The sequence below is a fragment of the Zootoca vivipara genome, chromosome 4, assembly GCF_963506605.1.
Source record: "Zootoca vivipara chromosome 4, rZooViv1.1, whole genome shotgun sequence".
NCBI classification, from domain to species: Eukaryota; Metazoa; Chordata; class Lepidosauria; order Squamata; family Lacertidae; genus Zootoca; species Zootoca vivipara.
Window position 1 is genome coordinate 37,710,835 of NC_083279.1, and position 288,358 is coordinate 37,999,192.

At 42.3% G+C, this 288,358-nt stretch overlaps 5 protein-coding genes and 2 long non-coding RNA genes across 13 annotated transcripts in view; 6 read left to right on the forward strand and 1 right to left on the reverse strand.

Annotated features, from left to right (window-relative positions):
- Positions 1 to 36,011: 36,011 nt before the first annotated feature.
- CTPS2 (CTP synthase 2) lies at positions 36,012 to 113,066 on the reverse strand. 2 transcript variants are annotated; one of them, XM_035116088.2, is made up of 19 exons: positions 112,946 to 113,066; positions 96,700 to 96,905; positions 94,275 to 94,445; positions 93,255 to 93,355; positions 92,410 to 92,526; positions 92,136 to 92,219; positions 90,951 to 91,031; positions 89,121 to 89,272; positions 88,467 to 88,599; positions 86,469 to 86,557; positions 84,463 to 84,557; positions 81,568 to 81,630; positions 81,102 to 81,145; positions 55,801 to 55,897; positions 53,373 to 53,428; positions 51,560 to 51,656; positions 48,234 to 48,378; positions 45,123 to 45,228; positions 36,012 to 44,848 (listed from the first exon to the last, which is right to left on the reverse strand). In XM_035116088.2, exons 1-18 carry the CDS (start codon positions 113,011 to 113,013, stop codon positions 45,159 to 45,161), a joined length of 1,869 nt encoding a protein of 622 aa, XP_034971979.2. In that variant the 5' UTR covers positions 113,014 to 113,066; the 3' UTR covers positions 36,012 to 44,848; positions 45,123 to 45,158. The 2 variants fall into 2 exon arrangements, with proteins under 2 accessions (XP_034971979.2, XP_034971980.1); XM_035116089.2 differs by lacking the exon at positions 112,946 to 113,066 and adding an exon at positions 98,732 to 99,132.
- On the forward strand, positions 74,876 to 79,932 carry LOC118085443 (uncharacterized). Of its 2 annotated transcripts, none has more exons than XR_004692635.2 (4): positions 74,876 to 74,890; positions 75,407 to 75,535; positions 75,925 to 76,072; positions 79,615 to 79,932. It is a non-coding gene; the product is annotated as an uncharacterized LOC118085443 (long non-coding RNA). The 2 variants fall into 2 exon arrangements; XR_004692636.2 differs by having other exon boundaries at positions 75,429 to 75,535.
- SYAP1 (synapse associated protein 1) lies at positions 100,685 to 111,950 on the forward strand. Of its 2 annotated transcripts, none has more exons than XM_035116096.2 (9): positions 100,685 to 101,030; positions 102,983 to 103,101; positions 105,282 to 105,348; positions 105,863 to 105,936; positions 106,241 to 106,380; positions 107,068 to 107,210; positions 108,289 to 108,347; positions 109,531 to 109,675; positions 110,545 to 111,950. In XM_035116096.2, the coding sequence occupies exons 1-9, from the start codon at positions 100,829 to 100,831 to the stop codon at positions 110,667 to 110,669; spliced, it is 1,074 nt and encodes a 357-aa protein (XP_034971987.2). In that variant the 5' UTR covers positions 100,685 to 100,828; the 3' UTR covers positions 110,670 to 111,950. The 2 variants fall into 2 exon arrangements, with proteins under 2 accessions (XP_034971987.2, XP_034971986.2); XM_035116095.2 differs by having other exon boundaries at positions 100,688 to 101,030; positions 110,542 to 111,950.
- Positions 113,067 to 113,220: 154 nt separating the features above from the next.
- TXLNG (taxilin gamma) lies at positions 113,221 to 129,709 on the forward strand. 4 transcript variants are annotated; one of them, XM_035116091.2, is made up of 10 exons: positions 113,221 to 113,445; positions 117,057 to 117,345; positions 118,513 to 118,604; positions 120,278 to 120,448; positions 121,600 to 121,794; positions 122,539 to 122,658; positions 125,452 to 125,526; positions 127,214 to 127,306; positions 128,330 to 128,425; positions 129,194 to 129,709. In XM_035116091.2, exons 1-10 carry the CDS (start codon positions 113,311 to 113,313, stop codon positions 129,518 to 129,520), a joined length of 1,593 nt encoding a protein of 530 aa, XP_034971982.2. In that variant the 5' UTR covers positions 113,221 to 113,310; the 3' UTR covers positions 129,521 to 129,709. The 4 variants fall into 4 exon arrangements, with proteins under 4 accessions (XP_034971982.2, XP_034971981.2, XP_034971985.2 ...); XM_035116090.2 differs by having other exon boundaries at positions 113,226 to 113,445; positions 117,057 to 117,372; XM_035116094.2 differs by having other exon boundaries at positions 113,226 to 113,445; positions 117,057 to 117,201.
- A 9,247-nt stretch (positions 129,710 to 138,956) lies between these two features.
- REPS2 (RALBP1 associated Eps domain containing 2) lies at positions 138,957 to 232,290 on the forward strand. Its single transcript, XM_035115083.2, has 20 exons — positions 138,957 to 139,629; positions 172,147 to 172,270; positions 173,028 to 173,176; positions 174,352 to 174,478; positions 177,660 to 177,757; positions 179,001 to 179,139; positions 180,522 to 180,585; positions 181,367 to 181,509; positions 189,312 to 189,403; positions 190,250 to 190,321; positions 191,309 to 191,378; positions 192,483 to 192,557; positions 194,155 to 194,197; positions 196,255 to 196,391; positions 206,516 to 206,577; positions 206,998 to 207,075; positions 217,540 to 217,623; positions 221,667 to 221,812; positions 225,038 to 225,143; positions 226,277 to 232,290. The coding sequence occupies exons 1-20, from the start codon at positions 139,369 to 139,371 to the stop codon at positions 226,343 to 226,345; spliced, it is 2,139 nt and encodes a 712-aa protein (XP_034970974.1). The 5' UTR covers positions 138,957 to 139,368; the 3' UTR covers positions 226,346 to 232,290.
- Positions 232,291 to 262,120: 29,830 nt separating this feature from the next.
- Positions 262,121 to 286,774, forward strand: LOC118084637 (uncharacterized). The gene is made up of 3 exons (XR_004692533.2): positions 262,121 to 262,422; positions 284,172 to 284,231; positions 286,243 to 286,774. It is a non-coding gene; the product is annotated as an uncharacterized LOC118084637 (long non-coding RNA).
- A 485-nt stretch (positions 286,775 to 287,259) lies between these two features.
- The window catches only part of NHS (NHS actin remodeling regulator), a 234,797-nt gene continuing 233,698 nt past the window's right edge, over positions 287,260 to 288,358 (forward strand). Inside the window, exon 1 of the mRNA XM_035114638.2 lies at positions 287,260 to 288,225. Coding sequence (XP_034970529.1) covers positions 287,763 to 288,225 — 463 coding nt within the window. The 5' untranslated portion in view covers positions 287,260 to 287,762. The remainder of the gene's footprint in view (positions 288,226 to 288,358) is intronic.

Genomic DNA, 288,358 nt, shown 5'->3' on the forward strand with positions numbered 1-288,358 from the left:
CTTTGCAACAGTTCTTTAGATTGCTTTGTCAAGTGTGAGTGCAGCTACGCCTTATTCAACAGTGATTGGCACTAAGTTTCACTATTTGTGGGTAGGGTCATGGACTGGCGGAAGAAGAGGCTCAGATTGTAAGCAAACTGCCAGAGACATCTCCTCTTCCCCCTTCCTTTCTGAAAATTATCTTTGAATTCAGTTTAATCTCCATTTGCTTTCAATGGGACATGTAGACCCACATATAACTATGTTAAACACAACCCTTCTAGAACCTTGAGGCAGATAACTTCTTGTTGTCACAGTGGTGCCTCGACTTATGAATTTAATCCGGTCCGAAGGCACCTTTGTAAGTCGAAAAAATTTGTAAGTTGAAAAACGCCATTGGAAATGCGATTTCCCATAGGAATGCATTGAAAACGGAAAAATTAGTAAGTTGAAGCAACCCTATCTAAAAATTCGTAAGTCGAAAAATCCCTATCTAAAACCACCGCGTTTTTTTTCCAGATGTCGAGACATTCGTAAGCGTGCGGCCATTACCCCCATTCGTAAGTCGAAAAATTCGGTTGTCGAGTCGTTCGTAAGTCGGGGTACCACTGTATTTACTGATCTGTGGATTGCCTTGCAAGCCACTTTACAGACATAAAAATAGCTAAAATTATTTTAAAAACCAGACAAGAACAACCAAGTATAGGTTTTTAAAAACCCTAAAATGAATACCTAATGCCTAGATTTTCATCTAGCTGGAAAAGTTTGTTGAAACACACACAAAAACCCACGTTTTTAATTATTTCCTAAAACTACAGATACTGGGCACCTGTTGTATCCCAACAGGGATACTGTTCCACAGAGTGTATGTGTAAAAATTATATATGCTTGTTAGACAGATGGCTTGTCATATGAGTAGCACACCTTATCACTTACGGTAAGAACAGCATCTCCCTGGAAATATATTTCAGAGTGAGAAGGAATGTGCTGTACTGTGATTGAAATCAAGGAGCTGTAACCAGTGTTAGTCATAGAGCAGATCCATATGAAATTAATGGAGATGAATACTTTAGGTCCATTAAAAACTAAACAATGAATCTACGAAAGTTTTACTGGGTCTGCTCTAACTAGAACTTGGTTGAGTATTACCCAAAGGCAGCATGTAATACATCCTCAGTAAAATGCAATGTGATTGTGGGGCCAATACAATAAAACTCATCTGGAAGTGTAATCTCTGGCTATGCAAGAGAACTCTTGGAATATCTGGATCCATTCATCACACTGGCCGTATGAAACAACCTTATACCAAGTCACACCACTTATCCAACACCATTCAATAAGACTGGCAGCAGTCTTCTAAAGCCTTAGGCAGAGGTCCCTAGGCCTGAAACACACTGAATGCGAATCATATGCTCTGCTGCTGAGTTTGGCACCTTCCTAAATTGCTTCGGATAATTTAGCACTCCCTCAGCATTGTTGTCCAGGCTTTCCTGTTGAAATCTGGGAGAGTGATCACACTTTTATTGCATTTTCTGCTAAGAACAGCATCGCTCTGGTGATGTTTTCCAGAGGCTGAGGTGGGAAAGGAATGTGCTGTACTTTCGCTGACCATCAAATGTACACGTTACTTATATTACCCAATGATGCTGAAAGTTGCCAAGACAGATGGCCTCTCTAAAACTAAGGTGCTGTGGAGGCCTATTTATCTTGTGAGCTTTGTTGAGTTGGCAGACTGACACTACTTAGTATCACAATGTAAATGAAAAGTGGTAGAATTCTGAAACAATTAGGCACAAGTTTAAGCCATGCTGAAAGGATGTACCGTGTTTCTCATAAAATAAGACACCGTCTTATATTTCTTTTACTCAAGAAAATAAGCCTATGGCTGATTTTCGGGGGTGTCTTATTTTATGAGAAACACGGTAGTTATGTTGATCAGATATCTACATACAGTGCTGTTTTTCTAGAAAAAGAGGTGCCGGAACCTGTCTGCAAAGCAATATATTATCTAGAAATTACTATATCTCTATATATTATCTAGAAATTTGTAAAGCTATAAACAAATGATACTTCATTTGGGGAAGGGCCATAGTTCTATAAATGCAGAATGCTTTAAATGTATGGTGCGGGTGGGACTAGTGATAGAAGATGGCGGTTCTGGCCCCACCCACCACCTGCTGCAGCATCCAGCCCACTGTTTGGCATTCAGCACCTGACAGACTTCCTCCTCTGAGAATACGGCGCTTGGAGAGGAGGATAGTCCCCCACCACTGTGCAAAGCAGTGGGCAGTTTTACTAGATGTAAAGCTTTGCTAAAATGTAGACTGCTCTATACTTTCCTAATTCCATTTTCAAATGAGACTTCATTAGATTTCCACTTGGATACTGTAAGGGGGAGAGAGTACAGAGTACCTCCCCCTATCATCAAGAGCAGCCCCTCCCCGAGCAGCGAAGGAAGCACAGGCTCGGGGGAGGCTAGTCAGGACACGGACAGAGAGTGCCAGGGCTCAGGCAGGAGGAAAGCACCCAGACTCCACAGGCGGGAGGAGAGAGAAGGGGAAAAGGGGGAGAGGGAAAACATGGAACGCAGACCCTTTCCTCCGGTTCCGGAATTATGAAAGAGAAGAAAGGGGAGGAGATTCAGTGTCCCACGACTTTTATGTTGGGAGCGTTCGCGCCGGGGGGGGGCACTTCCGGATTCTGCATCGGAGTAAGAAGACATGTTTCTACACCTAGCTCACTGTAAATAGAGGCACCAATAAACACGTTGTGGAAAAGTGACATGAGGAGCGTCGTTACTCGAGAGTAGTCGCAAGAATCCCCTGACAGATACTAATTCAGTTACAGTGGCAAAAAGCTAATTAACAGCTAGCTTTCAAGCCTGTTTGTTGACCACATCCCCTGCATCTCATAAGTACAATCGGATGCCGCTATTTGCTCTATTGAAAGCTAGTCGCAAGAATCCCCTGACAGATACTAATTCAGTTACAGTGGCAAAAAGCTAATTAACAGCTAGCTTTCAAGCCTGTTTGTTGACCACATCCCCTGCATCTCAGAAGTACAATCGGATGCCGCTATTTGCTCTATTGAAAGCTTGACATCAGCTGTGATCCTTCTCTCTTCATGGTTTCTCATATTCCATCTATCACTGTCATGTTGCTTCTCAGTGCAATAGTTCAATCATCTGTCTTTTCCCCTGTCTCTACAGCTAAAGCTGTCATTCCTGTTTTTCCCCTTCCCCTTCCACAAAGGCAAGCGCTTCTTTCCAGCCTTCCCTCTGCCTTCTCTTTTTTTTTTAAACATAATTTTTATTAATTTTACAAATTACAAAAAACGGTACATACATAAACACCTTTTCCACCTCCTTCCCACCCCCCTCCATGGGTCCTCCCCTGCCACAGAAGTATCCCATGTAAGTGAACAGTCAGAGATGGTCCATTTTATGCTTGGATTTCTGTCCTCCTCCCCCTCCCCTGTCCCCAAAGCCCCCCCCCTGCCACCAGGGAGCTCCAGTAAACCAGGGCAGTACGCAGGAGGTCATCCATCCAACCATCTATTATCATACCAAAAAAAAGAGTAAAAATAGAAAAAAGAGAAAAAAGAGAAGAAAAAAATATCAAAAAAGAGAGAAAGACAATACAAAACAGAAGAAATCTTTCTTTCATTCATAATTATTAAACCATATTTTGTGGGCTTCCCCACCCTCCCCCCTTCCCCGGTTTTCATCCCTTTTTTATCATCTTCAACAGTTTCTTATTTTATAAAAATACACCTTTATACCTTATACTACTTATAAATTGATTATTATCATTTTCACCTAATGTCCAAATCACTGAAAAATCAAACTCCCATTTTATCTTCCCGTGCCTAATTTTTACCCCCTCTATAAGCCTCCATATTTTCACATTTTTCCAAAATCAATTCACTTTTAAAACTATAACTATTCCCAATTTAACCTTACATCCCCGATTACCGGCTCCACCCCCCCAATCCAGCAAATTCCATAATCAGCAGACCAGTTATAATCCTGTTAATCCATCCTTATAATCACAACTTCACTTTCCCTTCACCCCACCCCCTGTTTACAACCTTTTGCCATCCAGGCCTCCATACAAGACCCCTGAGTTTCTTCTCTTCTCTGCATATTTTTTCCCTCTTCCCTGTGGGCATTCTGAAATTCCAGTAATACCAATCGTGCCCCCCTCAAAGGAAAGGCACTCCATCCAACTTTTTGTAGAGTAAAGTCATCATTTTTTTCGTGGTGGGCTTCATTTTGTGTTAAATCATCACAGTCCTCATCTTCATCTTTTCCTTCCAAATCACAGTCACCATCATTGTCATTCTCACATTCGTCTTCTTCAGTTTCAAAAGCTTCATCTTCTAAGAAATCATATTCTGCCATCACCATCTGGAATTGTTGCTGTAACTCTTGCCGTTGTGTCTCCTCTTGACATAGCTCTATTCTTGCTTCCCACATTAAGGTCAAAACAGACCGCTGGAACTCAGGCGAATACCTTTTTGTTGACATAGTTCAATCCTGCCAAGGTCAAAACTTGTCACATGGGGTGGAATATGATCTCAGTTTATTTTCTCGACTCCATTTTAACAAGCTGGCTGCATTCTTCAAGTCTTATTAAAAATAAAGTTCGAACTCACATTTCACAAGCATTTAAACCAAAAAAGAATTTCCACAAAGTCCAGAAATAAAAATTGAAATAAAAATTTGACTTATAAATCCTGATCAACTCACTGGGTTGTCTGGGCTGCCGGCTCCCGAGGAAAAGAAAGGTTTTTCTTAGTCTTTACCTCTTACTGCAGGGCACTCACAACCACAGTCTCTCTCCCCTTTTACCCTGCATTTAGGGGAGATTCTCTTTGATGCCTTTGAGGGATCCTTTTAAATTGAAATCTTCTATTTACGGCTTCGGGTTTCTATTTACTGTCTCTTTTGTTGCCGTGGGGGGGGGTGGCTTCCTCTTTTCTCCCCTCTCTCCCAGATCCAAATTGTTTTATAATCCAAATCGTGAGATTACTTACAGTCTTATTTCCAATCGTTTTATTTTCAGAAGAATCCAGCGCTCTCCGCCTTCGGCTTGAAGCTTCTCCCCGCTAGGATAACGTTGCCGCTCAAAATGGCCCCCGCGACTTCTACCCTCCTCGCTCCGGAGCTCTTATTAGAGCTAACCGGAGAGTTGGGGAGTCCGGATTGGGGCTCTGCCGAGCAAAATTTGCCCCCGGGACGCCCTTCCCGGGGTTCTAAGGGGCGCAGCGTCGCTCTCGCTGCCCTCCCCACTCCTAGCAGGGACGGGCCGTCTCGGAGACGAGACGAGACCCCGCCGATCGGCGATGGCGCTGAACCGGAAGCCCTTCCCTCTGCCTTCTCACCACACAAGTCCATGGCAAAAAAAGGAGATAGCGCACAACCACTTTCCTATTCTGACGAGGCAAATAGGCAAACACTACAAGCAGGAAAGAAAATGAGAGAGGAAAAAATGAATTCTGTTTTCCCCATGGAAGATACCAGACAGATCAATATCCATGATGCCTGTGCCACTTCTTCTGGAAGGGCATCTGAATAAGGTCAAATAGAGGAGACACAATTAAAGTCTAGGGGAAACGGACAAAATAATGAAAAAGGCACTGTGTCTGGATAGAATTCACTATCCAGAGGAAATGGCCGGTCTTTTGACAAAATATGCAACTTTTCTTGACCAATGCACTGGAAGAGAGCCAGCATGCTGTTGTGGAGGGTGGGGTGATTGAAAAAAATACATCCTCCAGTCGGACTGGGAATATCCCCTCAGTCACCCAAGTTGAGGATTTTCCACCATTCTTCAGCAGAATTTCTTTCCTTTCAGCAAAGTAAGCGACTCATGTATATGTCAAACAAAGCTTCAATAATAAAGAAAATTGTAAACTGAAGAAACGAAAACAACATCATGCGGCGAGAATGACAGTTGGTCTCTCTAACTGAACCTAACTGAACACACAAAGGGAGGGGCCGATTCTGGAGCACAACACAAAAGCCCCACCCAACCAGATGCCAGGCATCCTACTACTCAAATTTGGCCCCAGTGTTTTTCTAACACATACCACCATTTTTTTTAAAGGGAGGATTTGCCATTTTGTTGCCTATTCACTTGGCTTGAGGAGAGGCTTTTTGCAGCCCAACATCTTGAATGTTTGGGTGACATCTGTAGACTTGGCCAATAATCTGCTCACCCTGTGACCCCTGAATGCTGCAGAATTCTCTGCTTCTGTACTTTGTTTATTGTTCTTCAGCTAATTACTGATCAGTCAGATGGCCTGTCTTATGCCATGACAAGAGTGTTCAACAGTTTTTGGTGCATGTCCTTGTCAAAAGCTTTTCGGAAATGTAAATATACAATGTGTTCTGGACCCAGGGGGCAGGAGTAAACAGACAGCACTTGTAATGTAGGGAAGTAAGCAGTGGGATTCCCCATGGATCTGGTTTAAATGCTAAACTCTGTGCTATTGTTAACAAATGAGTTTACATAATGTTTATTTATTTTAAAAAAACTTACATACTGCTTCATTGTGAGAAAATTTCATAAGCAATTGATCAGGATGTTCACTGTTTATTGAGCCTCCTGATTGGTTTGAGCAGAAGTTGTACAATTTCCAACAGTCGGTATCCTACACTTCCTTGTTCCTGCAAAAAAAATTGTGTGTTTCTTTGAAATAGGTTTGTTGTGCAAAAGCTTCAGGGGTTTTTAATCTACTCTAATTGTGCAAAGGCAGAGGTGTATGCTTGAATTCCTCCTGCAAAGCAATGACAGTCTGGAAGCTACAAAGAAGTGAAATATCACTTTATACACGCATCATGGTACATGGAGGGAGTGGGAAAGAGTTGATGGTGCATAAGGCAATAATATTAGGGTAGCAATGTCAGTGCAAGAAATAAATCCCAGTTTCTGTAATAGCAAGGTGCCAAATAAAATTGGGGGGGATCTAGGAGAAAAAGAAAGCAGGAAGCCTGGCTGATTTCTTAACTACGGAGCAGCATTTTAAAACAACAGAGGCAAGGAAAACTAAGGATGATGGCATAGATGTGCAGGAGGCCTGGAAATGGGAGCCACACCAACATTTAATACAAACAGAATAGAGATAGGTACATTACAGAAAACATGAAAGTGTCTTCAATGACAGCAATTACCTCCCTATCTCAGTGTTGTTATTTGATCAGGATCTGGCTGCCAGCTATGTTGCAGTTAGAATTTTTAATTCAGCTGATACAAGCACAAATGCAAGTCTGCAAACAGGTTTATTAGCTAATAAATTCATTACCGTATGTATTGTTCATGTCTTAATGCAACTGTTTATGTCACAAGTTCCAAGGCACTGCTGGGCTCAGGGGTGGAGGAGCAGGCTGAGGTGGACGAGGAGGCGGAACAGGAGGATGACATGGGTGGGGCTGAGATTGGGGGGCAGAGGCTGGGGGACACAGGCACACCCTCCTTCCAGTTGCCTTGGCTGTGGAAGCAGGGATCCCCTCTCAAGGAACAGAGTTCAGCTGTGGAATTGGAGGTGGGAGGGATTGGTCAAGCACTAGGGGTGCAGAAATCAGCGTCAGAAAGGTTTCCTTTTTGTTTATCACCCCCCAACAGGTTGATAGGTATCTTATTGCAGGCACTGTTGCCTTACTCACAACAGGAGGAAGGCAGCTGGGCTTCACCACATTTGCATGTACTGCAAACCCTCCAAGTGTCTCTGTTTTCCTGGGACAGCCCCGAATTTACAGAAGCCATCCCTGTTTTGATTTGATCCCAGAATATTCTGGAATATCCTTAGGATATCCTTATTTTCGTCAGAGAAATATTGGAGGTGATTGGAGGAGGTTCCTTCATTCATTGGATAAATTCTGGAGTTAATGGAGTTATGCAACCCCCAAGCCAAGGATATAGGTTACTATGCAACCTTTAGAAGACATCTGAAGGCAGGCCTATACAGGAAAGTTTGAAATTTTGTTATGTTTTTATATATGTTGGAAGCTGCCCAGAGTGCCTGGGGCAACCCAGTCAGACGGGCAGGGTAATAATAATAATAATAATAATAATAATAATAATAATAATAATAATAATATAGGATAGGGAGTCCCTGTTTTCATCAGAGAAATGTTGGAGGGTATGGTACTGTGCATTTGGGTTTCTTTCCATGCTTAGGAAACATGCCCAGAATCAGGTTTTCACCAACACAAGCAAAAGCCATTGCTACTTGTTGGCTCACAGTCTCCTAAAGCCTATAGTTTTGGCTGTTCTTTGCTGGAAATGATCCTTTCAGCAGAGACTTTGAACTATTTAACTAGCTAATTAAATAACACTAGAAGAAAGGAAAGCTTGTGGCCCCGAGGAGTGTTCTGTGAGATCCGCCAAGGAGGCCACGGCTTTGATTTCCCATTGCTTTAACTTTGTTTTCCGTGAATCTCTGTACTTTAGCTATGAAGGCAGCAGGCAGAGAACAGTGTGCTACTTTAATAAATTTAATACAAATATAAATCTGGCAGGATAGCCATAAAGGTATGAGTTACAGCAGGGGCTGTGTGGGCTGCCGTGTGGCTGCCTGTCCAATTTCTGTCGTGAATGGGTAAGATTTCCATCATTATGACATTTGAAGAGGCAAGAGACAGGGGTCCCAAACATAGGAAGGACCCAATCAATGCCTCTTTCTGGATCCCTTCAGCAATGGCTGAATCACTCAGTATCAGGGATGGACAAAAGAATGGGGATGCCAAGTTAAGCACTTTTCCCATAGGAGTGAATGACAGCCTTGCACATGGAAGAGAAGGCTTGCTTTCAGAGTCACAGTTAAGGAGAGGGGTTAACTTGTCTCCTTGTCATGGTGAGATCTTGCCCTTTCATCCTTTGGTGTTGGGGTTGCTATTGGACTGGATGGCCCTTGTGGTCTCTTCCAACTCTGATTCCATGATCTCTTTTTTGTTCACTGCTGACTTTTACTTACTTACCGTACTTACTTATTTTATTTTGTAAAATTTATATACCACTTGATTGCAGAGAAAACCTCAAAGCAGTTTCAGTTGTTCTTCAAATTTCTTTCTAACTGTTTTTATTGAGCAATTATTTTTTTATGAACCGTTTATAGAGGTTTTGTTGCAACCAAGCAGTATTTGATTTTTGATAAATCATTAGTAAAACATCTGCCATCTATTTTTTTAAAATCCAGTGCCCTCCATTTTAAGATGAGACAGTCAAAAGGCAGGGTAGAAATATTTGAAATAAACGTCTCGCTGTGATGACAATATAATAATTAAGATGGCCAATGCTAGATTTCAATAAATGTGAGCAACTCACCTAACATTTAGATTGGTGCCTGAAGTTTCAATGGTGTGTCTTGACATATCTTTACAGGGCTGCCTCAGGACATTTTGCTGCCTGAGGTGGTAAGGTACCAGGGCTGGCTAGTCCAATGATTTTGGCACCTGATGCAGAAAACACTCTTCCAGGTATTTTTAAAAAATGCAATAAGAATATCTAACTAACTATTTGCTGCCCTTTCATGACCTTCAAAATAAGCCACTCTATCAAAGGTAGGGCTGGCCCTATATGAAATGAGAGAGACCAGAAGGGGCAAGGTACTGTTATATCTCCCTCTGCCACCAATCCTGGAAATGGGGGGGGGGCATGTGGGGCTCCCCATTGACAAGACAGGCAGCTGTTCGCAACAGAAAGGCTTGCTGGATTTTACCCCCATTTTGCTGCTCTCAGTTTCTTACTTGGATCCAATGCAGTCATCAGGCTGGCCCTTCTAACTGACGTTCTCTGCGTTCCAGCAGAGAAATTAAATTGCAATAAGATTTAACGGGATAATCAATAATCCCAAAGCACAGAAGACTCAGGCAAAACCTTCTGCATAAATGCATGAAGAAGGTAAGGAACAGGCTGACTCCAGGGCAGAATACAGCCCATAAGAGAAAGAAAATCACCATCCCTTGACACATTTCCCTTTTTGAAACAGAATCAGATATATGAAAATTGCTTTTTAAAAATTTGTTTCTGTCTTCTCAGCAGTGTCTCAGTGATGTTTCCCGGGCTTTGCATGGAAAGGAGGAGAAAAAAATTAATCCCTGAAGGCAATGCTAAAACAGAAAAATTCAAGTTCACTCTGTTTTTTTTCCAACTTAAACAAGAGAAGGAGAGATTTCTTTTTCTATTTCATCAAATCTGCAATAGTTTGGCTTGCTTGCAACAGAAAGTTAGCTTTCATTTGTATATAAACTATGAAATTGTATAATTCCATGTTTCAACGTTTTAAGAATAAATTTAGGCATTTATTTATTCATTCATTCTTCTATATTAAAGTGTTTTTATACCCTCCAATAATTCTCCGATGAAAATAGGGAAGTCCTATTCCATAATAATAATAGAAATAATAGTAATAATAATGGTATTATTTATACTACGCTCATCTGACTGGGTTGCCCTAGCCACTCTGGGCAGCTTCCAACATATATAAAACCATAATAAAACATTAAACTTTTTTTAAAAAAAAAAACCTATACTGCACAGGACTGCCTTCAGATGTCTTCTAAAGGTTGTATAGTTACTTACCTCCTTGGCTCATGGTTGCAGAACTTCAGACCCTCCAACATTTCTCTGATGAAAATGGGGACGTCCTAAGGGAACACGGGAGATTCTGGGATCAAATCAGAAACCAGTACAGCTTCTGTAAATCTGGGGCTGTCCCTGGAAAATAGGGACACTTGGAGGGTCTGCTCTTACAAAACATCAGGGTGATTTACAACAACTTAAAACACTTTAAAAAGCAATGCAGAGCAATCATTAAAATGACTGCCTACTTAAGTGTCATTTTACACAACTGCATAGGCCTAGGCCTATCCACATAAAGAAAAGTGTGTGTGGAGACCCTCTATCCCAGGCCTAGAAATAAATTCAGACATAAAGGCCACAACTTTATAGATTAAAAATCAAGTGAGTGGTTGCATAGGCTCTGCTTCCCAAAGCTACCCAGGGTAGCACTGACTCAGAGCATAGCATGGTTAGCAGCCAGGTACACACCTGGGACGGGGTTACCCAACTGGCACTTGCCAGCCAGGCCCCGATTCCCCCACATGTGCCCAGAACACTGGATTAGGGCAACCCCGCTTGGGGGAATACCAACCATCGGTCCAATGGATTCCTTTAAGAGGAATACCTGAATATAGGGTGGTAAGGGATCATTCCACCCTATCAGCATGAACCAGAGCCTATCCGCCAACTTACAAGTTGTGACGAATTGCTAAGCGGCAGGCGAAACCCAAGTGGCAACAGCCAATCAGCCAAGTGGGGAAAATTCCTGCCGTGCCCCTGCAACAACGGCAAACGACACACGACGGCATAGCAAGCTCAATCGAAAGCCCTAAATTCAGGCCCGTCTTAACTACTGTATAAGATGATGTCTTATTTTCGGAGAAACACAGTAGGTGAAAACAATTTAAAACAACATGCACATAAAATCAATTCCTATCCAATACAGACACCAACTGGGATCAAAGTCTCCACTTAAAAGATTTGTTGAAAGAGGGAAGATTTCAAGAGGCACCAAAAAGATGAAGGAGGCAATGCTTGTCTTGAACTCCCTCCCACTGCATAGCAGTACAGCCACATTTAAGGCCTGATGCTGACACTGTGCAGAATGGGCCTCCAGATAGGCTGGTACCTGCAGGATGATGCCCTCTCATACGGAGTGCAGTGATCGGTTGAATATAGAACGGATGGGACATTTAGGTATCTTGGTCCCAAGTTACACAGGACTTTGCAGCCCATTAGCTAATAGGCACTAGGAGAAGGGGACGACAGAGGACGAGATGGTTGGACAGTGTTCTCGAAGCTACAAACATGAGTCTGACCAAACTGCGGGAGGCAGTGCAAGACAGGAGTGCCTGCCGTGCTATGGTCCATGGGGTCACGAAGAGTCGGACACGACTAAACGACTAAACAACAACAACAACAGCTAACGGGTAGCCAATGCAGCACTGTAAATGCAATACGATGCTGATATTTTACCTCAGTGAACAGTCAAGCTGCCACATTTTGCAGTAGCTGCTGTTTTCGTAAAACATTTGAGAAAGTCAGTGCCATTAATCATGTTGAGAAGATAGATCGTTTTGAGGGTTTCCTTTAGCTAATTACTGAAGCTTAATGTAAAGAGGCAGACAATGTTACAAGTTAATCAAGCCTTAATGGACATATTGACCAGCTAAAAAAGATTACAGTGTCTTGTTACATATTGTAACCCAACAAAGTCATTATTATTCTTTAATTGTTACCTAAACCTTTTTTAATTTTAACTAAGAATATTGGGTTTTTTTTGCTATTCTTGTAAACTCTGGGATAAGCTTGAGCAATGCAATAATTAACAGTAAACAATAAACTCTAGAATACCTTGATATGAATTCATCATTAAAGGTCTTCTTTTACTTCTGGTAAAAAAAACACAGTTATGCCGGGGTGAGGTAATGAAAGCATCCATTCCCAACTTTTACCCTTTTCTACACAACATAGGGGCCATTTCCATTTTGCCTCATAACCAAGTGTCTTTTCCCATTCTGCCATAACCATGTTTAGCCTGTGGACCTCACATTCTCATTAGATGACATCATGCCTGAATCCAGTTCCTTGGGGATCCTGCCATCTTCCATTGCGTGGACATGACCAAGCTAGTGTAGACATCATTGAGACAGGAGTGTGTACATGATTGGAATGTTCGGGAGAACACACCTTTGCTTGAGAGTGTCCTGCCATGCGGTGCCCAAAATCTTCCTGATGCAGCACATGTGGATGGCATTGAGCCATTGCTCCTGGTGGCTGTAAATTGCCCACCACAGCTCACTTCCATAAAGCAGCGTGCTCAACATGACCCTCATCTTGGTATTGGACGTTAGCATCACATTTTTCCATACCCTTTTGGAGAGGCCAGCTCAGCATCGATTGAGGCAGACAAAATTATCAACCGCCTCAAGTGTGTGGTCACCAGTGCTGATGCACAGAGTGCTGGCAACATCCTGACCCAGGATGTTGGCGTTTGCCCTTACCATCAGATCCTTGGTAATTTTTCAAAATTGAAAGCAAGGCCTCTTCTTATTTCATACTTTCTTTCTAGACTGCATACTCAATCCCTGTTCTTTAGGTTCAGGGAGGAAAGGAAGTTGAGTTTGGCCCAGATGTTGTAGAACTCCTAACTTCCATCAGCCCCAGCAAATGTGACCAATGGCAGGGATGATTTATTTCTGGCACAGGCAGAAGAGCAGAGGGGCAGTTCATCAAGTACCTGTTTTCAGCACAGACAGCAAATATCTTGGGACATGTGTGAACGCAATGTACAAGCCAGTCCTATAATGAGCTGAAATGCAGTCAGGATATCGACAGCACAGACATCTAGGCTCTAGATTCTAGAGGGACTGAGATCCCATCAAGAGAAAATTAAATTGTAAGCTTAACTTAATGAAGTTGTTTCCTCGAGACTTAAGAGATGCAGCACAGCAAACCGAAAGATTATGTGGGTCACGTCCATCCAATCCATTTAAAGCCCTCTTATACCACTTCAGCAGGCATGGCTCCCTCCCCCCAGAATCATGAGAACTGTAGTTTACTAAGGGTGCTGGGAATTGTAGCTCTGCAAGGGAATACTGGGATTTGGGAGAGGCTATAATTGGGGATGGGGGAGAAATTCGTTGAATTTGCACATTCTGAAACAATATGTGAAGTGAAACATTGACATTTACACTTGTGCAAATTCTGCTATGCAGTTTGCCAACCAGTGAAAAGCCCACTGAGCTCAGAAGATGCACTGACCCAACATGCTTAGGACCTGGAAGAGGAACAGCTCTCATTTTGGTTCACTCTCCTGAGGCTGAACTCCCGAGGCCTGCACTCCCTCCAAGTTTCACTTTAATGGCTGCACAGGCTTTCCCTCCAGGGCAGGCCCTACTTTAAGGCAGAATGAGGCAGCTGCCTCAGGCGACAAATGCTGAGGTGCATGCAGTGGCCAGAGCTGTGTAGCCCTACCCTGTACGTCCAACTAACTTGCTGCCCTCAAGCACTGTCCTTTCACCAGTATTGGAGTAAGATTCAACTAGCACTCCAGTTGGCTTCTGTATGTGCCTTGGGGAAGGGTGCCATTTTGACCTTTGCCTCAGGCAACAAAATGTCTTGAGCCAGCCCTGTTTCCCTCTCAGTTTGCAGCAAACTGTGCTCCGCTGTTCACTACGCAGCTTGCATACAATTCCCATAAATGTTAGAAGGTTTTGTTTCTGACAAAGCAGGTTAAATACATTTCCTATTAGAAGAAAAACAAGCAACGCGTGGGGGCACAAATAAATAGCATGCTGTTGACTGGTGTTTTAAAGTAAAGTTCAGACCCTTTCACGCCCATTCAGAAAAGCTGAGGTGAATAACTGGCATATGTCATTCTCAACATTTGACCCTAAATATTGACATCTGGAAGGGTAGCTGCTACTCAGACAAGTGACATTTGGCACAGCTTTATTAAATTCCAAATCAGGTTTGTTCAGTTTGCTATTCATTTGCTTATTTTTTTTCTAAATGCCAACCTGATTTTTCTCTATATTAAATTGAAATCCAAGACCTAAGGGGCTTTCATTCCTGCATTGTTTATTTTTTTTATTTTTTTTATTTAAAACAAAACAAAAACAAAAAAGGAGTAAAGCTTTTTAAAAACTCCGTTGCTGTGTTAATTGGAGCTATCTTTTAAATTAGTAATAGTGTTTATTGACCCCAATGCTGAACAGTTGCAGCTCTGATAAATAAAGTTTAACTTTATACATAAAGTTCTCTCTCCAACCTGCATACTCTCTCTCTCTCTCCAACCTGCATACTCCCTGTTTTCTCTGTACTTTGAGTGGGGCTCAGAAAGTAGCACTGAAAATGAAGGATGTACCTCAACCCAGTGGCATACATAGCATGCCTGGGCAGTTGCCCAAGGCACAAAATTGAGGCAGGGTTGCAAAATTTCAACACTCGGTGCTGCCTCAGTATAGCTGCACACTTCCACTGTTGGGCTCCAATGAAAGCAGCTTCTCTATACGAACCAGGAAGTGACTTCTCCAGACAAGGCCAGGGAACAATTCTACTTTTCTCATCTTTGTGGCTACAATCTCCTGGGTGATGTGGATGCCGTTAGGCAGTTGAATACACATGTGCACTCTGTCCATTTCCTTCCCTGCCAGCCACTCAGCCTCTTTGCGTGGCCACGGGTTCTAGCAACCCACGCTACGCCATTGCCTCAACCTAGTACCTCCAAATGTTGCTGGACCCCCAGCTTCCACCATCCCTGATCCTTGGCCTTGCTGGCTATGGCTGAATGGAAATTGTTGTCCAAAAGACCTCTAGAGCAGCTAGTTGGGGGAAGGCTGGAGAAAGCATAAACTGAGAAGAAGAAAAAAGTGGCAGTATAAGTGTGGGTTTTTCAATTGCGCCCCCCCCCAATACAACTGCTCCAATGGAGCCAGTTCCTAGGTGGGATTCAGGAATCAGATGATAATTAAATCCATTCCTGATGCCAGTTCTGCTGATTCATAAGTTGAGTGAACCATTGCCAAAAAGCATCACAATCCAGCTGTCAGGAGTATGGGCAGGAGTCAGGCTATGGGGCCTGACTCAGCTTGTGCTGGAGAAGCAAGGAGTGGCCACTCAGGTGAGGCCTCAGCTTGTGCTGGAGAGGCAAGGAGTGGCCACTCAGGTGAGGCCACTTGATACCTCACTGCACCTGGTGGCAGGAGCTGGGAAGGATAAAAGCCCAGCATTTCCCTTCAGCTCTTTGCCACAGCAATGCTATCCCTGCCTGGTTGCATCTGGCGCCTTGTTCCTCGACCCTTGGACCCTCGCCTTGCCGACGCCTTGCTCCTTGACTCCCAGGCCTTCGCCTTGCTCCTTGACCTCTGTGACTGCCTGCTGCTGGACCCTCAGCCCTGCACCTGCTCCTGCTTCTACACCACCATCTTGCCTCTGGTCCTGACGTCCTCAGCCAGGGCTTCAACCGCCCGCTGACCGTGACACCAGCTGACGTATTCCATAATGCATGAAATGCGGAAAAGATATGTGCAAGAATTTCTGGTGAAGCAGGGCCACCCTAAATGTGTCTATATCCGCTTAACCATGTTTCTAGATGCCAATTTAGACTGTGCACCAAATTGCTGTTTCTTTTAATCAACGTTTAGCAAGCAGGCAATAAGGGGATTCCTTTCTCCTGATTGAATTAACAAAAAAGCTTCCATGTCAACATGCATTCTGGCACCTTGTTCCTAAACATATTAAATGGAGAAGTAAAATACAATTGATATGAGTATGGGTGGGGTGGGGAACTAAAATTGCTCAGGATTACAGCAATAACCCACAATGCAGGTGGCGCTGTGGGTTAAACCACAGAGCCTAGGGCTTGCTGATCAGAAGGTCGGTGGTTCGAATCCCTGCGACGGGGTGAGCTCCCGTTGCTTGGTCCCAGCTCCTGCCAACCTAGCAGTTCAAAAGCACGTCAAAGTGCAAGTAGATAAATACAGCGGGAAGGTAAATGGCGTTTCCGTGTGCTGCTCTGGTTCGCCAGAAGCGGCTTTGACATGCTGGCCACATGACCTGGAAGCTGTACGCCGGCTGCCTCGGCCAATAATGTGAGATGAGCACGCAACCCCAGAGTCGGTCACGACTGGACCTAATGGTCAGGGGTCCCTTTACCTTTACTTACAGCAATGAAAGCTATATTTTCCCTTTATTTCACCCACATCTGAATAGGGAAATGTAACATGTGCAGTTGCATCAGTAAAGATTTTAGAACCACATACAAGGTTTGGTACTAGAATAAACTTCACCCTATTGGGTTTTCACTACCCCTACTTTTAAAAAAACTCTTAAGAGGTTTGAATGGGCAAGACTTGAATTCTGAAGTTTACTCCGCTAAAGACGTATAGGAATTCAAGTTTGCTAAGGATACACTAAGCATACCCTTATAAGAGGCTTAGCCTATTTCCTTTCTTCACCCAGATCATTTGCAATGAGTTAAGCGCCATTTATCAAGGGATCTAGCCACTATGGCATCGTTATGACAACCAGTTTACAGCTGAAGTACATCTTTCCTTTTACAAACATCAAGTTCAAGAAGGGAAAATTCTAGCAGTAAATAACCATTATGTTCACATGGGCAAAAAGTAGGAATTATCCAAATATCAAACCTGTTTTTTCTGGCTCAATCTTCCTGCTTATTCTGGGTTGCAATATGACATCACACTTTTGTCAAGACAAATTAACTCACACACATTTGATCTGCTAAAATTGGGAGAACACAATTGAACGGGGGAAGGGGTAAGTTTATACAATTAAGGAGTCACATAGGTTTGCTATTCTTATCTATATTTGTATTTTGAACCAGTCCTCAAAAGACCTGGATTGGAATCTCTTTAGCACATTGCAGGTTAGGGATGAGGAGATAATGCCAGTTTAGGTTCTCATTTATCCATTGCGTGGCAAGGTCCCAAACCCTCCCGTGAAGTGGAATAAAGACAGGTTAGTGGGCGAAAAAGGCCACAACTTTACTGGTTACAGAATGTGAGTGGTATTGGTTTAGGCATTGGAAACCACATGACTATATCTGACTCCTGTCCGTCCGCAGGAAATCTTGGAAGTGTTAACCACCAGTAAGGGGAGCCCTGCTAATGCACATCAACTAGGAACTCCCCCAGGGTCACTGCTAGGAGTCATGCCATGGCCCTAGCCCCCCGCCTGGGGCTTCGGACAGAGACCACGCCCCTCGGATACCTTTAATGGGATTCCCTTGAATTAGGAGGGGCAGGTGATAGCTAATAATAATAATAATAATAATAATAATAATAATAATATATTTATACCCCGCCCATCTTCAAACTAATACTCCAATGCCTAACTGCTTAACCTTACAAAGTTGTGACTATTTGCTACGAGGTAGGCGAAAAAACCAAATGGCCGGTGCCATTGTGCCAAGTGGGGAAAAAATTCCTACCAGGCCCCTTGGACAACCAAGGCGACCAACCGAGGTCCATAGCAAGGTCAAGAAATAAAGCGCCTAACCTAAGGGAGGGAGGGCAGGAGAACTGACCAAGCAGGGAGAAAGCAGAGGTGAGTCTTAATAGTTTAAATAGCCCGCACCACACCCCTGGACCGTCTGGACAGCCTAAGGATGACGTGGCTGAGGACCATCCAATGGTGCAGAGGCTATCCCCCCATGCGCGAGGGGAGGGCTTGCTCCCAACCTGTGTGCCTGATCCCTTTGCTGTATAGGTGGTATCTGTTTTGGGGCGGCTCCAAGGACTCAGCTCTTCTTCATTATCGTTCTTTATCTTTAAACTGGTCTTGGCCCAGATAGCCCTTCAAATAAAGCACTGTCTTTTGACAACCTTTCAGACAGAGGACTGCTATCTGTAGACACATGGCAACCCTGTTGGATCGGGAGGAGCAGTTTTGGCTTGGATGAATTTGCTGACCCTTAATTGGGGAATAAACAAGAAACAGACAATTTCTTCTCCATTCCTAACCCTTTGCAATCTGACTGGAAGTTCTGCCTTTTTTAAAAAAAAGTCTTTTATTTTCAAAACATAGCTGCCAAGTCTCCCGTTTTTCGCGGGAAACCCCCGTATTTTGTTACCGTTTCCCGCTGTTATCCCGAATTGATTATATCCCGTAAATATCCCGTAAAGCTACTACCGGCGGCCATGTCCCTGCTCCTGGCTGTCTGCGCATGTCTGGACATGCACAGAAGCGATTTCTGGTGCCCAGACAGGCAGACACGGGCAGCCCGGCACCAGAAGCCGCTTCTACGCATGTCTGGACATGCGTAGAAGCAACTTCCGGTGCTGCTCTGCCCATGTCTGGGCACCGGAAATTGGGCAGGCACCGGAAGTCACTTCTACGCATGACCGGACATGTCTGGACATGCGTAGAAGCAACTTTCGGTGCTGCTCTTCCCATGTCTGGGCACTGGAAATCAGGTGGGGGCGGCACCGGAAGTCGCTTCTACGCATGTCCAGACATGCGTAGAAGCAACGTCCAGTGCTGTGCCGCCGCATAGAAGCAACTCCCGGTGCCGCGCCGCCGCTGATCCTGGATTTTTCAATCCGGGAGTTGGAGGGTATGTTTCAAAACTTAGTTAATCACTGCAGCTGATAAGCTAATAAATGGATACCAATAGTTAACTTCTTGCATGTTTAATGCAATGTTTAGCTTCACAGTGGACCAGATAGGATTCTGTGTGCAGAAGCTGCAAGTCAAACCTGCTCAGCAGTATATTCATTAATCTGGACAAGTCGCTGTGGGAGAGGAAGAAGGAAGCTTTTAAAAAGTAATGCCCCAAATCTCTCAAGACTGCACAGCAGAGACAGAGACAGTGAGTCATTAGTCTCTTGGGGCAGACCCTGGAAAACAGAGGTAGTTGGCACATAAAAGAACTTGATTTATTTAATTATTCCCGTCACACTTTTGCAATCAAATGCTTCTCTGCTCTGCCGTCTATTCACAGTTGGGCTTTGGCCAATTCACCATTTTTTAAATCACCACATATGAAATCGGAACTGTAATTAAAGGCGGTGGAGAGATACAGTGGTACCTCTGGTTATAAACTTAATTCGTTCCGGAGGGCCGTTCTTAACCTGAGGTACCACTTTAGCTGATGGGGCCTCCCGCTGCTGCCACACAGTTTCTGTTCTCATCCTGAGGTAAAGTTCTCAACCCGAGGTACTACTTCCAGGTTAGCGGAGCCTGTAACCTGAAGCGTCTGTAACCCGAGGTACCACTGTAGTCCACACCTCACGTGGGGCTTATTTTGCAGATCACATAGGGGACAACAGTTGCTTCCCTCAGTTTTCAGAGGTCAGAATGGAGAACTGGAGAAGGGAAGAAGAGCAAGACAGACGGAAGGCGACAGATGGGTGACCTCCATCGCAGTTTCATGTCTTCATGTGTAAACAAAGAAATAATACTATCACCCATGTGATTTGTGCAGCTAACAATATTAGGCTATGAATTTGCACTTTGGCCCTGCGCAAATTGCTTCCCTTTTGTAACAGACGACGTCTGATTTGCAGGCATGCTGTGCAGAAGGGGGCAGTTGGAGGGTAAGACAAATGGATCACAATCTCTCTGATTCAATTTTTGTTAAAAATCATATCATGTATTGTGGCTTTCTAAGAGTGCAAAGGCAGATGGGTTTCTTTGTGAAGTACCAGTTGGGAGTGTAATGGGTTTTTATTTTATTTTATTATTTGTTTATTATGACATTTTCATCTTGCCTTTCTTCTGCAGACAAATAGCAGCATTCATCAATGAAAAAATAATCTATATATGGTGTTTTTTTATATAAAAAAGACAAAGCAATAAAACAACAATGAAAGCAACAAAACAGCAATATCAATAAATCAATACACCAGATGAAGCAGGGTAGGGCACTGGCTGCCAGCTTCCTTTTTCTTAGCCTCAGTGTCACCATTGCACCACTGAGCAAGGAGAAGGGTGGGGACAAACTAGAATTGGTTGGCTCTGCCTACACAAACTGTCGGTCTCCCTGCCTTCTGCCCTGACAGTCCCAATGGGCTGCAGCCACCGCAGGTGGTCAGAATGGAAGCACATGGCAGGGGAAGAACGTCAACAGCTGAATAAGCCCAAAAGTTTGGCTCCGGTGGTTAGAATGAATTTGCATTCAGTGTTTGGAAGAAACATGGCAAGGAACATCTCCTGCTACAGTCATACCTCTGTTTAAGTACGCCTCGGTTTGAGTATTTTCAGTTTAAGTACTCGTCTGGAACGGATTAATCCACTTTCCATTACTTTCAATGCGAAAGTTCGCTTCAGGTTAAGTACGGACTTCCAGAACCAATTAAACTCATACCTCGGGTTAAGTACGCTTCAGGTTGAGTACTCCGCGGACCCATCTGGAACAGATTAACCCACTTTCCATTACTTTCAATGGGAAAGTTCGCTTCAGGTTAAGTACGCTTCAGTTTAAGTACTCCATGGACCGTCTGGAACGGATTAATCCACTTTCCATTATTTTCAATGGGAAAGTTCGCTTCAGGTTAAGTATGCTTCAGGTTAAGTACAGACTTCTGGAACCAATTGTATTTGTAAACCGAGGTATCACTGTATTCCACTAATCGGAAGGAATCAATGCATGGCTTCTTGAAGTTGACTTTAATTCAAAATTCAGCTTTCACTATAACGACTGGCATGTAGTTTCTTTTCACCAGTCTAGACAGGCATTGGCCCCTGGAAAACATTTTCCCACAGAGACATTATTTGCTGGTACAGCAAGCAACTATTTACTGGTACAGCAAGCACCCTCTGCGTACCTTGAGAAGATTGTGTTTAATATTGCCCATTTCTTTTCAATGTGAGAGTCGTTATCTTTTCTAACTGCAGGCAACTCATCAATGCTGCTTTCTGCCTTCATTCTGCTCCAGTGAATTATTGTTACAGATTCCTCTTCAAATGCTTTGGCCATTATAGTCAGTTCTGCAGTTCATCCTGACAGTTGTGTTGGTGTTTGACTCCATGGCAAACACAGATCACAGTCATTGCTGGAATATTTTGGGTTTCTAGTGTGTGATGCAGTGTTCAAATAACAAACTGCTCTGTTACACAGTAGTGAAAGGAGAAGTCCTTGGTTTGTGTGTTATAAATAGACCTGTGTAAAAAGAGTTGAACTGTCTGCACCTTTATTCATGCATGTACATAACATTCGCCTAAATTGCATCCCTCCCACAACTTGAAAACTATAAGGCATAGGAAATATTTATTCACACCAGTGACTTTGACATGTGAGATCATTTTAATCAAAATCTGAGATGTAGTAGTTTTAAAAAATGTGGGGATCTATCATGGAACAACCCCACTGAAGAAAAGAACAGTGATTACCCAGACCTTGTTGCTGGTTGTGAAGGGAGGCCCCATAACAGTTCAAACTTGTAGGTTTGCCACTGTGTTAAAATGCTCAAGGTTGCTGAAAGTTTGCCTTGTGTGTTATAGGCCAGGGACAAAGGGCTAGTATACTACTTAATGCATCCGCCAGTTGCTGTTTTAAGACTAATCACAATACTCAGCATCTACCTGCTACCTAGACACAAATGGGAAATGGAATGAATTTGCCTGATACAAAGGACTCAGCTACATCTTACATTTACCACATGATTACTTGCCATGTGATTCTTTGTTTATGGCTGATAAATGTGGATGAATACTAGGTGGTAGCTGGCATGCAAAAAGCAGACTGGTATATTCACCCCACTTATCTGAACACCCAGAATTCCTGGGGATGCAGCATTTGATCCAGGTTTCATTTCCACCTGAAGGAGGTCACTATAGACATATGGGTGTTTGGTTACATGTTCATGGGTTTGTTTGTTTGTTTACAAATGTACAGATTGAGTGGAGATGCAGCTTAAACTATCTGAAAGATAGCCAGTGACTACTGACTGCTTCCACATCAAATCTCCAGGAGAGCAGCCTGTGATGCTTACAGAGCCCAAAGTCAGCTCTACGTTTCTTCCACTTTTTCACTCAGCTTGCAGTCTCTCTTCACACATCAGCATCGAGAGGTAGGAAAGATGAGGGGCAACCATCAGTGAGAGGCACTCCTGTTAATTCTGCGTCTGTGACACATGCAAGGCAACTTTGCCAACTTCATCATCACTTTGCCAACTTAAAGTTAGAAGGCATGGCTTCGAGAAAAAACTGAACTCCAGGAGCACCTCTCCTCTTAGAAATGCACTGCGAATGAATAAATAAAATTCATAGCTGATGGTGGGCAGGATATGCAGTGCGGTTTCAAATTCAGTACATGACAGAAACAGCTCCATGTTCTTTAGTCCATGGATATAAGGAACCACTGTGAGTTTAAGGCATGTTGTCAATTTACTGTTTCCCTAATACTTGCAGTGTACCATGCAAGGTAGCTTCTATAAATTATGAAGTGTCTTTCAACAAACAGAACACTTCTAGAAAAAGCGTTTCTTTGTGTACCTCCTCTGCAAGAGGACCAGAGGATGGCAACCTGAGAATGGCCTCTGTTTGGGCGGCTTTCCATTTGTGGAATGCTCTCCCCAGAGAGGCTTGCCTGGCTCATTTGTTACTTTTGCCTGTAAGTACCAAGCTTTTGGCTAATTAAACAATCTATGGCCTTTTAAACTGGGGGAGGGGTTGTTGTTTTTGTTAGTTATTATGGTATGAATATATATATATATTGTAAACCACCCTGTAAGCTTCAGCTGAAGAGTGGTATAGAAATTTAATAAATAAAAATAAAAAATTGACCACAATATCTTCAATGAAAGTATTACCTGCTTCTTACAGCCACAAACTAGAGGCCCCTCCAGACTGGTGGATTTATTCTGCTTTGTAGATTGCTCTGTGATGCTTCCCCAATGCTACCACATTTTGGCTAGGGGAGGTGCACAGCACAACAAAAGTGGGACGAAACAACCCTAGAAGATTAGTGGATGAAAAATTAGGGAATTTCAGCAGGAAGTTATAGGGTATGCACCGATAGGACATGAAGCAGCAGGACTTACCAGGTGCAAACTGTACGGTATTAAAGGTGGGGTGACATAAGACCACCCCAACTGCATCATGGGCACAAATCGGAATCAACATGCAATAAAAAGGATGCCTAGAGGGACCCTAGTGCTCGGTACCTCCCCTCAGCCACGTCTGCTTCAACCACAGGAGCCTACCTGTACCTTGCACTCATGATAAGAGGTCCTCTGTCAGACAGGTGGGCAAAGGCTTCAGAAGGGGGTCTTCTTATTTGTCGCACCTTGTGCTTAAATGCTTTCACAAAAGAAACAAACTCCTGGCACCAATACTGATGACATTTCCATGCTAGGTGAAGCTGATGACGACTGCTGTTAATTGTTGTTGTTGTTTATCCAGGCATTTTGGTATATCAGAAGCTGGTTTTAGTGTGTTACACTTTCTTTGGGTTTTATGATCTGCCTCTGGTTTGCTGCCTTTTTAGTTCGTATTTTTGTTTCATCTATTTGTACTGTTTTCAAGTGCACATCTGGGAGCCTTTTGCTGAAAGGCAGCATATAAATCCATCCAAATAAATAAATAAATAAATCTACTGCCTGACTAGAAACATTTGAAAGCCTCCATGGCATTCTCCGGGAAAATACTACCCCCCCCCCCAAAAAATGACCTTCCAAGGGTGATTTCACACCAACTCAAACCTCAAGCGTTGCGGGAAGGGGCTCTTGTGTAAAGGTAACAAAATTGCCCAGACCTATCACATACTTTTCATTTGATTAGCTCAGAAACAGAGCACCAAAGCCTGGATTTCACCAGCAGTATCTGTGGCGAGAAATACTTATCAGTATGCAGAAACTGTTGTGAGTAAAAATTATGACTTCGGTTGATCACTTCAAATACTTTGCTGAGAAATTACATACAATATGTAATATCGTTAGCGGTCTTGCTTGTAAGTAATTGCTAATGCACAATAACCCCTGGCAAGCTACTGAAATTAATAATTAAGCTACCTTTGTTGCGAAGATATTTCATGTATAAATGACTGTCCTAACAATTAGCTAAAAGGGAAACCACGTAGGGATCCAGTTCTCCACACTCCAGGTTCTCATGTCTTATAGCAAAGGTCACCAGTAATGAACCACCACTATGCCTTAAGCTGGCAGCAAAAGCTGTATAGAATATAGGGCTTTGCTGAATCTTTCTTGGCAAGGAGTTCCAGAGTGGAAACAACACAGAACTATCCCCCCCCCCTCAAAAAAAATCTAGCTACGGTAAAGGAAGGTATGAAGATTCTATCTGCAGATCTCAAAATATGGGGTTATACACAGTGCTTTTAACTACACTGGAACCTCGGTTTATGAACACCTCGGTTTATGAATTTTCGGTTTACGAACGCCGCGGACCCTTCTGGAACGGATTAATTCACTTTCCATTACTTTCAATGGGAAAGTTCGCTTCAGTTTATGAACACTTCAGATTATGAACAGACTTCCAGAACCAATTGTGTTCATAAACTAAGGTACCACTGTAGTCCTTTTTTTGTAGAAAATAAAGGTGCCGGTACTGAGTACACTTGTGTACCCCCCGGGGGGGAGCACTGGTTATACGGATTATATGCACTTATTAGTTTGTTTATGCTCACAATAGGTCACTGTTATCCTCATTTTACAAATGAGAAACTGAGGCTGAAAGCAAACTGTCCGTGAGTCCATTGCAAATATGTTTCTTAGGCCCATTTGGTCCAGCTTCCTGTTCTCACAGTGGCCAACCAGATGCCTATGGAAAGCCTGCAAGCAGCACAGGAGCAACATCCGCAGCACTCTCCACATCTGTGGTTTCCAGCAATGGTATTCAGAAGCATGGCTGCCTCTGACTGTGGAGGAAGAACATATCCATGAGGGCTGGCAGCCATGGATAGCCTCATCTGCCGTGAATTTATCTAACCCTTCTTTAAAGCCATTGAAGCTGGTGGCCATCACTGCCTCTCGTGGGAGAGAATTCCACTTTTCAGCCCTTTCTGGAAATGCCAAAAATTTGGCTCACCATGGCAGATCTCCATGCTGTGACCTACACAGAAGTAATGTGTGCAAAGCAAATTGGGTGTTTGTTTTAAAGGGGCTGCAAACAGAGCTAAAATGAATGCATTCATGTCAGTATTTTTATTCTGCCCATCTATACCATGAAGAAGGACACAAACGTAATACTAAACATAGTAATACCAACCACCTTTTTTTTAGGGGGGGGGATAGTCCCAAACAATAAACTTGATAAATCTACATTATTAGTGCTAAATTAGGTGGGAATGAGGGGAGGGGAAAATAATATAACCATTTACTGTGATAATTAAAAAAAACACCCTTAAATTAGGTGTCCAACTAATGAACAAATTATGGGAAGTGGTCATTAAAAACTTTATCCTTTGTGACACAACAATTTCAAGTTCCCATGTTAGGCACTGCATACAGGAACTGTGCAATTTTATAGGCATTTATTACTGTATTTAAATGCCCATAAAGGGAAGCTGCAGACTAGCATATCCAGTACAGCTTTGATTTTTTTCACCACCTTGAATAGTAATTTCTCCATCCTTGCAGGGCACAAATTGTATTCAGGAATAACCCAGAAAGCTTTCACATACTGTGTCAAACCATAGGTCTATCTAGCTCAGTAGGGATGTGAGCGTCCCTGTGGTCTAAACCACTGAGCCTCTTGGGCTTGCTGATCGGGAGGTCGGCGGTTCGAATCCCCACGACAGGGTGAGCTCCCGTTGCTCTGTCTCAGCTCCTACCAACCTAGCAGTCTGAAAGCATACCAGTGCAAGTAGATAAATAGGTACTGCTGTGGCAGGAAGGTAAATGGTGATTCCGTGGGCTCTGGCACCCGTCATGGTCCTCCATGTGCCAGTAGTGGTTTAGTCATGCTGGCCACATGACCCGGAAAGCTGTCTGTGGACAAATGCCGGCTCCATCAGCCTGAAAATCAAGATGAGTTCTGCACCCCAGAGTTGCCTTTGACTGGACTTAACTGTCCAGGCGTCCTTTACCTTTAGCTTACCTAGCTCAGTATTGTCTACACTGACTGGCAGAGACTCTCCAGAGTTTCAGGAAAGGATCATTCCCAAACATATCTGGAGATGCTGGGAATTGAACATGGGACCTTCTGGGTACAAGGCAGATCATCTATCACTATGCTTTAGCCCTTCCGTGTACCTCTGTTTCTTCTTCTGCAATTCTGCGAGCAGTTAGGCTGCTCACATCCCACTGGCTTTCAATGGGATTTAAGTAGCCAAACTGTGTATAGAATTGTAATCTAAGCTACTCTTTAGCCTGTGTAATAAAAATGCGTGCAAAGATGACCTAACTTCCATATGTGACAGCTAATGGGCAGAAATAATCATAAAAAAACCCCACAGGGACACTTTCCTAGTTGAAGTGATTCATAAATCCGATCAATCCTATGGTTCCAGATCCTATGGACTTTGAATGTGATTGCACAGGCTACGTTGGAATATCGCTGGCCTAAGTTTTGTAGCGAAGGGAGCCAAACATCACCTGCCCTCAAAAGTGCCATGTTTTTGTTCTAGAGGTGTCCTCTTTGGTTCTCAGTCAGGCGACAAAGCTGTGCCAGGTCTGGCCCATTTCAGGTTGTAGATAGACACTCATAGAGCTGTGAGCCTCTATGTACACACAACATATCTTCTATATGGAAAACTGTAACATGTTTCTGAGCCTTCTACCCCCTGAGGTCTCAAGCTTCCCCTCTTTACCTCATTTTAGGCCCCAGGCTAAGAGAGGAACACAGCAGGCCTCTCTTCAGCCTGTCCACCTCTCACCCTGGCCAGCTGTCATGCTGCTCTCTGCTGCCAGGACCCCCTGGCAACATAAGTCCACCAGGGATGCACACATGTCAACCTTTTCTTGTGGAACTGGAGTTAAGTAGGTAGGTCCTTCTGAACCCCAACATTTTCCTAAAATGTTAGCCTCTACTCCTTGCCTGTTTCCTCATTTAGGTCCGACAGCTGTTTATATTTCGAGAAATAAAACTACACCCACCCCTTTTTTCTCACCACAACATGACATTCCAGAGAGTTATCATGCAAATACTGCATTTTACAGCACTATTGAATATAAATTGGAGTTGGTGGTTTATCGTTTGGAATATAAACCAGTAGAACTTATTTTGACTTGGCAGCATTGGAGATATTGGAAGCCAAAATCATCTGTCCCCATATTTTCCCTGAACGGCCAAAGAAACGTGCTTGGAATACATCTCTGTTTTAATCCACACACACACACACCCTTGTACATTTTTATTTTCATCTGGAGCCCTTTGAGTATTTCCATTTCTGTTTTCATCCAGTACAAACGAACCATTAAAAGCCAAAAGGGTGCTCAGTCACAATAAGTGCTTCCAGCGACAAAATGTGGAGTTTATTTTATTTTGTTAAGTGATTGAAAAGGAGCATTAAAAGGTAGCAACTTATTTTGAGAGTTGCACTAGAGTGCCTCAGCTAAACAGTAAAAGAATAATTACCAACAGTGCTCATATGGAAAGTGATCGTGTCCTAGTAGGTGACTGATGCTTGTGCCCTTCATCTCAAAGACCCTGTCCAGCACTCTAAATGCCTGAGGTCTACTTGTGCTTACTTAGTAGTAAAAGAACCCTCTCCACCCAGTCTGTGACAAAGCCTTTATGCTGACAGAGTATCCTTTGTCTTAGCCCTAGCGAGTCTCCACCCATATTACGTCTTTCTGAGACTTAGGGAAGGCTGCAGTATCAACCTGTACATTAGTACACTCACAGACCATTACTGCTCGCCATCTTCCAGCTTCACCCCTATTCCATAAGCATTTGCTTGAGCCAGTGAGCTGTTATAATAGCACAAACGTTAAGGTGATTATCGAGCAATAACTGCTAACATCTCACAAATATTGTGAAGGGTGAACCTCATCCCAAGCAGGTGGTTGTGCAACCAATACTCTGGACAAAGTAGACACAGTCAGAAGGCCCCTCTTACTTGCCTGAAGCCTCTGCGTATTTGACAGTGATCTAATGAACTATGTACAATTTGTAATGTCTGCTGTAGGAACGCCATTACAGGTCCAGGTGGGGTGGGAGCAAGGTTAGGGCTCAAAGGTCTTGGATAGAGTCAATACTGAATTGTTAGAAGGCAGTGGATTTTAAGAGTATTTGTTGTGGTTACATTGATGAACATAGATATAGTAATCATGTGTGGTCTAATCTATAAGGAAGGGGGAGCTATTTCCACCTCCCTTCCCCAGGCTTTTAGAAGTGGTGCTTCTGGTCCATTTACTTGCCTTCTGTTCCGAGAAAGATGCACTATGTAAGATAATAAAAAACCACTTAGGGTTGATGTGTCTACACTCTGAAACGTAGGTCATTTAAAGTCAATACTCCCAGTGAACAATGTTATACTTGGAATCCCAGTGCTGCCCAATTGGCATATAAGGATGTTCCCTGTGCAGCTGAATCCATCCATTCAACTGTGCACAAGAAATGCCACTACTGAAATGAAATTCAAGGAGCTCTTCCTTTCACAAAATGTTATATCTGGATCCAGTGCCGTGAGTTCCCATGTGTACACATCTCAGTGATGGGCCTTGTATGAATCAGCCCAAACATGAGCAGTCTGATTCCCCAGAATTAACAGCTTGAAAACTTGTGACATAATGATTATTTCCCAACTTTGCAGGTTGTACACTAATTTTTTAGAGAGCTTTGAAGGCAAAACATTATACTTGTAAACTTCAGGCTAATTGACTGCTAATTGATTGCCCTGAAACATTTAGCATTCTTAGGCAAGATGTGCCACTAAGGTGTGACACTTCACTTCTCACAGCTGGAGTTATCAAAAGCAAAAGGCTGCTATTAACTGAGCTAAGAAAGGGGGAGGAATCATTATTAAGGGCACAATCCTTGCAAAGCTATTGATTCTGGATATCTCATTAAATATATTAAGCCTCATTTTGTCATTACATGGCACAGCAGGTACTTTGAGGAGAAAAGCATTTCCAAGTCCCTTTGAACAAGGTTGGTTTATTATTATTATTATTTCTTAGGTCCCACACATCTATCCTTAACAAGTGCTACCCCAGCAGCAGAGTGCTCTCTTAGTTATTTTGCATATACTTGCTCCTACACAACAAGCCCTTGGCCACTACATTGCAAAATTCCAACAAATTAACTTGCACAAATACAATTATATTTGTGTTCTGCAACACTGTTAAATGATCAGTGGTTTCATTCCTAAGTTGTATATTCCAACAGTAGAAATCCAGTCCAAACCAATTTTGAAGTGCTGCTCAAAATACTGTAAATAAAAACATGTCTGAATCATAGGAGAGAACACAACACAACAAAGACTGCTTTTTCTGTAAACATACTTCACTTGAGTTCAGTCCAACAGCTATTGTGTGGAAAAGAATGCATGCCCAAGTGTTCTATTATATTCAATCAAACATCTTGAACCAAGGACCTTTTCTGTTTTCTAAACAGTCATTTGTCCCCACCAATTAATTACCGTGGCAGATTGAAGGCACTGGCTGAAGACCTCTGCCTCTGGCATCAGATCTTCACTCAGCATTGCTCTCTACAGCAGGATTGCTTCACAACTCTTTTTGTGTTTATACACTTCCAGGACAACCCCACTCTCTAGCCAGCACAAGAGGTTATCCCACCAGGTCCATAAACTTTGCAATGTTTAGTTACCTTCCTTCCAGATTCTGTCTTCTGTCTTCATTTGCCCTCCTGCCCAGAGTAACTTATGGAGAGTGACTGGCTCTCTTACCTTGCCCTCTGCAGAAGAGAATTAAAGCCATCTGATGAAGGCTTGCAACACATATTGCTGTAGCATCTGGTAAAAGTTTGGGTCTCTAACCAGCTTGGGCAACAACCCAGTAGAAGACAGGAGGGCCAGTGGTCTCTCGCTTTGACACCACGGTTATCCCTGCAATGTGTATCATTACTTCTTCTCAGTGCCGTGAGCTATGTAACAGTGCCTGAAGATGTTGGCCTCAGCACTAGGACCTCATTCTACTGGCAATTGGATAATACTTCAGCCCTGGAGAGGAGACCTCATCCTCCACCACTTCTGAGGGCAGTTGGCTAGCTTAGCAGGTGCCAGGTAGGCAATGTGTCACACACAGCTCTGTCTTCCAACATCTCACTGCCATTCCCTAACATCCGGTGACTGCCTAGTTTTAGTGCCGACCCTGTCAGCACATTTGCGACAAGGCTAGTGAGCTTTGCCTTTAACAAAACTTAAATCCATGGGGTTTGTTAGATCCAGGTTTAGTTGTGTTTATGATAAACCCACTAAAATCAATAGCAGTTTTGTTGACTACAGTGGGCATGACACAGAAAGCAATCCCAGCCAGGGAGGTACAGATTTTCTTCTTCACCTGCAGCCCTGCCAACTCCTGCCAACAGAAAATGGGAGAGGGAGCTTGCTTACTGCACCAATTTCAGGATGACACAGGGAACAATATTGGGTCTCCTGTCCAGGAAATGGGCCAGCTTTAGATCTTGCAGACCCATCGCCAGCTCTGTTCCTACCATACCCCTATAATGTAATGACCCATTTCAGGGTCTTCTGATAATTGATGCCTGAAGGCACACTTACAACAGTTGTGTATGCCCAACCGTGCTTTCAGTGGGTACAGCAGGGTCCTCTGTGGCAATGGAGTCCCCCATCCCCTGTGCTGATAGAGACTGATGGAGCCTATGTCCTAACCCCCTAGTCCTAACCCCCTCCAACAGTGCAGATTGGGTGTTAGGATTGCTCTGTAAGCCTAAATCCAACCATTTGCTCAAAATATTATTTTTGGTTGTTAAAAGTTCCAGGTCTTTTAAAATCCATTATAGCTATGTCCTAAATGTGTCTTGAAAGGAAACATTTGTACAAAAAGAAATATGAAGCAAAAATTCTAATTTTAATAAGAGCACGCACACGCACACACACACACACAGTCTTTGTTTTTTTCCTGCAGTGGAGTTATTGTGGTTTGCTTTGTGTTGCCATAGAAATGGCTGAAATATCAGGTTCTGTGCTATGATAGTCCCAAAGTAGCCAATATTATTTGCACAATGTCATTGGTCTTCCTTATTTGTATTGATGCTTCTGTCAACTTAAATAATATTCCGCCCCTGAAGACTTAGTAATTCATTGGAAGAATTATGGTGTATCGCAGAGATGTGAAAGAATGCATTTTACACAGTAGAGGTAGAGGCACAAATATTACCATATTTGTGCCTCTACTTCTACTGTGTAAAGGCTCATTTCCAATAGTCCACCTTGTTAAAATCTAACTGTACACTAGGTTTGGGAGAATCAAGAATAGATTCCATTATCCGAAGGTCCACAGAGGTCTTTGTAAATAAGCATTACGAGAAGGATGCTGACGGAGTGGGACATAAAAATTGCACAACAGAGAAAAAATAAAAGTAGAAATAAAACAAGACAGACAACAAGGTGTACAAGGTTTTAGAAATCACACTTTTAAAATACATTTTATGCAAAAAAAAAACCCAAACCCTTTCACTCATACCTGGCTAAAAGGATGAGCCATTGTTACTACCAGTATTTAAGAATTCATGTGTTTCTGTATCTTTTTAAAAATAATGAATCCAAAGATCTTTCATCCAAGGATCACAGGGCAATTTATAATATAAAAACACAAAAGTACATAACATAGTAACAAAACAACAGCCCCCCCCCCCGTGTTTAAAAGGCCATAGATTGTTTAATTAGTCAAAGGCTTGGCAGAAGAGGAATGTTTTTGCCTGGCGCCTAAAGCTATGTAATGAAGGTGTCAGGTGAGCCTCCCTGGGGAGAGCATTCCACAAACAAGGAGCCACTACAGAAAAGGTTCTGCTGTTCCCGTCTTCCAAACCTCTCACAGAGGAGGCACATGAGAAAGGGCCTCAGATGATAATTGCTGGGTCTGGGTCAGTTCATATGGGGGGAAGTGGTCCTTGAAGTATGGTGGTCCTAAACCATTTAAGGCTTTATAGGTCAAAACCAGCACTTTGATTTGGGCTGAGAAACTAATTGACAACCACTGCAGTTGGGACAGGATTGCTCAACCTGTCTTGCCCCAGTGAGCAACTTGGCTACAAAATTCTGCACCAGCTGAAGTTTCCAAAGTATCTTCAGAAGCAAGCCCATGTATAACGTGTTGCAGTAATGTAACCTAGAGATTACCAGAGCATAGGCAACAGAAGTTAGGCTATCCCTGTGTACTAAAATGAAGGCTAAAAATAAGAAGGATCCGGCTGTTGAGTGCTGCAACATTGCAAGACTACTAGGAAAAGGGGGGTGGGAATCAGTGTACCCAAATTCCCAGCAATATTGGGAAGAGTATTGGCAACTCACAATAACCTTTCTAAGACGAATGACAGCTTGAATTTGGATATGGCTTTTCGGAGCACTTTTGTCCAGGGAGGCACGTGATTTCAATTTGAAATTGGCATTGTGCCATACCATTTTTTAAAAGGCTATTATGGTTTTTGGCAATGAAGCAAGTATTTTATAGCAGTACCATTTAATGGTCTTATTCAGCATGAAAACAATCTGATTGATGGCTATATAGTTGATACGTTTAGGCTTGGACTGCTTGCGCAGGTTGGGGGGGGAAACAGTGCAAACCATGGGAAATCCTGAAAAGATATTCTAAAGGAAATCCTCCTCCAGCTGCGCATTTTGGGCATATCATAACATACTTTCAGCTTTGATTTTACACCTCCTCTTGAACAATGACACTTAAAGGATCGTCCGTTTGTGGTAATCTCTCTCCAGACTTTGATTATGTTGTGTGTCAGAGCCCAAACTGTTTACTTGGGGGAAATCACAGAGATTCCGCAGGGCTTGTAAGTACCAGTAACACTCTGAGAAAAGAAACTGTGTGAGTAGGCGCTATCTAGTGGCAGAAGCCCTGTACTGCATACAACCTAGCATTAGGAGGGCTCCGTTCGCATACGGAGGAAATACAAAATGTATCAGCATAAAAAGAGACTGCTAGAGCAGGCCAATTGGCTCATCCAGTCCAGCATCCAGTTCTCACAGTGGCCACCAGGATGCCTCTGAGAAACTGGAAAGCAGGTCTTGAGCACAAGAGCATCTTCCCCTCCAGCGGTTTCCAGCAAATTGAATTCAGAAGCACCTCCGCCTCTGACAGTGGGTGGAGGCAGAGCTTAACCATTGTGGCTAGTAACCATTGGTAGGCTTGTGTGGCATTCTCCAACTGAACCACAGGAGTTGGGTTAGGGAGCAGTAAACTGCCCATTCAGAAAGTTGGTATCTGGGATGCTTAGAGTGTGGCTTCGTTTCTTAGAGAGGGATCTGCCCAAGGAAGGACTAAGCAACGTCCTCTTAACTAAACCAGCCCTGGCCAACAGAAGGGAGCATTGTTGGAAGTTTATGGGTGGGCCTGAAGGCTTCTTTCTGGTTGCTGGCAGGAAAAACACAATGTGTCTGACAGAAGAAGGCTGGAAGAATTACTAGGCTTAAAAGTAGGTCAATTTTCAAGGAAGATTCGGAGAGCAGATGTAGCGAGAGCCAACAACAGAAGCTGGACGCACTATCTGCATACAGGAGACAAGAGGCTAACTCCAGTGGAACTGTCAGTTTGCTAAACTACGGAACAGCAAACATGAATTCTGACCCATTTTAAAGCTCTAGATTGCAATCCCAGGCTGTGCCTTTTGAATGACTTCTTCCAGCCTGTCTCTGACCATATCTGGCTATTTTGATCATTGTCTAAATAATCTGGTACCCTCCACGACTATGACTGCATCATGCACACCTTAAAGCATATTCAAATCACATGCTTCTTTTAAAGAATCCTGGGAATTGTAGTTTACCTCTAACAGAAGTACAATTGCTAGCACCCTTAGCAAACTACAGTTCCCAGGATCGGGGAGGTGGAAAAGCCATGTATGTTAAATGTGTGGTGTGTATGCAGCCAACATCTCTGGCTTTTGGGAGCCACATATACCTACATCCAAACTGGAACTCAGCTGAAAACTGTCTCAGCACTAGGCCAAGCTCTGAAAAGGATATGCCTTTTACATAGCTGCCAAGTCTCCCATTTTTCGCGGGAAACCTGCGGATTTTAATCTGTTTCCCGCTGTTATCCCGAATAGAAAAAAATCCCGTAATTCCCCCGATTTCCTACCTGCCAGGGAGGCTCCTTCTGCGCATGTCTGGACATGCACAGAACCGATTTCGGGTGCTGCTCTGCCCATGTCTGGGCACCGGAAATCGACCAGCACCGGCACCGGAAGTTGCTTCTAAGCATGTCCAGACATGCGTAGAAGCGACTTCCGGTGCCGCGCTGCTGCTGATCCCAGATTTTTCAATGGGAGACTTGGCAGCTATGGTTTTAACCAGAAAAATAATAACTCGTTGATGGCTTTGGCCTTTCCCTGTATTTCATTCACTTCAGAAATAAATGAATTCCATACTACTGTTCATTAAACATGATTTCAGGGCAGTGTAGAACAATGTTAGTGTTAAAGTATAGGACTAGGACAAGGGAAACCAGGGGTCAAACCCTCACTTTCCAACATGAAGTCCGCTGGGTGGCCTTGGGTCAGTCACTATCTCTCAACTGGGTCTACCTCACATGGTTGTTGTGAGGAAAGGATTGGGGGGGAGAGAAGCAGGTGTCCTTGGGGAAAAGACAGGATATGAATGTCAGAATAAATAAATATTGCCATATAATATACACAAACCATTGCTAACAACCATTATCAACACCAGTGGAGCAAAATTAAAAAGGAAGACAGGAGGATTATAGAAATTAAAATGCCTGGGTAAATAAAAAGCCTGGCACCACAAATATTGTAACGAAGGTGCCAAGTGTACATCCCAAAGCCATGGCACCATGACTGAAAAATCCAAAACCAGCTAGCGATGGGATAGTTTCAATGATGGCGAAGATGAAGCCCAAATCCCACCTTTCCCCAAGTATTATTGGGATAGTTATCCGAACACTGCAAGATTTACAGACAGGGGCAGGAATACAAAAACCCAAATTGAGCAAGCATTTATAAACTTTGCATTCCCCCTCCCCTTTAGAACCAGCACTAGAATAGTTTAGAACATACTGTTCATATTACTGAACAAGAAATGTCCATTTATCTAACAAGAGACTGTTTTATGGATTGCCTTTGGGTGTTTTTAATGAACATACTGAACACAACAACAAAATTGGAAGAGTTAAACTCATGCTGTGAGAGTTTGGATTTAATACTGTACATCAATATACTAATGGAGTACATAATTAGGGCTCTGGATGAAATAGTAAAATGTGTATTATCCTCTTCAGTTTAATTCTTTCATGGAGGAGGCTGAATGTAGGGATGTGATTTGGACCGAGAGTACTGTACTAATGTATTTATTAATCATGACAAAGAAATGCAAATTCAGGATGCATTTTTAAAAAAATAGTTTTTATTGTTTAAAATAAAGAACACACATATTTACAACAAACCTTACACAAACATACATACATTACACAAATAAACAGCTTTAAACAAAATCTCCATACATAATACATCCATTTCTCTTTTATAAACAATAAACTTCCAATTATTCTCACTGTAATTTATATTTTACTAACTCTTTATCGCACAGTTATGTATTTCTATTTATCCCTTGATTTCTTATATTCTTTATACTCTTAATCATAATTACATTTCAACCAGGTCAGTATTTTTCTGCCATTAGGATTTCATTTATACCAGTATTCATCAAATATTCTTTAAACATCCTCCACTCCTTTTGTATTGATTGTTTTGTTTGTCCTCTTATTCTTCCAGTTGTTTTAGCTAGTTGTAGTTATTCTAACATTAAAGTTTGCCAATCGGTTATATTAGGTAGATTTTTACTTTTCCAATTTCTGGTGACCAGTACCCTTGCTGCTGTTACACCATACATTAGTAATACTCTTTTTGGTTTCTGTATTTCCTCCGGTAGAATGCTTAATAAAAATATCTCTGGTTTCTTCTTAAATGTGCATTTAAGCAAGTTTTTAAGTTTTTCGTATATGTTATTCCAATATATCTCTATTTCAGAACATTTCCACCACATATGACTGTTTGATCCGCTTTCTCTCTCTCACCTCCAACACTTGGGTGACCTGTTTTTGTACATTTTGGCTAACTTCTCTGGGGTCTGGTGCCACCTATACATCGTCTTTAATACATTTTCCTTTAAAATGTAACATGCAGTAAATTTAATGTCTACCTCCCACAGTGTTCGCCACTGTTCCATTAGGACATTGTGGCCTAGATCTTGGGCCCATCTTACCATCACTGATTTTACTTGTTCTTCTTTGAGTTCCCATTCCAGCAGTAGATCATAAATCCTTGAGATGTACTTTCCTTTATTCTGGAGCAATTCCTTCTCAAATTTTGACTTTTCTTTTGCTAGACCCCCTTTTTATCTATGCTAAACCCCTGATAAATTTGAAAATATTGCAGCCAAACAAATTCAGGATGCATTTTAGCATAGTGTCATGCCAGTATTTAGGTGAAATGTTAATGACATTTTCTTCTACCCTATACTGTACTTCCATATTTATTTAAAAAAATTTGTTCCATCAGCATATACTTTTCTGATGCAGTTCAGTTTGTTTCAGGTCACTTATGAAAACTCAGCTGTAAGGCTATTAAGTATTTAATACTGCTAACATAAAATTTCATTATCTTTCTTGGCTTTATTCAAATGGATTTTGCCCATGAGGAAAATTTGAACCTTAAATTGGTGTTAAGATGTGTGAATTTTATTAATTGATGGTGTCGCAATCAAAATAGCTCATAAACTCTAAAAAGAAAAATGTTATCCGAACAGAAGGAACACAAATTATTTTTAAATAACACGGCTGTGTTTAAAAGGTGATAACTATATTGGGGATTTTTTAAAAAAAGTAAACTGGAACCATTCACAAGACCTTCTAAAAGATTTAAAAGTAGTGCCGGAGATAGGATCAGAGATTCTGTGGTCCAGAGGATGTAGAGTTGGACCTTCATCTGAAAGTAACCTTGCACTCCTGTTCAACCTCTGCCATAATAAGCCTTGGACAAATCACACTCTTCCACTACCACCGCTGTTCTTAACAGTAAAATAGTACTAATAGAGATGGTCCTTGTAAAAACATGCGTACAAATAACAGCGGAAGTCTTTCAGGCAGGTGCAAGGACAATATGAGAACTGTGCTCTCCAAAGAGGTATGAACTTCAGTTCATTTTCTAACCGTTGGTACCATCAGGGCAGAACTTGAGGGGCAGAAGTCCTCGCAGAAAGGGCAGGAAAGTTCCCAAACACAGCAGGGTTGGCTTACACTATTTTGAACTAAGTGAAGTGCAGGCAATGACCAATTGATGCGCAACCATGCATGCCAACCAATGGACGCTCTTGCACTGACCATTGAGGCCTGTAGTTTGAGCAAGAGAGCTGGAGTTTGAGCAAGGATGTTTGGAGGGAGCAATTGTGGTGGAGTTTGGCATTTGGTAAGAGCTGCTGGGTTTTTCGAGGATTTCCAGAGGTTTGGAAAGTGTTTGCTTTTCCATTGGTGTTTCAAGTATACGCGATTTCACGTAAACATGTGGTACCTCAGAATGTAACCCCCATGTAAATTGGGAGATGTATTTAATGCACACTGCTCCTGTATTATGTTGTACTGAAGAAACCACTGGAGGGCCAGAGGTGCCCCACTCCTGCTATATGGTGACCACTTAGAATGGGATTGCAAGGAAACGGCAGCCCAGGGAGGAGGGGACATCTTCTTCAAACACTTACACCACTGAACTTTTGTCAGCACAAGCCATCCAACACACAGTTTGATGGGGAATCTGGGCACAGAAGCACAATAAAAATTACTCTTCATCAACCCACAAATGATTTCTTACATTGGCAACTTGAATAGATGGCCTAAATAATGCTAATCTATTCAAATATCTCACAGATATCCATTTTCATCTCATTCTGTACGAACGCTCGTAAACAATTCCATAAAGCAGCTTTATTAGAAAGCAAAACCAGACAACATAAACCTGCAACAGCACCAAGGAAACTGTAATTGGAAATATAGTAAGCGGTGGCTCCACTAATTGAGCGCTACGAAGTTATCCAAACAAACAAATGAGCCCAATACATTTTCCTAACAAGGGCTGCCAGCGGATTTATGGCATAGAAAATATAAGCAGACATAAACTACAGAAAGGTTTTAAGGGAAAGGTATGAGACAGAGGCTTGGCATATATCTCAGCTATTTTGGCTGCTACTAGGAAATCTAAGGTCATTCTATGCTGAGCGAATATTCCCTCTGCCAACACCAGATTTTTCAGCAATTCTAAGGAGGATGGGAGTGAATCAAACTGGTCTGCAAAGAAGCGCAGAACTTTGTAAAAATAATAATGGGGGGGGGTAATTGCGCTTGCCATATTATATGTGGTCGAGTGGAACTCCCCCCCCCCCCTTCAAAGTTAAAAAGCAACACAAAACTCTATGCAGCACAGGGCTCTTCTCGCAAAGGCTTCCATTTGGGCAGTGCTTCTTAAGAGGACCATGTGGCTAAGCTTCAAAAGAAACATGAAACGGAGACATCTATTTCACTTCATACATTTAATAAGGTACACGTACCTCCCAGAAAACATCTTTGAAGTTCTTTCACTCTTTGGGAAAGAAGCAGGAATAAACAAGTACCTCTTTTACAGAAAGCGAAGACTTTCATTAAAGTTTTTTTGGGGGGGGCGCGCTTCACGCAGCAACTAATCTTAGGTTGAAAATGCACCAGGTGTATATCTTAAACGTGTCTCTGTGTGTAACAGTGATGCAATTATACTGAGTCAAACCATTGGTCCCTATAGTTCAGTACTGTCCACACTGCCCAGCAGTAGCCGTTTTGGGTTAATGATAGGGGTCTCTCCAAGTCTCACCTGGAGATGCCAGCGAATGCCCCTGGAACCTATCATATGCAAAGCAGCGTGGAGCCTGCGGTGGCACAGTGGTTAGTGATGGACTAGGACCTGGGAGACCAGGGTTTGATTCCCCACTCGGCCGTGAAAATCACAGGGTGGCCTTGGGCTTGTCACTGCCTCTCAGCCTAACCTACCTCATAGGGTTGTTGTGGGGGGTTAAAGGGGGTTATTTATCCACCTTCAGCTCCGTGGATAAATAAAAAATAAAACACCGCTATGGCTCTTCCCAAAAATCACCTTACTGGTTTCACAGGGCCTTGAAACCAGTATTTTCTGCATGCAACGTGGACATAACTTCTACACTATGGAATTCAAGTGCATGCTTAAAATGCATTTGTATGTGGGTTTTGGTTTCTCGTGGATTTTTCTGGCTGCAAATGCCAGCTCTCATTATGTTTCTATACTGTCTTGTCTATTCATTTTAGTATTTTTAAAAAACGTTTTATACTATGATATTATTGTACACTGTCTTGAGATACCCACATAACAGGTGGTATATATTTTAATAAAACAATTAAGCAAATGGTGGTGCAAAACGGCTCCACAGTTGCACTGATCATTTCAAAAAGGCAAAGAGATCCCAGAAAGGAAAGCAACCCAGGAATGTCAATCCGCCTTTTGTTTCCTGCTTAACTGTTCAACTTGCTCATCGTATGCAAAATAAATTGATGCTTTGGATTTGCTTTCAAGCAAGTAACTGAACTACAACTATGAGTAAGCTTTCCAAACCTCCACTGCAAATATTTTTATTGATCTAATAATTTATAGTTGCATCTTCTCCACATGTTCTCTGGAGCACTGGGGAATCATCAAATTTGTCCCAGCTCCACTGTAATAACAGTGGGAAACAACTAAGTACACAGATGAATAAAGTATCCCTCATGAAGTTCAGATTTTATGGGATATGTTTTGATGGCCTGTTTTACTGCCCTTCCATATAAATTATATGAACAGAGTATTCCGCCATAATAATGCACGGCTTGCTTTAACTCTTTGTGTAGTATTCATTGAATCACAGAATGGTAGAGTTGGAAGGGACCCCAAGGGTCATCTACTCCAACCCCCTGCAATGCAAGAATCAAGCTGATTCAACCAAGTCTTAGACCCACTGTAATTAATGAATATGATGAAGCTAGGTACGTTCATTTCAGAGAGTTTATTATTATCGTAATTTATTACCAGCCCTTCATGCTAAAGTCCCAGGGCAGGTTACCAACAATTAAAACACAATATTAAGAACAGTTTACAGCTACTTACCATCACGGTAAGGAAATAAGCTGGATCGTAAAAATATACCCCAAGCAAAACTTATTTAAATACCGCCCTGAGAGATCAACAACAATTTCTAAAAGGAAACAATCCCAAGGGATGAATATAAAAGAGCTGTTGAGATTTTTGTCATTTATTTCGTGGAAAGTTAAGGACAGCGCTCAGAGGCATCTGAAAAAAACCTGTAGGTGCAACTAGAAAACCCGTTTGCCTGCTTTCTATAGCCAGTGTTTAGGAGTCAAATATTTACTGCATGGAAAGATTAGCCAAAATCCTCAACAACTTCCACAAGATTTATTAGTTTATTTAGCTGCACTCCTTCTGGCCACAACAGAATAGTAAGCCGCACAATCAGGGCAGCTTCTCTATTGCTCCACTGTGCTTTAATGGCAGCAAGACTCATTCTGTCACTGTCCCTCTGAAACCCTGGGCAGCCACTGCCAGTCAGCGCATACTGAGCTAAATAGACCAACGGCCTGACTCAGTATAAGGCAGTTTCCTAAAATTGGTGCCCAAAATGCTCCTAAAATTGGTGACATACCAAGGAACTGAGGATTATACCCTGAGCAACCTTGAACAACCACAATAACTGACATTTGTAATGTACCACAATGGTTGTGTGAACTAAACCGAAGTCTCTGCTGAAATCAGGCAAGAAGTTCAGCTGCTGTCATCCATAGAGCTGATACAAATTGGCCAAATATTTTTGTCACCGCCCACTGATCTTCTTAGAAACTCATTAGATCCAACATCTAAGGCCTCATCAATAGTTTACTAAATAATGGTTTTGCATTTGTCTTTATTACTTTTTAACCTAGGTGAAAGGTAAAGGTAAAGGTAAAGGACCCCTGGGTGGTTAGGTTCAGTCGAATTTAACTAGGGGGTGCAGAGCTCATCTCTGCTTTCAGGCTGAGGGAGCCGGCGTTTGTCTGTAGACACCTTTTCTGGGTCATGTAGTGAGCATGACTAACTTAGAAGACCTTATCAACACTTTTTTGCAGCACATTTTTCTCATAATACATTATTTTTACAAGTACAGATAAAAAAGTTAATATCTGGTTTATTCAAATTATGTGATCTTAATTAGCTGCCCCCATTTCGAAAAACTCCTAGTCCTATTCAAAATCTATATGCTTCATTGTACATATTCTCATTAGTACAGAAGTGAAGTAAATATCAGCATGAACATGATCGTACCTGTCCTTGGAGACTGGTTATGGTAGGTCCAAAAATATTTATTTTTATTTAATGTATTTATTATGTTTTTGTACATCCAAGCAAATTCTTTGGGTACTTTACATAGTAGACATTAAAAGAAAAATACAACTTACAATTAAAAACCCTAATAATGATGATGGTGATGCAAAAACCCAATTAAAATTGGCATAAAGCATCCCACCTAAAACAGGTGAGTTTCTGGGAACAGAGGTGCCACCACCGAAAAGGTCGTCTCCTTAGTAGCCACCCACCATACTTCATTAGGTGGTGGTGGTGGAGACCTGAAGAAGAGCCTCCAAGGAAGATCTCAGGGTTTGGGTCATTATATATGAGAAAAGCAATCCTTCAGGTAACCTGGCCCCATGCTGTTTAGGTCTTCAAAAGGTCAAAACCAACATATTGAACTGGGCCCAGAAATGGACAGGAAACTAATGCAGATTATGAGCCGCTGTTGTAATGTGATGGTTATTTACCCGTCTTCACCCTGTTTGGGATCAACTGTTTTCAAGGCAGGCCTACATCTAAAACATTGTAGTAATCCAACTGGGAGATTAACAGAGTACAGGTAACTGCCACGAGACTATCTGTCCAGGTAGGGTCATGGTTGATAGAACAGGTGAAGCTGATAAAAGGCACTCCTTGCTACTGCCACTACCTGAGCCTCAAGTGACAGTGCTGGGTCTAAAAGTACAGTACCTGCAAATAACAAGCCTTCCCTTTAGGGGGAGTACAACTCTATCCAATGCAGACTAAACAAAACCCCAAGTGGACAGAAGCACCATCCAACGACACCAACTTTGTTTTGCCTGGAATGGGTCTGTTTAATCGCTTCAATAATCTCCTTAGCAAACCCAAGCACTGGTTTAGAATGCCCACTGCCTCATCTGGGTTAGATGAAAACAAAAAATAAACCTGGATGCCATCTGTATGCTTAGGCCCCTACATTTTGTCAGTTTTTACTCCTCATGTATGAAGTGTGAATTATAAAAACATAACAAGAGTGTGCACCCTAACGCTGCTTATTTTGTAGCAGAAAATGAATTTTGAATCGTCAGAAAATGCTATTTGCCATAATCTAGCCAGCAGAAGGAAAGAGGACATGAGCAAAAATGTGAGTTTTACTTTCTTTTTAAAATCCAATCAAATTTCCTAGGCCAACAGAATAACAGAATTGTAGAGTTGGAAGGGACAGTGAGGGTAAACTAGCCCAAGCCCTGCCAAGAAGGACTGGGGCTCGAACCCACAACCCTGAGATTAAGAGTTCCATGCTCTATTGACTGAATGCAATATAAAATAACACACATATCTTCATTTAACATTTTAATACATTTCAAAATTCAATTTAAACTTACAGAAAATCTTTAAGAAAATCTAGCATGCTTTAGATGGCAACGATCAATGTATGATAACTGAGACTCAGTCATTTAGCAGCATCAACTCTCGTAAAATTTTCCAAAGCATTTATATATGCATTAAAAAAATACAGGAACAAAGTTACTTTCCCCAGTTTTCTCTTCACATGTTACACTGGCCTGAACATTAGGAAACTAACAGTTTTCTAATGCAGTTGGTAAAATATCATCATAAGTATAGAATTTTATTTGGAGGGGAAATCGCTTTAAAAACATACAGCACTTGAATAACAGGGCACTGTCCCGTAATTACATAGGATATTAAAACACACAGCTTCTTATTCCCTTTCTTCCTCTAAGAATAATAATAATAGGCATACCATCAAGTTAGCTGGTGTCTGGACATATCTCCACTCACCTCAAAAGGGCTCTCAAAACAAACAGTGCAAAAAGCAATCCTTTGCTGCTGCAATAGTGACACAGCTACTCTATTGCAGCAGACATGCTGAAAAAGGTTCTACCTAAAATAAAGGTACTGTATCTGGAAGTTACCAGAGTCTCCAAACCTCTCTGGGGCCCAAAGAGAAACACATCTCTGTCCCTATGTCCCTAGTAGCTGTTTGAATTTTCCATGAATTAGAGCATCCCCAAACAGATGAGATCACATGGCACAAACTAGTTTCTGCTGGGAGACCAAAAGAAGGAATTAGGATTTAATCCATGTTCACAACCAACTCCCTAACAAGCTTATGCCACAGATATAGAAACTAAGATATGGGCTTGTGTCTAACTATTACTCCCTACTCTGTTATGTTAAATATATGATGAACCCAATTATTTTTCATTAATGTAGTCAGATTTTATGTATCTATAGCATCACAAGCTTCTGCTCTATTATTTATTAGATTGGTACTGTGCAGCAATACTTTCTACATTACTTCTGTCCAAGGACAATCATCGTGTACAATGGTGGAGACCAAGATTTTATTTTTATACAGAAATAAATCAACATCACTTAAGGTATTAGACAGGGTTATAATGCATCAGAGGCGTCTGTCAATCAAATAACAATATGAAGGAAACAGACCTAAAACAAATCTGTACTGATAATATTTAAGTATATTGGACAGTTTCATTTTTTAATTTGATAAGCAACGCTCTTAAGGGATTCTGAAATTTCAAATGATTTATAAATGTATTCAAAATATTCCCATACCTTCCAGTCATCAAAAATTAGCACAAAGCCAACAGTCACCTGAAAACATGAGACAGGATGAGACAGTCCTTTATGCAATTTTAAAAGAGCTATAATGCTTAAATGGAATTGATTTTTTTCCTCTGGGTCAGCAGAAGCATTGTTTGGAACGCAGGGAGATCTTCACAAGATCTATGGAAAGCAGCTGTGTGATGTTAGTCTTCTCTGGTGGTTTTAAAATGTAATAAGGTTTCCCCCTGCTTGGAATGACCTTTTCAATTATGCCTTTTCTTCCACTTCGTTTTTTATATTGGAAAGAAAGAAAGAAAGAAAGAAAGAAAGAAAGATAGAAAGAAAGAAAGAAAGAAAGAAAGAAAGAAAGATGAAAAAGAATTACTACTATGCAACCACCTTTTCTACATCTGCAATTAATATCTCTATATAAGCAAGCCCATAAATAAGCAACTGAACCATTTGACCTTGAAGCAAATGGGAAGAAAATGTTGTCACCTCTAAAGCTAGTATTTGGTTCGGGGGGGGGGGGAATCTCCAACTATGGATCTAGTTTACCTGTTTCTTCCATGCTCTTCCTCTTCGTAATAATGTTCAGCCTCTTTCTGATTCGGGATATTCTTTTTCTGTAAAACTGTCATCACTAAAGTCGCCATAGCTGTCACTGAACAGAAATGGATGAATGAATCATAGAATCATAGTATTGTAATTAGGAAGGGACCCCCGAGGGTCATCTAGTCCAACCCCCTGCAATGCGGGAATCCTGCCCGTAGCTGTCCTGAGAATGAATAAGAATCGTATTTCTTCCCCTTCAACACTCAATCTCTGTTAGTGCAATACCAATCAATATAAAGCATTTTCAAATCCCATTAGTTTTGGTGGAAGAATTAAACACACATTAAATGCTCTTCCTTACGGAAATCAGTAAACCTTAAATAACTTCAGCTGCTCATTCCCTCAGAATGATTAACAAAGTAGTACTGTAATCGCAACATATGAGAGCTTTCTTAGCTGTGCTAAGCAGATGAGAAATATATTTTGTGATGAGTCACCAGGTGATAAATACTTGAAATGCTTCAGCAATTGTATATCAGTCACAATGAACATGCAACACCCATAAACAGTGTAGTCATCTGAATCCACCCTTTTTTTAGCCAAGAGTTCCAAATTAGTAAAATGATTGCAAATTTACTGTAATATTTTCTGAAGTGGTAGGTTAAAGTCTCTTTCAGGTTCCATTTGCTATGTAGTTTGTAAAACGCCCTTGAATGTCACTAGATGCAAACATTTGTTTAACGAAAACCTGTTATTATTGAAGCCATATTTTTAACTTTCAAAACTGAGTCAATCTTCTTACATCAGTAGAGTAAAATATTATGGTCCCTCTGATAAACTACTGTATTTCATGGGTGCTACTTGCAACCTTTGTTTGGTTTAAGCAGCTGTTCTGGTAACAGCCTTAACAGCCTACGTACAGCATTCGGTATTGATTTCCATCTGATGGCAGAGTTGTAATTGCTCATGATTGCTGATGATGCTTTGAGGGTGCATTCAGAAACTGTCTTCTGGTTGAGTACCAGTGACTGGATGAATCCATTGACTCTCTATTTCTGAACAAGAACTTCTATTGCTTTGGTAAATAGGGATCACCAATATTTCTGTAACTGTGAGGAAGTGGATTGTTCAACAAGCTCTTATTAGGGCTGGGTTCTCCAGCCCTGTGTCGTTGGTTATCCCATGGTTATCAGCTCCCCTTCACACCTGATTACAAAACAACAACAAACCTTCGCTGTGCTCTGACTGAGTGAAGAAAAGTGATTGAGGAGACTGGGGGGGGGGGGACGGACACTCCTATCATTCCACCCAGTCTCAGTAACATCTCTATCATTCCAACCCATCCTCAGCAATGTCAAGGATAGGAGAGGGTTTAAGGCTCAGCTGAAAGGTATCCTTGAAAGCAGCACTTTGTTTTTTTTGCTATTCAAGACAAGAATAGCAGCCATGCAGTTCTTTGGGGAGGTTGGGGAACACAGCACTGTTCTCAGGGATTCAGCTTCCCCCTGACCCTGGGAAGCAAAGTGCCTGCTGATGGGGACTCCATAGAGAGGAGGGACTGGTACTAGCTTCTGTTGTAATGAGGGGTGTTTTGCTAGTCACCGATTTTAAAAACACTAGTAACAACATACTCAGAGAAACAGATCTTGTACTTACTGCTGCTGTACTTACTTTCTTCTGAATGTACCCAAGGAAGCATGGAATAGAACATGGTATTATGAAACAGTTTGGCATATTTCAGGAAAAATTAAAAAGATATTAAAATATGATGACCTGGTTCACACATCATACCATTAAACTATGGTTGCACACCCTTTCCAAAACTGGGAGAAAACAAACCATGAGAAGAACAAAGTATTTTGGTCTTGGCTTCTTCTTGCAGTGTGCCCAGAGAGAAACAAGCCACAAGAACTGTTCTGTACATAACACTGTGCCAATACTTTGGTTTGTCTCTTCCTGCTTTGGAAAGGGAGGAGCGGGGTGTGTGTGTGTAATTTTAGCATGTGAAAAAGCATGTCGAGCTATATTAGGCTGCTATCCTAAACACACTTACTTAGAAGTTAATAGCGCGGTTAATATGTAATTTCAAGAATTAATTCAAGAACAGATGTTTTATCTCTTATTATACAAAAGCCATTTCTCTTCTTTTATATCTCAGTACAGATATAACATTATCAGCTGAAAGCAACCAATTTCTGTATGAAAATAAAAAGCACAGCATTTTGGAAGTCTGCTACAATTTACAATCGCTGTTACAAATTAATAATACAAAACACAGTACTGTTTAGAGATGGCTCTAGACTGAACATGATTATAAGTTGTTACAAACTGTTATTATTTTAGCTAAGGGTGTAAATTATAAACAATCCTAATAATCTAAGGATCTTGTATGAAAAAGAAGATACATGCTCTCATATGGGGTGGGAGGTGTTGCCAATCTTCTCCTCCCACTGTCACTCCAGGGCAGAGCTTTCCAAACTGTGTGTCGTGACACATTAGTGTGTCAGCTGCAGTCTATAGGTGTGTCGCGTGAACACGCATTGCGCTCCTCCCGGGGCTGGAAAAGGGTTAGTTTAACCTCTGGTCTGCTAGTAAAACTGAATTACTGAGTTGCAAAATGATGCATGTCTAAAAAGCGTGTGACCAACAGAAAAGTTTGGAAAGGTTTGCTCTAGAGGGTCCCTCTTCCTCTGTATTTGGTCAGTGACACCCCCTCCCCCAATCTCCAGGTAAGTACATTTTACTCATTCAGTGAGATCTTTGAATCCAAGTAATTGTTTCCTGTTAAACTTCCACAAATAAAAAAGTTAAGTTAGAAATCCTGAAATCTTTTATGATAATCATCTTTTATTCCCTGCAGACAATCATGACTTAATTAATTGCCTGGGATTAAGGGATGGGTTTCTCAACCTCTACATTTATTTGGCTCTCATAGAAAACGCAATATATCAACTTATCAAATGACCTTTTAAAACTAAACATTATTCAGAACTTTTCTAGTACACATAATAACTAATAATAAACACTTCAAAAGTAACATTGCTTTTTATCACCCCCATCCTTTATCATCCTGGATGGAAGCATCCATCACACAAAACAAAAAAACAAAGTTACCTAGGAGACAATTTACATCCACGTTGCAAGTAAGCACTGAGAGACCCTGTTGCAGCAAGCAAAAGGCCAAGGTAGGCAGGTGATGGCTTCATAGGCCTCGAGGAAAACTCTGGATGGAACTGGACACCAATGAAATATGGGTGATCTACAGATAAATCCCAGAGAAAAGTAAAAAAAAAAGTTAAAAGGCAAACATATAACACTAATAATATACAAACTATTTAAATTACAATGACTTTAATCCTGATTTCAGGCATGAAAATACATATTAGTTAGCATTTAAAATATAAATGCTAATGTCTGTAAATTTTAGATAGCTTTATAGTTCAAAGAACATCATAGAAATTATCTTGTTATAAATCTTATTGCAACATAGGTTAGTATGAGTGGGAACTGCAATAAAATGTTGCAGTGTGGTCTATGTTTCTGTTCAGCCAGCCACACCCTCCCACCACCACATTCCATTTTATTCTTCCTTTCACCCGATTATCTTCCTCCCTTGAAATGCTTTCCACTTAGCTTATCAATGCTGTGAGGCTGGTGGAAGTGAACCTTCAGCCCCTTCCTTGCAATTAGCTACCATATATTCCGGCGTATAAGACGACCCCCAACTTTTCCAGTTAAAATATAGAGTTTGGGATATACTCGCCATCTAAGACTACCCCTCTTCCAATGCACACCAAATAAAAATTTAAAAAATATCAGATTTGATTTCAATATGGTAATCCCTGGAGCTCTGCTGCCAGTCAGTGCAGACAGCACTAAGTGAGATGGGCCAATGGCCTTGCTTGGTCTATAAGGCAACTCCCTATGCTCCTGTGGGGTGAACTGGGTTTCAATGAAACTCGATGGCCTTTTCTCCACATCCTTTCCTGGGAGAGCTGCCCTTTCGCCATGGCTTCTCGCCCCCCCCCCATTCACTAGGGAAAGTCTAAAATGCAATGAATATAAAACCATTAAAAAAAAAACGGGCAGAAGGGGTTCAGATCTGAAGCTACAGTGGGAGAAAAAGCCTAATTCATGGAGTTGTGTATTGGGGATTGAAGATTAAAAACAACTCAACCCAGAGTAGTCTCTTCTACTCCAGTTCCTTCCACACTTTTGGTCAGTTTATATGCCATAGAATTAAATGGCAAAGCTTGTCTTGGACTGTATTACATGTTTGAATACCACCTCATATTTTTTAAAAAACAAACCTCTCATCATACAAAGCGAGTGCATCAAGGAAAACAGCTCAGCCCAGTCTTCCTCCTCAATGAAAGAGAGAGACACGGAGAAATAAAGCAGGGAGAGTCAGCGGAGGAAGCAGCAACATGGGGGGAGAGAGAGAGGGAGAGACACGGAGAGATAAAGCAGGGAGAGTCAGCGGAGGAAGCAGCAACGTGGGGAGAGAGAGAGAGACACGGAGAGATAAAGCAGGGAGCGTCAGCGGAGGAAGCAGCAACGCAGGGGGAGAGAGAGAGAGAGAGAGAGAGAGACGGAGAAATAAGGCAGGGAGAGTCAGCGATCGAAGCAGCAATGCAGGGAAAGAGAGAGAGAGATCAAGGCAGGCATAGGCAGCGAGAGGGAAAAGGAGCCAGAGAGGAGGAGAGTGGGGACGGCAGTGAAGAGGCTCCCCTCATTCCCTGGGCGTTCATACGGCCGTCGCATACAGCGGGGATGCAGCCGTGGCCGTTTCTGAGCTCCCCCCACCAGATGCGGCGACTGCAGATTCTCCAGTCCCGGCGTATACCCGGCGTATAAGACGGCCCCCGACTTTTGAGACGATTTTCTGGGGTTAAAAAGTCGTCTTATACGCCATAATATACGGTACTTCCTGCTTTCAAAACAGGCCTCTCAGTTGAAAAACACTTGCCATAGGGGGAAGATGCTTCAATCGGTAGAATAAACACTCCACCCCGCCCCACAAGCATATCTCAACTTGCATGCTTTGCCTACTACGTAGTAGCAAGGCAGCTCTATTTCTGTGCTTAGCTGATTTGTTTTCTGCTACGAATGAAAAGTCTTGCCTTGCCACCCAAAACAGATTCTGGAAAACTATTAAAGATTGCATTGCATTGCTTGCTTTAAGGAAAATTTGATGATGATGATGATGTATTGATGGTATTTGACACCGACTAAACTTGCTAAAATATATAGAATTCAAGATAAGGCATGTTGTAAATGCAAGAAGGAAGGGAATTTCTTCCATATGTGGTGGATGTGTAGTAAAGTTAAAGCCTACTGAGATATGATATACAATGAATTGAAAAAGATCTTTAAATATACTTTTATTTTAAAAAAAATCTGGAGGCTTTTATATTGGGTATTATGGGAGAAGAAATTCCAAAAGTAGACTTAAATATGTTTATGTATGCTACCACGGCGGCAAGGACACTTTTAGTCCAGAAATGGAAATAGCAGGAACTTCCAACTTTGGAAGAATGGCAGATAAAAATTATTGAACATGCAGAACTGGCAAAACTGACAGCGAAAATCCGAAACCAGTGTGACGAACTGTTTAAAAAGGACTGGAGTAAATTTATATAATATATGAAAGAACACAGTAAACATTTGAAAATGTTTGCGGTTTGATTTAAAATATTTTGCAATGATAATTTTTGAAACTGATTTACAAATACTAAAGTAATTTTCTTAAAGTATAGTAAGAAGGTAAATAGGGTGATATAGAAATGCTAAGAGGATTGTGATTGCTTAAGAAAGCCAGGGAGTGGGAGGGTGGTAAATTGATGCTTGGTATGAGCAAAGTTGTATGTGATTATATGATTTGATAGGAATGTGACAAAGGAAAAATATGAAAACTATTGCATTGCTTATGTTATTTCTTTCATAGCAGCAGTGTTTAACAACACTCTCAGTTTTTATCAAGATCTGTGTAGAACTATTTTCAGTATGTATATCAGAAGCAATATACCAGAAATAAAACAAATGCACTTAGACAGTTCTTTCTTATAGGTTTTGAAATATCTCCAAAAGGACAACCTACGTTTTGTTCCATATCAGCATGAGACTATAGAAAGAATTCTTTCTGTCACCTCCTGGAGTCAAATTTAATCACTATAGGTTTCAGGCTTTCATAGTCAGGTAAGTTTACATTTTTGTTTTTACAGACAGCTAGTATCTCTGCAATAATTCAGTTTTTAATATCAGTATCATACATTTGTGACAAAGGATATGTACATTCCTAAATGTGAAGTACTGACAAATGTCAGTGCCTGGAATTCAAGACTTTTACACTGTCTGCTATCTGTCAGGTGTGGTTCTGTACAGTGAAGCCTCCATTTCCTATATAGGAGAATGCTGCAGCTAAAAACCAAAGCCCTTACCATTCAGCTCAATGACCTCCATCCTTTTCCCTTCAGTATCATGGCCAACAAATCTCAAACCTTTATCTTCAAAGAAGTGAGTCAACTCAGGGTTCACCTTTGAAATAGCAAAGCAAAAGAGGAGAAGATAAACATACTTTTAAGGTGAATATTGCAATACTGGTGGAGATGTGCATCCACATGTGAATCAGTATTGGCAATGCATATAGATGGCTATTGTGCTACAATAATCTCTTGCTGAAACATACCTTTTTAGATGGCTCTAACGAAAGAAAGCGTCCAGGACTAACAATAACATGTTTCAGACATAATGTCCAAACCATGGTTTGGTATTTGTGAATGTCACACACACTTGCACCCCCCCCTCTTTCCCCCTTGTGTATAGATACCGGTACCCCTTTGCTCAAACATGGTTTGGCCTGACTTCCACATCAGGAAAACTATGGCTAAAAGCTGTCTCCAAACCACCATTTGAAACCAGGTTTGAAATGGTGAAACAGGGTTTCCTGAATAGCATTTGCTCAGTTTGGATATCCCAATGAACAGGAATGGAAGGGATCCTGAAAGGCACTAATGATTACCAACTCCCGGTTCAATCAAAGCACCAATAACTGAGACAATGGATTTCAAAACAGCAATCAGCAGATGTTGCAACTTGCAGATACAGTGGTACCTCGGTTTATGAACACCTCGGGTTACGAACTTTCGGTTTACGAACCATCGAAACCCGGAAGTAAGTAACCCGAGGTTTCCGAGGCCTATGGAGGCCTCCATGGAGGCATCGGAGCGTCCGCGACTGGGACGCAACCACAGAAGCGCTCCGATGCCTTCACAGAGGCAAACTGTGTGGAAAGGAGCCCTTCCCCAACGCAAGTGCCCTGCGCTGCTGCCGCGTCTCATTCAAAGCGGCTTAAAACAGCGCGGGTGGGGGGTCCCTTTGGAAGCGCTTACCTCGCGCATAGAAAACAGCGGTGAGAGGCTTGGTGAGTCGTTTCGCTGCGCCGCGGCGGCGCTCGGCTCGCAGCTCTCCTTCCCTCTCTCTACGTGGTGCCGGCCGGGCGACCTTCCTCCTCCTCAGAGCAGCCGCCACCACCACCAGGCGAAAGGACTGGCTGGGGTGGCTCGCGGTGCGCCCGGCTCTGGTTGGAGCGGCGGCGGCTTCTCTCAACCCCAAGCCTCTCCACTCTTCAGGGGCGCAACGGTGAAGGCCCGGCCTCGCTTCTCTTGACCCCTCCGCGAAGCCGGGCCTTCACTGTCGCGCTCCTGCGACGTCTCTCCACCTTCGCCGTAGCGCTCCTGTGGAGAGGCGTCGCAGGAGTGCAAAGATCCGCTTCTCTTGAGCCCTCCGCGAGGCCGGCTCAAGAGAAGCGGGCCGTCGCTGTCACGTTCCTGCAACGCCTCTCCACAGGAGGTGGAGAGACGTCGCAGGAGCGCGAAGGTCCACTTCTCTTAAGCCCTCCGTGAGGCTGGCTCAAGAGAAGCGGGCCTTCACTGTCACGTTCCTGCGACGCCTCTCCACTGAGTTTATTTGCAGTAAGGTTTGGGACTTTCCTTGTTGAATGGGTATGTGGGGCCACATACCCATTATGCAGATTCTATCAAGACTTTCCATTCCAGAGAAGGGAAATGCTGAAAAAATGCACTTCTGCCACACCCCTTTAAAGCCTACATTTGTCTGTAGTTTTATACAGGCTTATGTAATAGTTCTCATGGCCTTACTGTGAAAACCTGATGGAATGAACAGGTGGTTTTGCCTTGACTCCAAATTGAGCATGGCTGATAGACAGCAAAAATCATGTTAGCAGTTACTTGCCTCATAGCGATGCCTGTGTCGTTCTTCCACAAAAACTTCATCACCATAAAGTTTCCCTACAAATACATTTAAAGGGTAACTTCTGCAGTACTGTTACAAGTAAAAATAACATTTTTGTGTATAACCTAGTATTTTGCCAATCAGTTATATATAATATAATAATAATAATAATAATAATAATAATAATAATAATAATAATAATAAATTTTTATTTATACCCTGCCCTCCCCAGTCGAAACCGGGCTCAGGTAAAAGAACACAGATATTCAAATAGATGCAGTCTAGCCATGTAATGTAGCAGGACAACGTTGAACATATCTAAAACATATATAAAAGCAAGGAAGATCATTAGAATTTTAAAACAAATTTTAGGGCTACCTATCTCCCTGGACTACATGAGGACCTTGCCAGAGGCAACTAGACACTTCCTGCATCTTATAACATACACAACAAACAAGGACAAAAAGCTGATCTAGGGGATATGTAGAGTTTAAGAAATTGGGGAAGAAGGGCTGGTATAAAAGAGAAATACTTCAAAAACACATATTTTTGAAGATAGTGAAGCATGTATCTAAAAGACATGTCAGATGGGGAGTAGAAGTGCAACTTCAAGAGACCTCATGTCAAATTTTATGTCATGTCCTGCAGCTCATAATATTTTCTGTACTTCCCTTTTTGTAGCAAAGCATAAACTGGAATATAGTTTCTTTTCAGCTTTCTTGGATGCTTGTGAAATTCAGCAGACAGAATGGCCAGGAACATAGGAAGCTGCCTTATACAGAGTCAGACCATTGGTCCATCTAGCTCAGTGCCGTCAACAGTGACTAGCAGTGGCTCCCCAGAACCTGGGACCTCCAGCGAATAAGGCAGATGCTCTGACACTAAGCTTGCCCATCCATCTTAAAGTATTACACACTACAACTACTACTATTTTAACAAGTGAAATGGCCTGAGAGTTCAGGGGTCAACCTCACTTTCCAGAAGTTCACAGATCCGGGGTCCCTGACAGAGGGAGATAGGATGACATGAGGGGAAGTCACAAACCCACCCATGGAGATGGCCAGCCAGTCTCGGAGAAAGTGAATGAGGTACTCTTACTGCAGTGACCCAAAACTACCGGCATTCCTTTGCCTTGAAGCAAAGCTTCCTAACAATAATAAGATCAACAACAACAACAACAACTGCAAGTTCTTAGCATTCATTTTAAATGATTTGTATGCAATTTTACACACATTAAACTTACCTAAACATATAAATGCAACCCAAATACTCTCTAAATGCCTAAGTCATGTTACAACTTTTTAGCACCCCTCATTTTCTGGAATTTGAATGTTGAAAAATGCAACACAGTCTATGTTTGATATTTATTGAAAGCACAATTCTGAAGGAATTTTTTAAAGCCAGTTTTCATGTGAATGTACTCTTTTTCAACCTGGGATGGAGAGGTTAGAACAAATATGCAACAATAATAAAGGATAGATTGTAGTCAGGCTGTGCTTGGCTAGTGCACAACTTAGAAGTACAGGTTTCCAGCCATGCCCACAATTCAATGGCGGTTGTTCTCCGTAGCCCTTCCAGGGGCTTCAAAGAAGTTCAGGCAGTGGAAAGGGAGGGCATGAGGCATAAATCCTCCTGGTGCTTTCCAGTGGGGTCTGGGAAGTTCAGTGCATCACACAGTATCACGCAATCCCATGTCTGCCAATTTGGAAGACAGAACGGGAGCGATCTGGGAGTGTGCCCCCATCATGGACGAGCCTCTATTACTAGCATGATTTGCGGAAGGTTCCTCCTTAAACTAGATAATTGGCAGTAATCAAGAGGCAGTCTCGAAGCACCATATGCAAATGGGCTGCATTCAATCAACTACCGAAAGAACCAGGACTGGTTTTCTGAAGATATTCAAATGGTTTTCTGAAATTTGAGGATCCCTACTACCGGTACAGCCATGAAAGGAAAGGGGGAAGACGATGTGCTTTGTGCCTTCTTATGGTTTTCTAATAGCCTTTTTTCGCCTGCCCTCCTCTACATAATGAAAAGACATGTGTAGCTACTACTTGGTTTGATACTTTGAAAAAGAAGGGGGCTTTTAATTTATGCTTTACAAGGGAAGCACACTTTTTGGAAATCTGAACAGGTCAACAAATTTTAGTTGGTCTTATTAAACCATAAATACTGTACTGTATGTTAAAAAGCAGGACTTCTGAAGAAAAGGGAATATGGCTACTTGCCTTTTTTTAATGATATATATTAGGCCCCTTATTTTTCCATGATCATAACTAAATATTAAGAAAAGGTACTGAATCAAACCATTATTACACTTAAGGCCCGCAAACATTATATGAATATGTATTTTTATATACAGATATGCTTTTTTAAAATAAAAAAAATCACAGAAGCAAATACATCTGCCAAAGAACTTAAGACTTACTTAAGATAGAGTCCTTTGTATTAAAGATAGTTTTCCTTTCCCCTAGTCTCATTGTTCCTCCCATGTCTCCAGGATTATGTTCAGGCATGTCAATGACCTTAACGAAGAAAAACATTTACTTTGGTTTACATTATTTCTATGCCATACAAAGCAAGACACTTGGATCACCATCTTGCATGCCCATAAATCTTCCCATGTTTCTAGTACAGCAACATTGTATACAATAAAAATAGGTTCAGCCCACAGATGATGCTACCACTGAAACTGAGATGTTGAGGGTCAAGGAAGAGTTTCAACATTAGCTCTGTTCTTTATATTACAGCTTCTGGCAGCATACTGGGTGTACTTTGCTCTACTGAAGGTGTAGCGCCCAGTGTATTTACTATGTGGATCTTTTGCGTTTTAGCAATCCTTTCCCAGAAAAAAAAAGGTCCTGACCCAGTTAAACTTAAGCAGTTTAGAGTTCCACTGATTTCAATGGGGGAATCAAACTTACAAAAAGAAAAACAAAGACCGCAACACTGTCTAAAGTGAGTTGACCAGGTGATTTCTAATAATATTTACATTGATTTAATTTAAATTAACATATTAAGCATTTTGCTAAGACTGAAGCTTAGAATGCAAGAGGCTAAAATATTTTTGCTCAATTGAGATTTTAGTTTATCATCATATGGCGATTTTACTCTTGCACTTCCTATGTGTACACACAAAGGGTATATATGAACTAATGAAATTTCTGTCAAATCTGGTTGAGGATCAATGCTACACAAAGAACACACCATTCACTCTTATGAAAACAATATAGAAGTTTCAGAACAGCAAGCAGCTGATACAACACTGAGAACATAATCTGCTGATAAAAAGAAAAATCTACTTTTTTATTAGCTTGGAAGCTCAAAGCATCTGTAGCAAATATCTCCCCCCCCCAAAAAAAATATTCCTGTCCTTCAGTGGCCCATCAGCATTACAAGGATAGCTTAAAAACTGTAAAAAAATATAGACAACTCTAAAACAATGCTAGAAGAAGATAAAACACACATGAATAAAAACAACAGCTTAAAAGAGTGAAAAGCTAGCCTAATGGGGGGGAAATACCTGGGAAAACAGCAAGGTCTTTGCTTAGCACCAAAATGGTAACAAACCCTTCACTAATGCTAACCTATACAGAAATGATTTGACCATGATATTCTACATGGGGCTGCCCTGGAAGATGACCCAGAAACTTCAATTTGCCAGATTACTTGCTGAGATGCCTATCACCTTTTTTAAAAGACTTGCACTGGATCCCAGTGTGTTCCCAGGCCCAATTCACTGTGCTCACACTAGTGTTTAAACCCCTAAACAAATCGAGTCACAAATATCTGAAATATCTACAGGTGTACAGAGGGACTCTCTTGCTAGGTCCACTGTCCTCAGACGTTTGGGAGGTGGCAGTATGGGAAAGAGCATTTTCTGTGTCAAGTTCCAGGGGCCATCCTGTTAGGCTGCAGTAGATTGCAATGGATTGCTCTGAAGTTACATTAGCACCAGATTTTTTTGGGGGGGGATCACCCCCAGCCGCCCTCCCCTCCCTGTCCTGTATTTTGCCAGAACAAAGGTGGCAACCCTAGTCAAAGGGAGTTCTTTCTTGCAGAAATATAATTAGGAATTTTGAAACAAAGACATGGGAAAGAAGTACAAACAAACTTAAACCATTAATTATTATTGTTAATAGCAACGAACAACACAAACATTTCACAATCAGGTTGACACTCCTGCCTCAAATGACTATAAGAATGCCAGTCTCAAACTGCATCTTTTAAAGCTGCCTTGACAATTTCAGGGGGTCTTAGGTTTGCAGAGTAAGGTAAGTAAGATCTGAACTTCATGTGATAATCTATGCTTGTTTGTTTTATTGTTTTAAATAATTGCCCTGGAAACTGTAGTTTACTCAGTCTTGGGCTATTACCCTGCATGACATTGAGTTGTAACTTCTTATCCATTTTAAAACTCATCTGGTCAGTCTGAAAAACAAGCCCCATTTTCAGCCTGCAGCACATATTAATTTAGAACTGGCACTTGAAACTAGTTCCGAAATCATTTGATATCCATATTTAAATTGCTTTACCCTGTTGGTACTATTGGCAGTATTGTATCACTTATTATTTAGAGATGTCATTGCTAACAAAACAGCAAGTGTTGTCATGCTATTCTACTATATAATATTGCATTGTGGGAAATGCCATATGAAAAGTTGTGTAATTTTTTTCAACCTGTAGCAACCCCCCTATCAAGGCATGGTGTGTATGTGTGTGTGTGTGTGTGTGCGCCCACGCACGCACAATATTCACACACACCCCAGGCCCCTTCTGAGGGGCATGAATTGAAAAACCACGAAGTATGCCCAGGCACTAATCCTCCATACAGTTCAGTTGCTTAAATGCAATGGCTCAAATCCTATTATAATCAAGCTACAAAAATGTTATTGTTAGAATTCACAATGCGAGACAGTGGCTATGGAAGCGCTTTTCTTAAACTGTTCAACAGAATTAGGATTGCACATCCCCACCAACAATGAATACTCCATCTGTAGCTGATCATTACAATTCCCTTGCTGGGTCAGGGAACTGAACTTTGGATGAAGTCCAAGTTAGTATTCCTAAAACACACTTAATTGGAAGTAATTTGAAATGGGCAGGGTGTGTTTCCAAGGAAATGAACCTAGAAATTGTGGAGTGACTGGGTATCACCAGTTGTTGTTTTTTACCTCCACAAAGTGGCAGACAGAAAGCCGGGATATCAGGCAATTCAGTTTTTTCAACTTTTATTTCTTCATGACATATACCATTTTTATTTGCTGCTCGCCTGTTTTCTGTGTTGATCACCTGCTTCCCAATCTTGCTAATACTGTTCCAGATAAAAACTCTGTTCAAAATGCTGTTTGTCCTTGCATACATCCTGAGTATGTAAGATGTAAATTCAAATATATTACTCTATTGCTTTTGCTTCATACTGGTGCAGTTGTAGGTAGTCTTCGTCATCATCATTGCAGAGGTGTCTGTGGACGGGATATATTGATTGAAAATGTCTAGTAAACCAGTGTGAGGGACAAGGGATACAGGGAAGTCCCTCCCATCTTAAGTTCCAGCCCATCCCCAAGCGCTGGAGAGAGTAAGGAGAGCTCTGCCTCCAGCGGAGAGTCAGGAAGTGGTGTCCGAGGCTCAGGCAAGGTTGTGGAGCCCAGGCAGCAGGTGGGACAGGAAGTTGGACGCACGGGGGGGAGGCCAATCCCCCCAACTCCCGAATTGCGACGCAAACGTAGGGGGAAGAGGTTGGGTCTGCCAAAGCTGTGGTGCTGGAAGAAAACGCGCCAATCGCCATTCGGGAGTTCTGACACCTCACCTTAAGGATGCATTTTTACTGCTCTGAACACTGTAAATAATCAGCACTTAATAAAAGCCTTAAAAGACCATGCTGGAGTCGTTACTCTAGAGTAGCCATACCAGGCCCTCTGACAGCAACTCCCGAATCTTTTTTTGGCTACTTTGGAGTGCAGCGATGAGCTCTCAAGAGGCTGAGCATTGGAGGCTGGAGGCCGAAGCAGCGAAGCAGGAGCTGCAGAACCTCACAGCGCACGCACAGCAGCAATTGCATGCCGCTCAGGAGGAAGCGCGAGGGGCGCAGGAGGAGCTGAACAAGCTGGTGGACCAGGTGAGGACAAAAGAGGAGACTGAGAAACAGCTAAGGGTGATGGTATTGGACCTGCAGAAAAAGTTGGAAGAGGAGAAAGCCGCTAGAGGTGGGGGGGCGCCCCAGCCGCAGCTAGTCCAAGTGAGAAGGGGACAGAGCCTAGTCACCAAGTTCAGCGGCGACCCTAGGGAGTACCTAGGATTCGAGACAGAAATAAATTATGCGCTGGAATTGCATGCAGCAGAATTCCCAGATGACGCGCACAGAGTCTCCTTTATCATAGAGCATTTGACGGGGGCCGCCCGGGAATGGGTAAGACCGCTCATCGCGCAAAAAAATCCTTGCATGAAGAACGCAAAATTATTTCTAGAAGCCTTAAAAATAATGTACGCTAGCGACAGTGAAATGGAAGCCACTAAACAGGAGCTTCATAACTTAACACAAGGAAAATCGACAGTTAGGGACTACTGGGCGAGATTCACCATGCTGGTGCACAAACTGGGGTGGGATCTGCAAAGTGAGCCAGTGAAATCAGCCTTCTACCTGGGTTTGCACGCAGACGTTAAGGATGAGCTGGCAAGAGGTCCTAGACCGCAGACTATGGACCAGTTAAGCAAAGCGGCTCTAGCGGTGGGGGTGAGACAGGAATCCAGATGGTATGACAAACAAGCGACGCGCGCAGCAAAACCTTGGTTCCCACGCTCCCAGGACAGACCACATCACCAAACCCCACCCCAGGGACCGCCCCCAGACCCGCCCAGACCAAGCCCAGAGCCGGAACCGATGGAGATCGGGGGAGCGCGCGCGCGGGCTTTTCAAACCCCGGCGGCGCCAAGACGCAAGGAGGGAAGAGGCGGGAATTGCTTTCTCTGCAACTCCCCCCGGCATCGCGTCAGAGACTGCCCTCATCGCAGAGAGTGGCAAGGAAAGGCGGGAACGGTTGTACCTTCCCCCGCTGACGCAGCACCACAACAGGGAAACGAGACAGCCTGGCTGCAGGAGACAAGGGGCAGCAGCCAGGCACAGTCAGCAGACAACAGCCCCAGCCCGCCCACCCGCACAGAGAGGAGCAGAGCCAGCCCACCCCTCCCAGAGCAGGAGTGGTTCTGGAAGTGACGCTCACGCTCCCAAATGGCTATCCCCTGACGGTCCTCGCCCTAATTGACAGTGGGGCGTCAGCGAACTTCTTCTCGAGAAACTTTGCAGAAGAGCACCAGATCCAGCTTCTGCAGCTGGATTTTCCTCTGCATGTGGCAACCATTGACGGCAGAGAGCTGCTGGGAGGGGCCATCACTCATCAAACCCCCCCCCATGAGAATGACGGTGGGAAGGCACTCAGAGACACTGGCATTCAACGTCACCACCATCTCAGACCCCCCCATCGTCTTGGGCATGAGCTGGCTGGCGCGCCACGACCCCTCCATCAGTTGGCACCAGAGATGCATCACGTTTGGATCGGACTTTTGCCTGGAACATTGCATGCAGCACCAACCAGGGGAGGGGCCTCCGATAGCCACGGTGGCCACCATGCACGTCAAAGGGGGTGAGGCGATACCCAAGCCGTACTGGGACCTGCAGGAGGTCTTCAGCGAAGCGGAGTCCGACCACCTACCCCCACACAGGCCTTTTGACTGCCAGATCAACCTGGTGCCAGGGGCAACTATACCCCCAGCCAAGCTGTACGCCATGTCAGATCAGGAACTGGAGGATCTGCGCGCTTTCATCGACAAGAACCTCAAGCGGGGGTTCATCAGAGAAAGCAAGGCAGCAGGGGGCAGCCCGGTCTTCTGGGTGGACAAGAAAGACACGCAACAGCGCCGCCTTGTGGTGGATTTTAGACGACTGAATTCAGTGACAGAGCCAGTGGCTTTCCCCATGCCCAGAGTGGATGATCTCCTGACAGCGGCACGCAGGGGCAAGATTTTCACCAAGCTAGACCTAAGAGGGGCGTACAACTTGATCAGGATCCGGGAGGGCGATGAATGGAAAACCACGATGTTCACGCCTCTGGGCTCTTTTGAATATCTGGTGATGCCCTTCGGGTTGCAAGGGGGCTCAGCATGCTTCCAGGCCTTCATGCACCACGTCCTGGGGTCCCTCCTCTTCAAGAACTGCTTGGTCTTCCTAGATGACATCCTTATCTATTCCAATGACCCAGTGCAGCATGTGAAGGATGTCAGGGAGGTGTTGCAGCGCCTGAAGGACAACCACCTGTATGTGAAGCTGGAGAAGTGCAAGTTTCACACCAAAGAGGTGGACTTCCTGGGCTACAAGCTGTCAGACAAGGGGCTGGCGATGGACAAGGACAAGGTACAGGCCATCCTGGACTGGCACAGCCCCAGGACGCGCAAAGATGCCCAACGCCTACTAGGCTTCGCTAACTTCTACAGGAAGTTCATCAAGAACTTCTCTCGTGTCACGGCTCCTATCACCGACTGCCTGAGAGGCAAGCAGAAGTTCCGGTGGACACCAGAGGCGCAAGCAGCGTTCGAAAGCCTCAAGAGGGTATTCGCTTCAGACCAGCACCTGTTCCACGTGGTGCAGGATGCGCCCCTACGCCTGGAGACAGATGCTTCGGACAAGGCTCTGGGAGCGATTCTGTTGCAACTGGACGCCAACAGAGAGTGGAGACCCTGTGCCTTCTTCTCCAGGAAGCTGACCCAGCCAGAACGCAACTACACAGTGTTTGATAGAGAACTTCTCGCGATCCACGCTGCGTTCCAGCACTGGCGACACTTCCTGGTGGGCGCCAAGCACCCCATCCAGGTGTGCACAGACCACAAGAACCTGGAGTTCTGGAGAACTGCCAGGGTGCTCAACCAGCGGCAAATACGGTGGGCAGAGTTCTTCTCGAACTTCAACTTCTCAATCCACTACATCCCGGGGGAGCAGAATGTCAGGGCAGATGCCCTCTCCCGCAAGCCAGAGTACATGGAGGAGGAGTTGCCACCAGCGCCCAGGCACATTTTCCCCCCATCAGCATGGTCATGCGGAGCAGCAGTGGTGAGCGAGGCGGAACTCACAGCACTGACGGCAGCAGATGAGTTCGCCACCCGCATCTTCAGAGAACTGAGAGGGGGGAGGGAGCAGGCCAAAGACTTTGAGGAAAGGAGGGGTTTGCTTTTTTACAGGGGAGCCCTGTACCTGCCAACCAAACAGCTGAGAGGTAAGGCCCTCAAGCAGATGCACGACAACCCAACGGCGGGTCATTTCGGAAGGGACAAAACCACTCACCTTGTCATGAGACACTTCTGGTGGCCAGGGGTGCGGGAGGATGTTCGGGATTATGTAAGGGGATGTGACACCTGCCAGCGAGCAAAGGTGGTCAGAGCGCCACCAGCAGGTTTGCTGGAGCCATTAGCCACACCGCACAGGCCGTGGGAAGTAGTGTCCATGGACTTCATCACAGACCTGCCGTCGTCCAGGGGCAAGACCGCAGTGTTGGTGGTGGTGGACCTCATGTCCAAAATGTGCCACTTTATACCGTGTGCCAGGGCGGTCTCGGCAGAAGAGACGGCCAAACTGTTTGTTGACCACGTATTCAGACTGCATGGATTGCCTTTAAGAGTTATTTCGGATCGTGGCCGCCAATTTGTTTCCAGGTTCTGGCGGCGGCTAATGAACCTCCTGCAGGTGGAGGTCAGTTTGTCTACGGCTCGGCACCCGCAGACCAATGGACAGGCGGAGCGGGTCAACGCCATTCTGCAGCAGTACCTGAGATGTTACGTCAGCCAGAGGCAAACGGACTGGGTGGATCGCCTGCCACTGGCAGAATTTGCCTACAACAATGCGGTGCACGTCTCCACAGGGGTGTCGCCCTTTAAGGCCAACTACGGGCGCGACCTCAGATCTTTCCCAGAGAGGGAGGGGAGGAGGAGGAGGAGGGCCCACAGGCAGAGGATTGGGCAGAGGACCTGGAGATGGTGCACCAGCAGCTCAGAGAACACTTGGAGAGGGCCAAGGAAGCGTACAAGAAGGGGGCAGATCGCCACAGGCGACCGGGAGAGGTCATCAGGGTGGGGGACAAGGTTTGGTTATCCTCGGAAGGTCTTCCCACCAGGGGGCGATGCAAAAAGTTAGCACCCAGGAGGCTGGGCCCCTTCACGGTCACGCAACAGGTCAACCCGGTAGCCTTCAGGCTAGCACTGCCGGAGGACATGAGAGTGCACCCAGTGTTTCATAGATCACTGCTGTCGCCGTACAGGGAAAGTACCAGGTTCAGGGACAGCGATCAGCCTCCAGAGGGAGGGGGGGAGACGGGAGACGCCCGACAGCTCAATGAGGCAACTGAGATTTTAGACTCAAGGAGAGGGGTGAGAGGGCTGGAGTACCTGATAGCATGGGAGGACACTCCGCCGTCCCACAATGAGTGGATACCGGCCACGGAAGTACCTGAGGAATTTTTAGTGGAAGAGTTCCACGCCCTGTTCCCCCACAGGCCCAAGCCCTGGCACATGGAAAGGGAGGGAGAGGGGGAGGGGCAGGAGGAAGGGATAGCAGGCAGCAGCTCTCCATGGAGATGGGAAGCGGAATTCGAGGACACGGAAGAAGAGGTGTGGGTTTCACCGAGGTCGACGACGTCAGAGGCAGGAGAGGACTGGCAGAACATTTTTACTCCCACCAGCTCTGACGCCACTGACTTCTTGGGATTCCCGTCTTCTCAGGGGGAAGGAGAAAGATCGCAGGATTGGGGGGAAATTTTTACACCCACAGGCTCGGATGCCACAGACTTCTTAGGGTTTCACTCGTCCCCAGCAAGCAGAGAGCCACTAGGGAGGGGGGGAGAGGAGCCTGGGAGGGGGGTGGATGTGAGGGACAAGGGATACAGGGAAGTCCCTCCCATCTTAAGTTCCAGCCCATCCCCAAGCGCTGGAGAGAGTAAGGAGAGCTCTGCCTCCAGCGGAGAGTCAGGAAGTGGTGTCCGAGGCTCAGGCAAGGTTGTGGAGCCCAGGCAGCAGGTGGGACAGGAAGTTGGACGCACGGGGGGGAGGCCAATCCCCCCAACTCCCGAATTGCAACGCAAACGTAGGGGGAAGAGGTTGGGTCTGCCAAAGCTGTGGTGCTGGAAGAAAACGCGCCAATCGCCATTCGGGAGTTCTGACACCTCACCTTAAGGATGCATTTTTACTGCTCTGAACACTGTAAATAATCAGCACTTAATAAAAGCCTTAAAAGACCATGCTGGAGTCGTTACTCTAGAGTAGCCATACCAGGCCCTCTGACAACCAGATTGGTAGCTGGGTTCCTACTGAGAGTATTTTTTGAGCCAACATGACAGAGATGTGGGACTGAAGACTGGAGTAATCATTCTGTGATATTATGACAGTGGACAAAGCTGTATTGTAACTTTTGAATAAATGTGTAAAAAAACCCATATATTTTCTGCTGCAATAAATCTGTTCAGGCAGTCAATAGGCTGCATAAAAACAGGAATGTGTGGGGCCGTCATTGGACATGCAATTTGATCAGGATAAGGTAAAGGGATTAAATATATGAATTTGCCCTGTAGCTGCAATTGTGGAAGACTGAAAAACAGAAGCTGCAACGTGTACAGAAAACTGTTCCAGATAACAGTTTTAAACAAAGTTATTTACACGGCTTTTTCAAAAATCCTGATCGACTGTTATGACTGCTTTTGTTATCTTTTTATTTGTGAGTCATGTTGTTTAGTTTTTCATAGAACAGTGAAATATAAATAATAATCAAGTGACTTGCATATTTCTATCCTCTTTTGTGGTGATTTTTTGTTAGCTTATTCCAGTTTTGTGTTTTTTCTTTATTTCTAAGTTGAGCACATTGGAACATTACCTTTTCAGGAGTTCTATAAAATGGCCAAGACATCTACTGAAGAACTGAGAAAGGTTTTCAGCAAGTATGCTTCAAAAGGGGGTGATCCTAATCAACTATCCCAATGTGAACTGAAAGAATTAATTGAGAAGGAATTTCCAAATGTACCAAAGGCAAGTCCATAATCGTTTCATTGAGACAGCATATGAAAGTGTGTGGAAATGTCCAAGTGCAATTACAGAAGTAATATCTGCCAAATATTTAACTGGGGGTGAAGAGAGCAAGACTGCAGAAAGCACAGAATTTAAAAGAATGAAGCCCCAAGCATTTCCATATAGCACTAGTGCTTTAATTTTCAGTTTTAATATCTTATTTATAGTAAAATCTTTAACGACTGGCATTCAAGTCCTTAAAGCACTGACTTAGGTCTTACATTGGAAATTATAGGCTGAATCTTAAAAGTTATAAAGTGGTACCTCGGGTTAAGAACTTAATTTGTTCTAGAGGTCCATTCTTAACCTGAAACGGTTCTTAACCTGAGATACCACTTTAGTTAATAGGGCCTCCCGCTGCTGCTGCACGATTTCTGTTCTCATCCTGAAGCAAAGTTCTTAACGGTTAACCCGAGGTACTATTTCTGGGTTAGCGGAGCCTGTAACCTGAAGCGTCTGTAACCCTGGACCACTGTATTCAGAATAGGCCCACTAGGTTGCTAACTTATGTCCATCGATTTTAGCAGATCTACTCTGAGTATGACTTAGTCTAAGTGAGGATGTAGGATTACAATCTATATGGAGCCTCATTGTTAAACAATTGGGGAAGCCAAATATCAAAAAGTAAGCTAAGAAACTTTAAAAATGAACCACACAGTGACTTGAGTAAGTATAAGCCAGGGACTGCTTAACAGAGACAGCAAATCTCAAAGTAGAGAGAAAATAGCAAAAATTATTGTCACTAAGGTAAGTCACCATCCATTGAATTGATCTTCTTGTTTTGTATTAAAATCACAGGCTTCTACTACTGGTGCCATATTCAAAGAGATGGACAAAAATAATGATGGAGAAGTCAGTTTTGAAGAATTTGAGGCTGTGATGGCCAAACTAATGGGGTGGAGCCAATAGTACGCCCTACAAGAATATGAAAGAGCACTGCAATTTCGAGAAAGAAAGCAAAACAAAATCATAAAGGAAGAAACCCTAAAGTAACAGACTGGTTTCTTTCTGAGGCATGAGAACAAGGTTATGACAATAAAAAACCTCTCAATAAATGTGAACTGCTTTATTCTCTAAGCTATCATTACATTATGTGTACGGTCGACACAGGATATTTCTTTCAGTAAGGCTGTTAAACTGAATGGTAGCTGTGCAAGAGTACAACAACTTGAGCTAAAAAGAACAATTTGCTCCACAGGGTGTGGTGGGGGTGATGACAGGAGGAGAAGTGATACAAAAGCCGACACCTCACACATCTCACTTGGGTTTAATATAATCGCTTCCTCCACTGTAGTATAGTGTAATGTGAGAGTAAGCTACACATAAAGTTGAGTTAAAGAGAAGTCTTGTAAAAAGTGCATTCCTATTATCTTAGGAAAAGGAAAAGAATTAAGTGAAAGACGAGTGTTTGAAGTTTCTGAAACCTGACACATTCCATCCATATTTAACATATGCCCATTTATTAGAATCAATGAAATGTTTGGTTCATTGGATAAGGACTGCATTAGTTTGCTTGGATTCTATCTCATGCTGCTTTATAACACGCCACTTATATCTATTTGTCATGAAAAATTCCCTATCAATCTATTCTCTATTCTCCAGCCAGAGGTAACTGTGCCTGGAGCAACTCCAACCCACTTTTCTGTTTCAACAATCCCAATTAGGACGTGAGCCGTACTTTGTGATACCCTAAATCTTGGCTCTTTCCAGGCTTACTACGAACAATGCACACACACGTAATCTGATGTTTTCCACTTCAACACTCTCTGGTGACCTACATTTTCTGTTTATGAAACACTAGTTACATGGGGAAAGGTAAAGGTAAAGGACCCCTGACATTAAGTCCAGTCGCGAAGGACTCTGGGGTTGCGGCACTCATCTCGCTTTACTGGCTGAGGGAGCCGACATTTGTCTGCAGACAGTTTTTCTGGGTCATGTGGCCAGCATGACTAAGCCGCTTCTGGCAAACCAGAGCAGTGCACGGAAACGCCGTTTACCTTCCCGCCACAGCGGTACCTATTTATCTACTTGCACTTTGACGTGCTTTCAAACTTCTAGATTGGCAGGAGCAGGGACTGAGCAATGGGAGCTCACCTCAGTTACATGTAACACTAGTTAATTAATAGTAAGATGCAGCCAGCCACTTCAACGGTACTTGAATGAGCATCCTTATGCACTTCCTCACTAGCAATATTTTTAATATGCTCTTTAGCCAAAAAAGACTATGAGAACAGCTTATATAAGATCAATAAACACAGGTACTCTCTTCCCCTCGTCTTATATTCTAAAAGGCAAAACTCAAAAGGAAAAAGGCATGAGGTGGAAGCAAACTTCAGATATCTCCCTCTGCTGGAGCCTGACAGAAAATCTGCTTTTACAAATGGATCCAAATTAAAGTGACGGCCATTATTGTTACCTATATACTATCACAAAGTTATCTTCAGGGGAGATAACTTTCTACAAGCATTATATTCAAAACTGTTTATGCATTTTCCTATTATTCCTGATGTGTTTATGCACTACGTTTTTGCATCATTACCCCAGGGTTTATATAATGCACTTTACCTCAGAGCAATATCTACAGGATCTCACATTATGCTTGAGATAGTCTTTAGGTACGATCAACTGGGTATTTGCATATCTGTAACTGAATTATTTTAATGATTGTGTAGATGCAGCTGCAAAACCTCTTAGCATAGCAAAACGATAAAACGTCATGCATGTGCCAGCCCAAAGATTCATACTGAACTCAAAACCATGTACACTATTTTAAATATATATCTTCTTAAGAGTTATCTGCAGCACACACCCTTTTTGCCCCTAAGGGTTATTTGGAACTTTTCCTTTCTTGGGAGTTAAAGGATGGCAACTTTATCCATCCTTATCAGACTTCAGAGAGCAAGCTTTTGGAAACTACACCCTAAGATGTACTTAATTTTAGGGTGTATTCAACAGACTTCTTTCTTGCCACAAAAACATTTTTTAAACTTTCCTTCCAGTTGCTTGTGGATATGACACATGAACGGTGTAAAGAAATCCCCCCTTTTCTAGCCCATTTGAAAGTGGCTTTTATTCAGACTTCACTGGATACAGTTTTCAGTGAGGAAAAAATTCAATTGAACGGTGCTTCATGCCGTCTGTGAGCGTCTGACACAAGATGGTGTGAATGTCACCATGACTCTGCAGAAATCAGCTGAGTGGGTGTGTGGCGAACAAGCATGTGCACCTTTTTATATTGGAAATATGCCTAAAGGCCCAATTGGCCAAGTAAAATCCACCCTTCTGTATCTAGGTATTTTAGCATAAAAACGGTCTCTGACTTTGGTCTGATGGCCCCCAAGTGGATGAGGATCGTTGATTCAGCACCTACCGTATGTATGTCTGGATGCAGCTTGCTGGTTCAGTGGCAGTGACTCTAATGGCTGGCATTAAGGTGAAGCAAGTTATTTTGTAATTCAATTACCAAATGTTAATTACCAATTGTTAGCCTCTTCCTTAATTCTCTTTTTCACTGATAATGTGTTATTATGCTTAAGTTTATAACCTCCTTAACAAAACAATGAGATCGTTTTATAGTGAATATGCTATTTTAAATGCTTGGGCCCCAAGCCATTTAGGGCTTTGTATGCTACCGGTAGTACTAACACCTTGCATCAGGCCCAGTAGCTCATTGACAGCCAAAGCAGCACTTTTAGGATTGGTGACACACATTCACATTGTGTTGTCCAACTTAAGAACATAGTAACCTCATTCCCACATAGAGCACATTATAGTATTTCAGGGAGAAGATCACCTGAGTATGGACAACAGAGACCAGGCTATACCCAGTGTTTGAAACTCCCATTGTTCTAGGTGCATTTTGCAACAGGGAATTTCATTAGCATGAGCAGTTTCTGAGCTCTGAGGCGCAGTACTGTGCCAAAGATTTCAGATTAAAATTGCAGAGTGGAAGGAAGGGAGGGCCTTTTTCTGCCTCCCCACTTCCAGCTACTATCTGAAGACTGGAGAAGAGACCCTCTTACCGTAAGAATATTAGGGGGTGGGCAGGGAGATGACTAAGACCATGTGAAAAATGAACATAATATCTTAGCTGCTGTTCATTCACTTTCAGCTTTGTATTCTTGTTATTAAAAAGCGCACCTAGACATTCTGTTGTTGCGCCTATAACCTAAGATTAAGGTTCCATTTAGCTCCTAGATTTCACGTCTCAGTTTCTAACGTTGGCTATCCCAGTCCACAAATGACAAGCCAGCCTAAGATGGACATAAGCACAAAGTCAAAGAAGCTACTTGGGACTCCAGTGACAAGCTGGAATCCAGGAGTACTCCCAGACTATGCCCTGGCACAGTATCGCCATCATATCAAGATTCAGCTTCAATTGATTATCAATCTTCCAGCCCATCATGGTTTCCAACACCTTCATAGCTTCTCCTAATTCAGATAGAATGAAGAGATAAGAGCTGTGCACTGTGCTCGAAATTCTCAGATGACAACTCACAGTGTTTTTCTATAGATGTTGAGCAGCATAGAAGACAGAATGGAACCTTACAGTAACCTACAGCTCAAAAGCCACAGAGCTGAGCAACAGTCTCCTAGTACAAATAGCACTTTAGAAATGCTGCAGGTAGTAGCAGAACTGCCACAGTACAGTGCCTCCGAGTACCATCTTCCAGAGTGATTCCAGAAGGACTTCATGGTCAACCGTGTCAAAAACCATTGAGAGGTCAAGGAAAAGCTACAGGGAACCAACTCCCACTCCATCTGTCTTCCAATAAAACCCATCAACCAGGGAGACCAAGGCTGCTTTAGTGCTAAATTTGGACCTGAAACCATATTGAGCCAGGTCTAGATAAACTGCCTCCTCAAGGCATATCTGTATCACTAGAACATCTTGCCCAAGAAGAAAATATCAGAGACTAGGTGGTAGTTTTCAAGCAGGACCTTTTCAAGCAGGACTGCACCACTGCCTCTTTCAATGACTCCCTTTCACAATGAGACATTAACCCTTCCCTGCACCCATCAGGTCAGTCACTTAGTTCTATCTAGACTTTATCAGCCATGATGAGCAAGGATTGAGAGGGCATGTAGCTCATCTCACTGCTACAAGTCTCCTGTCCACATCTTCAGTCTGCAACAACTGATGTTGAAACCACAAGCTGCAATTTAACAATTTTATCTTCAAAGCATTTAGTAAATCTCTTGCAGCAGGCTATTGAGTAGCCTTTTATTAATGATACAACACTGATCTGTTTTATTAATGATACAACACTGATCAGTTTACCACTCACTCTGCAAGGCATAAAGCACACATTGGTTCTAGCAGCAACTGCTCCATCACACAACAATGAAGAAAATAAAAAAGAAAGCAGACCTTTTTTAAAAAAAGGCCTGTCACACACAGATCCCTTTTTAGAGACTGAAGAGAACAGTGTGGAGCAGACTTTCCAAAAAGTTCCCACCCCATAAACTAGCATCACCAGTAATGTCAGCTGATGCTTAGTGGGGCATGATTTGGAGAAAATGGCCTTGTGGGCCAAACTGGACCTTCTTGTAGGCCCAGATTAGGACCTTCTTGTGAGCCCACAGGCCAGAAGTTTCCCATCCCATGTTGTATAAAGAATGGATGTGGAACCCCCTACCCCGGATTTCCCTCGCTGGGATATTCATTTAAAGATTCCCTCACTCCCAGCAAAGGGTCCCACAACCCACTAGAGCCCTCCCTGGGGTCCTTGTCACCCTGACTTGGCCAGCCCATTACATTCTTGTCCTTTGACCTGCTAGAAGTTTATTCAATTGCATATTCCAAAGGATATATGAATTACCCTATGTTTAAAATAAATTGCTACAGACCACAAATTAAGTGTGAATATTCCAGCCAACAGATAATTAGTGTGTGGCGTTGATTAACCACAAAGAATTAAGGAAGGGATAGGTGGTTTCATTCTAAGATCCTAACATCTGCTGACTCACAGGACACATGTGACAATTACAACACAATCCCAAGTATGTCTAGTCAAAAGCACACCCCAAAAAATTCCCTGGGGGTTACTCCAGTTTAGGATTGCCGCCATAGATTAATTGTTCCAGGCTTAAAAGAGTACCAATAGAAGCTGCAATATGTTAGTCACTGTTGTCTGGAGCCTTGTTGAATGCAAGGATGCTGTGCACCTCAAAATTTTAACTTTGCTAATTGTTTCCTAATAGGCCATCTGAATCTAGAGATGCAGGCACACCTTCATTGTACATCATGACACATACATGGAATGGAAAGTGTTGGGAGTGGTGCTTATGAACAGAAACACATGGGCAGGACATGAAGTTATGTTCTACTATATCTGCCAGTGCTCTGGGTATTATCTAAACCAGGTATCTCCTGTCATGAGTACAAATCCGATTGTCTTAGACTGTTTACTGTGGGCGATATCCAGCATAGTTATATTCAGAATAAATGACTGAAATCAATAACCTAAGTACAGATTTCCAGGGGTCTACTCTTAGTGAGACTTAGTAGTATACATCTAATATTACTGTGTGCCATATTTAATCTTAAATATTCTATTCTATCCAGAAACCATAGTGTCGTGGTAACCAACTACAGAACTTGTGATCATTACAAGATATGGTATCAATCACATCCACCATTTTCATGCACATTTATAGAATTCCTATAAGAAATGTTCACTGAAAGCATAGAACTGTAGGGCTCTAAGGTCCGACATTTCATGAAAGCTTCTGTGTTATATTCAGACACTGGCCCAATTAAACTCTGTCCTATAGAATAAACCAGTAAATTTTATTCTGTTTTTCATTAAAAACAAAACAAAAACTAGAACTAAATATTGCCTTTATTCACTGCCATTCCCAATTGCCTGAACAAAACAAAACCAGACTTTACAAGGTGAAATGCCACAACCCACTCAGATATGTTGTATAATAATGGTGTATTGGAGACTGTTAATTGCTGAACCCTATTTTAAAGATATGTTCCTCTTTCGAATGGGATACTTACTTCATGGGGTATTTATCACCAAGCAATTTAGTCCTAAAGTGCTGCCATAATAAGTCAGGATAGGCAAGCATGCAGTTGACCACACTTTTCCAAAAATTCTGTCCACATCCTCAACTTGCACAAACCAAAAAGTATCCACCAAATGTGGAAAAGAAAGAGCTGTAGCTACATCTGAGGCTGGATCTCCAAACTGGATCCCTAAAACAATCCACAGCATCCCTTCCATACATTATTGAATCACCTTATGGATTAGGAAGCTGACAACATTATGGATTATGTACATGTGATTCCACCCCCCCCCCCAAGATACATAACCTGCCAAAATTGCAGAATAAATTTCTGTTTTTCCCAGTTTAATGTATACTTTAGGTAGATTTTATAGTTGGTAACAGGAAGAAATGACATTTTGTAGTGAAACATTATGAGTGTTTGACCTGTTTGAGTTTGACAGAGCGGGATGGAACTCAGGAACTAACTTTTATATGGTGATTGCTTCTCTTGGCATGCCTTCATCCAAACATACAATACTTCTGCCTGTTTGAGTTAGAAACCCCACTTCCAGAGTCTCCTGCTGCTGTTGCCTTTCCTTTCACCCTGTCAAACAACATCATGCCTCTCCCCATCATGCTACCTTTGGAGCAGGCTTTGAGAATAAGCAAATAAATTCGCAAAGATTTGTTCTGTTGTAAATACATATATCAACACAACAGATGGGGGTACAGGAATGCACAAGATGAATAACAGGTTATAAGTGAGAACTAATAAGATTTCTTAGATCTTATTATCAGCAGATATCAGAAATGAAAAGGAATGATGAAAAAGACCATATTCCTTCTAGGCCAGCGATAACTTCAGAATGAAATATCCTAGCGCCCTAGGCCAGTCATTAAGCTGCCTAGATTCAATGTACACACCCAGTTTATAGAGCATACGCCCTATGAGAAATGTGGGGGTGTTTAGATGTAAAGGAGATAAGCAGGGAGAAAATGGCAGCAGGCACCATCATGTTAACAAATCAGTGCTATGCAGCCCACAATACAACAGTAGTAGTGTTCTTCATTGTCACAACAAACAGAGGTGTCGTTCTGAAGATTTAAAACATCATCACTAACAAGGTGCAGTTAATGCAGTAACCTGAAGCAGACCAGGAGTAGCACCCACCCCACTCCCTCACAAATACTTACTCGACTCTCTTAACACATCTGTGTGACTGTTCCTTCCCTCATTCCCACATCTGATCTCCTATTTCAGACATCGTAATATATCAGAATATTGCGATGTTTAGCTGCTGATATATCACAATGTTGAAAACCAGATATCGCTCAGCCCTAGTCTGTTTTTTAGTATACCTAAAATCCTTTGGTGATTAGGGAACTAACCCATATTTTGTTCAAAAAATTGCTTTGCAGAGATAACTACCATGGAGCTATAAAAAAAATTCAAAAGTAGGGGGTCTGTGGCTTGGCCTTTGAAAAATAGGGGGTCCTCAGTAAATAGCTAAATGGGAACCAGTGATATAGAGCAGGCATCCCCCAACTTTGGCCCCCCAGATGTTTTGGACTACAGTTCCCATCTCCCCCAAGCACTGGTCCTGTTAGCTAGGGATCATGGGAGTTGTAGGCCAAAACATCTGGAGGGCCGCAGTTTGGGGATGCCTGATATAGAGAATTCATTAAAAGTATCAGCTTTAGTTTGTCCTGAATTCAGATTTGAAATTTGATATACTACTACTGGTCAATGAAGTCAGTATACTTTGCTTAAAATATTATTTTACAACCTACAGGTAGGCCATCTACCTGTATTATCTATCCCTTCTGAAAACCATTATTTGTCAAATATCTTATTAGTTTCTAACATCCTGCTAAAATGCCAAAACTACATGGAATTGTGGTAAAATCAGGATGACTTATAGTCATTTTATAACTCATTCTCTCTCTCTACTTGACACTCTTGTTCCCTTATTAGTTTCGATAAATCTGTTTGAAAACTAAACACAGGCAGAGCAGTGGAAGAAAAAACCCCTAGGTTACTTAATTCCTTTGAAAGGATAGATGTTTTCAAGGGTTACAGGTGTGCCATCTGGTATGAAGCTATGCTAAGTGCATTGCTTTGTCAGGGACTGGCGGGGCTCTGAAGAATGTGTGGCGGAGGCAGGGGACCAGTGACTTAAGGGGTTTGACGCCACCCGCAAGCAGGACCCAGGGCCCGGGGAGGAGGGAGGAGGAAGAGTTGGAGGGGAAGGAAGGTGTGCAGGATGTGGCAGAAGAAGAGGCTGTTCAAGCGACAGATGGGTCAGGAGACTCCCCACCTTCCTCTGCTGCACTGTCCCCAAGAACCAGGAGGGGCTTGAAGCAAGAAGAGCAGCAACGAGTTCCAGGCAGAAGTCTCAGGTTGTCAGTGTACAACCCACCAGGTGAGGGAATATACCGTAAGCCAGCAGAGGGGCAGGGTCTCACTGTTGCTGCAACTGCGCTGCAGGGAGCATATCTGTGGGGGGGGGGGACAGTTGCTTGGTGGCTAGAGGCATGTTTTTGCATATGCACCGCGGGAGTTGCTGTAAGTGCTTCTTTTATTGATGAAGACTTAACTATTAGACGTGTGTCTTCTGGAGCTGGCATGGGCCAGGCATGCGGTGGCATGGTACTTACACCACAGATGTATTACAAGTATGAATGAGGGGAAACAGGAAAAACTTGTAATATTGCAATGTGCCTGGATACAAAGATTCTATATAGCTACCGAAGAAGGTGTGGGCTGCTGTTAAAAATATAACAAAGTTCTAGTAATATCCAGCTATTTCCGTATCCCAAAAACACCTCTGAAAAGGGGGGGAAAACAAAGCTTCAGGGTGAATCCAATTACCATATTTTGTTCTTTAAAAAAATAAACTTGAATGTTAAAAGTATGTAACACATCCAACATCTGTCAGCAAAGACAAATTTCATAATCAGGGCGGAGTGAAAGGCATGACAGGGTGGAGCAGGAGAGACATAAAAGGATGCCTCAGTCTTGAGCTTCTCACATTGCATTTGCAGAGCCTCTGCTTTTGGAGTATTAGGTAAATATGATTTATGTATTCTATGTCTTTTTGGATGTCTTCTACGAATGTCCTCAATTCTACTACTTTCAGAATGCATTGAACCACAGTGTATAAAGAAAAATGTGTTGTCTTTTTCCCAAGAAAAATATATTTCAGGAAAACATGATAAAGTTTTTCCACAGGAGAAAATACCACAGCTTCTTATATGTCAGAAGTTTCACATATGATATAAGCTAGCTTGCAATTAATGTTGTATGAGCAGAATTAGCAACTTAAGAGAAAATGATTTCATTGTAATTGCTATATAAAACTACATTTTCCACATACCTATGTAGCTGTTGTATTAAATCAATGTATTTCCCCCCTACAAACTTCAAAATATGTTAACTTTGTTTGCTCTTTTACAGCTTTTGAATATACAAAAATATGGCAGAATTTAATAGTGATCAACTCTTAAGTCTCTTCACTCAGTATGCTATAAAAGAAGGTAGCAAGCATCTGCTTTCCATGGATGGACTTAAAAGTTTGATTCAGAGCCACTTCTCAAATGTTTTGGTAAGTCTTTCCAAATTGCACTGCCAATTCACTAGATAACATTAATATTTCCCTAAGCCTGCATCTAATTTGTGGTATTTTCCAACCAAATCCAATTCACTAAAGTACAAACAAGGGACATAGTCCAACAAAGCTCTGAAGAGTTTAAAACATGACTGGGCAGCAAGGGAGGGATGGGGAGGAACAGCAATGTGGGAATAATTCAGTAAGATAGACAATAGCTTCCATTCATTGTAATAATTTATGTAGTTTCATATCCAGTTCTGAATGAAATTAATACAGACTTTACTTTGGTGAACTGCTTCTATAATGATTATTTGTAGCTGTTGGGCAACCTGAGAAAAGTAGGACAATCTGATCCTAAGAAAAGCATGTTTTACAAAAGGTGACAAAGCAAAAAGAAATCTAGTACACTGATGCTTGACTGAAAATATTGTTCAGAAAACATTTACAATATTTAGATTGCTTTTATTGATCGTACTTGAAAAGTTTTAATTTAGATGAAATCACATTTTCAAACATTGAAATCTCTCCATCAAAATGTTTTTCAAACATTTTAATTAACATTTTAAGGGTTTCTTCAGGCATATATATGGGTTTGATTATACAAAACACTGGGCATTCTATGAATGTGTTATGGTAAAATTTTAGTTATTGCTAGAATCTTAAGTAGCTGGAGACAAGGAAGTTGATTATAATATCAAATTATGAAAACAAAATTATTATTTTAGCTAAAGTTAGTGGTTGGTTTTTAAGGCGAGAGTCCTCTCTAAGTTACTTAAATAAAGAGCGTCAGTGGATTACAGAATAGGTGGGGAAATTATAAATTGAGAACTGAAAACCACAATGGAAAGATGTCAAAGTCAGAAGGACTTAAAACAACAGAAGGGTGCTCTAAGAATTACCTAGTGAACTTGCTGAATATTCCAACAATATAAAGCCCTCAAAAATTTCTTTCTCTTTTAATATGGTAGCATCCAGCATTTTTTTAAAAAAAAAAAACAGTCCCCAAGGTGTTCAATGGATATAAACAAGACTATGTCAGAACAGGCCAAACAAGAATGGGTTAATACGTGTGTGTAGAGTAAATGTTAGCAAATTTGCTTAAGTTCTGTTTAAGATCATAATAAGCATTCCAGTGTCTTCTGAAACAAAGAGTCTAGTCCAGGCTTCCTCAAGCTCGGCCCTCCAGATGTTTTTGGCCTACAAGTCCCATGATCCCTAGCTAGCAGCACCAGTGGTCAGGGATGGTGGGAATTGCAGTCTCAAAACATCTGGAGGGCCGAGTTTGAGGAAGCCTGGTCTAGTCTATCCATTTATGTACAAAATGAAATCTAGAGAAAACTATGCACAATTAATAGGTACTTTAAAATACATATGCTCCTTGCTAAGATGTAAGTGTTTCATTTATGAATTTAGTGAAAGCTAATATTTGAGATAAATTGTACATAAAAGTAATTTTTATAATAGTTTTGGAACAAAATTATTGTTTCGTGGTCATAAGTGAGATGAGTTCAGCAAGGACAGTGGGAATATACATTAAGGGAAAATCGCAGCTGAAAAAATGTAACTCACCAGAGCTATTAGGACCAGTACAATCTAGTGGCTAGACTGCTTGTTTTGAATAAGGAAGAAATACAGGTTCAGATACCCACTTAGGTGGGCAATCACCATCTTTCAGCTTAATGTGAGTCATAGAAGTATTAAAAGAAATAATAATACCCAGTAGATAAGAATGTCACAAACACTTTGGTTTCAAAATGTGCATCACAGGTCACATTCACAAACAGCATTTGCTAGCACAAAAGCTGAAATACAAAGAGATAAACGTACACTCTCAAACAACCAGATAGCGTGCTAATAAAACAAGGTATGAGAAAAAGGGTGCAGCTGCACTTTTTAAAAAGCAGTGCGAAAGTAAACGCTTAAAATGCTAATATGCTCTGCAAAAGTAGACTGAACTATCTGCAAATGTATCTGATTTCTGTTAGCGTGCCTGGTACAGCTACTGATAGTAGTGCAATCTTTGTGCCCCATGTAGAGTGGTGAGCAGAAGTCCTAACCCACTCTCACAGGGCGCACAGCATCATGGTCATGTAATACACTTCAATGCAAAGTTCCTTCGCACCTCTCAGCAACAGCCAAGAGATGGTTCTTCATCCACCGATCTACTCTTGCTTTTCCCATAAGCAGCCTATGTGGCAGGAGCCTGGGAATGAAAATAGTTGCTGAATGTTCTAGGGAAGCACTGTTCAGTGAATGGCAGTGCTGTGATCCTGGTTGTGGCCTGGAACAAAAGCAGCTTGGCACAGAGACACCATGTCTGGTTTCTATAACAATAACAAAATCCCAGCCACAGGCTAATGGAGGCTTACTTATATGGGTCTCATGTCAATCTTATGTCATAAGCTTTTAACATTTGCCCTGCCATTTCCCTAAATTAAAGGCACGTTTGGGCAGAACCAAAGCATACTTGGGCTGTGATATTAAAGGTGCAGCGAGTTAGGTTAGCCTTCTTGTCCTATTATACCTTTTGGTAGACTGTTCAGTACAGGAGGACTGCTAGAGGGGGAGAATGCAATGGCCAGAGGCAGAGCCACTAAGTATCGAGAGCAGTGCAGATTTTGCACCATAACAAAAGTTCAATGGTTTAGCTTTCTAGCTTAACCGCTCCAAGTACAGTGCTTTGTCTTTTTTCCGCAGATGTGGATGGTACTCAGTAAATTCACTGAGAGCCCTTGTGAACTAAGCCAGGTCCTATCTGCCCCACTTCTTAACGTCCCTTTACTCAAGCTACATATCTTGGTGTGATACTAGAGTCAATTATTATTGTTTTCGTTGGTATTTTAAGTTGTTACCCACCCTTTAACGCTAAGGTCACACGGCGAGTTACAACTATTTGAAAAACAACTTTGAAAACAGCTTAAAAACTTACAAATACAATTAATGGCATTTGCATATATTGGTTAGCAGAGTATTTCAATGTTTGTTTTATAAACTTCTCCTTCTGTTTCAGTATTTAAGTTATGATCTAGGTATCTGTTTTGATATGTTTTAATTTTATATTTCTATATTTGGAAAAATATTATATTATATTTGGGAAAATATTTATATTTTTATATTTCTAAATATGAATATAAAAATATAAAAAATTATATTTATCAAAGTAAGGGACAGGGCAGGTCTGCTTTTTTACACCTGGTCCCACATCCTGTTTTCCCAAATCAAGTGTAGCCTCTAACTCCTGAGAGAAAGGCAAGGAATATTGACTCCTTTTCTAACTTGGAAGAGGTACATAGAATGGGGCTGATGAAAAAAAACAGTGCTCCACAATTGTTCACATATGATACCCAACATACACCCTGATAGAATTGTACACTGTCTATAAAAGGCTTGCTCAAAATGATTGTGTATAGATAACCATGTTTCAAGGAAACAATTTAGCTTAAGTATGTTCTGTAACACTGTTCTTAAATTTACCGTATATAAAACTATTTTGCTTTGTTTCCCACTCCTTACCACCACCCAAATAAAACTTACAGGGTTCAATGTCTCTCAACGATATATCCAAATATGCGGACTTGGATAAAGACGGAAAAATCAACTTTAATGATTTCAAGGTACTGATGAGCAAGTTAGGCAGTTTGGCAGGATTGTCTAATTTGGCTGGAATAACCGGTTTGCTCTCCTAAGGCATCCAATGAAGAGACAACAGACAGAAAGTACTTCCAAGATCCCCAAACCAACCTATTATGGACATTTACAATTACATTTGTACAAAGAATCTCTCTAAAACTAAATTTAATCATTGTGGAACGATGGACGTCACTGAATAAAAATCTACTTTATTTGCTTTCAAACCATGCACCATCTTGTCCAGTGGATTTAGAAGGTTTACACAAAGCATATGCAACTGGATGAAGTCTATGGTTAATACTTCTTTTTACATCTATCTAGACCCTTTCCTATAAACTTTCCCCTTTTCACTGTTGCAGTACACTGAGTTGACATTTTATATGAGCTTTCTCTGCTATGGCTCTAAGGAGCACTGCACCACCAACTCAGTCTGCCCTCAGCCACCCATCTGTCATGTTGCTTACAATCAGTCTTGGACCGGGTCTGTCGGTCGCTGGTTCTGGCTCCACCAGCTGTTGGTCCCTCTGCCTTCCATCCTATGGAATGCACCGATGGGCACCAACCACCACCAAATAATCCTAATCTTACTAGCCATATGTTTACATCTCTCCCCTGTAAAATTCTCTGTTATTCATAACTTCTGGTTCTTTGTTTTGTAGCTGGCTTTTGAACCCTAAAAACAAGAGTAGATCTCCATAATGCAAAGCTTTTTAGAGTCTGGGAGCTTGGCAAAAGCTATTTGAAAAGTCCAACCAGTGACATATTCTTTAATTTGGGTTCTATTATCCTATACAAAACCCTAGTCAGCTCTTGATCAATGCATGATAATGGTTAGGGTGTTTTTGTCATTAAAGTAATTCCGGAATTATTCTGACCACGTGCAGCTGCTAAAATTAGTACTTATTATTTCTTCATTTACTAATCCTCAAGATAATTATCTTTTTAAACAGATTTATCCAAAACCAATCAGCCATTTGCAAATGATTCACTTATTTGCTCTATGACCTCTGTTATGCAACCGCTTTACAGTATGATCAATTGCAATGGTGATATCCCATTAAATTCGTCTAATGGAAAGTCTCATTAACTGAGACCAGAGATCATCAGGGCAAAGTGCCAAAAATGTTTTCTTTGTTGGAGCTGAGCACCATAACATACAAAATGGAATATTAACAAATGTGCAATTATTTCTTTGGATATGAAAAAGGTGTGGGGAACATGTGACCCGCTGGACTGAAACTTCTAAAATCTTTCAACATTTGGGCAGATTGGTGCTGCCCTGCTATAAAGGAACTAACTCTCAGCCTCTCTTAATGCCACTATGACTGACACAATTGTTAAGAAGCCAGCACAAAAGATCTATCAAAAACATACAGGCAAATTCAATACTTACAACAGGATTCTTTGTGTTTGGGTTAAATTCTGTAGAATTTGCATCTGCAGAAAAAGAGCAACTACATTTTAAAATGTTAAAGATGGTTAAACTAAATATAGCACCTTTGTCATTTTGAAGGAGAGGTTTTTGGCACATATATCAGCAAAACGTCATTTTGAAGGAGAGGTTTTTGGCAAATATATCAGCAAAACGTTTGGGCGGATCATATGAATTTTAACATCCACAGAGAGACATATGTTGAAAATTACAGCACTTCACAGTCTTGTCCTTGTTTCAGGAAATAAAGATAAGCTAAAGGCCAATATAAGGAGTACATCCACAGCAGAAGAATGAAGATGAGGGTCAGGAAATGACAATTCTTTGTCCACCTGTCAAATTGGCATGGCAGGGAGATCTACCCATTGGCTAGCAAATGTCACCCATCCCTGCTTTAAATGAACAATTTTCATAGAAGGTAACACACCTTGCCAGTTTAGACAGTTTCTTGCAAACTCCACTACTGCCAGCTGCATCCCCAAGCAAACTCCTAGAAGAAACAGGAAAGAAGAATGAACGAGCACAAAAATTCTCACTTTTTATATTCTAGGCCATGACCCAGTTCACATTGATCGGCTTCTGAGAACTCAATTATGGGAAAGTGGGATTTAATATAAAAATGAAATCAAATGTGTTTGCCAAAAGATTTTCCATTAACTGCTGCAACATATCACTTCTCGATAACCACTATTAAAATTCAGAGTAGTTTGGGATGGGGGTGGGGGAGGGACACTTCTTCCTTAGAACAAGGCAAAGGGTAGGCAATGCCAGAACCCTGTAAGTTTGATTTTCTAGTACAGTCTTGACAGCTCACCCTCAACTTGCCAGCACAAAACAGTCACAGGATTTGCAAAATAGGCAAATGCAGTCTACCCAGATTAATCAATGAAAACCTTACCAGAAGTGCCTGCTATAGGTAAGTACCTATATATTCATTAGTGGAGCAAAGACTGCCTCAAGCTACAACAGCAGACTGTAACATAAGATTCCGTTTTCTTCTCCTATCACTCGGACCATATTCTCATTTTCCCTTTGGCTCCTGCTTGATCCAGAACCATCAACATCCTATACCTCTTTCCCCTTCTCCCTACTTCTTCTCCTATTTAGTATTATACTGCACACTTCATTCTTCTCTTCCCTCGCTTCCTCATATATTATGATAATGCTCTCTGCCTTTCCCTCATATGCCCCATTTGCTTCTAACACTTCACCCATTATTCCATCTCCTTTCAGGGACAAACCAGATGTGATATTAATAATGTGACTGGCCATTGCATGCTTGCTTTTTCTTAGCTAAATGACAGCTATGGGGCATCCAGATTGGGACCATGGCCTGGAGGAAATGACTGTTAACACTCTGTACCCCCCCTCCCCTCCCATAGTCCCAATCTGGATCCCCTCACTTCACTACTGCTATTTGGGAAAACAACAACAACAACAACAACAACAACAACAAGCATGCACAGAGCAATCACTGATGTTCCATACATTTTCTCCCTCTATTTACTTGGTCTGCTGACATCTAAATTCCTTTCTTCACTTCCCCTATACCTTGCTGATTATTTGTCTCTAGTCGCTGCCTAGAGCTCATATACAGGAATATTAAAATCCAGGGTTGATATTTGACCAACTGCTTTGGATATTCAGAAAATGCAACTTCCACGTGCGCAGTTTCTACAATATATGTATTTGTACATCATTTAAATCAAACCTTAATAGAAACTCTCAGGTACTGATTCCATAGAAATTCTTAGATGTTATAAAACAGCAACAAATTGTTTCCAAACACAATCCAAACCAATTTCTTTCCCACTCACTCAACATTGTAGCAACATATCATAATAAAAACAACCCTTGGTTTCAAATGTGAAAACTGAAATTCTTTCCAGTATGCAAAACTAATGATGCATTTTTTTCACAAGAGACCAATTACATTTTATATTCCTGAAATGTTTAGCCCAATTTACAGACTTCCTAAACTGTGTGAGCATTTTTTCTGGCACTAATGACCACAGTGGACATTTTTGCCCTCATAAAAATTCAGAATTATCTTTGCAACTATTGGGGGTAAGCATTTGATTTGGATTTAATTTGAAAGGTTAGGTTCTTCACTGTTTAATACAATCTCAACAGGATTCATTATGCCTGCTAGATCAAAACTGAGCAGTCCTAATTTACTCCTGCTAAAGTGATTTAAATGGGACCAAACCTATAACTGTATACACCAACGAAATGGATATATGGACCTATCTACCTAAGAACCAGAAAGCTTTTTTAGTTTCTCTTTTTTGCTTTTTCCAGCAAAGTTTGGTTTTACTTTACAAACACTGGGGGCAAAATTAGAACAGACAATAGGTCATACACAATCACATAGCCACAATGATATAAAAAGTTGGATAAATGAAACCATGACAGACTTGGATTGGGGCCATGAAAATGGAAAGGGAAATTTAACCCTCCTCCCATGCACTGTTTGTTTTCCTGGTCTAAATCATCCTCCAGTATGGTTTCATCTTGTCTAGTTTAACCTTATAGCTAGAACTCTTATGAGGGTGTAAGTCTTCTTGAACTCAGTACAATATACTTCTGAGTAAACATGCTGCATGTCAAAAACATTCAGTAAGAAATGGAGTTGTACTGCAGGAATAGTCAGAAGCAGTGTTAGAAACTGAGATATGAAAGCTAGGAGCTAAATGGCACCTTAGTCCTAGGTTATGGGAGCAACAACGGAATGTCTAGACACACTTTTTTCTAACAAGAATACAAAGCTGAAAATGAATGAATTGCAGTTAAGATATTATGTTCATTTTTCACATGGTCTAGTCTTTTCCCCGCCCATCCCCCTAATATTCTTAAGAGGGTCTCTTCTCCAGTCTTCAAAGAGTAGCTGAAAGTGGGGAGGCAGAAAAAGGCCCTCCTTTCCTTCCACTCTGCAGTTTTAATCTAAAATCTTAGGCACAGTACTGCGCCCAGAGCTCAGAAACTGCTGACACTAATGAAATTCCCTGTTACAAAATATGCCTAGAATAATGGGAGTTTCGAACACTGGGCACAAGGTAGGGTGAGCTGATTTCCAGTAGATCCCTAGTGCTGCTGTGATTTTTGCAAAAAATTAAAATGCTGAACTAGGTGAGCCTTGATCTCAATTAGTAGGAAGTGCATATTCAGGCCAACTGATCACAGATTAGTCATGCCTTAATTAATAGTCTCCGAGTGCACACTTATGTTTTGTAAATCAAAAACAAATCAATTAAGCAGATGGATTCTAGTTTATAAATATGAGACTGTGCAAGTTGGCCCACTCCTGATGTTGAAGTCTTACCAAGAAAAGGTTTTTTCTTTTTTCTTGCCCATGAAATGGCTTGAAGTTTTCCCTCTGTTCCCCTATGTCCAAAACCTCCAGGAACTAATATACAACTGGAATAAAATATAAAATGAAAACACAGCAGCAGATGAGAAGATAGAATGGCGAGTTAGTTTAACATGTTACTTTGGGGGGGGGTGACATGTATGTGCAGGAACAGCAGCAAGACCTCACTGTGCACAAAAGCTTTCAGCTTGTTCAGATTTCTGAGCCAAGAGTAATACGGCTATGATACAACTAAAATTCACACCATGAAAATTGGACAGTACAAATATATCACAATCGCCATACAGCAAATCACTTCTGCTTCAAATACTGTAAAGTTATTTTTTATTTTATGTTTTATTGTGGGTGCAGAATGCCGCGGCGAGGCTCCTTACAGGGTCCCGGCCGTGGGATCACATTCATCCAGTGCTTTACCAGCTGCACTGGCTCCCGGTGGAGTACAGGATCAGGTTTAAGGTGCTGGTTTTGACCTTTAAAGCCCTATGTGACTTGGGACCCTCGTACCTACGGGACCGCCTCTCCTGGTATGCCCCGCGGAGGACCTTAAGGTCCACAAACAATAATATTCTGGAGATCCCGAGTCATAAGATGGCTAGATTGGCCTCTACTAGAGCCAGGGCCTTTTCAGTACTGGCCCCAACCTGGTGGAACGCTCTTTCCCAGGAGACCAGGGCCCTGCGGGATTTGTCATCTTTCCGCAGGGCCTGCAAGACAGAGCTGTTCCGCCTGGCCTTTGGGTTAGACTCAGCCTGACCCCTGTGTTTTTCTCCCTCATGGCTTGGATTTATGGCCTACTTGAAATGAGGCTGCACTTTAAATTTTAATACTGTATTTTAATCTGTATTTTAACTAATTGTTTTTATGTTTTATTGTGGTTCTGTTGGTGTCAGCCACTTATGGCCTACTTGAAATGAGGCTGCACTTTAAATTTTAATACTGTATTTTAATCTGTATTTTAATTAATTGTTTTTATGTTTTATTGTGGTTCTGTTGGTGTCAGCCGCCCTGAGCCCGGTTTTTGACTGGGGAGGGCGGGGTATAAATAAAAAAATTATTATTATTATTATTATTATTATAAATTTCTATAAACATTCACCAAATTGTTCAAGTTACTCCAGAGTTTCAAGTCACAAATTACAGTCCAAAATGCCTAAGTGTACATTGTACACACATTATGAATCCTAGCAGGTGCTTTGAATTGTAAACTTGAAATAGTGGAAGCATTCAGAAAGGCTTCCACTATACTTTAATGAAAATACACACTTTAAAATATATTTGTTTTCTTTTAATTATGACATTTGACAAATTTGTGCAAAACAAACTAGACTAGGCATATTTTAAAACACAAGGCATTTGCAATATGTTTAAGCCATCTTTATTGTTTTCACTTAACAACTCATAAACATTACATTTGTCAAGTTTTCAGTTTTAAAATTCCATGTCTACATGGCATTTTATGTGCCTATTCAGAGTCTCAGAACAAATTGTAAGTTTTGCAGAAAGCTTTGTTTTAAATTAACATGTTCAAAATCATAATATCAGTTCAGCATGGATAAGCTCTAAATACAGGAATCCCAATGCTTAAGGCAGAGCTTTCCAAACTGTTTGTCGTAGCATGCTAGTGTGTCAGCGGCAGTGTATAGGTATGTCGCGTGAACGCTCCCCGTGCTCCTCCCGGGGCTGGAAAGAGGTTAGTTTAATCTTCAGTTTGCTGATAAAACTGAATTACTATGTTGCGAAAGGATGTGTGTCTAAACATTATGTCACCAACATGAAAAGTTAGGAAAGCCCTGGCTTAAGGTCTAATGTGAGTTTTTAACAAATCAAAGTGTCTTTGTACAATATATTTGCAAAGGAATAAACTAACAAAAACAAGCACTTGAAATTATAAGGCAACAAGGTATTGAAACTGGAAACTTTTAAAATTATTCGAGCTTAAGAACTAGACCATCACTTACTCTGCTTTGCATAGTTTTTGCCAGGCTTGGTGGAATTTCACTGGATTCTCAACCTCTGTATTATTTTCAAGGTCTGTTGAATCTATATACTAATTAAGAAAACACATACACACTCACATTCATGTGTAAGACAATATAATTATTTTCATATAATATAACAGGCACCCCCAAACTTTGGCCCTCCAGATGTTTTGGACTACAATTCCCATCATCCCTGACTACTGGTCCTGTTAGCTAGGGATCATGGGAGTTGTAGGCCAAAACATCTGGAGGGCCGCAGTTTGGGGATGCCTGCTCTATAACTAATGAAAAAAACTATAAAAATTTCCAATTGGGAAAAAACTGAATACATGAAAAATACCATCGCCTCAGAATGGTACATACTTTTTTCCATAGATGACTAGGATTGCCAAGTTCTTTGGCTGTAATTTAAACAACATGAATCTTTGCTATGCTACGAAACTATCTTGTATCACTATATCCCCTTTTAACTTTCTGATAGAAAACAGCTTAAGCAGTTATTTTACATTTTTTGTTTTTCCAAATGGTGGAAAGGCAGGTGTGGAGGAACTTTCAGCCTGGAGGACATTAGGGGGTCCAGTTTGGCCTGCGAAGCCATTCCCCCCCCCAAAAAAACCATGCCCATCTGTCAATCAGCTGATATCCCCCATGACATCAGCTGGGGGAGGGAGGGCAGGGTTCAATTTTGCACTGGCTGCAGGTGCCTGTTCCCAATAGCAATTAGCTGATGAGTGGGGGTGAGATCCTGCTTAGGTTATGTGCCAGGCACATGCAGCCAAAGAAAGCCTGTAAAATGCAGAAGCTTGCTGCTATCAATACTTCACATAAATGCTCCAAGGCTGGCATAGTTTGATCTCCTTGTTTGGGGCTATGGTGGGGAATTGAGATGTCGCTGGATCTTTTGGATCCAAATCTTCCTCTGGTCCTTGCATGGCACACATCCTACTGACACTACTGACACTGCAGCTACAGGCCACGGACGTTTCTATGGGGAGGAGCAATCCAATACTGAATATTCCCCTCTTCCCTCTGAACTCTCTTTCCTGCTTCGGAAAGTGAGATCTGATGTTTCCTATGAATACTGAAATACTCTCCTGGGGAACACAGGAGTGCAGAGTTAAAACCACAGTCCACAGAACACTTACACCTAAAGTAGATTAGCCAGTTGAAAAATTGTAAGTGTAAATGGATATTCCTAGTCATATGTTAAATCAATGCCTTAGTACATAATACTGCAAATAGGATTAATGAAGTCAACAAATGTCCACGTTAAGTATTTGTTAAATGTATGCAATTCCCTTCATAATGCACAAATCCAGTTAAGGGAATTACTTTATCGTTTTTCAAAATAAACATGTTCAAGTCACTCCATAGTTCTATGCCCATTAAGTTATAATCAACTAATCCTTTATTTCTAAGCAATATTCATGAAGTGAAAGCCTAGCTATTAAGGAAGGAAGGAGACAGCAAAAAACAGAAGCAAGGTACCATATTTTTCCGTGTATAAGACGATGTTTTTTGATAAATTATGTTATATTGTCTTATACATGGAAAAATACAGTCTCTCTCTTTGAGCAACACAGCAACCAAGATTTCCTTGATCTTCCCAGCTGCAGTGAAAGCTTCCGCCACCAAAGACATGTTTCCACATGGGAGGCAGGCACAGCTCCCCGCAAGTGTCGCCTCCTCCTCCTCCTCCTCCTTTCCCCCTCCCCAGATGCATGTGCTGCTCTCTCTCACGCACACATGGGTGCCAGGTAGTGCAATGCCACAAACTGTGCAAGGTTAAGGGCAGCAACAGGAGCACTGCAAGGAAAGTGCATCTGGGGCCTGCTCTACCCATTTGCTTGGCAGGCAGCATTGGAGAAACATAGCAAGTGAGCACAGCTGCCTAGGGAGACTTAAGGCATCTTAAGTCTTGAGTTTAAAAAAAGTGGGGGGTCGTCATATACATGGAAAAATACGGTAAGTCCTCACCATTAAATTGAGTCTGTGGTTAATTGCTAGGGCTGAATGTTCTAGGGCCTTGAAAACAGAGGTATAGCAATCACTCAGCTTTGTATACTTGCCAACCAGAGCTACAGAACATGTCTTCAACATCCTTTCATACCTGATAATATAAAAGATCAATCAATGTGCAAATTTCCACAAGGAAGAAGGAGAGAACTTTTTTCTTATACTCAGTTAGTCACTAAATCAATGATAAACTTGAATCACCTTTTAAAGTGATGGAGATGCAATGTTGGGCAAGGAAATCAGAGGGGACAAGTTGGATACAATTTATCTTGCTAAGTCATATAAAACCTTTGTTTCAGTGTTCATTGTCCAAAATGACACATTTCAGGTTTAAGAAATCATATTAACCTATGAACATGTCTTACTAAGCCATTTCCCAGGATTATATATTAGCCCTGGGAGCACACTATAACTACTGACTTGCTACAGTCATCACAAAACAAACAGACCCTAAAAATTATGCTTGCATGTTGAGTTACTCTCTACATTGCAGCAAATAGACTTGCAAGTGCAAAGGAGGAAGAAGAAGAAGAAGAAGAAGAAGAAGAAGAAGAAGAAGAAGAAGAAGAAGAAGAAGAAGAAAAAGAATACCAACAACAAGAACTACAACAATACCTATCTGCCATTTTCTTCCATTTGAAAAGAAGATCACTTGGCTGGTCATCTATTGGTAAATTCAGCCTCTCTTTAAAATATTTAATTATCCCTTGCTCTTCCAGCAGAAGAGGCACTCGGTAAGTGGAAGAAACATCATGGATGAATATTACCTATGAAACATAAAATTTAAATTACTGATATGTGAAACTTAAAATTGAAAGATACATCCATACATATCATATACAAGTTATAGCTATTTTAAAAAATTTGCTTAAAAGGAAGAAAATACTTTAAAGCTCGCTGGTAATCAGTTTAATTAATTAATCAGTTCAATTAATTCATTAAAAAGTGCCCCAAATGAATCTGATACACAGTTCTTCTGCTATGGTGCCTACCGCAACATACACACAGATAATCTAAACACAAAGGCCTGATTCACACATCACACCAAGCAAAGCCAATGCGAGGAGATGAGCTCACAGGTGCTTCATGTAGCATTGAACTAATGCAAGCTGGAACTAATATTTGTTCTTTGTTAAAGCTTGTGCTTGTTCTGGACCCCAGGTTTCTGACTACTCATGTATAACATTGCACCACAAATAAGCTTGTAATATACTGGCAGTCCAATATGTATTATTATTTTCAATGCTAAAAAATTGCACTTCCTGCAAACCCAATTTTTTGGGGGGGGGAATCTGATGGGTCCAGTATTTTAACTTGTATTGAGAAGGCATAATTTTCTATCAAACATATAAAGAGCCTGCTGGATCAGGCTAATGGCCTGTCTAGTCCAGCATCCTATTTTCAAAGTGGCCAACCAGATGCCTGTGGGAAACCAGCAAGAAGAGCATGGGCACAAGTGCACTCTCCCCTCCTGCAATTTCCAGCAAGTGGTACTGAGACACATTGCTGCCTCCATCTGAGGAGGTAGAGCATGGTCACGGTGCCTAGTAGCCATTGATAACCCTCCACTCTATGGATTTGTCTAACCCTGTTTTAAAGCCATCTTTCCCTCTTAGGAGAGTGAGTGCTAGTGTTAAAAGAGAGGGAGAAAAAACTTTTCTCTTTCCACTTTCTCCGTGCTATGCATAATTTTATGGACTTCTATTAGAGTATGTCACCTCTTCCTTTGATTTATCAGCCTCAGTCTAAACAAACAATTGCACTTGGGGGGGGGGGGGAGCTCATGAATCGGTTTCATTTCATGGTTAGACAACTTTGAATAGTACATTTTTAATCTGCAAGCTTGTCTAAGAATGCAACACTGACCTCTGCTGGGATGTACAGTAATGGGAGTCTGATTTCTGAATAAGCTAATTGTACTAGTGATGAACAGCACAATCACCTGATTAAGTTTATGTAAATCACACTGAATTCAATGATGCTTACTCCCAGACAAATAGAGTAAGGTTTTTAGCCTATATTACTGTATGTAGCATAATGCATAAACTATTATAAATTACAGATAAAGAAAACCTGAAAACAACTACAGTATTTGCTTTTTTCTTTTAAATCATTTTTATTGATTCTCCAATAAAAACAGCCAATTAACATATCCATCAAATCATAATCATAATCCAATTAAAAACAATAAAATTAAATTAAAAAACAACCAAATTACAATCCAAATTATTAATTATTAATTTTTCCGGGCTTCCCATAGTCTGGACCTCTGAAGTATATCTGAAGTATAACTATTTGCTTTTTGATTATCTCAATGAGCTGCTGTTTGTCCCCTGCAACCCGCCTCCAATGTCCCACATACTCAGTCACATGAACTAAAAATAAAACACTTAGAAAATGATTACAGACATTAGAACAACTGTGACCGTAAAAGACCTCACCAACCTGTTCAGGTTCCACATGGCAAAACATGGAAATCTTTTCTTTCACAGCCATTTCTATAGGTTTAGTACTTCTGCAGACTATCTGTCAAAAATACAAATCTACAGATAAGCAGCACAAATTGTGAAAAGACCAACATTTTCCTCCTTTTTATTTATTTAAATAATTAACACAATATTTAAATGTCCTGTTTTCTATGGAAGAAAAAACACACTCCCATTGAACAACTTACAGTGAAACAACAGCATATTATCATCTAAACGATTATAAGTTTCTTTTTCTGCCCTACAATGAGCTGCTCTGCATGAGCAGGGGATACACCAACTGCCTCCATGTTAAGAGCTTTTCTGACAGAAATAAATGGACACATTAAGTGTCTATATGCTGGGGCCTCACTTGCATGTCTTGTACTTTTGCCAGAGAACATTCAATAATATGTGTTCCTTTTTTGGAGGGGAAGGGGTTCACTAACTAATAAATAAGCATAACAGATTGGATCCAGAATTTGCCTTCCACGTGTGGAAAAGCTCCTTCTATCCGATGGAAGTATTTTGTGGATGGAGACGTGCTGTGAGGTGTTGCTGGGGCTGCAGAGCGATGAATAAATCAGCAAATGTTGCCTCCTCACACCTCTCCATTCCAGGACAAGAATCCCCCCCAGTGGAACTCTGCTCACAAAACACTGAGGGAGTGAAGTCCAGAGCCGAACCAGTATGCACAGCCCAAGAATGAAGGCAAGTCCTTCAAGCAGAAAACTTATATGCATGTCTTCCCCAGAAGTATAATAGGTGGAAAACCAAACAGGCACAGAAAGAAACATAAAGTTGTGTGATCAACCAGACCCCCTAGCTCAACATTCCATTAGCATATTACGTTCCATCCAAGAATACATTGCTGTATTTAACAAAGTATTTCGATTCTGAATACGTTTTCATGATTTTATTGAACACATTCCTACTCAAACCTGACAGGGGCAGCTGGTGGATTGGATCCACCACTGTGCCAACTTCCCTGCCATCTCACACACACCCTCTTGATAAGTGCAATGATGATGTTGAAGAGATACTACCAGTAGGTATGTTGCAATGCCCCCCCACCCCCCGGGCACTCCTGCTGCCTGAGTTATAATGCTACCTTTATACTGGCTTTCCTTTCTAACATGATATTGTATAATTTTATCAAACTCACCAAGTCAGGAGAAAGGCCAAGCCCTCTTAAAGCCCGAACACTATTCTGAGTAGGCTTTGTTTTCTGCTCTCCGGTAGCATTAGGCTGAAAAATAAATGTTTCAAATAAATGTTTTGTGACATTGACTGCCATTGCAAAATTAATATCTGATAGGCAACTATATTAATATGCACAGAAGCCACTAAAGTAGCTATTTCTCTGCTTTAATGACTTGTTCTATGGTTGCCTGAGCACAAACATCCACAGTGCACAATAGAGTATGAAAATGACTTACTTGTGGTACAAGGCTGACATGGATATTGCAGAAGTTCTCTCTTTTGGCCTTAAATTGAAATTGTCGGAAAGCTTCTACAAAAGGCATTCCTTCAATATCTCCAATAGTTCCACCCAGCTGAAAAGGAACATCTATAGTCAACCAGTTTGAGCAACATGAAAGGAAATTGACTTATATCACCTCTAAATGCTTCAATTTTAGTTTAGTGTTGCTTTTTTTTAAAAAAAAAGGAAAGCAAAGAACTATCATCCTATGCAGAATGCCAAAAATAACGTAGGTCAATGAATGGTGGCTATTGACTGCTTTGACAACTGCTTCTGTAATGCAACGCACATACAGGTGAAACTCGGAAAATTAGAATATCGTGGAAAAGTGCATTTATTTCTGTAATGCAACTTAAAAGGTGAAACCAATATATGAGATAGATGCATGACATGCAAAGCAAGACGTGTCAAGCCTTTATTTATTGTAATTGTAATTATTTGTCGTTAGGCAGGTCAATTATAAATGGAATGTAATTAATGAAATGTAATAGCGATGTTTATTTTTATATTATTGTAACTATTTGTTTTACTGTGGAATTTCAAAAAGAAAGCATTTGTAAAAATTAAAATTAAAATAAAAAATAATAAGCTGCATTACTGAAATGAATGCACTTTTCGATGATATTCTAATTTCCCGAGTTTCACCTGTATGTAATAGCATTAAATATTGATTGTTTAATAATTATTTCCCTGCAGTTATTCAAAGTAGCTTTAGAATGACAAAATAAAACCAATGAGGAAAAATACTTTGCATTCACATTATAAAACAAACCCTGCCTTTATCCACAATTTCTTACTTACCTCAATTACACATATCTGTGGTTCTTTCTTATCAGCATCCACAGGAACCTTTGCCTGATTCATTACCCATTCTTGAACAGCATCTGTAATATGTGGGACAACTGCAAGGCAAACCAAATTGTAATGCTAGAAAAGGTGAAAAATGCATGACAAGATACAACTCCGTTCAAAGTAATAAATCAGAGGTAATCCAATTAAATTTGAATAAAAAGATAGCAGCATTTAAAGCTGTAGCAAATTCCTTTCATATATGAATCTGAAAAGGTCCCTCAAAGACTCAAAAATAAAGTACAAATGCAACGGATGATATCTAGGAGTAGCATCCCACTTGTGCAACAGAGTACTTCTTGCACAAGCTTTAGGAGAGTGGAAACAATATGCTTAGGAGGGTTGGGGGACTGTCTGACGCAGCCTGGGGGAAAGGTAAGAGGGTGATTCAGGGGGGAGAAAAGGAATGAGAAGTCCAACAGTTGGGCGGGTTCTAAACTATTGGAAATACTGGTACTGGTAAAGTGGGTTTGAACACTTCTGCATAAGATTTTTAAAACATGCTTCTGTAAATACAGTACATACGTCGTCATTATTTACTTTCAACATTTTGAACAGTTTTATTGCTACTTGGCATCCAGGACATGTTATGCATTTAAATAAGAAAACAGTATTGCAGAGACAAATATGGCAACAGTGGGATGCCAGCCCTGCAAATATTATTTAATCAGTCAAATACATTAGGTGTGTGTTTTGAACTCTAAGCTAATAAATAAAGAATGCTTTTTAAAACTTTTGGCAATTATACCACACTTTGGCTATGAGACACTAAACTAATCATATGAAGATGACTGAAGACTTTGGATTTGGAGGTCCTATATCAAACTTCTGCTCAAAGATCACTGGGTGGCTTTGGCCAAATCACAACCTCTCAGTCTAATCTAACACCCAGGGGTTGTTGTCAACAAGATAAATTGGGATGATGACGACAGAGGGAGGAAGGGCGGGCAGGATATAAATATGATAAAGCACCTTGAACTGTTTTTCCCATGTAATCTCCATGCCTTTCTTTATTGATGACATGCTGATAAATCTTTCCAGTGGTGATGTTGTTATCCTTGTAAAGGTTAATATCCAAGAATCGTTCATAGTTTCCCAAGTCGAGGTCAACTTCTCCACCATCGTTTAGCACAAAAACTTCACCTAAAGGAACAAATCATGCTTTTACATATTTTAGTGAAACATACATATCTATTCTTCAATCTCACAGTTATGCACAGACATATATTTCAAGTACATCTGTTCTATATGTCCAAATTAAAGAATGTGCCTTTTATATTTGACTATGAACCAGGAGCTTTTACTAGTTTCAGTATGCAGAGAAGTAAAGGTCTGCTCCAAATATGTTAAAATGGTTTTTTAAAAAAATCAAAGTCAATACAAAAGTAAGAAGAAGCACAAAAACATAAAATAAGACAGGCCAAGTTACTTTTGCTAGACACAGTGCATATTTCAAAAGTCTTGATGTTGAACAGAGGTAATTTCTTAGTAGCAGAAAGGCAATGTATAATGGTTAAAAGTAAACTAAAAATAAAACTAATTTCCACTAGCAGATGCATTGCAAACAACTTGGAGAAATCTTAACACCATTTTAGGGGTGGGAGACTCCACCTATTTTGGTAAAATCATGAAAAAAATTCATTTGGTAAAAATATCCAAATCTGTATAATTCATGAAATGACATGCCCATTATATATTGGAATGAGGCTGAAAAGGGATTTCCATTTTCCCACACTGTTTTTCTGTTCTGGGCCTATCATATATCCTTAATGCCCTGAGACATTTTCTTCTTTTATGCTTGGGTCAAGGAGAAATTAACTAACACAAAAAGAATGATTAGCTCAACAGAAAGGCCACCTTGCATCATGTCTTACAAAACAATAATAATTAGTTAAGTCGTAAAATATATTCCATGATCTGCATTACCATGGTCAGCTACCTCTACCAGAAATCATATGTCACAGATGTCAGTGCCGAAGGCTACCATTAAAAATTCACCTACTACATTAGGTCTAATATAAAATGCATCACATTTTACAGCCAGTTCTTTTGAGTGATTCTATGCTGTTGAGATTCTTAACAATAAATCTCAAATTAATTACCCTGTAATGTATGAGAATAAAAATCCTACAAATTAGTCACTCTGTCTTAGTAGCTACCGGTATGTCCTTGTAACCTCTGTCTGCAAATGTGATTTTCTTTTCTTATAACTGCAAGATTGCATTGGTTCACAAGTGCCAATTATTCTAAAAACTTGGTTAGAACCACATAGAAAACAGAGGCCCAAATTAGACATGATTGTGATAGCTCTGTCTTCAAATATGGGCTGGCCTCAATAGTGGAAAACACTTGATTTATAATGCAAAAGGGACACATGGCTGGGAGATATTGAACTTTCCCCATCAGCTACTCCCAAAGTTCATCAAACCCTGGGAGACCAAGGGTTCAGAATCACCCACCCGAACACCATTCTGGTGCTTTAAATCTCTAACTCCTCAGTTTATATTGTTACATAGGTGGCACACCAACCCCTAAACTCTGCTGAGATTACAGGGGGTTCCAGGCGCTCACCACGGGATTGTGTTTCTGTTGAGAATCAAGATGTGGCAGAGGTTGTTGTATCTTTGAAAAATATGACTTATTCACATATTTACACCTAAAATTTGGATGGAGGGAGTTCAGATCTTACAGCATGGTCATCTCAAGAGGGGTTTGTTCCCCACAGCACTGCAAGACTGGACTCCAAGGCATCTCTCCCAGCCTGCCTTCAGCCAGTCTACCAACATAGATCTGGCTTTGCTCTCCTTCTTCCCAGCACACCTCTTACCCAAATACCCGTAATTCCTCCTCATCCACCTGCTATTCCAAACCTAGTTTTTAAGAGGATCATTTTTCCTGTGAGCACAACCTGCCCCCTCCCTGTCATCTTAGCAACTCCTGTCTGCCCAAGCCCAGGGATTCCTCTTGAATGTGGATCATCAACACCTTTTGTCATAAAATAAAAAAATTCCTTCAGTAGCACCTTAAAGACCAACTAAGTTTTTATTTTGGTATGAGCTTTCGTGTGCATGCACACTTCTTCATGACCTTTTGTCATGTTAACCTCTCGAGCCCAGGGGAGGCCCTTGCTTGGAAAGGAAGCTTAGCCTGTATTTTTCCACTAGCCTGGAATCTTCCCTTCAGCAGCACAAATATTAACTAGATTCTGACATTCATTAATTTCCTGGGTTTAGGGGAGGTCTCTCCTCTCCCTCCAAATTTATGACAATATATAACTGGTTTGCATCAACAGCAAAAGTCATGTAGGCTTAGGTTGGATCAGAGGTTACTAGTGATAATCAATGCAGAAAGGAATGCAACCAAATTTGTAGGGAAAAGAAGTTTGTGTCACTCGTACCATGTTCATACGGCGAGAAGGTTCCAGCATCTATGTTAATGTAAGGATCTATTTTGATTGCAGTAACTCGTAGACCACATGATTTCAAGATGGTGCCTATGCTGCTTGCAATAATTCCTTTACCAATGCCTGAGATGACACCACCAGTTACCAGGATGTACTTCATGGGATAATTTTGGATGCACTGTGGTACTTGAGCTTGAAATCTAAAAATGAAGAGTTAAAAGTGAACTTATGAAATACTACGAATTTCCCTGTAAAAAGAAGAAAAGCAGGAGCTATTTTTAATATGGAAAAGTTAAGTATTTTTCACGCTTTTCATGGAACTCCCTGTGAAATTCATGGTGTTCTAAAATTCTTCATTGACACCAGAAGACAGCAACATAAATAAGTTCAAGAAAGGACAGAGAAATTCCTAAAGACAGGACCTTCAACATCACCAGCAACAAGACAGAGTACCCAAGAAGGCACTGTGATGTTCAGAGTATTCCTAATGACAAGAATCATATCGACCATCAACAAATTTAGGTGCCATGGGCGTACCCAGGATCAAAACTAGGGGGGGGGCAAGGGGAGGGGCCAAGGCACGGAAGGGGAGGGGCCACAAAGTGGGCGGGAATGGCGAACTCGCGCTCCGCCGGGCTGTGCCCCTCCCTAGAAGCAGGGCTGGTGGGCGGAGGCGGAGCCCAGCCCAGCGGAGCGCGAGTTCGGCGTTCCCGCCCACCGCGCCGTGCTCCCTGGTTCCCCGCCGTGCTTGGCCTTGCCAGAGGGCGCGCCGGGGAGCTGGAGGGAGGGTACGGCGCGGCGGGGCGGGAATGGCGAACTCGCGCTCCGCCGGGCTGTGCTCCGCCTCTGCCCACCAGCCCTGCTTCTAGAGTAGGGCAGCTGCCCTAACTTGCCCCGTGGTGGGTACGCCCTTGTTAGGTGCTAAGTTAATGACAGCTATGTAGCCAAAACTGGGTTAAGGAGAAACAAGAGGAGGGTGCCTCAAAGCTTACAATAGTGGGGGGAAAATCTTTATAACAATAAATGTTAAAGTGATGGGGGGAAACATAACAGTTCAATGAGGACTGGGTATGGTGAGGGGCCACAGATTGCTAAACTTGATTGGGAGCAACAGAATGGAGAATTCTGAAAGAAGGTATGGCTGGCTCCCTAAAACCCTGAACAAGTGAACTCCAAAGGGTCCACTCACAGTACTCTTGTTCTTGTACGTGATGCATTGCGGAAGGCAAAATACTGAGCTAAATGGACAGTGGTATGCTTTGCTTGCAGAAGGTCTCAGGTCTAATCCCTGGCATTTCTGGGAAAAACACTTATTTGGCATCCTAGGAATCAGCTGCCAATGCCAAGGATAAGGCCCTCCAGAATGGGTCCTTCCAGTTTTAATTATCCACCCTTGCAACGAATTATTTATTAACAAATAAATACTTGTTTTGTGGCACAGCACTGCACTTATTTTTTTTAAGCGGCAAAGCTAAACAACGGCAAAGCTCAATACATTTTGGCACATGAGGCGAATAATAGTGCAACGATTGTACTGTTGGGACGGCAACGGCTGGGCCAGTCACAATCTCCCCGGTCGATCTACCTCACAGGGTTGTTTGGAGGGCGAACTGCGGAACAATCAATAAATAATCATGCTCTGGAAGGGACTCTAAAGTGTGGCGTATTAAAAGATCCCCCTTCCCAGCAACTTGAGTGCGGGCGGTAGGGAGCTGAGGAACGGAAACCCCCCCATCCTGCACCTGTTATCGCAGGTTGCGGAGAGGAGGGATCTAAGCAAGGAGGAGGCCTGAAGCTTTGCTTTGCTTTGCCTGCTGTAGGAACCAATTCCCAAAGAGTCAGCCTTCATGCCGCCGCCATGGCCGCGGGACGGAGCGCCCACTGCTCCGCGGAGCCCCAGGGGGCGGGAGAGGGACTTGGCCGCCGCCGCCGCCACGGGGCCCCTCAGGTGACGCGGGGGCCTCTCGTGGTCGCTCAGGAGAGCCAGCGCACTCGCCCTGACGGGGAGGCCCGAGAGGCCGCTTACCTGCGCCCGGAGCGGTCCGAGAAGCGGCGTCGCCACCGCAGCCAAGTTCCCCGGCCGCCGCCGCCCCCTCACCGCCGGCCCGTTGCAAGGAGACGACCTCTTTCGCAGGAGCCGTATCCCAAGCAGCCGCTAGAGGGGGGCTCAAAACTCTCCGGCCGAGCCGCTGTTTTTTTTCCCTTCAGAAAAGCAAAACAGGTCCCTGAGGCGCAGAAGTCCTGCCTTCTTAACCCCAGAAGGAATGAGGCGGAATGCGCTTTGCACGCGCACAGAGGTAGCGCCGTTTGTCTCCTATGTCTCCCTTGTTAATAAAGACAAATGCTTTCTATCATGCATGCGAGCCGTCAGATTGGCCCACAGGGTAGATTTGTGAACCATCCCTTCTGCCTGTGGGTGACTGAGGAGATAGGCAGGAAGCAAGGAAGGAGGAGCGCTGGCTTCGTGCCATAACCAGGTCCCCAAGACCTTCTTCAGCTGCTCCTGCCACTTACGGAGTACCAGTGCCACAGGCTGTCTGCCAGCTGTGTCGGAGTTTTTTGGCCCACAAAATACCTACGGTTAGCTCAATACATTTTGGCACATGAGGCGAATAATGGTGCCCCTTCCTCGCTAGGGAAGAAGCAGGAGTGGAATAGAAGTGTATTAAGGCCCATTTTTACAAAAGAGGCTGAATGATTTGCACAGGAGTCCATAGCAGATGTCTGCTTTATAATATTGTCCCTTGTCCTACACTAAAGGCAAATAATGATTTTTTAAAAATATTCAGCCACTCAGTTATTATCTTGAGACAGATGTGGGAACCTGTGGCCATTTAGATACTGTTGGACTCCCATCAGCACCAGTCAACATTGGGGAATGGGAAATATGGGAGTTGGAGTCCAGCAACAGGGGGACAGCTAAAGTTCCCTTCAGCCACCCATCCAATAGCCCTGGGAGCACTGTTAATATGCTTACCTTAGTAAGCTATAGGGTCGCAACACAATCCTGCATGCTTTATATGGCCAAGAACAAGTTTTACTAGAGCTACGCTCTAGAATATGCACATAGATATTGCAGCTTTACTAGCATGCATTTTATTCTCCTTTTAAATCTACGGGACTGAAGAGATGGCTGTATCATGTGCTAGTTTATCCTGAGATCTCTTTGGACAAGCTCTGGGACCTAAGTATTCCTTTCTGCTTTTCATTATTTGCTCTATTATAATTACTCTTTTTTTCTTTTTGGCACAAAACTCTGGTGTGACAGCCTTGACTAGTCCCTTTAGCATTAGTGCTCCTTAACAGTGTTCAGGATGGGAAATGAAGTTCAATTAGCTGTATTTATTAAACCATGATTAATGTAGGATTACTAGTAATCACTGCAGAAAACCTTCAGAAGGGAATCTGCTACAGTAAAGAAAGCAAAAGAGAGTTAATAGCTGAAAGTAATAAGATGGCACTGGCAGACCAATGTACACCTGTGAACTCAGTGGGGCATCCTGAGCAGACAAGCATACGGTAGCATTGCACCATTACGTATTTATGATGCACACACTTTTGTGGGCTACAGTTCCCTTCATGAAAGCTTATGCCATCATATATTACAGCGCAATCCTCTGCATGTTTGTTTGAAAGTAAATTCCCCTGTGCTGTGCCCACGTTAAGCGCGGGCTAGCCTCATTCTTTCAGGTGCTGCAGCCTGGTTCTTTGTAGGTTAGCCCGAAATATTGCATTTAAAAATATCACGCTACAGTACGCGACTACGCGTCTCAAAAAATTATTTTTCAGGAAACAATATTAACGTTGCCGAAGAAATGAGCTCTTTCGAACAAACGCGCACGGGCGGGAGCGACAAAATAACTAGTATACTCAGCCAAAGCCACTTGGAGGAGTGGAGAGAAGGCCTAGAGCGTCGGTGCCCGCGGTGACGCGTCGGGGTGACGTACCTCGGAAGTAGCCGAGCACCCCTTTCCGGAAACAAACAACGTTGCCTTCCTCTCAGGAAGGGGCGCCGTTCCCGTGAAGTCGTTGGAAACGGTTGAAGGGGTGGGGGGTGCGGGGCTTTGGCGCTGCATTAGTAGGCGACCTGCTCGAAGGGTCGGCGTTTTGCCACTTAGTTAGGATGCTGCGCGGCCTGAGCGGCTGGTTCGGCATGAGCAGGGAAGGCGAGGAAGAGAAGCCGCCTCTCCTCGAAGGGGAAGCCGGAGTTGCTGCCGAGGAGGGAGAAGAGGGGACTGGAGGGGACGCGGCAGTGCGGAGCCAGGAGCAGGTGGAGCTGCAGAGGGACTCGGACCCGTTTCTGAACCAGGCGAAAGGGCTGGGCAGTGAGTGTCTCCCTTGTTCCCCTTTAACGCCCTTTCCTCAAAGCCCTTCCTCTCCTCCAGACTCCCAAAGCATCCCTTCAAGCCAGCCCAGCTCATGTAAATAACCCTCACAGCCGCCCTTTTAATATAGCAAACCACCTGCTCAGGTACCCTCTTAGCAGTTGCTTGGAGTTAAGCCCCCCCCCCCCCCGACGTGCATTTGCGCAGCGTGGAGCATCGCAGGAGTGTGCTCACTAGGGATTACTGCTAACCTAAGTGCGGCTTTCAAAGCAGCAGCCTGTAGCCTGTTTTACTCCGTGAAAGTTGCCTCGGCTTTCGTTAGTATGGATTGTGGGTTGCAGCTAAGTAGCCCTATGTGCAAGTACTCGGGGAGTAAGCTTCGCCCACTTCTGCGGGCCTTATTTCTGAGCAAACCTCCTTTTGAAATTATTGCTTCTCCTTCAGTGAGCACCCCCTCTCTTAAAGAGTTGCATCTTTTAAGCAGGAGGAAAACGCAAATCGCTCACCTCTTTCAGGGACAGTAGAAAAGGTTCAAGAAATGCCATGCCATGGATATTTCTTTAAAACAGATATGTTCTGTTACAGTTCCATACATCTTAAAACATAAATGATATTAACAAAAACAGTGGGATGTCAGCTTTGTGCCTAGTGTTTTCTTTGTTTTTGTGAAGTATGACTCTTTAAAATAGGAACACTTCAAAATTATGGTCTCTGGATGCGTTATTAATTGGGAAATAATGGTACTGTATCTTTATGCAAGCCCTGTTCTTTTCCAATTTGCAATAATGATACCGCTTGAGTTATTAAAAGTAGTATGTGACTTCTCTGAACATAATTAGATTTCTCTATCAACATTTTGTACTTTACTGAATTGTCATTATTTGCTTTGAATTTAATAGAAACTACCCCAATTGACTTTAAATTACAACTGAGGAATGGATAGTAAGCAATAAAGCACTAATTCCATAGTAGTTAGGTTTTTTCCCTAATGTAACGGCAAATACAGCTAAAATAAGGCATTAGTTATCAGTGATACAGATAAATGTTAGCTTTTTATATCTGCAAAACAGATTGTCTTCATATTAAATTCCATTTCTGTTGCTGTGTACTTTAGTACAGCTTCAAATGCGGCATCTTGAAAAAGGTACTGTTACCTTAAATTTTTACATGATACACATTGCTCTTTCCCACTGTGCAAGATGCACAGTCCAGAATTCTTCACATCTGCCACACACACACACACACACACACACACACACACACACACACACACACACAGGTAGAGGGAAATTAATGTGGCCTGTGCATCAATATGTGATTTTCTAGGACCGGGTGGCTTAACTTTTCATATAAAGTGGGCCACAAGAGTACTTCGGCATGGAACCCACAGGCCGCAAATTGCCTTATCACGTGGGGGGAGAAGCAAAAAATTGACACACCCCAAGCCCTCGTGCTGCATTCCCAAAGCTGGGTGAGGCCAGAGGTGGATTTAGGGTAGCATGGCCTGTTCAGTTGCAGTTGGCACTGAGCCTAGGGGGCACTGCAGAGTATTGCAACTATGAGGTAGTGAACTGAGCAAAATTAAAATCAAGAAGACTGGGGGCGCCAGATTTTGGCCTCGCATAGGACACTGCTGAAATTTGAAAGACCAAAGTCCACCCCTGGCAAGGTACCAGGCTTTGGGAAGGAGGAGGGAGGGCTCTAGGACCCTGCCAGAACCACCTGGCTTTGGTGAGGCAGCACAAGGCAAGGTGGGTATGGGTGTGTGTGAGTGTGAATTATTGCTGAGGGCTGCCAAAAATGCCTCAAGGCCTGCACATTAGACCACACTGTTCTAGGAATTGTAAGAACTGAATGACTGACACTGTAAGGCCCTAGTAGGTTATCATGCAGCATATCTTAAAGACTTTGTAATAAAGAAAAATGTAATGTAATTGTCTTATTTCCAAAAGGTTATCTCTTCAGTTTTGCCACTACTGCCACAAAAAAGATATCTGAGTCAGTTGCTGAAACGGCACAAACTATAAAGAAGTCTGTAGAAGAAGGAAAAATAGAAAATATAATTGACAAGGTAACTTTTCTGCTGTAAATAGTTTCTTAATAAATTTAATATCTGTTTTTGCATGTTCTACTTATATTTAATGAAAAGGTAAACCAAATCTACTTGATTATTGGACTTTATATTGGACTTTTAAGACTTCGAGCATGAGATTTTGTATACATTTTTGAATCTCCTTGTATATGTGAAGGTTGTTTATACATTTAATATTTGCACCTCATGGTGGTTTACCTTTTCATTGTTTCACCAACATCACCATGTTGTCTGTTTGTTGCTGCTACTTATATTTAAGGCTACTGACATTATGGGTTTAGTGCCAATAAAGTGTTTTGATCAAGCACTGTATTCAAGGAATAAAAATGGAAATGTAAGCCAGATCAGCAGCTAATAAAAACTTGATTGAGCTAATTTAGAAATATTTTACACACATGAATTAATCAGTACCACTCGTTTAAATTTTTATTCTTAATAATGCAGTAATATAATTCAGGCAAACCAAGCACACATAGAAAATATCCTGGAACAATTGTAAGCAGTTTACAAGAAATATATCAATTTGTGTTGCAAAAAAATATTATTTGTGAGGCCAATATTTGATATTTTATGCTGCCTTTTCACAGTTGTGTTTATCAAAGGTAGTATCCTAGAATGAAAGCAATTAGAAACTTGTTGACACTATAATGTACAGTCTGGAGGCACCAAAGTTTGAAACACCAGTCTAGAATGAGAGCCTTTGGTGTGTTGTGGTTTTAAAACTACACACAGCGGTAGCAGTTAAGGTTCTCCATGATGTGTTATTAGAAATAAGTGTAGTCATGCTTTTTCCAGCGAATATGACATGACAGTCCCAGATCTGACTATCATTGACTTGTTAAACCAAAAAGTCAATGAACCTTTTCCCAATGACACAGCTCCTTTTTAGCACAAACAATCAAACCAGAAGGCCTCTAATTAACCATAGCTTCTCGTTTCATCCAAACTAGGAAGCTTTGGTTACCAGATTCCAAGAAACACAGGATATTAAACTATGTTTAAAATTAAACATATTAAGCTATGTTTTAATATCCTGGCCTATTCAAAATGCGGCAGCCATTGCTTTCTGCTGTGGATGAAATGGGAAACTGGTAGGTTTCCTCACACCAGGAAGGAACTGTGTAGATGAGCAAAAGGTGTCCCAGCTTATTAAACAGAGATATATGGCTTGAGTATTATATTTGAAAACTACAGTTGACATTATGCAAATTTCTTTGTGTAAACAGTTTTAAGAGATGCAAAGAATAACAAAAGAGATCTGATAATGTTTCTCTTCTATTCAGTCAGTTAAACCTGCCCTCGAGCTATTATTTGTTTCTGAAACCTGTTACACATGAGCCTGCTATAGGTGTCCCTATGCTAGCTCAGAAGATTGGAAGAAGAACTGCATTGGTCTTCTAGCAGTTTCTGTCGGATACAATAGAAAATTCCCAGTTGGTTCAATCACAGCTTGCAAACACACTCTGCACACTTTTTAAATGGTTTAAAAAAATGTTTATGGGATACTATTGACTATTCGTCTCCTCTCATACCTATATCTTAACAAATAATTATGCTGCTGGAAGAAAGGGGGCAGAGTCTGACAGGTTAAGAGAGGAAGGCATGTGGAGGTATCCCAGTACTCAGTTTGAAGTACTTTAGGTTGGCTCCAGACCCACCTTTCATGAATGGAAGAACTCCTTTCATGAAAGCAAGAGATCAAGATCCAGTGGAGGTTCTTGTTGAAGAAAGGTGGGTAGAGACTCTTTTGCCAATTCCCCCTACAGCCCTCTGTGCCATCTCCCATGCTGTACCAGGACATACGGTACTACAGCCCTTTGGAAGAGATTTTCAGGTGGCAGCAAGGCAGATATATGAAAATAGCCTCCCCAGCCTTCCTCCAGAAGAGGGCTGCATGGATGGAGTTGTATCTGTGCATAGTCTGGATCCAAACCTTTGTATTGAGGGCAGTTGCATTCAAGTCACTATACAATGTGCAAGTATTTGGGTGTACTATTGGAATCTGATATATACATGTTACAGATTTGAATTTGGTTGACTTTGGGCAATACAAATAAGATTCCAGTTTTGCATGTAAATAAGTTGTTGCTAACAGTGAGAACCCAAGTAGTCTAGCAAATTTGTTGCTGTTCTATATATAACTTTGTTTTTTCTTATAGACAATTATAGGAGATTTTCAGAAGGAGCAGAAAAAATTTGTTCAACAGCAGCAAACAAAGAAATCAGGTAATGCATAACAGCGTAATCTTAACCAGGGCTGGGAAGACACAGGGCAATGGAATCCCTGCTGCATCTGCAGCCCTGCCAGTCAGGGTGTAAAGGTTTTGGGGTTTTGTTGCAGGCCGGCACAGCACAGGTGTTTAGATTGGGTCCCTCTTTTGGAGCTGAGCCAGCTTTGGATCTAGTGGGTCCATCACAGGTCCTGTCCCACCACTGCAGCGTCCTATTTTGAAGCTTAACGGTGATTTCTTTCTGCCAGTGGGAACACTGGCAGTAGTAGCATGCATTCCCCTCTGCTTTCAGATAGCACAGTAGAGATCTCTGTGGCAGCAGACACATGCACACACACTGCCAAAGGGACACCTGGAGCATCCTAATTCCCTCAGCTAAAAATGAAATTTAGTTGGGAAAACTTTTCACACAGATCTTGGCAAGAGGCCTTTTTCAATCAAAAATGCCTTTAGTTCACATGTCTTCTACTACTGAATGTAATATACATATGCTCCCCTTTTCCTTCCAGAAGCAGCTATGCCTCCTTGGGCATACAGCAATGAAGAAGAAACAATTCAGCAACAAATACTGGCATTATCAGCAGTAAGTAGTGTTGTGTTGTTTCTGTTTAAGGTTCTTCTTCCTTCTCCTTTTTGCCTACCTAAAACAGGACTTTACATTTTGAGGCATCAATGTGTTAAATAATAAAACTGTTGATGGGATTTAGTGATATCATGTTAATTGATGATATAAAGACTTCTTTTATTGAAAGGTGTTTTCCCATGTATCTGGCAGAGCTGCTTGTGCTGTAAGTTACTTTTCAAAGTAATTGATTGACAAGTGCTCTTTGGAAACAGAAGCATAACCTTTTCGCCATTGACAGATGGATTATTATTTTTTTGCAAAGGACCGAAGAAACTTCCTGCGTGACCCACCAGCTGGGGTTCAATTTAATTTTGACTTTGATCAGATGTATCCAGTGGCATTGGTAATGCTCCAAGAAGATGAACTTCTGAACAGAATGAGATTTGATCTTGTTCCAAAGCAGTGAGTGATCTTCCTATATTTTCATAAGCTGTTGAACAATTTTTTAAGTCTGAGTAAAAATAATAGCTTCGTGTAACTTGCAATATTTACTAATATTGTGTTTCTATTTGTATATTAAAATGTGGCAATAAATAGTTCATGGTATTCTATTCTGAAATTTAAGTCACAATCTAAACTTGAACATTAAATTATTTCTCAGTGGGGTTTTTTTGTTTTGTTTTGTTTTTTTGGAAACCTAACTTCCCAAATACTATTATGCCTACCTCTGAGGAATTTTATTTTATCTTTGTCAGAGCTAGTAATAGTTTAGTGTGAGCTCATAGCACAACCTTACGCATAACTACTCAAAAGCAAGTTCCATTTAGCCCAATGGGAATTATTCCTGGCCAAATATACCGGTATGTAGGTTTATAGCCATCAGGTTGGATCCAGATATGCCCACCTGCAAACTCCAATCCAGCAGAGGCTTCCAGTGGAAAAGGAGGAAGAGTGATTTTTGTCATTTCCCCCTTTTTCCATGCAATCTCTCATACTGTTCTGGAAGGTCCTACAACTCTTCTGAGCTACTTTGAGGGGAACTCCTGCTCCGTTCATCTCTCCACTATGCATACAGTAAACTCCCATCTTGCATGCATGTTTCATGTTATATAGTGTAGTTATCAAAACCATATATTTTATTGTCTCCAGTGTAAAAGAAGATGTGTTTTGGAGGAATTACTTTTACCGTGTCTCCCTGATTAAGCAGTCTGCACAGCTCACAGCACTGGCTGCACAACAGCAAGCCGTGAGGAAAGAGCAGAATGGCAGCCAAGAGGATAGACAGCTAGCAGGTAGAGATTTGTTTCACTACATTGGATGGCGACTCCTTTCTCACCTGGCTGACAAATGCACATTCCAGACTTTCTCCTTCAGTCACTTTTTAAACATTTCATGTGGTGGAAGTTTCATAAATATTTGCCTTCAACCAATTGAGAACAAGCAAAATAGTTTCGTTATAGCTCCACAGATATTGTTATTGAGGAAGAAAAATCTAAGATATATATTTCCACAATATATCACAAGTTCAGGACTATAGTTCAATTTCTTCACAATAGTCAGTTATACTACTTTCTCTGTTAAGAATTAAAAATAGTTTCATGTAGAGAGTTTTGTTCTTCATGAAAGCTGTGCTGCTACCTTTTGGTGGGGATGAAGCCCTAGCCTTTCACCTCAGGAGCTGAACACGGGAACAACACATTGTTCCTTCCTTAGCTCTAAGGCTAGGAGGAAGATAGAGTGGTTTGGCCATTGCACTGAAACACAAGGAGTACCTTGAAAGCACAAGGTTAAACTACCAAGGCTCCAAATTTGGAGCCTCAGGGGGAAGCAGAGTATTATCACTAATCTCACATTATAGCACAGTATAAGGCCAGGGACAAGGGGATGGGTAGCTCCTGGCAACGACAAAATCCGTTTCAGCTATCAAGGCCAGTGAAGAATTGTGGAATCATGTTCAGACATGTGAATAAGCCGTGCAGATGCATATGAGCTGCAGCAAGCATAGAAGTTGTGCACACACACTCTTTCCCTTCCACAAAAAAGAAAGCAAAGACACCTGTGACCAAAAACCTTCAAAGTACATTTTGTTCAACCATAGTTAACAAACCAGAAAATCAAACTTGTTAACGTGGCTTGTACAAACCACAATTTTACCATACATAAAGGGAAGCTGCAGCTTGTTATAAATCAGAACCAGAAGCTTTAAATATCCTTGGTGTGAAGAGAGGAAGGGGAGGAAGTGTGTGAGTGTATTGTACTTCATGTATAATGATAAAACCATGGCTTGTTATGTTTGAGTCACTGTTCACTCAGCCACAACTTAAGCTTTAAATGCTCTTCTAAATTCTATCCTTTCTGTCTCTTTCCTAGAAACTGTACGACCAAAGACACCACCCGTAGCGATCAAATCTCAGCTAAAGCCTCAAGAGGTAACATTATTCTCCACTTAAGATTAGTATGTGTATTTACAGCATAACCATTTTTTATACTTTAAGTTTTTTAGTTGCCTGTTAGTTTGGCCAACTCCTAAATTGCTTCACAAAAAGCCCTTAAACAAATGTAGTGGAGGAATCAAGAATTTGGCTGAAACAAGGTTTAAAATGGTGGCTGTTTGAGGACCTTCAGAATACTGAGCAAAGGAGATAACCCTTTTAATTGAGCGATTGCCTATGATTGGCAGGTTCTAGCTGAGCAGCTAAAGTGCAATTCCCCCTTCCCAACACAGCACTTTGCTTCCTCTCTTTGGGACACTTTTTGGTTGATTCAAGTGTTTTATTTATACCAGGCATCCCCAAACTTCAGCCCTCCAGATGTTTTGGACTACAATTCCCATCATCCCTGACCACTGGTCCTGTTAGCTAGGGATCATGGGAGTTGTAGGCCAAAAATCTGGAGGGCCGCAGTTTGGGGATGCCTGATTTATACCATTAATGCCAGATGTGGGATGGGACAGTGGAATGGTCCAAGGGCATAGCTCAGTGCTGAATTTTCCAGCTGGAAAAGAGGTAGCTGTTTTTGTGTTGTTGGTCAGCACCAGGTATGCGAAACCTTTGACCCTCCAGATGTTGCAGGACCTTCATACACAATGCCCAGGTTTTCACCCTGGGGACATCACTAACGGCTTGACTTCACCTCCGCACTCCGTTGTCTCTTGAGACAGATGGATGCCAACAACCGCTCCCACTATCCCTGACAATGTCTGCTGGGACTGATGGAGTTGTAGCTCAGCAACATGTGGAGGGCCAGAGATTCCACATCTGACCTATGCTTTCTGCTACAATGCACATCTCATAAGATAGTAATACAGAAGGAAAATGAGGGCAAAAAGACTTTGTCTATCCCTTCTACCTGCCATGGTGATTCTCATGAAGATAAGCTATTTTACAAATTCCTATTAGGCCTTTCTTCTGTGTAGAGATTCTGTGCATGTGACCTCATTGTTTTCCCTTTCACTATAGGGAAACGGAACATAACATTAAGGAGAAATGTCCATGATATAAGTATATATATATATATATATATATATATATATATATATATATATATACTTTTAAATTCCTTCACCATTTCCTGTAAATAAATATTTCCTTCCTTTTTCATCTCCAATTTAAGGAGGAAGAAGAAATTTCAACTAGCCCAGGTGTATCAGAATTTGTGAGTGATGCTTTTGATGCATGCAGCTTGAATCGGGAAGATTTGAGGAAAGAGATTGAACAACTTGTACTTGACAAGAGCAAGGAAACAACTACAGTAGAAGGTAAAAAAAAACCTTTTTGCAAATTCTGCTCCCACTCGTTATGGGTATATTAAATTTGTAAATTTATTCCATATTTTAATCAAACATAGCTTTAGAAATATCCCCTTACCCAAAGAGGATAGGCTACCTGAAAGAGTAAGATTTATGCCTTTATTTACTTATTTGATTTATTTATTAAGTTTCTATACCACCCTTTATCCAAGGCTCACAGGGTGGTTTATAATAAGCAAAGCTAGAAAGGTGTCCTGTTCTTAACACTGCTCATCTTCCCTGCATTCTGAAGTCTTGAAGTATCTTACCATAATTGTTAACAGCAGTATCCTTTATATTCCTGGACTGTGGCTTAAGCAGTATGTGCAGGAAACTGGTTTTGCGGATTTAGAGTACTTGGATGTCTAGGTTTATAGGAAGTGCATATCCCAAGGAAGAGAACAGTGTTGAAAAGAAAATGAAAATGTCACTAATTTGGGAACAGCTTTTTCATACATCTTACTTACAAGCAAGGGTTTGATTTCTATATGTGCTCAGATCTGGCCCTTCCAGAGTATTATTTCAATTGGCATGCCTTGCATGTGATTCCCAAGTGCATAGCATTTGGAATATATTTTAGTCAAAAATATGGCAGTTATTTCTTGATGTACAGGTTTGTTTTCTACACGTTCGTGCTTAAGAAAGCTTGGAAATGTGAATGCCAAAGAGAACAGACTATAAAGAAGTATTTAAACAATTGTGATTTTCCCTTACTTGCAGTTTGAACTGGTACACATAATTTTGTTTTGTGGGTAGACTAGTCCTTATTAGCAAAATTAGTACCAAATTAGTGCAGCATTTATTCAGTCCTGTGACCTGTATATGTTTTGTTTTAGAAGAAACTGCAGACTGGGAAAAGGAACTACAACAAGAACTTCAAGAATATGAAGTAGTTGCAGAGTCAGAAAAACGAGATGATAACTGGGACAAAGAAATAGAGGAAATGCTACAAGGAGAAAATTAGCCACTGCAGAAATCTTTTTTGGAAACTGATGTGAACCCATTTTTATACTTGCTTCAGAAACTTTTCTAAGGCATAAAATTGCTCTTTGTGAAAGAAAGAGAGAGAGAGAGAGAGAGAGAGAGAGAGAGAAAGAAAGAAAGAAGACTTCAGGTGATATGTAATCGGGTGTAAAAAACAGTTCTTTGAAAATACTGTCAATAATCCAGTGGCATATGAGGCAAGTTTTTAAAAGTTAAGGAAACAACAAAAGTTAGCTGGAAAATGTTAGCTGGATAATCAGAAGTGAATTTTAAAAATATTTTGTGAGCTGCTTTCTGTACTGGGGTTAAAATTGAAAACTTCTAACTATACTCCTACAAGTAACAGGAAGTCATGTTAATATTTTGATCCCTTTGGCTCATTTATAAATATAAGTTCATAATGCATCTAGGTATTAGTTCCTTAATACCATATGTTCTCTTAGAAAGTGTTATCAGGCTTTGTCTATAGCTTTTTTATCTTAGCAGAACCTCGGCACCTGGACATCAAAAGCAGTAAAGGTTTAGTGTGATGATATGGTGTGGCTAATCAAAAATTCGGTGATTCAATTATCCTCACTTTAGTCACTAAACAGATAAAGCAATGACTGCATAAGATATACATAAATGGCACATCAACTGGCTGAGGGTTCACTTACTTTATTGGGATTTTTTCACTCCAAGAATAATCAAGCGTTTTAGAAGAAAAACTGTTCAGTTCTTCTGTTTAAGATAAAAGTATCTCTTCATTTAATTGCTAAAATGTATAATGTACTTTAGAGGGAAGCATAGATTAAAGAGTAGAACCAAAATGTAGGAAGAAATTCAGGCTTGACCTGTGGGTGTGGTTGAGTAGTGCTATACTCATAAGTGTTAAATGTTTATTAAGGTGTGGGAGGAACACTGTAGTGTGAATAATCAGAAGTCAAAATATGACTGCCATCCTAGACTGACAAGACAACACTACAGCTGGATAAAGGAGTCAGAACTAAATGGAAGGTAATATGTTATATTTAGCAGTGTTGCAGGAGACTACACATCTAACTTTGGGTCAGTAACTAACTTCTCTTGCCTTTGTTTAAAATGTAAAGTACTAGGAACTTGATTTTATGAGCAAACTCCTGGAGAATAAACTGGTTACTAGTAACTGAAATGATGGTTGCTAAAGCATAATGTTAATTTTGCTTGATGTCCAGATGTAAAGAATTAATGAGACATCTTTTCCTACTAATTCCCAAATAAAGATTTCACAGATCATAAATAAGCTATTGTTTTCCTACAGAAAATAGCTTGGTTCTCTGTAATACATGAACAAGTTATTTGGCTTTGTGTGAAGTCTGCACTTCTGAGGATCTTTATGCTAATGTATACAGTGTAATACACTGCTACTATACTAGAAGGCTAATACAAAATGGAAACATTATATAAAATGAAGTAGATACTGTGCATTAGAAGAGAATTTATCTGAAGTGGTAATCGGTGTTGTCAATTTTTTACAATAGGCACCCTTTTTAAAAAATGTAACAAATGTTAAAAGTCCAAAAATATTTATTAAGAGATGTTTCTATGCAGATTGAGTTTTCTGTTGCACACTGCCAGATTGGATTAAGTTTTTCCTTCAAAGGGCACAATGGTTGCAAAACTAGGCTTGGGATGGGGGTGGGGGCTTTTCCTTTAGCAGGTATAGCCAAGCTGGGTCTTAACTTGTCTTGTAGGATGTCTTATAGGCTGTATTATTCTTCACCCTTACCAAAACAAGTACTAGGGGTGTGATTTACACACAGGAATACATAAAAGGATTTGACGTCCCTGTATGCCTGCTTTCAATAAACCTTGTTTATTTTAGATGTGTAAACAGTACAGTACCTGGACTGAGGTTAGTGTTCACTTACTACACTGTGCTGAAATTAGATAGGCACTAGGGTTGTATCCAAAGTTACTCTTACCTGGAGTAGATCCACTGAAAATAATGGACACGACTCCCCTGAGTCCATTAATTTCGGGGATCTATTCTAACTTAGTTGCATACTGTTCTAAAAGTGTCTCCAGGCCTCCTCTTTGCTGATGCTACTCCTTTAATGCGAAGTACATTTCTTCCTGGATAAAGCAGGGATAATCAGGCTGTGTTCACACTGAATTGCCCCACCCGTTGAGAGACCACGGTTTCACCCACCAGCATTCCATGTTTAGCAGCTTCAGGAAACATCAAAATACCTGTCCAGGATTACAAAACAACTCCTGAAAATGAAGTGGACTCACCCCAGCCTGGAGTGGGGCGCTTTGCTGAGAAAGCGCCTCAGGAGTAGAAGGCATCCCGCAGCGGACATGTGCGCACCCCGCCACTACCAGCGAGAGAAGGAAGCGCGCCTTGGACTACAACTCCCGCGAAGCAATGCGGGCTGGAGGGAAATCGAGAGGGCATGCTGGGAGTTGTAGTCTAGTCAGAAGTCTCATGGCTGCTTCTCGAGCGAGTCCTTGGCTCGCTCCCTCACTAGCCTCTTCACCCGGGCCCAATCTGTGGGCGTATCTTCTGCATCACATGACACGGGAAAGGGTGGTCGGTGATTGGCTGAGGGGAGGCGCTTCCGGCGTAGGCCGGCTTGTTTGGGTACTGCCGTCACACTATGGCGGCGCGCAGAGCTGAGCTAGCGTGTGTCGACCGTAGCCGCGCTGTGGGGACCGGACCGAGTCCTGCACCGCCGCAGGAGCAGCGAGAGGGGCAGGAGGCGGCGGCGCGGGCGTCAGGAGGCGGCTCTGAGGTAAGAGCCCACCCGTGCCGTTCTCCGTTGCCTGGGGCGGGGGGCGCCTGCTCTCCACGCGGCCTCTGCTGCTGCCCCGTGGCGCAGTGGAAACGGCAAGGGGCTTCTCGAAGGACTCCTTGAGGAAATGGGGCACGGTGTCCCCAGGAGCGCCTGCGCGCCTGCTGTTCTTGGGTGTGGGGCGACTCGGGGCAGAGGCCCTTGGGGAGGTGAGGGCTTCAGGTACGTTTCGGGGCGCAGGAACCGAAGCTTGGCTGCCCGTGGCGCCCGCTTGGTAAACTGCAGCTCAGCTAATCCGGTTCTTGCGTTTCTATTTCTCCCGGGGCGTTATGGCTTCCCCGCCGAGGGCCGGCCGTTCTCGCGTAGCCGCACAAAGTAGTAAAGACTGCAGCAGCAGGAAGAGATGTCTCTTAATAGGATTTTGTGAGCAAGTTGTTATTAATATTTTTCAGCCCTCCTTCCTGGCGAGGGATGGGAGTCAGATACAACAAAATCATATCGATATGGGTTTGCCATACGGATCTCCCAGGCGTTGCTAACAAACACCTGTTCAGAAGGAAAGCTTGCAAGTTTATGTGTGGGTATGCACTGGTTGACTGTCTGCCTTTTTTAGCCAAACCAAAAATGTGGATCGTTGAGTTTTTGCTTCTCTCTTACACACACACTGGTGGCCAGCAGCAACTGCGAAGGCCATAGGTCAGTATGGAAAGGGCAGTAAGGATGGACAAAGGCATTGAAACAGCTTTGTCCAAAAGCTACACTAAAAGCCCCTGTGATTTTTTTTTCCTGCTGGAAAAACAGGCTGGGATGTGTGTGTTGGTTTGAGCACCTCACCAAGCAGTGGGCAAGAAAGCCATCCATACAACATGTGCTTCATGAAGGCAAGTGGAAATACGCTGGCTTGGACACTGTCACTCAGGAGTCCTCTGTGCAGCAGTCAAGGAAGCCTTTCCTCTGGCCTTTTCTGATCCAGAGCCTAAAAGAGCAGATGGGGGCTTGATGGCTTGACCCTGCTTACCAAAGCAAATCTTAGCAGTTTGCTCATACTACTGCTGTAGGTATCTCCACCCACTTTTCCAGCTTCAGAGTTAGAAGACTGGTTGCTAATCAAATTTGTCCAAGGATAGTGGGACACTTGTTACAGTGAACAAAAAAGACTTTAGTAGTTGCTTGGATATCTATTATGTACTATTGGAAGAAAATTTTGCTTATGTGGGGTGGTAAATACCAGTAAAATGTAACATGTGAAAAAGGGTGCTTGGTTATATTTTGCTACATATCTGAGATGTGAAGTGTGCAAAATATGGGAAAGGGGAGGACACCTTTTACTTCTCCCAGTATTCTGCTTATGTAAAATGAATTAATCCTGCATACTGAACAGGCAGCTTACAACATATAATAAAAGCAATAACTGGATAATAAAGCAAGACTGCAGTCCTAACCCTAGTTAGTGCAGAGTTAACCACATTGAATTCAGTATGACTTCTAAGTATGATTGTGCTGCAGAAGAATAATTTATTAATATTAAATCTGACTAGACTGAGCTTTAGTAACAATACCCATTTCAAATCTCACCAAATGATTAAAAGCAAAAAATTTAACGTGCTTAAAACTCAAGGAAGGTTGGAAAAGTTCAAAAGAAAGGCTTTGTCTCTTGTAGCCACCTTGCTGAGCAAGTTACAATGCATATGGCCGAAGGCTGTATGTGTAATATATAAATTTTCCCCCACTGCAGAGAAAAGAAGGGGAAAATTTTGTTATACAGATGGAACAGCAGTGATGGCTCGAACCCTACTTTTTAACAGTTTGCCCTTTATTCTTGATATGAATACGTAGTTTGTTAGATAGCTTTTAAATATGGATTGGAAGCAAAATATTAGTTCCTGTGTTCAAAGTAATTGTATGTAGCATGATTACTCTAAAGTTCTTTAAATCATCCAATTCAACTAATGCATTCTGTACAAATCCTGCTTGAGAAACTAGTAAAGAGTACCTAAGCGAATGCAGCTTTTTAATTTTTACACAAGCACCACCTGATAACAATGGGCTGCTAATACATAATATGCTGATCACATATAGCTTGTAGATCTGCCTGGTCAAACAGTGTAAATAAGCAACCAAATACTGATGGAGCATATTACATCGTTTTATCAAAACCAATCAAACCCTAGTTGCATCCAGATTCCAGTAAACACATTGTAATCAATGGGAGTTAAATCATGACAATCTGGATCTACTCCTTAATTATTATTTTACAATTTTATTACATCAGGATAAATATACAAATAATTACTATGTAATCCATAACCAAACTCTATATTGTTAGGTAAAACAAGATAAATCTAACATTGAAACAATAATTGTGTATTTGCTGAAGATTGATTTTACTGTACAAAAATTGAAGAATGACCACATTTTAACAAGCTTACTCCATTTGTTTCTTTGACCCTTAATTAGGTAATTTAACTATAGATGACAATTCCCACATGACCTAACTTTTCTGTTTAAGATGATATGCTCAGAAGTCTCCAATATTTTGCATATAGAAATCTTGCTGCCGTCACAAAACGTTGATTCCTTGTCCTCCCCCCTTCCCCCCGTGCTATTACCAAAGATTCCAATAGGCTAAATGAATAGCTTTTTCTTTTCTAATAAGTGGAGCATCATATATTTTCATTACCTTAATTTCCCTTCATGATCCTATTTCAATATAAATTATGGCCAATATTCCATAAACTTTTCCAACCTAATCCGTAGCTTATTTCCTAAAGCTGGAGCCCAGTTAACCATGCATCTTTCCCCGTATCCGTTTGTTTCGAAATTCCCCATGGCACTGAGAGAGCGGGTGTGTGTACATTAAAAAAAACCCACAAAAAACCTGGGCTGCCCTCCCATTTGGGGATGGAACTCCATTGTTCCCAAAGCAACCCCCGCTTCGTCTGCGCTTTCTTCGCCTCAGGCCGGCGCGGCAGATGCCGCTTTGACGTCCTTTCTCCCGCGTGCGCGCCCAAGCCCCGCCCCCGGGGCGCACGCGACGGAGCTCCGGCAATAGCCGGGTATTTAAGCGGCAGGGAGCGGAAATCCCTCCTCCTCCCCTTGGCGCCGTTCTAGCCCCTCCGCCAGCGAGCTTCCGGCTTCGCAGGTTCCTCGGGTCCTCGGTGGTGGGGGACGAGGCGGATGGCGGAGCAGGTAAACCGCTTGCCGCCGCGCTCTCCTCACGCGCTCAGCTGAGCAACAGCCGCGCATCGGGACAAAAGGCTCCGGTAGTCGCGCTCCCCCCCCCCGTATCTCGGTGCCGTCCCTTCCCGGTCCTCGCTTTTCAGGGACCTTCTCGGCTCCTCGGGTGGCGGGTAGCATCTCCCGCCGCGCTCTTTGTGCCCCGCACAATCCTCAGCTCTTTTCAGGAGAAGTGGACTGTGCCGCGAGGGATTGTACCGAGGCACGGTTAACTAGAAGCGTTTGCTCTGGCATCCCTAGCCTGCTGCTATGTCATTTGTAAAATAAAATAATAATATATGGGATTTTGTCGGTGCCGTGTGTTAATCTCGGGAGGAAATACAAAGGGTTCTTTTTCGCCTGGGTAACCTGAGGTCTTTTCTCTCCCTTCAAAGCATATGCTGCTTACTGAGGAAGAACATCAACGCTGTAAATTTGGAAGGAACAGCCTGGACCGGCAGCTGAGGAACAGCAAGTGCACTGCGCTGAATACAATGTTGCAACATTCAGATACAAATTATGATGGCGCGGAAAATGCAGGTGCGTTGGAGGAGGCAGAGGATTTTATTCCCAGAAACAGAAATGTGTTGGGAGCAGCATTCTGCCCTCAGGAAGTGCGAGAGGAGACCCCTGGAAGAGAAGAGACTCGTACTGACCCACCTGATGGCCAGCAAGACCCAGAAAGTGAGAAAGGCAAAGAGAAAAACTTAGGTATATGACAGTGCTGAACCAGGATAAATAATTGCACCTTGACTTTTGAAGTTAGGTTGTCCAGCATTGAAAAAAATAAAACACTTGTTTACATTTCTTGATAACATAGCAGTTGAAAGATGGGCTAAGGTGGTGTGAAGTAATGGATCCTCTGCCATAGCCCTGCCAGTTAGGACCAGAGATGTGTATGCGGGGAGAGGGAGTCTTTGTTGTGGCAGCTCTAGGCTGGTGCAGGAGACATGCTCAGATCAGGCCCTTCTCTAATGAAATGACTGACTTAGGATCAGGTGGATACATCCCTGTCCTTGATCTACTCCCTGTTTTGGAACCCTATGGTAGTTCATGTCAGCAATAGCTTTTCAACAGCCTGTGCTTTTGGTAGTCACAGTGGAGGCCTCTGTGGTAGTTGAGTACCTCCCCCCCATGAGCAGAACCTGGCAGAGACACACTTCCACTCAAGCTTAACTCCCTCTCAGTGCTGATCAGGGGATTAGGACACCCAACTGAAGGTTCTTCTACTGCCTTGCTCTTTGCTTTTTCCCCTTTGCTTTATCAAGTCTATTTTTAGAAAATGATGAGACATTCTGATAACTGGAGAATAAGGCTATGTTCTACCTTCAGTGTTGGGGGCAGTATGCTGGGAATTGGAAGTGGGGAGATCACTGTTGTAGTCAAGTCCTCCATGTGGACTTCCCATAGGCCTCTGCTTCGCAATGTGAGAATAGGATCCTAGTCCAGATATGCCTTTTGCCTGATCCGGCAAGACTCTTGTTTATGGTACTTTGAAGAATGCCTTGCTGTGTTTCACCACTTTGTCTTCGATGTAGTAATAATAATAATAATAATAATAATAATAATAATAATAATTTATTATTTATACCCCGCCCATCTGGCCAGAGATGTAGAGATCTTAAGAACTGTCCAGTATTCCTACTGTATCAAACTTCTTAGGCCCTTTTTCAGTAATGTGGCCTTGTATTGTACCAAAGTTCTTGTTGCTTTTTTTGTTGATAATTGCCTAATTCTTTGCAATTTCTAGGCATAATTATAAACATTCCATGTTCTACTGTCAACATATGTTATTCAGAGCACAAAATGTTCTGGTAATGCTTCTAAAATACTTTTCTTCTTGGTCTGTAGGGAAAGAAGTACTCTTATTGATGCAAGCTTTAAATACTCTTGCTACTCCAGAAGAAAAGTTGGCTGCACTCTGCAAGAAATATGCTGATCTGGTAATTATGTACTACAATTAAAGTCACGTGCTTTCTCTGTAGTTGCAAATTAACTCTGTAAACATGCATAGGTATTTTGGCACTGGAGTTTCATTGTTTTGAATGTTCCTACAACCAACAGAAACCGATTGAAATGTCAAATGTCAAGAACAACTAAATGTCTTAACGTTGTTATTTGCACCGTTTCTATACTGCTTAATATCAGCTTGGTAAAAGCTTATTATAACAGGATCATGGAAAAAATATTTTGTTTATGTATGTTATTTGGCACTGTCCTCTCAAAAATGAGGGAACATTTTAAACGTAAAACTCATGGTTGCATGTTAAGACATTCTTTGGTTTTGATAAAGGTGAGGAAGCAGAACTATACTTTCTGTTGCTGCTTCATTCAAAGACTCTCTAATTCAGAGGTGGGAAACCTGTGACTCCAACATCCATCAGCCCCAATCAGCACAAGTCAGAAGCAATATAGTGCAGCAGCAACTGGACAGTCATAGGTTCCACACCCAAGCTGTAATTGGAATATGTATAAATATAGAGCAAATGGTATTTACATGTGTTTTGGCTAGTTGTTTTTAGTCAAGACGCCAGCTATCATTCAGATGTATTGTTGACTGCAAGATTGCCTGTTCCCTCTCTCATGCACAATGGATAATTCCCATGCACACAAATTCTTAGAGAAAAAAGTGTGTGCATGTTTATGTGGGATCATGCCCCTAGTTTCTGGGTTGTATCCAACATGTCCGTGTGACAGCAGACTGGGCTTCTGGTTATGCAACAGGTCTTCCCCTTCTTCTCCTTCCCCCTGCATGCACCCCAGATCTGCTGTGTATTCAATTCATAAAATGTTTAGAATGTAACAAATCTTGCGTAGGGAATTCTGTAGATGGAGGTCAACCTAGGATAGGTTGTCTATGTGCACTTACTGTCTTGTCAGATAAAAAGTTCTAAAAGATTTGCTGAGAAACTTGCTTTAATTCATGGTAGGACAATGGGGGGGGGGAGAAAGGATGTGGATTCCAAAGTCACAAGATTCTGAAAGAAACTAGCACTGTGAATCCTGTTCTGAAGCTATTTCGGAAGTAAGCAGGCATATTGGTTATAGGTGTATGCATTGTGCTGGCTGAGTTGATGGGGGTAAGGACACCTAGCCATCACCGCAGTCCAAGCCTCCAGTTATACTACAAGGGTAGCAAATATTGCAAACTAAAATAACTGGGAGGTGTTGACCCTCTTCTTTAAAATAGATCTTTCCACTCTGGATAAGAGGCCATAGCAGTCCTCAATCTTACCTGGATTTGATTATGCTCCTTTATAATGAAATGAAACATAGATAATCTAAGTGTATAGCTCAGTTGGTTAGTGTGTGGTGCTCCAAGATTGCAGGTTTGATCTCCGTATGGGACAGCTGCATATTCCTGCATTGCAGGAAGTTGGAGTAGATTATCCTCAGACTCCCTTCAATTTCTACAATTTTATGATTCTGTAACAAGTTGTGATTGTGAGGTTCTGGTTCTGTTGGCTTATGGCCTATTCTGTATCTGATATCAGTCTGTCAATTGAAAACAAATGCAATCTGTTAGAGACTGTAGCTACAGAAAACCAATTCAGTTCTAAAGGGTAATGGCAAAGAATAGGTTGGTTTTTTTAAACCTCGTCTTTTTCTCATTTAGTTGGAGGAGAGCCGAAATGTTCAAAGGCAAATGAAGATGTTGCAGAAGAAACAAGCACAGGTTGTGAAAGAGAAGGTCCACTTGCAGAGTGAGCACAGCAAGGCAATTCTAGCACGCAGCAAACTGGAATCTCTCTGTCGTGAGCTTCAACGCCATAATAAAACTTTAAAGGTCAGTTTGATAAGATAGCACATGAAGCAGATTCTGAGAGCAATATGGTTTTCTAAAAATAGAGTGGCTGCCTGGGATATATCTAAACAATAGTATAGCAAAATGGAAAACAATTGGGAATGGATGGGAACACGGTCTATCGAGCACCAGTTTAGTTTATTCCTTGATGCTATGTTATAGCAAAGATGCTTGATCCTTTAAGAGTTGACCACTGGTTATACCCTGGAAATGTGTCTCTGAACAAGGATGTTAATACATTTTACACTGGGACCCAGGGATAAGAGCCTAGAAAGCAGATGGGCTTCTCTCAATTTGTATCCAGCTCTAAACCCATATTGGACGCAATGAATTATTGCAGGTACAGTGTGACAAGGATGTATTAGTAAGAGCACTTGAGATGATTAAGCAGCATACAGAAATGGTGGTATGGGGTATTGCTGTGCCAAAGGCAAGGTGGTTCTTTTAAAATGAGATTCAGAAGCAATACAAAATACACAAGTGAGTGAGAAGATTTAAAGATTTTATTCCAAAACAGCAAGCAATGTATACATAACAAGAAAGCACTCCAATCTGCCACTTGGATGCCTTCAAGAAGCGGCAAAGTGACCCCCCCCCCAGGTAGCCTCAGTCTGCACGGCCCTGCAGCCGATCAGTCCATGCACGAGCTTCAAAAAAACCTCTGCCCAAACTGTCCAATTTTATAGATAGCTTGTGTGGCTTTCAAGACTGGCTACATGCAGATCATCCATTAGCCAACCCCTCCCAATGCCTCGCTTTCTCAAAACAATGCTCGGTCCCAGCTCCTGCCAACCTAGCAGTTCAAAAGCACGTCAAAGTGCAAGTAGATAAATAGGTAAAGCAGGAAGGTAAACGGCGTTTGTGTGCACTGCTCTGGTTTGCCAGAAGCGGCTTAGTCATGCTGGCCACATGACCTGGAAGCTGTACGCTGGCTTCCTCGGCCAATAACGCAGGATGAGCGCCGCAACCCCAGAGTCGGTCACGACTGGACCTAATGGTCTGGGGTCCCTTTACCTAGAAGTTAAAATTAGGGTGTCCTACTAGACCCGTCCTCACAAAGTTTGCTTATTTTACTGTTGCCCAAAATAATTACAGTAGTAAAAACGTGTTGCTTTAATCTCCCTTGGTAAAAGGAAGAGAACATGCAGCAAGCCCGTGAAGAGGAAGAGAGACGTAAAGAAGCAACTGCCCACTTCCAGATCACACTAAATGAAATTCAGGCGCAGCTGGAACAGCATGGCATACACAATGCAAAGCTTCGCCAGGAAAATATTGAATTGGGGGAGAAGTTGAAGAAACTTGTAGAACAATATACACTGCGAGAAGAAGTAAGTGAATTTATTAGTCCTTCGCTGTTTCAGACATTGCTCTGTTATTCAATAGCATTTCATTTTGGAATATTATAGCTTGATGATAAATTATCTCAAATGATCATATTTACTCTTAGGTTTGAATGTGATGCAGGAGCTTCTGGCCGTAGGAAATGCATTTGACAAAGTCATTAATAATCAAAGGTCACATATAGAAGGAAGGAGACGTCATTTAAAGCTTGACTTCATAAGATGCAGTACTTGCACGCTATGGAGAAATACAGAAAGGACTACAAATTCTACTTACCTCAACTTAGGAGCAAATGTTTGATCTATACAATGTTTCTGTATAGCAATGTGGGGAACCTGTGGTCCTCCACCTGTGCTCTTGACTCTGTCATCCCTGTCCATTGGCCATGGTGGCTGGGGCTGATGAGAGTTGCAGTCCAGCAATATCTGGAAGGCAACAGGTCCCGGCTCTTTCAGACACTCTGGGTTATATCCAGAGTTGCCTTTCAGCAAATGGAATAGTTCCTTCAATTTACAGAAAGAGCAGAGCTCCAGTAGAGGAACAAAGAGGGCCATTCTTTTCGCTGGCTTTCCGTATGTGGTGGTGGCCAGTTAGTTAAACCAGGTAAGAGCCATGATGAAGATGAGGGTAACTTTAAAGTAAAAAAAATGTCTGAAATGCAAATTCAGTTTTGAATCTTCTGAAAATGTTGACTAGGTATTGGTGGTACCAACATTCATGCTTTCTTCTAGCACATGGACAAAGTCTTCAAGCATAAAGAACTGCAACAGCAGCTGGTGGATGCCAAGCTTCAGCAAACAACTCAGCTTATAAAAGAAGCAGAAGAGAAGCATCAGAGAGAGAGGGAGTTTGTAAGTATTTCTGATTGCAAGAAAAGTATTTGAGTATGCCTAAATTTTCCCTCTGGTACAGTGTTTCTCCAAAAATAAGACACCGTCTTATATTTATTTATCCTCAAAAAAAACATGGTGGCTTATTTTCAGGGGATGTCTTTTTTTATTAAGTATGGTACAGTTTAGCCTATAAGGTTAAACTGCCTATCACTATGGCTTATTTTCGGGGTATGGCTTATTTTTTGGGTATGGCTTATTTTCGGAGAAACACAGTAGTAACTTGGTACAGTAGTGCGTTTTAGGCCTGAAACTATTAACTAGAACAAATGGTAAACTGCTCTAGTTGAATGTTCTGTCGAGTGCTTACTGTATGTTAGCAAACTTATCAGTAATCTGTATAGGTCAGAAGTCCTCTCTAGAATGTGCAGTTTGGCAACTTCTACACAGTTCACTGGCATGAAGTAAATTTGTAGCACAAAAATATATAATATATAAATAATAACAAATATGTATGTATGTATGTCTCCTGCCAACCTAGCAGTTCGAAAGCACGTCAAAATGCAAGTAGATAAATAGGAACCGCTACAGCGGGAAGGTAAACGGCGTTTCCATGTGCTGCTCTGGTTTGCCAGAAGTGACTTTGTCATGCTGGCCACATGACCTGGAAGCTATACGCCGGCTCCCTCGGCCAATAATGCGAGATGAGCGCGCAACCCCAGAGTCGGTTACGACTGGACCTAATGGTCAGGGGTCCCTTTACCCTTTACCTTTATGTATGTATGTATGTATTTGTACCCCACCCATCTGACAGGGTTGCCCCAGCTGCTCTGGGCAGCTTCCAGCACATATAAAAACATAATACAGTAAAACCTTAAACCTTACAAAAATGTCCCTATGCAGGTCTGCCTTCAGATGTTTCCTAAATGTTATATAATTACTCATCTCCTTAACATCTGATGGGAGGGCATTCCACAGGGTGGGCACCACCACCGAGAAGGCCCTCTGCCTGGTTCCCTGTAGCTTCACTTCTTGCAGTGTGGGAACTGCCAGAAGGCCCTCAGTGGTGGATCTCTCCAGGCTGAACGATGGGGGTGGAGATACTCCTTCAGGTATACATATATACGCAGTTGGGCATTTTCTAGGGCACGCTTCAACGTTCTCCCCTCAGCGCTATTAGCTGGTAGGTATAACAATACTCCCTTTGATCAAAGATTATGCCCAGGTAACAACAAAGAGATTGAAACAATCGGGCACGTTCTGCTACACTGTTCGTTATACCAAGAGACGAGAAAAGAGCTAATTGAACCGCTCCTAGCCAAACAACCCGGTCGATCAGGAGAAGCTTACACCAATTATCTGCTAGCTGACACTGATATAGAGACCACTAGGGCTGTAGCTAAATATTGCTACTTGGTGACAAGAATAAGACATGTCATGACGAAAGCAACCACCAAAGATAAAGATCCTAGTTAACCCATAGCAGATGGAGAGGCAACAGAGGCTCAGTTTTATAACAGCCATGTAATATGTTATAAAATTTTAAAACTGTGTAGTGCTCAATTTTATTATAAATTATGGATTGAATTGTATTACTCTTTTGCTGGTCTTTGGCCATGTTAAAGTTTTACTTACTTACTTACATATATATGCAGCTTTGTTTCTTGCTGTTCTCATTACCTCTTAGCAGCTTAGTAATGCATTTCTACATACCATTATTTTTTCTTCTGCTCAGAATAAATACAGGTGCGTTAACGCTTGATGGCTGGGATGCCTAGCAGTTTTATGAGAGCATTAAAAAAAACTGCTACAAGAAAATCTTTAGATTAACATATTGATAATTCCATAAATTCAAAATATTTTGAACAGATAATTCTGTAGTTACTCAACAAAAGCTGTGTATTTTTAGTGAACAATTAAAGTATGTTGCAGAACACCAGATCATCACATTGTGTGATCCATGGTGCATTAAATTCTTCAGTGCACTTAAACTCAAAACATCCTTCCAGTGATGTTTATCCAAAACCAAACCTTTGTCTTTGCAGAGAAAAATCTGCAGTAGTGTTGTAGGATCTCCAGTAGTTAGGATATAATAACCAGTGATACTATCTCCTATATAGGAGTGGAATTCTGCAATAGTGTTAATAGGAACTGCTAAACAAAACCAGATAAGACCAGCTAAATATATTCACATTTTTGAATTTATTTGTAAATTTGTCTCTCTCTAGTTTTTCATGTAAAAAGGTAAAGGGACCCCTGACCATTAGGTCCAGTCGTGACCGACTCTGGGGTTGCGCGCTCATCTCGCATTATTGGCCGAGGGAGCCGGCGTATAGCTTCCAGGTCATGTGGCCAGCATGACAAAGCCGCTTCTGGCAAACCAGAGCAGCACACGGAAAGGCAGTTTACCTTCCCGCTGTAGCGGTTCCTATTTATCTACTTGCATTTTCACGTGCTTTCGAACTGCTAGGTTGGCAGGAGCTGGGACCGAACAACGGGAGCTCACCCCATCACAGGGATTCGAACCGCCGACCCTCTGATCAGCAAGCCCTAGGCTCAGTGGTTTAACCACAGCGCCACCTGGGTCCCAGTGTTTTTCATGTATCACCACTTTAATTGAAACAAATACATTTGTTCTAATTGACTTGGAAAAAATGGCTCAAAATTTGAATGCAGGCAGGTAAGTGTCTTCTGCCAATAAGTAACTTCGTTTAGAATCTCTTTTGCATAAAATATGAAGAATAAAGGCTTAACAAAATGTAGATTATGTGTTTTCTTTGGTATGAAGACAATACATTTTTTCTTCCTCTTCAGCTACTAAAAGAGGCTACTGAGTCTAGACACAAGTGTGAACAGATGAAACAGCAAGAAGCTCAATTAAAACAGCAGGTAAACTAATTTAAACATTTGCTGCTTTAAGGATGTTAATGACTTAGTTACAGACGTGATTGAGAAAATTATTTGATCTCTTAGAATTTCTAAAACATTTTCAGAAACTAGCAAATCAGTGAAACAAGTTGGAAACCCACAAGAAGTCCCTGGGAGAGGCAAGATAAGACTGTTGGGAAATTCCATCCCCCTTGCATAATAGTGCAAGATTGGTGAACTCTTGAGATAATGAGTAGCTTCCTGCTCACCTAGCCCCCTAAATCTGTGCTGGGGTTTCCCCCAACTTTTCTGGCTAGATTTGGTGGAGGGGCACATGAGAGGAGAGGGAATAGTTCTGTTGCACAAGGGGAAATCCTTGCACTAGCTTGAGCCCATTATTATTGTTATTGTTAGAAAACAGTAATTAACTCATTTGTTGTTCTGATGGTGCTGGGTACGTTTTGACTGGTCTTTGGCAAATTCACAGGACTATTATTTTCCCCCAAGGTGGCTGTTTTTGGGCCATAATGCAGGTACTTGTGAAAGCATTCTTGTGAGTGGGTTTATCACTTTTAAGTGGCTGCTCTTATGTCATGCTAGGTAAGTCTCAAAAATCAGACTTTCCTAGTGTATGATGATCCCGCTAACAAGAATAGATTTTAATATGAACCTCCACTGCATGATGACATGTGGAAAAGTTCTACCTTGTGGCAAAAGATTCTAATGCCTTGGTTCTTGGTTTGGTAGTGCCCTGCCTAAATCTAAATGCTGCTGAATTTATTTATTTATTTTTCCAGTGCTTACTAATAGTGCATGGGAAAGTCCCCCTGAGAAACTCAATGCTGAAACAAAATTGCATACTAACCTATAATATTGGCAATGACTTAACAATATTAAAACCATTTTTGTGCACACAGTGGCTTGGCTTTTTTGTTCTATGCCTTATTCTGCAGCTTAAAGTAAAAGAGATCTTGGTCAATAGTGGCACAAATAAGCAGTTCAATTGGGAATTTGGTTTCTAGAATGATTTCGGCAAAAACATGTCTTGTGGGGTGTCCTGAAAGGTTTGTAATGGATTTACATTTCACGTTTAGTGGAGGACTGATGAGATACGTTCACCCTTGACAGCCCAACCACTCATGAACTTGTTATTCCTGTAGTAGCTTCCCTTCCACCTCAAGTTTTGCATCATTATTGCATACCATGCAAATAAAAGAATTTGTATTACTTTAATATGGGTTAGGTATCCTACAGTGTAGTCCTACACACATCTACTTAGGAGAAAGCACCATTATGTCCAGTGCAACTTTCTCCCAGGTACCTGTGTGTAGCATTGCATCCTTAACCTGTTGCTTCTAAGAGAGGAGTGGGAGAATGAATGGTTAGTTTGCAAGATTTTTCCTAGAGCATGTGCATAGGTGGTGGTTGAGTTTAAAACTTGAGTGAATAGAGCTTATATAAAAGTTCTTGGGGGGGAATGGGCTCAAAGCAGTTCACTTCAGTGGGACTACTCATGAGTAGGACTTAGTTGACTACAACCCAGCAAAACAAAGAATCCTTTATTATCATTATTTTTAACTCCTTTATTTTGAAATCACATATTTCACTGTTTACCAAATAGTGGAATTTCCAGTGTGTGGCTACTGCATTTTATGTGTAACTCTAAATATTGCACGTGTATAGAGGACTTAAGCATTGTTTCCTTCAGCTTTCTCTCTACATGGATAAATTTGAAGAATTCCAGACAACAATGGCAAAGAGCAACGAACTTTTCACAACATTCAGGCAAGAGATGGAAAAGGTACTTTATTTACATGTATTATTTTTCTGATCTGCCTCATTCATTCATCTACAGTGGGGAGATAGTAGTAAGACCGCAGCCTTTTCAGTGGAGGCAGGTCCATTAGGGTGAATGGGATGGTGCCCCACCAACTTTACTCTCCCCTTATCCAGCTCCCAACCACCTGCCTGCCTCCAGAGTTGGCATTTCCTGTCAGAATCCTCTACCTCAGTGTTTCCCAACCAGTGTGCCTCCAGATGTTTTGGGACTACAACTCCCATCATTCCTGACTTGCTAGCTAGGGATGATGGGAGTTGTAGTCCCAAAACATCTGGAGGCACACTGGTTGGGAAACACTGCTCTACCTTAGCCTCAGTTTTGCCCTGTTGGAATGCAGCAGGGAAGCGGACAGACACAAAACTTGAATGAGTTGGTTCCACCTGCCCATAGACTCTTGCTACGGTCTGCCCTCCCAGTCCCAGTGGCCGAATCCTGTATACATTCACCCAGGAGTAAGTCCCATTGAACTCAGTGAAACTTAACTTCTGAGAAAAGAGGTATAGAATTACACTGTGAAAGACCTAGCTAGCCTGTGCACATCTTCATTATTGAAATCATCACCATTAAAGTTATTAATGATTTTAATTACTAAAATTAAACTGAGTGATCTTGGTATTTTTTGCTTGTGGGAGATATTATAGTGCACTTAAAACAAAAACATTTAAATGAAACATTTAGGGAGCACTAGGGGAGGAGAGGGGAGAAAGTTCCATTGCACAAGGGAAAATCTTCCTACTGATGGAACATTCACCTTAGCACTGTGTTAAATTCCTCCCACAATGTCTTTTTTCAGTTTTAATATCTCATTTTAAACAGTGAGCTTGAGTGACTTAAGAGGCATTGAGAGTTAAAAGGTAGGATTGGCTAATCTTAGGCCTCAGGCACCAGCTGGCTAAGGCTCATGGCAGTTAGTGATCACCAAAAGGTTAGTCATCCTGGATTTAAGTTTTTGCTTAAAAGAAATCAATAACTTTAACGTTTCAGATGACCAAGAAGATAAAAAAACTGGAAAAAGAAATAATAGTTTGGCGCACAAAATGGGAAAACAACAACAAAGCTCTCTTGCAAATGGCTGAAGAAGTGAGTATTAGGTTTCATGATTAAAAATCCAATGTGCCTTATATATTATGCAGGTAGCCTGTTTTGTATAGCTTTGTAGAATGTGAAGCTGAATCAAAACCACCAGGTCTTCAACCTGTGATTGGAAAGCAGACTGTACAAAAGTGGCTGAGAAAGGCTTTAGATTCTTTTTATGTTTGTGGATAAGCTTGTTAATGTCATTATCCATACAAATAACTTGGCTGTCTTGGTGAACCAATTTTTTTTTAAATAGATGTCTTCAATCATATTCTAAATACATTGGACAGTGTATGCTGCTAAGTGATTTCACTAGTGCAGTGGAACTTGCCTTCCCTGTGTACCCCCTGCACCCTTCCCAAATCTGCTCCAGAGGGTTGGGAAATTCTGATGCACAGCCAAAAGTCCTTGCACTAGCAGAAGCTCTTTGTTCTGTACTGCCTGTTGTCTTTCTTTTTCTCTTGTGAAATAGTTACCAGTTATTTTTATACAAATCACTTTTATTAATATCTTTCTGGTAAACAAGGGAGGGCCCTGTTTAATGCTTCTGAACATATAATTTATAATAATGTTTCTGAACATTTCAAGTATTTCTAGCATGCTCTTCATTGTAATGCAGGGTACAACAATATATAAATGAAAACCAACCAAACATGCAATCCTAAAATAAAAAGAGCAGATAATATTACAGCAACCGCTGCAACAAGAGGAATAATCAGAAACAGGTCACACAAATGTCACCATGTGCAATCTCTTGCTTGTTTTCTGCAGAAGACAGTGAAGGACAAAGAATACAAAGGCTTCCAAATAAAACTGGAGCGTCTGGAAAAGCTGTGCAGGGCTCTTCAAACAGAAAGGAATGAGCTGAATGAGAAGGTGGAAGTTCTTAAGGAACAGGTTTCTTTAAGAGAAACAGATGTTGATCTAGCTGTGCATGTGTTGCAGTCATGCACACTCACTCCGCATGAGGAACTGGGGAGTTCTACCAATGGAGCGCAAGAAGGAATTCAGCCAGATATTGAATCATCAGTGGCAAATGACGGCTCTGAAAAAACTGTTTGCCTGGGTTCCATTCCTACTGCAGATTTTGTTGACTAAAAGTGTAAACACTGTATTGAGAGATATATTTTGTGTATAACTTTAACTGGTGGTGGTAACTATTAGTTTTGTGGTGAAAATTTTCTTACTTTTTCTACCATATCTGTATTTTCTTAGAACAGAACTTGCCTGGTACAGGAAGCTGCATAGCGGCTATTGAATAGCTTATCTATAAATTTTCCACAACTGTGTTGCACATCTGCCTCGTTTTTTAAAAACAAACTATCATAAAGGATGCATGCAGATTCCTTCCTTCTGACCCCATAGCACACATCACCATGTCATCTAAGACTCGTGTACAGATTTACCACCATGTCAGGGGAACAATTGTGGCCAGAGTGTCACAACTCGGTTTGGGGGGGGGGGGATCATTGCTTCTATTAAATGATTTAAGGCTTAGTATTAAATTGTAATGACCAAATACTACAGTGAACCATAATTGGAGATGTGATGGCCAGTGGAAGCTCATTACTGGATTCATATATGTATGAACAAAACTAAAAACTCTTACAGGGTTTAGTGTAGCTGCAGTCTTGCCTACAGCTTTGAAATCTATATAATTTTGCAACTGGAAAACAGGGTTTACAACTCACATATTTCTCAGGATTGTCCTGCACAGTCAATTCATAGAGTGACTGCTGCCTGACCTGTTAAAGTGAAGAAACAAGGGAAGAAAACGAAGTGCTCAAAAGTTTGTCCAATTAACCAAAACTCAGATGCATTTCAAGCACACTTTTGCACCATCCTAGAGATAAAACCTTAAAAGTTAAAACCTTCTGCCTACAAATGCATGTGTGTAGTTGTGGCTTGTCTGATAAAAACAAAATGCAATGGGTTTTTGGTTTGTGGGTGCTAGGCAAAAGTACCTTTTTCTGCCATTTTTTCTTCACTAGGTTTGGTGCCTGATTAGCGTGAAATAATGAACAGCTACAAAGGTGTTCATCACTGAAAATGGGTATAATGATCAATAACACTCCATCTGTTGGTCCCTTTAATAGCCAGTACAGCAGACCATAATGCACATATTTGACTGGAAACATGTTCCCATGAAAACTTACTTGCCTATTTAACAAGGATAGGTCAGAGTATAGATACTGCAGTTTGTCGTCTATAGTGATAGAGGGGAAATACTCTGATCTATTTTCTCAACTATTGCTTTTTGTAAAATAAAAATGTATGACTAGATAAAACACACCTGTAAGCAAAAGTGCCTTCTGGTATCTATAGGTTACCTGGTAGATTTGGCACATCAGTTTATGGTAAATAATATACAGCAAGCGAGGCTCCACTTTATTTCTGTTGCGTTTGTGGTTAGTATTGTGAATGTAGATTGACCTGGAAAAGCCCAGATACCCCCATAATTTGGACTTGTGTTTCATTTATTTAAAAGACAGGGACCAATAGTGTTTTCTTTGTTAATGCTAGGCAGAGTGCTACTAGGTCAAAAGCTGCTGTTTAACTCTGCCTTGCAGTCAGTAGCTTTCTAGTTGCTGATTGGTTTGAAAAAATACAAATACTCCTATTTCTGGTATTGTAATTTGGTTTTCATTTTTAACGGATTCCTGACTCAAGCACATAACTGTTGGTAGGTGCTCTCCTTGCCTACCCATTCTCTCTGAGTTGCAAATTACTTGAATGTTCAGGCTATGTTACTATGTGCTACCCTTTTCCTGATGAAATGTACAGAATGCAAAATAGATGTCTTGAAAGGAAATAAAGGTTGGATCACCCCTATTGAATGTTACCTAATATACCATTGAGCAAAATCAAATTGGCACCTGCAATGACCTAATTTGGAAACTGGCCAGTTAATATTCCTTATAAGGTGCATTTGCAGTTTTTTTTCTCTTTTCTTTTGGTATGCATTTCAAGTACAGTAAAAGAAAGCAAAGCTGGTGGGAGGTTTACAGCGAGGAAGAGTAGAATGAGCCTTGTCAGACATAACCATTTGATTGTAATTGACTCTGGAGAGAAATTTTCTGATGTCTCCTTTTAAAACAAAACAGAAAACCTTGTCCAAATACTTTAAAGCATATATGTGTAAGCAAAGATGTCATAGTAAGTAATTTGAAACTGAATGCAATTTTGAAGGACAGAACTGCAGTGTATCTGAACCACCCCACCCCACAACCCAATGTACTACTGTATGTGGTCGCCTGGCCTGTAGCCAGGATTGGTGTAACATTTGCTCTCTTTAGAGAAGAGTAGACTTTGGGTCCCGGTGCATTAGAAATTGCTTCCACGTTATAGCTAAAAACACCCTAAGTGTTGCAGCCACTAATGCTTAAAAGTAATTGAATTGAATTGACTATTCTTTCCGGTTCCTGTCTTTTCTAAGTGTAGAACTGCCGTAAGTTTTGTTTCCTGAAATCTTAAAGACATTCCATACATTGACCATAAGCTCAGTCCTTGTCTGATCTGGAATTCCACTGCTGTTCTCCAGCTCTTTTTCCCCCAGTGTACTTCACCTGTACAACCCATGCTTACCACAGACAGCTGCTTTAAAATGCGGACATCCAGTAATCATGCTAAATTTAAGGCTGTTGCTTGTACCGTCCATCTCTTTATACCTTTTGCAATGATGCGTACAGTGTAGGGGGGGGAGTGCACTGTTTTTCCTATTGCGTAACCGGTGGTTCAAATGCACAGTCCATCTGCCGATTAAGCCCTAGAATCTTAAACTATTCTCAACACAGGACCCTCAAAGCCAACACTCTTTTTCATTTGTAATTCTCGAGTGTGTTTACATACATGCTTGGGGGCTGTTATCTTTCCAATCCGTTGTCCTCTCTTTATTACACCTGGTTATGTTACTGTTCAGTTCTCAGGTGTTGCTGAAAATCTACCTCTTCAGACTGTAGATGGAAATAACTGTGAAAAGTGATGCAGATATTTAGTTTGTGCTGAACACTCTGCTTTATTTTTACAACCCATACCTGCTTTCATGAAATAGAAATGCTGAATAAATAGCCAGTCTTGTTTTTGCTTTTCAAGAACATTTTGTAGAGATTTTTCACTAATGTGAATCTGAAATTTTATCTACTCAGTTCTGTATAAATTAAGTAAATATGTGTGCTTAATATACTAGGCTATGTGTCTTGTTTTTTTTTAGAGTTCTCAACTAAAATTCGCTTTTCTGGCTGTAGGTCTTGTCCATAGATCTGTGATGTTCACTCTACGTATTATTAAGTGAACTGTAAACATGCAGTTTTGCACTTCCATAGCTATCCTAAGGATTCAGAATAGAAACCAAAGCCCATCTATCAGTGTATCTAAATGTGAAAACACCACAGCTGTCTTAAACATTCCTTTAATAATGGGATGGAAAATTCCATTCAATTTCCCTCAGTAGTGCATCAAAAGAGTTTACCTGCACCATCTAGTGGCAAAAGACAGAGACTTACCGTAATGAGGTTCTATTGTGGATATACGGTACAGTTTGTCACACAAAACTGAGGACAACAATCCCTTTAAATTATCTATCAAACTTGTGGTCTGTACTATTTTTTCCATCTCGACTAATAAATTGGAGCAAAATTCTCTTTATAAATCGAAAAGGAAGAAGTTAAGGATAGAAAGTGTCAAGATGTCATTCTAGCATTCATTTTTGTTTTACCACTCACTGTCACTGGCTACAGTATGAACAAGCAATATTTTGCCCAATAGTTTCCCCTCTGTCCTGTACAGGGAACAATTTGATTTAATGAACCAAACAGTGCTTCATATTAAGGTGCCTAATGTGTATTTTCGCAGCAGCAGCAGCAGCAGCAGCAGCACCCCTGCCCCCAAGTTGTGCCAGGTGCTTTTTTCACTCAAGATTATGAAAAATTATTTTTTTCTCTGCATTAATGTGCAGCTGGTGGTTTGGAAATACCTGTTTTGCTAAGTGACCTTATGAGAAAGCATCCCAATCACGCTACTGTTAGGCATGTCTGAGGAGATATGATAGCCATCTTCAAATATCTCAAGGGCTGTCACATGGAAGAGGGAACATGCTTGTTTTCTCCTGCTCTGGAGGGTAGGACTCTAAACAATAGCTTCAAGTTACAATAAAGGAGTTTCTAACTAAACATTTGAAAAAACTTTCTTACAGTAAGCTATTCGGCAGTGGAACACTCCCACAAGAGGTGGTGGACTCCTTCCTTTGAGCTTTTTAAGCAGAAGTTGGATGGCGATCTGACATGGATGTTTTAGCTGAGATTCCTGCAGTGCTGGGGGTTGGACTAGATGACCCTTGGGTCCCTTCAAACTCTTAAGATTCTATGTCACGAAAGAGCTACAAAGTCTGACAATTAGGGACAGTTCCACAAGAAGCATGACCTTGCTTCACATTGTTCTAGTTCAAGCCCTGGACAGTTAAGTCCAGTCAAAGGTGACTATGGAAACATTAGCAAATAGTGTCTTCAGTCAATTGAAAACCCAGAAAGTGTCAAGTGTGTTGTCTTCTGTTTTCCTTTCATGATGAAAGGTGGAGGTAATCTCTCCGGGCTTGTGGGATCTACGCAACTGTGTTCTCATAGAGCCTGCTAGATCAGGACAGTGACCCATCTAACCAAGCATCCTGTTCTCACAGTGGCCGACCAGAGGCCTGTGGGAAGTTTGCAAGCAGAATTTGAGCACGAGCACTCCAGCTTCCTGTTGTGGCAACTGATACTACTGCCTCCAACTGCGGAGGCAGAACATAGCCATTATGGCTAGTTAGCCATCAATAGCCCTCAGGAGTTGAGCTTGGGAGAGCAGTTAACTCAGTAGCTTGCTGGTGCTTTGGAATCTGAAATATTCTTACTCGAAGGCGTTTCAGCTATTTCCCTAGCTCTGCTATAAGTGTTTGCTAAGTGAAAATGAATTGGGCAGTCCAAGTACCCTTGAACCAGGATTATAATGATAAATCTTGTTAATCGCTATTGTTAATCCATCAGTTTCCCCTAGTTCTTTCAAATGAACAAATTATTTCACAAAAACAAGTTGCTTTTTGTACTGGATTAATTCATTATCTTTTGTTTCATGCATTCTTCTCTCAAAATGCCATTCTAATAGAATTGAATGTGCTACCAAAAAAAATTGCCACATTTTACAAAGGATATTACATTTGTTAACTCTAATACCAACCTATATTTCAGAGACATTTTTAATAATTGGGTTGTTTATTTTTTAAAAAATGCATTCTCTACTTGAAAAGTCTCATTTTATGCACTTCTATTCAGTGGTTCTCAAGGGGCAGAAAACCTCAATTTTAAAGTCTGAGGCGAGAAGAATGCTATCAGGTTTGCATTACTGCCTGAAGAACTTTAAATATGCAGTTTCTTCCTTCTGCTTTGTCTGCATGTTGATCAGTATTTAGGTATAGTATGCACAAATATGAGGGCATTCAGTTGTTATATTTCAGCTGGTGAGTAGGAGTTAATCCCTGCTGCTTTGACTGCACATGCCAGTTCCTTTTGCAGAACCAGCAGGAGCAGCCAACACAGAATTGAACTCCACCCATCATCCCAAATTGCCCAGTGATGTCAGCCAATGGACATGGTTTGGGGGAAATGGCCTCACTGGCTACATTGGATCGACTGGTAGGCCAACATCGGCCCATGGGCTATAGGTTCCCCACCTCTGATTTACACACATGATAAAATAAATTCACACTCTTTTCTTTCCATGTTAGAGCGGAGCATGAAAGTTGTGAAACAAGCTCTACAAGGCTCATGAACTGCTTTATGTCTTACAAAAATATATATCACTGGCCATTCAGAAAGGGATTTTAAAAAATGGAACAAATATGAAGAAATGTCTCTTGTTCTCAGGCACTGTTTACTTACTAAATTCTTATATATAAGAGTATAATAAATTCCAAGCATACTTTGAACCATAATGAGGCATAATGCACCTTAGCCTGCCTCCTTGCTTTTATTGTCTTTCATATCGTCATAATAGGTCATCCTTGGAAGCAAGGGTCAGGCCTCCTCCCAGAGATGCAGCAACATTCTTTGCATTATTCACTTACACTTCAGGAAATTCACCAAGAATTAACAAAGGCAGTTCATGCTATAATCACTTTCACTCAGGAAGTTGTCAATGCAGAACCAACTTTAGACTTTTAAGTTATATGGACTGCTGCTCCCAACCTCCCTTTCATACTTGGCTAGGTCTGTGGAGATGAGGGTAATATGGAAATAAAGCCAAATTGTGTAAATAATTTAAGAATTTGTGTATGGCTGCTTTATCAGCTGGTGCTGTTCCAAAGTCAAATATTCTGCAAGATCTGGTTCCCTGGAAATTATTTCTACCACGGCATATTTACTGCTTCCATTAGGTAGAGCTTCAATTGTTTGTTTGCTTTTTGTGTTCACAAATCCTTACAGGAGGTAATGCATTTTTAAATCAAAGTCTTTGCTCCCTCTTTCACATCCTGGGTTTTGCATCTACTTCTAGCTGTTTTTGTTTAGCTTTAGAAGACATTCAACTATTCATCTTGAAATGTAAGAGTTGGGAGAGGCAATTGCAGAACACCCACTAAAATAAAACACAGCTTGGGTGGCCTTCTGGCGGTATCCTTTTCAATGAAAGGGGGGGAAACAGGTGTTAAGTAACACTCTAAATAATCTTGACATGCACACTCAAGATTACAAGAAGATCAAAAGCCATTCCTTGTAAGGGAGTTGCTGCAGCCCCTTGATCATTTTGGTTGACCTTAATGCATGGTTTCCAGCTCTACAATATCCTTCTTGAGATGTGGAGACCAGAACTGAACAAAATATTCTAAGTGTAGTCTCTTTCTAGATTTTCTGTATTAGCATAATAGCAGTTGTATGTTTGATTTCTTTCTTAATGATACAAAAATTGAATTCATATACTGGTGTGCTATCCTCCTAGTAATTGTATAAAGCAGCCATAAAGACATTCTGTTAACATCAGCAGGACCAATACGGCTCTAATCCTGTATAAAACTCACATGTTCCTTGGGTGAATATTTGCATAGGAACGGCTTGCATATTTTCTATTTGTATTTGTATTGAGCTTTACCTGCAAACCCAGATTTCGGTGTGCCTGGGATTATTACCAGGTGTCTTTGCTGTACCTGCCCCTGCTTAAGCATTTACCTTTTTATAGACCTATAAAAGAAACTTAGGGTAGTACCCCTTTTCTAATATGTGTTTGGACAATGTGAATGTATGGGATTGAGATCATGCCATTTCCACTGTGTGAAACCACAGGAATTATTGCAGAAAATAACAAAACCATTGAATATTCTTGGCATAGCATATTACCTTGCCATTTCATTATTTAGTGTAAGTCAACTCAAACTTGAAATAAACTCATTTTTATTACAAATGTGAAATAGATGGTCATAGTTATAATTTGGAAATGGGTAATTTGGAAAGGCAACTAACTGCTGGTGGCAAAGTGTGACAATTTCAAAACTGATGACTAATATGCTGCAGTGGATGACAACCTGTTGACTAAATCGAGGCTTGTATCTTCACAGAACATATATGGTGGCTTCGAGAAAGGTTGTAGTTAGAATAAATGTAAAACACTGAAAAGTACAGTAGAAAATGTTTTTAAAATTGACTTTACATTAGCTGACAATTTAGCAAGGAACAAAATTGCTAGTATGAGTGGTGAGTTTATCAACTTTGTGTCAATCATTATTGACATATTTACCAATCTTATATTTTGTGAAATTGGGCTGAATAGTTTCTGGATTGTTTGGGATCTACTTTGGTGATGAATGGCTAGGTAAATATTAACTTGTTCAAATTCATGTGTGGTGACAATAGTGGTTCATACATTTGCTCCACTATGATTTTAAAGAAAGGTCTGATAGAACTGTTTATGTATGTCATTCCCCCAAATGTGATTCGTTGCCAAATAAGACTGATTATTTTGTTTTTATGCACATTTATTAGCTGAGGCTCGAGCTATAAGCACATATTTAACTTTCTACAGCTGTGGCCATACTTAAATATGCAGTTGGCTGTGCCTCTGTTTTCATTTGGCCTAAGGCACAAATGCCTGCAACTGAAGGTTAATAAAAGGATGCAATATCAACTTAAACATTTCCTCACTGTTTTCTTCTATACCATTGAAACTAACCCAAACTCCATTTCTCCTTACATCTTCTTTTTTCTTCTCATCTCCATTCTGATTCTCCGGTACGTGGAGAATTGAAGCATAAACAAGTATTAAAATATGTTTCATTTTATGTCTGTCTGTTAATAACTCTTCTGTAGTTCAAGAAATATTGAACCTATTGAAATATAATCCTCTATCTGTTAAACTTGAATGGTTTCTTATGTCAGTAGGGTGGGTTATTTGAGATCTACATGTAGTTAAGGCAAAATGACACAACATACTGGGGAAATGGTCTGCCCCTGCAAATCTGCCATCTTTGCAGTGGAAAGCACTGCACACCCAGCAGGTTTTTTAAAAGGGCAAATAGGAGCATAATAGGTTTTAAGGGGGAAGACAGCAGGTGTTTGTCCACTGCAGGCCATTCTCTCTTCCCTGTTATTTATTTAATAATCACTTTTCTAAAGGTAGGGAGTCTCTAAAGTGGTTTTCAAAGCAAGCCAAAAACTCAAAGCAACCCAATGTCATCAAACCAGTTTTAAACTGCATGTCTATTTATAGCCCACTCCAAGTACCTGAGGTAGTTATGTTAACTGCAAAATCTTCTTGCCCTGTTGGACGCCTTTCCCTGGCCCACCAAAATAAAAGCTTGAGCACAAGGGTTTCGGCACTACTTCTGGAAGACAATGTTGCTCTCTAAAACGCAACTCCTAGGGGCTGATATCCCTTTGGCCTCCATTGCCATTCAAATGGTGTGCGTGCGCCGCATCTTGTGATCGATTATGCGACGTGGGGGTCTCCCTGGACCCTCCCCCCAATATTTCATTCAAGTGGGCACCCTTGCCAAGACCAGGGCTTTTCCCTCCTGGGGGATGCACCGGAACTCAGTTCCAGAACCTCTCAGGTGGGTGCCATTCCCATTCTAAGAGAGAGGCGTCCCTGGTGAGTTCCGGCACCCCTCCCCCAACCCTAGAAAAACAGCACTGGCCAAGACGTATCTATTTTGCTGAGGCTTTTACCCCACGGTCACCTGCACCCACCCTCAGAACTGGGCTTCGAGTTAAGTCTTCAGGTGAGAGGAAATTCCACAGCTAACCCCAGGTGGCCTCTGCTGGGCACACCTTGATGCCCAGGTGCCAGAGGGACTTTAAACGCAGTGGGGCTGCTTTTTCCATGGAAGGAGGGGTTGGAGGGCTCTCTGCACATGCTCAGATGCGCAGCCCTACTGCGCCATTCTTCGAAGAGCAGGGCGTCAGGGCCAAGCAAGCCCGTCCCTGAGTCTGAGATGGCCATGTGGGCGTCCAGCAGCCTTTCTCCTCGGAGTATGGCTCTCACCCCACGACGGAGACGGACACCCCTCCTGCTCCAGCCCGGCGTGTGGAGGTGGAGGAGGCTGCGGAGCGGGAACGCCGTTTTGGGCACGTGCCCCTGAGGAAGCTTTTTCCCCTTCCCCTTCCCTCCCCTCCCCTTTCCCGAGCAGCTGCTGCTGCCGCTGCCGCCGCCGCCACCACCGCTTCCCGCTCTCGGCTTTCCTAGGGAAGCAAGCAGCAGAAGAAGGCGCGAAGAAGAAGAAAGCTTCTCTCCGTCTCCCGGCTCCTCCTCCGCCTCCCCCCTCGGGCAGCACTGCAGAGGCAGCTCCGCTCCGCACTGGGGAGGAGGAGGAGGCGGACGGAGGACGAGGCTCAGCCGGGGCTGCTGCTGCTGCAGAGGCTCCTCGCTCGCCCCGAGGAGTTTCTCTCCCGGCCTCGGGAGTCGCGCCGCCCCCGGCCTGATTCCCCGCTGCCATGGAGCCTGGAACAGCCGCCGCCGCTGGGCCGGCAGCCTCCGCCGGAGCCGCGGCGCTCTTCCTGGCTGCGAGCGAGCAGCAGAGCTACTCCGAGCTGTTCTCGCTTTGCGGCGGCGGCCAAGCTGCGCCCGAGGCGGGGGGACCGGCGGGAGCAACCCCCGCCGCCTCCTCCTCCTCCTCCGCCGCCGCCGCCGCCGAGGGGAGCAAAGTGGCGGAGTTGTTCCGGGCGTCGCAGCTGCCCGCCGAGGCGCTTCATCAGGTAAAGGAGGAGGGGCGCGCAAACGCACACACACGTGCAGAGTGCCTTCTGGGCATGTGCAGAGTGCCTTCATCCTAACTATTAAGGGGTGAGGTTTTCCCCCAGGTCGGAGGGTTGCACTCTGGTTGCACTCTCTAAAAATAGAGAGAGGCTAGCCTATGACTTTCTTTCACGAGGTTGTGTGATTCGCTTGCCTGATGCTCCCCCAGCCTTACGAGTCCAGTTGTGCGGTTTTGGAAAAGAAGGCGATCTTCTTTCCTGCACCCCCTTTGCAGACGCTGATATTCGGTGCAAGAACAGAAGCATCTGTTTCTGTTCTCTTTCTCTGTGTCACCGTTTTGGTGTTTGTTTTTTGTACGCTCTTACTCTGTTTCTTCTGTCTCGTTAGTAAGGTAGATTATACATGCCTTTGAGTACAGAGAGTGGTGTTTAAACCGTGGCTCCTGTAAGATTGCAGAGTATAGGTAGACATACCTTTTCAGTACAGAGTTGTAGAAAATATGGGTGCTGTTAGCTTGTAAAAGTGATCTGCTGTTTATTTTATACTCAAGAACAGCTTGAGGATAGAATAAACAAATTCACCCTTTAGTTCCCATTGCCCCCTATACAGATTCTTGGTTTGATCTTTGCAAGAAGTAATCCTAACAAAACCCACACAAGAGTAGATCTCATTACAGCTCCTATCTCACTTCCAAATTATTTTTGAATTTTGTTCACTATTGATTGGTAGTACTTGGTGTTTGATTCCTGAAGGCTGTTCATTTGGTCATGTAGTTCAGATGTATTGTAACTGCTAATTTTTCACATTGGGAGTCAGATTGTAGATTGCAATGGAAGGGAGCCTTAGTTTTATGCTGTCTCATCATCCCACTTCCTTTATTTCCTCAGAAGTCCACAAAGGGAGGTGAAAACAAATGAAAACTGCATTACAGTACCGTAACTCTTGCAGCTGTAAAGGAACACACTGTTTGTTATTGTTTGATACTGTATATACCTCCTCCTCCTCTACCAGCTGCAACATTTTTGCCAAAATGTTGCAGCTGTCTTTATATAATAGACATTTCCTGTTTTTTTTTTAAAAAAATATTTTTTGGCAAGCACTTGCCTCTCAAATTTTGGCTCACGAGTTTAACATCGTCACTTTAAATGTTAATTTAAAAATAGGCACTAACAATAGATGCTATTTCACCTTCAAGGGGCTAATATTTTTGCTAGTAGTGGAAGATAGACACTTGTGGTATTAAATTGTGTTATTTTGGGATGAATTAAAGGTTGAGATCCTTTGGGATACAAATAAAATGTTACTCATGCATACCACTCCAGTTACAAGATAGAGTAGAAGTTGAGTTTTAGTTGGCTTTGAGATCAAGTTGTTTGCTTGATCCAAAGAACACCGGATACAGTAGAGAACTGTACACCCACTGCTGTTTCCACATTTTGAGACCTCCCAGCCCAATGTAACCTAACTTGGAAATAATCAGAACTGTCAAAGGAAGAAAAGGAATGTACCCAAAAAGCATTTAATTCCCCCATTCCCAATCCACTGAACCAAGAGGATGAGAAGACATTAAAAAAAATGGATGGAACAATGTTCTTCTGGCATCAGTTATACACAGACAGCTTCTATTGATTGAAGTTGGTTTTATTTCTGATCAAGTAAGTTCAGGATTGTAGCCAAAGAGTAAAGTTCACACAAAAGCTAGTTAATGGATTCTATAGTTCTCCACCCCACCCCACAGCGGCTGTCTTCTGCGCCCATACTGTGCAGATCCAGACATAGTCATATGTTCCCTCTTCTCATTTTTGTTAGTGGATTAGAACAGAATGTTCTTGGGGTTAGGGGTGGGGGATGGAAAGGCTGCTATATCCCCAGATTTATTAATGATATTTCTCAATTGGATCTAGATTTCTACCCATTTCAGTAGACACAACTGTATTTTAAACTGATTGCATATCAGCGACAGCAACAATTTGGGCCCCAACCTCCCTGGGGTTTTTTTTTTTTTTTGCCTGTGGAACCATGCAGTATTGATTCACTATCACACAGCTTCTAATAGTACCGTATATGTGAAAAGGTAGAGGAAAACATAGACTGTAGTTCATGTATAAGAATATAAGAATATAACTTCAAAACACTTGTTGCAAATCATATAGCAAGAACTATTTTAAAATCTAAGTTGAGATGCAGGTAAAGCTAGCCAGGCCTTAAAGGCACTAATAATTGTCTCCTGTTTCCCTAGAAACTGTCTGTTGTTTATTGCTCGCTGCTGTACCAATATGGGCACTTGTTACTCTTTCAAGTGGTTCTGTGTTAAGTTTTTGAGATGTCATTCTGAGATGTCATTTGCATAAAATGTTATCTATAAATTATTCCACCAAACACTGTTCCTCTGCATTGTGCTAATCACCTTTCAGGAGAGTGAATAGTAGCCCTGATCCAATGCATAGAAATACATTTTTCATTTGCAAACCTCTTCCTGTGGTTTATGATGTAAAAGAAAAGCTTATCTCTGAACATGTCAGTTTTGGTGCTTGCATTGTTTCTTGATGTTATCTATACAGAAGTGGTAGATTTTAAAAAATCTTTCTCAGACCTAGGTAAAGAATATGGTTTGAACTAGCCGTACATAAAATCTGCATTAGTTTTTGACACTTACAAAAATGCACAGTACTTGTCCTAAGTCCTTTTTAAAAAAAATGAGAGATAAGAAGGAATGTCATTATGGGAAAAAGTTGCCACCCTTACAGTGTAATGATCCTTCTAGTAGTGCAGATAGAAGCTGGTCAGATTTGAGGTACGCAGACTTGTAAAAGTTGGATGAACACTGAATACTATTGTAATTCAAGGCTCAAATGTTCACCAGGTTGGATGGGTCCTGAAGGTTGTAGCAGTTCAGGCAGCTAGAGCACAAAGCTAGACGTGGCATCAGTAGTCAGCAAGGTTAGGTACTGGCCAAGGGCTCTAGGGGCTGAGAAGGCTTCCTTTCCAGCCTGTGCAAGCCACGTCATCACTCCTTTCGCCACTGGGCCCCTACGTAACTGTTTCAGTGGCCAGGAGCTATGAATGAGAGTAAAGCTTGGGTTCCATCTGTGGTTGGCTGCCCACCATCTTAATGTACCTCAAATGCAATGCCCTGGATTAGCAGCATATAATCTATAAAGCCCTATCTATAGACCTATAGAGGGGGCGGATGGCAGGCATCACCAGGACCATGCAGATGGCCCCCTGAATCCTTGTGCTAGCCCTGATCAAAGCAGTGCTTTTGGAACTGAATTGCAAGGCTGGTCTCTGTTGGTTGGATGATTTTGTAGAGTATTTGAGGGTAGCATTCTACAATCAGTAGGTATGTTACCCAGTTTGGGTAATAATGACTCCTATTACTTAGTACTCAACATAAAGTTAAGCTCCAGCTTTGCTAATATAGAAACTGCCATTTTTTGTTCTTTGTTTTGCTTGAATTCTCAACCTAACAGGGACCTGTGTGTTTCACTTAAAGCTGGAGGCAGAGCTGCTGGATGTTATATTATTAAAAATGGGGGATCAGCTACCGTCTGTTTCATAGGTGTAATTTGAAGCCTGCATAGCACCTGGTAGAGACTAATCCATTTAAGCCTGCTATCTCCTCTTACACTCCATCATATGACTTTGACTGAAAATGCAGACTTTGTAGCTTCAGCTTCAAACTGGTTTCTGTTCCCTGTCACGCATACAGCCATACCACTTTGCTTAACATCCAAACATCCAGCCTGATTAATAGTTCTGAAAAACTTGAAAACTTGCCCACTATTTTGTTAATAGCATAGATTACCTGACAGTTGATGTTAGATTCCCCCCCCCCCCTTATAGACAGGCATTAGCGTATTGTATTGTATTGTATTGTATTGTATTGTATTGTATTGTATTGTATTGTATTGTATTGTACAGTACTGTATTGTATTTGGTTTTTTGTGAATTAGTAGGAGTTCAGTGCTTAGTGTAATGCCATCTTGGGCTTTCTCAGCAACATATTAGGGTAGGTTCTTTTTAGGCATCTTTTAAAAACGTATTTGTGATAAGAAAGCTTTTCAGGTTTTTATTTTTCTGTGTAGAACATTACAGTCTTCTAATTTTTGTTCTTATTTTTCTAAGTCATGCTTAAAATGCTCAGCTGTAGCAATAAGTAATTCATTGATACCACAGAATGCGGGTGTGTGTTTGTTAATTTATGTGGTAATCTTATGAACTGCTATATATGATTTCATTTGACATTCCTTTTTATCGGTTTGCTCTAAGACAAATAAAACTCTCTTTTTTAACCATTAGGAAATAAGTGCTTTAAAAATGTGCTAGTAATATGTGGTGACAATTTTGTATGATGATGATGATGATGATGATGATAATTGTGAGGGACAGGGGATATCGCGAAGTCCCTCCCCTCCTGAGTTCAAGCCAATCACCGAGCACAGGGGAAAGCAGAGAGAGTTCCGATTCCAGTGGGGAAGCAGGAAGTCGGGGCCGAGGCTCAGGCAAGGTAGAGGAGCCAGGGTCCCAGGTGGGACAGGAAGGGGCGAATAAGGGGGAGAGACCCATCCCCCCAACGCCAGAACTACGCAGGAAGAGGAGGGGAAAGAGGATGGGTCTGCCAAAGCTTTTGTGTTGGAGAAAGACGCGCCAAAAGCCATTAGGAGGTTCTGAAACCGACTGATCACATCACTCCGTGTAAATAGTAATGACTTCAGCACTGTAAATACGCAGCACCAATAAAAGAATAAAATGCAGAGCTGCGTAGCGTCGTTACTCTGAAGTAGTCCACTCCGGCCACTGTGACAGCAACCTCCTAATCCTTTTTGGGCTACTTTGGAGTTGCCGGGATGAGCGTGTCAGAGGCGGAGAAATGGCGGCAGATCGCGGAGCAAGCCCAGCAAGAACTGCAGCAGCTGTCGCTGCAGGCACAGGGGGAATTGAAGGCAGCTAAAGAAGAGACTAAGAAGGTCCAGGACGACCGGCTGCAACTTGCGGAACAGGTGAGAGCGCTACAGGAAAGAGAGCAGGAATTAAGGGCGGTGGCGGTAGACCTCCAAAACAAGCTGGATGCAGAGAAAAACAAGGCGGGAGGGGCACCCCAAGTCCAAGTGCTGCCAGGAAGGAGAGCCGGGACGCTAGTAAGCAAGTTCAATGGAGACCCGAGGGAATATCAGGGCTTTGAGACTGAGATTGTGTATGCTCTTGAGCTGCACCACGCTGAGTTCCCTGATGATGAGCACAGGGTAGCGTTTATTGTGGAGCACCTTACCGGGGCAGCCAGGGAGTGGCTAAGACCGTTAATCGCAACAAAGAATCCTTGCATGAAGAATGTCAAACTATTTCTAGAAGGTTTGAAAACGATGTATTCGTCCGATAGTCATATGGACCAGACTAAGGAGGAACTTCATAATTTACGCCAAGGAAATATGACAGTTCGCGCGTATTGGGCGAAATTCACCATGCTGGTGCACAGACTGGGGTGGGAACTAGAGTCACCCCCAATGCAAGCGGCGTTCTACTTGGGGTTGCATGAGGAGGTGAAGGATGAGCTCTCGAGAGGTCCAAAGCCCAGTAATATGGATCAGCTGAGCAAAGCGGCTCTGGCGGTGGGGGTGAGACAGGAATCCCGGTGGAGCGACAAGCAAGCAACGCGCGCAAAGCGGGCTTGGTTCCCACGGTCGCAGGAGAAGCCACTCCCCCAACAACCCTTTCAAGCCACGCCTGGGGCCAGTCAGGACCAGGAACCCATGCAGATTGATAGCGCGCGCGCGCGCGGGCTTTTCAAACCCCAGCGGCGCCAAGACGCAAGGAGGGAAGGGGTGGGAATTGCTTTCTCTGCAACTCCCCCCAGCATCTCGTCAGAGACTGCCCACATCGCAGGGAGTGGCAAGGAAAGGCGGGAACGGTTGTGCCCTCCCCCACTGACGCAGCACCACAGCAGGGAAACGGGAAAGCCTGGCTGCAGGAGACAAGGGGCAGCAGCCAGGCACAGTCAGCAGACAACAGCCCCAGCCCACCCACCCGCACAGAGAGGAGCAGAGCCAGCCCACCCCTCCCAGAGCAGGAGTGGTTCTAGAAGTGACGCTCACGCTCCCAAATGGCTATCCCCTGACGGTCCTCGCCCTAATTGACAGTGGTGCCTCAGCCAACTTCTTCTCGAGAAACTTTGCAGAAGAGCACCAGATCCAGCTTCTGCAGCTGGATTTTCCCCTGCACGTGGCAACCATTGACGGCAGAGAGCTGCTGGGAGGGGCCATCACTCATCAAACCCCCCCCATGAGAATGACGGTGGGAAGGCACTCAGAGACACTGGCATTCAACGTCACAACCATCTCAGACCCCCCCATCGTCTTGGGCATGAGCTGGCTGGCGCGCCACGACCCCTCCATCAGTTGGCACCAGAGATGCATCACTTTTGGATCGGACTTTTGCCTGGAACATTGCATGCAGCACCAACCAGGGGAGGGGCCTCCGATAGCCACGGTGGCCACCATGCACGTCAAAGGGGGTGAGGCGATACCCAAGCCGTACTGGGACCTGCAGGAGGTCTTCAGCGAAGCGGAGTCCGACCACCTACCCCCACACAGGCCTTTTGACTGCCAGATCAACCTGGTGCCAGGGGCAACTATACCCCCAGCCAAGCTTTACGCCATGTCAGACCAGGAACTGGAGGATCTGCGCGCTTTCATCGACAAGAACCTCAAGCGGGGGTTCATCAGAGAAAGCAAGGCAGCAGGGGGCAGCCCAGTCTTCTGGGTGGACAAGAAAGACACGCAACAGCGCCGTCTTGTGGTGGATTTTAGACGACTGAATTCAGTGACAGAGCCAGTGGCTTTCCCCATGCCCAGAGTGGATGATCTCCTGACAGCGGCACGCAGGGGCAAGATTTTCACCAAGCTAGACCTGAGGGGGGCGTACAACTTGATCAGGATCCGGGAAGGCGATGAATGGAAAACCACGATGTTCACGCCTCTGGGCTCTTTTGAATATCTGGTGATGCCCTTCGGGTTGCAAGGGGGCTCAGCATGCTTCCAGGCCTTCATGCACCACGTCCTGGGGTCCCTCCTCTTCAGGAAATGCTTGGTCTTCCTGGATGACATCCTTATCTACTCCGATGACCCAGTGCAGCATGTGAAGGATGTCAGGGAGGTGTTGCAGCGCCTGAAGGAGAACCACCTGTATGTGAAGCTGGAGAAGTGCAAGTTTCACACCAAGGAGGTGGACTTCCTGGGCTACAAGCTGTCAGACAAGGGGCTGGCGATGGACAAGGACAAGGTGCAGGCCATCCTGGACTGGCACAGCCCCAGGACGCGCAAAGATGCCCAACGCCTACTAGGCTTCGCCAACTTCTACAGGAAGTTCATCAAGAACTTCTCTCGCGTTACGGCTCCCATCACTGACTGCCTGAGAGGCAAGCAGAAGTTCAGGTGGACACCAGAGGCGCAAGCAGCGTTCGAAAGCCTCAAGAGGGTGTTCGCCTCAGACCAGAACCTGTTCCACGTGGTTCAGGACGCGCCCCTACGCGTGGAGACAGATGCTTCTGATAAAGCTGTGGGCGCCATTTTGTTGCAACTGGACGCCAACAGAGAGTGGAGACCCTGTGCCGCCTTCTCCAGGAAGTTGACCCAGCCAGAGCGAAACTACACGGTGTTTGATCGGGAACTTCTTGCGATCCACGCTGCGTTCCAGCACTGGAGACACTTCCTGGTGGGCGCCAAGCACCCCATCCAGGTGTGCACAGACCACAAGAACCTGGAGTTCTGGAGAACTGCCAGGGTGCTCAACCAGCGGCAGATACGGTGGGCAGAGTTCTTCTCGAACTTCAACTTCTCCATACACTACATCCCGGGAGAGCAGAATGTCAGGGCGGATGCCCTCTCCCGCAAGCCAGAGTACATGGAGGAGGAGGCGCCACTGGCACCCAGGCACATTTTCCCCCCGTCAGCATGGTCCTGCGGAGCAGCAGTGGTGAGCGAGGCGGAACTCACAGCACTGACGGCAGCGGATGAATTTGCCAACCGCATCTTCAGAGAACTGAGAAGGGGGGGGGGAGCAGGCAAAAGACTTTGCAGAACGCAGGGGGCTGCTTTTCTACAAGGGTGCACTGTACCTGCCCACCACCCAGCTTAGACGTACGGTCCTCAAGCAGATGCACGACAACCCAACGGCGGGTCATTTTGGGAGGGACAAAACCGCTCACCTAGTCATGAGACACTTCTGGTGGCCAGGGGTGCGGGAGGATGTGAGGGATTATGTAAGGGGCTGTGACACCTGCCAGCGGGCAAAGGTGATCAGGGCGCCACCAGCAGGTTTGCTGGAGCCCTTAGCCACACCGCACAGGCCGTGGGAAGTAGTGTCCATGGACTTCATCACAGACCTGCCGTCGTCCAGGGGCAAGACCGCAGTGTTGGTGGTGGTGGACCTCATGTCCAAAATGTGCCACTTTATACCGTGTGCCAGGGCGGTCTCTGCAGAAGAGACAGCCAAACTGTTTGTTGACCACGTATTCAGACTGCATGGATTACCTTTAAGGGTTATTTCGGATCGTGGCCGCCAATTTGTTTCCAGGTTCTGGCGGCGGCTCATGAACCTCCTGCAGGTGGAGGTCAGCTTGTCAACGGCTAGACACCCGCAGACCAATGGACAGGCGGAGAGGGTCAACGCCATTCTGCAGCAGTACCTGAGATGCTACGTCAGCCAGCGGCAAACGGACTGGGTGGATCGCCTGCCACTGGCAGAATTTGCCTACAACAATGCGGTGCACGTCTCCACAGGGGTGTCGCCCTTTAAGGCCAATTACGGGCGTGACCTCAGATCTTTCCCAGAGAGGGAGGGGGAGGAGGAGGAGGAGGGCCCACAGGCTGAGGATTGGGCAGAGGAACTGGAGACGGTGCACCAGCAGCTCAGAGAACACTTGGAGAGAGCCAAGGAAGCGTACAAGAAGGGGGCAGATCGCCACAGGCGACCGGGGGAGGTCATTAGGGTGGGGGACAAAGTTTGGTTGTCCTCGGAGGGCCTTCCCATCAGAGGGCGATGCAAAAAGCTGGCGCCCAGAAGGTTGGGCCCCTTCACGGTCACGCAACAGGTCAACCCGGTGGCATACAGGCTGGCACTGCCAGAGGACATGAGGGTGCACCCTGTGTTTCATAGATCGCTGCTGTCGCCGTACAGGGAAAGCAGCAGGCTCCGAGACAGCGAACAAACCCCTGAGGGAGGGGGGGAGAGGGAAGGCAGGGAGCAACTCAATGAGGCCACGGCCATCCTGGATTCAAGGTGGGGGGTGGGGGGACTGGAGTACCTCATGGCATGGGAGGATGCTCCACCGTCCCAGAATGAATGGGTCCCAGCCACTCAGATACAGGAGGAATTCCTGGTAGAAGAATTTCACGCCCTCTTTCCCCATAGACCCAAGCCCTGGCACATGGAAAGGGAGGGGGAGGGGGAGGAAGCACGGGAGAGCAGTTCACCATGGCGCTGGGAAGCGGAGTTTGAGGAACCAGAGGATGAGGTATGGGTGTCACCGAGATCCACCCAGTCAGAGGAAGGAGCAGATTGGCAGAACATTTTTACCCCCACCAGCTCTGACGCCACGGACTTTTTGGGATTCCCATCCTCCCAGGAGGAAGGGGGGGGCTTGCAGGACTGGGGGGAGGTGTTCACACCAACGGGCTCGGAAAGCACTGAGTTCTTAGGCTTCCAGTCGTCACCGACACCTGGGGGGGACCTGGGGAGGGGTGAAGGAGAGCTTGGGAGGGGGGTGGATGTGAGGGACAGGGGATATCGCGAAGTCCCTCCCCTCCTGAGTTCAAGCCAATCACCGAGCACAGGGGAAAGCAGAGAGAGTTCCGATTCCAGTGGGGAAGCAGGAAGTCGTGTCCGAGGCTCAGGCAAGGTAGAGGAGCCAGGGTCCCAGGTGGGACAGGAAGGGGCGAATAAGGGGGGGAGACCCATCCCCCCAACGCCAGAACTACGCAGGAAGAGGAGGGGAAAGAGGATGGGTCTGCCAAAGCTTTTGTGTTGGAGAAAGACGCGCCAAAAGCCATTAGGAGGTTCTGAAACCGACTGATCACATCACTCCGTGTAAATAGTAATGACTTCAGCACTGTAAATACGCAGCACCAATAAAAGAATAAAATGCAGAGCTGCGTAGCGTCGTTACTCTGAAGTAGTCCACTCCGGCCACTGTGACAATAATAATAATAATAATAATAATAATAATAATAATAATAATAATAATACAGTGGTACCTCTACTTACGAATTTAATGTGTTCCGAATGCACATTTGTAAGTCGAAAAAATGTGTAAGTCGAATCCCATAGGAATGCATTGGGAGAAAAAATTCGTAAGTAGAAGCAACCCTATCTAAAAATTCGTAAGTAGAAAAAATCCTATCTAAACCGCATCCAAGATGGCGGACAGAACTCTATTTGTAAGTAGAAACATTCGTAAGTAGAGTTACGAATGTATTGGTTTCCCCAGCCACTCTGGGTGGCTTCCAACAGAAATATTAAAATACACTAATTTCTTAAAGATTAAAAGCTTCCCTAAACAGGACTGATGATAGCTTTGCTGCTGATGGCAGGAGGAAGCACTCATTTCAGGAAAAGATAGCTTATGTATTTTGAAATAAATCTTTCAGTTGAAGTTATTGAGTGTTAAAATGTTTCCTCATTAGCACCTAGCACCTGAAGAAATCTTAGAGTTGTTTGAAATTTGCATGCAGGATCCCTTTGTTTAGATGCCCTGGCTTAATTCTGGAGTGCAGATGATCTTTGAGAGACCATAGTAATACGTTATCTAGTTTGAAGTCTCTACTGTTAACTTGCCGGGTGGTCTTTCAATGTTTTGTCATCAGAACACTGTAAGATTATGGTAACTTTACAGTGCAAGGTTACTGTCATTATGTGGCTGTAACCAGTGCAGTGCTATTTTTCTGGGAAAAGAGGTGCTGGAGCTCACCGTGAACTTTTCCCTTGTTCTCTTAGAATGGCAATGGCGTCCACCTGAGAGGTACTGGAGCTGAGCTCCGGTGACCTATTCCTGAAAAAAAGCATTGGCTGTAAGTGTGATAATGGGCACCTTTCTGCATTAGATTTTTTTTTTCATTTCCTTCACCATTGCCTCTCTAGTCTTCAGTGAAGTTTAGGGGGAAGGTTTTGTCAATTTTATGAAAACCTAGTCAGCTTTTCTTTTTTTTTCCTTTTAAAAAAGTGCAATGCTGCTGTGATAAGAAATAAAAATCAAGGTTTTTCTCTTGATCTTTCCATTTTCATTGGGAAACAGAAGGGCAAGGAGATGGGGGAAGGAAATGGAAGTTTTGGATATACCTGTATCCACATCCACAGAAAAAGAGATGAACCAGGAAAGGAAACATCTGCTAATAATGTACAAAGACATACGGTACTTTTCTGATGTTCAATGCCTGACATTCAGTGCCCTTAAATTTTTTGGGGGGGGGGTGATTATTGGCTTGTTCTTGTTTTTATTTTGATGTATTCTGTGTTTTTATATTGTGATTTTATCCTGTGAACTGCCCTGAGACCTGCAGGTATAGGACGGTATACAAAATAAATAAATACTTTTTTGGGGGTAAAGGAAGGTGAGGTTAGCTGTGAAAAAAGGTCATTCCCAAATGGAAAAAATGATGGGTGAAGGAAATGTACTTCACATAGAATCCATCTGTTTGTGGGTGACGTACAGTTCAGAAAAGGTGAAATGAGATTATGTATCTACTTCCTGCATGACTATTTACAAATCTGATACAAGCATATTTAAAAACTGAATTCCTGTTTTTCACCTAGGCATAACACCCGCAGGAAAGAGGCTTTATATTGCTTTGAATACCGCTATGAAATTGGTTTTAATTTTATCGGGTTGCTTTCTCAAAGCACTATAAAAGAAGCAATATTGAACTAAAAGTCCAAATGTCTACCATGAGGTTACACCACACTTGCAAATTTAGAACATGATTAATCTCATGCAGCAATGAGTTAATAGCTAGTAACTATAATTTGAAATGCATAATTACTACAGTGCATTTTTAGCCGGACAGTATTCAGATTTGAATGCTGGAGAAAATGCACATCGCAAATACATTATTTTATTATCGCCCACAGTACATGTCTCAGAATTTCATCTGAAGCATCTGAAGGTAGTGTTTTAGATGGAATGCTAACCTAATTTGATCTGATGGAACCTCTCCAGGAAAGCTGAACTATGAATTTTTTTGTAAAGCTGTATACCTGTGGAACAAGTCTGTCACCTGCTTCAACTTGATACTATCAGGTTTATGCTTGTTGGAACTTAATGAGATGCTGATACGAAATTGCTGCTCAATAGGTGGCTACTGTTGTTGTAGCAACATCACTTTCTTTTATGGCCAATCATGTGTGACCTGACTTTAAAGGGACTGTAAGTAAGTAGTTTATCTGCCGTCATCATACTGTAATCCAGGAATATAGCCCTGGAAGGACATGTGCATAATTCCTTACCCAAATTTTGTGTTTGCAGTGTTATGAAACATCTGCTGAAACTATTCTAACAAGGACATTAATAATTTTTAAAATCTTCATATTATGGGGAACAAGAAGTAAAGATAATGGATCGTATCCAGCCAGGTTTTCTTTGGAGGAGACCCATTGGATTTGCTATGTTCAGTTTCAAGGGCTTTCTTATGAGTAGGACTAACATTGGCTGTAACCCTATGTTTGAAATTCTGGGTTGCTAATTGATGCTAGATTCCCAAAATAGTTATTGCTGTGATGGGATGTTTGGTGGTATTTTCCTTATTCCAAACTGTGTTGTCATGGAAAAATGCTCCTATACCATTATTTTCTTTGAGATACAGCATGTTGTATAGTGAATAACTATTCACTTAATACAGTGGATAGAGATGCCTTTTCCAACATTTGATATTGCTTTATAGTCCAACACCTAGTCCAACATCTTGATAATATTGTGAGATATGGATGCAAGGGCTGATTTTGCTTTGTGATCTTGCGGAACAAAGGGAAGGACCAAATAGTAGACCTCAAATCCTTGATGCCCCAAATTATCAGTTTCCCAGTAGCATGACTGATAAAGATCATTGCCTAAGACCTTGGAGTTTTTACTTTATTTCAGAATTAAACTATGTACTAGATGGCCTAGGCTGATTCTGGGTAAGGTAGCTTTCTATATTCCTACTCCATAACCCAGATTACCTGTCACACTAAGCCAAACGGGCAATCACATGAAGATCACAGCCAGCACTTCTCCTTTGTCCTTCTGCGCTGTACCACCAAAGGGCTAAACCATGGTTTGGCATAGCATTGCATTTCAACATGAACTTCTTGTTTGTCAAGGCAAACCGCAAGGTATAATCAAAGTTTGCTTTTGGTTTGGGGAAGATATGAGTCCAGGCTCAGACATAATGCTAAGCTAAACCTCAAGTAGTGCACCAGGCCTTTGGCTGATGAATATTCTACAGCCTTTTAAATGTGTTTATGGGAGAGCGGGTTATTGTTATGTTTTGTTTTAGTTTTAGCTATATATCTTGTGCTTTTAGCCAGTATTTTTTGTCTTGTGAACCACACTGAGAGCTTCGAATGAGGGGCGGTATATAAATTTATTTTAAAAATACTTGTTGTTTTTATAAACATAAAGTCCCCCCATGTTTAGAGTAAAGAGCTTTTCTTCATGCTTAGGATAATGTTTTATTAAGGACAATGTTTTTTAAATTTTCATTTTTTATATCCCAGGGTTCAATTATGTCACTTGTTTTTATCACGAACTACCATGAACACAGACCTATATGCTAGGTCATAAATTAAACTGGATGATATAATGTCTTCACAATGTCAATAGGCACACAGTGTTGCAGTTGTAAGGACCTGTTTTTGAGCTGCTGTGATTGTGCAAAATTCAAGGGGCATGTTTTCCCTTGTCCCACGTGGTGGTGCTGGAACATAGAACTTGTGCCTTTGTCCAATCACAACCATTAATCACACGAGCATTGAAAGCATCTGCAGTGGGCCACAATGTTTGTTCATATCTGTTAAAAATGCTGACTTGGCCCCCAGAAAATGGCACCTGCTTATATTTACAGATGATAGCAGAAAGGTGGAGGGAATAGCAACAGCAACTAGGCTGTGTTCCAAAAACTATGAATGTAATTCTGCTTGCCCACCTGTGATTGTGTGTGTTTTGGTTTTGTTTAATGTCGGTATGCTCCAATAAGAATTTACCCTATTCCATGGAACCGCTGGCAAACAGTGTACAGCTGGGGGTTGATAAGGATGGTACCAGTGCAGAACATAAAATCTGGGGCAAAACTCCACAAAGATCAAAATGAATATCAGGGCAAAGTATTTTTTTGGAATGTAGGAGAGGGACTTAATGGTAACTGGATGTCCTGGAATGGTAACCCGCTGTTCAAAAGGGAAAAAAATGGTGATGGGTTCACGAAAACCCTTGTTCTTCCTAACTAGCTCCAGATGTTCTATGCAGTGCCTCATTTAGAGCTGGCCCACTCCATATTTAGAGCAATATCTTTTAGCAGCAATAAGCAAGTGGCTGGATTTACCCTTCAATTCATAGTTTTTCAGCTCAAGTGCACATATGACAGAGCATTGAAGATTCAATTTATATTGAGAAATAAGCCACATAAGAACTTAAAGGGCAGAATATGCTTTGAAGTTTTGCAATTCTGGCTCTCATTTAAAATATTTTTAAACCAGTCTCTTAAAATGTTCAGTTTTCCCCTCACAATCTTTTGATCTTTTGCTCACACTTTTCTTAAGTCAGTCTTGAATGTGAGCTGCTGTAGCATTTTGAAAGCTCGAGTTTCTTGTCCAGTTAATTATTTCCAATCTAGTTGTTCACAAACAGATGGAAGCAGGTGTGTCATGACAGAGGTGGTCAGCAGCTTAAGTGTTGAAAACTGCATTTGAAATATTTGTGATATCCAAGTCTATATTTGCTACATTGCAGACTAGAAAGATTTTATTTATTTTTAAAAAAAACAGCTTTAAGAGCACCTCCTTTCCATGCAGGCTCCATATTCAATCCCTGGCACCCGCAGAGTTGCCTGGGCATGGCCCTTATCTGAACCATGACTCTTGTCTCTGCACTGAGTATAATGGCACTGTTTTTAACTTCTACCACCTCTTTTGATGACATAATTTTATAAAGGATTGCCCTATGTCTGGAATTTCTAGTACATACCTGAAATACTGTATCCAAAAGGAGTGTCTGGGTGGAAATAAGCTAAATGTGAAGGAAAACCTGTATGGCAACCAATGTCGGCAGTGTTGATTTTGCTGATTTTCCTAAGAAAAAGCTCAACAACTTTGCCCAAAAAAGCTTTTAAAAATACGGCAACCCTATGTTATAGTCGAGGGACCCAGGTGGTGCTGTGGGTTAAACCACAGAGCCTAGGGCTTGCTGATCAGAAGGTCAGCAGTTCGAATCCCTGCGACGGGGTGAGCTCCCGTTGCTCGGTCCCAGCTCCTGCCAACCTAGCAGTTCGAAAGCACATAAAAATGCAAGATAAATAGGTACTGCTACAGCGGGAAGGTAAACGGTGTTTCCGTGTGCTGCTCTGGTTCGCCAGAAGCAGCTTTTCATGCTGGCCACATGACCTGGAAGCTGTATGCCGACTCCCACGGCCAATAACGCGAGATGAGCACCTCAACCCCAGAGTCGGTCATGACTGGACCTAATGGTCAGGGGTCCTTTTACCTTTACCTTTATGTTATAGTCACCAGTGGTCAAACCAATCTGTAGGTGAGCATAGGATTGTGACTAAATTCAATTCCTGTTCCATTGTGGCTCTGTTGCTGCCTGCTTTTAGGGTTTGTGTAAGCACTGCACTTGTATATAAGTGTGGTGCTATGTCGTCTCCCTGATGCTGGAATATCTTTGGGCTCCACTGGGATTTGGCCAGCCGGCATGAGATGAGGATAGGGTTGTGCTGTCAGTTAATTAAGCACAAGTATGAAACTTTTTTCAGTTGGGGGTGGGAATTGAGGAAAGAGCTTTATTTCTTGAAGAGTAGTCATCTTGCATGTTCTTAAGAAAAGAGAAGTACTTTGATAGGGTATACTGAGTAATATGCAAACTCAGTGTCTCCTGTTCACGTTCTGTTCATTTAGGCATTTTGATTGTTTAAGCTTTAGTTGTGTAAAATGAAATAACATTATTATTTTTAACTCAAATAGCTGCTGGGAGAGAGATTAAATTATCATTCTCCCCGCAACCCATTTTCATAAAATCACAGTGCCAATAGTAGCTGGGAAGGGGAGTTTGTTGGAACCATGGTGGGAAGAAGTATTAACTCATTTCCCACACACTACAGTCCTGCTTCTGCACAGGTGCTCCTGTTTACTTTGTTAAAAGCATGGTAGTTGCTTTCATGTAATAAAAAAACCCCTCTGGTTTGACCCTAAGAGATTTTCTGCATACTGTATATGCAGAAGTACATTTTCACATGAACTGTAGGCAAGCTTGGACACAAAACGCAGTCTGGTAATTCTGACAAACTAAGACCTAGAGATGTCATATTTACAGCACACTTGAAGAATAATAGAATTCTAGAATTGTAGAGTTGGAAGGGATCATGAGAGTCTTCTAGTCCAACCCCCTGCAATACAGGAATCTTTTACCCAAGGTGAGGCTTGAACCCACAACCCTGAGATTAAGAATGCTCTAACTAAGCTATCCTAAGGCTGGAATGGGCAGCATGAGTAATATAGTCCAATCCCTTTGCAGTTACACAGAAGTTACTATTTACTTTGTTAGTGGGATTTTCCATCTCTGAAAGAGTGACTAGCAGTATTTTTTTTTCAAGACTGGCATTTCCTTTGATGACTACAGCATCAAGCAGTAACTTATATGATTGAATCAGCATCACAGGTCATATAGCACAGACAGAACTTTTTAATAGCCAGTTCACACATCCCCTGCAGAGAAACATTAAAATATACTCTTTTCCTTTGGATTTTCAAATTCCTGTACAGTACTTGATAGTTCTTCTTTAACTCTCCTTGCTTTGTAGTCACCAAACCAAATGGATATTCCTCTTTTTTCTCACAGCCATGACCTGATAACATCACAGCTAAGCTAATCATTACATTTCCCCCTTTTCTCTGGGAGACATGGCCTCCCATGACCGGATGGCACAGCCAGCCCACCCATTAGGCATGGTGAGACAACTGCCTCAGGCAGCATGATCCACAGCTGCAGCAGATCCTGATGTAGATCTTTATTCCCCCCTTGTTCCTGATGTAGAGCTTCACTCAGCTCTTTCCCCCTGGCAGCAAGGGGGGGAGGAATACATGGTTCATCCCAGGTGCCAAAATGTCTTGGACTGACCATGCCTGATGTGCAGCTGTTTCTTATCCTTACCCTTGCTATGCTCAGCCCCTCTAGACTTATTTTGTGCTGTAGTGATCCATTTCCCTTTGATTTGGCTCTTTGGCTAGCAGCCTTTATCATAAAGTCATCTATCCTAATTGACTAAAAATGTGCATCAAGTTGGTAAGGGAAGTTCTTCTTTATCTGCGGCTGTAGCCTGCAAAATGCTTGCAACTGAATGGATGTCTTCTACCATTTTATTGGCTCATGATGACAGTTTTAGAGCACTACGATAATATATAGACTAAACATATAGGTTAAACAGATTACAGCATTTTAGATGAACTATGTGTGTATAACAGACTTCTATATTCTAAAGGATCTTTTCATTCTTCAGAAAGCAGCCTGGGGGCTTGGCCACACAAGCTGACTCCCTGGTAAAGTTGTTGCCATCTCACTTGAAGGACTCTATAGTTACGGAGCACATGTTTTCAGAACTAGTGTCTTACAATTTGCAGTAAAAAAATCAAAATAAACAAAATCTCTTGTTTCTCACAGCGTGAAAACACCCCCTCCCCCAACAACTGAAACTGTGGCCAAACTTTTGACCATATCTTAATTAAAATCAAAACTATGATTTGGACGGTCTTAACTATAGTTTGCAGCTATGTTTGAAGTAAGCAAACGATGGTTAGGCAAGCCAGGAAAGAGAAGGGAACCAGAGTTGAGAAGGGAGGAAATCTGTGGCCCCACGGCACATTCCTATTAGCTAGTGTGACATCTGAAAGGAACCAGTATGTTTTCCTCTTCACTGGGTTAAATAAACAACAAGGAAAGGTTGCTTGGAGTCCTGCCAGAATCACAGCGCTCTTAACTGATCTGATGTAATGCAAGGCAAGCTCATTTAGCCTTTATGGGCCTGATAAGTGACCCAGCATTAAACCTAGCAAGTGACTTTTGTTTCTACAAATGTTTGTTGCATACACAGATGTAGAGGGCATAAGTATTATTTACTTTTTATTCATTGGGTTTATATGTCTAAAAGGTTAAAGAGTAACTATGATTCATGTACTGCCACAAAAGGAATTAGAAATTTGTACAATCCAATTTTCTCATGTATCCTAGTAAACCGAGGATGTAAGACCATTTAAATAATGAATATGTATATTCGTGTATATACTTGAGAAGACTTTACACACATATTCAAGTTATATTAGAGTCGCTTACCACTAAATGTTAATTATGTTTCCCTATGGTTAGGGGTATGTACACACACACACACACACACACACACACACACACACCCCTCTTTATCTGTTTGAGGAGCACAAATTTTTATTCTTGCGATCAAAATTGTATATCAAAGGTAGACAAATCTGTTGCATTAAAATTGTTGGAAGTAGTACAGGTATTACTTGGGATTTAAAAAAACCCCACCACCACTATAGTCTTATTTCTCTGTATCTTGTATACTTATACAAGTTGCATTTTGTAGGATTATCACAGGACAGATAACTTTCCAAAATAACATCATTACATTTACCTTCTAGAGCTTGTTGTTGTTTAGTCGTTTAGTCGTGTCCGACTCTTCGTGACCCCATGGACCATAGCACGCCAGGCACTCCTGTCTTGCACTACCTCCTGCAGCTTGGTCAAACTCATGTTCGTAGCTTCGAGAACACTGTCCAACCATCTCGTCCTCTGTTGTCCTTCTCCTAGTGCCCTCCATCTTTCCCAACATCAGGGTCTTTTCCAAGGATTCTTCTCTTCTCATGAGGTGGCCAAAGTATTGGAGCCTCAGCTTCATGATCTGTCCTTCCAGGGAGCACTCAGGGCTGATTTCCTTAAGAATGGATAGGTTTGATCTTCTAGCAGTCCATGGGACTCTCAAGAGTCTCCTCCAGCACCATAATTCAAAAGCATCAATTCTTCGACGATCAGCCTTCTTTATGGTCCAGCTCTCACTTCCATACATCACTACTGGGAAAACCATAGCTTTAACTATACGGACCTTTGTCGGCAAAGTGATGTCTCTGCTTTTTAAGATGCTGTCTAGGTTTGTCATTGCTTTTCTCCCAAGAAGCAGGCGTCTTTTAATTTCGTGACTGCTGTCACCATCTGCAGTGATCAAGGAGCCCAAGAAAGTAAAATCTCTCACTGCCTCCATTTATTCCCCTTCTATTTGCCAGGAGGTGATGGGACCAGTGGCCATGATCTTGTTTTTTTTGATGTTGAGCTTCAGACCATATTTTGCGCTCTCCTCTTTCACCCTCATTAAAAGGTTCTTTAATTCCTCCTCGCTTTCTGCCATCAAGGTTGTGTCATCTGCATATCTGAGGTTGTTGATATTTCTTCCGGCAATCTTAATTCCGGCTTGGGATTCATCTAGTCCAGCCTTTCGCATGATGAATTCTGCATATAAGTTAAATAAGCAGGGAGACAATATACAACCTTGTCGTACTCCTTTCCCAATTTTGAACCAATCAGTTGTTCCATATCCAGTTCTAACTGTAGCTTCTTGTCCCACATAGAGATTTCTCAGGAGACAGATGAGGTGATCAGGCACTCCCATTTCTTTAAGAACTTGCCATAGTTTGCTGTGGTCGACACAGTCAAAGGCTTTTGCATAGTCAATGAAGCAGAAGTAGACGTTTTTCTGGAACTCTCTAGCTTTCTCCATAATCCAGCGCATGTTTGCTATTTGGTCTCTGATTCCTCTGCCCTTTCAAAATCCAGCTTGCACTTCTGGGAGTTCTCGGTCCACATACTGCCTAAGCCTGCCTTGTAGAATTTTAAGCATAACCTTGCTAGCGTGTGAAATGAGCGCAATTGTGCGGTAGTTGGAGCATTCTTTGGCACTGCCCTTCTTTGGAATTGGGATGTAGACTGATCTTCTCCAATCCTCTGGCCATTGCTGAGTTTTCCAAACTTGCTGGCATATTGGGTGTAGCACCTTAGCAGCATCATCTTTTAAAATTTTAAATAGTTCAGCTGGAATATCATCACTTCCACTGGCCTTGTTATTAGCAGTGCTTTCTAAGGCCCATTTGACTTCACTCTCCAAGATGTCTGGCTCAAGGTCAGCAACCACACTACCTGGGGTGTACGAGACCTCCATATCTTTCTGGTATAATTCCTCTGTGTATTCCTGCCACCTCTTCTTGATGTCTTCTGCTTCTGTTAGGTCCTTACCACTTTTGTCCTTGATTATGGTAATCTTTGTACGAAATGTTCCTTTCATATCTCCAATTTTCTTGAACAGATCTCTGGTTTTCCCCATTCTATTGTTTTCCTCTATTTCTTTGCATTGCTCATTTAAGAAGACCCTCTTATCTCTCCTTGCTGTTTTTTGGAAATCTGCATTCAGTTTCCTGTATCTTTCCCTATCTCCCTTGCATTTTGCTTGCCTCCTCTCCTCTGCTATTTGTAAGGCCTCGTTGGATAGCCATTTTGCTTTCTTGCATTTCCTTTTCCTTGGGATGGTTTTCGTTGCTGCCTCCTGTATAATGTTACGAGCCTCCATCCATAGTTCTTCAGGCACTCTGTCCACCAAATCTAAATCCTTAAACCTGTTCCTCACTTCCACTGTGTATTCATAAGGGATTTGATTCAGATTGTATCTTACTGGCCCAGTGCTTTTTCCTACTTTCTTCAGTTTAAGCTGGAATTTTGCTATCAGAAGCTGATGATCTGAGTTACAGTCAGCTCCAGGTCTTGTTTTTGCTGACTGTATAGAGCTTCTCCATCTTTGGCTGCAGAGAATATAATCAATCTGATTTCGATGCTGCCCATTTGGTGATATCCATGTGTAGAGTCGTCTCTTGTGTTGTTGGAAGAGAGTGTTTGTGATGACCAGCTTGTTCTCTTGACAGAACTCTATTAGCCTTTGCCCTGCTTCATTTTGAACTCCAAGGCCAAACTTGCCAGTTGTTCCTTTTATCTCTTGATTCCCTACTTTAGCATTCCAATCCCCTGTAATGAGAAGAACATCCTTCTTTGGTGTCATTTCCAGAAGGTGTTGTAGGTCTTCATAGAATTGGTCAATTTCACTTTCTTCAGCACCGGTAGTTGGTGCATAAACTTGGATTACTGTGATGTTAAAAGGTCTGCCTTGGATTCGTATCGAGATCATTCTGTCATTTTTGAGATTGCATCCCATTACAGCTTTTGCCACTCTTTTGTTGACTATGAGGGCCACTCCATTTCTGCTACGGGATTCTTGCCCACAGTAGTAGATATGATAGTCACCCGAACTGAATTCGCCCATTCCCTTCCATTTTAGTTCACTGATGCCCAGGATGTCGATATTTATTCTTGTCATCTCATTTTTGACCACATCCAGCTTACCTCCACTCATGGTTCTTACATTCCAGGTTCCTATGCAATATTTTTCTTTACAGCATCGGACTTTCCTTTCGCTTCCAGGCATATCCGCAACTGAGCATCCTTTCGGCTTTGGCCCAGCCGCTTCATCAGCTCTGAATCTACTTGTACTTGTCCTCCGCTCTTCCTCAGTAGCATGTTGGACGCCTTCCGACCTGAGGGGCTCATCTTCCAGCGTCATAACTTTTATATGCCTGTTGTCTTTGTCCATGGAGTTTTCTTGGCAGGGATACTGGAGTGGCTTGCCAGTTCCTTCTCCAGGTGGATCACGTTTAGTCAAAACTCTCCACTATGACCTGTCCATCTTGGGTGGCCCTGCATGGCATAGCTCATAGCTTCTCCGAGTTATTCAAGCCCCTTCGCCACGACAAGGCATTGATAGAGAGCTACTGTTCTCTATCTGTAAGTTTGGAGTGAATACAGAAGACCTACTGACAGGGCGGAGAAATTACAAGAGAGGAAATTCTTTAGTTTCTTTAACTGCCACAGTTTAGACATTTGTGATTAATTACATGCTATTCAGAGGTAGTTGTTACTCTACCCCATCTACTGATTCTTTCTGGCCTGTGAAGACATTAGTTCTACTTATCCTTCCAAGTTGCTGCAATGTTTTGTGTCATTTCCTGGTGACAACCCACAACAGATGAAGTCTCTGTCTGATTGTCTGGCCACCCTTCCATAAAGAGATACAGTACAGTAATCCCGTGGCTGCATCTGCAGTCCTAGGCTCTTGGAGTATGTTGCCCTTCCTTTCTAACATTTGCCAGAGTCTCCACTGGATCAAATCCCTTTCCACTACTGGAAAGTCATTTTTGGATCCAATCCATTGTTTCATAACAACAGTTAATTTGTTTTGTTTTGTAGTTGGCGTAAGTATGAAACTTGTGTTTGATTATCTTACTAGTTTTTATAGTATGAATGTTTAGAAAATAACTTGACTATTTTTTTTTATTGGTCGATTGACCAAAATATTTTTGGGGGACCAATCAAATGCCTAATCTTACATACATTAAAAAAAATAAATCAGTGCATAGAATTAGCTTGTTAGTCTTGCATCTCCGTTTCATGTGGGTGATGGTCCTGTTAAGAAACCATGTTAAAGTAGCATGTAAGTTCATTCTTCATATTACTAAACTAAAATCACAAACACTTTTAAAATCAGTTATAAAGCTGGTCAGGGATTGTAGGGCAGTATGCTGATATTGTTGCAGACACTAGCCAATATGCAGTTGACTTTTCTACAACCCTTTGGAAAAGTGCTGAAACATTTATCTACAGAGCTTACTCCAAGATAAAACAATGAATGTGTTTCCAGGGCAATCTCTGCCATGACTTAAAATATTATGTCTCTCTTCACTGTTACAGTACGTATATAAAAGATGTTGCTGCATAACTTTAGAAATATGTGCTCAATATCCAGGTATAGCTCCTCACATTTTAAAATAAATAATGCTATCCTTTGGCTTCAACCTATTCACATTTTCACTTGTAATATGTCACATATTTCCAACAAAACAATGGAACATCTGGCAAGTGTTTCCAGGTTTGTTTTTCTTCCCAATTGAGGAAAGGATTGTGGCTGTTTCCAGCCGGTTCTCTCCTGTAGTCACATGCTGCTTGCCCCTAAAGCCAACCTTGGCTGCAATCCAGAAGCAATACTCCTGACTTTATTATCATAGGCCAAGTAAAAAGAAAAAGAAAAGAAAAAGTTGGAAATATTTTGCACTGAAATGGAATCATCCATGATGGAATGGAGTACCAATCCATTTTCTTTATTTTTGAAGGGTGGATTTTTCTTAGTCACTTTGAAAAACTAATTGGATGATATAATTTGCGTGTGAAAATTTTGCTTTCTGTAGCTGCAGATTGGACCGTGGTTGTAAAAATTACATTTTCCATGTTATGTTTAAAGAAATAACTGTAAAGGAAAGCCCCAATAATATTGTTGTGTTTTATATTACCAATTTTATTTTATAAATCTCTGCTCTCAAGAGTTTAATTTCTTATATGCTGAAAGCTATTGAAGATATTCCTCCATACTGCCCTCATTTCTGCATCATGTTATATATCTGGGCCCAAATGGAATATAAATCTCTTACTGGCCTAAATCTGAGACTAATCCTTTTCATAGCTTTTGTAGAAAATCAATTTCCTCTGCATGGTGTCAAAGTTTTTGAGGTCAGTTTGGTTTGGAAATGTTCCCAATGCACTTTCGCGGTGGTATAAGGTCTTCTGGGGTGCAAATTCATTCTTGCTCTTGAATTTCTGACCAAAATGAAGACAACTGGGTTTCACTTTGAGTGTGTGTGTTTTCTCTGAAAGTGTGAGGGAGATATGCATTGTGTTGGACAGGATTTTTTCCTTCTCCATCACCCCCTGCATTGTAGCATCCTTTTGGAGCCAAAGTTTTTGAGCTCTATAAAATGCAGCATTTCACAAGTAGACCCAACAAGATTTTAAAATTATGAAGAGCCGCCGAAGCATAACACACCTTGATACTGAATAAATTATAAACAATGTGAAAAAGGCTAACATCTGCTAGCTTTGATCTTAACATCATATAATGTGATTTTATACATAAGGGTTTTTTGTTTTTCAGTGCTGCAGAACCAGTAGTAGGCAACTTGACTCGGCTTAAAGAGCTGCATTTAAGTTATGTGGTTTGGCCCAAATGAATAATATTTTTTTTTAAGTACAGTACATTTATATGCTGCCCATTAACACAGGTTCTCTGTACAGCTTACAATAGAAGTTAAAACAATTAGATATAAAAATGGCTGCAGCATGAAGCCAGCAGCAGAAGATAAAAAGGAAAACAGGAAAGCTCACAGCATCACCAGAGATTCACAAATCTTAAAACTCTGCAAACTAGGGATGCCATTACCTCTTGACACAATTTGATGAGGCTGCAGACAAAGGTTCCTTGGCAAATGGTTTAATCTTTAAGGAGACCTAGGAATCATCCTGTAATAAGTTCTATTAAATCCAGTCCTGTTAAGTTCTATTAAATCTAGAGGGGCATACTGTATGTGTGAAGAACTCTTATCTTTGCTAGGGAAGATCGGACTCTCTTGTCCCTGCTTTCCTGCCAACTTGTCTATTCCATTTACTAATTATATGCACTCAAGACAAGGAAGATAAGAAATGTTGTCATTCTACTTTTGCAAGTTCTGCTTTTGGAAGGAGATTGGGACTTAAATAATTCATTTTCTATCCATTCTATTCCAAAATTCCAAAATTTAGTTAGAACACATATTTTTGAGAATAATTTATATATAGTCCGGCCCAAATCCCATGCCCACTAAAAAAATTAAAATAAATAAAATTCCTGGCACATGTACCATGTACCTCATCCTACATAGGGACCACCAGGAGGGCCTCACCTGCTGATTTTAAAGCATGGGCAGGTTGATATTAGAGATAGCTTGTGAGGGAGTATTCTTGCAACTCAATTTGTAGTGTTGCTGACTTTTTTAAAAAAATGCATATGAGATCTGGGTACTTCATAAATGACGAAGTTACTCATTAAGCAAAAACATTTAAAAAACAATTTCTCCTCTGAGAATTGGTTTTGTGTATGCATGCGGAAGTTGAAGAGCTTTAAAAAATGTATTCTTGTCTCACAGGATCATAAATGTGGAGTAACAGGTGGAACAAGTCTCATAGTTAAAATATTTCTATGTACCGTGTCCCGACCTGTTTGTCAGGCTATTCTCTGTTAATGTTACTCATAGATGGAGCCTTTGGACTTGCTCCTTCCTGTGAAAGAGGGATTTTTAACAAAAGCAGTGTACAGTGTTACCTTGGTTTACAAACTTAATCCATTCGGGAAGTCCGTTCTTAAACCAAGGCGTTCTTAAACCAAGGCGTGCTTTCCCATAGAAAGTAATGAAAAACAGATGAATCCGTTACAACCCCTAAAACAGCAATTTAACATGAATTTTACTATCTAACGAGGTCATTGATCCATAAAACGAAAGCAATAGACCAGGCTGCAATCTACTACCCAGTATAAAAACCCTTATTGCAGTGGCGGCACCAGCATCCTGCCCACACCGTCCTGCGCCTCCCATGGTCACCTCTCCACCAGTCTCCAAGGTCAATCAGGCTTCATCTTCCTGATCTCTCTCTCTGTTGGGCTGCGATGGAGGCAGGAGAGACCCCTGCTTCACCCACCCACCTGCCTGCCTCTTTCCCAGAGCGGGGCAGGTACGGCATATGGGCAGCTGGAGCCAGGGAGCCCAAAGCGCCACGTGCCTGCCATTCCGTTTGCCTGAAGTTGGCGCTTCCACGGCAGAGGGACCCAGAAGCGGGGAGCGAAGCAGCCGCTTGGAGGGCCATCCTTGCTGGCACCAACCGCCCCTCACCTCGGCTCTGTTCTGCTGAGAGTCGGGGATCACTCTGTCAGTGGGAAGATTGTGACGGAAAGAGCGAGCGGGGAGCCTGGGGGCGATCTGGAGGAAGCAGTAGGTGAAAAGTGGGGCTTGTGGCGCGCTGCTCTGGACTGGAGGCGGCTCCCTCATTTGCCACTGCTGCTGGGCTGAGCTCCGCGCTCGCTCCCGAGCTGGTGCTTTGCGCCAGGCAGGAGAAGGTGCACCTCTCGCGGCTGGGAGAGGGGGGTGCACTGAAGGAGCGGAGCAAGTGAGCACGGGCCCGGCGTGCATTGTGGGGGGGGGAGCACTGGGTCCCTCTGCCGTCATTGCTGTTGTTGCTGCTGCACTGAGCAAGGGAAGGCAGTGCCGACAAAATGGAAGTACACCCCGGAACAGAGTACGTTCGCAATCCAAAAGGTATATACGCAAACCAGAACACTCATTTCCGATTTTGAAGTGTTTGTAATCCAAAAGTCCGTTGGCTAGGTTGTTCATAAGCTGAGGTACCACTTGTCAGGTTTCTATTCCTGCCACTGTGCAATCTGTTCAGTCACAAGACTGTGTTTAAACATTCCAGCAAGGATTGTTGGGAATCACGGGAACGGATATGTTACTGTATCCTGTTTCTGTTTTTTCCCCTTCTTCGGATTATTCTCATAGAGAGAGGAGACATGTTTTCTTTTGTTCTGCTTAATACTTAGCAATAAAAGTAGCTTAGTGCACACACCTCTGCCTCAATCCGTCTGTGCTTTACTCTGCAAGATTTATGGAACATGTGCCTGATGTCAAAAGCAAGGCACGGTCATGAAGGAGTCAGGGAGTTCCTGCGTTATGCCTGGGGGAAATCGTTCCTCCCCCATGACAGTTCGACTGTAGTGTGTGCCAATGACATAACTTTTCATCCTCAACTTAAAACATGCTCTTATTCAGCCACAGGGCTTATAAATCTGCTCTGAAAAACCTATATCTTATTTCTACTGCATTTCTAGATTCCCACCCTCCATTTTAAAGAACACTTAGCTCCCAGACAGCCTATCAAGATCCTGTGGAGCAAGGGGAAATTAGTGGGGGTGGAAAGTAAAGAAACAACATTGAATGCAGATTGAAATGTATACATTTATCACATGCAATACCTAAGCACTGGACCCCTGTGATCATAAATATGATCACCCATTCCATTTACTTGATAGGTATTTGAGTATTTCCTAGAGTGGTAAAGGGACCCCTGACCATTAGTTCCAGTTGTGGACGACTCTGGGGTTGCGGCGCTTATCTCACTTTACTGGCCGAGGGAGCCAGCATACAGCTGGTCATGTGGCCAGCATGACTAAGCCGCTTCTGGCGAACCAGAGCAGCACACGGAAATGCCGTTTACCTTCCCGACGGAGCAGTGCCTATTTATCTACTTGCACTTCGTGCTTTCGAACTGCTAGGTTGGCAGGAGCTGGAACCAAGCAACGGGAACTCACCCCGTCACAGGGATTCAAACCGCCAACCTTCTGATCGGCAAGCCCTAGGCTCTGTGGTTATCCCACAGTGCCACCTGCTTCCCTTTCCTAGAGTGGATGCCTTGAAAATACAAAAGAGTAAGAATATTGTTGTCTTTGCCTCCCACACAAACCTCAGTCAGCAGGAGTGGGGGGGATTTGATTGGATACTGTGGCATGATGAGAAGTGGGATGAGAATGACATTTGACCTAATATGTTCTGTGGCTCTTGAGTCAGTCCTGTTCAGTCAGCACTTAGGCTGCAGTCCTATACCTATTTATATGGCTAATATTGTGTACACACTCCTGTTTACTCTGCATCCAGTGCACTCCCATCACAGGTTCAGGAAGTTGTGTACACACGTTAACCACAATCTGCACCTATCCTGTTTCCTTTTTTAAAAAAATGAAATGCTTTACTTTGGTGTGTTTTCTCCCAAACCAGCTTTGATCCAAATTGAAAAAAGAACAACCTAGCTGTGTTTTAATCTAGTAATGCTTACACAGTCTAAGCCTCACTGAAATCAACAGAAGTTATTGTGAGTTGACATGGTGCTGTTATATAGTTAAATGTTTGTGTCTATAAAAAGGTAATTAGCCTTAGGTTAAGGCTGAGTGTTTTTTCTTTTTAAAAGCAAACCCAGCCAAATCACCAGCTAGTAGTGGTAACTAACTAACTAACTAACTAACTAACTAACTAACTAACTACTACTACAACAACAGCGAAGCCATTTCTTATCCAAAAGCTGCTTCTAGTGTGTACATTGCTTTCCATTTCCTCCCATCCTACACCAAAATGTATCTGAAGAACAGATATGTCATATCCACTTTAGAAGTTAGACAGGAAGGAGCTACTTGGCCAAATACAGAAATGAAACAGGAAAATTGAGGAGGGTGCCTTAACAATGTTTTTCCCAAAACAAAAGTTTCTTTCTCTTGCTTTCACTCCCTTGGGCTTGGGCTGGTAATAGAGCAAGCTCAGCCGAATCTCTCCTAATTACAGTTTCTGGTTGCATGTTAGCCTCTTGTTTATCTCAGGAAGATAAATTCTCAAGCCTGCATTCTAAGATCATGTTAAATTCTAGACATTTACAGTGTGCATTTTCCTAGGATGTTAAATGGTTCAGTGTAGTCAGATACCAGTATGAACATTTTTTGAGGGTTAGGAGACTATAGGATAGAGGTAGATAGCCTGTGGCCCTCTAGAAATTATTGGACTCCCAACTCCCAGCAGCCAGTGGATAGGGATAATGGGAGTTGGGGTCTTAACAACCTCTAGAGGCTACAGGATTCTCACCACTCTTGTTGTGGATACAGTGGAATTTCAGACTGTGGTGGTGAAAGTTGCCTAGTGACCTGATGCTTCAAATGCTTTTCTTTCTTTTTTTAAAGCTGCTCTCACTTTTCTCTTATCAGTGATATTTTATTTGTTTACATTTATTAATTATCTAGTCCTCTAGGTGGTGCACAACACAAATCAAACAATGAAATGCAATATCACATCAGAAAGAATAACATCGGCACAAAAATATAAATACATTAAAAAGGACTACAGTAATCCCTTAGGTGTCAAAATAAAATGCTCAAGTGCTGTCAGAGTGGAAATATTTTACCGCTTGAGAAGGATGTGTCTGAAATATTTTCTAGTAGAAAATACCATGTGATGTGTAGCATGGTATTATTGCACCACGTTAATCTCCAGCAGCAATCTGCAATGTATGCTGTTCTCAGCTGAGGATTCGACTAATGCTCTTATATTGTTTTTAGAAGGTCCTGAGGGTTGATAGAAAGATTTTTTTCAGAGCGTATCTGTGATCTAGTTATTTCTCATGCCGGCCCAACTCTTCAATTCTGATGTTGTACTTTCCTGAACAATCTCCCCGTTCCCCCCACCCCAAGTTTCTCTAGCTCTAGACCAGAGGTTGTCAACCTGGTCCCTACTGCCCATTAGTGGGCGTATCAGGATTCTAGGTGGGCGGTAGGGGGTTCTATGGCACGAGCAGAATCCTCCTTCCATCGAGCACTGGTGGGCGGTAAGGCAATTTTACCATCAAGAAAGATACATTAGAGGGCGGTAGGTATAAAAAGGTTGACTACCCCTGCTCTAGAAGGAAAAGGAAGGGTTCTGGATTGGACTCACCAGAGTGGCCTAGCAGAAAAGGGAGTCCTCCAAGGCTAGTGTTTATAGGCCATAATAGCCCACCAGTTTCTGTTGACCTGCCACTCAAGTAGTTTTGTAGATGTAAAGGTGACAATATTTTCAAAGTTTGTTTTAGACAAGCAGGGTTAGTGAGATGAAAAAGAATGACTCACAAGAGCCCAGCAACACATCCTGTTTTCTGTTCGGGACCTTAAAGCAGTCAAGCCACTTGGAATTGTCAAGTTAATAATTTGATTGATGCATCAGAGTTGGAACCTTGTGTTTTGGGGCAAAGCACTTTGGACTATTTATCGCAGGAGTGTTTACACTGGCAGTTGTAAAACTTAAAGGAAAAAGACCTCTAGCTTTTTCTCTCTCTTCAAAGTAGTTGTTTTTAAGAATGCTTTAACTTGCTTACCAAATCCCAAGCACATTTGTTAATGAAGTACTCTGGTACTTGTGACAGGATTAGTACATGCTTAAAAAAAATACTGCAGTGGCCAAAAACATTTTGGATGTGAACAAATTCACTCTTTGTTTCCTAGCAAGTGAAAAACAGGACAACAGCAATAGGAGTCAAAGCTTGCACAAGATTGTTCTCCATAGCAGTCCACAAATTCCATGATGCAACTAGTTATGACACACCTGAAAATGTTTTAGTTCAGTTTCTGTGCTCTGGAAGGGTAACATTTAAAAATAAAGCACAATACCCAATTAGAGTAAAATTGGCTATGTGTCTTTGTATTTATGTTGATTGCCAGCTCAAACAGGAAAAGTTTTACTGCATTTCTGAAAGTATTTATCAGATGTTGGCTTTTTAGAGTAGAGATCATACATCCTTTTTGTTTTATAAAAATACAATCATTTATCCTGTTCTGTGATTATATCTTTAAACCACAGCTGCTGCTGCTGCTCTACTGCGCTCAAAAAGGTTAGACGTTTTTATGGCAAAGTGATGATATAGCAAAAATTATGTTAGAGGTGATAACTTTATGTCATGAAACTGTATAATAAAAATTAGAGCGAGTTTTTAGGTTGTCTTGTATAATTGATGAAAAACTACTATTATTAAAAGACACTGAGAACGATAATGGCAGGAAAGGTTTGCTCCTCTCACCTACGTGATTAGCCAGTCTGATCTGGCTAGGATTGGCAGGATGTATATGAGAATATCTACCTGCTTTTTCCTAGTTGATATATCTGCATTCTGGCGGCAGTCTGGAATCACAACTACCGAAAACAGCATGAGGCATAGTAATATGTGCCCGGAGTGAGCTGCCTGGTAGAAGCTTTCACTCTGATGAAATTTTGAATGGTGGAATCTTGAAGAATCTAAGGAGGAGCTGTTCCCCTTTATGGTGCTTCTAGTTACGCACTTGACAGAACAGTGGTTGCCCTGCCCCCATTAAGACAGACAAAAATAAAGTGCATGCACAAACACACTTTGCTTTTCCAAGGGATCAGGGTAAAAGTGATGTCCAGTAGAATTAATCTGAGCTTTGAAAAGTGCATAGATCTGAAAAAGGAAGTAGGAGTTGCATGCAACTCTTCTAACAGTAGAAAAAAGTAACCACCCCACAACACCTCATGACCAAGGAAATAGTGACTGGGGCGAGGGGCATAGAGGCTTTGTGGGTGCCAATCAAAGACCTGAAGATCACCATTGCGCCCACATGCACCATGTTGGCAATCTCTGCTTTAGAAGATAATGGGTTGTTTCCAAAGGTTCCCTTCCTTCAAGAGGAGTTCTTTTGACAGCACCCCAAGTGATCTCTCCATGGTGGAAGCCTGGACAGTGTGTATGGAGGTTTGTCCTGGGTTGCACAGATGACAATACCCCCCCTTTCAGCCTCACTGATGCGATCCAAAGGGAATCAGAGAAATACATTCGGCACCAGCTTGGCCGCAGGAGTTGCCAGAAGGAAGCGTACAAGGCACCGTCCAACTGTCTTAGGGACTCCACTCTGGATTGGTGCAGGGCTTGCTCCTTAGCATTTTCTTTTCCCAAAAATGTCTCACAAGGCAACAGGTATGGGTTGTACCTCAAGGTTTATTCCTGAAGCTTTTCTCAATAATAAGTGTAGCCAAAAGGCAGTGGCATCAGTTTTACTTTTCCTAGATGAGCTATCTTCCCAGGTTGATGAGCCCTATCTACCCCTCATTTCCCTCAACAGCACATGCAGAAACCTCTTTCTTGACCATTGGACCCACTGTTTTGACAGCCAAAGGACTCCTAATACTGGGGGACAGTAATTTTTTGAAATCATCTAATGAAACTCCCCCCCCCTGCTCTTGAGGAAACATTTTCTTCCTGACTATATTGAGTGAGAGGGAAATTTCTGTAGCTCAACATCTGTTTTTCTTCCTTAAAAAAGAAAAAAAAACTTTTCTACATGCTTTCAACTGGTTATATACAATATTCAGGTTTTCCACACGGGGGCTTACTGTTCCCCCTAATGATGGACAAAAGAGCTGAGTTGTGTGAAGATAGACTATGTGTAGCACAATCTCTAGTGGGGGAAGGTATATTTGTAATGGGTGAATGGGAGGATATGGGGAAACTGCCTCTGCAATGGAATGTTAGCTGTTCTCAGTCTAAGTCTTTTGGGGTGTCAAATGTAGGTCAGGTGCCTGCACCAGAAGTTTATCTCCTTGCAAACACAATTCCAGCTTTCCTTCAGTAGCTTGCATCTTTACAGTTTCACCTGCAACTAATTTTTACATTGAAAGCATTAAGTGTTTTAATTATTTGAACTCTGTCTCTCACCACCCTTCGCCCCTTTCCCTCCTTTCAGATTACAGAATTGTGTGGTGCTAAACGTGTTGGTTATTTTGGGCGTGCTCAGTTTTATGCTGCTCTGAAGCTAATCGCTGCTGCACAGTCTGGCCTCCCAGTACGGATCGAAAACATTCAGAATGGTAACTGTTTCCAAACCCTAGTTGTCTTCCTTGGTGTTTATTCCAAAACCCCATTTGAGATGGTAACTATAAATGTGTAAATTCAGTGAATGTGTAGGATGTATTGTATAATGAATGGGGAAATGCTACATGATTTTAAAGCTATTCTCCTATACTTAACCACTGTTAAGTGTTATGCTCATATATCTAGACTATGCTTAAATATGGACTATTATCCCAGCTGTAAATTCATGATTTGAAAAGGATTGCAAACAATAGTTTTCATTAACCTTGCTGAGAGTTATACTTGCACTAAATATATTAACCTCATGATTAACAGTACAGCACTATGCATATTTACTCACACTTACTAGGGAGAATCGTTTTTGATGGCAACAAGGGTTGTAGTACTCCACAAACCAGTCTCTAGGCAAATGTGATATCTTCCATTTAGCTACTAAATGCAAAAACGTCCACTCTTTTGCACTTTTCTGTTCATTGAAACTCCATGTATACCAAATTTCATTTTTATAGATCATGTACAAGTACCCCATTAGAAATTCTTATATTGTGAGATACGTTTCCTGATCAAACAATGAGACTACTGTATAGAGATTGTGTTTTGTTGGGTGTAAGAATGAGTATACTTTTGGATAGGAATTCTATTTACTTTTAATACTGATAAGTGTTAAATTGACGTTTGTGGCGGGGAGCTTTGTTTCAATATGCATAGTTCCATGAAATTTTATTTTGTCTTTATTTCTGTTATTTATTTAAGAATTGCCCTTGCCTCGATTTATGGCACTGAAAACTGATAGTGAAGTAAGGTACAGTCATCCAGCAGAAGTACATGGAACTAAATTTCAGATTCCACATGCAACACTTGAAAAAAATTGCTTCAGAAGATTGGATGGAGGAGAAAAGCAGGTAAAGGCCCTTTGCAAAGTAGAAATTTAGGTGCACAACTAACTATAAGGCACTAGATTATTTTTATTTTCTATGCACACTGACTGTTGAGATTACTCATTAAAGTACACTATTATTTATCAGGATGATTATTTGGCTTTTACAATTGATTGCTGCCTCTTTGTACTGCAGATAGTCTTTAATGGTCCAGATGTGTTAATTGAGGCGAAAAAGTGAAATTGCTCAGCCATTAGAATGGAAAACAATTTATTTTATGGAACATCAATGCTACAGACTTTTCTTCCAGGTCCAATGTTTTGCCAATTGTTTATAAGGCCAGTGGAATACAGTGACACAAAAGCAGTAGCCACCTAGCAAATTTGCCATCGAAAGTTACTACTTGCCCTGCATTTCTCCCCCTTTTATATCTTACTCATAAGAGGACTGAGAGTAGTCAGAACAGAGCACTTGATCCCTTTTTTTGCCAGCTCCTTTAATGGGTAAAAAGCAGACCAGGTTTTTTTTTTTAACAAATAGAAAAGTAGGCTAGCTGTATCAACACCTTACCATGCTAAGGTCTTTCAACACATTAATTTGGCTAATGGCCATCCCTGTGCTTTCTTGAACTATGAATTGGGCAAGAGTGAATATGTGATGTGCCAGTTTCAGACAGGCAAGAAAGAAGACTTGGAAATCATCAAAATTTAGACTTTGAATTTTAAACAAGTACTTTAGAAAGTCTCCTATGTGGTATTTGTTAATTTATTTCATATTATAACAAAAACCAAACAGGAAACTGTCCAATGCACTCAAATTTCAAATTAAAAAAATCTAATGATTTCAAAGTTTTATCTCTGCTTGAAACTGACATTCTTTGATAGCCAGTAGTTTTTCACTTGACAGATAGGCCCTATTGGCTATCAAATTGTATCAGGTAATAAATACTGTTCGATGTCAAGTGTCATTCATCTGTCAAATATCAGTTCATGAAATAATGTATGAATGAATCTCAGATATTGACATGAAATTTTGAGCGTTCAGCAGTATTTAATATCAAAAATTGCAGAGGAGGATTTATGTGGGCATATTTATTTGTTTTTACAATTTTATATTCTACTGTGGTTAGATGAAATCACTTTGACTATGGAACAGCCAGCATTCAAAGTCCTTATACTTTTTTAAAAATTATTTTGAAGCAAGAAGCAAAGTCTCCCCCTATGTCTCCCATTGATTCACCTCCTGCTTCTCCATCAACCTACCAGAGGATTCCCTTGAGTTATGGGTATGGTGTCCTGAGAAGTGGGCTTGAGCAGCAGCATGGAGGTAAGATGAGGTCTGCTTTGGAGTAATTAAATCACAAAAGCACAGAAGCAGCCCAACAATTTCCTCAATTGATTACATCCCTTTTAAAAGAAACTGACTTGATTTGTGTGCTTTCTCATTATTCGGTCTTGTCTTCCTCTTCCACTTCCTGAGAATCAGTTTAAATTAGAACAAGCATCTGCTTACAGATGTATATTCTCAACCCTTTTTAATGTAAGGTGTGGTGAGGGTTATTGTAGCCATAGATTTTGTTGAACAGCAGTACTTTATTGAGTTTATTCAAAAGTTAAATAATGAATGTCCTACTGGCAACACATGGACAAGTTTAGGTAAATCTGTTAAGATAAATATAGGATACGGTATACTATGTGAACATCCAAATGAATATGGGATTTATACTCACCTAAATACATGTAAATATCGGGACCCAGGTGGCGCTGTGGGTTAAACCACAGAGCCTAGGGCTTGCCGATCAGATGGTCGGAGGTTCGAATCCCTGCAACGGAGTGAGCGCCCGTTGCTCGGTCCCAGCTCCTGCCCACCTAGCAGTTCGAAAGCACGTCAGAGTGCAAGTAGATAAATAGGGACCGCTCCGGCGGGAAGGCAAACGGTGTTTCCGTGCACTGCTCTGGTTCGCCAGAAGCAGCTTTGTCATGCTGGCCACATGACCCGGAAGCTGTCTGCGGACAAACGCTGGCTCCTTCGGCCTATAGAGCGAGATGAGCGCCATAACACCAGAGTCGGACACGACTGGACCTGATGGTCAGGGGCCCCTTTACCTTTAAGGGACCCAGGTAGCACTGTGGGTTAAACCACAGAGTCTAGGGCTTGCTGATCAGAAGGTTGGCGGTTTGCATCCCTGCAACGGGGTGAGCTCCTGTTGCTTGGTCCCAGCTCCTGCCCACCTAGCAGTTCGAAAGCATATAAAAGTGCAAGTAGATAAATAGGGACCGCTCCGGCAGGAAGGTAAACGGCATTTCCGTGTGCTGCTCTGGTTCGCCAGAAGCAGCTTTTCATGCTGGCCACATGACCTGGAAGCTGTCTGCGGACAAACGCCGGCTCCCTCGGCCTATAGAGCGAGATGAGCGCCACAACCCCAGAGTCGGACACGACTGGACCTGATGGTCAGGGGCCCCTTCACCTTTACCTTTAAATACAGGTAATGAGAAATCTCAGGGAGGGGAAGGGATTGGGAGGAAGGATGTGCCAGTTTCTTTCTTTGCGTGTTCAGACCCAGAGACCTCCCCCCTAAATAAAAACACATTTGACTCAAATTTTAGTTTTGGGTTTTGGCAGAATTTAGGCCACAACTTTATTAATTACAGTAATGTGAATGGCTGCATAGGCTCTGGTTCAACTAGCTCCTTACACCCTTGCAGATAGCGCTGACCCAGAGCTCTATCATAGGTCAGCCAAGGTGAATACCTGAGGCAGGTGAAAAGCCTAGGAACAGACTCTGTTCACTCACCAGATTTTCCTCTGGACTCAGGCACGGGCACAACCCCCTCTTGGGGGTTAACCAAACCAAGTTGAGTCCCTGGATTCCTTTAACGGAATACCCTTCACATAGGGATGGCGAGACCGTTCTCCCATCCCTATCACATGAACCTATCCCCAACCTTACAAGTTGTGACGAATTGCTACATGGCAGGCGAAACCCAAATGGCAACAGCCAAGTGGGGAAAATTCCTGCTGTGCCCCTGTCCCAATGACAGACGACACACAACAGCATAGCAAGGTCAGTTGCAAAAATGGGCGGGTATTCCGATGCATGAGCCGAAGACGTGGGCGGGTATTCCGATGCATGAGCCGAAAGAGGAAGCTCTGGGACACGTGCAAGGGTTTATATAGGTCCCATTTAGACTGCACCCCATTGGCCAGATTAAATCCAGCAACGAGGGACCTACCAATCAGACGTTGTAGCTATCAATAGCTACAACACAACCAGGAGGTCAGTCTCCAGTTCTCACCGCAACACATGCCCTCTTTTAGGAAGGACACCATATACAGTGGTACCTCGACATCCGAATGACTCGACTTCCAAAGTTTTCGACTTACGAAGTTGGCAAACCTGGAAGTCTTTTCGCCGCACGCGCGTTCTGCGAATGCGCAGAAGCGCAAAATCGCGCTTCACACATGCGCAAAACAGGCACTTCGACAACCGAAGACTTTGACTTACGAAGAGCGCTACGGAATGGATCGCCTTCGTAAGTCGAGGCACCACTGTACTTTAGTAAATCGACCCATTTTAAAGTTATGGTGGAGAATTGTGAACAACTTCAACACTGAGTGTAATCTTGGTGTAGTATTCCAGTTGGAATCAGCGGAATGAGGATTTTTTAATAAAAAGAAGAAAAAATAGAAGTGGGGAGGCACATCACACATACCTCGTAACTTGGCCTCAGCCGACTGGCACAACATTAGATGTAACACTTGCTCTGTCATGGATTCTGCATACATGCACACCAGTTCTGCTTATTTTTATTGGTGTCTTGACAAAGCTTGGTAGAATTCAAGCTTGGATCCAGATAAGTTCCTCTTGAAGGGCCCATTCCATTCAAGAGGGTTCCAGTTTTAAGTGATTTAATGAACCACAGTTCTGTTTAAATTCTAGGTCTCATTCTTTACTTGCACAAGACGTAACAGAATGTTGAATGTTCAGAATCAATATTTGGATGCAAGCTTTAGTGGTTTCAGTGAACGATGCCTCCAAATTGGTGTGTAGTTCTCCCTAGTTGGCAAATACCAGTGTTTACTCTTGGCTAACACTGAATTTAGTTGTTTTGAATCAAACTTTTATGCTGCCATCAATGAATCCTTGTTCATTAAAGTTTTTCTTGATGTTAGCATGTCTCATGAAAGAGCACTTGCTTCCTTCTCTGCAATGGGATACTTAGGCAAAAAGTCAGATGTTATGCTTTTAGTGTGGGTTAAAAAAATCACCTTTCAACACATTAAGTGAGTATTTGGTCAATAGTCAACAGCATGAGCAGTCGCATTTTGAGAATCAGGCTTTAACGTACGTGAAGGATTTGGGTGATAAAGTGACCTTTCATAGGAGGTGTGATTGCGTTTTTATTTTATTTTTTTGAGACTGAAGGATGATATATGTTTTGTCATCTTTGAGTTTGCACAACATTAGCAAGTATTCAGTTTTTAATTTCCCCTTAATCTTCCATAGGTTCATATGAAGTTAGACATACTGCTGTCCAACAAGATGGACCAACTGCAGGGAATTATGGGTCCAAATCAGTTCCACCACATTCATCTCTCATTCGGGTAATGAACTACAGTACTTAGGATGCAAGATGTTTAAAATGAAAACGTCCTGAAATAATTAATGAGAATCAACATGATTTTATGATCAATAATGTTTGAAATGATCTTGAATGTAGCCACAAACAGATCTTCTACCCTATAGCTCAAACTGTGGTATTCACTAGAAAACTACTACAGGCTAATATGGATGTAAAACTAAACTTTCAGTAATTTGTTTCACAATCTTGTTAGCTGCTTTTCTCAAGGCACATGCAGCATGTGATAAAATCAGTCAAATGGATACACAATATTGTAATATAATGGGAAGCTTCTAGGCACCATTTTTTCCCTGTTTGAAAAAAATAATTTGACTCCTAGAAAGCATTTAAGGTAGAGAAGGGCTCAGTTGAAACAAACTCACAATGAAATGTGTGAACTTACATTCAGGGCCGGCTCTACGTAGACCCCCGGTGGCGCAGGGCACCATGGCGCTGGCCCTGCAGGAGGGCGCCGTGAGCTGCGCCCGCTGGCCGGCCGGTCCGCCGGTCCGCTGCGCAGCTGCGCGCGGCGCCCACCTGCCCACCACGCTGGGAAATGGGGCGGAAGGGCGCCGGAGAGATCCGGCGCACCATGGCGACAGGGGCGCTTAAGACGGCGCTGCTTACATTAATGGGAAGAGCTTGGCTCTCTAGATTCTGTTTTTTATGTGTGATTTCAATGGATCAAAGGTAAAGTGTGGGCTTCTTATTAATGAAATACAGCATGAGCAGTTATATGGATTGAGTTTCATGTCATTGTATTGATGGGACTAGCATTTAATGAGTTTGAGGAAGTCTGATTTCAACAACCATACTTACGATTAATCACAGTTTCTTGGGTTTAGGGCAAACTGTTCCTAATCAAACATGGAAGCAAAAGCTTCCAGTCTCCTTATGGTTGTGCTGAATGAAGAGGGCAGAACCACATGAATCCAAGGCACAACTAGGCTAATTCTGAACCATTGTTTGGTGTTACATTCGAGTCAGTCCAATGTTTATATTCATACAGATTTAGTTTGATGTATGAAAAATTTCCTATAGTCCTATGAATAAAGGCATTTATTGTAAACCCAACAGGACTATTATTGAAATCAGGCCTTCCCCATCAATTTATTTTAAAAAGAGCTACACAGTAAGAACAAAGCAACTTTGAAACTTTGAAACTTCAGACATCTCAGCATTTTCCCTACCTTTCAAAATGATACTTTGCCCTTCTTCCCCCGAAGTCTCTTTCAGTAGAGAGAGAACCACAGGACAGCAGTAGTAATTACTCAGATGACCCCTGGAGAATAACTGAGGAGCAACGAGAATATTACACCAATCAGTTCAAGTCCCTACAACCTGACCTGACCTCTTTCATTTCAGGTAATGTTCATTGTATGCACAGCAAGGAAGGCTAGAGTAAAAGGACAAGGAACTGACACAGGCTAAGTGCAAGCCTCTTGGATTTCTTTATATGTGTTTTAGGTGTTTTGTATGTATGGACATACAAGTGAGTTGCTGTGTTCTTTGTTTTTAAAAAACGTATCTCAACAATATATTGTGCATGATCCAGACAAAGTTAAATGCTTTAAAATTCCACTGCGTTCAGTAGAAGAGATTCAATCATTGGTGAAGAATGTTTGCACATGAGATATGTTATGGTACAATTGCCATTTGGTTTTTTTACTCCTAGTATGTTTTTATTTAATATGAGTTTAAAATTATTCACTATTAACTTGCATTTTAATTATGTCTTATAAATGTGGTTGTGATTCAAAAAATAGTCAGTTGGGACTTTATGCATCACGTTAAACTTGTAATTTCTTCAGGGAGTTTATCTCCTTGCATGAAAGCAGTAATATAGTGACCATGCATCTCTAGGCCATTTCTGAAGCTGTCTCTGAAGTAGACAATTATGTCTTGTCTTCTTTTTTTTCTGGCAAGAAAAACAAGTTGCAACTTGAGGGATGAGCAAGTAGTCTTAGCAGTCTCTCTCTCTCTCTCTCTCTCTCTCTCTCTCTCTCTCTCTCTCTCTCTCTCTCTCTCTGTGTGTGTGTGTGTCTCATCCTCCTCTCCCCTCCTTGCATGTGTTTCAGACATTGCATTTTCATTCCAACAAACCACCCTTGAGGGGTCTCCCTTTCCATCCCTACTTCACACACCTGATTTTATTGATTATTTCCTGTTTTTAAAAAAGCAGTTTGTTGTAATGCTGGAACTAGGAAACTGTGGTTTGAGCACTCCCGATTCCGAGCAATTTAGTCCAATTTAGAGCAAAAAAAATCAGCTGAATAAGAAGCTGAGCTTTTTGTGCTGTGCTATTAATTTTAAAGATTAGTCGAATTCCAAGAGATTTTCTTTAGACATGTTGTTGCATTTCTGGAATATTCCAGAAGATTTGAAAGTGTATTATGCCTCTCACCCTTTGCCAGAATTTAAACTGAACAGGATTTTACAAACCTAAAAAAGCAACCCAAGTCACACATGCAGATGAGATTTCTCCTGTTGGCTTTATCTCATACATGGAGTGATCTGTGCCTATAAAAGAAATTAACCCCTTCCTCCATGTCCAGTTCCTCCAACAACATGTTCATGTCTTCTGATTAGAATAATGATATTGGAGCAAAATATTTCAAACAAACGTGTCTAATGTTAAATAGCATTGCATAGTAAACAGTACTCTTCAGTAATTTCTTTATATTGAAATGCTTTGGATAATGTGTAGCTTATTATTTCCCAGTTTGACAAGCCATTTCTGTTGACAGGCTCTGTGGCTAAGAACTTCTTCACAAAATCTAAGCTGCCGATCCCTGAGCTTTCACACATATGGTAAGTACTGTTTTGTAATTCATATTATTTTTATTGTGTGTGAGAGAAACTACTATGGCTGAAAGTTCTTCATACTTCTCACAATTTATCTCTAAAGAAATCACAGTAATTGCTCCCATCAAAATCACTTTGAGGTCCAGGCACAGCAGGGTGTATGTTGATCTTTATTTTATGCTTGTTATCTTTGTAGAGATACTGTCCCTTCTCAGCAGGACGAGAGAGATTTGAACAGCAATGCACACTAGAAGAATATCTTAAAGAACATAATTAGCACAATAATTCAACAGATATTTTTGTGAAATGGATTCAGATAAACATACATCCAGAATAGTTAAGATAACATCATAAGCTTCAGTTCTAGCTGTGCTTATCAGTTGAAACCTAATTAATACCTAACATTTAAAAAGTACTGCTGCATAATTCATCAACACTTTACTAATGAGGCCTTACCCTGTTTTTTTAAAAAGAAATCTATCTAGCTGACATTGCATATGGCCCATTGCAACTTCAGTTTTATATGAATCCTATTAAATTTCTAAACTTGTAAGGAAGAGTATTGCCAGTTATATATATATATGTAGATAATCAAAAATGACATTAAAATATTCAGAAAAGGAATGTATTAAATAAAAATTACAATAGTTTAATGAAATAAATTTTAAGAAAAACATCTTAAATGTCAAAGTAAAACAATAAGCAGCGTTCCCAATTATATATACAGTATTGTGCATGCAAACAAAGATTTTTATTTCAATAATGCACTCAGCTATCTTATTCACAGGGAGCTAAGTGATGTAGACTGTGATGGAGCACTGACATTACCTGAGTTTTGTGCCGCCTTTCACCTCGTTGTTGCTCGAAAAAATGGTTATCTTTTGCCGGACACCTTGCCAGAGACTCTTCTGCCTGACTGTTTTCAAGCAGGTGAACCTTTAGTGTTTGTGGGTTTGGTTTGGTTTTATAAAAAAAAAACTACTGTTGATTAAAATGCCATTTTGAGATACAGTTCTGGGAAAAGATGAGCTCTAAATTGCATCTAAATGACAGAGCTGAAGGAACCAGCTTAGCAGAATTAACACCAGCATAAAAGATGTGCTTGGCTTGACTAATACATTGATGATATGCATGTCCTGAAAAAGCATTAGACCTGTTCTCTGTTTGTTCAAATTGGATGTTGGAGAACATTGAACCTATTTGCAGTCCATATCTGTTATGCTTTCAGTATTGTTCCTAGCTACTCTGTACTGTGATGACATTGGCTGTATTTGCAAAAATAAATAAATAAATAAAAATAAACAATAAGGGGGAGGGCTGGATTTGAGCAGCAGGCAAGTTGCAAAAGTGCCTTACCCTCCACAGGACACTTTTGACAAGTGGGACATCATATGATGTCATGTGATCACACTTCAAAGAAAGAAACAGGAGTGCACCTTGAGTATACTTCTGATTCTTCCTTTCCTACTTCCCTAATTAAAGCAAGAACTGCAAAGGAACAGTAATTTGCAGCTGCAAGCTGCAATGGCAAAACATAGACTTGAGCCGCATTAAGTGCTGGAAATAAAGCTTGCATCCAACATTGAATTGAGTGCTGAAAGCGTGCCCTGTTTATAGCAGGGATTGGCTGTTCTTGGGAACTCTAAGTATGGCTGATTCCAGAAGGCTTTCCTTTAGGTGCTGAATTAAAATCTCAGTCCAAGTGCAAGCCCCATTCATGGCAGGGACCAGTTGCATTCAGAAACTTTCTAGTGGAACCAGTCCAAGCAGAGCTTGTATTTGAGGCCAAGCTTAAAAGGTTAAAGTATCTCCTGCTTCTGGAGGAAGTTTCAAGGGTGCAGTGTAATGTTCTTGACTCTTCCTTTGTGTCACAGTGGCCGGAGTGGACTACTTCAGAGTAACGACGCTACGCAGCTCTGCATTTTATTCTTTTATTGGTGCTGCGTATTTACAGTGCTAAAGTCATTGCTATTTACACGGAGTGATGTGATCAGTCGGTTTCAGAACCTCCTAATGGCTTTTGGCGCGTCTTTCTCCAACACAAAAGCTTTGGCAGACCCATCCTCTTTCCCCTCCTCTTTCTGCGTAATTCCGGAGTTGGGGGGATGGGTCTCCCCCCCTTATTCGCCCCTTCCTGTCCCACCTGGGACCCTGGCTCCTCTACCTTGCCTGAGCCTCGGCCCCGACTTCCTGCTTCCCCACTGGCATCGGAACTCTCTCTGCTTTCCCCTGTGCTCGGGGATGGGCTTGAACTCAGGAGGGGAGGGACTTCGCGATATCCCCTGTCCCTCACATCCACCCCCCTCCCAAGCTCTCCCTCACCCCTCCCCAGGTCCCCCCCAGGTGTCGGTGACGACTGGAAGCCTAAGAACTCAGTACCTTCCGAGCCCGTTGGTGTGAACACCTCCCCCCAGTCCTGCAAGCCCCCCCCTTCCGCCTGGGAGGATGGGAATCCCAAAAAGTCCGTGGCGTCAGAGCTGGTGGGGGTAAAAATGTTCTGCCAATCTGCTCCTTCCTCTGACTGGGTGGATCTCGGTGACACCCATACCTCATCCTCTGGTTCCTCAAACTCCGCTTCCCAGCGCCATGGTGAACTGCTCTCCCGTGCTTCCTCCCCCTCCCCCTCCCTTTCCATGTGCCAGGGTTTGGGTCTATGGGGAAAGAGGGCGTGAAATTCTTCTACCAGGAATTCCTCCTGTATCTGAGTGGCTGGGACCCATTCATTCTGGGACGGTGGAGCATCCTCCCATGCCATGAGGTACTCCAGTCCCCCCACCCCCCACCTTGAATCCAGGATGGCCGTGGCCTCATTGAGTTGCTCCCTGCCTTCCCTCTCCCCCCCTCCCTCAGGGGTTTGTTCGCTGCCTCGGAGCCTGCTGCTTTCCCTGTACGGCGACAGCAGCGATCTATGAAACACAGGGTGCACCCTCATGTCCTCTGGCAGTGCCAGCCTGTATGCCACCGGGTTGACCTGTTGCGTGACCGTGAAGGGGCCCAACCTTCTGGGCGCCAGCTTTTTGCATCGCCCTCTGATGGGAAGGCCCTCCGAGGACAACCAAACTTTGTCCCCCACCCTAATGACCTCCCCCGGTCGCCTGTGGCGATCTGCCCCCTTCTTGTACGCTTCCTTGGCTCTCTCCAAGTGTTCTCTGAGCTGCTGGTGCACCGTCTCCAGTTCCTCTGCCCAATCCTCAGCCTGTGGGCCCTCCTCCTCCTCCTCCCCCTCCCTCTCTGGGAAAGATCTGAGGTCACGCCCGTAATTGGCTTTAAAGGGCGACACCCCTGTGGAGACGTGCACCGCATTGTTGTAGGCAAATTCTGCCAGTGGCAGGCGATCCACCCAGTCCGTTTGCCGCTGGCTGACGTAGCATCTCAGGTACTGCTGCAGAATGGCGTTGACCCTCTCCGCCTGTCCATTGGTCTGCGGGTGTCTAGCCGTCGACAAGCTGACCTCCACCTGCAGGAGGTTCATGAGCCGCCGCCAGAACCTGGAAACAAATTGGCGGCCACGATCCGAAATAACCCTTAAAGGTAATCCATGCAGTCTGAATACGTGATCCACAAACAGTTTGGCTGTCTCTTCTGCAGAGACCGCCCTGGCACACGGTATAAAGTGGCACATTTTGGACATGAGGTCCACCACCACCAACACTGCGGTCTTGCCCCTGGACGACGGCAGGTCTGTGATGAAGTCCATGGACACTACTTCCCACGGCCTGTGCGGTGTGGCTAAGGGCTCCAGCAAACCTGCTGGTGGCGCTCTGACCACCTTTGCCCGCTGGCAGGTGTCACAGCCCCTTACATAATCCCTCACATCCTCCCGCACCCCTGGCCACCAGAAGTGTCTCATGACTAGGTGAGCGGTTTTGTCCCTCCCAAAATGACCCGCCGTTGGGTTGTCGTGCATCTGCTTGAGGACCGTACGTCTAAGCTGGGTGGTGGGCAGGTACAGTGCACCCTTGTAGAAAAGCAGCCCCCTGCGTTCTGCAAAGTCTTTTGCCTGCTCCCCCCCCTTCTCAGTTCTCTGAAGATGCGGTTGGCAAATTCATCCGCTGCCGTCAGTGCTGTGAGTTCCGCCTCGCTCACCACTGCTGCTCCGCAGGACCATGCTGACGGGGGGAAAATGTGCCTGGGTGCCGGTGGCGCCTCCTCCTCCATGTACTCTGGCTTGCGGGAGAGGGCATCCGCCCTGACATTCTGCTCTCCCGGGATGTAGTGTATGGAGAAGTTGAAGTTCGAGAAGAACTCTGCCCACCGTATCTGCCGCTGGTTGAGCACCCTGGCAGTTCTCCAGAACTCCAGGTTCTTGTGGTCTGTGCACACCTGGATGGGGTGCTTGGCGCCCACCAGGAAGTGTCTCCAGTGCTGGAACGCAGCGTGGATCGCAAGAAGTTCCCGATCAAACACCGTGTAGTTTCGCTCTGGCTGGGTCAACTTCCTGGAGAAGAAGGCACAGGGTCTCCACTCTCTGTTGGCGTCCAGTTGCAACAAAATGGCGCCCACAGCTTTATCAGAAGCATCTGTCTCCACGCGTAGGGGCGCGTCCTGAACCACGTGGAACAGGTTCTGGTCTGAGGCGAACACCCTCTTGAGGCTTTCAAACGCTGCTTGCGCCTCTGGTGTCCACCTGAACTTCTGCTTGCCTCTCAGGCAGTCAGTGATGGGAGCCGTAACGCGAGAGAAGTTCTTGATGAACTTCCTGTAGAAGTTGGCGAAGCCTAGTAGGCGTTGGGCATCTTTGCGCGTCCTGGGGCTGTGCCAGTCCAGGATGGCCTGCACCTTGTCCTTGTCCATCGCCAGCCCCTTGTCTGACAGCTTGTAGCCCAGGAAGTCCACCTCCTTGGTGTGAAACTTGCACTTCTCCAGCTTCACATACAGGTGGTTCTCCTTCAGGCGCTGCAACACCTCCCTGACATCTTTCACATGCTGCACTGGGTCATCGGAATAGATAAGGATGTCATCCAGGAAGACCAAGCATTTCCTGAAGAGGAGGGACCCCAGGACGTGGTGCATGAAGGCCTGGAAGCATGCTGAGCCCCCTTGCAACCCGAAGGGCATCACCAGATATTCAAAAGAGCCCAGAGGCGTGAACATCGTGGTTTTCCATTCATCGCCTTCCCGGATCCTGATCAAGTTGTACGCCCCCCTCAGGTCTAGCTTGGTGAAAATCTTGCCCCTGCGTGCCGCTGTCAGGAGATCATCCACTCTGGGCATGGGGAAAGCCACTGGCTCTGTTACTGAATTCAGCCGTCTAAAATCCACCACAAGACGGCGCTGTTGCGTGTCTTTCTTGTCCACCCAGAAGACTGGGCTGCCCCCTGCTGCCTTGCTTTCTCTGATGAACCCCCGCTTGAGGTTCTTGTCGATGAAAGCGCGCAGATCCTCCAGTTCCTGGTCTGACATGGCGTACAGCTTGGCTGGGGGTATAGTTGCCCCTGGCACCAGGTTGATCTGGCAGTCAAAAGGCCTGTGTGGGGGTAGGTGGTCGGACTCCGCTTCGCTGAAGACCTCCTGCAGGTCCCAGTACGGCTTGGGTATCGCCTCACCCCCTTTGATGTGCATGGTGGCCACCGTGGCTATCGGAGGCCCCTCCCCTGGTTGGTGCTGCATGCAATGTTCCAGGCAAAAGTCCGATCCAAAAGTGATGCATCTCTGGTGCCAACTGATGGAGGGGTCGTGGCGCGCCAGCCAGCTCATGCCCAAGACGATGGGGGGGTCTGAGATGGTTGTGACGTTGAATGCCAGTGTCTCTGAGTGCCTTCCCACCGTCATTCTCATGGGGGGGGTTTGATGAGTGATGGCCCCTCCCAGCAGCTCTCTGCCGTCAATGGTTGCCACGTGCAGGGGAAAATCCAGCTGCAGAAGCTGGATCTGGTGCTCTTCTGCAAAGTTTCTCGAGAAGAAGTTGGCTGAGGCACCACTGTCAATTAGGGCGAGGACCGTCAGGGGATAGCCATTTGGGAGCGTGAGCGTCACTTCTAGAACCACTCCTGCTCTGGGAGGGGTGGGCTGGCTCTGCTCCTCTCTGTGCGGGTGGGTGGGCTGGGGCTGTTGTCTGCTGACTGTGCCTGGCTGCTGCCCCTTGTCTCCTGCAGCCAGGCTTTCCCGTTTCCCTGCTGTGGTGCTGCGTCAGTGGGGGAGGGCACAACCGTTCCCGCCTTTCCTTGCCACTCCCTGCGATGTGGGCAGTCTCTGACGAGATGCTGGGGGGAGTTGCAGAGAAAGCAATTCCCACCCCTTCCCTCCTTGCGTCTTGGTGCCGCTGGGGTTTGAAAAGCCCGCGCGCGCGCGCTATCAATCTGCATGGGTTCCTGGTCCTGACTGGCCCCAGGCGTGGCTTGAAAGGGTTGTTGGGGGAGTGGCTTCTCCTGCGACCGTGGGAACCAAGCCCGCTTTGCGCGCGTTGCTTGCTTGTCGCTCCACCGGGATTCCTGTCTCACCCCCACCGCCAGAGCCGCTTTGCTCAGCTGATCCATATTACTGGGCTTTGGACCTCTCGAGAGCTCATCCTTCACCTCCTCATGCAACCCCAAGTAGAACGCCGCTTGCATTGGGGGTGACTCTAGTTCCCACCCCAATCTGTGCACCAGCATGGTGAATTTCGCCCAATACGCGCGAACTGTCATATTTCCTTGGCGTAAATTATGAAGTTCCTCCTTAGTCTGGTCCATATGACTATCGGACGAATACATCGTTTTCAAACCTTCTAGAAATAGTTTGACATTCTTCATGCAAGGATTCTTTGTTGCGATTAACGGTCTTAGCCACTCCCTGGCTGCCCCGGTAAGGTGCTCCACAATAAACGCTACCCTGTGCTCATCATCAGGGAACTCAGCGTGGTGCAGCTCAAGAGCATACACAATCTCAGTCTCAAAGCCCTGATATTCCCTCGGGTCTCCATTGAACTTGCTTACTAGCGTCCCGGCTCTCCTTCCTGGCAGCACTTGGACTTGGGGTGCCCCTCCCGCCTTGTTTTTCTCTGCATCCAGCTTGTTTTGGAGGTCTACCGCCACCGCCCTTAATTCCTGCTCTCTTTCCTGTAGCGCTCTCACCTGTTCCGCAAGTTGTAGCCGGTCGTCCTGGACCTTCTTAGTCTCTTCTTTAGCTGCCTTCAATTCCCCCTGCGCCTGCAGCGACAGCTGCTGCAGTTCTTGCTGGGCTTGCTCCGCGATCTGCCGCCATCTCTCCGCCTCTGACACGCTCATCCCGGCAACTCCAAAGTAGCCCAAAAAGGATTAGGAGGTTGCTGTCACAGTGGCCGGAGTGGACTACTTCAGAGTAACGACGCTACACAGCTCTGCATTTTATTCTTTTATTGGTGCTGCGTATTTACAGTGCTAAAGTCATTGCTATTTACACGGAGTGATGTGATCAGTCGGTTTCAGAACCTCCTAATGGCTTTTGGCGCGTCTTTCTCCAACACAAAAGCTTTGGCAGACCCATCCTCTTTCCCCTCCTCTTTCTGCGTAATTCCGGAGTTGGGGGGATGGGTCTCCCCCCCTTATTCGCCCCTTCCTGTCCCACCTGGGACCCTGGCTCCTCTACCTTGCCTGAGCCTCGGCCCCGACTTCCTGCTTCCCCACTGGCATCGGAACTCTCTCTGCTTTCCCCTGTGCTCGGGGATGGGCTTGAACTCAGGAGGGGAGGGACTTCGCGATATCCCCTGTCCCTCACACTTTGCAACCACAGATGTACCTGTTAACTTACCCTGGGTGGGGCTTTAGGAGAAATGTGTGTTCCCCTGAAAGGCCCCATTAGCTTTGTGGGCCAGAGGTTCTCCGCTGTGCACTAAACCATGGTTTAGTGCTACGTGTATGAACATAGCACTCATCTCACTCTTCCTCCTACACTACTAGGAGGATATTTTCACCAGAATTCATTCATTTCTTTCTTTCTTTTTTAAAAAATAAGATTTTATTAAAACTTTTTCATAATGTAATTAAGATAAGAGGAACTATTCTAAACACAAACAAAACCAGAGACAGAGAAGAGAAAACGCAGAGTCCTCTCTTGAAGGTAGCTCTTAACCCTTGTCGCATACAGAAAGTGCTGGGCCCTCCCACCTCTCACCCGGGGATGTCTTCCCTTCCCTGCCTCTCACTCAAGGTCCTTAACACAAACCACCCACCACCTTCACGTGGGGGGGGGGGGAGAGAGAAGAAAGTTATTTTCACTTTCCAAGATTTCTGGCATTACATGCAAACCAGATTTCCCAGTCAATTTCAAAACTAATCAGTGAGTTATGAAATGGCATTTGTTTAAACATCCAGCGTTTGTTCTAAAAACACAGTCCTTTATTTGCACATAAGAACAAACCAGGAACCCTAGAATATGAAACTAACTTTAGTGGAGATGCCGCCCGCCCCCCAGCAGGACATAGTGGGGTGAAGAAATTGGACTCCAACTCCCATCAACCCCAGCAAGCATGACCAGTGGTTGGGGTATTAGGAGTTGGAGCTCAGAAGCATCTAAAGGGCCACAGGTCCCCCAGTGCCCCCAAATAAAAATCAAGTTTTTCCTCAAGGTGACCAAAACATAACAATGGCATGTCCATAGCCCTGGAATAGAATTAAAGAGCATTTTAAAATAAAAAGTACTTGTAAAATTATAGCACACAATATATTAAAGAAGAATGTTAATACAGTGATGCAGTTCACAGAAAATGTTCACAGTTCACATAAAAGTTAATGCAAGGACTTATTTGCTTTTCTATCCCCCCCCCCCTCATTTAGCTCCTCTTCAGCCTAAAAGTGATCGTGTCTTGAATTCTTATTCAGAATCATTGGCAGCAAGTCAACAAACGAGGGACTTCAGTAGGACTGAAGTAAGAAAAACTCACCTGCTGGTGTTTTTTTTTTTTTTTAAAAAAACCGCATCTCTATTTTGCTTGTTTGCCCATGTCTTCACTTCCTTTACATTTAATTTTTAATTTTTAAAACAAATTGTTGAGAGAGAATAATTTAACAGTTGGATAATCAACACTCCATGCTTAGTTTACCTTTAGTAGGTTACTCTCTGTGCTCCTGGCTTGATCGTCCATGCATATAGAGAAATGTCTAGTGTGGGCAACCTTTGGTGCTCCGGATGTTGCTGAACTACAACTACCATCAGCCAGAGCAAGCATATTTGATGACCAGAGATGAGGGCCAAAGGTTCCCCACATCTGGGATCAACTGTAGAATGGGTTGGGTGATAGTACAGATAACAAGGAGAAATCCAGCAAGCCAAGGTCAGTGCCAGACTTTGGACAGCTAGTAGTATGGAACTGCCAGTGAGCCCCCAATATTCGCACAGGCAATGCTCAAACTGGTTGAGCTTCAGTATGAGGATGAAGCTTCAATTCTAGTATAAGGCCATGTTTCAGTTCTTTAGACCACCTCTATTTGGCCTGCCCATACATAAATTTGTTCTTACTCTAGAAACAATTTCTCACTATAAGCTACAATAAATATGAGACTGTGAAACTTTGGTTGCCTTGCTATAGATTTGTTGCTAAAAGTTTCTTTTCAGACTGAACCAGAATGATTCAATTGTCGCTGTTTTATAACTGTTTGGGAAAGCTTCTAGTCTTAGAATTTATACTGATGTGCTTTTTCACACTACAGAGGATGACCTATGCATCTCTCTCTCTCTCTCATTTATTTTATCCCTCAATTTTAAAAATAACCAGCTTGAAACTGTTCGCGAAGATCCAAGCAACTCGGAGCCATTGATTCTCTTTGAGGCAACTTCCATTGACCCAGTTGGTGACCGTTTCTTTATATTTATTGCATTAGTCGCTGTGTAGAATTGCATTTATTTATTAATTAAATTTATAAACAGCCCTTCATCCAAAGATCCACAGGGTAATTTACAGCATAAAAGTACAAAATGAAAACACAAAAGATATAACACAACAAAACCAAACGAACTAACAGAAAAAAGTAACCCCCCTCAGTTTTGATTTTACTTATATACCCTTTTGTATCCTTGCTGAAAAAGTATTACCGCATGTGCATTTAAAAAAGATAACTGTGGAACAGTAGGAGAAAGAGAGCTTACTTCATTGGATAATTTCCTAGCAAATACAATGCTGGAACTATAACCTATTAACAAATTGCGTTTGGGTGTTTGGCTGATAATGGACTCTGTTTTAGCTTATCTGGACAATTCTCATACAACAGGACTTGTTTCCATGACCCTGAAAATTGCTTGAAATATGAGATGAACCAACAGGCTGATTGTGATTGCAAGGCAGTCATCATGGGATTGTTGGGTTACAAGCATAAGTTTCAGGTTTTCACTGTGGACAGAACTCCTGCTGCAATGTACTGCGTTAGATGTAGTAAAAGAAGAAAACAAGTCTTTGGCTGCAATATGGAACACAGATTCTTGTAAATAAGTCACTGAACACAATGGAGCTTACTACTGAATGTAGTAACTGTAGTATGTAGAATTGCAGTGTACAGTATATCACATTTGTGAAGCAATTCCTTTGCTGTTTCACTTCCTTTCAAATTCAGCCCACCAGCTTGCTTTGTGACACATAGTTTAACTTCAAAACTAGATTATATAATATAGGAAATTAAATTTGTCCTGATTGTACTCTTCTTCTAAGGTCTTCGCCTGAGGTCTCTCCAGACCTACAGGTTTCCGTCAGCCTGTAACCTCTAAAATGATTTGCAGCTTGCCTCTCTCTATTTCTTATTCTTTTTTTAAATTATAAGCTACTTTTCCTCTCTTTTATAAGGAGACTTCACTCGAAGAGATGCCTGATAAAGTTGCCCTGACACAGGACACAGTTAATGATGACAAACAAGGTACAGTACCAAACTGCTGTCTTTTAATTAATTAGGTTTCAGCTGGAAATGGATAATTCATACAGTTCCTCTTGGTTAAGAAAATGAAATGAAACTGGGCATCTCTGGCAAGGCATGTGGCTCCTGTCAATGAGGGCTCCCCCCTCCTCCCGCCCGTCCTCTTACCTACTGAAAAAGCTCAGTGCTTGTATTTCGTAATCAAGATTGATGCTTCTGCGGAACTGCCTCAGACAGTATTGATTTCTCAAACAACCACCTGTGGAATAACATTATAGTATTCGGTGCTGACCTTTAAATCCCTAAACGGCCTCGGTCCAGTATACCTGAAGGAGCGTCTCTACCCCCATCGTTCTGCCCGGACACTGAGGTCCAGCACTGAGGGCCTTCTGGCGGTTCCCTCGTTACGAGAAGCCAAGTTGCAGGGAACCAGTCAGAGGGCCTTCTCGGTAGTGGCACCCACCCTGTGGAATGCCCTCCCACCAGAGGTCAAAGAGAATAACAATTATCAGACCTTTAGAAGGCATCTTAAGGCAGCCCTGTTTAGGGAAGCTTTTAATGTTTGATGGATTTCTGTATTTTAATGTTTTGTTGGAAGCCGCCCAGAGTGGCTGGGGGAACCCGGCCAGATGGGTGGGGTATAAATAAATTAATAATAATAATAATAATAATAATAATAATAATAATAATTTATTATTATAAGAACTAAGGCTAAGCTCTGGTAAAGTTATGCATGATATATGTACTATTCTTATCTGTTTAGCTACTAAATGTTTTTCCTAAACTTCTGCATAATTTATCCTGGGCTTCCCATGGTTTACATCTCAACTAAAAGCTCATAAGGGTAGTTTACTGTTGGGAAGTCTATGCAGGAAACAACAAACATCATTGTAGTTAAATGTATCTTGAAGCTTATCTATATTATGTAACTTCAGTGTTGGTCTTAGATAGCCCTGATAACTCTCTGTGTGAGCTGAATTCTTCTTAGCATGTGACAAGGACATTTATAGGGACAAATAAGAGTTAGAAACGGTAACTGGAATAACCGTTTTTTCCTCGATGGAATAATTAATAACAAGTAACATTCCAGTTTTTGTTTTTACTAAGGTCTGAAAGTTAGTGCTTCTTCCCAGACAATACAGAAGGAAGTCAAAGCATCTCAGCACTTGACTGTCAAAACAGGTATGGAAAAATTCCTATATAACATAGAACCAGGTTTGTTTTAATGTGGAATCTCTTAAGTTTGCTTATATTGGTGCTTGCCACAGCATAAAATATATTTATTATTGGGTTATTAGCTATCGGCAGTATAAAGAAAATGGCTTCAAGGGCTTCCAGTATATATAAAGTATTGACCAGAATCTTGTGCATACATAGCTGTCTGCCTATTATAACTAATTGGCTCTACCTTGGAATATTTTTCCTCTTCACTGTGTGAAGTATTAGAGAAGCTTTTGTAAGACTACTGTATTTGTTGGTCTAGGAAGAAAAAATGAAAAGAAGCTTATTCCTTGTTACTTTTAAACTTCAATCTTATGCATAATCATTAGAATTTAATAGCACTTGCTTTTTCTCACGTTGTTAGAAAAAAATGTACTTTATTTTGATCTCTCTATAAAAGCTATCTTATTGCATTTTAAAAACTGTTTCAAAAAAGAAATAATCCAAAAACACACCTAGCAAAATTGGGTGGCTGACCACCTGCTGCTGAAGTTCCGTCTCCTACATAAGAGGATTGTTATTAATGAATTAATAACTATCCCATCTTCCTTATGCAAAAAGTCCTGAACTTACACATGATCTAAAGTGATGAGCCACTTAGTAAAATCTACTTTTCTTCCTGAATTTTATTGACTCTCACTTTTGTTTAGTATAATACTGCCTTCTTATAGTTCATATAAACATACAGAAAAATGGACCACTTGAAAGCAGGTGTATATGTCTGAACGGTCCTGCATATTAAAACAAAACCACTCTATATATAAAAAGTTAGTATCTCAGGAAGAAATAGTATATCTTGGGTATCTTCCTGTTCTGTAAGTTTTCTATGTTCTTTGTTTTTTGAACAATCAATAGATCATTGCTTGTCATGGCCAATTGAACCATCTTAGAGTTTTCCTCCCATGGCTGCAATTTTATGTGGTTATACAATTAAAACAGGTGCTGTAGCATGAGAAGTTCATATGTTATACTGCTAATGGCCCAGTGCAGACATAAAAGTCTTAGTTCAATAAAGGAACCAGGAACAAGCTGTCAATTCAGAGTGGCTGGGAAAACCCAGTCAGATGGGTGGCAAACAAACAGGTTTTCTGTCCAGTAAGTGGTATATACATTTTGCTAAATAAATAGTGTATAGTTTTTCATTATGTCTGAACCAGGGAACCTAAGGTTACTGACTTCCAAACAAGTCAGGTTAGCAAGTCAACCTTTTAACCATGGCTTAGTAACTTGGCTTGTTTGGAAATCAGTAACCAGAGGTTTCCAGTTTGGATTAACCAAAAACTCCCCTGCTTGTTTCTTAGCTCACATGTGGGAGCACAAAACTTGTTCATATCTCATCTTAATACACTGAGAGATGATTGTTCAAATGCAGTCTGTTTGTTCAGACCTCAGAATACAGTCAAGGGTTTTTTTAAAATGTGAAATGCCTTATATTCAAGTGCTCAGTAGTGCTGTTCATAGGCAGCACATGTTTACAGTGATTCATCTTGAAGCATCCCTGAAAATTAGGGGATCTGACTTCCTGAAAATATTCCTAACAAGTGATCCTTTGTTACAGTTGCTCAGGAATCTAACACACTTAAAGCAAGACCAAGATCAAGGTAAGCAAAGGCAAGAACAAAGAATAATTCATTTATTTCTGTGTGTACCTGTGTGTTCTTGTTGGCACATCCAACAAGTAGATTGTGATCTACCGGTAGATCACTGGACGTGTGTGGTAGATCACTGGTAGATCACTGGCTCCACCCAAAGAAGCTCAGCAACTTTGGCTCCCCTAAAAAAGCTCAACATTTTTGCCCTGCACCCCCCAAAATGTGGCTTTCCTCCTCCCTAAAAAGCTCAACAACTTTGACCTGAACTGCAGAAAAACAGCACTTTCCTTCCTAAAAGAAGCTCAACAACCTTGACCTGAACCCCCCAAAAGGGGGTAGATCACTGCGAGTTTTTAACTCTGAGTAGATTGCAGTCTCTTGGGAGTTGGCCACCCCTGTTCTACATGTTTGCAATCTATGCATCCAGGTGCGAAAATAGCTTGATGATTTCCCCTCCCCCCCCCCCCGGAAAGGAAAAATAAATAAATCATTATATAAAAAATGGAGGCTTGCTTGCTATGAACCATTAACCAGTTGGCAATTCTGGGCAATGTAGAAGTAAGAACTACAAGTGATAGTTAGTGCATTTGTATGCTTAATCACATAATATATATAAACTATTCGCATATGATGGGAGAGTGAACTAAAATTCAAGAGATTGGTTTTTTAATTGTGCAGAGCAAAAGAATAGACATTCCTGTTAGAAAACATTCAGGAAATCCATCTGAATCCCTTGGCAGTGAAAAATACAGCTGCAGGTAGGGGAATTTATCTAGATGAAGTGAAATGGTTTGAATTGAGCAAAGCAGATGCAAATATAATTTGTTGGGTGAAGGCTCATAATGATGCCTAAATCTGAATTAGATTTAGGCATGCCTAAAATAAAAGTTTAAGCATGTGTAACTCTGCACGGTTTAAGAACCCTCATGAAAATTCATAATGATCTTAGTATTTTGTTTCCATTTTTAATGAAATGGTAACAAACATCAATTATATTCTAGTCAGCACTGAAAACAGTTATTGGCTTAGATCCAAAGACCTATGTGTAGAGTTCTGCACATCCCCAAGACTTCCAGCCTAGGATTAAGACCCCAGAAGTTTGTTCATGAGGGAATGTGGCCCTTGGGTTAAAAACAAAAAAGTCTAGCTTTTCAGCATTCTATGCCATGGTCTCGCAATGCAATACAGTGGTACCTCGGTTTAAGTACACAATTGGTTCCGGAAGTCTGTACTTAACCTGAAGCGTACTTAACCTGAAGCGAACTTTCTGATTGAAAGTAATGGAAAGTGGATTAATCCGTTCCAGACGGTCCACAGAGTACTTAAACTGAAAGTACTCAAACCGAAGCATACTTAAACCGAGGTATGACTGTATATGCAACTAAGGAGTTTTCAAAAACTACCCATCTCTGAAAGCCACAATTTTTAGAATGTCGGTTATACGTAAGACTCCCTACTATGAAGAATTGCACACTAGATATGTGTTGTGTACACCTGCCTGTACCATATTCAAAAGCCTTCAGTATGTAATCCCTGGAATGATCTGTTTCCGATGTTTTATGTACACATATCCATCCATATATAGGTTTACCATATATTATCCTTAAAAAAAGTTCATTTAAGTGTGATTTCTGCAGATGACAGCTAAAGGCCAGGAGCCAAGTCTTCAGATAACTATGAGGCTGCTTATCCTAGTTCTACCCAAAGAACACCCTGGCACAGTACTATGGCCTGACTTGTGTGTGTTTGAAGGAAGTGTTACAATCTTCATATGGTAGAGAAGTTTCACATGGTAGGTAATTGCATCCTTTCCACTGACACCACAATAATGTTTAATACGAATCAGAATTCTGTCTGTATGACACACACAGTTCACATTAAATATTATTGTGGAGTGGACTGACGCTGGCTCCACCATGTGACTGTAAAGCACCGTCTCTAAACATAAAGTCAGGGGGTATGTCATATTTAATGAATACATTCAGTGTTTGTTTTTTACAACCTTTGCGTTAGGCATAAAACCCCCAGTAACTTAACCCTTTTAATCTTGTCTTTTTTTACCCAAGATCTTATTCAAGCACATCTATAGAAGATGCGATGAAAAAGGGGGGAGAACCACCAACTCCCCCGCCAAGGCCACAGAAATCACATTCCAGAGCATCCTCCTTAGATCTCAATAGGATGTTCCAGCAAAACACACAAGGTAAAGTTTCACAACCCTTTCTATATGGCCTCTGCTGGTTAATGGTTGTTAATAACAGGCTTTAAAGGCAACTGTAGTAGTTACATGCCAAACACATTTCCAGTTATTTGCACAGGCACTTACAGCTGCTTCACATATGCACCTTCATTTCTTGATGTTGCAATATCAGATGACAATTTGAATATTCAATGGGTCGGCACAGATAGAACTTCCTTTTCACTCACTATCAGTGCGAGTTGAAAGTGCCACTGAACTGAGGTGCTGGACTTACTCTTCTTCTGGGAGTCATGAGGAAATGTGTCCTGCCCAGCCGGGTCCCAGGGGATCTACCAAACAACCTAGGCTGTTGTGGGCATAGACAGCAGAAACAGACAGCCCAAAGTCCAATTCCAGGCAATCAGAGGTTCCAGAAAGAGTTCAGGCAAGAGACAAGTCGAGGGGCATTCCAAGGTGCAGGTAAGCCAAGGCCCAGATACAAGACCCAGTACTAGTAGCAAGATGTTGTTCTAGCAGCAGATCTGCAGCCCCCTCGAAGTTTCTACAGAGAATCCTTCTCATAAGGAGGAGTCCTAAGTCACAAGTTTATGAGGAGTCCTCTTCTGCACTCAAGCATTCTACTTGACTGTGCGGGTCTTGTTCTGCCTCTTGAGGTGCCATCATTCCCAGGATTTCAGGGGTGGTTCTGTCTCTGCTTCAGAAGCTGAGCTTCCTTTCTGGGGTGGTGGTATGCCTGCCAGTCTCACCCAAAGGCCCTCCTGGTTCATCCTTGACTGTTGTTGTGAGCCATTTCTGAGCTTCTGTGGGCTCTAAATCACCCTAAGACAGATTCTTCTCAGGAGAGGAGTCATCTGTCGGGGATAGATATATAAAAGTTTATAAAAGTTATAAACTGCTTGATTGTAAAAACTCTCAAAGCAGTTTACAAAAAAAGGGAAATGAAGCCATGTACTTGCATTGGTGAACCAGTCCTTAGCTCTTCATGTATACTGATTGAACAGTGCATTACTTTATATAACCTTGCTCTGAAATGTCAAGTGCTTCCAGAGTAAACAGACAAGTTTGTCAAATTTCCCCCTCCTGGATTATATGCAGCATGCTAGCCAAATATTATGGCCTGACTGGTGTTTGATACACCCCAGGTTTTTGCATATATTTATCAGATGATCGATAGGCTGCAATACTGTATATGACAGTTGTGCAACGCCAGATATAGCTTAAGAAAACGCAACTGCATGTTAGCACAATTTAAAGCTCATGAGTAAGAGGGAGTCTTCCTTTGGTTCAAAACTAATAGGATAGTTTTATGTTAAAAATAAAGCAAATTCTATAGCTTATGGACCAAGTTTAATATACTTTGCTATTTGCATATTCTTCTTGGAAAACAGCACATGGCAGCTGCTTGGGTTTTTTAAATTAAACATTTTTTCAAATGACTGTCAAACTTCAGGCGAAGCCAAAGTTGCCACTTTAGATGCCTGGCAAAACTGTCATCATTTATGTCTTGCTCTCACCTGAGCAGTGCCATCATTTTGCAAAGTTGCTGGTGACTTTGGCTAGGGAAAAATCAGTGCCTCCATCATATTTTGTCCATTTCTCCATTTGTAATCATCAGAGAAACCAATGATACAATTTTTTGTTTCGGAGGGGTTCTTTTTCATTGTTTGCTTACTATCCATTGATGGAGATTTATTTATTAATTTATTAAATGTATGTCTCTTCTCATACATACATACGAACAAATATTGCCTAAGGGATAGCTCAGCCCGTACAGCATGAGACTCTTAATCTCGGGGGCTTGTGGGTTTGAGCCCCATGTTGGGTGAAAATTCCTGCATTGCAGGGGGTTGGACTAGATCAGGCACCCCCAAACTTCAGCCCTCCAGATGTTTTGGACTACAATTCCCATCTTCCCCGACCACTGGTCCTGTTAGCAAGGGATCATGGGAGTTGTAGGCCAAAACATCTGGAGGGCCGCAGTTTGGGGATGCCTGGACTAGATGATGCTCGTGGTCCATTCCAGCTCCATGATTCTTTAAATACACATAGCAAACAAAAGGTTTGGTGTGTGTATTTATATATTTGCATATATAATTTTATAGGTGCATGCACATCCAACTATCTTTGGTAAAGGAGACCACAGCACTGTGATATGTTTTCATTATGATGCAGTGACCCAAAAAAGCATCCCTCAACAATTGATCATACTGCCTTATGTGTCTCTGCTTTGCATACTGAACATTTCTGGTTCCAGGACTTCTTCCACCTGGCCAGCTTTGCACTGATTCTTCTGCTACAGACTGTGCAAATGGCTGCTTAATTCCTTAACAGAAGAGCTGGTGTGTGCCAGCAATTTGCCTCATGCTGCATTTCCTATGCTGTGTTCCTTTTAATCATGCTGTGTTTAATAGTCTGATCAGTACATTAAATTAAGAAAGGTGGCAACTCAGACTAGTCTTTCAAGTTTTATATGGTTGGATAAAAACAAAAAAAGACCACCCACAGAACACTTAAGGTATTGCTTAAATTTAAGATACTGGTACAATCTTCTGTCGGCTATGCATGCTTAGTATAATTTAAGTCTTCATCAAACTGTGATGAAGCCACATAAATTAAATGGGTTATATAAAATATAAGCAGAATCAGAGCATTTAGATCCTATACACATTGCCATGTAGTCTTCTGTCATATAGATCTGCATTTAGGATTGTATTATTCAGAAAGCCCACAAATGTATATGAAATAGGAACTGAGTAGGCATCTGGGGTTTTTCCTTGGCCTTCTATAATTACAGGGAAAAGTCATACAAAGCTTCCACCTGTAAATCATGAATTCCCATTCATGTTAAATGCACTATTCTATTCAAGTTGCTTTATGACAGCAGGCTGTAGATGAAAGGGCACCTTTCCCCCCTGAAAAACTTGTACAAGTCCTGAATAAATGAGTAGGGTTGTACACTCCTGCTTCAGACTCTAGAGCTACGTAATTAATTTTTAACACAGTCACAGGCTATGCTTTTGGAGCTGGATGTTCGAAGAAAATAGTAAAGCAGAACTTTAAACAGTAGAATACAGGAATTTACTTATGGAGTGGCATTGATGAAAGAGAAGTAAAATATTTTGCCTTACCAGTTTTTTTTTCCAATCAGAAGGGGTAATTCAAAATTGAAAGGGTATCACAGTGATAATCTTGGCATAGATCGTGTCGTGACAAAGATCGTGTCAATGTTATAAGCTGCAACTGGTAGGTACTTTGGGTCTCAGATTAATCTTTAGTCAAAACATTTGTTCCTATGTCCTTTCAAATTGACCTGATTTAAACAAGTATTGGAGGGACACAGGTGGCGCTGTGGTCTAAACCACTGAGCCTCTTGGGCTTGCCATTCAGAAGGTCGGCGATTCAAATCCCTGCAACGGGGGTGAGCTCCCATTGCTTGGTCCCAGCTCCTGCCAACCTAGCAGTTTGAAAGCACCCCCCCCCAAAAAAGTGCAAGTAGATAAATAGGTACCGCTCCGGTGGGAAGGTAAATGGCGTTTCCTTGTGCTGCTCTGGTTTCGGTGTTCCGTTGCACCAGAAGTGGCTTAGTCATGCTGGCCACATGACCCGGAAAAACTGTCTGTGGACAAACACCGGCTTCCTCAGCCTATAAAGCGAGTTGAGCGTCACAACCCCAGAGTTGTCTGTGACTGGACTTACCGTATATACTTGAGTACAGTGGAACCTCGGTTTATGAACACCTCGGTTTATGAATTTTCGGTTTATGAACGCCGCGGACCCATCTGGAACGGATTAATTCACTTTCCATTACTTTTAATGGGAAAGTTCGCTTCAGTTTATGAACGCTTCAGTTTATGAACAGACTTCCGGAACCAATTACACCCATGTTTCAGTTTATGAACGCTTCAGTTTAAGTACTTCGTGGACCCGTCTGGAACGGATTAATCCACTTTCCATTACTTTCAATGGAAAAGTTCGCTTCAGTTTATGAACGGTTACTCTGTGGACCATCTGCAACAGATTAATCCACTTTCCATTACTTTCAATGGGAAAGTTCGCTTCAGTTTATGAACGCTTCAGTTTATGAACAGACTTCCGGAACCAATTGTGTTCATAAACCGAGGTACCACTGTATAAGCAGAGTTTTTCAGTAGCTACTGGTAAATTTCTAAATTTCTAAAATAAAAATAGATACCAATAAAATTACATTAACTGAGGCATCAGTAGGTTAAATGTTTTTGAATATTTATTTCAAAGCAAACTGTCAGTGTCAACCTTGGGTATTTTTTTTTACCCTTCTCCCCCTCCTGTTCTTTATATAAAGCACTTTGGACTTAAAATGATTATATACTGCACTGTGGAATTTTTATTGGTAACTACACTTAGACTACAGAGCCCTAAAGTTACATAAAAATGTAGCAAGCATTTCCAGAAGTTTAGCATGCTTCAAGATGTCCACCTACTTCCATGACACTTCTCATAGAAACAGAAATGTTTCTGTTACGCTTATGACATCTTTTATGTAGAACTTAAGCCGCTGGATTACATACCCGTCTTTGATATCCACATGGAAGTGGCCCCAAGTGAGCATAAATAAGCAAAATTTCTAATACAGTAGTTTCTCCATATAACAAAATGTACAATCTGCATTGTTTTGGATGTATTTTCATTTGCATAAAAATGGAAAGCCATAGTCCCTGTTCTGAATATTTTTAGAGTTTGACTTTCAGATTTTATTCAGTTGAGAATGAGTTCAGTTTCTAAATGCATGCACACATGCCATTGCTGTATCTAACAAGCAGAACCCAACAGTGACAAATCTAGCATGCCACTATACTTGCCTGTCTACTGCATATATATTATAATATATAGAAATACATTCACACGCATGTGCATATTTTCTTTCTTTCTCTCTGACTGACACACACACACACACACCACAGAGCTGTCCTGCTTCGGAATAGATTTTTGCTGATGCTCTGTTCTAAGAACTCTAGATTGTGCCTGGGAATTGTGCTCACATAAGCATACTACTTTCAAACAGGTCAGAGATATTCTGAAACAGCAGGATTTTATGAATATTTCATGAATAGCTTAAGTTAGAATTTTAGGATTAAAAAAAAAGCAGGAAACTGGGTCAAACATGCCTGGTCTGAGCATTTTGCTTGCCTAGAATCCTGAATGCCCAGATACAGCATATTTTCCTAAGCTGAACAAGATGTAGCACACACACACACACACACACACACACACACACAGTGTGTATATATATGTATATATATATATATATATATATATATATATATATATATATATATATATATATAATGTATAGCCTGTTGTGAGAGAAACAACTTAATGTTCTGAAATGAACTGCATTTTGTACCTTTGGTAGTGCTGAAAAGATACTGCACATGAAACCCGTGCTTGGAAGAGGCCCCAGTTTATTATTTCCTTTTAATACAATTTGCTATTTCTCCTTGGGGATTTACCTGACCCCCACAGATGGCAATGTTAAGAGTCAGGACATGAACACACAATAAATATTTGCAGTGGCTTTACAGCAAGTTTAATAAAAGGACAGCAAACGAAGACTTTTTATAACCCTGTTGTGGTTAAAAATGGAGTTTTCAGTAGAAATTGATTTCAAGATACAGTATAAAGAAAAACTATGGATTATTGGCAAAACATAGTTCAAAGTAACTGTACTTTCTCATTTAGGTGTTGCTAAATGCATTTCAGAGCACCTTCACTGAAAGAATGCAGGATTGCTTATGAAACCCGTATATAGATTGCAACATGGTGGATTCATTTGTGATGTTGCTTCACTTTCAGTCTATATACGTACACTGGGAAGATCTGGGGAACTTCCTGACCTATATACCTATATACATTTTATGAACACAGACTTAACACACACTTGTGATTACTCCCATCAGTCCCAACAACTGTGAGATAATGGCCAGGGATGATGGGAGTTGTAGTTCAGCAACATCTGGAGGACCCAATGTTCCCCTACACATGCGTTTTGTGAATTCCAGCACAGGAATGTCTATTTTGCAACAAATAATATTGTGTCCTAAAGACCAACACATATAATTATTACTTAAATTTCCATGGACTCACGTCTACTCTGGAAACTCTGTGTAAGAGATATCTGATGTGTGATACATCCGTGGACTTTTTGTCTAGCTGTAAGGATAACACGACATGGCTGCAATATATACCCAGGTTGCATATGCTGTAGCCTCCAACTTTTCCAGGGCTAGAACCCAGTTTTATTTTTTTAACCAAATATTCTGCTCCTCCCCTCTTTATGCAACCTAGAAGAACTGGAGGATTGGCTAATTCAAGAGTGGCATGGTTTCTATCTTGCTGTTTAAAGAGTTACCTTTGACCTCCAGCTATGTGCAGAGTATATGCTGGATTATTATTATATTTAGCCCACCCATTTCTTCCCAATCATCAAACAAATACAGGTATAACCCACAACTATAGAGTATGTCCACCCAATACAATTTTGTTTCTGTGAGGAGTAAGAGGAGAGCGTAGTGATGCCACTACCCCTACTGAGCTCTTTTGACATTCTCCACAGCTCTGATCATTGCGCATTGTTATGTGATTGGTGGCCACACATTTTGAATGGTTTTTAAGTGTATGTCCTTAAATTGTTTTTTCCCCCAATCACTATTGTGTTTGCCACCTGGGCTCCTTTGGGAGAAAGGGTGGGATAAAAATTTAATAAACAAATAATTTTCCCAGTTGACAAATTAAATACAAGGGTGCTACAAAGAGAAAGCGGATCACGCCTGCTTTCCCATGGCGTCTGTTCACCGGACAGGTAATGAATATCTGATGCACATAAGACCCTTTCATACATTACATACATGATTATTAGGGTCACACACTTCTGTCCTGGCAACATGCACCTGGGCTAGGCCTGTGCAGATATCTGGCAGATATCCTCTGGAGAGGAGTCCCTGTATGTGGGCGGCTGTCCTGTACCCTGCATTATTATTTATTGCATTTATTCTCCACTTTCTGCAGAACATATCTCAAAGCAACTGACAATTGTAAAATATACAGAATACAAAATAAAAGGCAAACATCAAAAGATAAAACAAGTATTAATAAAAGTACTAATCTGTGGAATCCTCAGCATGCATGAGAAGGAACACACACAGAACCTTTTGAAAGAAATAAACGTCACCATCAACACCAGGCTGGCAGTGATATTTTAAAGGCTTTCCTTAGTGGCTGTCAGTTCCACCTGCATGTAGAGAAGGGTGGGAATAAGGTTTTCCAGCAGAGAAGGGTGGTGATGTGTAAGAAAAAGGTGTTATCAGTGGGGAATTGTTATCAGGAGTAATTGGATAATAGTGTGAAGAATTATCGGAAAGACTTTCCTATAAAGATTAAAATGTGAAAACAGTCATTCCCAAATATGTACAACCCTTGCAACTCTGGGGGGGGGGGATTATTTAGTAGAGTTCTAAAGAGGCACTTTACAAGAAACACAAGTGAAATTCAGGGGCAAATCTACTTTCTTGCATAGCCATCAATTTGATTTAAAAATCTTATACAAGAAACAGTCACATTTGACTGGGCAGTCACATTTGATACTTGCATTGGGATAAGTAAGCAAGTTATTTACTTTTAAGAAGCTATCCATCCAATTGCTAATTGCATGGTTATGTCGGGCTCTCAAGCTCTTTTCATATGAAAAGCAATCCAAACTTTGTAGCACACACACCTTCCAAATGTTGAAATCTAAACCCACTGACCATTGCCTAAGAATCAGCGACTGAGATTATTTTAACTGGAGACGTCTGGGGTTGCCTCGTAGTGCACTTGGAAAATCCTAAGTTGTACCCAGGTTGATGTTCTGCAGAAATAAGTTAAATGTTTTATGTACAATGGTACCTCTAGTTACGAACTTAATTCATTCTGGAGGTCCGTTCTTAACCTGAAACTGTTCTTAACTAGAGGCGTGCTTTCGCTAATGGGGCCTCTTGCTGCCGCTGTGCCACCAGCACACAATTTCCATTCTCATCCTGTTCTCAACTCAAGGTAACTCTTCCAGGTTAGCGGAGTTTGTAACCTGATGCATTCGTAACTCGAGGTACCACTGTACTTAAAACTGGCCGTTGTGATACCCTTGAGCTTGAACAAGTATTGAGTTTGCCTGGCAGTTCTTCTGCACCTTCATGATACACCTTTAGGTGACACATGAAAATCTTCCTCTTCAACCAGGCCTTTGGTCGACTAACATCTTCCTACTTTTAATTGTGTTTGTGGGGGGAGGGGGGTTATTGGCTTGTTTTGTTTTTATTATGCATTTTGTGTTTTTATCTTGTATTTTTATGCTGTGAACCGCCTTGAGATCTACAGACAAAGGGTGGTATATGAAAATGAATGAATGAATGAATGAATGATGCCATTCTCAAGTCTGTTTCGGAATTGAGTAACCTTTTTGTGTTTGTTGCTTCAACATATAAAATTCTAGCATTTGTTGTTTCAACATTTAAATTCTAGTGTTTGTTGTTTCAACATTTAAAATTCTAGCATTAAGGTAAGAAAGACGATTCCTATATATACATTAATTGAACCCTGTGTGCAGGCTTTTCATAGGTATCAAGCTGTGAGAGAAGGATGCTGGATTAGATGGGCATTTGGCCTGATCCAGCTGGACTGTTCTTTTCTGTAACCTTAAGCAGAGAACACATTTCTCGCCATAACCTTTGGTTTGAACATTCATATGATTTTTCACTCTATAAACATGAGCGGCCTTAAACACATATGTGGAAAAGTGAGATATAAATATTTTAAATAAATTAAAATAAGAACTGGCTAAATGGGGAGGGGAAAATACCAGCAACATAATACATGCTTTTTCTTACATTTGATGACTGTAGTTTAACTTTTTTCATTCTACAGATGTGTTTGTGGGTTTTGTGGTTAACATTACCTGAATTCTAATAGCTCACCACCTTGGTGTTGGGGTTTCACCATGTCACCAGACATTAACAGACTTCAATATTCTCATTTATTCCTTTTCTTTGTTTCTTACACATACCCTTGGCCAGCATCCACTATTTTCCTATAAATCTTAAAATGCATAAGTCTCTATTATTCCCATATGCTTTATAAATATTCCCTGCCCAGATAAGTTTAAAAATGAGAACATGGTTAAGATTGGATATACTTAAAAAAAAATGCATGTGCAATAAGATACATAGTTTAGGATACATTTATCTATATGGCATTCTCGTGGTGTGACTTTAGTGCTAGAATTTTAAATGTCCAAATAACAAACACAAAAGAGGTTGCTAAGTATCTTTTCAAATTGTGTTTGCTAAAAAGGATCAGCAGTTATAAGGGGTTGCTAGAAGGTTAACTATCAAGAGATTCTTCAGTCATGCTTCATGTGTACGTATAATCTATGTGTCATTATAATTGTTTCACAAAGCCTCGTCTTCTCTGCAGTTCTGGCCTCTAAAGGTTTATGGATTTAACTGAAGCCAGATTGGGAAGTATAATAGATGGTCCCATCATGGGTGTTAGCATCTCAGATTTCTGGCGCAGAATAGAAGACTGAATTATATTATGTTACCATAAAGCCCTAAACTGACTTGTTTGGTCTCTTCCCTCTTCAGCTCCTGCCAAAAATATTTAAAAGCTACAACTAGCTCATCCAAGTGCCAGAACATCTAATTCCACGCACAGATGTTTTCTGTACAACTCCACTTTTTCACATCATCGCATTTTATTTTGAATGCTCTCTAATGCCCATGTTAGAATATTGCTTCACTTTTTAAAGGCAAGAGTGTTAGTGACAAAGAACAGAAAACTCAAGGGGAGTTTGACTCTCATGCACCGAGCTCTGTATCTTTCACTGAAATTTGTTAATTGCATCGGCATTGGCTGTATTTGTCATGTTCATTCTGAATAGATATGTCTCTGTGAGGTCATAGAAGATAGTGGTGATAGGTTCACTTGAAATGTGTTTTCTTAAATTGATCTGAGTTTTTTTTTAAAAAAATCAAATGGTGTTAATAGATTTGTTATGTTCTAGGTTACGTTCATTCATGTTGCTTATCTCCTTCTGTTTTGTGTTCTTGTTTCTGCAGTTCGGGGGGGTTGGCTGCCACCGCCACCACCTGCTCTACCCCCTCGGCCTTTTGTAACACAGGTACGTATAAAACTTCAGCATGAGAATATTGGGCTTAGTGTTGTCTTTCAAAGGAGCAATGTCCATTGGCAGAGTCTCCAGAAAGGCAAAGAGCAATGTTTCCTGGCACAGGTCTCATTTTGGGCCTTGGGAGCATTTCCCCCCAAACCATCCCACCTGCCGCACACTGACATCATACATGATGCCAGGTGTGAGGCAGGTGGAGACGCAGCTGCCAGTGAATAACCAGGAGCCTTAAAAGTACATCCCCAATTATGCATTGGCAAGGGAGGTTTACAGTCAGTGTTGGAGCTAGCTTGTTGGGAAGCAGGGCATAGGAAACTACAGATTTTATCTAATTAATTAATTAATATTATTCTGGACATTCTTGCCGCCTAATATATCACGACTAACAGTTTGTCCTGTGCGCTTGTGCTGCAGGTTTCTCATCCTGGCACAAATGCTGAAACAAATGCTCAACTCAAATCAGGCTACATAGACTTCAGGCTTCAAGAACAGGTACACCTTTAAATTCTAAGTGTAGAATTGATTTGGGTACGGATTGGGTAACAACAGTAAGATTCCCCCTTTTAAAAATATATAAGCACCATTGCCTGCTAAACACTTATTCCTTATACACTTGCGGCTTGGGGGAGATTAACATTCTGTATCAAATAATTCAATCTTTTTTTAAAAAAACCAAAACCCAACATACATAATCTTGGTATTTTGGCTGTGGCTAAGCACCATTCCTTTCTCTCACCTTATATGTCTTGCAATAAAAACCTGCCTTAAAGTGGTCAAAATGTTATACATACTAGTTGGAGATTGTAATTCAACTTTGCTGTTGCTCAAGTAGAGCAACTGGAGTTGTTATAAGCATATGGGTTATATTACTTAATGGGGCCCTTGGCTGAAAAGAACATACATAACTAGAAGTGAAAGAGATTTGTTTTCAGGGGAGTGGGGTGATGGAAAAGATTCAAAGAGAAGCAGAATCTTGGCATCATGTAATTTTATGTGGCTGGTGTGTGTGTGTGTGTGTGTGTGTGTGTGTGTGTGTGTGGTGCGTAACTAGTTTTCTAGACCAGTGCAAAATAAATAAATATTTTCCTTCCAATCACTTGGTTACAAAGAATTACCACACTCTTTTTTATATGAATGCAGCAGCACTCTCTTTCAAAGACTCCAAATTTAGATTAGGTGGCTGAGAGAAATGTGGGTTATTCTAGAGATTTGGGACACCATCCTGTGTGGCAGCTTTCCTACTATCCAAGGGTGCTATTGGCATCCTCCATGCCCACTTGCTTCATGGGCAGCCGATTGCTCACACAAATAGAACAGTTGAATGAGCAATTATTGGCACATATCAGAGCCAATATGTAATGGATGAATCAGATGTTAACAATTTTGCAAGTGTCCTTATTTGCATTTTACTCATGTGTTAACTCATGCAACCATATTGGCATGACATTTGAGATGTTTAATCTGATGCTTGTTGCACAGCATGGGGGCCATTGCGCTGTACCTCTCTTCAGTTCGATTACTTGTCGGGAAATACCATGAACCACTGAGTCCCAATTCGGGTTCAGATAAGTTGGTTTGTTTATGTATATAGACATAACATACATAATGGTGCTCAATATGTAAAATGGTTTTGTAGCTTGAAGTGCTAAGTATAAATGTTACAGAATGGCAAGATGGTTAATTATTGCAAGACTATGCACAGGCTATCCAAATTCACCTTCATGCACCAACAGCTTATATAACAAGCACTTTTAGGAGTTGTTTCTTTTTGTTTTCCATTGTATTTCTTATCAATAAAAGATTGGTCTGGCACGAGCAAATTTTTATTCTGAAAGTGTGGCCCAGAGAAAAAAGTTTGAGAACCACTGCTCTGTAGAGAAACTTGGAGAACATTACACCGGTTTCGCTCTTTGAGGTTCCTTCCTAATGTGAAGAAATCAACAAACATGGAAAAGAGGCAAGGGAATGGGGAAGAGGAGACAAAGGAAGAGATCTAGCTGGGGCAATCCATTCCTGTTAAGACACCACAAAGTCAAACAAACCTGAGCAAAAGTATGGAGCAGCCCAAAACCCCAGTGGCTTCTTGGGGCAACATAGCCAAAGATTTACTGCCTGAGGCAAAGGGGCACCTGAGACAAAAGGCAATTACCGTAGGTCGAGGCTGAGGCCAGACAGAAGGAATATTACAACCCCGTTACAACAACCTTGGGCAATCCTAGATAACAAAAAAGAAGACAGGCAAGAGTAAACTGAAAAGGAAAGTGACATGTCTGCACAACATGAGCCATTTATTTGTGGAAAGGAAAGACTCAGATGTCCCTAAAGTTGAATTCTCCCTCTCCCTGAAGTGTATGGGTCCAGCACATAGTTTTCTTGGAGCTGCTTATGCCCAGGGTTCAAATTTGTATCCCAGTGAGTAGTGTGGCATCTGAGCAGAGTTGATGGAGTATGAGGTTCAGTTGCATCTCCGGAACACTCAGGTGGAATAGATCTAACATATGCTAGAGATCTTGAAACTTCAGAGTCCTGGAAAAGAAAAGGGGGGAGCTATACACATATATTTGCCTTGTAATATTTGCCATTCAATTAAGGAAGTGGTTTATTTTTGCTACCCAAAGTACTCGCAACGCTCTGCTTTATTCATCATCTGCCCACAACAGTTCTGACATTATGTCATGTAGAATAGGAAATCATTCTTCTTTTAAAACCCACAGGGGGTATGGATTCTGGTGCTATGAAAAGGGTTTATACGCCCTTCAAAGGAAAAGGAAAGTGTTCATATATTGGCAAGACATTACGGCAAAGGTCACATTGTAGCCTCGCATTTATTTTTTCTTACAAAAGGGCTACATGAGGGCTTTTGTGCTGCAGAGGATATATATGCACAGCATTCTCTCTCGCGCACACATGAGAAGACCTTTTGAAAAAATACTATATCTGCACAAATATGAATTGTGTATTGGGTGTCAGTAATGATGTCAAAGATGGCATTCGTAGTGTGTCAAGGAGTATTGCTCAGCAATGTTAATCATGTCTTAAGCATTTGTTGTGCTAGCAGGAGTCAGGTGTCATCTCTTGGACTGGGGACATCGGTGTGTGTGTGTGTGTGTATGTGAAGCACGACTTATCTAGTGCAGCTGCATTCTGTATTTGTCTGCTATATATATATGCTATATATATATATGTCATATATATATATATATATATATGTCATATATATATATATATATATATATATATATATATATGCATGTATGTATAGATACAGAGAAAGAGAAGGAAGGAATAAAAAATGAAAATAGTCTATGTATCAAGCTGGAATGGTGTTTTATTGTTTATCGAGAGGGAAAACAGTCGTTGTCCATGTCCCATCTTTCCTTAAACAGCCCAAAGCAGCTAACAACACAAGATAATATGAAAAAACAATAATGTTATGCACACTCCAACTTCCCAGAGTGGTGAAAAGTTTGAGGGGGGCACAGTGCTTACCTGATTTTAGCTACCTTTGGAGGGGTTTCACTTGAAGCTTCTGGTATTTGCAGTATGTAAGTTTATTTACAAATAAACTGCTTGAGCATAGGTGCAGGCACTGTTTAAATGCTTCAACAGACAGCCAAATCCATTGCCCCCCATCTGTGTCCATCAATATATAATCAGTAACAAAAAAATTATAGTATTATTATGTATATATCCCAGTCAGTATGCATGGCACCTTACAGAGTGTAAGAGAAGCTTACCTTCCATAACATTTGTGGGCTTGCTCTAGTCAACAGCACATTTGACATTAATTGCAATCATTGCCTTAATGGAATGATATAAATTGCTATATAGCATTACTTATGCTATCCTCCATCACCTGAGTACAATTCAATCGGATTTAAAGTGCAAGTCTTGATACCATTTTATTTTATTTTATTTATTCTATAAAATAAATACTCAGTGGCATGATAAAATAGGTTTAAAGGCAGAGGAAGCTCTGTGTACTACAGAGCTCATTGGTTGAATACATGAAATATTTCCTAAGGAATTCTGTTACTGGAAAAAAAAATACTTTTGTTATATATTATATGTATTTTTTTTAAAAAAAAAACCCACCAAAAAACGACACCAAGGAACCTATTAATACAGCCATAAAAGAGTACACATACTGCCTTCTATCTTACTTTAATCTGGTTTTGTGAAGCTGGTGTATGAATGATTGGTAATATTTCAATCAAGGTCCTATTCATTATTTCTAAAAGCGCTGAGCACTCTTGTGATTTATATATGTTACTTCCTTTGCCCTAAACCTTATCACTGACTCTCAGACAGCTTCTTCTTCTTTTATTTTTTTTAAAGAACAGCTTATCAAAATTTGAGGATTGCAGAGTGCTGCAAAAGCAGTTGGCTCAGCAAGATTTTGGCAGCTTGTTGCATTTGCATCCCTATAGGTTTTCTTTCTGTGGTATCACTTTCAGCTTCTACAACAAGCGGCAAAAAAGAATCTGATGTTTCACTGCACTAGATAGTAGGTTCACAAACTGAACCAAAAAAGTCTAGCTGCTTTTGAGGAAGAGGTGTAAAAACAGATTTAAGGACCTAAAATTAGCAACACTTTAAAGGGAAAATAAACCATTCTGAATGCAATGGTGATTAATAATACTGCTATACAGTTTTAATAGTTCTATTTTCTTGACCATTCCCTGGCTGATTTCTTATTTGTGCATCTTTTGCTCTGCTTCAAAAATCATGTACAGGTGGAGACAGTTTGGCGTGTGTCCAATTGATACGTGAATGCTGACATGTGTGTCATTTTCTGTTTTGGATGGGCTTATGCATGACCGCTGATACATGCAATGACCCAGATTGCAACCCCATGCAAATAGGGAGTTGCCTGTATATGCAGAAAAATAGATGCTTGCTCAGTTTTCATGCATGGTGGGTATGGTATACATGAATTGGTTTCCCCCCCCCTTTTTATGTTTGTTTAGGAAAAACATCCCTATGTGTGTACCCATTCTGAAAAATAAAGTCACAGGAAGAAAGTGTACATAAAGAGATGGTCATATGAACCACTCTTTAGGGTTATACACAACTAAATTCAGTTGTGGGCAGAAATCATTTTGATTCTCTTACAGATTTGCATTACACATGCAAACAGTGATTTATGCTGCATACAGACTGGGAAGCCATGCGCAATCATGGTGACCACATAGGTGAATTTAGTTCATTCATAAAGCAGCTCTCAGTGGCAGCAGAACAATTAAAGCACATTAGAAGTTGAATCTGACGTTCATCTTCATGTCAACATAAATCTATTGTGCTGTGAGCCTGTGTTTTGTTTTTTTTAAACCTAGCACAACACAGGTGCATCTCCAGATAGTGGTGCATAAGAAAGGTGTCAGAGTAACTAGAAAGTTCAGGTAAGTTCATGCTCTCATACATGGGCTCCAGAATTAAGTAAATTCACGTGTCTCACCTGTAGACATTCGAAACTGCCAGCTTTTGCCAAGCAAGCGACCTTGTGAGTGTGGGTTTCACTCTTATTTGAACTATTGTGACAGTTTCCACTAGGTGGCACTTTAAGGATATGACAACCAGTTAGACTGTCAACCTCATGTTCGTACCTGGTTATTTTCTTACTTGAAATAATATTTATATATTTATGTTGCACCAGACCTCTCCATGTAGCTTGAGTGTACAGTAGTGTATATTTTCAGTTGAGCATCCCAAAATGGAATAGGGTCCTCACAGCCTAGTGCTCCTTGTTACCCCCTAAACAGCCACTTGGTTTTTCATAGGTCGCCCAATCCATGAACTTGGATTCCATGAACTTGATTGGGCATCTTTGGAAAAAAACCCCACCCCACCCCCTTTATAATCAAGATTAGGAAATGTAAGTCTGTGAAAGGTTCAGTAGGGGTATGAAAACACACACTGTGGATATGATTTTAATGCCTGCAGACTATACCTTCAATATTGATGCTGGTCCCTATCAGTCCTTGGATTCTGTGGTAGCACATAGCATTGTACTAGCCCAGAAGGAAAAAAACCAAGGTTAATTGTTGTTCCTGTCCTATCTCAATGGCACAGAAAAAGCCAGAAAACAGTAAGAGATGCTGCCTCATCAATTATTTTGATGTCAGAACTGCAAGGAGCCCATAAAAGGTATCCTTTAATGTTGGCACTTGTTTTTCTACTGGCAAGCACTCCACTCCCTTGCCTGGCGATATATTTATGTTGCTTTTTGTACAGCTTCCTCAGTGTCAGCCAGGATTAAGGTAACTGGGGGGGGGGAGACATATCCTCAAGTCTCATAGCATGACTCTAGTCTCATTTAGAATATGAGATTGAGAAGGGGGACCTTTAAACAGAGACGCTTGAATTTGATGGAGATAGAAAAAAATTGAACAATTCACTATGAAATCTCAGGAAATGAGTTGGATGATAGTACAACTGCCTTATAGGTGGAATATATTTATGGAATAATTGATATTTTACAACTATTCAAATAGTATTTTAATTAGGAGAGCGGTTATAATTTTTCATTCAGCAGCTTATTCAGTTTTATGTAACGAGCGCAGTGACACTTTCAAATGCCCTTTAAATTGCATGTCACACTGTGTTCTTTTCAGGAAACAGTGTTACGTAAGTTGTGAGTGCTTTTTAGAAGTCCCACTGAGGTGAACAACTAGCTGAAAGCAAACAAGATGGACAGATAGAAATGGGGGGAGGAGTGCTAGGTGTGCAGCTGCAAAGTGTTAGCTTGTTAAACTTGGCCAGAATCTGGAGGCAGAAACTAATGCAACTCTGGGGAATATAACTTTTTAGAACCATTTATCCGATTTTCCTTTCTTCTTCTTTTTAAACCCTTATTTTGAGTGAGATAACTTGCATCCATTGCATTCTCTAACACTATTATTGGTGGTTCTCGGTTAATCAGCCAAACTCAAGGCTGTGCTACATAAAAGTTCCAGTGGCACAAAGATTTCTCGCAAAGTGAAACATTCTCTCCCTCCTTCCCCATGCACTCCTTAAATCTGTTTGAGGGTTTTCCCCAACCCTCTGGAGCTGATTTAGGGAGGGTGTGGGGCACACACGGGGGAGGAGGGGTCCCATTGCAGAAGTGGAAATCCTTACGCTGACAGGATGTAGTAATTGAATACCATCCTTTCTTATTTAACATGTACCATGATTTATCTTTGGGCAGATTCACACTAGATATTTAAGGTATGTTAATGGATTTAAAGCACACAACTTCCCCCGAAGAATCCTGGGGCCTGTAGTTTCCCCCTCACAGAGATATCATTTCTAGCACCCTTAACAGACTACACTTTCCAGATTTATTTGGGCTTTAACTGTGCATTGAACATGCTTTAAATGTACAGTGTTGAGCTGCCCTAAGGGTGTATCTGCACTACTACATAACCACAATGTGCAGATTATACATTCAGTTTACACTGCACAATAGATTCATCACTGAATGCACAGCTGACTCACATGTTCTGCATCATGAAGGAATACAGCTGTGGTGCCTGTACAATGTTGGTGTAGAGCTGTTACATACTGCTTTGTTTCTCTCTAATCAGATGCATGCGGGGCATATCAACATGATGCTTTTTTTTAGCGGAGCTGGTGCACTCATTCTCTGCATCTGATCTTGATAGTCCACATGCAACAGGACTTTAGCACCCATTGCAGTTTGGGAATTTACACACAACACACACAGCAGAATGCATAGCTGGCTTCCTGCTCTTGTTGTTGAAGCTTCCCAGAGAAAACATATTTTATACTTGTTTGGCAAATAATGCAGTTGGGAGTACAGGAAGCTCACAGTAGTACTGTAGTAGCATATCTGTATATGTAGCAGCAGCCAAAAAGAAAAAGTAGAAGGGAAACTTAGGCATTGTGTTCCTCCTTTAACAGATTGTGAAATGGGTGGACTTAATCCTGTTCCTAAATCATCATGATCTCTGTCAGAACCATCTTATTGTCCAACTTCAATGTGGAACAAACAATGGTTTTACAGTGGTACCTCATGTTGCAAATGGGATCCGTTCTGGCGGCCCGTTCACAACATGAAAAGGCCGCAACATGAAGTGTCGCATCTGCGCACACGCGTGACGCAATGCGGCGCTTCTGCGCATGCGCAAGGCGTGATTTAGCGCATCTGCACCTGCGCACATGTTATGGATGTGCCGAACCCAGAAGTAACCGGGACTTCCGCGTTTGGCATGTCCGTAACCTGAAAAGACACATCCTGAAGCGGACGAACATGAGGTATGACTGTATATAATTCTGTGATCTGTAGCTACAGATATATTTAGCATCTGCATTGTTGACTTCTAATATATTACAAAATTAGGACCATGTAACACAATACTTTTTCTGATATGGAGACAGTATCTATGAGGTACTTATTCACACAGTCCCATACCATATGGGATTTGCTGCCAATAAGATGTGACCAGCCACCAGTTTATATATGTTTGGAAGGAAATTAGACAAACCAGCAGAGGATGAGGCTATTGATGTCTACCAGTCATGAAGGTTATATATGCATCTTCCAGTAACTAAGGAAGTATGCTTTTGAATGCCAATTCTGGGGAGAAAGCCTCAGGAGAATTTCAGATTGCTTTCATGTTATCTTGTGGACTTTCCAGAAACACCTGGTTGGCCACTTGGGAATGGGCGGTAGGACTTGATTGGCCTTTGGTCCGATACAGCAGGGTTCTTATGTAGGGAAGAAGTTTATCATGGTTCTAATGAATACAGCACTTGGGCAGCCAGGAATATAATGACAGGTTGTGTGGATTTCATTCATCTATTTATGATGTATAAAAGTATTTATAAACTGCCATATCATAAAAAATATATCAGCAGTTTACAGCAATTTAAAAACATAAAACCAGACAATGAAATCACAAGAAGTTAAAACCAAGTAAAAAGCAAAAATGAATTAAAAAACAAACATCAGTAAACCATTGTCAGGAATATACTCTTAATTGTCTGTTGGCAGAATAGAGAAGTTTTCAGCAGGTATTTAAAAGTTGGCACAGAAGGTGCCCAATGAATCTAGATTAATCTAGATTTCATCAGAGGTGTACCTCAGGTCCCTGGTGGCTCCTTTGCAAGGAGCAGCAGTGTGTTGCTGGTACAAGGGACCCTAGGTATGCCTCTGGAGATTTGGATATACTGATCATGTTCATAAATAGACAGTTGACGCCCTGCAAATGAGACATGAAGGCTAGTAATATCAACCCTGCCATGTGGGAATCCCTTGCAGAAGACCGCAGTACCTGGAGGCAGTCAGGTTGTGCATCCACAGCAGTGACCAGAGGAGGAATGACCACTGGGATGAGCGCAGAGAGAGAAAAAGCAATGGTGCATCTAAAACTGCACATCCAGACACCTTCATCTGCCCCAGCTGCAACAAAACATGTTTTTCCTGTATCAGTCTCTACAGCCACAGCAAGTGCTGTAAGTCTTCAACCCCAAAGGTGCACTCCTTCATTGTCTCCTGAAACAGACAGATGCCAACAAGAGATACACTGTGCTGAACAATTCAGAACCCAAATGCCAACAACCTGGAAGTGAATGCTTCCATTTTCGAACATGCCTCAGAAGTCGAACGGCTTCCAAGGTGCGTTTCTCCATATTTTAAAAGGAGTTTGCTGACTTGCAATTGCGCCTCGATTGCCGAACATTTTAGAAGTCGAACGGTCTTCTGGAACGGATTACATTCGACAACCAAAGTTCCACTGTATGCAGCTGGGTCATTTACTGTTGCAGAAGTTAGAAATGCCAAATTTTAGTGTGTGTAAAATAAGTGCAGGCAGATATTACATTACTTATGTACACCAATAAGCCTTTCCAGGAAGCTGTCAGGCTTCATAAACTCTCACTTCATTGATTCGCTAAAACAATCTGTCTTTGCATAAAAAGAGGACTATCAAATCGGTTACCTGGTTTCAGTTTAGCTTCGTTTTCATTTGCTGCATGATGAATGTTTGTCGGGGCAGGATCCCCAAAACTAGCTATTCGTTTTAATATAAATAAGACACCATTGTTTTTCCCCTTAGAATGTTCCTCATTACATAATTTGATTATATAATTGTTGTTGTGTGTTAGTGTTGCAATCCCAAAACTCTCTTGGATTAGTTGGAAATAAGTCCCATTGCACAGTTCCATAACGTTGCTTTCCATGTAGCCAATGGAGACCACATGTCAGAAATTAAACTTGCTGGTAGTAAAGATTTTTTTTTTATTGTATTAAGTGGAGGAAACCACATATGCGATCCTTTGCCATGCTCTCGCATATTTAAAATTGCTGTACTAATTTCCTAATCTGGGTTTGTTTTCACCAAGCACTGCCACTCCTCAGACTCTGTGATCTCTGAAAACTGTTTTATGGTGTGCATGTTTACTCAGATGTAACTCTCATTATGTTCAGTGGAGGTTGCTACCAGGTAAGAACTGCAGCATTAAAAGGACTGGAGGTTGTGTAGCTGCAGTGTTAGGTGAATCACACCTGTTTTCATTATATGTTAGCACAAGGACTGTGTATACTGCAGTTGGGGTTAGGATTTGTATATTTTGTGGATCCTTGGCTGCGGGCAAGGTGCCTCTGAATCTCATGTTGGCGGAAAGCAGGCCACCTAGTGTCAGGGATAGGGAGCAGATTTTATTTCACTTGTACTGTAATAATGCTCACAAATGTAGCACACTTTTGTTTTTCTCATTAGAGTGAATGGCAGCCATTAACTTCTGTAGGAGAATGGGGTTCATTCACAGAGATCACTGCAGCAGCAGCTAAACCAGCTTCCCAGCCTCTGAAAATCAAAGCCTGCTCCTATTTCTTTTGTTGGTCACACTGGAGTGTGACCAAGTGTTGAAAACTACCGGTAGTTTTGATTGATGGATGGATGGATGGCTGCTAGCAATTTTGGTGTTGCAGTGTCTTGTCTATTGTTACAGATGGAACAAGAATTTCAGATTGAAATGCATTTGCCAATGAACAGGTCCTCATCACAAGTTGAAGAAGGCAGCCCAGCAAAAAAGGTAAGGTCAAGGCATATAGTTTTCTCTTTTCATTTCAAACCCATAAAGCTGATAAATAGTTCCACATACTGACTTCTCATGAAGATCAGGACACTAAGAAATAGCACTAACAGCACTGTTCTACAAGGAGCAATCTATTGTGGCACCACATGAATGCAACTTGTATATTTTTCCTACCACAGACCAACTGGTAAAGTCCTTTTTATATGTAAAGTTCATGCTTTGCACATAGAAGGTTACTGGGTACCATGGTTCTTTGGAAGAAAACATGGTTGTGGTGGTCCGCAGTGCCTCCATGAAAACAAGCTATGGATTGTTTTCATTTCCCAGGAGGCAAAATATGTAAGCTGAATGGAGACAAGCCTTTTTTTGGTTCTCTTGAGCCTCACACTCTGCATTTCTTAAGCGAGTCTGCATTTCTTAAGCGAGACATCTTAGGTTCTTCTCAAAGTAATGGAAAAATATGAGCAACTTAAAAGAGGGACCAGGCAGCTGTGTGTTCCTTTACATTCCTAGCTAAAACTGAAACACAGATAAGAGAAATGGAATGTGACAAAGGTAGTCAGGATAAGGACATAGGGGAGTGAGGCTGTAAGGCTGGAGGAATTGATCCCAGGAAGAATCCCATGAAAACTGAAGCAAGTTGGAACAGTACTGCTGAGGGAGGGACTGGCGAGAGCTGAACACTGAGGTTCCTACGGTTCTGTTTCCTAAAGGGAGGGGTTTATTAGAGCAAAGGGAAGGGGGCTCTAAGGAAAGGGGGGTTAACTGGAGTATTAAGTTATTCAGACTTTCCCACCACATATTTTGGAAACTGGCTAAACACTAGCTTCCTGACTGTTGGTGCTGAGTGAAGGTGGAGGCATGGACCGGAAGAGGAGAAGGAAGGAAGGAGGATTCAGGCTGGGATCATAGTTCTTGCTTTATTGATTGCTTCAGAAAAGTGGGTGAAAGGTAGCAATAAATTCACACAACATAAATACGTGCAGGGAGGAAAAGGAAGTGATGTGTAGCCTGAGACCATTCATATTTCAAGTAGTATCCTATAGGTGCTATGACAATATCAAGGCATCTTCCTTGTAGCAATGGCAATAGGTAAGAGTTATCTGAAGAAATAATAATGTTCTCTCAGGTATATAAGTGCATCCAGTGCTTGAAAAATGAGGTATCCTTGCCAAAAAAGTGGCAGAGAATTGCACCTGGAGTTGTTGTTTAGTCGTGTCCGACTCTTCGTGACCCCATGGACCATAGCACGCCAGGCACTCCTGTCTTCCACTGCCTCCCGCAGTTTGGTCAAACTCATGTTCGTAGCTTCGAGAACACTGTCCAACCATCTCGTCCTCTGTCATCCCCTTCTCCTAGTGCCCTCCATCTTTCCCAACATCAAGGTCTTTTCCAAGGATTCTTCTCTTCTCATGAGGTGGCCAAAGTATTGGAGCCTCAGCTTCACGATCTGTCCTTCCAGTGAGCACTCAGGGCTGATTTCCTTAAGAATGGATAGGTTTGATCTTCTTGCAGTCCATGGGACTCTCAAGAGTCTCCTCCAGCACCATAATTCAAAAGCATCAATTCTTCGGCGATCAGCCTTCTTTATGGTCCAGCTCTCACTTCCATACATCACTACTGGGAAAACCATAGCTTTAACTATACGGACCTTTGTAGGCAAGGTGATGTCTCTACTTTTTAAGATGCTGTCTAGGTTTGTCATTGCTTTTCTCCCAAGAAGCAGGCGTCTTTTAATTTCATGACTGCTGTCACCATCTGCAGTGATCAAGGAGCCCAAGAAAGTAAAATCTCTCACTGCCTCCATTTCTTCCCCTTCTATTTGCCAGGAGGTGATGGGACCAGTGGCCATGATCTTGGTTTTTCTGATGTTGAGCTTCAGACCATATTTTGCGCTCTCCTCTTTCACCCTCATTAAAAGGTTCTTTAATTCCTCCTCACTTTCTGCCATCAAGGTTGTGTCATCTGCATATCTGAGGTTGTTGATATTTCTTCCGGCAATCTTAATTCCTGCTTGGGATTCATCTAGTCCAGCCTTTCGCATGATGAATTCTGCATATAAGTTAAATAAGCAGGGAGACAATATACAACCTTGTCGTACTCCTTTCCCAATTTTGAACCAATCAGTTGTTCCATATCCAGTTCTAACTGTAGCTTCTTGTCCCACATAGAGATTTCTCAGGAGACAGATGAGGTGATCAGGCACTCCCATTTCTTTAAGAACTTGCCATAGTTTGCTGTGGTCGACACAGTCAAAGGCTTTTGCATAGTCAATGAAGCAGAAGTAGACGTTTTTCTGGAACTCTCTAGCTTTCTCCATAATCCAGCGCATGTTTGCTATTTTGTCTCTGGTTCCTCTGCCCCTTCGAAATCCAGCTTGCACTTCTGGGAGTTCTCGGTCCACATACTGCCTAAGCCTGCCTTGTAGAATTTTGAGCATAACCTTGCTAGCGTGTGAAATGAGCGTAATTGTGCGGTAGTTGGAGTATTCTTTGGCACTGCCCTTCTTTGGAATTGGGATGTAGACTGATCTTCTCCAATCCTCTGGCCATTGCTGAGTTTTCCAAACTTGCTGGCATATTGGGTGTAGCACCTTAACAGCATCATCTTTTAAAATTTTAAATAGTTCAGCTGGAATATCATCACTTCCACTGGCCTTGTTATTAGCAATGCTTTCTAAGGTCCATTTGACTTCACTCTCCAAGATGACTGGCTCAAGGTCAGCAACCACACTACCTGAGGTGTACGAGACCTCCATATCTTTCTGGTATAATTCCTCTGTGTATTCTTGCCACCTCTTCTTGATGTCTTCTGCTTCTGTTACGTCCTTACCACTTTTGTCCTTTATTATGGTAATCTTTGTACGAAATGTTCCTTTCATATCTCCAATTTTCTTGAACAGATCTCTGGTTTTCCCCATTCTATTTCCCCACTCCCCATTCTATTTCCCCACTCCCACCTGGAGTACATACAGAAAATTGGCAACCAGTGCAGATTGACCATATAAAAACCTGATCAGCTGAAAATACGCAATGTTATACTGTAAGATGTATTTTTTCTCTCTTCCAGCTCTAAGTCTGTTTTAGTTGTCAATGCATGGGCTACTGTATATACTGTAAATGTATATATACTGTACCGGTTTACACTATATCTATACTGATATTGAACAAACAGTAGTTAAAATTCAACCTACAAAGTTAGGGTTTTTATGTCATCAATGATGTTTCCATTGAATGTGTTCATTTATGGGTTCATAATGCAAATTTTCTTTTCCATGCATTCTACCACCACTCTTTTTTAAATCTCTTAGTGACTCCTTCTGATGTAATTTTCCAGTTTGCATTTGGAATATTGTCTCAGTCCAAAATAAACTGATTAAGAAGAATCCTCATTGTGGTGGTCCTATTGACGTAAACAAAAATTAAGAGCATAATTATGATGTTAGGCAACTCTTATTCTTAGCAATGGATTTGCCCAGGAAACTTTTATATATTATGGAAAGTTGTTTATCTGTTTGGTATAGTTTGGACAACTCTTAAGATATTGTAGCCAGATTTTACATGCTTGTTTCTGAAATCAAGAAGCAGGATAGGTTGTTGTTGGTGGTGTGTATTATGGCTACAATTAGCTGCCATTTTGAATCTAGATGGCAGATTGAAAATTTCAGAACTGCACCAATTGCAACTAATTTTGCGCGAGGGTTCCAGAGACCAAGGAGCAGACTTTCATCTATGTTTGGATACAGTTTGGATGCCGTTTTGAATCAACATCGTGAACGGAACCTTTCAAGCTGCACTGATTTTTTTGGTTTCTTTGAATTCCTGAGGAATGCCAGATATGAAGATACTAGTTCCTAAGAGATGATGCCATAACAGAGATAAATTAAATTGGTCTAGGGGAATGAGGATAGACAGAGCCAAAGTAAAGAATACCCTTTGGGTCCAGAAAAAAAATTATAAATGAGATTCTGATAGCTTTGTTGTTTTCCTAATGAATCATCAATACTTATTTTAAGCTTGCTCTCTTTTGTCCCCCCACAGGAGGTGTTGCTTACTCAGCCACCATCAAAACCGATTCGCAGGAAATTCCGGGCTGAAAGCCAGACGCTAGAGAACCAGGAACTTTCTCCCACGAAAAGTGTAGCCCCTTCCTTGCCTGCCATCAAATCCCACCATACAATCCCAAAGTAAAAAGGCTGACTTTTATGAGGAATTGGGAAGAGGGCTTTGTGGCAACATGGAGGGATATAAAGCATTCTAAAAAAAAAGTAATGTGGAAGAAAGAGCAAGTGAACTGCACTTCCTTCTACTGTCTTCCAGATGTGAAGTTTTAAAATAATTTTGTTTGGGCAATTCACAACCACCAGATGCTGAAACAGCTTATGCAACTCACTTGTTTTTTTCTTAGTATTTTAGAGCATGCAGACTCACTGAAAAAGACATCTAGCCTTCTGAAATACTCTTCTGTGGATTAGGGGTGGGCAGGGGCGGGAATCTGGAAAAGGACGGTTAATCTATGGAGAGATGTAGGTGGAAAGTCCTGGTGTATGGCAAGAGACTGACTAGGTGAACTTTGATACCTGTTCTAGTGTTCTGGCTCCATGATTTTGAGGGCTGTTGGAATGTGTTTTGGAACCAGTACAATGAAAGAATAACTGCTTGGCCATTGAATCCATGCAGCCATTTTTTTCAAAGAAGTTTTCTAATCCCATATAGTACCTGAAAAGTGGTGGTATAAAGTTACACCCTTCTGAAGTATGCATTTCTGGCAAGTAATGTGGAAGGCTGGAATTCTTCCTAAGAGTTTTTAAGTGACCTGAAAGTATTAGTGTTGTTTGTAGAGCCTAATTGACTGTTTCAAAACAGAAGCATTTGCTTCTGGCATAACAAATTAGTCCTATTTTGAGAACTGTAAATGACTGAAGTTTACTTATCAGTCAAGCATATTTTTGTTTTCCTCAGCTAGAGTGTTGAAGGATGTGGCGGAGGGCAATGAAGAAGCAGGGGGAAGACTTTCAGGAAAAATCATTGGGATTCTCTTCCAAAGATCAAATTGTCACTTCTCTTTTTAGAGAGTGGGAAAGCTAACTCCACTTTTTTCACATGAACTTTGTGCTGTTTTTAAAACAAATGTATCTGTCTTTGACCACGTTGTCATTTAAGAGCTGCTAATACCTTGCAGAAAATCATAAAAGGCTTCTCTCAGGAACAATTATGCTTATCTAGCCTATATTTTCCCTATTTTTCCAGTTTCTTGGTTTTCTCTCAATATGAAAATTGCTAACTTATTCACTTAAAAAAGTAGACAGATGGATCTACAAAATCTAAAGACTCATACTGGAAATTCTGTTTTACCTTGTGACATCATAACTTTGGTCTCTTGCATGCTACAAAAAAGCAGGGGAGTAAAAATAAGTTTTATTTATGCTTTTACTACTGTTTTGTAACATGCAAACTACCTCTATCGCTCAGGTGGGGGAAAAACCAAGAAAATATTAACTAATAAAGGGGGGCAGCAAACATATCTATATGCAAATGTTCTTAATAAGGTTTCCATAGGGGAAATACTAGTAGGTGCAGATATGCTAGTACAGGTGAAACTCGGAAAATTAGAATATTGTCGAAAAGTGCATTTATTTCAGTAACGCAACTTAAAAGGTGAAACCAATATATGAGATAGATGCATGACATGCAAAGCAAGATATGTCAAGCCTTTATTTGTTGTAACTGTAATTATTTGTTGTTAGGCGGGTCAATTATAAATTGAATGTAATAAATGAAATGTAATAGCGATGTTTATTTTTTATTTTTGAATTATTGCAACTATTTGTTTTATTACTGTGGAATTTCCAAAAGAAAGCATTTGTAAAAATTAAAAGAAAAATAAAAAATAATAAGTTGCATTACTGAAATAAAAGCACTTTTCGACGATATTCTAATTTCCCAAGTTTCACCTGTAAAACAAAAAACCCAAAAAACTTGCTTTTAAAAATTCAAAGATAATATCAGTAGTCATGATGGCTATTTATTTCTGGTGAACATGAGTAGCAGAGGACTTCAATGTAGATCATTGTACTTTGAAAAGTAGGGCACCCTGACACCCTGGTTCTGCTTCTAGGTTTCCCACAAACATCTAGTAAGATGCTTCTAGTAAGAGCTGTTCAACGGTGGAACAAACTCCCTTGGGAGGTTGTGGACCCCCCTTTCCTTGGAGGTTTTTAAGCAGAGGTTGGGTGACCACCTGTCATGGATGCTTTAGTTGAGATTCCTGCATTACAGGAGGTTGGACTAGATTCTATGATCTAACTGGCAGCTGTGGGGATAGAGAGCTGGACCAAATGGACCTTTGATCTGACCCAACGGGGCTCTTCTTACATTTTAAAATATATTTCTCATTCTTTATAATAAACAGAAAAAGGTATTTATGTGTTTGTACTGAAAGGTAAACCCAGCTGCTGTCTTTAAACCTATTAAGGTGAATTTTCCCCTTAATATATAGGGGACAGCTGTGTTGATCCATAAAAACGTGCCATTGTGCATGTCAGGTCATGTAGTAGGAGGGCAACTGCCCAGGAAGTTTGCAATGTTAGGCTGGGGAGATCCCTCCATTTTAATGAGGAAATTGAGCCAGGGTAACATAGTGGGTGGTGCTGTGGGTTAAACCACAGAACCTAGGGCTTGCTGATCAGAAGGTCAGCGGTTTGAATCCCTGCGATGGGGTGAGCTCCCGTTGCTCAGTCCCAGCTCCTGCCAACCTAGCAGTTTGAAAGCACGTCAGAGTGCAAGTAGATAAATAGGTACTGCTCTGGCAGGAAGGTAAACAGTGTTTCCATGTCATACTCTGGTTTGCCAGAAGTGGCTCAGTCATGCTGGCCACATGACCTGGAAGCTGTATGCTGGCTCCCTCGGCCAGTAAAGCGAGATGAGCGCCGCAACCCCAGAGTCGGTCACGACTGGACCTAATGGTCAGGGGTCCCTTTACCTTTACCTAAATGAATTCTGGCTTACAGATATGGCTATTAAAATGCCTGGATACCCAGTTGGTTACATTATGGAGCTGATAATGCCAAGGTTGCAGGTTGGATCCCCGTATGGTACCGCTGAATATCCTTGCATTGCAGTGGGTTTTACTAGATGATCCTCAGGGTCCCTTCCAACTCTACAATTCTCTACAATGTCTTCCTTCCATTTCTGATTTCCACAAGATCAGGATCTCTTATTGAATAACAGCTTATTGAATGTCCTGATTTCATAAATGTTTATTTCTGTATAGCAACTCTCTTTTGTAAATGCATTTCCTTTCGGTTTTAATTAGTCTCAAGTGTAAGTAAAATAATGCATCCCTTTTTACCAAACAGCAGGAAGGGCTGCGATACATTTTCTGAAAGTGGTTTGTCTTTACTCTCTGGCAGACAGCCTTCAAAACAGAAGAAAGCTATTCAGACAGCTATCCGTAAAAATAAAGAAGCGAACGTGGTCCTAGCTCGGTTGAACAGTGAACTCCAGCAACAGCTGAAGGTAAGGAGCACACTTCAAGCAGGGATCTCTGCTTAGGCGTGCCATGAAGCTCTCTGAAGCCTATGCCATATGCCTCTGCCTGCACTGTTAAATATGGGAAACAAACCAAAGTGTGTGCACCTTGCCGAGGCAGATACCCTCTCTCCCATCTTGAAATATGAGAGCAGCAGGATCACTTGCACTCTAAGCTGTGGGGGCTGCGGGTGAGACCCAAAAGTGCCCTTTCACAAATGGAAGGAGCTTGGATCCAGCAGAAGCTGAAGTACAGATTTCAGCCAGTCCCTGCACCATTCCCCTGCAGCCCCATGCTGCTCCAGGGTCCCCCCCCTCAACAATCTAGATCAGATTTTTAGGGGACTGCAGAGGGAAAGGGAAGCCAGTATCCCAGACCGCCCCATTTGTGAGTAGAAATCTGCTGTAGGACTCTGGAGCCAGCTTTCTCCTCCCCACCCATACCACCTTCTTTGTAATCTTGGAACAGAAAAGATAGTTCTGGCTTTTCTGCCAAGTGGTGACTAAATGTTCTTAGTTAGGTCTTGGGGTAATATATTCCAGTCGGCGAATTTTATATTTGTATGAGTTGAAAGAAAAAAAAGATTCAAATAAACGTTGGTTAGTAAAATAAGGCAAGTGATTGACTAATTGGATGGCTCTCATAGCGATTGCTCCAAGATTGCTTGTGTAAAGGTGGCCCCTCGAACTCGTTACAGCTGGCTGTAGTCGTTAGTATTATAACAGAGTTTGGAACAATGTTGGGCAAATCAGTTGACGAGAGCTAGCCTAATGTTTGTGGCATCTCATATAAGCCATCTTCTGGAAGCTTTGTGTACTTTAATACACTGTTGTGTTTAATTCCTTAAGCATCCAGATTTAAACTGGCTGAGGATCCCAGGCCCTGCAGGGATATTTAGGCAATACTGCAGAACCCAAGCCACTAATTGAGTGTAAAGTCTGTAGTGTTGTAACATCAGTTTACTTGGGCGTGAGTGCTATAAGTACTGTATATTAATTATGGAGTGATTGTAAAAGTGGATTTTATAATTCTGCATCTTAAGACAAGATTGTTTTTATGTGTTTATGCCTTTAAGGGCTATATTCTAAATGTTGTTTGTTTGTTTGTTTGCATGGTCTAGGAAGTTCACAAAGAACGAACTGCATTGGAAACTCAGTTGGAGCAGCTCCGACCTGTCACTGTCTTATGAAATTCTGTAACAGAATTTTTGCTTCAAGTACCTTTAACCGCACAATATATTGGCAGAAGCTTTTTTCACTAAAGCAACATCATTTGGAAAAAGTGACTGCCATATTTCTTTTGCATTTCTTGCACCAGTTTACCTTGCAGATGAAGAAGGTACACAATCTGAATGTCAAACCTTATGCCTATGAAATTGAACTTGTTTTGCCACTGACCCTTCAAGAATGCCTCAGTCAAATTCCATCTCTCTCTTACTGTTAACATTTATTCCAAGAATTCTTGATTTATATGCATTGGGGTGGGATATTTAAATAGTATATATGTCTAGGAAATTTGCTTATATTTACCTTCATCCTGGATTATCACTTTTTACATATCTGTGATCTTTAAAGTCTTTCTAGTTTTAGAATAAATGAAAGCAGCCGCTACAATGCTCTGTATTCCTTATGTACTTATCTGAAATGTACTCGGAGTCGAGAGTGAATTTCATGCTCTTTATTCAGCTCATAGTCATCAAGGAGAAGAGGAGAAGAAGAATGGCTCTTTTCCCAAAACCATCTGCTTATATACATTATTTACACAATGGGCCTTGCGTGATTGGCTACTTCAGGGCTACACCTGTGGGCCAATTATATTGTGGATTGACTTCTGCCTGCAGCCTGATTGGCTGCTCCTACAGGCCAATCAGGTAGCAGATTCGCTTCTGCCAGCCGCCTGATTGGCTGCTCCAGCAGGCCAATCAGGTTGCGGATTCACTTCCACCTGGAGTTGGATTGGGTAGCTCCCGCTGATTCTGAATCCTATTGTTCTAGGATTCAGCTCAGTACATAACATTATCTATTTTTATTTTTAAAAAAATCAACTTTGTGATTACTGACCATTTCTGGATGCAACACTAGTGTGCTTGTGCAACCCACTGTGGTTTTGCAACCCACACACATCTCCTTCTACAAACTACCATTGGCTGTTTCCTGACATCTCAGCCACTCTGCAGTAGTTGCATGGAGTTTGTGCACAGGTCCCAAGATATCTGTTATCTGTGTTGCTGTTTTCAAAATTCTGAACCATGGCTGAATCACGCTGTGTACTTCTCCACTACAATCTGCAGTTTGGCTCCTGAGCCAGTCGGTATAAGATGAAAGTCTGTGTTCCCCATTCACTATAATGGGGAATCTAAAAACAGCTAAAATGTTTCCCTTTTGGACAGAGTGGATTAAGTTTATAGGCACAGAAGTGCCTCCGGAGTGAATTAGGCCTGCCAAATTGCAGACAAATTCCAGGTGCTTTTTGTGGGGAAGTAAAAAGAATGTACTTTTCTCCATAACCCCAGGGGATCTTGTCTTTTTTCTTACCTTAAAATAATTAAGAGGTTGCCAAATGGTGCATAATCTAGCATGTACATTAAAAGAAACCTTCGCAGCTTGATACCAGCCTTTCTCCTGACGATTGTTTGTGACCTCCAATAGGCTTTAAAGGCCTCCCAGTAGACCTGCACAGGTCTCTAATATACTTTACAATGTTGAGGAAGCCTAGAATGCTGCTTGCAGAATTCTAAACAGCTCTGGGTTGTTGATTTTGTTGTTGTTAAAGCAGAGCAAAGTACACTTAAAAAAAAAACTAAGATGAAATGTTTTACTTATTTTTTTGGTAAAAAAAAATGCCCAATGCTGTGCTTTGCAGACAACATTTTCGACCCCTTCACTTCTTGCAAAGCCCATGGACCGAGAGAAGCATAGAGATACACAGGAAAAGATAGAGTTGTACTGGCACAGAAACAAAGAAACAAAGAGGCTCTCTAGCTTTGTTGGTGCCCTGATCAAACTGAAGAGGTGGGAATTACACCATGCTTTGACTCAGGGAGTAGGGCAGTCCCCCATATCACCCCAATTTGCCTTTTTATTTGCCCCCCCAAGAGAGTAGTGCACACCCCAGTAGTTGCCATTGGTACAAATCTGGTGTTGAAGGAATGGAGGTATGTTCCCCAACTGGGAATCTTTGCAGCTACTCCAGTCACTTTCGACAGCATTGGTGGGCACTGTATTGCCCTCAGGTTATATAACTCCCTGTAGTGTTAGTTCATGGGGTTTGGTCTGCCTGAACTGACTTGTAGGTGCCTTGGCACTAGTATTTATGTGAGTTTTTCTTACTGCTGCAGCATGAAACCCACATGTCTTGGAACAGCTAAGTACAAGGAATGTGCCACAGTTCATACAGGGCAGACTCGCTCACAGTTGTATGCTATGCAAGGCCGAGACATGCTGGAGCAATGGTATGTCAGCACAATAGGATTTGTGAACTGTGCCTCATGTCTGTTCATATTACACCTTTTGTATTTAACTTATTATCAGGTGATGAAAAAATTAAATGCTAAATTTAGAGATATGCTGCTTTTGGCAATTAGATGTTTTTGCTTATTTCTTAACTTGTTCTGCTTATTATACCTTAGCAGTGGGCAATATCCATTGGCTAACTGTATGTGTCTTGGTAAAATCCCACTTACTTGCTTTTTTTGGTAGAATTATACTTGTTTTGTATTCTGGTGAGTTGGTGTTATCAGTGAATGCCACATATCCGTTTCTCCTCCATTTTGGATTAATGGATCTTGTTTCCTTATGGCAATTATTGTTTTGGTCGTCTATCCTACTCAGTTAATACGCTTCACTCCAAGGAAGTCCTGTTAACCTAGTAAGACCTCTTTGGCAGTAGACATTCATAAGCATATATAATCTTGTCCAGACTGACTTCTAATAGAAAGTATTCCTTGAATTGCATTCTAGAATCGCACTGGCAACAAGGACAGTGATCTTTTGGGGGAAGCTGCAGGTAGGGAAATAGTTTTACCACTGTAAATTTATGTAACTTCATTTTCCTCCCTTAAGTTTCATGTTTCTGAAAGTCATCCCTTAACATAACACACTCACTGCATCATCTACAAGATGTGATGATGTCCTCTAGTTTGGATCTCTTTAAATGAGCATTTGATAAATTCCTGGAGGAGAGGACTATCAACAGCTATTAGGCCATTGCACCAATGTGGAGCCTCTGCTGACAGTGTGGCAGAGCGCACACCCAAACAGTTATTTGGGTGCAAAATAAAGGGAGAGGACTACTGCGTTGAGGCCTTTTTGTGGGCTTCACACAGACCTAGCTGGCTACTATTAAAAACAGGATGTGGAATTATACGGCCTGTTGCTGTGATCTGGTAGGGCTCTCCCTGCATTGCGTGTGGAGGTCCCGAAACCACCCCTAAATAAATCACAACGTAGACAGGATTTAAGTTTAATGGTTTTTGGCATGAATTTGGCCACAACTTTATTAAATCCAAAACAATGTGAGTGGTTGCGTAGGCATTGGCTCTCAACTGTCACCTAAGGACAGAAATGATAATAATAATAACTTGCCTTGTCAACACGGGGAAATCCAACAGGGAGAGACGGGGACCGGGTGTACAGAACTCTCCCCTCTCCCTTCAGGCTCCCAGAGGCATCAATATGCCGTCCTGGCCCCCTACCTAGGGGTTACGGACACAGCATAGAGCCCCTGTATTCCTGACCAGGATTTCCCCACCACTCAGGCATAAACTTGGGGTCAACTTAATCAATAAGACCCTTTAATACAACCACAATAACCAATGCCTAACCGCCAACCTTACAAGTTGTGACTATTTGCTATGCAGTAGGCAAAAACCCAAATGGCACCAGCCAATCAGCCAAGTGGAAAAAAATTCCTACCGGCCCCTGAATACAGGCGACCAAAAAAAAAAAAATCATAGCAATGTCAACACAGAGGCCTATAAAAAAACAGCGGGGTGGGGATCAGAAACGCAGCCAAAGAGAAGGAAAAAACCAAGCATTGAAGTATTTATACCCCAGGGGCTAGACTTACTAAATTGATACATGTGATTATGCCCAACAACAGCCCATATCCAATCAACGGTGGCCACTCATGCCCCACCTTTGTCACAGGCGTGGTTTGCTAGCCCCCACCGCAAACCGTGCTCTCCATGATGGAGAACCCGCATTATATGACCCACACCTTTCACTGAAAATATTCCATAGCCTTGCAAAGTAAGCATAATGTCAGGCGACAGAAAACCCTGCCAACTTCGCCCTGACCAGGGCGGCCGTCTCAGATGATGTTGTACTGCATCATCACTAAACCATTGGCCATACTAGCTGAAAGGGGTAAAGGCAGCCAGCGCAGATTCTCTATCCCAGACCTAGACAGACAAGAATATGCTCCAATACATCGTGCTCTTCATGTATACCACTTAGAAACTTTGGTGATTAAGCAGTATACAAATGAATAGTAAAAATCTTAGTCATTTCTACAGATTCTCAGCATTTATGCAAAATGCCCCATGCTCAATTCCTGGCATCTCTGTGTGCAACTAAAACTTTGGAGATCTGCTGCCAGTTTAGAGAGAACTGAGCTTGATAGTCTGACTTAGTATTAGGAAGCTGCCTGTAAATGTTTTAGCATATGCTGACAGATTTCAGGCTGGTTTGCTGGCTTCTCCACCCTTCTATTTTGATATTGAAGTATGCTATGCAGCATGACAATAGAACTTTAATGACTGGGTTATAGTGGCTTCTCAGCAGTACAGTGTGTACACATTAAAGGAAAATAATTTACTTGCAGTTTACTTAAAAATTTAAAATAGCAGCACAATATGAATGCCATCAATGCAAATATACTAGAAGTTAACAAGAAATAAAACATATTTGCTAGTATTTATAAAACATGGGTTGAAACAGGGACCTTTATGTATAAAAGAATCAAACCTTTAGTTTCTTAACTAAATGGTAATCCTCTGCAAAATGATAGTACCAGTGGAAAAATTAGGTTGGAAGCCAATCCTTCCATTTTTGGTGGTAATCAGCTACTGTCATCTTATTAGTTACTCTTATTGGGAGATTATTTCAGGTATCCTACTCAATTGCTAGAGTGAACAGCTGGATTTAAAAAATGGAAGTTGTTTAAATATTATAAATTTTCTTGTTGCCTTGTTTTAATCTTAAATTAGATTCTAATGGCAAGTATTTTACAGTGTTACTTTTATGATGCCTCAAACATTCCCATGATTGTCCCCTACATGTTTTGGAATCCTGATTTTAACATTCAATTTTTAGTTTTAAAAATTACATTTTAAAACACTTCTTGGTGGATTATTTCTACTACAGGATTTGCAAATGTTTCAGATAACTAGAATGGCGCGATCAGATATTGTTTTGGATACTATCTTATCCACACTGGAAGGCAACAGTACTTATTACATAACTTACCTGTATAAGATCCAGAATATACATCCTTCAAATGTTAACGGTAGAACCTTAATAGACGCATTACTCCAAAATGGACTCTCATCAATCTCTTTACCTTCACTAGGAAGATTATTCTATAAAAGTATAAACAGTGTTTGAGGAAGAATTGCGGCAGATTATTTCAGTGTGAACTCTCCTTGCTCTTATAGATTTGTTGCCATTGTAAACAAATTAAATCTGGGAAATGCACAATACAGCAATTAATCTCTATATTGGACTGTTCTGGGATCAGTGTTGATTGGCATTAGCATGAAGCAAGTATGAAATGTTTTTTTCTGGCTGTTGAGTTTGTTCTTGAGAAGTGAGTATTTTGTAGACCATGGAAGAAGTTTTGTTTAAAAAAACCTGCTACTCCATTCTTGAATAGCCTCAGGAAGGGAGTAATACTGCCAAATCTTTATAGTTTTTAGCACATAAGTGCACACATTCAGAAATAAATATTTTGTGTGATAAACATCTGATTAGGAAAGACTAATAATGAGCCTGTGTATTCTATGAAATAAGAGATAATTTATTTTGTTAGAACATTGTTACTCCAAGTGACTAAGATGGGAAGAAATTATATATTTGAAGTTTTCCTTGTTCTATTATTTTGTTGATACTGTGTTAATAAAATTATGTGATATGTTTTGCTCCTCTACTGACCTTTTGACATTCAAAATATTATTGGGAACATTATTATGTTTTCCTCATGTTGCTATATGTTAATATATGGTCTTCACAACTGCAGAAGTGTAAGGCAGTAACCTGTAGTTTATATACTATGCATGCGAAATCTTTTGGAGGCCAGAACATGCAAACTTGGTGTAACGTTTAAAATTAAAATGTTTATTATTAAGTACCATAGCACATAGGCAGGGCAAATGCAGTTTCCTTGACCTAGTGAATTCAATCAACTTATGGAAAGTATTATTTGCATTCCTGCCTTCTGCACTGAGACCACACACAAGGAAACATATAGTACTGTTTGTTTATTTAAACATTTAAAACATACTTTCATATAAAACATTGCAATGCAATATACAGGCTAAAAGTACAGGCTTACAATAAAGACATCAAAACACATTAGTAAAAGCTGGTTGGCAAAGAATCTCAGGTTTAAAAGACCTATCTGAATAATACAGAAGATGTTTGCAAGTGAATATGGACGACTTCTAAAGGTAAAGAACCCCTGACAGTTAAGTCCAGTCACAGATGACTCTGGGGTTGCGACGCTCATCTTGCTTTACAGGCCGAGGGAGCTGGCGTTTGTTTGCAGACAGTTTTTCCGGGTCATGTGGCCAGCATGACTAAGCCGCTTTTGGCGCAACGGAACACCAAAACCAGAGCAGCGCACGGAAACACCATTTACCTTCCCTCCGGAGTGGTACCTATTAATCTACCGTACTTGCACTTTTGGCGTGCTTTCGAACTGCTAGGTTGGCAGGAGCTGGGACCGAGCAATGGGAGCTCACCCCGTCGTGGGGATTCGAACAGCCAACCTTTTGATCGGCAAGCCCAAGGCTCAGTGGTTTGGACCACAGCGCCACCAGCGACTCCTACTGAACCTCAATTGGCAAGGCTCACTAAAGGCTCAGACACTAAAGGCTCAGACCCTGGTAAATGATTATAGTGTGACTCTCTCTCTAAGCACCTAATCTGCTGAGTAATTAACATAATCTCAAAGAAAATGGTCTGATTAATAAAGCATAACTTGGATAATGTTCAGGGGCAAAACACTCAGCTGTGAAGAGGCAGTCTCCTGGGAAGGGTTAGGCCAGTGTTTCTCAACCACTGTTCCGCGGCACACTAGTGTGCTGCAAGACGCTGGCTGGTGTGCCGCGATGTGCGGCGACGAGAAGGGCGATTTGCATTGTCACGTGCCTGGCGGCCGCCAATATTTAGCACTGACCCACCGGAAAGCAATATTTCTCCTCCTCTTTCCCAAAGCTCAGTGCAAATGAGCCTGGCGGCTGCCAATACACAACACTGACCCGCCGGAAAGCAATATTTGGCAAGTGTTTCTTACAGTCATAATTATAATATAGGGCGGCACAGAGTTAAATTTTTTAACTTTTTTAATGGTGGTGTGCCTCGTGATTTTTTTCACGGAACAAATGTGCCGTGGCCCAAAAAAGGTTGAGAAACACTGGGTTAGGCTACGTCAGCCAATGGCAAATTATCCTGTGAGACACCTTGCCAGGTTTGTCTAAATGCGCCATGTCCTAAGTGCCTTGCATGCTCCTGATTCACTTATTTAAACTCTGGAAATTGAGGGTCAGTTCCTAGGTTGCTTTTTCCTGACCTTTGCCTTAGGTTTCAAAGCTGAAAGTCTCCCAAAGATCCTGAAAGGTTAACTTGAGTTGTGAATGAGTTTCTGAGCTACAAACAACCTCTAAAACAGGCATCCCCAAACTTCAGCCCTCCAGATGTTTTGGACTACAATTCCCATCATCCCTGACCACTGGTCCTGTTAGCTAGGGATCATGGGAGTTGTAGGCCAAAACATCTGGAGGGCTGCAGTTTGGGGATGCCTGCTCTAAAATGTGCTTAGAGGTTGACAAAAATCAGCCTTTTCTTAGATTGTCAAGCCTACTAAATTACATCTTCATCCAAAGAAAAGGGTGGGGGGGGGAGGAACAGTGGTCAGAAAAGACTTACAAAATAGCAGGGTGTAGTGTATAATGTAGCCTATATAAATGCGCCCTATATGTTGAGGGCTTACAGGTGAAAATGCAACTTTTTCTCTGTCATCTACACTTATGAGAAAACCGGAGAACACAAAAATGATAAGATACAGTGCTCACGTTTCCTAGGTAGACAGGCAAACAAAGCTTCCCTTGATTCCCCCACTTCTTGCACACAAAACTAGCATTCCCCCCTTTTAAATTGCACCTCCAACTCTGAGATGTAGAAAGAGGCCAGCAACTTAATAATCTAATTATTTCGTACCAGATTTGTTTTAAACAATCAGGCATTTCATTTTGTTTGCCATAGGTTTAAGGTGTGGTTACTTGGCAATACCTGCCTTGCCTGGTACAGAGCTTTCATTGTTTACTGTAAATTCCTTTCTCCTTTTTTGTTACTCTTATGATAACAACACGCACAGGACCTTGGCTGTGTCTGATATCCATAATCTCGGATTTGCCTTGGAGGAGCCTAGTCACTAATATTAAAACAGTGGCTTCCAGTTTCATCGGCTGCCTGATAATTTATATCCACTCTATGGGGCATCTTGGGTTGTTTTTGTTTTTTGGTGAGGGTATTCTTGTTTTACATTATAGTAGCGATTCTGCATGGTCCATTTTTGGGAACTTTCCACAACTTCCCCAAACTGGATTTAGACACCAGAACCAAACTACACCAGCAGCACAATCCTTTAAGACTTGTTAAATTCAGTGGGACTTACCCCCAGATTGCATATAGGATTGCAGTTCCAAGCCCTTGTTAGGTCTTTGAAAAGGCAGGATTACTGCCTGAGTTGTTAACTCCCTGCTAGTGATTTGAAGTACATGCATGCTTGCACATGTGGGGCCTACTGCCCCCCCCCTTTTGGCTGTGTCTGTCTACCCACATGCCCAAATGTTTTCCCCACTAAGCAAAATGTTGGGAGGGGTTAGCAGGGCTGTTCTGCTCCCTGCCAACCCACTATGTCTGGTGTGGATTTCGGAGCCCAAGGGGGCCCAAAAGATGCCAGAGAGTGAACAGCAGGTAAATGCAGTGGGGTGGAGAGAGGGAAAAAACCAGCAGGAGCAGCAGACATTCTAAAGCAGCCTTTCTCAAATTGGGTCCCCAGACTACAGCTCCCATCGTCCCTAGCTCTCAGGACCAGGGGTCAGGGATGATGGGAGTTGTAGTCCAACAACATCTGGGGACCCAAATTTGAGAAAAGCTGCTCTAAAGTGCTGCAGCCTGCTGTCCTCATTTCCTCAGAAATGCCTCTGGCCTGACAGACTGTACACTCATTGAATGTTACATGTGCATAACTGTACCGAATGTACAGTATTTGCGTACGCAGGTACAAAGGACTGTACACTGGTTGAATGTAATGTATGAACAACCCTATTATTAACCATTTCATGGTTGTCTTGAACAGCTCCTTCCTGCACTGGACAGAAACCTATGTAGTGATTAAAAAATATATATCCCTGGCACTAAACTGTTCAGTTTGATCTGTTTTCCAACAGATGTTCACACACAGCTGCCATGTTTAGAGGGCTTTAGCCAGGTAAGATCCAGTGCTCTCTCCCTGGATCCTTTCCTTCTGTGCTTTATTAGTTTTTATTGCCAAATATAATTTGGTAGATTTATTTCCATCTTTCTTTCGGGGCTGCCAAGTGATTTCTCGTCCAGTCCCTAAGCAGGCACAGACCTGCTTTGCTTCAGCAAAATGGATGAATTGCTCCTCTCCCCATTTCAGTTTTGTACTAGTCTGCAGTTTGTGTTTCATACCGGACGGTACTTGCTTCTCTGATACGTTGGAAGGTTTCACTGAAGAAATGCCCTTCCAGGTCCTTCCTTCCCTTCTATTCCCCAGGATCATCAAGATGAAAAGCACGAGGTGCAGTATAAAACTCAGCAGGCCAAATCCTCAGCAGGGATTATGGGATTTAGCAACTGTTAAAGAGCGCCATTCCTACAGTGACACTGGAAGCAAATTTTGTAAAACTAATTACTTGTCTCCTGATCCCATTCTGTCACCTCTCACCAAGCTGGGTTTTATTAGTTAGCTTCACGGAAATGAGTGGAAGTTACTCACCCTCAGTATTTCACATAGGACTAAAAGGCTTGCGGGGTGTAAGGGGAGTGTGGAGGTGAACCAGGATTTTGGGCAAGGGCTGCATGTGGAAGGGGACCTAGCGAAGAAGGTGCTTAGTAAGTGATAATACTTTATTGGGTGACAAGGCTTGTGTGAGCTTTTCTCTGCAAACTACCTTCCCATGCTAATCCAGAGTAATGTCGTTCATACAGGGCCACCCCTACCGATGAAGTAACCACCTCAGGTGACACGTGCTGGGAGGTAGGGTGGAAGCAACAATCACACACCCCCATGCTATCCTTCCTAAGGACCTCCTCCAGCCATGCTTTGCAATCTGTCTTAGCCCCCCCCCCCCCAACTAGTCTGCTGTTTCAGGTGCAGTAGAGGGCACTATTCCATCACCAGTGTTGAAGTGAGATACAATTACCAGTTGGCAGAGGTGCAGTGAGATCTTGTCCTTCACTTCGGGCAGCAAAATGTTGGGCCAGGCTTGAGTTGGTGCTACATTCCTTTCTATGGACAAGGGGAAGCAAAAGAAGAGGCAAAGCTTTGAAATGGCACAGGTGAAAAATGAGTGGGATCTAAAATTGGTGCCCAAGCAGAAGGTGTTTTGATCCACCTGATTCACCTCCACTCATGGAAGGCTGATGATTTCCCCCTGCAGACACCTACACTGTTCAGGAAGAATCTTCAGCTCTCTGGAGCCCTTTTTTTTTTTGCAAGAGCTTAAGGGAGAATCTGTAGGAATATCAACTGTTAGATGCCACCCACTGTCTTACTAATCATAATCATAATGAAACCATACATGCCCAGAGCAACCTTCCTCTCATCCTATGAACTATGCCTTCCATGCCAACCCCATATTCCCTCCCCTTTAGAAGTCTCCTAACCCAGAACTCCCATGTTTTTAGCCATTATGCAACGGACGTAATTCAGAATGAGAACCTTTTCCCACTGCTGTGTTACTCTGCTGAGAAAAGCTCTACCCATCGAATTGCAAGCTGTCCTGCAAGATCCTTCATGGACTAACAGGAAAGATAGTCCTGCCCATTTTGGCAAACGGATTCATAGAGTGGCTTAGCCAAAGGCACTGAGTCAAGAGCAACAACCTGACTGCGATGAACTCGCAGCACTGCGGTGGCAATTGTGATGCAATTGTGAGGCATGTGGCGGCATAATAAAACCCAAGTGGGCAAAGGAGCCCTATGATATATCAGCCAGCTGATGGCTTGTGAATGCGGCTTTCCACTTCATTTGCTAGTTCTGTGCTGCCTGTTTCCTTTGTGGCTAGAAGGGGAGGCAAAGAACTACAAATACAGCCTTTGGGAATGGCTTTCAGACTAGCTCATAATCAAGTCCAGGTTGATTGCACAACGAAATAAATTTCCTTGGCAGTTCTCGGGCCAGTCCCTAGGTTTTTTCTCATGCAGGCTGCACTATCTGATATTTCCTCTCTTGTCTCAGGTTTAACAAACGTTTCCCCACATTCCCCCCATGTTTTTGAACTTTTATATAACTTTGGTAAGTAGATTCTGCAATTCCTATCTGCACCTGTTTCTTGGACAAGGCCATGACTCCGTTAGAAAAACAGTTACATCCCAGCACAGATCAAACAAACTTCTAGCGTGCTGGCCGAGACGCAGCTTTTTTCCTATGCTTGACTGTGGAAAACAAGTCATGCGAATATACCCAGGAGGTACAACCTGTACAGCAGCCAAAGAGGGAAAGTATTATATGAAAGGGAGTTCAAAACATTGTTCATAGCATCACCGCTGCCTTCTCCTATGCCTATGCGGAGCCAGAGGGCTATATAACTCCTGACTATCTTCAAAGACAGAAGCAAGGGACTCAGAAAGCCCTCCTAGCTCAGCTGCTGTTGTTTGCAGGAGTCTTTCTGAATTGGAAGGTGCTATTTCACACTCTGCAGTGGAGGGAGATTAGCAAAAGTGCTAATCTGACAGAGTTTCATCTAGTTAATGGTGATAATGATAATTGATACCAAGGGTGGCGCTGTCCCAGTTGCTCAGTCCCTGCTTCTGCCAACCTAGCAGTTCTAAAACATGTCAAAGTGCAAGTAGATAAATAGGTACCACTCCGACGAGAAGGTAAATGGCGTTTCCGTGCGCTGCTCTGGTTTTGGTGTTCTGTTGCGCCAGAAGCGGCTTAGTCATGCTGGCCACATGACCCAGAAGCTGTACACAGGCTCCCTCGGCCAATAAAGCAAGATGAGCGCCGCAACCCCAGAGTCGTCCACGACTAGACCTAATGGTCAGGGGTCCCTTTAACCTTTACTTTAGGTGTAACATACAATCAGAGTATTCAAAGCCCTTCAGATCCATTATTATTTTCTACAGTGATGTCATCTTATTATTCCTATTTTACAAATTAGGAAGCTGAAATTGACAGCCACCTAGTGAGTTCATTGCAGAGGTGAGATTCAAACTGGGGACTTTTGGATTGATAGTTTAAAGTATGTGTACGTGTGCACACACACACACACATGCACACACACACACACACCACAGCCTGACAATCCTAGGAACTGTAATGGGGGAAAACAGCACCAGTTGAATTTCTGCCTGTCAAGCAGCTGTGGCAGGCACAAGCTCTTTGGAATACATAAAAACAGTGGTAGCTCTATTCTTTATCCCATTTAATCCTCACAGCCAGCCAATTAAGGAGGGTTAAGCAAATAAATGGTTTGTGGATCCTTTTCTTGAAAGGCTTGGTCTGTCTCTCACAGTTCAACAGCTGAGAGTTTCAGGGCTGGGCTTCACTTGAACTTTATTGTGCAGTGCCAAATCCAACACCCTTTCCACGGGTGCCATTCTGACCTTGCCCAAACAACAAAGCTTTGCTTTCCGATGCTTTGCTTTCCGACTGGGGTTAAAAATGACCACTCCCCTGTAAACTGATCTTCGGCATGTTAGCTTCTGATTTTGCAAAGCCATTTGCAAGTGCATTGTCACTCCTGCTGAAGAATGTTGCTCTGCCCAGATCAGCCTTCACCAACCTGGTGCCCTCCAGATATTTTGGACTACAAATCTCATCAAGCTCTGCTAGCCGGCCTTTCCACTCAGGGCCTGAATACAGAGATTGAAAATGCCAGTCAGGCTACAAAGTAAACATGCAAACGAGAAGAGAAGAGTAGCTGCTGTTTCAAATGCTGCTCTAGGTTTTGACATGGATAGCAATGGCTGGTGCATAATATCAGCTCGATATGAAAGGCCACAGCCCAGAGGAATCTGGATGTTCATGAATCACAAAAGCTTTACACAGTTTTAACTTGGGAATAGCTAACTTAAAAGGCCAGGCAAGAAACACGTTACATTTTGTTCCATAAAGATGAAAGCTTGAGCCTGAAGTTGCTAGGTTTGGTTTTTTCTTTGGCAGACTCCTGCAACTTTAATAAAGGCACAAGCATAAATTCAGTGCTCATGCTGATAATCTCACCAATATAGTTACTGCTGATTCTCTCCTCTCCATGATTTTCTTTGGCCTACAGCCTTGGCGTGACTCCTCCACTCACTCATTTGATCTTGTTTTCTCTTGCCCTGTGTTAGATCTATTAATGGAATTTTCCCTCTCCGGTCATTACCTTGTGACTCCAGCTTCTTGCGCCTGTTGTGACCTGCGGTCCACCAACTTTCTCAGAAACATTATCCCTCTTATCTCTTCTGCAACTTCTGCTGACTCCCTCCTCGCTGTGGTCTCCACCTTCGGCTTCTCCCACTCCTAAACTCTTGGCTTATTTCTTACACTGTTTCATGAAAAGTTCTCTGTTGCACAACTTTCCAGGCTAGCTATAATGCCCATTCATGAACTCTGGTCATTCTTTTGATCAACAGAGTGACTTTGGAGGAAAGAAAAAGGCCCTGGACTCCTTGGATTGGAATAACTATGGACCAGTTGCAAATACTCAGTTGCGGGGAATGTGGAAGAGAGAGTTCTGGTGAGACAGCTGCACATTTTGTGGAAGACACAGATTAGATCTGCTCCAATCTAGGTTCAGGCTGGCCATGGGACTAAGTCAGCCTCAGTCATCCTGTCCTGACAGATGACCTTCCCAGAGAGCAGGACGGGGGGACTGCAAACTTGCTCCTGATTCTTGGACCCACCCCCCTGTGGTGGTCCATACCATTGGCCACAGTATCCTCCTGGACAGGCTCCATGGAACAGGAACACAGAATTACAATGGTTCTCATCCTACCTATGGGTTAATGGCCAGAGAAAAACATTGGGAGATTTACACTACGGGGTAAAACAGGGCACCACCATGTTTGTATGCTGTTAATTTTGTGCTATGCCATGCCCTCTCCTATGCAGCCATATTGCATTATGCCACACTCCCATGGCAGCCATTTTGTGAATGGCACCCACAGCACTCTCTCAAATTTCAAAAGGTGCCCACTGGTCCAAAATGATTGGTGAACCCTGCCTTAGCTGGTTCTCTCACTGTTTCAGGGGTGGTAAATCCATAGCATTTGGCCCCAAGACCTCCCATTTCTCATTTAAATAAATAGATATCTTTTTTTAAAAAAAAGGGATTTTCTATATGGGTCTCCCACTATGATGAGAGGTTTCTGTAACCCGTGCCCTCTGCTTAAAAAATAATTGTTTTAACTGACTGTGCCCATAGATCCATCACTGTGGTGCCAAATGCTGTATACAAAGAGAGAATCTGTAAGTGTGTGTGTGTGCGTGCGTGCGCGCACCCACCCGCACTACTGACCACTCCTGTGGGCTCCCTGCTGATTCTGTTATGCCAAAAGTTTTTCATGACACAGAAAGTCTAGGGGCATTCAGCCAAACAAGTATAGGTTCCCTCCTTCAGATCTTCCTGCTCATTGTGGAGTAGTTGAACCAGCAGATACAGGGATGTAGGGGCAGACTATGGCCTAGCTTCAGCAGAGGGTGGCATGATGGGGTTGTGCCTGGCCTCCATCTGGTTGAGTTTGTGGCAACAGGCAGAAGTGCAGTGGCAAGGTCAGTGTGGTGGCAAACATGCTAGCAGTAGCACCTGATTGACTCTGCCAACACGTTTGCCTCTTGTCACAACCCACGTCTCCTCCATTCTGATATGCTGCAGTGACTCAGCTGGATGGAGGGCAGGTGGGTGGTGTAACTCCATCACGACATCCACTGCTGCCTCTCCCCATCCTCCACCCGTTCTGAGAATGCTTGCAGGTGAATGCTGCAACCGGACTGATGTCTAATCACCAACTAAAAGTCAACATGGACAAGATGGAACTGCTTATATTTACTCTCAAGGCTTCCTCTCCTTGACCTCTTAACAACAACAGCAGCAGCATGCACCCCCAGTGATCCCGCACACAGCTTCATCTTTGATTCTTTTATCTTCTTTGCTCCCCACATTCAATCAGCTACTAGAGCGTTTTACACATCAGCAGCTTAAAACACAGCAAGGTCGTTTCCTCCTGCTGTGTTTCAAGTCTTCTTACATAGCTGGACACACCAGAGAGAGGGTGAGGATGTTAGCACCTCATGTGAATTACCGGTACCTGATTGGTGTCCTCCGTCCTACAACTTCCCTGAGCCCTTTTCAATGAAGCTGTCATCTGGGCATGTGCAGCAGTTGTCTCAGATCTACAAACTTCAGCTTGCATTTTCAATTCATATGCAAGCTGGTTTGAGGGGAAATGCATCAAACAGCAGTATTTCTCAAGGAACTACAAGGTCCAGATGGATTATGCCTCTTGCCATGTTTACTTGGCTTCAAACACCAGCCTTGGGAGATCACTGGAGCCGGAGTAAATGGGAATGTGTACACAGCCTAGGTTGTGCTCTTCCTGCACAACTTGGCAGAAATCCACCCATGATCCATCTTTGTCCCCTTAGCTGATGAAACTCTGGCTGTGTCTTGGCCATTCCCTGCTTTGACTACTTCTCACAAGTCAATTAAGATTTCCTTTTCCTTTAAGTGATTCTGCACATTCTCTCTTGTTGCCCTCCCTGCTCCAGCCCACGGGTGGGACTCCCTGCCTTACCTGGAATGCTGGATCACCCAGAGGTGGATTTAGGGCAGCAGGATTGGTCCCACTGCACTGGGTGCTGAGCCTAGGGAGTGCGGCAGGGCGTCACAACTATGACATAGTGGATTGAGCAGAACGGAAGGCGAGAGGTGGTGGGTTGCCAAATTTTGACCTCTCACACAGCACCTCTGACCACCCCTGGGGCACCTCTTTCCTTTCCTTCACAGCTCTCCTCCAAACTTCTGTTTCCCGTATGGCAGAGTGGGAACATTTGGTGCTCTAAATGTTGGAGGATGGGATGTTGGCTGGGGCTGAAGGGAGCTGGAGCCTCGCAACCAGTGGTGGCTGGTGCCCATTGGGACTGGTAGGGCAGAAGGCAAGGAGACCTATCCTTTTCTCCCTTTCATCCCCCTGTTACTTCCCCATTATGTAAACTTGAGAATGGAGGCTTGACTGCATTGTCCAAATAAGGAACCCGATAATGCAGGTGGGGTGGGGTGGGGAGGGGAGGATCAACCTGCTTGCCACACAGCTGTTAAAAGTTCAGAAACCCTGCCAGAAAAAAAGTTGGCAACTACTTTTATCCCATATGCATCAAATACACCGAGGGTTCTTAAGCATTAAACATAGTGAACCCCCCCCCTCCATGCGCATCTGAATAAAATACTTTTGTGTTCCTTGACTTAATTGTTCAGTGGGTTTGGGGTTTTTGTTTTGGTGGGGGATATCTCTTTTGCTTCCCTGATTTCATCACTTCTGTGTTCTTGGGATTTGCAGTGTTGTTGATCTCTCTCAAAATGGTAAATAAGAAATGCCATTTAGCTAATCTGTGGGCTTTATCTGTGCCCAAGGGCATTCTGCAGCACTCCAAGCACTGGTTCACAGGTAGCCTGCCTTTCCCACAATGAGAGTTCTCAGCTAAACTAATCTTCCCTCACCCCACCAGATGAAATTAAGGGATCAAGTGTGGCAGGAGGGGGGGGGAATAGGTCACTGCTCCTTCCTCCAGCTCCATCCAAAAGCCAACACCATTTCTGTTGGTGCAAATAATTTTAAAAAGGTATAAAAAGGAGAATTCCTGATATGTCAGGATCCAAGCTTGGCACAAGCACTCTTTAGCAGAGATTAAGGTAAATTTAAATATTTGGGATAAACAAATCTACATTTTTAATTGAGACCTAGCTAGAGCAGAAATACTTTAACTATGATTCTCTTCTGTCTTTGCTTTTCCCATGGAATGAAGTGCACTGTGCTTTAATTGCTCAGTATGACAACGGCAGGTGAACAGGAAAAGATTTCACAGTGAGCAAAACTTTGTCCTTAAATTAAACCTGCAGTTACAAAGCATCAGAAAACTGTCCTCGGTGCCACATCAGATAAGCATCTCGGTTGTTTCTTGGGGCCAATCTCCTTCCTAAGAGTGCAAAGCCATGAAGTTAATGTTGGAGTTTGAGGCAGAAACCAGCAGTTTGCATTGACTCCCCTCCCCTTCCCCATATTGTTCCATTCTTTCAACAGAATGATACATAGAAATAATTCAAAAGTTAATGTCCACCTGAACAAACCATTATTGGCTATATGGGAAGACTTGAAGATGAAGGAAATATAGTTTCCTATACTAGTACATGGGCCTAGATTAGGAAGGCTTGATTGTATCAATCTGGAGAAAATTTAGCATGAATTCAAATGCAATGCAAAAAGGAAGTTGCACTCTAGTTGTATTCCAAAACATCTAGGCAGTGGTGTCCAAACTTTTTCCAAATAGGGGCAGAATTGATTAAATGAAGGGCCATAAGGGCCAACCCAAGGGCCAACCAAAGTTGGTTTTTTATGATTTTACCCCAAAGTTGTTGAGCTTTTTTTTAGCATTTTACCCCAACCAGCAGCCAGATTAGGCCCCTGAAGCGGACTTTGGACATGCCTGATTTAGAGGGTCCCAGGTGACTGAAAGCAACCATAATGGATTCATCCTAGAGGGAACCATTGAATTATGGTGAACCATTGAATTATGGTGCTGGAGGAGACTCTTGAGAGTCCCATGGACTGCAAGAAGATCAAACCTATCCATCCTGAAGGAAATCAGCCCTGAGTGCTCACTGGAAGGACAGATCCTGAAGCTGAGGCTCCAATAATTTGGCCACATCATGAGAAGAGAAGACTCCCTGGAAAAGACCCTGATGTTGGGAAAGATTGAGGGCACTAGGAGAAGGGGAGGACAGAGGACGAGATGGTTGGAGAGTGTTCTCGAAGCTACGAACATGAGTTTGACCAAACTGCGGGAGGCAGTGGAAGACAGGAGTGCCTGGTGTGCTCTGGTCCATGGGGTCACAAAGAGTCAGACACGACTGAACAACTAAACAACAACAAGAGGGACATGAAATGCTGTGCTACATATATGCTATGCCCCCCAACACAGCCCTGAGGTGGACTTGCTAAGGCTGCACAGCCCCCAAACTTTTATCTCACAATTTCTGAGTAGCCAAGGCAGGACAGTAGCCAGCTTGTTCCACTGGTATAGCAAGGTGAAGAAGGCCAGTTTCAGCATACTGTTTCCTTCTTTCTTAAACAAGCATGAATAGCTCAACCATCTGGTTTACAAGCTGGGTCAGGAGGAAGCCCCAATGTTATAATTTATCTCTGGACCAGCCTTTCTCTACCTTGGGTCGCCAGATGTTATGGAATACAGCTCCCATCATTGCTGATCTCTGATCGTGCTAGCTAGGCATGATGGAAGTCATAGTCCCACAATATTTGGGGACCCATAGAGAAAGTCTGCTCTATATAGTGTGAAATCTCTTTTGTAACCTCAGCCCTGCTGGTGGGGAAGTAGTCCATTGCTCCCAAGGTCTCTCCACATCCAGCTAAGTTGGGAATTGACCAAGGAAAGGAACACCATACCCAGAACTTCCTGGTCATCAACCTCTGGGGAGGAAGTGTGTATACTTTTCTGAAGATTGTGTGCAAGAGAGAGAGAGAGAGAGAGAGAGAGAGAGAGAGAGGCAGGCAGGCAGGCAGGCAGCTTGGGTAGAAACTTCTAGGACTTTGAGAGGCAGAAACAATCACGTGGAAGTGAAGGCTGGGGCCCGATTGCAGAGGGGCCCAGGGATGGCCCTGCCATTAGGCAGAGTGAGAAGCTGCCTCAGCCAGCAGATTTGGGGAGTCACTGAAGGACAGCAAATTGTTATTTGTTATTACTGTCAGAGGGAGTGAGAGGTAATTGTGGGATTTCCTTGCCTCAGGTGCCAAAATAACTTGGTTGACCTTGGCGCTACACACCTTTGCGTATATTTTTTGAAGGGGTGCCATTTGCTGTTCTGCCTCAGGCACCAAATGTGAGCTAGAAGGAAGGATGTTGAAGACAAACCTCTTCAAGTACATTAAGATTCCAGGGACAGTGGGGGCTGGTGCTGCTGACAGGATTTACAGGCTGCGACCCCCCCAAAAATGTGAGCAACTGAGTTAGGACTCCCGAGTTCATAGGAGAACTACCAGTAGATCCCAGTAATAGAGAGCAGCAACTAACAGACATTTGTCACTCATGTATAATTAAAGAACACAGATGCCATAGATACAAATGTTGAAACAAAGGAACCTAAAGACATGAACATTGTGACTCACACAATGCTTTAATTTTTCAAAACAAAGGATCAAAGCAGAGTTATAATTTTGTATTGTGCTATAGCTTTAGGGATATGAAGCCTGGGCACGGGCTGCTCTTTTCCACCTCAAGACAATTCAAGGCAAGAGGGAAAGGAACAGAGTAAATTAATTCTGCAGTCTTAGCAGGGATTTTTGGGGGGGGTGGCTGGGTGGAAGGTAGGGTTCATAGTGTTGTTCTAGTTATTAAAGCAAATGACTACCTGATCCTCAAGGAGACCACCAGACAAGCTGAGATGGGGGTTCCTTTAGAGCCATTGACCCAAAACCAAACCTGGCAGGACTCCTAATATTCTCCATCTATGGAAACAGAGACAACCAGACATTTAATAAAATGTAGATAAAATTTGTAAAAAAAACAACAACAAAAAACCACCAAACGTCTAAGCAGTTTGCAACAATATAAAATAAAACTTTAAAAATTATTGATATAAAACACAAAAGGTCCAAAAGTTTATTAAAATCAACAGTTGAGGCTGCACAGAGTTTCTATTTAAGCCACTTACAATTAACCCAAGGGTTTGGAATTGCAGAAAATTGTGATCATCACAATCATTTTGGATTTTTAATAAAACATATACAAGGTCTGTGAATGACCAAGGTCATTGTATGACCAAGAACATACAAGGTCAAGAATGACCAAGAATGAAACTGCCAAGTTGGGACACAGTGTGTTAGATCTAAGTTTGTTGAGCTGCGTCCCATTTAAACCAATATGAATAGTTAGTCCAAACCTTCTTACATGTGTTATGGAACTAAATAATCTTTATCTTCCCTTCCCTAGTGGAACAGATATATTTTGGCCAAGTGAAGAATGCATGCATATATTCACATGGTGAAGAAAATCTTGTGTCATCGTGCTGTGGATGTTTTGAGATCCTTTTAAAGGACATTGCATAGGTGGGTGGTCAATGAATATTGATCAATGATTTGATTCAGCAGATCTCTTATGATGTTCTTAATTGCTGTTCAGCACAGGAAAGAATGAAGGAGAAGGGTGGTGGTGATGATTAATCTGAGACACCTATCAAAGATGTATTTTATTTAAAATGTGGGTAAAGAAGAAAAAACGAGACCACCCACTTTATGAGGCTTAGAATAAACATAGCTCAAAGAGTTTAACTTGTGTTATTTGGAGGTATATGAAATGGAAGGCGTTTGACTCGAGTCTGTGGCTCCTCTGGGAGAGCTATAGTCAAAATTCCAAACTTTGTAGCTAGTCTCAATGCGTAAGAACAGCCAGACCAAAACCCCAGAATTGAATACTATCCAGATGCTAAGAAAATCTCAGATCAGCTCCAACTGTTGTGGTCTGGGTCCTTTTCTGATGGGAACTTTACCCTCCCTTGCTTCACATCCCCAAATCATGTTAAAATATTTCTGTCAATGACTTCAAGTTTATAACACGAAATGTTCAAAAGCAACACATATTTGAACTGAGCAAAAATGACCGTTTCCTTAGGTTTATAACACTTAAGGAAACAGTCATTTTTGCTTAGTTCAAATATATGTTGCTTTTGAACATTTCGGTCATAATGCCTTGGCTGCTATAGCAAATTCACAGCTGAGGAACTTACAGGATATAATCTAAGATGGCGGCTTGCACCGTTAGAAGCACCTCATTGTTATATCAGACTGTTTTGGGAAATCAAACTGCATTGTTTCCCATTTTGGGAGAGGGAAAGACATTGGTTCATTTATGTGTCAATCTGAGGAGAGATGGGGATGGCTTTCACCCATCTATGCAAACATGGACAAAATCCACATGGCTTTTTCTAACCTCTCAGGCGGGTGCCATTGCCATTATAAGAGAACAAGGGGGGCGTTCATGGTGAGTTCTGGCAGCTCTTTTTCTAGAAAATATAGCTCTGCTAGAATCCAGTGATGAGCAAGTGTTTTATCTGATTGTATTTTATTTTGTTGTTAATTCACTTTAAGAAATTCTTTTTTCTTTTTTTAGTGACTAACAAATTATTATTTACCGGTATAGCCCGCCCAACTGGCTGGGTTTCCCCAGCCACCCTATGTAATAAATAATAACAATGAGTGAACGTTCATTTGTGTAACAGCACTTCACCTTCCTCTTCTCCCGCTTCTCCCCAAACAAATCTGTTTTAGTTATCTAAGGAAGTTCTATTGCATGAGCAGAAATCCACTCCCTCGCACACACAAAAAGAAAACAAGAAATTTATTCCCCTCACACATCAACAACATTGTAAACATTGAAAGAGTCAGGGCACAGGCCGTTGCACAAATGTGCGTAAAATTTGCATATGCTAATTTATATGCATAGCTAAAACTTTAGGTCTCTGGTGGTGACTAGGGTCTCACAACACTGAGCTTTTGTGCTGTGTTTTCTCGCAACCATGTAAGTGATAGGGATTGTTGTTGTTGTCTAAAAGGGGAGTGAGGGAAAGAGGCAGGAGATCTGGGACTCCGGTAAAAAGACCTAGAGCTTACCCCCTAACAACGCCCTTAGTTCCTACAACGGAAAAGGCTGTGAAAATCACAATAGAGGTTTATCTCCCTTATATGTTATGTCTCTTTTTAAGAAAACCCACAAAGCACTGCACTCAATGATCGCAACACACGCCTGAAAAGTGACCAGACCCGGATGTCTTGATGTTACTGATTAAACACACCAACCCTACAAGACGTCAAAAGCCAATACAAGTGTTATTGCGACAGTGTTAGGGTTTTGTTTGTTTCTTAAATCACCATTTAGACTTTTGCCATGTGTTAGATTAGCAGTGTATTGCCACTTATGTTACCCTTCCGCAGTGAACTGAGGTTTCTAGGTCCCAACCTTGAAAACCACCCTATCTTGTAACAACTTCACAGCTGCAAAGGAGCATTCAGCTGTGGCTTCTCTGGCACTGCTCCTGCGTTCTGTTCCCATCACCCTCCCTCTGCCTCTATCTCCTGGCAGTAATCTGACTTTTGAATGGCTTCATAGCAGGCAGAAATGGAGAATGGGCAATTCACATTGGATTGGTTTCTGACTTTCATTTATGTAAATGGCTTTTCCTATAACAATGAACGACTGAAACAACATAAAAATGAACAATAAACAATAAGCAGTCTGAGGAACTGCCTCGATCTCATTTCATACAAAAATGTCAGATTAATTTGAGTGCTTTAATGACACTGAAAGTATCTCTGCAAAGCAGCACATGATAATCTAGGGATCGCCAACTATCTATAATATTTATATATTTGGGGGGGGGGGTTCCCAAGCCAAATTTCATGGAAATTTTACCTTGTATGCATTTTCTCCTGTAGCTCTGAGTTGTTTGGTTAACTTTTCCAAGTTAAGATTCTCCATTGACTTCACAGATGGGGCAGCAACCATCCATGTAGCCATGATAAGAAAAGCCACCAGTTTCTGACTTTCATCTGAACAGTTTAACAGTCTCTATTTTATTAGCATTTTTTAATGGAGACTTACTGCACAAACAAATAACACTTCTGGAACCTTTAAAGCTGGACTCCTTAAGAAACAAAATTGTATTCTGCAATGGAGAATTATTCCTGGAAGCTTTTTTCTGCTTGAGAATTAGATAGTGTTTTAGATTTATATTATATATGAGAGTTTTGTTTGTTTGTTTTTTTTAAAGAAAATTGGATCAGATACTTCTGAGCTCTTCTCAGATTTGAAAATAAATTCAATGTGGCTGATTTTTTTTTGTAAAGCACACACCTCCAGGGTGTCTCTGATTTCTTGGTTTCTTCCTGATCTAGATGCCAAATACTTATGAGCTAGACTTGGTTTCTGCTATCTGAAATGGAGCAATTTTGCTTTTGCTGTAAAATTTCATTCTGGAAAGAGTTACATAAACAAAGCAACATCTGAATCTCTCTAAAATCAGGTTCACTCTCTCCTTTTGTGGTTTCCCACTGACAGTGATGAGCCACAGTGAAGACTAAATAAAGCTGGTTCGCGCTGCTATTCTGTGCAATCTGATATGTGTCTACTCAGAAATAAGTCCCACCGAATTCAATTGAACTTACTCTCAGGTAAGTGTGTATATAATGGAGCCCTAGTTACACACCATTGAGTTTTCTAGATTCAAACATTGGAGAATGAAGATTAGCAGCAGAAAATGAAGTTGGGCTAGCAATCGGTAGCTGAAACTGAGTGAATATGAAAAATCCTAAAACTGTTCTTGCTCTCATGAATCCAAGCTTTACTTAGCCACGCCCCAGAGTCAACAGGTTTAATTATCATAACTGTGGCTGAGGAACCACATGACAGAGACTATCATTTCCATGACATCACAGTTTCTGAAGGACATGCATGGTCCTAATTACAGATCCTTTAGCCAACACAGCAACGCCTCTGCTTCCACTCCAGCATTCCACTGCAACCAAATCTCTACAATTTCTGCTAACAAGAGCCATTCCAGATAGTACTGTTTCCCAGGAATTTCAGAGAAATTGTTTTTGCTGACATAAGCTGTGATCCAAAGAGCTATTTAGGTTTGTGCTAGCCCAGTTTTGGCTTCTTTCTTTGAACAGCTGGCTTCTCCCTCCATATCCTATCAGACGCTGCTTTTTGAAATGCTTCTTGATTTCGAAAGCATTTCCCACAAGGCATGGGATCCTACTGCTTGAGAAAAGCTACTTGACTCCCACACTCCTTGCCATACTAGCTTCTTGCTTTGGTCAAAGCATGGGAGGACTAATCATCACTTATTATGTTAAACATTAACGCAGGGATGTTCAAAAAATGGAGAAGATACAAAGTGATACATCAACAGTGACAAAGCCTGGCATTCTGCATGGGTTGCTCAGACAAATATAAATGATGGAGTGCAATAAATTGGGGGGGGGCAGTTTGTAAATTTAAGGGGCGGGAAGTGGAATCTAGAATGAATGATAGGCAACCTAGTTCTGCTGTCCAATATATAGCATTTTCCAGATGGTTGCCAGCAATGGATGGAGCAACTAGCCTCTTCTATATTTTCATGTTGTTGCCGTTCAGTCATGTCCGACTCTTCATGACCCCATGGACCATAGCACACCAGGCACTCCTGTCTTCCAGAATTGGCCATTGCATTATATATGTATGCTGGACCATAAAGAAGGCCAAAGAATTGATGCTTTTGAATTATGGTGCTGGAGGAGACACTTGAGAGTCCCACAGACTACAAGAAGATCAAACCTATCCATTCTGAAGGAAATCAGCCCTGAGTGCTCACTGGAAGGACAGATCCTGAAGCTGGGGCTCCAGTACTTTGGCCACCTCATGAGAAGAGAAGACTCCCTGGAAAAGACCCTGATGTTGGGAAGGATTGAAGGCACAAGGAGAAGGGGACAACAGAGGACGAGATGGTTGGACAGTGCTCTCGAAGCCACCAACGTGAGTCTGACCAAACTGCGGGAGGCAGTGGAAGACAGGAGTGCCTGGTGTGCTTTGGTCCATTGGGTCATGAAGAGTCGGACATGACTAAACGACTAAACAACAACAACATTATGTATGTGTGACATCAAATTGCAGTTACCACCATTCTCATACTGCCCTGCAGGAAGCACTTTTGTACTGAAAGGCCCAATGTTCTCCACCAGTGCAAATTACAAATCCCATCAATAAATGGCAGTGATTGTGTGATAGCATTCCGCTAGTGCAAGGAAGTACTGCTGAACGGCATGTCAAATCCTAGAGCCAACTTCATGGGTACAGAAGCATGTTTACATATCATCAGCCATTTGGAATCCAGACTCCAACATAACTCATTGGTGGACAACACACGTTTTAGATGTACGTGTATTTATCAGAAGCAGAAGTAACTTAAATATCTGTTAGGCTGGACTATAATGTGCTATAGTAATTGGAACGATATACTGGTATATGTGATGTTGCGGGATGGGGCTAATCATTTATAAATCAGGTGAGTTTCCCCCTCTCCCTACCCCGCCTCAGCACTGCATCTCCTTTACTTTTTTTTAAAATCACTGTAGACAAATTGGTGAGAGACTAGTGATGGCTATTAGCCATGAGGGCTATTCGAGGCAGCAGTACTGCTGAATACAAGTTGCTGAAAACCCCAGGAAGGGATTAGTGCTCTTGTGTCCGAATCCTGCTTTCAGGTTTCACTCAAGTATCTGGTTGGTCGCTATGAGAACAGGATGCTGGACTAGATGGGCCCTTGGCTCGACCCAGTAGGCACTTCTCATGTTCTTACAAATGTTTATGTTTTTTGAAGACCTTTGGTTTGAAATAAAATATTTAGGGGACTGTTACTCCCTAGTATTGTATTAAATCTGGACTAATAATTTCTGACTGTTTTATGTAGGATCTGCTTCTCATTATTTTTGTGCTTGCAGACCTCGCCAATCAGTTGCCTTTCTTTCCCCCTTCCCCTCCTGGATGTTTTCACACAATGTAGATCTGAGAGACAGATTTGATGTAAAAACAAGCAACGCCCCCTCCCCTCCCCTCCCACCCCCTAACCTGTTGTGCCAGGAACACGGAGAGGTACTGTACATTAATGAAACATAGTAAATGTTCACCATCTAAAGAATTTGTTTTTTTCAAGCCTGCCCTTACGCATTAAATAGTACACATGACATACCTGTAACTGTCCACAAAAGTTCGTTTCTGTCATCTAGAAATGTGTGTGTGTGTTTGAGGGAATTTGGTCGGTTGTTTTATGTTTCCTTTTCCTTTCACATTGTTAAGGCTCTCTGTAGAATTAGCATAAGACATAATTTGCTTGCTTCTCTTACTATTTTATTGTTGCTATGGTTATATTTTGAATTTTCACCCTCCATCTTACTTTGTTCTAACTTGCTTGGCTGTCTAGACAGCCTGCTCTTGAGGAGAGTAATTAGGCATACGCCATTATTCCGCACATCGTCTTCACTCACGACTTCTCTTTTTTCGATTTAGGCGAACATTAAGGCAACATTATTCCAGTTTATAATCAAGAGCACATAATACTGTTTAGCCCATTACAAATCAAATCATGTGCTATGAAGCCCCGAGAGGTAGTCAACTGTTTCACCGATAGCTGTAATTGCTTGTTCCTACATGAAGTGCTTCAGTGACAAAGAGCGGAACTGAGATGGGGCAGGGAGGCAGGAATTGTTTGACTTCTGACAGAACTTGCTGAGTACTAGCAGAGTTTTTGTTGTGCTCAGCAGGTCTCCACACCTCAAAATCTCTTTTGCATATATTCTGGCAAAAGCTTGCCACTGTTGCATAATGTTAGCGTATTTGCATAGCTAAATTCTGCTTCACTCTATTGCCCACAATTTACCGATGATAATCCTGATTTGTGAGTTTTCTTACCTCTTTTCACCTTAATCGGTAGTTGCTGATTTGTTTGTGTGCGCGCACACCCATTTTGCTGCTGCATTTGTTTCAAAATATAATGTTATTTTTCCCCAAAATGTGGATATGAGTGCCTCATATTTTTTCCCATGTTGTAAAGATATGTGTATGCTCGATTAGTTGTGAAGGGCATTTGTGTGTCAATTTCCCCCTTCAAAGTGCATGGCATGAGAGTCCCAACTTTCCCAGTTGCTGTTTCTATGACTTTCAAAGGGGAAAGAGGTGCTGTACGCACAAACTCATGCTCATGGCATGACTAATGCAACCAGCATCTACCGGTATTTACTACACAGGAGAAACTGCCATATACCAAGTCAACCCCTTGGCCAGTACTGTTTACAACAGGCATCCCCAAACTGCGGCCCTCCATATGTTTTGGCCTACAACTCCCATGATCCCTAGCTAACAGGACCAGTGGTCAGGGATGGTGGGAATTGTAGTCCAAAGCATCTGGAGGGCCAAAGTTTGGGGATGGCTGGTCTACAATGACTGGCAGAATTTTGCTAGGATTTCTAGCAGGAGTTGTCCCCTGGGACCTTCTGTATGCCAGGCAGATGAGCTGCAGTGCCTTCTGGAACTGCTTCCTCTTCTCTTTCCAGGCTGCCTTTTGACTCCTTTTCCAGATTCTTTCATAAGAGGAAGATCTCCCTCACCTTCCTCTCCTGCAGCCATCGTCACCCCCCCCCCCTTCGTTTGTTTTGGTATTATTACTCCACCTCACCACTATACAACGTTGAGATCAGGGGCAGGATAGTGCCACAGAATGATCTGGGCATCTTTAGTAAAGTTATCTGGATGCCAAGGAACAACTGTGCCTTTCTTGTGAGAAATAAAACTAACAATATGTCCAAAAAACTGAGCTACCAGCTCCAATTAAAAACCCCAGTTGAGGTATCTCAAAATCTTGCGCTTTGTGTGATGCTTCTGTTAGCAAAACGTTAAACATGCATCTTCAATGCCCAGTATAATACAGGTTTTCCCTTTTAGAAAATGAACAGCATAATATCATCTGACTGTTACTTTGGATTTAGCAGAATATTTTTTTTGGTCGGTTAAAAATCCTTAAATATTGCGGTAAAAGGAGATGACCATTAAGGGATTGTCATTCCTGTGACACAAATCTCTACAAGGAAAGATCTTACAGGGCTTTTAGAAGCAAATGTTGTTGATTCTGTCTGTATTTGGACTACATCCAAAACTGTGTCATTAAGGAGAAAACAGCTAAAATAAAGACAGTTTTAGTATGTTCTGAGCATACGATCTAATCTGATTTTCTGACATAACATGAATAAATATAGCTAGAAAGGAGGGTTCAAAGCAGGACATTTGAACCCGTTCAAGCAAATAGCCTCTTGTATTCGTGATAGGTTAGAAGCACTACTCAGGCAGCAACTGAAGTGATGAGTTTTATATTAACTAGTTATTGAAAGTAAATGTTGAATGCAGCAAAGGCATTGATGTGTGGCAGGGAATGTTTGGGGTCTCAAAACAACTTTGAGAAGATAGATTCTCCCATTAACCTGTAGAAACTGTTGGGCTCATTTAAATGTTTCTTCTTTCCAGCCATCTCCAGTTCCCTCCCAATTGTCACTATCTAGCAGTAGGGATGCAATTGCATACTTAAAAGTTTAGGTTTGTACGACTGAAGTGGATTAAAGTGCTCCGGCACTCTTCCACAACAAGTCTTTTTGTTTTTTTTAAAATGGACTTTTTGCAGTAAGGAGAGTGGTGGGAAAACCCGCTAGAAAGTGTGGGATAATAATCAATTGAAGGGAAGTCACTGCTATCATTATTATTAAGTTGCTTTTTTTCAGAAAAGTTAATCAAAGCCACTTACAAAAAATCACTTAAAAACAAGCATAAAAACAACTTTAAACACACCAGTAATAAATATAAAAGAGCAGATCAAGCTCAACGCCACCCTGCTAAAAGATAAGGAAATTAAGATTGAAAAGCATGGGAGGACAATAATGGTTTTGCCCAGAGCCCAAAACAGATACTGATGGGGAGAGCATTTTATAAATGGGGAGCCACCTAGACAGCATCTTAAAAAGCAAAGACATCACCTTGCCTACAAAGGTCCGTATAGTTAAAGCTATGTTTTCCCAGTAGTGATGTATGGAAGTGAGAGCTGGACCATAAAGAAGGCTGATCGCCGAAGAATTGATGCTTTTGAATTATGGTGCTGGAGGAGACTCTTGAGAGTCCCATGGACTGCAAGAAGATCAAACCTATCAATTCTTAAGGAAATCAGCCCTGAGTGCTCACTGGAAGGACAGATCGTGAAGCTGAGGCCACCTCATGAGAAGAGAAGAATCCTTGGAAAAGACCCTGATGTTGGGAAAGATTGAGGGCACTAGGAGAAGGGGACGACAGAGGACAAGATGGTTGGACAGTGTTCTTGAAGCTACCAACATGAGTTTGACCAAACTGCGGGAGGCAGTGCAAGACAGGAGTGCCTGGCGTGCTATGGTCCATGGGGTCATGAAGAATCAGACACGACTAAACGACTAAACAACAACAACAACCACTGAGAAGGCCTGTCATGTGCCACCCTCCAAACCTCCCTCAGTGTGGAACACATGGAGAAGGGTCTCAGATGCCAAGTTCAGGGTCCAAGTTATTTCATGTGAGGAGACACAGTTCTTTGAAGTATTGAGGTTCTGAGTTGCATATAATCGCCATGCAAACAAATCAGGTTGACTGGTCAATGAACAGGTGAAATGGAGGCATCCTTAATGATAAATGGTACATTTTTGTGCCATGCAATCCTATACTTGTCTACTCAATAGGTCCTACTCCCAGGTTAAGTGTCTGTGTACAGGATTCCAGTCTAGTATGCTTTTCAAGGTGCTGAATATATAAAACAGTACAGAACTACTGCTCAGAACAGAAAATTCTTATCTAGTGAACTTCACTGCCTGGCATGTCATAACACAGGCTAATGATTCCTAGTGCAGGAAAAAAGTTGGCACGTGCCATTCTTTGCAAATGATAATTGACAAGATGCTTAGTTTTTATAAACCACAACAAACTTTGGTTTATAAGACTGACTAGCCAACATTTCTTCTTTACAGTTCCGTATGAATCATATATACACACAGAGATACACTCAGCCTGCCAAGCAGCTCTAAATGAACACAAATGGTAAGATAGTTTAGCTAGAGGGCAAATCAACAGAACAAAAAGACCCCGAGATTTTATTTCTTCCACCTCTGGGAACGTACTTTCAACTTTCCCTTGAAAATACTATTTTGTAAAAGAGTTTTGTGGTACATCAGGAATGTAATCAAGCCTGAGCAGTTAGTTTGGGCTATGGCTTAGCTTGCCTTCCTTTTGGCAACGTGACCGCAACACAAGTCATATTGCCAGGGGGAAGGGAAATTGCAGATACGGGTTCGAAGAGCCAGCTTGTCATGGTGACTAAGGCGGGTGGTGTCTGTTGGCAAGGGCTTCACTTCCTGCTTTCGCCACCATCCCTCACAAAGCCCAGACTCTCAGGTAGGCTGGATCCTCATATGCTTCTTGGCTAGATACTCTATCCTAGCCCACAGAGACTGGGAAGGTTTGTGGAACATAAAGCTATCCTGTGTGTTGTCTTTGGCAGGCAGATAATATTCCCTACAAGGGTTGGTGGTGCTTCCCCTTGAAACCATATTTTCTGGCAACAATATATTCATCGTCTCAGAGTAAATGGGCTCTAGCTCAGCAGTAAATGTGAAAAATAGCATGTAGTAAGTCTAACCTCCTTTTTAGAATTACTGTTTTTTTTAAAATAAAATAAAATAAGTATTTACCTGGAAGGGATTAGCACATATTAAACATCTGGTGTGCATCCAGTTTCTACTCCTTATTTATTTCTTACCCAGTTCTCCAGCTGGGTTGACGTAAGAGCAAAGATGAAATGAAGTTTTCAAAGGTTATGCAGAGGATGTTCGGCTCAGCCAAGAACGATCTGTCCAAATATCACTGTAATATCAAAATGATATTGCAAGTGAACTCTTTGCTTTTTCTTTCCTGTATATACAAGTAGACAGTCATTCTTGACAACGGTCTGATTCGCACGTTACTCTTTGTTAAGGTAAAGTCATCACAAAGTGACTTTTCACTATTGTTTTTCTTCATGGCAAGCCTTTACTCTGAATGCTCAAATGTTTTATGATTTGATATTTATTATATCTTGAAGAATCTGATGCCAGGACCATTTGACATAAAAAGGCAAAAAGGTAAAGGACCCCTAGACAGTTACGTCTAGTCAAAGGCGACTATGGGGTTGCGGCGCTCATCTCGCTTTCAGGCCAAGGGAGCCAGCATTTGTCCACAAACAGCTTTCCGGGTCATGTGGCCAGCATGACTAAACTGCTTCTGGCGCAACAGAACACCGTGACAGAAACCAGAACGCATGGAAACGCCATTTACCTTCCTGCTGCAGCAGTACCTATTTATCTACCTGCATTGCCGTGCTTTCAAACTGCTAGGTTGGCAGGAGCTGGGACAGAGCAACAGGAGCTCACTCCGTCACAGGGATTCAAACCATGACTTTCTGATCGGCAAGCCCAAGAGGCTCAGTGGTTTAGACCACAGTGCCACCCACGTTCCTCCATGGGGTTGAGGGAAACCCCAGAACAGATTTAGGGGCAAAGGACAGCAAGAGGAAGTTCCATTGGGCAGCCATATTGTAAACCACTCTGTAATCTTCAGATGAGGGATGGTTAATAATAATAATAATAATAATAATAATAATAATAATGGCCATGTGCTAGTGAAAGCACTTTGTTGGATATTGCCCAAAGATCCAGGGTGTCAGATTCCTTTTTCTGTGCCCACTTCTGTATGTTTTTCCTCAAATAAGTGATGTAAATATCTTTATTGGTGTTATTCTGAAGTGACAGGAAGTGTGTTTATTTTGTATGTGGAATCTTTACAGTCTTAAATGAACATGAAGATTCCCCAGTTCATTAATTTCATCCACAGTACTGTTATTTGCCCTTTCATCCCTACTCAGCCATTAATCTCTCTGTGTGACCTTTGACTACTCATTGTCAGCCTTGCAGGGTCGTTGTGAGGAGCAAATGGAGGGGAGAACTGTGAAAAGCACTCTAAACTTCTTGGAAGAATGGTAGGTCGTACATGTAACAAATGAAACAAGACCTATGATGTGGCTTGCGGCAGAGTTCTCCTCACTACAGCAGGGACAAGTAGATGACTCAATGGAGATTGAACTGAATAGGTAGGAGGAGCCTTGCCTCCTGCTGCATTGTGGGGTTTAAATGAACAGCATGCATCCAGTGTACAGGTTCCAAGGTCATTGGGTATCCAAATCCATCTTTAGACCTCACAAGGCAAAATCCACATGGTATCTTTGCTGCACCCAAAACGGACGTGAGAAATAATATTCCTTAGCTTCTTGAGGTAAACAGGAAAATCTCAAACTTTTTTTTTGACATGCAGGCTTATGTTGGATTCTGCAGTTGGATTTCATAGAATCAGTTCAGGCTCTCCTGGGAATTTTGGGGAATTTTATTTCAACATAGGATGTTGACTTAAAGCTTACTCAAACTTAAGCTTAAATATTCCTGTCCCGTTATTATTATTTTAATTAGACATAACCCCAAAATGAAAAAAAGTCATTGCCTGGGGGTTTGAACTTTCTTATACTGTATCATTTTGCTCATTCATATTTAATTTGAACTGGAGCAAGTAGTTCACAAAGACAGGGCCTGGCTGCAACCGTTAGGTAATATTTCTCCTTTTTTCTCTGAGCATGCTCCTCTCCCTTGATCTCCTTTTCTTTTCTCAAATTTCAAAAGTGCCCAGCTGCATGCTAATCCCATGTTTTTATTATTAAAACCAATGGATAGTTCTACAGGGCAAAGAAAAGGACAGGATTTTTTTTTCTTTTAGGACATAACCATTTCATGTTAGATAATGGGAAGCAGTAACACAGGGAATGAAGAGATAGATATTGGCCAGCCATGTGATGGTGAGGCAGGGAGGGAACACCTGTTGCCCTACAGATACTGCCAGACTACAGCTCTCAAGATATCTGAGGCAACGCACACAATGAAATGCAGCGAAGTTGTCTTCCCTAGCCCCACTCACTCACTGCATTTCAAGTCTCATTCCTACTGTGACATACAGATTGGGTGGGTGGGCATCCTCACTCAATGCCCGTTACCCAGTTTGTTTCCCTGCGACAAACTACAATTCACTGAAGCTGTCGTCTGTGCATGCGCTACTAACCGTGCATGTGCAACACCCGCCTGAAATGTACACACCTCAGCTTAACCATGGCTTCCATTTTCAAATAGGATGGAAGCTGGTTTGAGGGGAAACACATCAGGCAGGAGTATTTCTCAAGAAGCTATAGAATACCTATGGATTGTGGCTAATATCATGTGCTCTTGGGCTTCAATTGCCAGTGGTGGGAGTGTGTTGGATATGGAATAAGTGGTAGTATGTACACAGCCTGTCTGTTGGTGAAAGTGAATGGTGAAATACATTGAAGGTTCAGGTTCTTCTTCTTCTTCTTCTTCTTCTTCTTCTTCTTCTTCTTCTTCTTCTTCTTCCTCCTCCTCCTCCTCCTCCTCCTCCTCCTCCTCCTCCTCCTCCTCCTCCTCTTCTTCTCTTTATACCTCACTTTTTCTCTGACAGGGACATAAGGTGGTTTGCCACTAAGAGAACAGGAAACTGGACTAGATAGGCCTTTGGTCCGAACCACCAGGACTCATCTTATGTTCTATGTTTGTAGGTCCTTAGCTTCCTCATGGTACAGGATTCTTTGAGAGCAGAATAGTATCTGACTACCTCAGGAGATGGTGAACTTTCCTTCATTAGAAGTTTTTAAGATGCGGGTGGATTGGCAGAAGAAAGTTGGACAAGAATTTACTTCAGACATATGATTCTGTGGGATATGACTCTATGATCCACTTCTGAAGCACTGCAGAAACCTGTTTGACAAGACCAAAGGGGGGGGAAGGGGACACAGACTGCCATAGGCCACAGTGAAAATATTTTACCATCTTTAAGCCCCTGAAAAGCTATAATCCGTACCTAGTGATCTCTTGAGTTCATATTTCATGAATTGGGTCGAAAAGAAAATAGTATTTTTGAAAGTGTCTTGCTTCAGAAGGAAGCTTTGAATAGGAATGCAAATGGCGAGAGCAAAATGGTCACTTCTATATGTGCTCAGGAACCAAGTTTCCGGCACAAGGGGATTTAAGTGAAAACAGGTCAGGTCCATTTGTAAGAATAGGTGGCTCTCCTAGTTGAAATGGGATTTAAATTCATGGCAACATCAGACACTGGCTGTCTTCCATTAACTGACAGTGTGATATAATTATACATTTGAAATGGATAAGGTGGAATAAATGTTTATAATATTAGGTATTTTTTTAAATGAACAAGTCATTTATGATAATCCAGTTTGTTCTGCAGGCATCTTGCGATATACACTAAAAACATCCCTGTCTACACTGTATAATCACTTTGTTTGACCTTAGCTGCTCCTCCCAAATCTTTAAATTGTGTGTTACCTTATCAATATTATGTAATAAATAGAGCATTGCATAACATCCTTCCACAACAGCATTAAAGTTCTCCTTCCTGCAATGTGAAATGCCTCATATATACGGTATAGCCAAAGAAATACGATTAAGCATGCATTTTGTTCATGGGTATTATTATTTTTAATGTTGCTTTTCAAAACAGCAGGCTGCCCCTCAGGTTACCTTTGAAAGTCACAGGTCCCATCTCAGGAGACACAGCCATGTATTACATTGTGTTGAAATGATACACTGGAATAGAAGACACATGGTCTCACATAGGCATCAATAGGAAAGGAATCCAGAGTTTGTGATTCACCACATCTAGAATCCGTAAGACAATACAGTATAGTGCCAACAGTGTTTTTACAGATTTCAAAACATGGGTGTCAGTTCCGAGGCTAAGCATAAGCGTCTCTCACAGAATGTTTCACTAGAGGTTTGAAGGCAATTTAAGTTTAGCTCTTACTGTCATGAACTGGCAGGACCATGGAGAGGATGAAGAGAATCCCGGCAAGGAGTGTAGCCAGGACTGGGCCATCAGGGGATGGTGAAGAAAGTACTCCGAGTGACAGAGGATGGCAAGAGGATGGGGTGAACAGTGGCGTAGCGTGGTGGGGCTGTGGGAGCTGTGGCCCCAGGTGCATTTGTTGAGGGGGCACGACCAGCTGCCCCCACTGACAGGCTGTGTCATCAGAGCCTGGCTTGCCCCCTGCCATGGCAGCTTCGGAGAGAGGCTGTGGCGTGCGAGGAAGCTGTAGCTTCCTTGTGCTTGGCTGTGGCAGCAATGCAATTCTCCAGTGCTGTGGGGTGCGAGGAAGCTGTGCAACTTCCTTGCGCCTGGCCACAGTTCTGCTCCCAGGTGCGCCCTGGGTGCACTTTGCGAGAGGAGCCACAGTGGGGTCCCTCTGCGCCTCGTGCCCCGCTTCCCTTGGGGGCCACCCTGCGCGTGAGCCCTGGGCGGGTTTTGCGCACCCTCTGCCACTGGGGATGAATGGACAGGAACCAGAGCAGCAGGACGCATCGCCAGTGCCAGAGGGGCACCTGTCTCCACAAACATGGCGGGCTCTGAGGCATAGGGTGCAGCAGGAGAGGTGCTCTAGGAGGCAAGGACTCGCAACCCAGCTCCTTAGCTGGCCAGGTGGGGCTTGCTAGCAACCAGCTCTGGGAGGAATGTGTGATTCCTCAGCTGGAGTAGCCTTGGAACAGGTGAGGATCATGTGCCTCATCAGGCCCAGGTGTTGCAATCAGCCTGCAAAGTACAAAAGGGAAGCAGAGCTGAAGTGCTGTGTCTGCTCAGCAGCTCATGTTGGTGGGCCTTGGTTTGGATTTTCCTGGACCTGCTTTGGGTTTGACTTTGTACTGTCTCCTGACTGCTGGACTTCAAACCTGACTACCTGGGTTGACCCTGGACTGTGTTTCCTGACCTTTGCTCGTGTGGATTGATCCTCGGACATTGAACTTTGGACTTGACATCCTGACTTGCTGCCAGGTAGGCCAGGGGTTCGGGAGACTTGCGTTGTTTACAATCGCTTTGACTAGAAATGCTATGAGGTATTATGGTCTGTGGGGCCCGTGGCACAGCCCTTTTAAAGGGTTCTATTTGTCATCTGGACAACGCTTCTTCCATACTTCCCTTTGCCCTACTGCTTTCTCCTAAGAAAACCCGCAGCTTAGTGCTGAATTGTATGAAGAAGCAATTGGGTTTTCCATGGGTTTCTGTTTGTTCCAATTCAGCTCCAATTCAGAGCTAAAGAACCTGTTTTCCTGGGGAAAGCTGTGGGGCAAACAAAAAAACTGCTCAGAGCTGTGCCTAGAAAGCAGAAAATCACTTGGACCCATTCTTTCTAGGCACGGAACAAGCAAAGTGTGGAGACTAATGTGTCTCTGTGCGAAAATATGACAGAACTAAATGCATAAGAATAGGTTAGCTATTAACATGGGCGATCATTTTTGCTGCTATATTTTTTAACAGTATTTCATATCTAATTAATGAGATGATATGCACCTATAGTGAGATTTATTTATTTTTTTACAAAAAGGAAAACACTTTTCTTCACCCAAAAACGAACTTTATTTAAAGGAACAGAATGAATGAAAACTATTGTAAACTATTCATAGATACAGTGGTACCTCTGGTTATGAACTTTCTTTGTTCTGGAAGTCCGTTCTTCACTTGAAACTGTTCTTAACTTGAGGTACCACTTTAGCTAATGGGGCCGCACAATTTCTGTTCTCATACTGAGGTAAAGTTCTTAAACTGAGGTACTAAGTCCAGGTCAGCGGAGTCTGTAACCCAAAGTGTTTCTAACCTGAGGTACCACTGTATTCATACATGCTTTATTCAGCAGTTTCAGTGCACAATATGGGTCTAGTAGGAATATAGCATTGGATGCAACCTTTCATGATACATGTAATTGCTACTTTTCTTTTACCAAAATGCCAAGGGACCCAGAAGCAAGTAGCCTTAGAACCAACAGACATTGATGGCTGCAATGTCAAGGGAATCCAGACAGTGTTTCAAGTGTTTCACTTCACCAGAGTCTCAAGCTGTTCCAGTCCAGGTTTTACAAAATGTTCAGAAGCACTAAGGATTAAGAGCGGAAAATATTTATTGCAACATAATACCTAAAATGTGATAACTAGAGCATTCTTAATGATTGAACTCTCTATTCATACATGCAAAGTACTAATTGTGAGCAACATAAGAGCAAATGCTTCTGCAGAGGGGCAAGGGGAGTCGATAACCACAAATTCAGTGTAGCAAGGGTATGTATATTAAAACCCAATGCCTAATCAGTGTTGGGTTTTGGTTAACTGCTTTTATGGTGCCCAAGTAATGCTTGGTAGCTTTCAACTAAAATGTCAAATCGCTAAGCCTTCTATACATCCAGTTCTAAATCTTTCTGTTTGGAGTTAGGAAAGTGTCAGATATGAAACCTAGATTCTTCAAGTTTGCTTTATAGGTAAAGGTTTTTCATTTTTTGTTCCACACTGGGTATTTTATGTACAAGTCTAAGGGCCCATCCACACTTCTGCTTGCCCTGTGCCTAGAAAGCATGGATCCAAGTGGTTTTCCTTGTGCCCCACTCCTTCCCAGGGAAAACCTGCTCTTTAGTGCTAAATCGGAGCAAACATCGATCTGGAGAAAACCCAAATTGCCGTTTGCTCTGATTGAATGCTAAAGAGTGGTTTTCCCCAGGGAAAAGCAGCAAAACAACGGGAAGTGTGGTAAGCCCTAAAGCTTGGCAAGCACTGGGCCATAGTGGGTGGGTGTGTCATGCTAGCCTAGCAAATGTGAATGAAGTTGCAAGCTGCCCTTCTGTTGGAAGAGTCTCCTACTCGTTTTACGATGAGCACGGCCAACTCCAGTTTGATCTTGTGAATTTCAGCTGGCCTGGATTCAACCCACATCTCAATATGCAAAGAAGGGTCATGAGAACTGGCTCTTGTTTAAAATCCAATTCCAGACAGCGTCTGTAATCTATGAAGCGCTTACTTGTAAGTAGCCTCATGAAAAATCCCTTTGAAGTCTTGGGACTACTCCATGATTTCTCCAGAATGTGCGGTTTGTGCATTTCATTTGAAACCAGATTTATTGCCTCCCAGCTGGGCCTTTTCTGAGACGGGAAAATTGCAATATCCACTGTACATAATTGCTTCCCAATCCTTTTACAATTGCTTAGTTTTCATTTGGGGTAATAGTACCCTTACAGCACTAGAGGAGGGACTTTATCCCCCACTGCCCCCACATCTGAAGCTTATACCTAAACACTTCCTTTCTAATGAGCAAAATGGTATCTTTGTGGCTTGCTCTTGCAGAACAGTCATGCATCTTGTCGCTAAAAGCTTCTGTATAGCTAATAAATAGAAAATATGCCTGCCAGCCGAAAAGAACCCACCCCTTTTCCAAACGAATCTGGTGGTGCCTGCTTTTCAAAAGGGCCCAAAAAGTGTGATGGATTCCCACTAAAAAGTAGTCCATTTGTAGTTTGGCCATGGGAAGTTAGTGTTTTCTTGATGTTGTACATCCCTCCATTTTGCACAAAGGAAAGAAAGCTACAACCTCTGTCTCGCTTTTGAACAACCAGCAAAACAATAAGCAAAAATAAGCAGTGGCGTGCGGTCAGTGGACTAGGGAGGCTAGGCTAGTCACCTAAATGTTTCCGGTAAATTAGAGTATTAAAACCTGGCGCCTCCTTTCCAAAGCCCAGGAAGCTTCTGTTCAGCTTAGGGAGGGAGTCCCGATGCTCCAATGGGGGGGGGGGGTTTCCAAGAGCCCTTCTGCCACTTTCCCAAAGGTTTTCAAACTCTTGAAAATGATGAAATAAAATAATTATTGAACACCCATTGCTAAACAATGTACCCTAATAAAATACAGTGGTACCTCGGTTTAAGTACACAATTGGTTCCGGAAGTCTGTACTTAACCTGAAGCGTACTTAACCTGAAGCGAACTTTCCCACTGAAAGTAATGGAAAGTGGATTAATCTGTTCCAGACGGGTCCACGGAGTACTTAAACTGAAAGTACTCAAACCGAAGTGTACTTAAACCGAGGTATGACTGTAAAGTAATTTCTTGTTGACATCCATCTGCCTCAGGAGACAATGGAGTGTGTCTCCAGGGGTTATATCAAACAGCTGAAAAACAGAAATGTATTGTGTCCTTCATTCCAAAACCTTTACACTTACTGGCTGGAACACTGGAAAGTGTAGGCAGAGCTTCCTTTTTACTATGCAACTAGATGGAATACTCAGCATTTCTTGTCTTATATCTCCCATAAACAAAAGCAGGAGAGTCTTACTTTTTATTTTTTTAAATGACATATGAATTTTCAGAGTGTTTGCTTTTGTTTTTTTATATGTAAGAAAGTTAGGTTATCTCATTTATATTAAATAAAAGGGCTGGGGAGGCTGAAAATGCATGAAAGGGACATATTATACACCTTTGCAAGCCAGGCCTGTGTTGGCTGCCTTTGGCTTCATCAAAACATAGAACCCCCTTTCTCCTACGGTTTTATTGTTGCTAAAGAATAAAATTAGAATTAAATATAGGAGGATACCATTCATTTGATCTAACTCTTCCTTATTTATTGCAAAGTGCTGATTCCAAATGGAATTGTGCACGCACGCACACACACACACACCCCAACCCCAGTTAAATTAAAAACAGCTGTGCTATAAACCACAATGAAGAGAGAACTTGTTGGAAACCTTATCCTTAAAAACATTTAGAGATCATTGGGGTCTGACATAAATAATAGGTTTTATAGTAACTCTCAGAAGTGCAAGCCCAGTAAAATCAGGACATTAGGTGATAAGAAGTCCAAGATACCCATAATCCGCACACAGTTTTGTGGAAAGGAAAAATGCATCCTGGGTACTGACCACCTCAGTTGCAAGTAAAACCCCCAATGAGGTTCAGTGGATAAAATATTGTATTGGAACTTGGAGTCTGGGGTTTAAACCCCACCACCCTCCACTCACTGGGTGGTCTTGGAGTAAGGACTATTTCATAAGCTACATTTTTTAACATGTGCCCACATTGAGTGTGTCATGCTGAATATTACTTTCAAGAATGGTTAGGTTTGTAGTGTAGGTCTGAACCTTATTGGAACACCAGAGTGATTCCAAATCTGTCCTCTATTTGGAGTAACTCACCCTTCTTCTTTTTTAGTGCACTTATGTGCAGATCTGGTATACCAGAAAACTTGTATTTCAAAAAATTAGGAAGTGCATATACAGGTAAACAAATACTTGCATGCATTCCTAGAAGGGATCTCAAGTTTCATCACTTGGCAGAGATGAACATTTTGAAGAATTGCTTGTTGACTGCTCTTTTGTGGATATCTGCTATATCAGAAAACTTGTGTTTATTTTTTTTCTTCAACGAAAATTAAAAGGTTCAGTCGGGTAAACAAAAGTTTCCTGCATGCCCAAAAGGAACCTCCAATTTAGGGGAGGGGACAATACACAGCAGTAATTCATCCAGTCAACCCCCACCTACTAATGAGGATGGGGGGGGAATGAGATGAATTTTGAGACATACAATTGAAAGCATTCATGTGTGGGGAAAAGGTGCACAAATCTGCACATGGAAAAATTAGCCCGTGTTTGCATTAATGCCTTAGTGTGGACACACCCTGTGTCACCTATGTACTTGTGCCAAAGGCATGGAAGTTCTCAAGCCCATTCATGGTAGACCTTTCGTATCGTAAATGATGGGATATCGCACTATGCTTACCCAAAGGAATGTATCTGTGGACAATTTTTCCTAAGTCTGGTACTGTTTTATTACACTTATGAACCATAACTCCTCATGTTTGTAGGGTATTTGAATCTCTGTGTAAATTACATCATCTTCTTGTTTTGGTCAGGCAAGATCCTATGGATACCAGGGTGGTTATGTTCTTGATGGAAGGTCTTCTACCTTCTGCCAACTTTGGGAGGGAACAGGTTGTTCCTCCTCTCCCTGTCAAATACAGTTATTTCCTAATTTTCCTCCCATTGACTGGAAGGGTTGGGATTTTAGTAACTGTGCCAGCTAAAGACTGATCTGACCCGGACATTCCCCTTTCCAGCCCCTACCACCAACAGGGCAACAGTGGCAGAGGAGGAATGATGGCAAACCTTTCCACTTCTGCAACAGGAGACTTTGGGCTTCTTTCTCTATCCACAAAGAATAAGAGCTCCGTAGCATCCTACAATCTCCCAGTCACCCTTCCAGGGAATTTAGGATTGCCTCCTAAATAATAAATAAATAAAACTTCCAGAGCAGCTTATAAAGAAGTTAAACGAACCCAAAACACACACAGCTTAATACAATCAAAACACCAGAGCCATGAATCGAAACGAAAACAAGCAGATGGCTTCATCATCTCATGCTACTCTTTTTATATATATATAAATTGTTCTTATTGCAACTATAACAGAAAGAAAAAAGTTACAGGTAGGTAGCCATGTTGGTCTGAGTCAAAACAAAATAAAAAAATTCCTTCAGTAGCACCTTAAAGACCAACTAAGTTTTTATTTTGGTATGACCTTTCGTGTGCATGCACACTTCTTCAGATACACTCAAATGTCAGCTCACATAAACAATAATAACCCATCTGTCCTAATTTAAACCTATGTACAATATTAGCACAAGCAGTCCCTGCGTCCAAATAGAAAGCCAAATGAGATTGACAATGATAAATTGCATGTTTAAATATAGAAAGTGCATCAAGATCTTAAGTCTCGCTGCAACCACAAGGACTTGCAGGATCCACTTTTGTCGTCCATATTGAATAGCATCGCAGGAATATAATTTAAAAGTGTGTCAGCATTGGAAAGATTTTCCAAAACTTAACATGAACAACATTTTCTGACTAAAAAGAAGACACTACAGAACACAGGCCCATCATATGCCTCCAAGAGGCCCTGTCAGCAGTTCATCACAAGCATTGCATCACAACTAGCCAAGTCCAACTCATAAAGAGACTGTGGGGTCCAGTACACCCAAAACATCAATTCTGAACCAACCTTAATGTTCATTCTCCAGAAACATTACATATAGATATAGAAACGCTACTCAAAGAGCTCCATGTTGAGCAGAAGAAAGGGCAATCAATTTTTTTTTGTCCGTTCTTGCTGCTGTGTTGCATCCACCCTCCTCTCCCAGGTGTTGAAAAGACTACAGGTTCATGTTGCAGCAAGAGTAGAAAGAATCAAATTACACATGTTAGTAAAAGTACTAAAGAATTCTGACCTGGGAGGCAAAATAGGGTACTTTTTACTTATCTATAAAAATATTTTTATACTGCCATTTCATAAAATATATACTATGCCTTGGAATTTATTCATATCTTTCCATTACTCTGAAAGAAAGTAGCTTTCAAGGGCTGGCAATGAGAAAGTAGTTCTCTTATGACTCCTAATATGAACAATAGCTATACATTCTTTCTGGTCAAACTCTTTAGCTTATGCAGCTTACGTCTGTGTCATGTACCAATCACCATTTCAGGATTAGCTGGATTTAAAATAAAGCTCCTTTATTGCTATCTAAGTTTAAATTTCACTTTGGCAAGGAACCAAAAGTACTGCAATCCCAAACCCATATTTTGTTTGACCTTATAAAGAGGAGGCCTTCTATGTAAGTGGCAGCGGTCTTTTAGGTTTCTCTTGAGAACGCGGCTCGGTGGCAAGTCCCACAGCTGACGTGTTTGTGTGCAAAATAATGAAACTGTATTGTATGACTGTGGGCACAATCTAGCTAAAAGTAAAAGCGTATAAACCAAATTGATTTCAGTGCAAGAGAGTTAAGGGTGTGCTCAACTCTTCCATTGAAAACAGTGGTACTTCAGTGCTTCATTTGATTGGATAGTGTCCTATGAATCTAATTTTGTGTTGATAAAGGATCCGCAGCTCTCCTACCATTCCTGTTTATGAAAGCAACAATTTAAAAATATCTTAATTCCCCTCTCCTTTCCTCAGCAGGGCAACAATGGCGATATTTTTAGCTTGTTTTGCTTTGTGATTTCAAAAATGAATAAATACTGGTTTTGTATCCTATATTAGCTGCCTTGGTAGAAAAGCAGAGATCTATCTATCCATATTCCATTTCCAAGTAGAGAAGGAACTTAAAAACTCTGGTAGACTGTGCTGCCACGATGGCACAAAAGTGGTGTCCAAACTGTGTTCTGAAGAAATGTGGGATTCCTTTGGCGACCCATCTAGGGTTCATCAAAGTATTTCCCTGGAATGCATAGCAGTATGACAGCATTTGGTGCAATGTAGCCTAACCAGCCCCTCCTATTTGAAGTGATTTTATAACCCAGAAATATTCCCCAGAACCTTCCACATCACACAGGGCTTATTGAGGAGTCATTGCTGAAAGCAAGCAGTTTTAAAAGCAATTCTTCAGAGTAGATGGATGCCTTTTGCTGAAAGAGGGAGCAGTTCTGATGTTCTGAGATATGTGCTGAGCATAGAGTCTCATGTCTTTTACTCCTGTATCAGTTTAACTAGATTTTCTAGTCTCTCTTAAATGAATATAAATTTTGTCCTCCAGATCTGACTGGGGTATGAAAAGCAACAGCAGTTTATATCAGGCAAGCATCAGATTGCTAAATCTATTTATCAAGCTATTGGAGTGCTTATTTAAATTTTTGGTATTTATTTGTAGGTTGCCAGATGCTGATCTTGGACAGATTGTATAGAAACCTCCTGGGGGTTTCGCAGATTAATCGTATCATGATGAGCATTAATAGTTCATTTTATATACCTGGCTGTTGAAGTACATCGTGTAATATACGGTAATGTTCCTGAGGATAGGGATATTTATTTTTTGAATATACACACTGTGCGCAACCTTAAATTTAGAATGGAAACCTCCATGGCTTTTGAGAGTATTAGTCTAATGTGATAATATATAATGCTCAGCAAGCACATGTGATGGGACTTCTCAGTCTACTCTCCCTTTTGCATCTCCAAATCTTCTCTGGAGTGTCTGGAATCTGTTTTTGAAGCCGGATGACCTCTGCCCTCCAGTTCTAGCTACATCTTGATCACTCTCTTTTCCATGCTGACATGGTTCTTTGCTTTTTGAAGGGGGTGAGGAGTCCTACCAGGGCTTAATTTGGTGAAGGGTCCTGCCAGGGTTGTTTTTAGTTCCAAAAGTCCTGTTTGTGGGATTCAGGTCAAGAGTTCAACTTTTTCTCTTTGCAGTTGTCTGGTCCATGTTTGAGCAACTATGTCACCCATCTGTTTCCTTCCCCTCCCCTACTTGCCTTGCTTCTGACAGCTCTCATGTCAATGGTCACACACAGAACTCCGAACCTGTCTTAAGCCATTTTAAGAAGCAGAAACCAAGAGCTCTTTCTTTCTCACTGTCTCTTTTCTCTCTCACACACCCTCTCTTCTGTATCTTTATCCATGCATATATTTTCTTGCATCGCCATTTTCATGACTTATTACCTCCTGTTTGTAAAATACGTGTGAACTGTACCACTATACAGTTGTTGGGTTTTTGTTATTCGTTCAAGGGAATGTTTAATCTATGGCTGGAAACATCCGCAGGTGCACCTGGACTTCCTTTGACTTTTATACCTGCCCTCCTGTTGTTTCCATCTTGCTGTTTTTACAAAGAGCACGAAGACTCCTTTCTTTGACTCGTCCTGCAGTCTTTGGCAGCTTTCATAAATGGTCCTAATTGCTCCTTAATATATTGGCACCCACCTTTATGAAATTTATTTTCTGTGCTATGAGAGAAGGTTGAACACTTTGTTAAAGAAAAATTAGAGGCTGTTACACCATAATAGCCCTCTCTCCGGAGAGTTAAGCGAGTTAACCTTGCCATCTTCAAAATGTATTAATTATGCAATGTAAGATATTAAAGATAAGTGGTTTCAGTAGCAATAGCCATGTAGCAGATGATTTCATCTCACCCCAAAAACCTTGCATGTGACCAAAGCTGTATAAATTAAGTTTTGGTGTGCTTCACATGTGGCTTTTGAATGGGTTGTGGAATGGCGGTGCAGTTTGTTTTAATGTTATTATTTATAATCTCCAGGATTTGAGTGCTATATTTGTGCCCTATTACACACTTACTAGATAGGCTTTTTCAACAAACAAACAAACATCAAGTGTTTCGGTAACCAGATTACCATAGTTTGCACAGAAATGGATAAGGAGATGTTTTTCAACCTCTCTCATACTGTGAGAACTTGGGGTCACCTAGTGAAGCTGAACAGAGGGAGATTCTGGGCTGACAAAAGGGGGAACTTCTTCATGCAGTTCATAGTTAAATGATGGGATTCTCTACTACAAGAGCATAGTGATGGCCACCATCCTAGATGGCTTAGGGCAGGCGTTCCCAAACTGTGGTTCTGCAAGCTTCATCAGGTGGTCCATAGCATGTCGGCATTAAAGATTCCTTTTGTGGTTTTTAAAATTGAATTTTAATGCTTCTTTTATTTCTTATGTTGTACTTGAATTCATGTCAACCACCCATCTCTGCAGAGGCGGCCTTCCCATAGGGGCTAGTGGCTCGTTGTGCCAGGGCGCCGGCCTCTCAGGGGTGCCCCAGCATTGGTGGGGCGTAACGAGCCACTAAGCCCTATGGCTCTTCCTCCTCTGCTGCCTCCTCTTCCTTTGGCTGCGGGAATCCCTTGCCCGCCGAGCCGCTGTCACCTGAGGGAGCAGCGGGAGCAGCGGTGGTGGGAGTGGCTCCCGAGGGGCCTCCTCCATGTCACCGGTGCCTGCTGCCCTCCCCACTCCCGCTGGGGCAGCAGCTAGGGCCGCTGGGCAGCAGCTAGAGCGCCGGCAGCAGGCTGTAGTCAGGCAGCCCCAACGGCACCCTCTGCCCCAGGCTAAATTTTGGGAAAGGGAGGGGAGCGCCGGAGGTACCTTTGCGCCACGGCGCTGGATGTGCTTAAGACAGCCCTGCATCTCTGTTTGCATATCAGGTTGGGAAAGTTTGCTGTTCCACCTTCTGCAGGAATAGGGTGTTGTATTAATCGGGCATTATTGGCTGGTGTAGCAGCTCATAAGATCAGGCTGCAAATCTGTGGAATTATTCTAGGTTTATACTAGTAGAACTGTATAATGCTGAGAAGCTGATCTAAAGTGTATCGTAAAGCATCCCTGATAGTGAAGCAGCTTTTGCTAGATGGTTTTGCAGGCTGTTAATTCCTCTCAGAATTTGTCTCTTCCATTAGGCTTCAGAAGACTATGCTATGGTGAGATAAGGCTAAACTGTACCTAAACCCATTGGATTGGCTTCTCTTTGGTTTCAGAGTCAATTTTCAATTTTCAAAACTGAAAATTTAGAATTCAAAGGGCCTTTTCAAAGATTTCTGTCCTCAGTGTGCTGTATCTGTTCCCATTTAACTGCAATTATTCATACAAGTGTTGAGGGGGTACAGTTATTCAAAAAGTGAGTCCTGTAATATTCACTAAGCTCTACATTCATTTAAGTGTCTGTCCGTAGACTTGTAGCATAATATGTACTGTATACATTCATAGGACTTTCTACGCATGGTTTTCATGCTTATTCCTACTGGGAAGTGCTTTCATGAGCATGAAAGGCATAAAATTTTAAGTGGCTCATAGTCCATAACATTTCACTATTACTACCAATGAATCTAGGCAAATATTAACCATAAAGTATTCAAGCTACTGAATATGTTTAATTACAGGCAGACTTGTTAAGTGCACAATGTCAAGTTCTCTCCTGTTTTTACTTAAAGCTTTAATGTATTCCATATTGCTCTTGCAACTTTTAGTATTTTAGTATTTTTACCACTCAAAATGAAAATCGGAATATTAATTTAAAATATTATATGTTTTGACAAATATAAATTACTTAAAGGAAATTAGAAACTCTCGGGCATTTGGGAGAATGAGGGATCTCTATAAAGAAATATACTGATCATGAATAACTGGTCCCAACTTATCTGCATACTGAAATACTTATTAGTGATACATATAGAAAATCTCAATTTTGATAACTATACTGTGCTATAAATATGCCATATAAAATTTAGACAGGTTAAAGTGCATTTTGGTGGTGGGGAGCTTTGCCCCATGTTAAATCCCCATCTACAAACTGCAGTCTGAAGTGTTAGTCTATCTACAACTTCATTTTTTTGCCTTCGTTTGGGTCAGTTTAAAAGCTGGCAATTTCTGCAAAGGAATAGTCCTCCATCCTAAAATCATTTCCAGGAAAAAAAATGTGGCAACAGTGTAGGGGATCTTAAAATGTTTAATTTGCTACGACAAGGAAACAATTTTAGCTAGCACTAAACTTGCATGTGCTGAAGGAGAGCATATTGCATGTGTCAGCTTGAAATACAAACACTGGTGCGATGCCATTAATTTTCTTTTTAAAAAAATATCTCTAAACAATTCCTGAACTGTGCTGCATAAGCGGCTGTTCTGGAAATCATTCAAAAATCACCTGTAGAATTTTTTTTTGCAATCTTGTCAGTCACGAATAATGAAAACATACTGAACAGCATTAATCCTGTATTAATAAACAGCTACTGTTTATATTTATTTGAAGGTGGAAAGTTGTGTGCATTAGAGTGAAATGCACCTGAAAGAAATATTGCAGTCCATATAATATAAGCAGTAGCAAAAGGTCTCTCCATGTCCCACCAGTCATATGCCCTCCCTTCCATTTATTCCCCTTTCCTCTCTCTGATTCTCCAAAGCACCTCAAAGCCAGTAGGACAGAGTCCTGCACTAGGCATACTCTCTCTTCACATTCATGATGAGAAAAAGCATATGCGGGTAGCCATGGAGAAGAGAAGGTTAAGGAGTGATATGATAGCCATGTTCAAATATATAAAAGGATGTCATATAGAGGAGAGAGAAAGGTCGTTTTCTGCTGCTCCAGAGAAGCGGACATGGAGCAATGGATTCTAACTACAAGAAAGAAGATTCCACCTAAACATTAGGAAGAACTTCCTGACAGTAAGAGCTGTTCGGCAGTGGAATTTGCTACCAAGGAGTGTGGTGGAGTCTCCTTCTTTGGAGGTCTTATAGCAGAGGCCTGACAGGCATATGTCAAGAATGCTTTGATGATGTTTCCTGCTTGGCAGGGGGTTGGACTGGATGGCCCTTGTGGTCTCTTCCAACTCTATGATTCTATGATTTGTTGCTACTTTACAAAACACCATTGCATTTCTCATTGCATGCACCTGTAGCCAGTGTGATCTAATGATTAGAGCAGGCATCCCCAAACTTCGGCCCTCCAGATGTTTTGGACTACAATTCTCAACTTCCCCAACCACTGGTCCTGTTAGCTAGGGATCATGGGAGTTGTACGCCAAAACATCTGGAGGGCCGCAGTTTGGGGATGCCTGGATTAGAGGGTTGTCCTATGAGTGTGGGGACCTAGACTCAAATCCACATTGAGCCTTATGAGAATAAAATAGGGCAGGGTAGGGTAGCGCAAAAACTGCCATCCTGAGCTCCTTTGAGTTGTGAATTATTCAAGCAGCTCTTCTCTCCTATGTTTCCTTATTGTTCTTCAGTGTTCCATCAGATTCCATTTCATGCATGTATGTATGTATGGACTAAATCATTTTTTTTAAGCACACTCAAACATTTGAGAAATTTCTATAAGAGCCACCATTTGCAGTGAATACTGAATGTAGACTCGAACATATGTAGAAGCCAGCCCTGGCTTCCTTTGCAGAACCTCGATTTTATTTCTCTATTGTGCCCCTCTCTTTTCAGCGTTGCAAACCTTTGGAAGCATCTCGTTCCACTTATCTGACTTCCAGCAGCTGGTTTCCAAGGAAACAGCAGGATACAATTTTGGGCATCTCAAATTTTAAAAGGAAGTCTTGGTGGGAAACTGTCATTGTGAGACAATTGGGATTTAAGACGCAGGCAATGTAGGCAATATTTGAGTTCATCTTAACAGAACAGGATGGGACATGGCTGGTGCTGACTTGTTCAGTAGTCTTGTAATTGGAATAAGTAGCCTACAGGTGAAAGAATTGCAGTTTATCAGGCTTAGGGGGGAAATAACTTCAGGGGGTGGGGAGAGATGATAGCTTGCTGAAAGAAATAGATATCCTCAGGCCTAGTGTGAAAACAGAGGGGAAATGAAAATTATTCTCTCTCGTAGCTATTTAAACATAGATGAGGCAGTATATTTAGAATACCATACTTTACTTTATTGCCATAACCTAAAACATAGCTCATCATGTTTAGCATAGTTATATAGATAGTATCACTTGAATGTAACAAAACTGAATTTGGTTATTGTTTGTATATAAATAGTCCCCCCTGACTTTGCCATGGCCAAGGCAGACAGATGAGCACTGAAGCATAGCTCACAAGGCACCAGATAACATGTCTTGCCTAAAATCTGGTCATAGCATGGTTTCTTCAAAGACAAAGTCCAACCAGAAAAAAGTGCTGTTTGGGTTGGATACTAGGAGGTGCAAATGGCATATTAGATAATTTAGTTATACATCAATCTCTATCTGCATCCATTACACTGAGCCCAGGGAAGCATGGACAGATTGATTTGGGTGACAGTCTGTAGAAAGAAGTCCTTCAGCCCATTGCGGGCTGAAAAATTAGTACAGCTGTGCAGCCTGATATAATGCCCATTAATTCATTACAGTGGTACCTTAGTTTAAGTACACAATTGGTTCCAGAACTCTGTACTTAACCTGAAGCGAACTTTCCCATTGAAAGTAATGGAAAGTGGATTAATCCGTTCCAGATGGGTCCGCGGAGTACTTAAACTGAAAGTACTCAAACTGAAGCGTACTTAAACCGAGGTATGACTGTATTTCTCATCTTTCCCCCCCAGAACTGGCTCACAAATACAGATAAAACACACACAACTAAAAAGAGAAAAAAAAGTATGACTAAAAAGTGTATAAGCTAATGATGGAATTAAAACAATGCAAAAGAGTACTGTATCTATTAAAGTGCAGCTAGAAAGGTAAAACACATACACACACACAACAGTACAGCACAGCACACTATTAAGGGACCTTTCCTTAAAAGCAGTCAGTTCCTAAAAGCCTGCCAAAATAAAATGGCCTTCACCTCCTGGTGGAACAAACTCAAGACCCTGAGATTAAGAAGAGAGAGAGCTGGGCTGCATTAGCATACTGATGGTATTGAACCACAAAAAACTCCAAACAACCTTTCTCAGTGGTAAATGTCGACTAGCATGGGGGCAGAACAGAACCCTGAGGGACTCCACAGCCTAGAGGCCAAGCCAGGAGTGCCCCAGCACCACCACCTTGGTTTTTCCCCTCCAGGAAGCAACAGAGCCAATATTAACTTCCTGTATGGACCAGGCTGAAGACTGTGGCCAGGTGACCAGTGTGCCTGCTCTGGCTGCTAACTGTTGATGGGCAACTTCAAGGCTCCTCTTGCTTTCCCTTCTTAGGATCCTTTATCTTTAAGCTAAGTTTACCAGAAGTCCCCATTTCCCGGGGACAGTCCCAAGATTTGCAAATCAGTCCCCTGACAAAATCCTATCATTCCGACTCATTTCAATGAAGTGTCCCTGGATTCATTGAAAAAGATCTGGTAACCTTACTTTAAGCCAGATTTGGGTCAGATAGGCTTTCAGAGAACTCCTTTAAATAGGACACATAGCCACACCAACAAAAAATGTAAAGGATGTCTACCTACCAGGAACTGTTTGTTTAAGCATGAAGAATTCCCCTTTTTCCAAAGAGCTGTGGTGCTCCGTGAAACCCAATATGGTGGCCACATAAGAAGAAGACAGGAAACCACGCACAGGCCTCTCTTGACACATATTTGGCAACTGTGTACAAGACATAAAAACACACTTGGGTGAGAAAAAAGGAAGGAAATACCCTTTTTGGTCACACTGTAAATCCCTAAGTCCTCCTTAATATTGCCTGTCTGAGTAGTTGCCCAACAAGGATGTTCTAGCCACTTGCAATGGAGTGAATGGTATTCTCAGCCTTCCTGCTGTTTTGACTGGTGAGCCAAGTCTCTTTCAAACGCCATGTGACCACAACCACAAGCTTGCTGTCGACGCCTCCAGACAACAGAAAACAGGCTCCAGCCTGCACGGTTTCTTCATTACTGCAGCCCTAAGCCATAATTACATAACATGAGAGGGCTCTTCTCTTGCCAGCAGACAGAGTTACCGCGCGCAAGATCTCAAGTCATTATGTTGAATTGAATATTGCCTCAACAGTAAACAGGATAGGGTTGGTTTGCTTGGTCTGAAATACAAGCAAAGGATCTCATTAGGTAAAACAGAGTAAAACATGGCCACAGGGAAAAGGTAACAAGCCTAGTAGCATTCAATTGCTCCACATCTATTTATTTTTCCTTTACAGAAATCTCTATGTAATTCCAGTGTACATGCTCATCCACTGTCATGAGCCAATGACTAATTGTGCCCCTATAAAGCATGTTTGCCTTTGGAATGGTAATCACATTATCATATTGTCTTTATGTGCAGCATTTTAAGAACACGAGAATAGTTAGTGGCTCTTTCCCCAAGAATGAGTTGGTTTGGCTGGTCATGATGATACAAGTCAATAGGGGTTGTAGCTAATTGATATCTGGATTCAGATTCCAAGCAATACTATTGATTTATCTATTTGAAAATATTAGTTGATTTTAGGGTTGCCAGGCTCAACAGAGGACAGGACTTCTGTGCCTTTAATTGCCCTGCTCTCTTTTGAGTCTGGAAACCTTAAAGAGGTAACCAGCAGACCCTTTGTTTAATTTCCAAGCAAAGGGTCTGCTGGTTTCCCTTTAAGGTTTCCAGACTCAAAAGAGAGCAGGGCAATTAAAGGCACAAAAGTCCTGTCCTCTATTGAGTCTGGCAACCCTAGTTGATTTTCTTGCAAAAGCAACCCAAAGGCGACATAGAATAATAAATAAGCAAACACCTACATGAAAAACTAGCAGAAAACAAAACAAAGCAAAAATCTAAACAACCACCGTATTTTTAAAAGGCAGAATTAAAATATCGCACCCACTTAGAGGCCACAGATAATCAAAAGCCAAAGGCCAAAAGCCAAAGGCCTGGAAAATAAAGACCGGTTGCACCTAAAGATGTGCAGTGATGGTGCAAGGCAAGTTTCCCTGGGGAGAGCATTCTGCAAGTGGGGAACCACCATTAAAGAGCCCCATTCTCATGTTGCCACCCTCCAAACCTCGTTTGGAGGGGGCACATATCCCTTCCATGGAGGAAGTAATGTGAAACCAGGCACCTGAAATTTTTGGGGTTACACATGAACTCATCATGCAGGCCTTTCCACTGCCCAAGAAATCAAACAAGGCATGCATGATCCACATTTCGTTCTATGTGATGCTCTTGCAAACCCTGGTCTAACACAAGCATCAATGCTTCCTATAGATAAGTAGGTAGGTAGATGTCAATTAGCGACCCCATTAGTCAGTTGTATAAGTGCACAGTCACAAATGTATTGTTGTTCTATTTTAAGCTTTGATGTTGATGGTGTTTATGGCTGGGGCGGGAGGCATGCGTTGTTTAAAATGCACTGCAACCAATGTGCTGTAGGAGAGTTTATTTAGGGGGGAAAGAAAAACCTGGAGCTACCTGATTTTGGGTTATGCAATAATACCTGGTGTGCCAATGGAGAAAGCTGCAGGCGCCACTTCCTGCCTTTCTCATTGTTATGGGAATGCAAATAAAAGGAACAGCTAGATTGACAAAAAAGCAGGAAACCTGCAAGTACTAGCATATGCTAAATTACAGGAAATCAGGGAGAAAGTGCATTCCTGAGCGCACACATTGTAAACCAGTGATCACCTGTGAAATAGCACTGGCTCAACACTTCCAATAAAGTCTCCCCTGGGGTGGGGGGAGAATTATCCTGCAGTTATTGTGCAAGTAAAGATTCTGCTGAGGACCACAATGTATAAAAAGATGGGAAGATTTGCCTTGAACACAACATTCTTTCAATATATAGTTTACTTATGCATTTTCTAGAATGTTACCTTCAGTCTGTTGAGAATGATACTGGAAAAGAATGGATGCATCATATCATAATCTGAGAGCCATGGCAGCTTTGAGAGTTGGCCTTGGCCTTGAGAGAGGTTCTGTTTCAAATTGCTGCTCAGTCTGAACTTGGGTGGCCTTGCGGAAGTAACTGTCTCTCAGCTTCAATTCCCCACCTGCAAAATGGAAATAATAATGTCCTACGTTCAAAGGGTTATTATGAAGGTACCATTTATAAAGCCTTGCATACCTTGAAAGTGCTCTGGAAATTTGAAATCGTTCTTCAGTCTGCACTTCTATAGCCACTTGCCTTGGAGTAAGCCCCACTGGAAATATGAAATAGTTAAATACAGTAGTTGCAATTCTAAACCCACTTACCTGGGACTAAGTCCTATTGAACTCCAGAGGACTGACTTATAAGTAGATGGTTATAAAACTGCACTGTTACTTTTGCATTTTGGTAAACATGGGGTCACGAAGAGTCGGACACGACTAAACAACTAAAAAACAAGCAAATACAATGCTCTAGTAAAATATCAAATGCTGACAAGTATGTTTAGTTTTTCCTTATGTGTATTTCTGGATATATTTTTACTGCATAATCCTTTGACTATACAGTTAATTTAAAGAGGGTGGAAACGTCATTTGCAGGACTTGTCAGGTTTCATATGGGTGAGGATCCCTTTACTTCTCCCTGGTAAATGCATAAAAGGGAAAAGTTTGGTTAGTGCAGCCTCTCCTTATGATAGGAGAAAAGTTGCACTGTTAAAATTCTCCATCCCACATAATTCTTAAAATTTCTTCATGAAAGCTGACAACACGTGTGTGTGTGTGTGTGTGTGTGTGTGTGTGTGTGTGTGTGTGTGGAGAGAGAGAAAGAGAGAGAGAGCATTCAGCTGCTCACACAAAAATATGGAGCTTTTTAAAACTGAAGAAGTAACAGGCAAGTTTATACCGAAAATAATGTTGCTGAACTACAACTCCTATCATTCTTGACCATTGATTATGCTGGTGGCTGGGGCTGATGGGAGTTGGAGTCCAACAGTGTGCCGGGGGGGGGGCACACAGATTCCCTATTCCTGATGTAGGCAGGTAGTAAGGTCCATTCAACTCTCCTTCAAGAGGCCAAACCAAAGTGATCATGGCAGTTTGCTTTTAAAAGTACACTTCCATTTTTAAACACCAAACCTAAGAAGTAACAGGCAACATGTGGCTAATCATGTTCTAACAACATATATATATATAACCTATATTATTTCAAAATTTTAAAAGCAAAGGCATGTACAAGTGAAAAGAACCTTCTGCATGGCATCTCCCTCCCTGCAGCCTTTTTCTCCCAAGTGTTGTTCTTTTCATCAGGATCAGTTCTAATGTCAAAGTCAGGTAGGAAGAAGGTGGCTGAAGAAGGGGGGGGGGAGTTTGGATTTGAAATCCCGCTTTATCAGTACCCTAAGGAGTCTCAAAGCGGCTAAAAATTTCCTTTCCCTTCCTCCCCCACAGCAAATACTCTGTGAGGTGAGTGGGGCTGACAAACTTCAGAGAAGTGTGACTAGTCCAAGGTCACCCAACAGCTGCATGTGGAGGGGCAGAATGAAAGAAAACAGTTCTGCTCTCCTGACCTGAGCACCTTTATTGCTTTTAAAACCCTTCCTCAAGGATAACTTGGAGACCGGGAGATGAGTAAAGGTTTAAACATCTTAGAGGCCAGAATATTTTTCTGTGGCAGAAATGGGGGGACGGGGGGATATATACATCAGGCTGTATTATTTAAGCTGTAAAATAGGAACTGATTAAAAAACACCATTTGAGCCTAAGTATCAACTGCTGATGATATTTGACATCTGCTGATGTCTATTTATGGCCCATTTGCTTGGAGTGCTTCTGCATCTCCTAAAGCAGGCTTCCTCAACCCCGGCCCTCCAGATGTTTTTGGCCTACAACTCCCATGATCCCTATCTAGCAGGATAGGGTCAGGATGATGGGAACTGTAGTCTCAAAACATCTGGAGGGCCGAGGTTGAGGAAGCCTGTCCTAAATTGTTGGACGGAAAGTTGGGATCCTTACAGAAAACTAAACCTACAGCAGCTGTTTATAAATGTTCAATGGATTTTGGTAAGGTAGAGGTTCAGGAACGTACAGAGGTCTGGGGCAGGGAAGTAGAAGGTCTTATATAGCCTAAACTATGGCAGTGATTGACAGAGCGCTTCGTACAGTACAGGCAAAGGCAGGAAATGAAAACCAAATCCCAGATGTTTGAAAGGATAAATGGAGATGTAGGCTCACTAATATTTTAGAGTTCTCTGAAAGTATCAACAAGTTTATAGACAGAGCTGATCCAATTGACAATGTGTAGTACTTTAGACTTCCAAAAAGTTTTCACAGAGTACCTTACTAAAGATTCTTGATTAAGCTTAAGAGTCATGAAATAAGAGGAAAGATCCAGTATAGATCAGTAACTATTTAGAAACAGGAAGTCAAGAGTAGGACCCTCTCCAGATTGGTGATCCCCCCCCCCGATGTATTCAGCAGCATGTTCTAAACACAGTAACAGCACATTAATGGTATTGGATTGTCCACACATTGATTACTTGTTCTGAAGTGCTTCACCAGCATTACCACAGTAGGGCTAGGTAAAGGTAAAGGGACCCCTGACCATTAGGTCCAGTCGTGACCGACTCTGGGGTTGCGCGCTCATCTCGCATTATTGGCCAAGGGAGCCGGCGTATAGCTTCCAGGTCATGTGGCCAACATGACAAAGCCGCTTCTGGCAAACCAGAGCAGCACATGGAAACGCCGTTTACCTTCCCGCTGTAGCGGTTCCTATTTATCTACTTGCATTTTGACGTGCTTTCGAACTGCTAGGTTGGCAGGAGCTGGGACCAAGCAACGGGAGCTCACCCCGTCACAGGGATTCGAACTGCTGACCTTCTGATCAGCAAGCCCTAGGTTCAGTGGTTTAACCACAGCGCCACCTGGGTCCCCTGGCCACAGTAGGGCTATAGTGTAACAAAAGCAAGACTGAAAAAAAATCAACAACCCAAGTACATTTGTGCTCTAAAAAGTGACAAGATTTCAGCAGGTTACAGGATGTAATTTGCTTGGAAACAGAGCAGAAACAATTTGCAGGCACCAGGAGTATTGAAATCAAGAGTTTTGTATGGACTTCCCAGTAACATGATGAGCACCGATAGTCACGAATGTACAATAACAAGGATATTGGGACCGGTCCTAGGATTAGATGGACAGTTCCGCCAATAGAAGCGGAATGTAGGAAGTAGAATACCCGAGGGGGCCAGTGCCTTTTACCTTGTTCATAAATGATCTGGAGTTAAGAGTCAGCAGTGAGATAGTCAAGTTCTCTGATTTTATACCATTCTCCGGACTGGGTGAATGGACAGTAAAATGCTAAATGCAATTCAATGTAAGCTGGTGTAAAGAGATGTATATTGGGGCAAAAAAATAAATCCTAATTTCATATATGTGCTCATGGAATCCAAACTATCAGTGACTGACCTTGGGGCCATAGTGGATGGCTTGAGGAATATGTTGACATTGTTCCTCTCTCATAATATTAGAATACTTAGAAAAGGCAAAAAAGGTACATAATTACACAGTGCATATGTTTACACCGCCTTGAGCTTCTAGGAGAAAAGGTAAGTTACACATGTAATAAATAATTTACAGTGGAATTTGTTCCCCCAAAATGTAGTGATGGCTGCCAACTTGGACGGCTTTAAAAGAGGATAGGGCTTTCATTGGCTACCATCCATGATGACAATGTTCTACTTGGGACCTGCTTCTGGGTTTCCCATGGGCACCAGGTTGGCTAATGTGAGAAAGGATGCTGGACTAGATGGGCTTACAGTCAGCAGGACTTACATTCTTATCAGAATTGGCACAAGCACCCTGACCTTGTGATGGAAAAGAATGGTGACTTCCTATCCAAAGACCCATCAAGACTTCAACATCTTTGGCTTTATATCTATCAACAGATGTAGGCCCACAATGAAAACAAATTAGGAAAGTCTGGTGGTGTTTTTCTGATTAATTCTCATTGACTTTCAAGGAATGAATTGAAAATGATGATTATGATGATAATAATAATTTATTAATAATAATTTATTAATACCCTAGCCACTCTGGGTGGCTTCCAACAAAATATTAAAAATACAATAAAATGTCAGACATAAAAAAACTTCCCTAAACAGAGCTGCCTTCAGATGTCCTTCTGAAAGTCAGATAGTTGTTTATTTCCTTGACATCTGATGGGAGGGCATTCCACAGGGCAGGTGCCACAACCGAGAAGGCTCTCTGCCTGGTTCCCTGTAACTTTGCTTCTCACAGGGAGGAAACCGCCAGAAGGCCCTCGGAGCTGGACCTCAGTGTGAATGAATGAATGCTCTAACTTGAAATAGCCAAGAATCTACTGTTAGTAGCCACTGACTGCTCCTTTACTAACTTGCTCCTTTACTAACTTTACGAAGGTGATATAGGACCAGGCCATAAGGAAGTGACTATTGCATGTGAAACATGTGCCTTTACCTTTAAGAAAGACCAAAGCACTCCAATTTCTCTATCCCACCTAAATCTCTCTTGGGTTCTCTACCCAGGCAGCCATATAGTAGCAAATTTCTTCCAAATAGTAAAGTTAATGTTCTTCTATCTTGGGCTGTTCCTTTTCTAGAGCAAAGTAGGTGGGAAATGTATAATAAAATAGCACCAAATTATCAAATGGGTTAATATATTACTCTACATTTTGCTTTACAGAGTGTCCTGTTTCAATTTATTGTCTCGTAAACAGAAATACCTTGGACTGGAGAAGCTTCTGTGAGTATACAAATCTGTTTCTTGGCCATAACAAACACATTTGAGATATTTGAGATACTCAGATCACGAATACATGTGAATCCTTAAGTAAGAACCAAAACACTGTAGAGATGGGGAAGCTGTAGGCTTCAAGTAAGTTGCTGGACTACAACTTCCATCACCCCTGATCATTGGACCCACAGGCTGGGGCTAATGGGATTTGGAGTTCAACACTATCTGGCTAGAGCAGGCATCCCCAAACTTTGGCCCTCGAGATGTTTTGGATTACAATTCCCACCATCCCTGACCACTGGTCCTTTTAGCTAGGGATCATGGGAGTTGTAGGCCAAAACATCTGGAGGGCCGAAGTTTGGGGATGCCTGGGCTAGAGCAATGGTTTCCTATTCCTGCATTAATAAATGAGTCAGGCCTTGGTGATGAGTTGGAGAGCTCAGAGAGCAATGAGGAACATTACCAAATTAAACAGCTGGTGCTCAGTTCATTAAAGAAACTAAATCAAAACCATGCCTAAAGAAAGTATAGAAAAACACAGCCTTTCAGAATGCATTCATTTTAAAATAATGATTCCAATTTACTGTAGTCCTAAGAGGCCAAAATGGTCCAAATCTGACTTGTTTAACTGCTGGTTTTCTAAAAAAAAGATATTGAACATTTTTGGGAGGGTGAAGGAGGGGCAACTACCACCTTAACTTATATGCACAGGAGGATGAAATGTCAATTCCAGGGTGGATAATGCCCCATTAAGAAAATATGAATATTACATAAGAAAATATGTACATATGAAACTGAAAAAGCAAAGGCTTCTGGGGTAAATGCTATGGTTTTTAAGCCAAATGGCATTAGATGATTTTTCCAGGTGCTTGCCTGAGCAATTATGTTTGGATTTTGGAGATATACAGCTTCCCTAAGGAGGCTACTGTTTTGGTTAGCAAGTAATAGTAATAGAAGCAATAACAGAAGTTACCTCTTTCTTCCCTGCACTTTTTAGTATAGTCATATAGTTAAAGGAAGCGTCTCTGTTCAGTGGCAGGATGCTGGGGGCAATGGCAGGCGTGTGTGCGAGTGCAACTTCAAGCCCTGTGTGTGGACTTTCTGGAAACAGTGGGTTAGCCATTGTGGGAATCCGAATATGGTGCATAAGATGGTGGGCCAGTTTTGGTCTGCCAGGGGATCCAATTTGGCCTGTGGCTCAATTTTTCTTAAACCATGCCCACTCACCCACCAGCTGAGATCATAGGTGATATCAGCTGATGGGCGGGAGGGCAGAATTTAACCCTGTAGTGGCTGTGTAGTCCTTCTAGCTCAGCTTTGTCTGTATTGACTAGTAGTGGCTCTCTGGGATTTCAGGTAGGAGTCTCTCCGTACCTGGAAATGCCAGGGATTGAACCTGAGATCTTCTCCCCTCAGAGCAGCTAGCTGCTCTACCACTTAGTTGTGGTCCTTTGCCAAGAGGTGCAAAGATAACATCTGTAATGCAGAGTTGACTCCCGACCTTTTGCTGCATCAAATGAAATTGACAAGATGGTGAGCCTGTCTCCTTTGAGCCCAGCCAACTGGGAGTTGAATCTGACTTGGTCAGGCTTGTCCAAAGGACAGACTGTATAGCACATGCACAGCTGACAGCTCTGTCCTCCAACACCTTCCCAACATTTCCTGCTCCCGGCACCTGAAGTACTTGCCACGCTCTGGCAATGATAGGGCTGGGCCTGCAGGATCTGTGCAAAGGATACAGACCACCTAGAGAAAGAGACGATTGTAAGTGCATACCTTGTGTTGCATTTATTTACTGCATTCATATTATAGCCTGCCTTTCCTCAGTCATTAAATCCACTGTATGTGTACAGGGGCTCCCAAGACAATCTCCCATCTAAGTTAGGTACTGACCAGACCAAGACCTGCACAACTTAAGCAAGAAAGCAATGCCAAATGCCCACAGGTGCATCTGTGTGTGTGTGCATAAAGAGGGGACTGTGCAGAAACTAGTGATCATTTGCCCATTTTGTCTCTGCAGATCTATGGTCCACCTGCCAGAGAGAGACTGTTTCAAACTGCTGCCATGTTTTGACCGTAACCTGGAGACTTGTCCCTAGTGTAATTACTACAGGGCTTGCATTCAGGATTAGAACCTTCAATCCAGTTATTTCATTGGCTTTAACTGGTTTATGAACTGCATCAAATAAGGCAACAGCCAAGTGAGGACCAGGGGATCCCCGAGCATCAAAGTCAGCAGCATCTTCCTGCAAAATAGGCCAATGAAGAGTAGCCAGAATGCATTCAGGGGAAGCTGAAACAACTTTGCATTTTATCTCCCACATGCTTCTCCAATGTCAAAGGACATCGCCTGTAATTCCTACACTGCGTTAAACTTACTAAATTATTCATTCTGAATTATGCTCTCAGATGCTCTTGTCCTTCTGGAGAAGGTCTTTTGAGAGTCCCAGGGCTGAGCGCTTTCCAAGCAATCCCTGGCTGCTGATTATTGACATTGTGCTGTTAATTTGCAAAGTGTTTTAAGGTACTCAGCCTGTTCTTGTGAAACTAGCCCATTTGCCAAACACCACTCACTGACTCCATGGAAGAGAGGTAGGACTTGACTGGTCTCTCCAGCTTGTGATCCTAACCCTTTGGAAGTCAGGAGCTTGGGAACTCCAAAACATTAGGAGGGCACTGAGTTGTCAAATGCTGGCGCAGGGCATGAACTCAGCCTGCAGTTCCTCCCTGGGGAAAAAAAGACTGCAGCCTTAAGCAACACAGTGGCAATCCTAAGGAAGGACCTCCTTTCTGCTTTTCAAAAACCCCTAGCTCTGCGCACACCTCTCCTCTCCGCTCTCTGGGAACATCTCGAAAGCGATGATGTTTCCCTTCAGCTGCCAAACTTCCAAAATCCTCCCTCCAGCTCCCAAGTTCTCATCCATTGATGGTGGTAGTCCGCCAACTAGCCAACCAACCAACCAGGCGCTGCGCGGAGCCTGCAGTGACCCCTCGCGGTCGCGAGGGGGAATGCCTCTCGGTGCCCGCCGCCGCCTCCTTCCCTGCGCCGAGTGGGTGTCTCTCCCTGCCTGCCTACTCTGCTCTGCTCCTCCTCACAAAAGAGCGGCGCGGGTTCCTTTCTCCGGGTTTTCAAGGCGCCCTGTTAAAATCCACCTCTCGCGCCGAAGGCTCGGGCTGCGTAGCGAAGCGAGGGGCGCGCAGCAGAGGAGGGAGCTTGCCGGGAGCAGCAGCTGGAGCCTGGAGAAGGAGAAGGAGGAGGAGAGCGAGGCGGCGGCAGAGGAGGCGGGTGGGAAGGAAGGAACTGAGCAGCAGCGAAGGTGGCCGCGGCCGCTTCCCCGGACCCCGCGCGGAGAGAGATCATGGGAGACCCGGCGCCTTCCGATGCCGGCTGCTAGCAAGTGACGGGCGCTTGGGCAGAGGAGGAAGCCAGGCGAGTTTGGAAAGAGCCCGGAGAGACACACTCGGCGCCGGGGACGCGAGGGCGGCAGCGGCTTCTTCGGTGGGCGAAGCGCGGCGCTCGCCCAGGGTCTCTCCCCAGCCATGCCTTTCGCCAAGCGGATCGTGGAGCCGCAGTGGTTGTGCCGCCGACAGCCCGTCGCCTCGGTGCTGGACGAGGGCGCGGGTGGCGAGCTGCTGCCGCCGCCGCCGCCGCCTCCTCAGCTGGGGACCAGCCCGAGAGAGGAGCCGGGCGAAGCGGCAGCGGCGTCGGCTGCGACAGACGAGCCGGAGGAAGAAGCCGCGGGGCTGGCGGTGGTGCTGCCGGCCGATGGGCAGGAGAAGGAGGCAGCGGCGCTGATGGTGCTGGACCTGTGCTCGCTCAGCAACGTGGCTCTGTCGCGGATCCTCCGCCAGCTCTCCGATGTGGCCCGGCATGCGTGCGCCCTCTTCCAGGAGATCGAGGGCGAGATCCAGATCACCCAGCGCAGGGTCCGGGCGCTGCACGGCAGGATCGGCGGCGTCCAAGGGGTTATACACAGCCTGGATCCCAAGCAGGAGGCAGTGCGTAAGTGGAACCTCTCTCTGTGTGTGTCTGTCTGTCTGTCTATCTATAGAGCTCTAGATGCGCCTCTCTCCTTCCTTCGTTCCCCTTGGTGCGACCTTAGCGGTGGTTCACCTTGACCTCTGGCCACTTTCAC

Coding starts and splice junctions, on each gene's coding strand:
- SYAP1 (XM_035116095.2), top strand. CDS start 100,829: ATGCTGCGCGGCCTGAGCGGCTGGTTCGGCATGAGCAGGGAAGGCGAG. Junction 105,937..106,240: donor AAATACTGGCATTATCAGCA/GTAAGTAGTGTT, acceptor TTTTTTGCAAAG/GACCGAAGAAACTTCCTGCG. Junction 108,348..109,530: donor CTCAGCTAAAGCCTCAAGAG/GTAACATTATTC, acceptor CTCCAATTTAAG/GAGGAAGAAGAAATTTCAAC.
- TXLNG (XM_035116090.2), top strand. CDS start 113,311: ATGGCGGCGCGCAGAGCTGAGCTAGCGTGTGTCGACCGTAGCCGCGCT. Junction 113,446..117,056: donor CGTCAGGAGGCGGCTCTGAG/GTAAGAGCCCAC, acceptor CTCCCTTCAAAG/CATATGCTGCTTACTGAGGA. Junction 117,373..118,512: donor AGGCAAAGAGAAAAACTTAG/GTATATGACAGT, acceptor CTTGGTCTGTAG/GGAAAGAAGTACTCTTATTG.
- REPS2 (XM_035115083.2), top strand. CDS start 139,369: ATGGAGCCTGGAACAGCCGCCGCCGCTGGGCCGGCAGCCTCCGCCGGA. Junction 179,140..180,521: donor CCTGACCTCTTTCATTTCAG/GTAATGTTCATT, acceptor TTCTGTTGACAG/GCTCTGTGGCTAAGAACTTC. Junction 194,198..196,254: donor AAAGCAAGACCAAGATCAAG/GTAAGCAAAGGC, acceptor TTTTTACCCAAG/ATCTTATTCAAGCACATCTA.
- CTPS2 (XM_035116088.2), bottom strand. CDS start 113,013: ATGTCCGCTGCGGGATGCCTTCTACTCCTGAGGCGCTTTCTCAGCAAA. Junction 94,446..96,699: donor CTTCTCGCCGTATGAACATG/GTACGAGTGACA, acceptor TTGTTCCTTTAG/GTGAAGTTTTTGTGCTAAAC. Junction 81,146..81,567: donor AAACTGTCTAAACTGGCAAG/GTGTGTTACCTT, acceptor CTTTTTCTGCAG/ATGCAAATTCTACAGAATTT.